Here is a 288,358-nt window from a genome sequence, read left to right on the forward strand (position 1 = left end):
ATAAAAAGTCAGCCACAAATTAACAAAACAGTTCCATTAAAAAAGAATCTGCATTTTCCTCTTCTTGTTATATAAGTCCACTGACACCACACTTAGACACCAAGCATGGATTAAAAATAAGAAAAGGGTGGTTAAATGATGATTGACTGTTTTAATAAGGCAAAGTTTCTAATTTCAGAGAAAGAAATAACTTCCTAAGAGTGAGATTAAAATCATATGGTCACTTCATTATAGTTATCTTATTAGTTCACCTATTTATTTTTTACTTTTCTTCTAGATTTTCCATGACCTAAATATTAAAGCATGACTATAAACATCAGTACTTGTATTAAAATATTTTTCTGTTTGTCACTGTTTCAAATTGCCTAATATGATGAAAGCTATTTGACTATATCTTGTGCAAATTTCATTTGTATACTTTCAATCTACTGACCTCTTTTCTTTATTCTAAGATATGAATAACATCTCTAAGCACTTGTACAATTACATGAGATTATAATAACATCAGTGTAAGGATCACAAGAAATAAGCATTGGTTTCAAAATGCTATTGTGATCAAATTTTGTTGGGACAAACGTTTCAGAAAATGAATGGTGATAGGATTAAACATCCATTTAATTAGTGGTTATCTAGAAACTGAATGAGAAGGAAGTGGATATTGTGAAGGTGGTGAGGGCTGGGGAATGGATTCAAAGTAATGAACTCTGAACAGCCAACTTACATGAAATAATTAGAGCAAAATTCAGTTAACTCCATAGAAGAAATCAATGCACAGGACAGAGATATCAAAAAAGGTTTTCTGGAGATAATTATACATGATGTGGTCCTTGAAGATGGATAAAGAAAGATAAAAGATACTCAGGAAGGTGGAAAAACATAAGCAAAGGGAACACTGGTTCAAGCAATTAAGTTCAGAGAAACTTTGATTGTTTAGGGGTCTACATTAGAAGGGATGAAATCAGATAATAAAAAGGCCTGGAATGTAAGCAGAAAAATCTGGACTCAAACATAACAAGACAACAAGCATATATAAAATGGAGATTATAGTCATTATCTATTGCTGTGTAATAACCCCCCCCCTCCAAACTTAGCAGCTTAGAATATTAAATATTTATTATTTTACAGTTTTATAAGACCAGACATTTGGGAGTATTTTAGCTTGAGGGTTCAGGCTCAAGTTATCTCACAAAATGTCAAGATAGGTCTGCAGGTCTGCTGGGGCTTAAAAGTCTACTTCTAAGTTTTGTCATGTAGCTATTGGCAGGCTTTAGTTTCTCATTGCTGCTGCTCCTAAGTCGCTTCAGTCGTGTCCGACTCTGTGTGACCCCATAGACGGCAGCCCACCAGGCTTCTCCATCCCTGGGATTTTCCAGGCAAGAACACTGGAGTGGATTGCCATTTCCCTCCCCAGTGCAGGAAAGTGAAAAGGGAGAGTGAAGTCGCTCAGCTGTGCCCGACTCATAGCGACCCCATGGACTGCAGCCCACCAGGCTCCTCCGTCTATGGAATTTTCAAGGCAAGAGTACTGGAGTAGGGTGCCATTGCCTTCTCCTAGTTTCTCATTAGCTGTTGGTTAAAGACCTCCATTACTTAACACAGACTTCTATACATGCTTCCTGAGTGTTCTTACAGCCTAGCAGATGGTTTCCATCAAAATGAGTGATTCTAGAATAAGAGAGAAAATAAGAGAGAGAAAGTAGAGTGTGCTCAAGAAGGAAGCTGCAGTCTTTTTATAATGTAATATGGAAAGTTACATACTTTCTTTTCTTCCTTATTGTATTGGTCTTAAGACCAACTTTGATAATATGTTGAAGGAATTACACGAAGGTGTGAATATCAGCTGAAGATCACTGGGGGGCCAACTTGAAGGCTAAAATCAGGACAGCAGCCATGGTATTGGATCATTGAGTAAGAACATGATGGCATGGCGATGAGGACTGAGAGAAAAAGATAAAACTATGAGATATTTACAATAAAAAAAATTTAATAGTGAATTTGACAACATTAAGATATCAAGGGCTAAAAGAGGACTTCAGGATTTTAAACTTGGATGTTTATAAGAGTGACCTGGCTACTAACTGATTATTGGGTAGAAGTGGTAGTTGTTAAATATGAAATTGGAGACTTGTTGAGTTTGAGGTGGCATTTGTCTGCTTAAATGAAGATAGCCTATATATACAGACAGGATTTGGAATAGTACAGTGAAACATGAGTGACATAGACACAGAGAAAGTTTAAAATATTTATAATACAGCTAGATATTGAATTGAATTTGGCCAATAAGAAGCCAGGACAATCAGAAAACAGTGATATGCATAGTGTTTTGTATATTATTCACATAGTATATGTTTGATATAAGTTTAATTCTTGGTCTTCCCTTGTGGCTCAGCTGGTAAAGTGCCTGCAATATGGGAGACCTGGGTTCGATTCCTGGGTTGGGAAGATCACCTGGAGAGGGGAAAGGCTGCCCACTGCAGTATTCTGGCCTGGAGAATTCCATGGACTCTGTAAGAGTGGAACACGACTGAGTGAATTTCACAATAAATCACTATTTTGAATCTATCTCCTTCTTTATTTACCATAGCAGCCCAGGTTTTTATTAATATGTTTTCTGACTGGGACTACTTTTTACTACTCTTAGCTGCTTTCATTGGTCACCTCCAGTCCAATTTATCTTCATAGCCAGAGTTGCATTTTCACAGTACAAATCTCATTGCTCACTCTGTTAAAAGCCTTTACAGGTCTCTTCATCACTATTAGGGTCAGAATAAGTTTAATTGACCTGTAAGTTTAATTGACCTATCCTCCAAGAAAAAAATACAGTTCTCACTCCCCCTCTTTCCTAATTTTCCTCACTCCCTTTCTTCCTTTCCTTCTTTCTTCCTCCCTTTCTCCTTCCCTTCTTCCTATCTTCTTTCTTTCTCTCTTTCTCTCTGCTTCCTTCACTTATTCTCCCCCCTTCCTCATCCTTCTCATTAAATATGTTTACTTTCTAGTTTTCTATACAGAGAAAATAACCCTGATAATTCAGAACAAAAGTAGGGAAATTCCATTGTAGAGTATCTTTGAACACTGTTCATTTTTATAAATTGTAATTTTAATTCCCAATGCTAAAGCATAGAATGTCTGACAAAGAAAATCCTATAAGAAAAAAGAATTATAAGATGGCTTTAAGATATAAATATAGAAATTCAAATTACTGTATCACAATACCCAGTATTTTAGTTTTGATGTGATAACAAATAATCTGGAAAAAATGAGTTACCTATAAATTTATGTAGACTGAGATTTTCTTCACATTATTTACAAGGTCCACATAGTATGGGCATCCTCAACAGAGTTAAAAGGAGATAAGGTCTGTTAACTCCAGAAAGAATGAAGAGATGGAGCCAAAGCAAAAACAACACTCAGTTGTGGATGTGACTGGTGATGGAAGCAAGATCTGATTCTGTAAAGAGCAATATTGCATAGGAACCTGGAATGTTAGGTCCATGAATCAAGGCAAATTGGAAGTGGTCAAACAGGAGATAGCAAGAGTGAGCATTTACATTTTAGGAATCAGTGAACTAAAATGGACTGAAATGGGTGAATTTAACTCAGATGACCATTATATCTACTACTGTGGGCAAGAAACCCTTAGAAGAAATGGAGTAGCCATCATAGTCAACTAAAGAGTCCGAGATGCAGTCCTTGGATGCAGTCTCAAAAATGACAGAATGATCTCTGTTCGTTTACAAGGCAAACCATTCAATATGATCATCCATCTATGCCTGACAAGTAATGCTGGAGAAGCTGAAGTTGAAAGGTTCTTTGAAGACCTACGAGACCTTCTAGAACTATCACCAAAAAAAGAAGTCCTTTTCATTATAGGGGACTGAAATGCAAAAGTAGGAAGTCAAGAAACACCTGGAGTAGCAGTCAAATTTGGTCTTGGAGTACAGAATGAAGCAGGGCAAAGGCTAACAGTTTTACCATGAGAATGCACTGGTCTTAGCAAACACCCTATTCCAACAACACAAGAGAAGACTCTACACATGGACATCATCAGATGGTCAACACCAAAATCAGATTGACTATATTTGTTGTAGCCAAAATGGAGAAGCTCTATACAGTCAGCAAAAACAAGACCAGGAGCTGACTGTGTCTCAGATCATGAACTCCTTACGGCCAAATTCAGACTTAAGTTGAAGAAATTAGGGAAAACCACTAGACCATTCAGGTATGACCTAAATCAAATCCCTAATGAATATACAATGGAAGTAAGATCATCCCCAAGGAAAAGAAATGCAAAAAACAAAAATGGCTGTCTGAGGAGGCCTTAAAAATAGCTGTGAAAAGAAGAGAAATGAAAGGCAAAGGAGAAAAGGAAAGATATACCCATTTGAATGCAGAGTTCCAAAGAATAGCAAGGAGAGATAAGAAAGCCTTCCTCAGCAATCAGTGCAAAGATATAGAGGAAAACAACAGAGTGGGAAAGACTAGAGATTTCTTCAAAAAAAATTAGAGATACCAAGGTAACATTTCATGCAAAGATGGGCTCAATAAAGGACAGAAATGGTATGGACCTAACAGAAGCAGATGATACTAAGAAGAGGTGGCAAGAATACACAGAAAAACTGTACAAAAAAGATCTTCATGACCAAGATAATCACGATGGTGTGATCACTCACCTAGAGCCAGACATCCTGGAATGTGAAGTCAAGTGGGCCATAGGAAGCATCACTATGAACAAAGCTAGTGGAGGTGATGGAATTCCAGTTGAGCTATTTCAAACCCTAAAAGATGATCCTGCAAAATGCTGCACTCAATATGCCAGCAAATTTGGAAAACTCAGCAGTGGCCACAGGATTGGAAAAGGTCAGATTTCGTTCCAATTCCAAAGAAAGGTAATGCCAAAGAATGTTCAAAAACTGCACAATTGTACTCATCTCACACACTAATAAAGTAATGCTCAAAATTCTCCAAGCCAGGCTTCAACAATACATGAACTGTGAACTTCCAGATGTTCAAGCTGGATTTAGAAAAGGCAGAAGAACCAGAGATCAAATTGCCAACATCCGTTGGATCATCAAAAAAGCAAGAGAGTTCCAGAAAAACATCTATTTCTGCCTTATTGACTATACCAAAGCCTTTGACTGTGTGGATCACAACAAACTGTAGAAAATTCTGAAAGAGATAGGAATACCAGACCACTGGACCTGCCTCCTGAGAAATCTGTGTGCTTGTTAGGAAGCAACAGTTAGAACTGGACATGGAACAACAGACTGGTTCCAAATCGGGAAGGGAGTACATCAAGGCTGTATATTGTCACCGTGCTTATGTAACTTATATGCAGAGTACATCATGAGACATGCTGGGCAGGAGGAAGCACAAGCTGGAATCAAGATTGCTGGGAGAAATATCAATAACCTCAGATATGCAGATGACACCACCCTTATGGCAGAAAGTGAAGAAGAACTAAAGAGCCTGTTGATAAAAGTGAAAGAGGAGAGTGAAAAAGTTGGTTTAAAGCTCAGCATTCAGAAAACAAACATCATGATATCCGGTCCCATCATTTCATGGCAAATAGACGGAGAAATAGTGGAAACAATGGCTGACTTTATTTTGGGGGGCTCCAAAATCACTGCAGATTGTGATTGCAGCCATGAAATTAAAAGACACTTACTCCTAGGAAGGAAAGTTATGACCAACCTAGACAGCATATTCAAAAGCAGAGACATTACTTTGTCAACAAAGGTCCGTGTAGTCAAGGCTATGGTTTTTCCAGTGGTCATGTCTGGATGTGAGAGTTGGACTGTGAAGAAAGCTGAGCGCCGAAGAATTGATGCTTTTGAACTGTGGTGTTGGAGAGAGTCCCTTGGGCTGCAATGAGATCCAACCAGTCCATCCTAAAGGAGATAAGTCCTGGGTGTTCTTTGGAAGGACTGTTGTTGAAGCTGAAACTCCAATACTTTGGCTATCTGATGCGAAGAGCTGACTCATTTGAAAAGACCCTGATGCTGGGAAAGATTGAAGGCAGGAGGAGAAGGGGACGACAGAGAATGAGATGGTTGGATGGCATCACCAACTCAATGGACATGAGTTTGAGTAAACTAAGGAGTTGGTGATGGACACGGAGGCCTGGTGTGCTGCAGTCCATGGGGTCGCAAAGAGTCAGACACGACTGAGTGACTGAACTGAACTGAACTGAAGGTCTGTTAATTCATTACCCCCATCTTTTTTTTTTTTTTTTCAGAAATACAAAAACAAATAGGAGTAATGATAGAATTTATTTTTTTCCTTTATATTTTGATGAGAAAACTCTGTCTTCCTATTGGCAAATGAGATCAAATATATTCAGTTTACACATTTGTGATTCTTGAAAATCAAAACCTTACTAATTCAAGATATAATGGATAGCTCCACTGAGAATCTCCAACTTTTTGGATTTTTAAAGTTTAAACGTTGAGAGTAAATTGAGATTTATCACTAATATATTGTCGGTAGGAACTGATAGACCCAGTTTCTTTGCTCTGGGAAAAATAAATTCAATATGATAACACACAATTAAAGAAAAACAAATATTCACCAGGAATGTTTTTTGTGAAGTCATTTCCCCTAGACAAATGTGACCTTAAAATTCTTAGGCTGGATAATCCTGCATTAGTCATCAACCTGTACTAAAAGTGATTTTCCCCATTTTTTTTCTCATTTCATCTATTTTTCATCAAGTGTCTAGTATGATAAAAACAAACCAGTAACACAGCAGTGAGTGATCAGTGAATTTTGCACTTTTTATTATTCTTTCTTGGAATTTACAAATGTTACTATTTTTTTAAAATAGCAAATCTCTGGCTTTATTGAATTTGCTATTGCACACTTTTCTGTTTAGTATTTACTAGTTTTATTATTATTATTTGCTTTGTGTTTATGGTGTTAGTTGCTCAGTTGTGCCTGACTCTTTGCAGCCCCATGGACTGCAACCTGCCAGGCTTCTCTGTCCTTGGGATTTTCCAGGCCAAGATATTGGACTTGGTTGCCATTTCCTTCTCCAGGGGATCTTCCTGACCCAGGGATCAAACCCAGTCTTCTGCACTGAAGGCAGATTCTTTACCAACTGAGCTACCAGGAAAGCCCACTTACTTTTTGTTTACTTAACTGCTTTTCCCTGGCTTATTGAGAGTCATTTTCAGATCATTTATTTTGTACCTTTCTTCTTTTACAATATCTATTTAAGATGATAGATTTTATGTAAGTAAAATTATATCTATATCCCACACATTTTGAGAATTCAGCTTTCTAATATATGTCATTAGATATATATCTATAAAGAAAGCTGAGTACCGAAGAATTGATGCTTTCAAACTGGTGTTGGAGAAGATTCTTGAGAGTCCCTTGGACTGCAAGGAGATCAAACTAGTCAGTCCTAAAGGAAATCAGTCCTGAATATTCATTGGAAGGACTGATGCTGGAAGCTGAAACCAATACCTTACCACCTGATGCGAAGAACTGACTCATTGGAAAAGACCCTGATGCTGGGAAAGCTTGAAGGCAAGAGGAGAAGGGACAACAGAGGAGATGATTGGATGGCATCACCGACTCAGTGGATGAGTTAAGCAAGCTCTGGGAACTGGTGATGGACAGGGAAGCCTGGTGTGCTGCATTCCATGGGGTCACAAAGAATTGGACCCAACTGAGTGACTGAACTGAACTGAATATCTAACTCAATTAGTAGAAATAAATAAATATAAATATATATATTTAATTTCCATAGCGATTTCTTTGACTCATGAGTTATTTACTATTTTGCTTCCTAATTACTTAATTTGGGGGGGTTTCTTAGTAGTGTGTTATAATTTATATCAAGCTTTATTTCATTATCCTCAGAGTAAAATTGTTTACAATTGTTACAATTGTTTTATGTTCCATAACAATGTCAATTTGTTAAATGTTTTAAGTAAGCATGGAAAAAAATTGTATTTCTGTCATTTTGGAAAGCTTCTATGTGTTAATTTTTTGTTTGCTTGTTCTATACAGAGAATAAATCTTTAACTTAAACTTCAGAGATTTTTCTTCCTTTAAGCTGTGTACAGTTTTGCTTTATGTATATCGAGCCTTTTATGTTAATGCTTGCAAAATTAAGATTGTTATATCTTTACATTGAACTGACCCTGTTATGAAATTTTTCTTAGTCTCTAGTTATACTGGTTGACTATAAATCTACTTTGCTAATATATGTGTACCAGCATTTATTCTTTTTTTACTTTCAGCCTATTTCCTTATGTGAAAAAGATGTCAGCAACATACAGTTGTCTTCAATATCATGTTTAGTCTCATATCTTGGATTTTAATGTATGTATATATTGTCCATTTTAATTCAAAGTAATTATGGATGTTGAGAAGCTTAAATCTACCACTGAAGTATTATTTGCTATTTATCCTATTTTTTCTTTTTTCTTTACATTTCCCTGCTCTGTTACCTTTTTATTTATGCATTAATATATTGATATTTTAGTAGTTATTTAAGAGGTTATAATGTACACACTTAACTTACTAGCTGCTGCTGCTAAGTCACTTCAGTTGTGTCTGACTCTGTGTGACCCCATAGATGGACTCTACTTTAAATCATTACTTTTTCCACTTGTTAGAAAATACAAGGGCTTTAAGGACTTCCCTTGTGGCTCAGCTGGTAAAGAATCCACCTGCAGTGCGGGAGACCTGGGTTTGATCTCTGGGTTGGGAAGATCCCCTGGAGAAGGGAAAGGCTACCCACTCCAGTGTTCTGGCCTGGAGAATTCCTTGGGATAGCAAAGAATCAGACAAAACTGAGCTACTTTCACGTTAAGACATTTAACTCCATTTATCTGTCTTATTTCTGAATATATTTTAAAGCTCCAACATCTTTTATCATTATTTAAGGTAGGAGTTGGAAACTATGCCTCATGGGCAAAATTCTGCCCAATGTCTGATTTTTTTTTTTTTTTCTTAATGACTTGTGGGCTTCCCAGGTGGCTCAGTGGGTAAAGAATCCACCTGCAATTCAGGAGACACAGGCAGATGTGAGTTCAGTCCCCAGGTCAGGAAAATCCTTTGGAGGAGGACATGTCAATGCCCTCCAGTATTTTTGCCTGGAAAATCCCATGGATTGAGAAGCCTGGTGGGCTATAGTCCACAGAGTCGCATAGAGTTGGACTCAACTGGAGCAACTTAGCATGCAGGTACAGGCTCAGATTGGTTTTTACACTTGTAAATGGTTTTTAAAAAATCAAAAGAAGTAGCATTTAGATATGTGAAAACTATGTAAAATTTAAAATTTATGCTCATAAAGTTTTATTGAAAAGTAGTCACACTCATTCATTGTGTGTTTTCTCTGGCTGCTTTCGCAGCAAACAGCAGTTAGGCAGTCACTGTGACAGAGATTGTATATGCTGCTCTCATCTCTCTGCATTGCTGCTAAGTGCACGGCACATTGTAGTTTTAACTCATCTGAGTTCTGGGAGCCATACACTTTGCTGAACTGCAACACTTTGTCTTCTTACACTAATGGAGAGCCACTATGGCAAAAGAAAATGTGACCTCTGAATGTCATGCATAAAGGCACAGTGGAGTGTGAATTATTTTGTTATCAAAGTATATGACACAGCATTGTGTTTTTTAGCAATAACACTATAGCTGTGCTAAAATAATACAATATACATTAGTATCATCAGATTAAGCACTCATTACAATATTCACAACTCATAGGAAAGCAAAAAGTAAGAAAAATTAGAAAATTTGATATGAAATATTTCATCAAAAGAGAATGTTTTCATACCTATAAAAATGAAAATGATTCTGCAACCAGAGTGAGACTTTTAGAGATTCATTTGATGTTGATTTTTAAAAAATTTTAATGTTTTAAATAAGTCATTTCTTTTTTGATGCGTTTCCTTGTTTATGTTGAAAGTGGAATATTTTTCTTACTATTCCTTTGCGAGTACTGTCATTTTTATAAACCTACTTTTACGAACTTCTCTTTGTCCTTAATTGTTTTAAGTTTTAATGTGATGTTTATATGCACACACACATGTATATACATACATATATATGGCAGTTATTCCTCTTAAAATTAGTAGACCTTCTTGTTTCTGTTTAGAAAACTCTTACCCCATGTCTCTTGAAATATTGCTTCGATGCCTTCATTGCTTTTTTCTTTCTAAGACTCCAGCTACACCTATGTTAAAGTTTTCTCCATGACCCAATACCACTTATATTATTTACATATATTTCACCCATTTTTTTCCTTTACTTTTTCATTCTGGATTTTCTACCCATCTCTATTGCTATTAAATGCATACATTGATTTCTCAATTTTAGTTCTATTTTTTTTTTTAGAATATCTGTTTGAATCCTTAATATAGATGTACTTTCTATGGTGAAATTCTCCATCATTTTATCATATTATATTTTGAATATATCAGTAATAGTATCATTGGCCTCTGTTCTCCTTGTTGTGAGTTGGCAAATTTTTCAAGAAGAAAATACAGTGTTAAATGTTAGAGTCACCTCAGTGATTGTCCATTTTGTTACGAAATATGCTTCTCAAGTTATAGTTGCCTTGACTGTCTTCCGTAGCCAAATAGTGCTTTCTTTCTCTGTCACTCTCTGTCACACGCGTGCATGCGTGTGTGTATTTTGCCTAGCTTTTATAGTTTTACTCAGGAAGATAAATAATCTGCATCAAAAATGTAGCCCAATTCTAGGCCCACGGGTAGCTAAATATTTAGCAAATATTTTTGAGTGAGGTAATTAACTAAATTCTGAGTTTGTGCTGAGCATCTCATAATGGATATTTTAGTTATAATAGAGCTCCAGAGGATGTAGAGGAGCATCAGACACTTTTCCTATTTGACATTAGTTCAAGGACTTTTACTCATGAAAAAGCTTAAGGTGAGCAGAAACAGAGAGGTGCAAAAGAGATAGAAAACTTTATTTTTATTTTTGACCTTGCAAATTTGACCAAAACAGAGTCTGTTAGTAAATTAAATCTTTTCTCAAAACCCATTTCCAAAATTCTGGCCAAAATTTTTATGAGAAATTATTATGATTCCCTTGAAGGTGTTGATTAAAAGGAAAGAAACTAATGTATTCTAACTCCTTGTTTCATTGTGGTAGGGATATATTGTGCTCTAAAACTTACTGTCATCGGTACTATCAATAGCATGTGGCTTCTAATCCTTCATGCTCTTCAAAGCTCAAACTGATCTGTTGGGAAACTTCATACCAACTTTGTGAGCGGGGCTGAGACTTGAGTGAAGTTAATGAGGCAACAAGGGCATAAAATTTAAGGAGGTACTCTTAAGGGGGCTTCCCAGGTGGCACAGTGGTAAAGAATCTACCTGACAATGCAGGAGAGGTCGGTTTGATTCCTGGGTCAGGAAGATCCCTTGGAGAAGGAAATGGCAACCCACTTCAGCATTCTTGCCTGTACAGTCTCATGGGCAGAGGAGCCTGGCAGGCCTGAGTCCATAGGGTCACAAGGAATCGGACATGACTGAGTGTGTACTTGTTCATGAGAGTTTCAACCCTGCAATTGAATGTCCCTACATTTGCATGATCCTGGGAGTGAGTGCCTCCTTAAATTTTGTGCCTTTGGTTCCTCACTTGTCTCACCCTGCCATCAATTCTACCTGGGGTGGGTAGACCAAAATTTATTCCCTTGACTTTGTAGTCATGGAAACAGGCATAGAAAGATAATGTGATTTCCCTAAGGCCATATTGGAACCTGGAAGACTGATCAAGGGAAATAGAAAATAAGTTTGGTAAATATGAGAAGGATACACAATTTTTTGTACAGTATCTGAAAACCAAGTGCAGTGCTTGTCAAACTTAGATCAAAGCCATGTGAATACTTTAGAGCAGTGGTAGTAAATGTAAATTTCATTGTATTAGTTCCCATATATCCCACATGCTTCACAACCTGAATAATTTGAATCCTTGGTTGTACACATTGACTTTATTACTTCTTGTTTTTGTTGATCTCTACCACATCAATCAGGCTTAAAACTGAATTAACAGATGACAGTTAAATTTTGGCAAGCCTTAGCTATGAAATCGAACTATGATTGTGTACTCATTTTTGTTTTTTACCTTAGCCAGTGCAGCATTAATCTTTACAAGCATGGTAATGAAGACACTTGTAGTCAGCATCTATAGAAAAGATCCAGCAAGAGATACATTTTACCTGCCAAGAGTGGGCTGTCTCTGTTAGAGAATGAGGAATGATTTACAGGTGTTAATGGGCCTGCGTTATTGTTGAAAGCTGCTCAAGTAAGGCGTCTGTGGAACTAGAGAAAGTGCTGTGTTGAAAATGAGTGCACCTGTTTGCAACCTGCTAAAAGATGCATTGAGGATAAGATATAGTTATCCAAAACAAACAACAACAACAACAAAGAGCAGGGATTATAAAGCCTTGTCTCTTTTTAGTCTTCTTTTTTCCTCTACTCAAGCTTCTTTCTCAGCTGTGAACTGAAAGTTTCATTTTGGATCCGAATCATTTCACTTAGGAGCTAAGGTTGAGTTTAAAGTACTGTCTTTTAAGTGAAGGTCAGTGATTTATCCACTATAGCACCCAACTCCAAATACTTCTGGTAATTAATTATACCTATATCTGTTTTTATAGAGTGAAAGAATAAAGAAATGACAGTCAGCAGTTTTAGGAAATACAAGTTAAAGGTGTCCTATCCTTAAAAATGATATATTGTTTTGGAAAGAAAATTTTAAAGTTGGTAAATGCAATCTAAAATTAAATACAGATTTTGAATTTCAGTCTGTGAAGCTGAAAAGATCAAAGGAAAGTCTTTACAGTACTTTGGAATTTGGTCTAATACTTCCTGGGAGGTCATTTACTCCCATAATTTAGTCGGACTTATTTTGGCTTCAGGTCTATTAAAAATGTGCAGCAAAAAAGGAGGCCTCTTTTTACTTTAATTTTTAACCACAACTTGTCAGTAGAAAAGAAAGGTGTCTGAAAGAGGATCATCTATCATAGTCCTAATATCATAGCTATTAGCTTTCAAATCTTCTGACTTTTTAAGTCTGAGAGATAAACTCACCTTGAAATGTCTGCATTTTAACTCTTTCCAGATCTGTGGAAAGGCAGATGTGCTGCAATGCAGTCACCACCCACTATGACATCCATGGTTATCACACCTTAGCTAAGAAAATTTAGGTATCAAGAGGATTGGATTTGTTATTAGATACAGTTTCTTTTGGGCTTCCTGCCCTGAAGAAGGAAGTAACAACCCATTCCAGATTTCCCAAATCTCATGGACAAAGGAGCCTGGTGGGCTATAGTCCATGGGGTTGCAAGACAGTCAGACACCACTGAGTGACTAAACAACAACAACACAGTTTCTGTCTGCTGTTTTCAGATAATTGAACCCTACTGATGTGATTTCAACTCATCAGTGGGTAGTTAAGTACCTCGAACAAAGTCCTATCCTTTTTCGTTTTCCCCGTTTCTTCCTGTATCTCTTTCTCCCCTTTCCTCTCTCTCTCTCTCTTTCCTCTCATCCTTCTCAGTCTCTGGCTTTTCACTCACAATACACTGGGAAGGAGAAATTATCTATCTATCTATATATTAAGTCAGAGGCTATGTTATGTAAAAACTCAAGTGCTTGGCTGGAAGGAATCTTGTGTTCTACCTTTCTTGCCTGTGGGTTTCATTGTACAAGTCATTTCATTTCTGTAGTCTTCAGTTTTCTTATTTGGAAAATAGAGGGGATTGAGTTTGATGAGATTTGAAGTCTTTCCTATTCCTGAACCTGTTCTGAGCATGCTTCCCCTGGAATACTAGTAATTACTATTTGACAATGACACATCCTACAGAGAAGTGCTTGTCTCCTCTGAATCTGGGCCCAGAAAACTGACAAAGGATTACCTTAATTGTGTCAATATAGTTCAACTAAGCTTTCTAAATAATTTCTTATCACAGCAGATTTCCAGCCACTGTGAGGATGGTAAACGACATTCAGCTCATGCTGAGTGGCTGCCTGGAGTCTTGTGCTGAGGATTGTGAAGCAGGTTCCAGGGAGTGCAATGAACTCTGAACACTGGCTTTCACTGGTGAGCACGGGCTAAGTGGGGCTCACCTACCACTTGTTTGTCATCCTTAACCTCCCACGGTGTCAATTTGTGGAAAATGCACTAGTGCAAAGACCTTACCATAAATTCCAACTTGAATGAAATAAAATACAAGGCATAAACAAGGCTTTTGTAACCAGCTTTACATGGAGCTGCCAACTGCAGTTGCAACCTCTACAAACTTATAGATTTCTAATACTTGTCAATCTTGAAATTGTTATTTATGACTTCAAGAAATGCATTTGTTTAATTTTGACCCCCCTAAAACACACTCACAGAATGGAAGTTTATTTTATTTAAAAATCTAGGAATTTCAGGGTATTTATACTCTGCTTTTTAAACATATTTTAGAGAGTTGTCTTACTAACTTGTCTACTGAAATCCTTAAACAATTCTTTGTTGACTTGGTTTAGATATGTCAAAGGGCCATTTCTTTGCCCACTTTTTGACGCAAATAAAATAAATTCCACAATACCTGCAACATAAAGAGATTATTTGCATCTTATGTGCTTCTTAACTTTTGCAGTTAAAAGGTTCTTACTCCCATAATGCAGCCTATGCTAAGTCGCTTCAGTCGTGTCCAACTCTGTGCGACCCCAGAGACGGCAGCCCACCAGGCTCCCCCGTCCCTGGGATTCTCCAGGCAAGAACACTGGAGTGGGTGCCATTTCCTTCTCCAATGCATGCAAGTGAAAAGTGAAAGTGAAGTCGCTCAGTCGTGTCCGACTCTTTGCAACCCCCATGGACTGCAGCCCACCAGGCTCCTCTGTCCATGGGGTTTTCCAGGCAAGAGTACTGGAGTGGGGTGCCATTGCCTTCTCCAAATGCAGCCTATACTGTGTTATAATAAATATTTAGCCTTAATTTTAAATTTGGTAGCTAAGTGCACATGTAGGAGTCTTTAAGAAGGAATAGTTTTCCACACTATTTTGCTAACCATTGTAATTTACATTTAAGATTTTCAGTTAATTTAGTGACAATAGTAATTTCAAATTCAACCATAGATGTTTTGCTTTCCCATGTCTTCATACCTCTTCCATGTGCTTTGGAAATACTTATCATTTATCTGTGTTGAGATATGTTGCTAAACAACTTTATTTTGGATCTACACATTACATTTTCACTCTGACCATTGTTGACATCAATGAGATAACTATTATCTTCTGATAAGTATGCACCTGGTTTCATAGTTTCCTGTGATAGTGGGAAACAACAAAAGCAAAAGGTTCCTATGGTAGTGTGAAACAACAAAAAGCAAAAATTGAAAGTCTGCAATCTTCTGTAAAATTTACTGGGAACTTATTTCAGTTTTATATGAATGTCTACCGGTTATCATGAGGCTGAGCATCATCTGTCAGAAACAAACACATCGAAAATACCGAGCTTGTTCATTGCTCACAGATTTTCTTTTATTATAGTATTAAGCACAGGATCTGAGGTACTAAATGTGTAGTACATCAGAAAAATATTATCTTCTATAAATACAATGATGTGGATTTGTTCCTATTCAGAAGACATGCTGAAAATGCTGTTAGGATATTGTATACTGATTTCTTTCAGGCTGTAATAGCTAATCCCCCTTTTGGATTGGTGCAAGCAGTCAAATCACTCCCAAATCTTCAGGAAATGAAAGGCAAGATCACTAATCACTGCATGCATACTTCACTTTAATATTTCATTCAGCATTGATAGAAGATCATAATGGAAGATATTTTGAAAGGGCACAGCACAATTGTACTCAGTGGGCCATGTGTAATATTTGAAAGTGTAACATCTCTGTGGGTACTTTGTAAGCTGCAGCGGTTAGGTGAAGAATAAATGTTAAACCAGATTTTCCCAGTCATCCAATCAAAAACATTTGTTATGTGCCCTCTGTGTGTAAAGAATTGTATTAAGTGTATAGTTTTGTCTCTGCTCTTTTTTAAAACTATGCTCCTGGTGTGTTTTAAGCGGAGGTAGGTGGGTCTTGTCACTAAAATAAAATAAAGGCATTTTTTTCCCAGTTTCTAGAAAGTATTAGTTAGCTTAGTGCTTAGAGTTTTATCAATTTTAGTTTTTCCCCTGCTAGTTTTCTCAAATGTTTGATACTTGGTATTGCTTGTTTATGTTTTAGCTTATTTTAGACAGTTTTAGAATTATGACTTTTTAAGTTTAGTATGTTTTTTATGTTCTGGAAACAACGTCATGATCACCAGGTATTCTTTCTGTCCTGTAAGCAAATTTGAATACCAATATGACTTAAATTGTCTTGAAACAACTAATTAATTTGATTCAAGTTGCTAAAAATTAGTATATTCAGACAGTTGACAAAATACAAATTTCTAAAGTATAATCATGTACTTTGAAAGAATTAGTGCGTTGCTTTATGAAGTTGAAGAGTTGAAGTAGGTTTGATCCCAGGAGGGTTTGGTTCATGTTGTTTTAACTTACACGATTTTCTAGGGAGTGAAATTAAATCATGTCTATTATTTTTTTATGCCATTCATCTCCTACAATTACATCAGACCATCTGTAAATTTAGACTTCATGGAATATATAATAAACTTGTTTTTGTCAAATTGCATTAGCTTATTATTTAATAATAACAGCAAATTCTTACTGAGCACATACTTTGTGTCGGTAGCACATACTATATTCTACAAGCATTGATTCTTTTAAACCTCATAATCACCTTATATTACCTCCTTTATTCAGATGAGGAAACTGATCCAAAAAGGTAAAGTAAACTAAACTTAGACAACCAGCGTGTCACAGACCAGAGGTTTGAAGCCTGGCAGTTGGGCTACAAGAGTCTGTGTCCCTGACAGTTGACCTGAACTAACCCCACTTTTTTTCCTTAATTCAAGAATAGTATATTATTTAGGATGCCTTTAGTTGCAAGTATCACCCTAACCTAAACTGCTGGCAAGAGTAAAAATAATTTACTGGTTCACATAACTAAAAAAACTAGAAATAGCAGTTTTGCTTCAGGCAAGGCTTGATTTATTGATTCTATGATGTCACTAAGAACTCAGTTTCCTTCAGTCTCAAGACTCTGTTTTCCCAAGATGGATGCTAGTCACATAAAAGGAAAATGCTTCCTTACTCACATTCAGCAAGGAAAAGAGTGTGTTGGTCTCAGTATTTCTTTTTTTTTTTTTAAATATAAATTTATTTATTTTTTTAAATTTTATTTTATTTTTAAACTTTACAAATTGTATTAGTTTTGCCAAATATCAAAATGAATCCACCACAGGTATACCTGTGTTCCCCATCCTGAACTCTCCTCCCTCCTCCCTCCCCTACCCTCCCTCTGGGTCATCCCAGTGCACCAGCCCCAAGCATCCAGTGTCGTGCATTGAACCTGGACTGGCAACTCGTTTCATACATGATATTATACATGTTTCAATGCCATTCTCCCAAATCTTCCCACCCTCTCCCTCTGCAACAGAGTCCATAAGACTGTTCTATACATCAGTGTCTCTTTTGCTGTCTCGTACACAGGGTTATTGTTAGCATCTTTCTAAATTCCATATATATGCGTTAGTATACTGTATTGCTGCTTTTCTGTCTGGCTTACTTCAAATTGGAGGTTAATTACTTTACAATATTGTATTGGTTTTGCCATACATCAACATGAATCTGCCACGGTGTACACGTGTTCCCCATCCTGAACCACCCTCCCACCTCCCTCCCCATACCATCCCTCTGGATCATCCCAGTGCACCAGCCCCAAGCATCCAGTATCATGCATCAAACTTGGACTGGTGATTTGTTTCATATATGATATTATACATATTTCAATGCCATTCTCCCAAATCATCCCACCCTCTCCCTCTCCCACAGGGTCCAAAAGACTGTTCTATACATCTGTGTCTCTTTTGCTGTCTCACATACAGGGTTATCGTTACCATCTTTCTAAATTCCATATATATGCATTAGTATACTGTATTGGTGTTTTTCTTTCTGTCTTACTTCACTCTGTATAATAGGCTTCAGTTTCATTCACCTCATTAGAACTGATTCAAGTGTATTCTTTTTAAAGGCTGAGTAATACTCCTTGGAAGGAAAGTTATGACCAACCTAGATAGCATATTCAAAAGCAGAGACATTACTTTGCCAACAAAGATCTGTCTAGTCAAGGCTATGGTTTTTCCTGTGGTCATGTATGGATGTGAGAATTGGACTGTGAAGAAGGCTGAGCACCAAAGAATTGATGCTTTTAAACTGTGGTGTTGGAGAAGACTCTTGAGAGTCCCTTGGACTGCAAGGAGATCAGCCCTGGGATTTCTTTGGAGGGAATGATGCTGAAGCTGAAACTCCAGTACTTTGGCCACCTCATGCGAAGAGTTGACTCATTGGAAAAGACTCTGATGCTGGGAGGGATTGGGGGCAGGAGGAGAAGGGGACGACAGAGGATGAGATGGCTGGATGGCATCACTGACTCGATGGACATGAGTCTGAGTGAACTCTGGGAGTTGGTGATGGACAGAGAGGCCTGGCGTGCTGCGATTCATGGGGTCGCGAAGAGTCAGACACGACTGAGCGACTGAACTGAACTGAACTGAATACTCCATTGTGTATATGTACCACAGCTTTCTTATCTATTCATCTGCTGATGGACATCTAGGTTGCTTCCATGTCCTGGCTATTATAAACAGTGCTGCGATGAACATTGGGGTACATGTGTCTCTTTCAATTCTGGTTTCCTCTGTGTGTATGCCCAGCAGTGGGATTGCTGGGTCATAGGCAGTATTTCTTAGAGAAGTCCTGACTGTCTTCATGAATGAGCCAGTTTAAGTTGCTGACTGCCCCAAGTCAGTGAATGTGGTCACAGAGATATAATGCTGTGCTTGGCTTAAGTTAGATTGCCTATGTGTCCTTGAAACCACAGAGACCCTAAACGGGCTTTTGATGAAGCAGAATATAGATATTCCAAAAGAAGTAAAAGTGTTCGTCTCTCTGTCGTGCCTGACTCTGCGCAAACACCATGGACTGTAGCCCACCAGGCTCCTCTGTCCATGGAATTCTCCAGGCAAGTGTACTGGAGCAGATTGCCATTCCCTGCTCCAGGGTATCTTCCCAACCCAGGGATTGAACCTGGGTGTCCCGCTTTGCAAGCAGATTCTTTACCACCTGAGTTACCAGGGAGGCCCAGATATTCTGAAAGTAAGCTACAAATGTATGCAGAATATACTATTTCTGTATTCAAGTGTTTGTGTTATATGTGTAATATATACGTGTTGAAGCTGAAACTCCAATACTTTGGCCACATGATGTGAATAACTGATTTATTTGAAAAGACCCTGATGCTGGGAAAGATTGAATGCAGGAGAAGAAGGGGACAACAGAGGATGAGATGGTTGGATGGCATCACCGACTCAATGGGCGTGAGTTTGACTAAACTAAGGAGTTGATGATGGACCGGGAGGCCTGGTGTGCTGCGGTCCATGGGGTCACAAAGAGTAAGACACAACTGAGTGACTGAACTGAATCTTTTATCATCTATCTATCCATCCATCCATTATCTATCTTTGCCTGATACCTTTCCTTAGAGATCAGTCCTTGAACTGAGAAAGATGCCATGCAAAAATAATCATTTTGTCAGGCTACCATAAAAGTAGTAATGGCTACTGAAAACAAGATTTATTCTGATTTAATTTTTTGGACATTTGGTACACTCAGTAAAACAGAGAAAAATAACATTGCATTGAAAATGATTTTTTTTTTAAATCTCACTAACTGACATAGTTAGCTATAGTTGTTATAGGAATAATTTTTTCTTTCTTTAGTACTGTTTTTTCTTTTTATTCACATTCTTTTAGACACTAGGTACTTCTCTGTGGTATGGAACACACAGAGACTATAGTCTGACAAGTTTCAATGCCAAGGTTGTATTGGCAGCTTGTGATCTGGAGTTATGAAATTCTTGTCCAAAGCGGACACACATGCTTCACACCTGATGCTTAGAGACACCATTAAAAAAAAACAACCCTCTGGGTTCTCATGTTAAGGCTGCTGCTGCTGCTGCTGCTATGTTGCTTCAGTCGTGTCTGACTCTGTGCGACCCCATAGATGGCAGCCCACCAGGCTCCCCCGGACTGGGATTCTCCAGGCAAGGACACTGGAGTGGGTTGCCGTTTCCTTCTCCAATGCATGAAAAGTGAAAGTGAAGTTGCTCAGTCGTGTCTGACTCCTAGCGACCCCATGGACCACAGCCTACCAGGCTCCTCCGTCCATGGGAGTTTCCAGGCAAGAGTCTTGGACATGTCAAGGCTAAACCATTTAAAAAGTACAATAATAAACATGCAAGTGGGAGAAAAGACAAAAAAAGATAAGTGACTTTGGTGTTTCTTCAGTTTCTGGCATCCTAAACAGAAATCCTCACTTACGCATCTCAATGTTACGATGTATGACATACACAGTGTAGTTGAACCTAGAAATTGTGAATGAGAAAGTGACCTTTCTGTAATTGTATGGAAATATTATCTTTTTTTAAGTCTTATGTTCTTGTTTCAAATCAGCTGTGGTGATCTACTTGAATTGACTATCCTGTTTTATAGATTTATACAGCAAGGAATAAAAATATTTTATTAAATATGCATGTGAATTGTAGAATTTTGGGAATTTTCTCCACCTTTCAAAAAATTGTAAAGATATACGGTCATAAAATCTGATATATCCAAGTAGAATATACCTCTCAAAATAACAATGGAGAAAAGTGAAAAGTAAAACATCTTAATTAAAATGTTATTACACTTATATTTTAAAAAGTAAAACTTTATATTAAGATGGTTTTAGATTAAAGAAAAGTTACAAGATGATGCAGAAAGTTCCTGTGTGACCTACATGTTGTTTCCTATGTTATCAACATCTTATATTAGTAAACCAATATAATAAACCAATACTGATATATTATTATTAACCAAAGTCCATACTTTCTACAGAGATTCTTAGTTTGGAGGGTTCAGGATAGGGAATACATGTATACCTGTGGCAGATTCATTTCAATATTTGGCAAAACTAACACAATATTGTAAAGTTTAAAATTAAAATAAAATTTAAAAAATAAAATAAAATTTTACTTTGGAACAGTTTAATATATACACAATTATTGTGAAGGAGTACAGAGAGTTCTTATCGACCCCACACTGCATTTTCCCTATTATTGACATCTTACGTAAATATGGTACATTTGTCACGATGAATGAGCCAATACTGATGCTCAGTGTTTTCAGCATTTGAAAAGTTCACACTGCATTCAGATTTCCTCAGTTTCCCCTTAGTGTCCTTTTTCTCTTTCACGATCCCATGTAGGACACCACACTACATTTAGTCCTCACATCTCTATAGGCTCCCCTGGGTTGTGACGGTCTCTCAGACATTCCTTGTTTTTATTGACCCTGCCAGTGTTGAGGATTATTGATCAGGTAGTTTTGTAGAATGCCCCTCAGTTGAGATTTTTCTGATATTTTCATCATGATTAGACTGGATCTGTGAGATTTGGGGGAGAAGACCACTGAGATAAAGTAAAATTATCTTCACATATATCAAAAGTATATGTGAGCTCCCAGCATTGATGTTACCCTTGGTCACCTGGCTGAGGTAGTATATGTCAGGTTTCTTCACGGTAAACCTACTTTTTTCCCCTTCATTCTCACACTGTTCTCTTTGGAAAATTACTTTGTACAGCCTGCACTTATTGAGAGAAGCAATTATGTTCTATCTTCTAAGGACAGAGTGTCTAACCCAATTATTTGCAGTTCTATACAGAATTTATTCTTTATTTTTTCACAAAATTATTTACTTACATTGGTATTTTAGAAATACAATTGAACCAATAGCATAGCTCTTACTTAAATATTTATTAGAAAGAGTTGACCACATGGTCTACTAGACCAGCGTTCTATGCTTGTTGTTCAGTTGCTAAGTCATGTCCAGCTCTCTGCGACCCCATGGACTGCCAGGCTTCCCTGTCCTTCATTATCTCCCGGAGTTTGTTCAAATTCATGTCCTTGAGTTGGTGATGCCATCTAACCACCTCATTCTCTGCTATTCCCTTCTTGTTGGTATTAATTGGAAATGCCCAGTATTCCGGGGAGGGCATGACATCCTCCCTGGGTGTACACTTAACTTCATCTCTGGATTATGATGTCTGTCACATCTCTTCTAAAATCTTTCTGTTTCCTTTGTTTAATACCACATCTTAGTGATAATGGATTACAGTAGTCTATAATCTTCTGGGTAAAGTCGGAAATATTTGGATTTCTTCTAATTGCATCTCCCTGAACACTTATTAGCAACAAACACAGCAGCAGCAACAACAGTAATTAGTTGAATGATTTGTTGAATGAACCCCATTATGCTAAGTGTTATATACTGAAATTTCAGCCTAACATTTGTATAAATTATAATTTATTTTCCTAATTTTAAAGAATAGGTAACCTTCAGTGTATTAAATAATTTGACCAAGGTCACACAACTGGCAAATGACAAAATTGAAATTTAAAGTAAGAAATATAAGAATTTTCAAAATTGTAAGTTATCGACTACCTTTTAAGCTCTCAACTTACTGTATCACTCATGGTATTAAAGACTTCAAGGATTTCCCCTCTCTGGTTGACTGACTTTTTGAGTCAGCTGTTACATTTGCACCATTCCTGCACTTTGATAGCTTAAGTTTTTTTCTGTAATAATAATATCATGTGTGAATCTAATAATATCATGTGTGAAATGCAAATATAGGAATTTTTTAGTGATTTGTTGCATATGCATTTGTGTTTTATTGTTGGGATTAACATCATGTCTGCTGGTTGTTATTCTGTTCTTCCAATAGATTCCTTGATGCCTATAATTTTATTAACATTTTGACAAGAGTATCCATTAATCCATACCCTCAACTAATTGCCACTGACCACCTAAATATATTATGGGGGGATACAAGCTGAAAAAGATTAACGTTGTCTTAAGTAAAACTATAGGTGGATGGAAATAATGTATATATCAATACATTGCAAGGACAGAAAGTGGTAAAAATTATGAAAATTAGTATAAAGAGTTCAGGAAAAAGATTAATTATGAAGAGGAATATCAGAAGGAGGTAACATTTTCCTTAGGTCTTAAACAACTGGCAAGATTTGCAAACATGTATGGATGTGAATGGGACTTACCCAACAGCTCAGAGGTAAAGAATCCGCCTGCAGTGCTGGAGCCGCAGGAGATACAGGTTCGATCCTTGGGTTGGGAAGATCCCCTGGAACTCCAGTATTCCTGGAGAGTACTGGAAACCCAGAGAATTCCATGGACAGAGGAGCCTAGTGGGCTACAGCCCGTAGAGTCACAGAGTCGGACATGACTAAAGCAACTTAGCATGCAGACACTCATGAACATGGATGGGCACAGTATAAAGTAGAATTGATCACCAAGACTCTCTTTTCTTCTCCTCCTTTTAGTCTCTCAGACTCCTTTAGGTGTTCATTATCTTCTCCCTGCCATTTAAATATAAAATACTTGACTTCTGTCTGCAATTCTCTTCTCTGTTTTTTGTATATACACTCTGTAGCTTCAACTATCAGTCACATGCTGAGAACTCCAGACTTTTCTAGTCACCTGCCTACAAAATATCTCAACAGGCATCTCAAACCAGTGTGTCAAAAATAACCCCTGCTCATTTTCTTTGATATATAATAATACCTAGAATAACTTACTTTTGAGTCAAGCTTTTCTGGGTTCGAGTATAGCTTCTATCACATACTATCTGAGAGATTCTGGGCAAGTTAGTAAACCAGTCTAAGCCTCATGGTTTTGTTTTGTTTTTTTACACTAAGACAAATAGCAATTGTGCCTGCTTTATTTAGATATTATAAAAATCAAAGAGATGTGAATGTCTAAGCTCTCAGGGTTAGTTGTTATTACCATTATTCACACAATTGTAGTAAAGAATGCCACCACCCACTTGATCACCCAAACTCCAAACAGTGGCCACCACCAGTGAAATTCTTTGGTGTCAGCTTCCACTGGTGCAGTCAGTTCTATGTCAGCAGAATGTCTTTTCTCTATATGTCTCTTTTCTACCTTCTTCTCTGTCCCTACTTTCTACTTACTTAGTCCAGGCCTTAGTCCTATAATTATGATGAATGGCAGCTGAATTATTGCTATTGATTATATTTTGCTTTAATTCTTTGCGTTGTTGCTAAACTAATGTTTCTAATATGCAAATCTGATTTTTCTTCTCTGCTTTCATCAGTGACTCCATATTCTCTTTAGCGTGATCTGGTCTCTGCAAGACCTCCTGAATTATCTCTAGTAAACTCATAATCGTAAATATCATAGTTTCCAAATCTCCACCCCCGCCCTCATGCTACTTCTCTTTTCCCCCAACTTTTTATACTGTTTTACATGTCTACTGCTTGGAACCTTCCAGCAATGTCTTCTCTACCCAAGCTGCAATACATGTCCTGAACTCTGAACAATCTCTTCTACAATGCCTTTAAGAGAGAAACAGCTACTTTGAATCTCTATAGTAAATTTTAATGCTGTTTCTGTAATACTTTAATCTTCTGTTGCATTTATTCATTTACAAGCCTTTCTGTCCCACCAGACTATGCATTGCTTGAGGGCAGGAATTTCACATCTAATTTTGCATTCATTCTCAGATCCAAGTAAAGTGCTTGGTGAATAATAGGTATTTGATAAAATCTTGTATAAATTGTTTAATAAGTTGGATCCAAATAATCAAAGTTTATTCATATCCTCACATTTCTGTCCATTCATATTAATTTAAAGAACATATGTATTTTTGAAACTTCATACTTTGCTAGAAAGAGAAGTTTGCATTGGAAACTCAAGGATTCTGGATTACTTACCCACTATAATTTTGTACTGATTAAATATCTACCATAATTTAACATTTCCACTAGTATCAGACTGAGCTCTAAATATATCTTTCTTCATTTATCTTATCCCATTGTTTGTTGTTTCTAAACTAGATCCTACCTATGTCAAGATAACTCCTGCTGATGGCATAGGGGCCCCGTTTTTCAGACATATTTTTGGAAAGAATACTTACTTAGGGTTTTCCTTCATCTGATATAGAATTCAAAAATAAATTTATGTTTGATGGACAGAGCTAGCAAAGATGCCTGGTATCTACTTAATTTATCCTGTCTCCAGGTACATGCAATTACCCATTTATTAAGAAATAAAATGTAAGACTAAAAGCATTTAATTTTAATTGCCTCTGATGTGCACCATATTGTCACTTTTACTGGCTCACTATGGCTGCCCAGCTAGAATTTCTCTTTCATGCAAACAACAGGACTAAATTGAATTACATAAAAGAAGCTACACACTGACTCCCAGCAGTATGTTTTGACAAAACATTTTGTCTCCTTAAATGATTTCAGATGCTGCAGTCAAAAGCCTTGACTGCAAGTAATGGGTTCATAAAACCTATTTTAAAAAAAAATTTTACCTGACAGTAATGCTGTGCAAATATCTGCACTTCTAGTTCACCTGCTCCACTTGTTTACATCAAGATTTTAATAGAATGACTGTCACAGAGCAACCACTAAAGGCCACTGTTTGATAAGTTGCTGTAAAAACACACTGTTTAAAATGGGAATTTCCTTCCTAAATTCAGTCATCATGAAGGGTGATGGTTAAAAAAATATTGAAGAAACATGTTTTCATGGAAGACCTCAATAAAATTCTGAGTTAAGTGACATTCTAAATAGCAGTGACTTTCAGAGCCTAAAGTTTGAGTTGTTAAAGCAGCATCTGGCAAGAAATACTGCACATAGTAGTTTCTCAATAAATGTATTCCTTCAGTAATTATGACACCTGTTCTTTAAAACATTGCTTCAGAGTCTGAATTGTACTCTATGATATTTAACTCTATCAAATAAAATATAAATAATTTCCATAATAAAATGGCATTTGTATTTTAAAGATTTAAATATACACTGCTTTACATGTTTTGCTTATTTACTCTTAAATCCATGCTGTGATGAAACAAATAAGATCTTAATAATGAATTTAAGGTTTATTTAGTGCCTAACTATATGCCTTGCAAGGTGTTAAACACTTTGTATAAATTTTCTTTTTAACCTTATCAATCTGATGAGATAGGTACTGTTTATGAAGAATCTATAAGAAGCTGTTTTATTTCTTAGAATTAATTTTTTCCATTAACTAAAAATGTTATCTAATTATAATACCACAATAGCAGAGTAATATATGGGAAACATTCAGTATCTTCACAGAATTACTTTTTTCTTTTTTTACTTCTCAACATGTTTGGACTATGACCTTATTTCTCATTGGGACATATTTCAACGCCTGATTTTTTTTATTTTTAATAAACTTTGCAATTTCTTTTAATATCTCAAATTCAGCTTCAGTCTTAACAAGGTGAATTCCACACCTGTTTTAGTTTGGCTTTTCAGTTCTGTGAAATAAACAGCAAAAGTGTTAGTTAGCATTATCTACTTTTTAAGAACTTAAAATTATCATTTTAAATATCAAGCACCATAGTTACTATCACCGTATGAATTTGAAAATGCAAAAAATTAATTGTAGACTCTCATATATTTTGTCAAGATTGGATACTTCTGTTTTATTTTCTACCTTCAAAACTGTGCTAAATCCTATTCATTTAAATCTGTGTTCTTCAGTCCAACCTTTTTTCCCAAAGGCATTTGTTTCTTTGCAGGAATTCCCAGAATGGTGTAAAATACGAATTGGTTCTAAATGCCATTCTCTTTCTTAGCAGACTACTTCCACACTGTTAAAGAACATTTGTAGTGTAAAATTATTGATACTATTTTAGTTCTCTTCTACTCTAAGTAAAATATCTCATGTACTCTCTTGCTCATTTTATTTCATCAGTGTCTATAATTTGAAAACAGGAAGGAAATTAGATTTAGGCCTACAATGAGATGGTATTTGGGGGAATTATAACATCCCTTGTGATATTAAAGATTTACCGGTTTACTCTATTGAAGAAGGGATGGCAGTCCATTTTTTATCTGTCTTATTCTATAATATTGCCATTAGTATGTATTCCAAATCTATGCTACTTCGACAAAGTCTCTAGCAAGGGCCTCTGTGAATCAGCATGTGTAAATCCTTGAACCTTGAGATTGAGACAGCATTGAAGATGTGCATCCCTGAAACGATTTTGCTACTCACAGCACATCATTTCTTCACCACAGGGAGAAACTTCAGAAAATATTGAATCCAACACTCTCATAGCAGTATTTGTTTACTCTCTTGCTCAGGAAAAATGTTTTAGCATCTCTCACACTTATGACATTTCTAAGAACTGAAGAACCATAGTGTTAGAACTGAAGTGTATTTTAAATATGGTTTAGTTATTCAGAAGGACAAAATTGTGACTCTAATGTTCATCCACTTGGCAAACTCAGGAGGCAAATAAATAGAAGGACCCAGAAGGAGGCTCCTGTCCCTACCTGGTCATCTTTACCTCTGGACTCTAGATGCGATTAGTGCAAAAGCATCCCTCTCCCCTTCCCCCAGTCTCTTACCAGGACTAGGAACTCTTATCTTTTGCAATACTTCACTTCCCTATTTACTCCAGGTCAAGTGCTCTCATAGAAAGGAAGTCTGTGAGGATCAAGGGATTGAACATTACGCAAAGACAATTGTATTGTGTTGACATGCTTGGGACTTTGTAACCTTGAGTAAATTATGTAGTTGCTTTAAACCACAGTTTGGCCATCTCTAAAATTAAGATAATTATATTTATTCATAGCATAGTTTGAGGAATTTCTGTGCTAATTCATGGGATGCATTTATCCCAGCATATAGAAACCTTCAACAAATATTAAACACTGCTTCTGTTAGGGGAAGCACACTGACTGAAACCACCCACCCTGGCCAGACACCATAGTAACCATTTGCATGAGCTGTTTTATGACAGGAGATCATGGTAAGGAACACAGAACTAATAAGCTACCACCAACAGGAAGAGTTCAGGAAAGGTCAAAAGGAGACACCACATGCCCAACCACCTCCCAGAATCCTCCTCTCTGGCATCCATCTTGGCTGAACAAGGCGTGCACCACCAGGAAGGACTCTGAGTCAGAATGACTGGCTAAAGACAACCCGGAAACTAACCCCATCACCATAAAACCTGAGACTGCGAGCCACATGGCAGAGCCATTCTCCTGGGTTCCCTTACCCTACTGCTCTCCACCCGGGTGCCCTTTCCCGATAAAATCTCTTGCTTTGTCAGCACATGTGTCTCCTCAGACAATTCATTTCCAAGTGTTAGACAAGAGCCCAGTTTTGGGCCCTGGAAAGGGGTCTTCCTTCCTGCAACACTTCTAGATTTGTTTATCTGTGTATGGTCAGTTGGTATGGGCAGAAGTAAAGATGAGTGGTTTCTTGATATGTAATTTATTGTGTCTCAAAAATCAGTAATTGATAGATCTCTATTTAAAATTCTTATTTTTAAAGTAAACATTTAATTATAGTATTACTGCAAAAGGGTAAATTGTATGTTTTGCATACAATTTTTCATAAAAATATCTTGTAACTACCATATATCAAGAAATAGGACATAAGTGAGTTCCCGAAGGCTTTTTTCTTCACTATTCTCCTAATTACCATTGACTAATTTGCCTGTTTTAAAATTTTCTGTGAATGCAATTTCTGTGAATGGAATTTGTGTCTGGTTTGTGTTTATAAGATTAACTTATGTTGCTAAGTGCATCAGTATATGTTTATTCTCATGACATGGAAATATCACAAATTATACATTCACTCTAAAGGTGATGTACGGTTGTTATTATGACTAATAATGTCTGCTATTGTTATCTTCTAGTGTATTTTTCATTTCAGTTGTTATATTCATCAATTGTGTTTGTTTGTTTTCCATAGTTTCTAATTCTTTGTTAAAAAATTATAATTTCTTGCCCCGTGCCTCCATTCTTATCCCAAGTTCTTTGATCATCTTTTTGATCATTACTCTAAACTCTTTCTCAGGTAGATTTCTTGTCTCCTATTGCCAGTTCTTCTGGGGTTTTATCTTGTTCTTTCTTGTGTAATATATTCCTCTGTCATCTTGTTTTGTCTAAATTGCTATTTTTAGGTATGTGGTAGATTAGTTACGTTTTCTCACCCTGGAGAAGTAGCCCTCTGTAAGAGATGTCCTATATATTCCAACAGTGCACTCTTTTATTTTCATCCAAGTGCCAAGGCCAGCTGGTCCCAGAGTAGTATCTAACCTGCATTTGTGAATTCTGTATATAGGTTGTGGGAACACTGTTTTCTTGCCTCTGGTGTCTGTGCTGTCTTGGACAAAGTTGGTCTAGAGGTTTCTGCAGGCTTTCTGGCAGAAGGGGCTGGTGCCTGCCCACTAGTGGATGAAGATAGGTCTCGGCCCTCTGGCAGACAGGGCCATTTCTAGGGATGTATCTAGTGGCACCTGTGGGATAAGGAAATTGTTGGGCAGTCTATCTGCTGATAGGTCTGCATGTGTTCCCACTCAGTTCTTTAGCCTGAGGCATTCCAGCACTGGAGCCTAGAGGCTGTTAGATGGGGCCAAGTCTTGGGGCTAATGACCCAAGCATGATATCAGCCCCCACGAGAGATGCAGATGAATACTCCCAGATGTGTTCACCACCAGCATCTTTGTCCCCAGAGAGAGCCACAGCTGCTTCCTGCCTCCCCAAGAGACCTTCCAAGATGAGCAGGAAGGTCTGGCCTAGTCTGTTATGAAATTACTGCTTTTCCTCTTTGTCCTGGGGCTTCCCAGGTGGCTTAGCTTCCCTTGTAGTTCAGTTGGTAAAGAATCTGCCCATAATGCAGGAGACCTGGGTTCAATCCCTGGGTTGGGAAGATTCCCTGGAGAAGGAAATCACAACCCACTCCAATATTCTTGCCTGGAAAATCCCATGGACAGAGAAACCTGCAGGCTACCGTCCATGAGGTCGTAAGAGTCGGACACGACTTAGCAACTAAAACACCACCCTTGGTTCTGGTGTGAATAAGATTTTGCATGTGCCCTTGAGGGCAATCTCTATTTCCCCCAGTCCTGTGGGGCTCCTGCAGTTAAGCCTCACTGGCCTTCAAAGTGAAATGGTCTGGGGGCTCCTATTCCCAGTGCTGGACCTGCAGACTGGGGTCCTGACATGGGGCTCAACGTTCTCACTGTGGTGGGAGAACCTCTGTAATATAATTATTCTCCAATTTGTGGATTGTGCATCTGAGGATTATGGGATCTGACTATATGGTGAGTCCACTCCTCCTACCAGTCTTGTTTTCATTTCTTCCTTATGTCTTTAGTTGTAGATCTTCTCTGATAGGTTTCAGACTTTTTCAATGATGGTTGTTTTGCAGATTGTTGTGATTTCTTTGTGCTCATGAGCTGAGGGTCTTTCTTCTCCACCATCTTGACTGTTTTACCTTACGCTATTCATTTACTTAGTGTAGTACATTTTATTTTTTATATCCCTGAATAAATCTAATTGGTTGTGATACATTATGTTCTTATGTATCACTGGATTTGATTTAGGATTTTTTATTTAGGATTTTTGCCTCTATGTTATAAGAAAGTTGGATTGTGATTTTCATTTCTTATTGTATATATTCATTTCTATCACTATTCACTTGACAAGAATATATACTCTGTTGGATTCAGTGATCTATACATGTAAATTAGATTAAAGTTATTAATCATGTTTTTCAGATCCAGATTTTTATAGATTTTATAGATCTATATTTTTATAGGTAAATTTTGGGGTGCTTATTTTGCCATTGTAAATATGGTTATCTTTTGCTATAACTGTGGATTTTTCTATTAAGTTTTGTCAATTTCTTTATAAATTGTGAGATGAGATGTTATTGGAGGCATATAAATTCAGAATAGTTATATATTCCTGGGTGATTAGCTCCTTTACCTTTATTAAAAATTTCTCCCTAGTTCTGCTAATACTTATTTTCTTAAAATTTCTTCTGTATGATATTAATGTATCATCAATAACTTGCTTTCAGTCAGTTTGCACATGATAAATCTTTTTTCCATCATTTTACATTAATTTTCCTATATCCTTATTAAAGTTGAGTTTTCTTTCTGTGTTCTTACTAAAGTTGAGTAAGGACTCTGAGTTTAACTTTTTAACTTGTCAAACAATATTAGTATTTTAATTGAAGTAGTTTGTTTACACTTAAGGGTTTATATCTATTGTCTTCTATTTCCCACTGTTCTTTATTCTTTTTTTCTCACTTTTATTTTTCTGACTAATCATGCATTGTTATTTTATCCCAACCCATCAATTTATCATGTTTACCCTTTTATTAACATTAGAGTAATTACTTAAAAATTGAGACACATATATTTGCCTTTTTAGCCTCTAACATAAATTAGTATCTTTACCACTTTATAGTTACTGTGATGACCTTAAAATTCTTGAACTTCTTTTACTCTTGCATAGGGTAAGTCAGTTATTAACAAAAAAATCTCAATTAACACAGAATCTCAGTAGCATACAAAATAACAACTGCTTTTTTTTCTCATCCATCTTCAGGATCTCAGGGGGGCTTGCTCAGATTTCTGGTGGTTGACTAGGGCCTGGCTGAGCTAGACTGTGCTGGGCTAAAAGACTTCAAGTGTACTTACCTGGCTTCAGTATGCATAGGCTCCATGTGTCTTCTTTCTGAAGTCCACGCTGAGAGGGCAGCATCTGGACAGGGGAAGCACAAGCCCCTTTTAGATGACTTCTTGCCTTGCTTCTGCTAGTATTCCAAAGGTGAAGTAAGTTATATAGCTGAGCCAAACGTCAAGAGTATAGGAAATCCACTATGTCTGTGTATGCAAGACAGAAACTAAAAGTTATATGGTTAGAATGCGAAATCTGCGAGTGGTAGAAACATGGGCAAGTAATTCAACCTGCCACAATCCCTCTCCCTAAAGATTCCTTTCGAAAAACACATTTGTTTTTTTCCAGACTCCTAAGAAAACAAATGTATATATGGACCTCAGTATAAGAAACAATAACATAACTGACTTTCTCTTTTCTCACAGATGGATTATGGTAGATATGGGAGGTTTGTGGTGGCAAGATGGCAGAATTTAGTTCAAGAATATTTTTAACTAGATTTCTTTTGTTTTAGATTCCTGTGGAAAGTGAGAATATAGTATTGTACATTTTCCCTATTTAAACCTAAGTGGTGAAATCCTTAAATCTGAATAATGTTCCAAATCTGTCTTTATGGATTGCTTTCTGAGTCTTCAGAGAATGATTATTTTAATGTGCTATATTAAAAGAGAGAGGAATTTGGAAGTAATAGAAAAGGCCTTGGTGTATTTAGGGGATTTAGGGTTTGGAGAAGAGGAGAGAACAGGGTTTAGGGGAACATAAGAGTGAAGGCTAGAACTGGGTGAATTATTCTCAGAGATGCAAAAGAAACACAATAAGCAATTTTGCCTGATAAAAGTGTAGCTTCCTTAGAGTCATCTTGACCATATTTTTGAGTGATATTAAATTGTCCACTAGCAAATCTTTATACTTGAAATGTTGCAAGATTCTTTATGTATCTGTTTTAAAAATGTATGAGAAATCAGATTTTGAAAATCAATTTTCCGTTGACTATAATTAAAGTATTAGAATTTCCTTTTCTATTTCTGTTGATATTTCATTGGCATTAATTCCCATCACTTTAGTTTTAAAGTTTCTCTTAAACTCCCCTTCTCTGTTAAATAAGTTAACAATATACAAACCAACACTTTTGAAACAACTTACAAAGAGGGGTTGTTTTTTAAGGAGGGATAAGAACCTTTTTATTTTTTCCCTTATCAAAAGCTACTGGCCGTTGGGACTACTACATATGAAAAGCAACTATTTACATTTTAAAAATGCATTAAATAAAAAAATGAAATTCAATTTCTTAATGTTACAATCAAGATATGTTATTAATTTTAGTTTACCTTATACAACCCCTGTGTATCAATGTAAATTAGAGACAGATAAAGCAGTAAAAACCCAGAGAAAGATGAGGAAGGAAAGATAGAAGCCCTATCAAGAAAAGACAAGGAAGCAGATATAGAAACAATGAAATTAAGGTATACTAAAATTGAGGTATACTAGCATGAAGGAGTGGAGAAGGAAATGGCAACCCACTCCAGTATTCTTGCCTAGAGAATCCCAGGGATGGCGGAGCCTGGTGGGCTGCCGTCTATGGGGTCGCACGGAGTTGGAAACGACTGAAGCGACTTAGCAGCAGCAGCAGCATGAAGGAGAAATCAAAAATTTGACCAGTGTGAGAGATAAGAGAACTCATAAAGAATTTAAAAAGCAAAAAGGATTGAAAAGGAAAATGATAGATATAAGGACACAGAGTGTTGGTAATTCATAAGTAGGGGTTCCGGTGAGAAAATGCCTTTTTTAGTTGTGAGCTAAAGAGTAAGACCACCTCTCATTTAGAGATTATTAAAATTTGATTAGTGATTTAACCATTGGTCACAGATTTTCTCCTACTTAAACCTGTTCAACATTGTTCAAGATAAACTGCAACCAGAATGTGACTGGGGTAGGAATTATTCTTTGGATGGCAGCTGAGGTCAGTAAAATACTTGAAGACTGTTCAGAATTCTACTCACCTAGAGTTTGTAGTGACGGTAATAAAGATCTCCTGTAAGTAATTTTTGTCATGTTTTTTAGACTTGATACTGTTTTCCATTAGTGGTGTCTGAAAGAGATGGGAATACCAGACCACCTGACCTGCCTCTAGAGAAACCTATATGCAGGTCAGGAAGCAACAGTTAGAACTGGACATGGAATAACAGGCTGGTTCCAAATAGGAAAAGGAGTACATCAAGGCTGTATATTGTCACCCTGCTTATTTAACTTATATGCAGAGTACATCATGAGAAACGCTGGGCTGGAGGAAGCACAAGCTGGCATCAAGATTGCCGGGAGAAATCTCAGTAACCTCAGATATGCAGATGACACCACCCTTATGGCAGAAAGTGAAGAGGAACTGAAAAGCCTCTTGATGAAAGTGAAAGAGGAGACTGAAAAAGTTGGCTTAAAGCTCAACATTCAGAAAACGAAGATCATGGCATGTGGTCCCATCAGTTCATGGGAAATAGATGGGGAAACAGTGGAAACAGTGTCAGACTTTATTTTTGTGGGGCTCCAAAATCACTGCTGATGGTGACTGCAGCCATGAAATTAAAAGACACTTACTCCTTGGAAGGAAAGTTATGACCAACCTAGATAGCATATTGAAAAGCAGAGACATTACTTTGACAACAAAGTTCTGTCTAGTCAAGGCTATGGTTTTTCCAGTGGTCTTGTATGGATCTGAGAGTTGGACTGTGAAGAAAGCTGAGCATCAAAGAATTGATGCTTTTGAAGTGTGGTGTTGGAGAAGACTCTTGAGAGTCCCTTGGACTGCAAGGAGATCCAACCAGTCCATTCTGAAGGAGATCAGTCCTGGGTGTTCATTGAAAGGACTGATGCTAAAGCTGAAACTCCAGTACTTTGGCCACCTCATGCAAAGAGTTGACTCATTGGAAAAGACCCTGATGCTGGGAGGGATTGTGGGCAGGAGGAGAAGGGGATGACAGGGGATGAGATGGCTGGATGGCATCACTGACTCGATGGACATGAGTCTGAGTGAACTCCGGGAGTTGGTGATGGACAGAGAGGCCTGGCGTGCTGCGATTCATGGGGTTACAAAGAGTCAGACACGACTGAGCGACTGAAATGAACCATGTCCTTATAAAATGTTATCTCAAATCTTATGCAGTTATAACAAATAAAAGTGACCCAATGTATAGGAGCTAAATATTGCCCTTCCTATTAGGCTATTATTTTCCAATGTGAAAAATCAATTTTATGAGTTTTTACCAGAAAAAAATTAAAAATATGTAGATTATAAAGCATCAGAGTACATCCCACAGAGTAATGGCAAACACTGTTTTGTGAAAGCTTTACATTCTATATAGGTGTGGCTGTTGTGGCTTTCAGTGCCTTTCTGATTATGGGTTGTAAAATTTTGTGAGAGCTGCCATAACAAAGTACCACTAACTAGATGACTTAAGCAACAGCAATGTATTGTCTTACAGTTCTGAGGCTAGAAATCTTAGATGGAGATTTCAGCAGGCTTGGTTTCTTCTGAGGGTTGTGAGGGAGAATCTATTCCATGCCTCTCTCCTATTTACTATTGGTTTCCTGGCAGCCTTTAGTGTTCCTCAGCTTATAGACACAGCACCCAGATCTCTGCCTTCATATTTGTACAGCATTCTCTATATGTGGATTTCTCTTTCTGTGTGCAGATTTCTCCTTTTCATAATGACATAGTCATGTTGTTCAGGCCCACTCTAACGACTTCTTAACTCATCTGCGGAGACCTTATTTCCAAATAAATCCACATTCAGGAACACTTGGGAACTAGGAGTTTAATGTCTGTTTGGGCCCCAGTTCAACCCAGAAGATAGATCATGATCAAAAGTTTGAAAGTCTCTGCATAGGCATTCCTTGTCCACATTTAGCCCATAAAACCAAGCTATTCAAAAAGAGCGAAATTGTGTATTGATTTAAGGATGCAGTATGGTATAAAGTGTACTGATTTGGGGTGGTCCTCTCTGACCCTAATAACCACAGGCAAATAATTTGTATGATTCTAATTATACTTCTTTCTATTTGAGCAGCTGACACACATCTTTCAAGGTGTTTAGAAAGTTAATAAGAAAGCTGAATAATGATTTTAAGGTCATATTTATGTCTACCTAAACTAAAATTTTTATTGGACCTTTAAAGCATAGCCAATATTTATGTAACACTTTAGTCATTATTAAAATATATTATCAAAATATGTTTCTATTAATCAAATAAAATTCTTAAGATTGAGTTCTTTAGGGGATGTATGTAGATGCTAGTTATTCACAACTAGCTGCATATATTTATTCCCTAATTCTTAATCACACTACTGTATGCAGTCATCAATTTTCTGACAGCCATCTGCTTAGATGTCACTCATTCCTTCCACCCCATCTAGTTGAAATTAAAATATTGACAGAAATAATTTTTGCACGGAAAGTGGAAAAGCTAATAGGGTTGGTAAAACTAGATTGGTTTTTGCATGCTTTGCCCCTGACAATATTCTGACAATTTTTAGCTTCTTCAAGTCATGCAGTACTATAGGAAAATAAAATATAAAGCAAAAATTTGAGAACAGCGTAAGGCTGATTTCTTCTGATGGTCTTAAAATATTCCTGAAACGTTAAAAAGAAAGGAAGAAAAAGGACTGCAAAGCTGTAACTATCATATCTTATGGTGACTATATGTAGTTAGACGAGTAGCAATAGTAGACATAAAGTGTTATTCTGCCCTTCTACAAATACATAATGACAATAACAGCAATAAAACATAAGTAATGAATGGAGAAAACAGTTCAAAAAGCTTTACAGTATACCAATTACAAATTTACTTTGAAATTCTTTATGCCCCTAGTATATACCTTATTAAAAATACTTAATATTTAAATTATCCAATCTGAAATTCTTTTTGACCTTAGCAAAGACTACTCAGCCACTGAAAAAGTCTAAGCTTAGATTTTAGAATTTCCCTAGCTCGTACATTATTAAACTAAAAACTTGATTTCCTACTCTTGAAGACCTCACAAGGTAATAAATTAATGTGTCAATGAATGGTTTGGGTTTATCCTCCTCAAAACATAAAGTAGTATCTCCCAGGGGAGTGGAAGACATAAATAGTCACAATTTATTTGATTTAAAACTTTCATTCATGTAGGCAATAGATGATGACTACATGACTAATAGTGAAGTCAAGTGAATAGGATTAGGTTAAAAGGATGCATTGATAAGGACAGGGATTAAGAGCAGAGGGAATGGCTGTTTGAAGGAATCAGGTTTAGTCACAAGATCCATAAAAAAAACAGAAGCAAGAAAAGTGGTAAAGTTGTTTCCTTTGTGCTCTTTTCTAATGCGTTGAGGGATTTTTTCATTCTTGAATCACAAATTCCTAGCATAGAGCAAATCTTTTGTCAATGATTCCTGGGTGTCTCAGAGACCTTCCCAACATCATTCCACAACCCCCTTTTTCTAAATCGCATCTCTGGCCATCTCTCTTACTATACCTTAGGATGTGTACTTGTATATCTCCCTGTGTTGATTTTATTTTCTTCTTGTCAGATCTCACTCTACTTTCCTTCTCTTCCTCCAAATATGTTTGTAGTTATTTATACAGATGAGTAAGTGGTTTATGGGTAAATTCCCCAAGCCAGATTAAGGAGTCCTCAGAGACAAGGACAGCAAATGTGTCTTAAAACTATTTTTGTTCCTAGAGCTAAGAACATATAAGTCCATAATAAAACTGACTTTGTGAGTATTTTGCACCAGAGAAACTGCAACAACATACCCTAGTAAAAATTTTGCAGAGGTCATGAGAGCTGTATGCTGACTTATTTTGCACTCCAGTTTAGGCCATAATGTTCAGCTTTCAAAAGGCTTTGGGAAAGTAGTAACAACAACAACCCCATCACCACCACCACCACTAAATAAACTTTTCCTCTTATTCTCTTATTCCTAGCTCTGTGTCTACTGACAGCACAGCTTTCTTTCAGAGCTATTACAGCTGTCTTCTGCTGCTAAGGACTTTAGGTCATCTTACACTTTGTAGTTGTTTTATTGCTGTTGTTGCTCTTGGTCAGGCGAGTTGTGTGTTGGCTTTAGGGTGGATTCATACTAAGGAAGGAGCTTCCCTGGTGGCTCAGATGGCAAAGAATCTGCCTACAGTGCTGGAGACTTGGGTTTGATCCGTGGGTTGGGAAGATTCCCTGGAGAGGGAAAGGCTACCCACTCCAGTATTCTTGTCTGGAGATTCCTATGGACAGAGGAGCCTGGCAGGCTACAGTCCATGGGGTCCCAAAGAGTTGGATATGACTAAGTGACTAACGCTTTCACTTTCTTTATTCAAAGAAAGAGTCACTGGTCTTAAAAGAAAGTCAAAGTAAGTTTATCTTGCAGCTCTAACAGTAGAAATGTGTTTTATTTTTTCATAATTTCTTCATTAAAATGTTTGATGACTCAAAGCACAGATTTTTATTCTGTGTTTTTTCTTGAGGTCTAAGGGGACACAGTAATTGCCCTCTGCTCTTCCCCAGTAGCATATTGGACACCTTCTGATCAAGGCGGCTCACCTTTTAGCATCATATCTTTTAGCATTTTCATAATGTCCATGGGGTTTTCCAAGCAAGAATACTGGAGTTAGTTATCATTTCCTGTTCCAGTAGACCACATTTTATCAGAACTCTTCACCTTGACCTCTCTGTCTTGGTGGTCCTGAATGGCATGGCTCATGGCTTCATTGAGTTATACAAGCTCCTTTGCCACAGAAGCAGAAGAGATTAAGAAGAGGTGGCAAGAATACACAGAACTATACAAAAATAGTCTTAATGATCAGGATAACTACGACGGTGTGCTCACTCACCTAGAGCCAGACATCCTTGAGGGTGAAGTCAAGTGGGTCTTAGGAAGTAACTCTATGATCAAAGCTAGTGGACGTGATGGAATTCCAACTAAACTACTTAAAATACTAAATCACGATGCTGTTAAAGTGCTGCACTCAATATGTCAGCAAATTTGGAAAACCTAGCAGTGGCCCAGGACTGGAGGATGTCAGTTTAGAAGGAGAATGCCAAAGAATGTTCAAACTATTGAACAGTTGTGCTCATTTCACATACTAACAAGGTTATGCTCAAAATCCTTTAAGCTAGGCTTCTGCAGTATGTTAACTGTGAAATTTCAGATGTACAAGCTTCATTTTGAAGAGGCAGAAGAACCAGAGATCAAATTGCTAACATCTGTTGGATCATGGAGAAAGCAAGGGAATTCCAGAAAAACATCTACCTCTGCTTCATCGACTATGCTAAAGCCTTTGACTCTGTGGATCCACAAACTGTGGAAAATTCTTAAAGAGATGGAATACCAGACCACCTTACCTGCCTCCTGAGAAACGTGTATGCAGGTCAAGAAGCAACAGTTAGAACCGAACATGGAACAACAGAATGGTTTCAAATTGGGAAAGGAGTACGTCAAGGCTACATATTGTCACCCTGCTTATTTAATTCAAGTGCAGAGTTGTTGTTTAGTCATTAAGTCATGTCCAACTCTTTTGAGACCCCATGGGCTGTACCCCACCTGGGTCTTCTGTCCGTGGGATTTCCCAGGCAAGAATACTGGAGTAAGTTGCCATTTCCTTCTCCGGGGGATCTTCCTGACCCAGGATCGAGCGTGAGTCTCCTTCATTGGCAGGGGAATTCTTTACCACTGAGCCACCAGGGAAGCATATGCAGAGTACATCATGTGAAATGTCAGACTGGACGAATCTCAAGCAGGTATCAAGAATCCTGGAAGGAATATCAACAACCTCAGATATGCAGATGATACCACTCTAATGGCTGAAAGTGAAGAGGAACTAAATAAATAGCTTCTTGATGAGTGTGAAAGAGGTGAGTGAAAAAGCTGGCTTAAAACTCAATGTTCAAAAAACTAAGATCATGGCATCTGGGCCCATCACTTCATGGCATATAGAAGGGGAAAAAGTGGGAGCTGTGATAGAATTTATTTTCTTAGGCTCCAAAATCACGGTGGGCAGTGACTGCAGCCATGAAATTGAAAGACACTTGCTCCTTGGGAGGAAAGCTATGACAAACCTCGACAGCATATTAAAAAGCAGAGACATCACTTTGCCAACAAAGATCTTTAGAGCCAAAGCTATGTTTTTTCCAGTAGTCATGTATAGATGTGATAGTTGGAACATAAAGAAGGCTGAGTGCCAAAGAATTGATGTTTTTGAATTCTGTTGTTGGAGAAGACTCATGAGAGTCCCTTGGACTTCAGGGAGATAAAAACCAATCAATCCTAAAGGAAATCAACCCTGAATATTCTTTGTAAGGACTGATGCTGGAGCTGTAACTCCATTACTTTGGCTACCTGATGGGAAGAACTGACTCTTTTGAAAAGACCCTGATGCTGGGAAAGATTGAAGGCAGAAGAAGGGGACGACAGAGGATGAGATGGTTGGATGGCATCACCGACTCGAGGGACAAGAATATGAGCAAGCTCTGGGAGTTGGTGATGGACAAGGAGGCCTGGCATGCTGCAGCCCATGGGGTCCATAGAGTCGGACACGACTGAGCGACTGAAATGGACTGCGATAGGTAAAGGGAGAAACTCAACGTAATATAGTCATAGTAAAGGCAGGAGGAGCAGAGAAAAAAGTGGGAGTGCAAGAAAAAGTTTCACATAAGAATTAATATTTCAGTGAGGTTTTGAAGATAAAGGAGAAATTGGAAAACTCAAACATAAAGATTTTGGGCAGAGGGAATAGTGTTTTCAAAACTACAGAGTTGTGAAAAGGCTTAGCTTATTAGGGAAATAATACAGTGTGATCAGATGAGATATAGAAGCTGTTTCTCTAGAGAATAGCCATCAAATAATGATACGTTAGTGTTTGTCCATCCTTTCTAGGTCAGGAAGGAATCCTGATTCACATTTAAATTTCAGCTCACAGACACCACCCCATCAGCCACAGAGTTTTGAGAGGTCAGGTAGAAAATCCTGTTTAAGCTGAGAAGACATCAGTGCACATTTCGCAGGGCAGGTTCCCTCCTCTCTCATTGACTATAACTCATGAGGATGCAGAGTGGTTTATAGGCCACGTTAAAGTATGGACTTTAGGATTTGGCACACATGATCAGGTCAGTACTTCACCAGTGGATTTTACTGTCAAGAGGACTGTGCCTACGTTAAAGATGGAGCGGGAACTGAAAGGCCATGAATTATAGCTTTGTCCTATTGAAGACTGAAAAAGTGCTGAAGTTAGGAAAATTAAGTGACTTGTCCAAGGTCAAATAATTTATCAGTGAAAAGCTGGTCCTGGAACAAGGGTTTCTGGCTCCCAGATCAGTATCACATCCATTGTATCATGTGCTGGTCTCATCAGATGGAGGTATTTGCTGATATATGAGAGGACTAAGAAGTTTAATACATGAAAGAAATGTTAAGTTCCCTGAGGAGCTTTGAAGTTAATAGACTTCTAATCAATTTTTTTTTTTTCTAAGCAATCTTGCCTTAAATTTCTCCGTAATTCTGGGTTTCCAATAACACAAATGTTACTGAATTTTCAGAAAAAAATAAAGTCATTCTTTTCTGGTTATTTAGATACCATCTAGATAGCACTAGTTTGAACCTGGTTGAGCCCACCTGATATTATCTGTATAATCCAGGTTTAGGGCAGTATCAGCCTGTGTCCCAGTAAGCAAAGGAGAGAACACTTATAAAGGGCAATAGAAGAGACTTCAGCAAAGGCACTATTTTCAAAGAAGTAGGTAATATTAAGGGAGACTAGGGGAGAGTGAATCACCCTGGGACTAGCAATGGTAGGAGAAATGTTAACAAACGAAAGCCTAAAGAGGGAAGGAGAAAAAAACTGTTTCTAGAAATATTTGTAGATGTAAGAGATGGCCTTCAGAAATAAACTGTGGCTGTCAGTGTAGGAATATACTCTTTGCGAATCTGAGGCACAGCAGGGAGAAAACCAGTAATTATAAATACTCTAGCTCCAGTTTCTTCTTGCCCTCTGATCTCCTTAGTGCCTCAGTTTGATCAAACCCGACAGAAAATCAGAGAACAAGGCCATACAAGTTAGCCTCCAAGGGCACAAAGAAGAATGCATAAAGGTAGGAGTGGATATGGAAGAGAAAATGGAGAATATTCCAGGACAGAGCAAATAAAAAATATCCATGCCCTGGCACAGGATCTCTTCAGTCCTCCCGTCCACAACCCTTCCTGGATATACAACTCTCCAAACTGCTCTGATTTCAAAAAGTTTACCTGATACTACAGGGAGCATTATGTAAATATGAATAGTTTGGCTGAGCAGTGACTAAGGAGAGAGGGAAACATGACCTCCATCTGCAAGCAGTGGTGGGAATGGAAATGATTTCCTGTGGGAACTCGGCTGGTATTATTGTTAAATCATTTGTATACTGTTAAATGAGTTACGGGCTGGTGGGGCAAAGAGGTCCTGGAACTGTGTTTGCTGGCATTCTCCCTACCTCCATCATTGTCTACAAGCTTTTGAAAGGTTGGAAAAACAGCAAGAAAAGGGTCTGATTCAAGGTGATAGAACCAAAAATAGTAAAGTAAAATTAGGAGAAGGATATTGTAAGTTAAAAAACACAAAAGTGCTCATAGCAGAAGTTAATCTTTTATTGAAAAATCGTAAGGGAATAAAATATGGGAAAGCTCTTATTCGCATATTTAATCTCAGAATGAACAGAGCTCTAAAAACTCACAATTGAAGATAATCTTTGTGGAACAAAAAATGATACAGTTTATTTTTTGTTTGCATATCTAACAACTACACTTAGCAACATTAACAAGCTTTAGGAAGTTTCACATTTTCAATATGGCTAATTGATATTTACTTTTATTATCTGAAATATGATTTATAATATTAAACATTTTTAAATCTCTAAAGATAAAAATTATTTTTCCCTCCGGGTAAAATGCTGAGTGTATAGTTTAAAAACAAGGAAAACTTAATAAAATTTTTATGAAAAGGGGTTTTGGTATGAAGCTTGTTTTCAAAGAACATATTTAAAACATAGTGTATGCCTTTCTTTAACATTTTCAGTTAAATTAAGCATATATCATGAACCTACTAAAACTAATATTTTTTCCAGCTTAAGATTTTTTTACTCGACCTGACAAATTCTAATGGACAAAACTCTTTTTGTTGTTATTGATTCTCCTACATAACCAGTATAGTCCCTTGAGCATAAATTATAGTATAAAATTTGATTACACGATGATGTGCAATCACAACAAAAATTAACATGACTGATCATACTGTGTCAGATGCTGTTCTAAGAGCATATATATTAATCCATTTAAACCTCTTAAAAACTTTATGAGACATTTCCATTTTTGCATATGAGGCTTGAATAAGCTGTATAACTTGCTCAAGATCATGCACACAGTGCTGGCAGAGCCAGGATTAAAATCTGAGAAATCAGTTCCCAGTCTTGGAGTTTTTAACCATGATACCATACTATCTTAAAGACTGAGATAAAGTGGGGCCAGAACATAAGGAGCCTTAGATGCTAGGAAAGAGGTTGTCAAATGAGAACTCTTGTAGGTTTTTATATAACAAAATATCATGGTTAATTTTATTTTTTAAGCAGCTGAATGTGATATCTTTTCCTCCCCTGATGAATTATACCAAACATTTATTTTTATTTTATTATTTTTAAATATTTTGTTTTCCAGTTTTATTGAGATATAATTGACATACAGCATTGTATAAGTTTAAGGTGTAGAGCATAATGGTTTGATTTACAGGTCTTTTTAAAGATTCAGTTAGGTCAGGCACGGAACTGAACAGGCACCCGGAAGCCTGGCATGCTGCAGTCCGTGGGGTCGCAGTCAGACATGACTGAGCGTCTGAACTGAACTGAGCTAAGTTAGACAGAAAAACTCTGCCTTAAACTTTTTACCTCAATTCACTGTTTACTTAACATTTATCCAGTATCTAAAATAAGCTATGAAAATAAAGAAAATATGAGTTCATTCCACAATCCAATGGTTTTTAAGCCATTAAAAAGTCTTTGATATGGACACTTAATAAGAAAAATATATTAAAGGGTTTAAATAATTTCTTCTTGTGATTCTGGGAGGAAAGTTTTCAGAGAGAAATGCTGCAGGGGAAACTGGAAGCAACTAACCCATTTCTCAGTGGTTGTTTCCTGTTGTCTTCCATCTTCTTCAGAGATGTCTGACTGACAGGGACTTTACTCACCAGGGCAGGCTAATTTCTGTAACAAGCAATTGCAAAATGTAAGTGTACTTAACAAGTCAAAGACTTTTTTCTCCTTTCTCACGCTATGGTTCAGTGCAGGTTAGAGATGGTAGCTTGCTCCATGTAGCTATTTAGAGAGCCTAGCTGATAGTTGTTCCACCATCTCCAATGCATGAAATTCAACATCCACCCCCCAATCAGGAAGACAGAAAGAATGGCTAAGGCACAGCCGTTGTTAACTTAATCATCCTGGAAGAGACAAGTCACTGCAGCTCCTAGTTCATTAGTGAGATCCAATTCATGGCTTCACCTTGGTACAAAGGGCTGGGGACTATAATTAAGCTGTGTGCCCAGGAAGAGGCAATATGTCGAGTGTGTATCTCTATCACAGGGACTGCATTCAAATTAACACCTCTTTTGAGAAAAGCACTCAACATGAGTCACACATGGTCCTTGCTTTCAATGAGCTTTCTGTCTAGAAGCTGAATTTAGTTAAATAACTAAAGATAAACTAATAATAATATCTAAACTTACCAGAGGTTTACAAGGAAAAGTTCTAAATGCTTTAAAAGTATCAATTCCTTTAATCAATGAGATACTATTAACCTATTTCATAAATGAGGAAATTAAAGCAAAGAGTAAATTGTTTAATGAAGCATGGCTATTAAGATGCAGAGTCCTGATAGGACTTCATCTCAGACTCTGTAACTTCAGCCTCCACACTTCTTAGAACAGTAAGCATTCCAAGTGGAATATAGTCACGGTACGTACGCAGCCTGTGAGGAGGAGTTGTGACAGTTATAGGTGGCCATCAATCTCTGTTCCTCACTTGGGAGCACAGGTCGACTGTTCAATAAATGTCAGTTATTTTTATTATGATAGTAGGTTTCCAATGAAAGCTAACATTTTGGAAATGATTTTAAAGAAGATGGACCATTTGACAAATGAGAAATTAATGTGAATGGGACTTCTTCCAAAGTCATAAGAAGGCATTTTTTTTAAAAAAAAGGAACAAAGACTAGAAAAACAAATGCAAGGAGACTGAGAGAGGTCCACGTGAGGAAAGTCGGGAAGATGGATTTCTGTGCAGACGCACTTGCTCCTTCTTACTTTCCTGCAGGCTTCTTCCTTGTCCTTCTCTAACTTCAGCTTCCATCAACATGTCCTTCCATTTGCCTTCCTCCAGTAGAATCCAGATCCAGTAGCTTCGCAGTGTTCTGAGGAAACTTCAAATAGGAATCAGGAAACCAGGTTCCTCTGGCTCAGACTCTAATCTTTTTTTGATCTGGGGCAAAATACTTAGACCCTTGGAGCTCAGATTCCTTATCTTTAAGAGGAAAACATATGAATTACATCCTTTCCATAGCTCTTTCTAATGTTACAGTTTTTAAAAATGTCTGCAATTCTAGAATCTTAGTATCAATACTTAGTAATTTTTTAAAAAATGCTCCTTTTGCTGTCTCATTTTGGGCAAAGTCATGCTATGTGCAGGATTAATTTTAAGATATAATTGTTAATGTTTTTATTTTGTATAGAATGAAATGAAGTCATTCAGTTGTGTCTGACTCTTTGCGCCTCATGGACTGCCACATGGACTGTCGCTTACCAGGCTGTTCTGTCCATGGGATTTTCCAGGCAAGAGTACTGGAGTGGGTTGCCATTTCCTTCTCCAAGGGATCTTCCCAACCCAGGGATTGAACCTGGGTCTCCGCATTGTAGGCGGATGCTTTACTATCTGAGCCACCAGGGAATTCCCAGTCTGAGTTTAAATATTTTGTTACAAACTGATCTTGTTATACCACTAACCTTTTCCTTTACACATTTAACTGACTTTATGTTTTGTTTATAGGGCAGGGTTTTCACAGTACAATTTGGCTATGGAATCATGGAAAATTTTAGGATATTAAGACACCCAGAGGAACTATGAGTGGGAGTGTGTTTTCCTGAAGTTAATAGAAACAGTTTAAAAATCAGTTATAATAATGTTAAGAAATGGCACACTTTATTGATGAAAGATTCTGTGAATGTTTTAGTGGAAGATGAAAATTAGGAATATAATTATTTAGACCTGGGCTGTGAAAAGCAAACATTATTTCATCTGTTTTCTGTATTTAAGAAATAGAACTGTTTTATCTATTAAATTAAGCTAGAGCTTGCCATCATCATGCTACCACACAAAAGAAGTCTATAAAAACTTCAGTCATTTTCATCTCAGCATGATGATACCCCCTATGTGGTTTTATAATTCTCAATTAAAATGAGTAATTCCAGTGAAAGAACAAGTCCCATGAGGGGAGAGGCCAAGAAGGAATTCTAATGTTAAAGAAATATTTTGCCATGGTAAGGCTGGTATGGTTGGTGATGTTTCAAACACATCTATGCCCATAGTCTTTAATTTTCATCTTAACACAGAAGTACTGTGAATAAATTCAAAGACAAATTAAAAAAGTCACTACCCTTGTGTTATTGATGGCATTTTTCTATTAAAATTACCCAATCTGATGAATTCATCTTTGGCTTATTTGTATGCTGGTAGTATATGTAGTACCAGATCCATAAAGCTATGAATTTTTCAGCTTCCAATTTTACACATTGTATTTGTGTGCATGCTGTTTTTCTGCCATTTTGCCTTAAATGTCTAATTTATTCTTCAAAATAATCCTATATTGTTCAAGTAAGTGAGGTGACATGGCTAAAGTAACACAGGTTATAAGTGTTCAGGATCTGAGCTGAAATTTTTTTTAAGTCTCTTTCTATATAGTCTGATATTGACGTCTTCATTTTCTTATATCTTGAGCCAATGATTTTGTACAACCTCCACATTTTTCGAGTGCATAGACCCTGGATCAAATTTAAAGACTGTATAAAGTATATCGTTGAAGTTACAAAGAAGAGCTGGAGGGACCAGCTCTGCCCTTAAGTAGGTAGACTTCCTGTCATAGTCTCCTGTGACTCTAGAAACAAGTCCGAGCCATCAGTTAAAATGTGAAAATGCTTTCTAGAAAGACAAACACATTATGATCTTAACCATTAATATTTAGTCTGAATTATTTTTCAGATTTTATTTCCAAATAGAGCCCGAAAGGCATGGGACATAGGTCAGGGAAGTTGCAACAGTGAGTTCAAAGATTCAAAATCTTGGGGGATGTTTGGAATTGAACAACTAAGAGGCTGTCAAACTGAGCTTCCCTCATGGTCACTGCTAGCACATATAGCACCTTTTTGTGAATTTATAAAAGCTTCCCTCTTTGAGGATAAATTTACAAAAAGGCGCTCATCCTAGGTGGTTGAAATACTAAAAGACCTTTCTTCCCAAATGATGTAGTCTCAAGCCAGGGCACAAAGGTTTTTGGGTTGGTCTGAGCTGGACTCCAGTTCTATGTATTCCTCCTTGCCTCAGTACTTGCGTGCACAACTTGCACAACCTTACTTGGCAGCCCCAGCTTTCCCCAGTGGAGATCATAGGCCCCTGGTAAAATGAAGAAAGATATGCTTACTAGCAGGCTTCCCTGGTGGCTCAGATGGTAAAGAATCTGCCTGCAATGCAAGCGACCTGGGTTTGATCCCTGGGTCGAGAAGATCCCTGGAGAAGGGAAAATGGCAACCCACTCCAGTATTCTTGCCTGGAGAATTCCACTGGACAGAGGCATGCTACAGTTAGTTGCAAATAGTGGGACACAACTGGGCGACTAATACTAAACTATGCTTATTGTAAACTTGAGAACCAATTATTTAAGCCTGAAACTTCCACTTGTCTTTGGTGCAACCTGGCAGCAAGAAGTGCTAGCTGCTTCACACAGCTATGGATTCACTGACATTCCACCCTGTAGAGTAGAAGCTGGAATTAATGTGGAAAATATGAGATTTCGCTCAGGAAGAATCATAGTTATTTGAAGATGATGTCAGAGTGACCTCCCTCTAATACTGAGCCTAGAAAACGATCTAGATGTATTTAGCTTTTTGCTGAAGGATTATCAATTATCATGGCATTTTAACTGGTCTATAGGATGAACTATTATAGCAGACTATGAAGATGTCAAAACTCTTTTTTAAAGAAGGCATTATTTTAATTTCCAAGTAAGGGGCTCCAGGTTTCTCTTTCGGCACTGGGCTTGGATATTTCTTGAACCTGTTTCTTAGTTATATACAACAATGTTGTAGTTATATACAGCAGTGTCGTATATTGATATATCCTTTTACTGTGTTTATACTGCTAGCAGTAGTAGTCATTGTGGGAGTAATTTATCTTGTCGTATAAAATTTTTTAAATATAAAAATATTGAGAATGAAATAGAAATTAATTTACAATCCCATTGAGATACAAGTCTTATCCCAAACTTGTCTGTTTCTTTTTCTTTCCTATATAGTTAAAATAAGAAGATGCTGTTCATTTGTCTTCAAGACTAGACTGTCTACTGCAGACCAGATATCTAGGCCAATCCAATCTGCGTGTCTTTGATCCATTCCCTATTTCTTCTTTTATCAGCCTTAGATTACTTGACCATTGTCATCCATGCATTTGTTCAATCTTTTAAAGTTTTTTTTTTTCTGATAACCAGTTTTGTTGATAATAGCGTGGTTCTCACTATACCTTTTGGGAAAATAACTAGAGCCAAACAAATTCTATGAATTAATTTTGTTCTTTCTAAAGAATCTTCAATGATAGCCTCCCTCCATGGTTGGGAACAAAGCAGTTAGGCTGTTAGCATGGACGAAGCTTCATTTATTTTGAGTAATTCATTTCAGTCTGCAAATCAAGCAGATATTGACGGAGGGTGCCTGCCTGAGGAGCTTTGCCACCATCAATGTGAACAATTTTGGAGTTTTGTGAGAAGGTGTGAGGGCCACGTCTGAGTAGTTATGTATAGAATATGTGTGTGGGATGGCCGTGGAGGTTGGGAGCAAGAGGTGTGTAGGAGGGTGGTATATTTAGACTAACTAGGCTTGGAGGAAGAGTGAGAACATTTAAAATTCTCTATTTATTGTTCCCTGCCATGAGAACTATATGCAGATAAAAGGCCAAAATAAGCATGAGTTTTGTTTTAATTAACTCTCTAAGATTTGTCTACCATTTAGTTGCCCCCTCCCACCCTCATCTGTTATTTTATTCATTTTAGGGCCATAAATATTATTAATCCACAGAGATTTCTTTCTGCTTCCTTTAGTTAATTAAAGATACTCCAGAATTTATCTTATGCTCCCACCAGGAGGGCACAAAAAGTGAAATATTATATTGCTAGATAGTTCATTCATTAGCATAAAATAATCAGTGCAGTTGTATATTGGAGTTTCAAATACCTCTGCCAGATTTTCTTTTAGGGGACAAATGTAGTCAGCAGGGGAAAACAGAGAGGGAATGAGAGGAGAAAAGAGTTAAAAATTAAGGAGATAGGCAACAGCAAGCATACAGATTAGTGTTTTTAAAGAGATAGTCTCACTAGACTCTAGTCTGGGAATAAACTGCAATAATTCCCTGCCCAGATATCATTAGTAATAGGCACAATGGTCAAATCTTCCTTTATCTGTTTTCAAGCTGTGCTGCTCAGCTGGGAGAAAAAGGGACACATCAGGGCAGCTGTCAAAAAAAAAAAAAAAAAAAAAACCCTGCTAAAATGATATTCTTATATTTTACTTGCTTTATTTTATATTAATGGTTTTATTACAAAAAGAAACTATGATGTAAACTTCATGTATCATTCACTTACAACATTTTAGACCAAACCAAGCAGAACCCAACACTCGACAGCTCCACTATTTATATTCCTCTAAGGGTAGCTCATCCTGCCCTCTTTTTCCACCCTCAGTGTTTTTCTTCCTTCAGGGAGAGATTCTGCATCAGTGTTTCATTTCTCCTCTGGGTGGGCTTAAAGGCCAGACACATTGATTATTAATCATTATATTGGGGTTTCTCTCCTTTCTTGACCAATGACACAATCTGCAGAGCATGATAGGTATACTGTCACTGACATCTGTACTGGAAAAAAATCAGGTTATGGCATATATATCTGCACTAATAAAAAAAGCCATTTTTCAAATCCTCCTTTTGAAAGTCTTACTAAAAGACCACTGTGTTACAAATGCACAGGCACTGAGCCATAAATCCAGTAACGGAGACATATCTGAAAGCCCATTTTGGGATATCCTTTACTTGGACTCCTGGGACACTCCAGTCTTAACAAGAGTCACTTATTCTTTCTCTAGGTTGTGCTGCTGAGGAATACCAGGGAGAAAACTTGAAACATATGGAATTTTCTGGCACTATTAGCTGGCTGTGCTATCTTACTTCATCTATATGGATGTATATTTTTCTTTGTGTGAATTTCTCAGCCTGAAATTATTTTGCCACTCATGCTTTATACAACTATTTGGCTTTCTGATGTCAGGGCACATATGAGATGTATTTTGTTGATGTTCAGTCAATAAGTTGTGTCCGACTCTTTGCAACCCCACGGACTGCAGCATGCCAGGCTTCCCTGTCCTTCACTGTCTCCTGGAGTTTGCTCAAATTCATGTTAGATGCTATCTAAGCATCTCATCCTCTGCCACCCCCTTCTCATTTGCCTTCTGTCTTTCCCAGCATCAGAGTCTTTTCCAATATAAGATGTATGTGTGTCTGTCATTTTACAGTTTTCTATAACATGGCATGAATTTTCATGAATTGAAGAGCAACAGGAATCTACTGTAATGAATAAGAGCATTATTTTTTTTTCAGGGTGGCAAAAGTCTAAATCATGACACTCAACCTAAATGGGTGACTTTGGGCAAGTTACTTGACCTCTCAGAAGTTCAGTTTTCTTAAAATGTGAATTGGAGATAACAGTAATACATGCCCCAAGCTCAGGGCCTGCCTTATAGTAAGTCCTCAATAAGTGGGATGATTATTACTATTATTAATAGGATGGCCAAATCAGGATAATTTGGAGATAAACAGGATCACTGTATATATGTTTTTAATAATTACAGTGAAACAACAGGCATAAGCCAGTGCTATCCTGAGTTTAGTGGGTCATATAGTCAATCTGATTATTGTAGGCTATAGACAACCTAAGTATGAGCATGGGGAAATTAGAAGTTGAATTTCTCATTTTGTCCCAACGTTGAGAGGTACATAGGGCCACCAGGGTAACAAACCAGGGGATAGGTTTTATAGTTTTGCTTGTTTACTTTTTTTTTTTTTGCAAACCTTGCTTTCAGTATACAAAGGGACAGTTTGTAGTCACGCCTTTTAGTTTTGCGCATGCGTACATTCATCCGAGGGTAGTCGTTCCTCTAGTTAGAGCACTTTGACTGTAAAGGACAATAAGGATTTATGCTTAGTGACCTCTTGCAAGTTTTCTTTCTTTGTTGCAAAATTATGGGGAACAACAACTTGATTTATTCCATGAGTTTTGTACTACACTGCCAATAAGTAAATTGGTTCATGGTAATCACAGCATTCACTTCGATTAAATGATCATCAATTGAGTTATTTGCCTTTTTGCATGTAATTTATTATGGTCTACTTTTCTCTTTCAATTAGGAAGTTGGAATATATGATTTACTTGATTCTAGGGATTACAAGGGAACTAGAATTCTAAAATGATTATCTTCAATATTTAACAATTAGAAATGTTTATGTTTCCTTATATTTTACTGACAGTACATAAGTAGGAAATTATTTTGTTGTATGCAATCAAAAACAATTATTTCCTTATGCAAAATCTACATCAGAAAAGGGAAAGATAAAGCATATGAGGAAACACATCTTGCCTAATGATTTTCTCTCAGGAAAAATATTGCTATCGTGATCCTTTTTAATTAAATAAGAATTTAGCACTTTTCATGTGTGTTCTTAATGTCAGACTCTTTGGTTATCACACTTACACCTCTGTTATTAATGTTAGCCGTGGTTTGCAGATGAGGAAAAGCTAGTTATCAATGAATAATTCAGATTCCGTAACTGTCAGACCTCATTATTTTAAATAGGGGATGGTAGTTTCAGTTGTAACCAGCTAATTGCCTCCTTTAAACTTAAACTGTTAGACTATTGCACATAATTCTAATTTAAAAAAAAACACACTTTAAATACATTTAAAATTGCTGTAGCACATAAAGCAATTTGCTTTAAATCAGTCTAGAAGAATAAAAGGCAATATGCTGTGATCTATCTTCAAAAAAGAATTAAAATTTATTTTAATTCAATCTACTAGCTCTTGTGAAATGCTTACTTAACATAAAATGAACCAAATGTTTTTAATTTATGAAACATAAGACTGAGATTGAATAATTCAGTTTAAAATTTGGTACCTTTTTGTTTAAACATGTTGCCAAATAAATGTTGAAAACAAAAGTGAATGTGATGGAAGGGTTAACCAGTGGTTATTGCTTTCACTTCCTCAATCCCTGGCATTTTAAAATTAAAATACTTATAACTTTACTGATGACTGTGATCTATTAAGTCCCTGTGGAGAGAGTGCAGGTGAACTGGCTCAGATCTTCCCTCAGGAGAAGCTGCTGCTAGGGACATAGTTGGTAGACATTTTCCAGTGGTCACACCTTCTGATCTACCTAAATGTTCAGATTAAAGCTGCATTCTTCCTGGGCTTCTCCCAGCCAGTGAGGGGAGTACTAGCAGCAGGCTGTCCAGGAAATGAGGCACTCCTATGAAGGCAGTCCTTTTTCTGGGACTCTAAGCCTGGCCCAAACTTTCTCAGAACTGTGCTTTTCCTATTCAGTTCTGCTTTCTTCCCTCTGTCCTTTTCCAGCTCTCAGACCTGCATCACGCCCTGAGAGTTTACCATACCTACTCCTGCTTGGGCTTCTCCTTATCTTTCATATGTTTTTCCCAATAAATCTCTTGAACATCTAATTTTGTCATGTTGTTTGTTCCTTGGAGGATGTGGACTAATATGGCAGGAATTCTGCAATCTCTTCGTGGTCTCATTAAACAATTCTATTAACAAATCTAATCTCTTTTATTTGTCTTTGATCTTCTTTAGAGCTTTAAAAAGGTATGTTCTCTAAATAATGAAGATCTCCATGTAGTTGCTGAGGCCCATGTAGAATCATATTTTATTCCTTTTTCAGGTCAAATAACCCTACCTCTTGTAATTCTCTTGTAGCTCCAATATGTGGTTTCTTTTTTCCCTTCTATAATCTTCTCCAGGTTCTCAGTATATCTCAACATGAATAGATAAAGCCTGAATATGTATCTGGTATTTTTACATAAACACATTAAGTCTACTTCAGTCCTATTTTCAATGAGGTCACTGCCTTTTGGAAAAATAAATTCCATATATCCCAGGTCTACAAAACATGTTCCTTTGGTGTGAATTCTACCTTCATTTTGTAAATTTTGATTAGGAACAATGTTGTTCCTTATCACTGAAAATAATTATGCTATGTGTGTGTGTGAGTTGCTCAGTCATGTCTGACTCTTTGTGACCCCATGAACTGTAGCCTGTCAGGCTCCTCTGTCCATGGGATTCTCCAGGCAAGAATACTGGAGTGGAACTAGGGGGACATCTCACAATTTTTAAAAATCAGCAAAGCTTTATTGTGATTATTTCAGCTGTTCAGTAAGTATGATTTCAGATTTTGGGAAAATATTTGTTAAAGATTTATGCCTATGTTGTGTAAATGTAGAAACAACAAAACTTTCATAATGAGGAGGAAGGAACACAATTCTGCCTTACTGTCTGCTGATGGATATAGTGTCTGTGTTCTCCAACATCTAAAGTTTATTGTGCTGTTCCAAAGATAAGAAAAGGGCAACTGTGGGAAGTTATATGAACATTTTGAAAGAATGTACTGATTTTACAGTGAAGTTTAAAATATGTTTTCAGAGTTTAATATCAAGATATCAGCAACAGTGTGTTGTACTCATTAAAAGAGGAAACTCGGGGGATACACACATTGTCATATTTCAATTTTAATACCACCTTTGCACTAGCTTTAAGACCTTGGCTTAGTCCAGGGTGCTCTCTGGGCCTCCATTGTCCCACCTATGAAGCCAGTAGTTAATTGAAGCAGGGGATGAGACTAGACAAATTCTAAGGCCACTTCTAATCCCTTAAGTCTCTGAGTTTGGTAAGTGCAGTATATCCACACTTCTTTAAAGGAAATGTTCTCTGCATATTTGAAGAGAGCAAGGCTTTGTTTACTTTTTCTAATATTAATCTATACTGGCTGAAACACTACACAGGGTTGCCCAAATTTAATATCCATTTCTGGGAAGAGGTTAAAGTAAACTTATTTTCCTCTGATTCAGATGTAGGGCATTTTTTATTTATTTATTTATTTCTAACAGATAAGTCTTCTACCCTAGTCCTCCTTACTATAGTTAACAGTATACTAAGGTTTGAGAAAGTGAAACTCAGATTACTTTTTTTTTTTTAATTGGAGGATAATTCAGATTACTTTTCTTTTGTCAATTTACATGCAGCAAACAACCTCTGAAATATTAGCACTTCTGAAAGGTTTGTTCCCCTTTGTTACTCTGTGATCTCTGGACAATGACTCGTTTTTGTCTGCTTTGTAACATTCTGAAAGTATAATAGGCTACTGAAGAATAATACAGTAAATATTTCCTCTTCATGAATTCTTATATTCTGACAGGTTTTTTCCCCCCAGTGAAGATGAAATACAGACACATACAATTAATGTCAGTCACAGTTCATAGAAGCATTACTTTTCTTCCATTGCAGTAACTGAACATTGAGAAACTGAAGGGTGTACCCTCTGTAAGCTATGTGTCAGCTTAGCTGACTCAGATCAAGCTTTGTGTTTTAAATAATGTGCTCAGAGAGAAGCCCACCTAGGTCTCTGAATGTCATGCCTGTGATCACACCAGATACTGTGGTCAGAATGGAGGGCTTGCTTACTGGTCTTAAAACTCTTCATTGGCTTTTCTCCTTTCCCATGATGTATATCTTTAATGAATTTAACCATTTTGCTTGGTAACTGGCTGGATTCTACCAAAAAAAATTATTCAGCATTAATGTTCTAGATTTTATATTTTCAGGTAATTACATAAATAAAACAATAAAGGTTGCAAAGTGTACTCAGAATTTATGCCCCTGACACTATGGCTTGGAATTCTGCTGTAACACTTTCTTGTCATGTGCATTAATCCAGTTAATTTTGTTGCAGAATAATGAAAATAGATTGCTTTTGGTTTTCTTTATTTTTTTTGAATTTTAGCTTTTAGACTTTAAACCTGCAAAACTTGTTCTAGTAGAAATAGAAGATAGATTTTCAAGAAATACAGGAAAGAAATAAATGGGGTTATTAAGTCACTCCATTGAAGTAGAGAAATATTTTGGATTGTATACATTTTGACCACTCTTTGGCATTGAGAAGACTTTGATAACCTAAGACAAGTTTCTGAGAATTGAGTGGTCTTTATGCACATAAATTTTACTTAAGTCACAGATTTACTTGAAGTCGTTTGAGCCTGGGAAAAGTGAGAATCCTAAGGAACACTTCACTTTCTGATATGTAAGAAAATCGAAATATTCTCAAAGACAAAGAGTGAAATGTTACAGAATGACTTCTTATGGTGACTATTATCCCCTGTTCTATAGAGGACAAATTCCTTTCTTTGATTGTGATATTCTGATAAACAGAAAGTTCCAAGAAAAAAGTAACTATGGTTCCCTAAGGGTTTAGTCAGACTTTTAAGGTATATTAAGTGATTCTAACATATGGTACAGATGGATTGCAAGATACACCTGAGAAATTGACTAGTCCTAGCATTTGGTGTTTATGTTTTGACTTTAAAATAGCCGTTCATTAGCTGTGTGTGTATGTGTGTGTGTGTTTAAAGGAAGTTAAGAAAACCGTTACTTTTATTGTTTCCCAGAACATGGAAGGGACTACTTTACTGTAGAAGATTTAAGAGCACTCTTCACTGCTGTTAGTTAAGCAGCAACTCTTAACATGAGGAATGGATAGCTCATCTTTTTTCCTTTTCAGTGTTCTAAAATGTAGAAACTCTACATTAGCTTTTTTTAAGAATAATTATTTTAATTCCCCAAACCTTCTAGTAGCAATAACAATGCACTCACAAGTACCTGCTGAGTTCTAACAGAGAGGAAAAATTTTTGACAGTTAGCCAAACCCGGCATTTGTGATCTTGACCACCTTGACATTTAAAACTCTAAATTTCAGTTCTGAAATGTTTTTCCATTGGGAACAGATTGAGCTTTTTAAGTATAAAAATTAATACAGAAAAAAAAATACAGCAATTATTAATATGTAAAGTAGTACATATTAAAAAATCATATGATTACATTCAGATCTGTTTTTCTGAGTTTTCTTTAGATTCCACATGTTAGTGAGAACATATGTAATTTGTCTTTCTTTGACTTATTTCTCTTAGCATAATATCCTCAAGGTCCATCCATGTTATTACAATTGGCAGATTTTCCTTTGTGTCTTTTTTAATGGCTGAAGAATATTCCATTGTGTGTGTATGTGTGTGTATCCACACATATGTGTGTGTGTGTGTATATATATATATGTATTTTGCATTTTCTTTATCCATTTATCCATATGTGGATACTTAGATTTTTTCCCAGGTTTTAAATATTGTAAATAACGCCACAGTGAACATGTGGGTGCAGATATGTTTTCGGGACAGTGATTTCATTTCCTTCAGATATATACCAAGAAGTGGAATTGTTGGATCACATGGTAGCTCTATTTTTAATATTTTGAGGCACCTCCATATTAGTTTCCATAATGACTGGACCAATTTACCTCCCCACCAACAGTGCACAAGGGTTCCCTTTTGCCCACATCCTCACCAGCATTTGTTATCTCTTATCTTTTTGGTGATAGCCATTCTAAAAGGTGTGAAGTTTTATTCCAAGAACTATGTACTCTCTCTTACCAACCTGGGGAGTTCATCTTTCAGTGTCCTATCTTTATGCCTTTTCATACTGTTCAAGGGGTTCTCAAGGCAAGAATACTGAAGTGGTTTGCCATTCCCTTCTCCAGTGGACCACATTCTGTCAGACCTCTCCACCATAACCCGTCAGTCTTGGGTGGCCCCACAGGGCATGGCTTAGTTTCATTGAGTTAGACAGGGCTGTGGTCCGTGTGATCAGATTGGCTAGTTGTCTGTGATTGTGGTTTCAGTCTGTCTGCCCTCTGATGCCCTCTCTCAGTGCCTACCGTCTTACTTGGGTTTCTCTTACCTTGGACGTGGGGTATCTCTTCACGGCTGCTCCAGCAAAGCACAGCCACTGCTCCTTATCCTGGACGTGGGGTAGCTCCTCTTGGCTGCTGCCCCTGACCTTGGGTGTGGGGTAGCTCTTCTTGGCTGCTCCTGTGCTGTGGCAACCGCCACTCCTGCCAGGTTGATAGGTGCCCAATATGCTACTGGAGATCAGTGGAGAAAGAATGAAAGGATGGAGCCAAAGCAAAAACAACACACAGTTGTGGATGGGACTGGTGATAGAAGCAAGGTTTGATGCTGTAACGAGCAATATTGCATAGGAACCTGGAATGTTAGGTCCATGAATCAAGGCAAATTGGAAGTGGCCAAACAGGAGATGGCAAGAGTGAACATCGACATTCTAGGAATCAGCGAACTAAGATGGACTGGAATGCGTGAATTTAACTCAGATGACCATTATATCTACTACTGAGGGCAGGAATCCCTTAGAAGAAATGGAGTAGCCATCATGGTCAACAAAAGAGTCTGAAATGCAGTACTTGGATGCAATCTCAAAAACAACAGAATGATCTCTGTTTTTTTCCAAGGCAAACCATTCAATATCATGGTAATCCAAGTCTATGCCCCGACCAGAAGCACTGAAGAAGCTGAAGTTGAATGGTTCTATGAAGACCTACAAGACCTTCTAGAACTAACACACACAAAAAGATGTCCTTTTTATTATAGGTGACTAGAATGCAAAAGTAGGAAGTCAAGAAACACCTGGACTAACAGGCATATTTGGCTTTGGAGTACAGAATGAAGCAGTGCAAAGGCTAATAGAGTTCTGCCAAGAGAAACAACTGGTCATAGCAAACACCTTCTTCCAACAACACAAGAGAAGACTCTACACATGGACATCACCAGATGGTCAACACTGAAATGAGATTGATTATATTCTTTGCAGCCAAAGATGGAGAAGCTCTATACAGTCAGCAGAAACAAGACCAGGAGCTGACTGTGGCTCAGATCATGAACTCCTTATTGCTAAATTCAGACTTAAATTGAAGAAAGTGGGCAAAACCACTAGACCATTCATGTATGACCTAAATAAAATCCCTTATGACTATACATTGTAAGTGAGAAATAGATTTAAGGGACTAGATCTGATAGACAGAGGGCCTTGATGAACTATAGTCAGAGATTCGTGACATTGTACAGGAGACATCCAAGAAGAAGAAATACAAAAAAGCAAAATGGCTGTCTGGGGAGGCCTTACAAATAGCTGTGAAAAGAAGAGAAGTGAAAAGCAAAGGAGAAAAGGAAAGATATACCCATTTGAATGCAGAGTTCCAAAGAATAGCAAGGAGAGATAAGAAAGGTTTCCTAGTGATCAGTGCAAAGAAATAGAGGAAAACAACAGAATGGGAAAGACTAAAGATTTCTTCAAGAAAATTAGAGATACCAAGGTAACATTTCATGCAAAGATGGGCTCACTAAAGGACAGAAATGGTATGGACCTAACAGAAGCAGACGATATTAAGAAGAGATGGCAAGAATACACAGAAGAACTGTACATAAAAGATCTTCACTACCCAGATAATCACCATGGAATGATTACTCACTCTCACCTAGAGCTAGACATCCTGGATGCGAACCAAGGTGGGTCTTAGGAAGCATCACTACGAACAAAGCTAGTGAAGGTGATGGAATTCCAGTTGAGCTATTTCAAATCCTGAAAGATGATGCTGTAAAAGTGCTGTACTCAATATGTCAGCAAATTTGGAAAACTCAGCAGTGGCCACAGACTAAGAAAGGTCAGTTTTCATTCCAGTCCCAAAGAAAGGCAATGCCGAAGGATGCTCAAACTACCACATAATTGCACTCATCTCACACACTAGTAAAGTAATGCTCAAAATTCTCCAAGCCAGACTTCAGCAATACATGAACTGTGAGCTTCCAGATGTTCAAACTGATTTTAGAAAAGGCAGAGGAACCAGAGATCAAATTGCCAACATCTGCTGGATCATCGAAAAAGCAAGGGAGTTCCAGAAAAACATCTATTTCTGCTTTATTGACTATGCCAAAGCCTTTGACTGTGTGGATCACAATAAACTGTGGAAAATTCTGAAAGAGATGGGAATACCTGACCACCTGATCGGCCTCTTGAGAAACCTGCATACAGGTCAGGAAGCAACAGTTAGAACTGGACATGGAACAACAGACTGGTTCCAAATTGGGAAAGGAGTACGTCAAGGCTGTATATTGTCACTGTGCTTATTTAACTTATATGCAGAGTACATCATGAGAAACGCTGGGCTGTAAGAAGCACAAGTGGGAATCAAGATTTCTGGGAGAAATATAAATAACCTCAGATATGCAGATGACACCACCCTTATGGCAGTAAGTGAAGACGAACTAAAGAGCCTCTTGATGAAAGTGAAAGAGGAGAGTGAAAAAGTTGACTTAAAGCTCAACATTCAGAAAACTAAGATCATGGCATCCTGTCCCATCACTTCATTGCAAATAGATGGGGAAACAGTGGAAAAAGTGACTAACTTTATGTTTTGGTCTCCAAAATCACTGCAGATGGTGATTGCAGCCATGAAATTAAAAGATGTTTACTCCTTGGAAGGAAAGTTATGACTGATCTGGACAGCATATTAAACAGCAGAAATACTACTTTGCCAGCAAAGGTCCATCTAGTCAAGGCTATGGTTTTTCCAGTGGTCATATATGGATGTGAGATTTGGACTAAAAAGAAAGCTGAGTGCCGAAGAATTGATGCTTTTGAACTGTGGTGTTGGAGAAGACTCTTGAGAGTCCCTTGGACTGCAAGGAGATCCAACCAGTCCATCCTAAAGGAGATCAGTCCTGGGTGTTCATTGGAAGGACTGATGTTGAAGCTGAAACTCCAATACTTTGGCCACGTGATGCAAAGAGCTGACCTATTTGAAAAGGCCCTGATGCCTGGAAAGATTGAGGGCAGGAGGAGAAGGGACAACAGGGGGTGAGATGGTTGGATGGTATAACCGACTCAATGGACATGGGTTTGGGTAGGCTCTGGCAGTTGGTGGTGGACAGTGAAGCCTGACGTGCTGCAGTTCATGGGGTCGCAAACAGTCAGACATGATTGTGCGACTGAACTGACCTGAACTGAACTGATGTAGTCTCTCATCTTTGGAAAATGTATTTGTTACTTTGTGTCGTCATAAGAGATTTGTAGTATCTTGTGTTACTCTATATTTAGGAACACATCCAGTAATTGAGAATTCAATCCTATGTATATTCTTCTAATTATATTATTGAGAGCATTATATGTATGTATATACACATAATATAACTGTTCATTGATTCTAGTTATACTTGCTGCATGGGGTAAAATTCTCACTTTCTGCTGTTGTCATTGGAATATATTGAAGAAAGCTCCGAGCATCATATTGTTTCATCCATAAATATTGCAGTCTGTATCCTTAAAATGTAAGAACGCTTTTATATAAGATAGAGCATTATCATATCTAAAATAGTTAAAATAATTCTTAGCATACATAAATATACAGTGTATAAATTTCCCTTATTGTCATATATATATACATATATATATATATATATATAACATTTTGTTTGTTCAGCTCAGAACCCAAACACGTTTCCAGTATTTCATTTGTTTCTTGAAATGGCAACCCACTCCAGTATTCTTGCCCAGAAAATTCCATGAACAAAGGAGCCTGGTAGGCTACAGTTCATGGGGTTGCCAAGAGTCAGACACAACTGAATGATGAACACAAGATATTTCAAATGAAATATCCTCTCACTCTATTGCTATTTATTTATGAAAGAATTTCCTATGTGCTGGATTTTGCTGATTGCATTTCTGTGGTGGTGTTTAACATGATCTGTTATCCCATTTTGACCAGACTCAGGATTGAATTTTTGCAAGGAAGCTATAAAAGTGGTATTTATTTTCCATGGTAACGCACCAGGAATCATATGACATCTATTATGTCTCTTTTTGGAATATTTAGATTGTTCATTGGATTTACATACATATTATTAGTGTTATCTGTCCATTGTAAAGTTCTTGCTTAGCTTTTCAGTCAAAGATTTTCATAGCCATTATTGATCATAATAGTAGTTTATTTAAGAGATCATGTCTATTTTTGCTGTTTAAAAAGCACTGTTTCAGTTCAAACAGTATATTTGTTGTAGAGATGTGAGGACAATGACAGTTTCTAATATTTTGCTTCTCCTAGGGGTGAGAGAAAATGGAAGAATTTCATTAACACGTTTTTTTTTTTTTTTTGCTGTGTTATTTCAATTAGTCAATGCTATAAATGTAGCTATTTTCTAATAGCTAAAGTCAACTTTCTCAAAAATACTATGACATGATTCTAGCTACTGTGAAGAAAATGGTTTGCTTTAATTGCAAAGAATGATTCCTAGTCTAGGGCTAAATAGAGATAATGATTCGTTGGGGTAAAAATGATTCGTTGGGGCATTCAGCATGATTTCTTATCCAGTATATCATCCAATTCTCACAGTGACTGTATGTGATTAACAAGGAAAGAATGATTTTCTCTGTTTTACAAGTATGGAAACTGAGGCTCAGAGAGCTGAATCAGTTTCCATTGTCATCCACCGATTCAGTAGGGAAATTGGGATCAGATCTCAGATTCTTGTCTCCAAATCCAGGGTCCTTTTGGTTGTGCAATAGTTATCTTCAGATTCAGGCTTCCTGGCTATTTGTTAAATTCAATAATAAGTACTGATAAGCCAATAAATCAGTATAAAACTGTCAGTATGCTCTATATGAAGAAATATAATTAAAGTTGTGCTTAAAATTAAAAGTTGCTTATAATTATTTTCATGGAACCGTTAAAGGGTATCAGCTACCTACCAATTTTCATTTTTTTATTGCTATTTTTGTTATATTAGCACATTCTCAGAGTGTCTTGTAAATCTCAAATATTTGACAGATTCAGGGAATAATATTTTCTCTCCACAGGAGGACTTGATAACATGGTGCAAGGAAAGAAGATAAACCAGTAAAATTATAGCATAGATTAATAAGATGATGGGTTTTAGGCTTCAACAATTGTCAATTTTGACTTGACCCTAAATTCTGTCTCTCTTATTACTGTCAGTATATCAAGTGACCAAGTGTAACTTGTTCAAAACACATAAGATACATTTTATAAATATATCTAGTCTCTTCTGTATAAATAATTCTATTTCTTTTTAAGGGTCAGGCATGGATAATCACACCTCTGAAATTTTCTTCATATTTTCCACCTGAAGAAATGATCTTCTGTAGTTGGTTTCCAAAGGTTGACTCTAAAGTGGCTGCTGTGTCTAAGGATGGCCTTAACATTGGCCCTAGTGACAGAAACCCAGTGTAGCCTACCTAAGGAGATCCAGATGTCAAAGTTGGCACAAATCTGGCTTTCCACAGGCCCAAGTTGTCTGTTTATTCCTGGCCCTAAAAGAATCTGGGCCATATTTCAAATCTAGTAGATTTTAGTATTTGTTACTAGAGCCCAATTTCTACAGCATCTCTGATGATATTTGATTCCCAAAGTCAAGGATAAAAGCACAATTCTTAAGGAGTTTCTCAGATGCTGAAGATTTATTTGAATGACTTGAGTGACATGTTTTCTTAAAAAAAGCTATTTTCTTAAAAAAATCCTCTTGGAGGAAACTCCTTTTTTTTTTTTTTGCTTAGAAACCAATAACAGATAAGAATAAACAATACCATGAAAAAAAATGTGACTAACCTAATGCCCACATTGATAAGATGAAGGTTTTGGCTTTAGCAATGCTCTTAAGCAGATTGGAAGACCATCTATAAGGTATGTTATTTTTCTTGGTGTCTTTATGTTGTGTTTTACATCAGCAGAAATTTTAATCAGATGGAAAACTCAAGACTTTCCAGTCTGTATATCATGGCAAGTCTTAGAGAAGTGTCTGTATCTCCAAAGTGTCTTGTCTTTGCTAGCATAATATGTGATGTCCTTCAGGATACAGTTATTAGCCATTTTATTCCCACTTTCCTGATGAGGAAACCAAAGCTCAGAAGCTAAATACTTTGGAAATCTGAGTAGGAATTAAGAATTTGGTCTTCCTGACTCAAAAGCCAAAACTTTTAATTTGTTTCTCAAGTTCAAGGGGCTAATGTTACACTCGGATACTTTTTAACTTTATGCATGAAAGAAAAATACCAAGATTATGCCAATTTTATGAATTTAAGATTTGAGATTAAAGGTAAAATTTGAAAAGGCATAATGAGTTTATTGGGAGATATTTTTAGCAATAAAGTACATTGTTGTGGCTAGCTTTTCCTAGATTTATAAGTGCTTCTGTAGAAGGGACATTAGGAACCATCCAGTGGTACAAACTCCCTACTAATGCAAGATTTCTTTTCATACCATCCTCGAGAGTACAGTTCTTCCTGAAGCATACCAGTGAGGGGAGAATGTGCTTGGAGAAGCAATTTGGTCTTCATTATCTTGAACTATTGTAAGGTCCTTTCCTCTCTCCAACTGAAATCTGCCTTCTGTTAAATCCACTGCTTTGCCTTGGTCTGACTTGTACTGTAATATACAAAACATACATTCTTTCATTTACACAGTGGCCCTTCTCACCTCTTGGTTATACACTTCCAGTATTATTCATTGTCCCTGAAACTCAAGGTTAAGTATGCTAACAAGGCCAACAATGTTAAAAAGAAACTGAGGTCAAGAAGGGGAATGACGCATTGAGGAATCACAGAACTAATGGCCAGTTCTTCAAAATGATGCAGGCAGCATTCCTGATCATCGAATAAGAATCTCCAGTATTTTTAAAACTACCCATATTGTTGACTTCATAGACCATTATCAACAAATAATATTTATTAAGAGCGCTTGGGAAAATGACACAGTGTTAACTGAAGGCATGGCCTATTTTCAATGGCTTGTTTCCATGTGGGAATCTCTTCTTGCCAAATGATTAGAGAGCTCTTAAATATTTGCATTAACATCATTATTTGTCTAAAAATTTAATAAGAAAGCTGAGCTCCTTTTAAAAAGAGATGATCTCATGTTGGAAAAAATATTTTTTTCCCATCAGATTGATACAGTTTACTTAACTGTGTATTTTTTCTTAAGCACTAGTCTGCAAAATGAAATTATCATAGGCTTAAAATACCCTCAAGATTGTCTATAATATAATCTTTAGTCATAAATCATTATGCAGGAGTAGCTGAACACATTTTTAGAAAATATTATTAGAAAATTTTCAGTAATTTCCAGGTAGATACTGGAAAGGTCCAATCTACTTCTCAGAGCTACACAGTTTAACCACAGGCTGATTGTATTTTTAAGTTATAAAACATTATTGAGAAATCCTGTATCATCTAAAATGGTGAAGTTCTGAAAGCTTCACCATCTACCAAATCCTACTGATTTTAAAATAATATTTGAAAGGTTAATCATGAATAATAAATCTCCCAGTATAGCTAATCCTCATTACAGTGTCATTATAAAACTATATAAAATCATCAGATACAATAAGGAAAACATAGATATGAGTTTTACAATCTCTTCTCTCTCCAAATCTTTTACAATAGTTTCTAATAAATAGAAAAGTATATAAATGTTTACAAATTATACATTTATAATGCTGAAAATACAATTGCTTTTTAATTTTTCAGGCCTTGGCCTGCATGCATGCTCAGTTGTGTCCTATTCTTTGTGATCCCATAGACTGTAGCCCACTGGGCTCCTCTGTCCGTGGAATTTTCCAGGCAAGAATACTGGAGTGGGTAGTCATTCCCTTCTCCAGGGGCTCTTTCAGACCCAGGAATTGAACCTGAATCTCCTGAGACTCTTGCATTGGCAGGCAGATTCTTTACTATCGTACCACCTGAGAAGCCTCAGTCAACCCCAAAATGAGTCATCCAGAACAGGCATACTTCTGAGGACAAGGAGAAGTGAAGAGAATTGATTGTGGCAAAAGTGGTAGTAAATGAGTTCCTGCCTTTAAAAAGGGTTTAAAATATGATGGCAACTCAGACTGCATGCACACAAAAATCACTGAAGTCTGAGGCAGAACACATAAAGCAACGTGAGTGAAGTCGCTCAGTCGTGTCCGACTCTTTGTGACTCCATGGACTGTAGCCTAACCAGGTTCCTCCGTCCATGGGATTTTCCAGGCAAGAATACTGCAGTGGGTTGCCATTTCCTTCTCCAGGAGATCTTCCAGACTCAGGGATTGAACCCAGATCTCCTGCATTGTAAGCAGATGCTTTACCGTCTGAGCCACCAGGGAAGATTATATAAAGCAGTGTACATTGTATAAAGCAATGTACATACATTCAAAAAATGCATTGTGATGAATAATAATAAATGCTTAGAATCAGGAAGTGTATTCTTTAAAGAATTTGGGGGTGGGGCTACATTTTCAAAAATTAAATGGGTAGAAAGATTATATCTATGTGTTTGTATATGTATAGAGTTTCAGTGTTAAGGAGAAATATTCAAAGTAATAGGACTATGGCACAAATGGAGACTAAGAATTAAGATGAATCAGAGGTAACTGAACAGCTAAAAAGAAACTTTATAAAGGCAGATAGTACCCTCTAACCCTCTAGTTATGTTGAACCATATGCAACTGTTGATATTAAACTATTTTGACCTACAGATACAGCTGTTTCCTATAGTTGATTGTAAGTTCTCTTATTTGAGCTATAAGGGCTGCCCTTATCTGGAAGGAAGACTGGTGGATATCCAGGCAAAACTACTAAAGAAGAGGAAAGTTTGATGACGGTAGGAATTCACATCTGAATTAAGGTCTTTAGGTTATTTTCACATATGCCACAGTTTTGTAACTATCACTTGGCCACAGTCTTCACTGAAGGAATAGTTCTTGTAGTTCTTTTTGGGCTTTATCCCATTGGCCTGGTAACATGGATAACTGGGCGAGTAGATTCCTAACCCTAAGTATCTGTGTTTTGTCCTTGAATGTAAATTCTGCCCAGAAATGTAAAATGGCCATCAACCAGCCCAGTTTTCTCTTTTTCTAAAATCTTAGCCAAATATAGGAAATAATCAACTGGTAGTGGGTGTATTTGTAAACATAATGGAGGCATATACAAGGCATATTTTCAGAGTGTTAAAGTAAGAATCAAGAGTACCTGTTTCTCAGGAATACTTGTACATTTTTGGAATAATTATACATGTTGGAATTATATTCTTGGAATTTACCATCCCACTAAAGCTATGTTTGGACCCCGAAGATAGTCCTGTCTTCTTAAAGCCTGGCAACATGGTGGAACTTCTTGATATTACTTTGTGTATCATTAAAACAAGTTCCTAATGTATTTAAGTGACTAGAATGAGCTCTGTTCATCTCAACTGAAAGGGCACTCAGACATCAATATGAAGTCCAAACCAGGATTTTAAAGACTAGTGAAATGCTTTCATTTTAGAATTTAGAAAGGAGAGAAGCCAAGACACTGGGTATTTGACTGTATAATCAGCCCTGAGTAACTGAGTTTGATATACCTTCTAAAATAGGGCTAAATAATGTTAACTTTCATCCTTTGCCTCCTCTCTGCCAATCTAAAACCTCTAGAAAGATGTCCTGTCATCCTGCTTGTTAATTTAAAATTAGTCCACACAGCCCCAACTTCCCTTGAACTTGGGAGCAAAATCTCCAGTAATGAGGCCACAATTTTGAGTGACATTCTTTGCCCATTGCTTTAAATGGTCAGAATTACTGTGATTAGGATTCCAGTTTTCTTTGGTAGCAAGCGCAGGGTTTAAGCAATAGGTAATATGCACAATAGTGACAGTGTCCTATATTAGAGGACACATTGATAACATGTTAATGATTTTTGCCTGTAAAAAAAGGTACTGCGGGAATATGCAGTGCATAATATCACAAACATGCATATGCAATATTTCTGGAGAATGAAAATGTTTTGCTTATTTTATTTCATGGCTTTTAAAGACCAAAATCCCCTTGCATTTTTCCCATATGACACCTTAGTTTAATTTTCATGAGTTAGTCCAGAATTCTACTATGTACAATAACATCTGCTTTCCTTGATGTTCTAAGCCTCTGATACCTTCCGTAAAAATCTTAAGATTCTGAGCTTTAAAAATTATACTATTCTGTTGTTTGTGAGTTTTAAAAGCTTCAGAGGGATAAAAACCTATGATCACTCAGAAAATCTTGCAGAAACCAGGCTCTTCTCTCTATTTCTGCTGCCACCCCGTAATCTAAAGCATAACAACTCTTTACACCTAGAACTGCTTAAATGATTCCTCTGCTTTCATTTTTGTTCACCATAAAACATTTTCTACAAAGCAACCAGTGAGTTTTTAGAACTCTAAAGCTGGTTTTTGTCACACACACACACCCTCATATCCCCATCCCCACACCCTTCACATACTCAGATTTATTCAGTGGCAATCTGCAGCTTTTAGAATAAAATCCAAATATCTCTCTATGATCCCATCTCTAATTTCATCTCATGCAACTCACCCCATACTCACTGGACTTTCGCTTTTTTCTCAGCTCCAGAACTTTGTACTTGTTTGCTTTGTTTTTGTCCTGGAACAGACAGAACTTGACTCGGGTGATAGAGGACTTAGCTCAGTGTCGCTTCCTCAGAGAGGCCTTCTCTGATTAACCTGTCTAAAGTGGCTTTCCTTAGCTACTCTCTTTTTCATCAGACTGTTTCTTCCTAAGACTTAGCAAACTTTGTTGTCCTTCTTCAGGCCCAGCTGCTGAGTGCATCCTTCTGATTTATGCTCTAATCTCTCTTCTCAGTGGGTGGTCCCGGGTAGCATGTCTGCTTTTCCTCAGTGCATGTAAGAGTCACAGCAACTTCCTGCAGAAAGCATCACTTCCTCACTTTCTCCAGAGGGGTGATGGGCTTGGCAGGGTCCCTATACAAGTATTTGCTATGGCATGGTTTTGAGGAAGAAGTTAAAAATTCTTATGGGACATATTTTAACATATAGACCTACCTGAATAAGTCAGTGTCATATTTGTATTGCAAAAGGCAATTTGTATTCTTTAAATAGATATTCCCAAGTAGGTATTTATCTGGAGGAAATACTTAGACAAATGTATAAATATACATGAATATAAGATTCAGTGGGGGAGCGTGCTTAAAGGTTTTTATGTAATCATCAGCTATGTAAATTATGAAATATATAAAAAGATATACATTGATATGGTAAAACCTTTACAAAATCTTGTTGAGAGAAGTGGGTTGCCAAGGAGCATATATAGAAGGAATTTGTTTACTTGAATTATGTACTTCCTATATGTTGATAAGTATATTTTTGTACTGAATCATATACTGTTATAGTTATTCAGCAAAATTCTATTTGTGGTTACCTGTGTTCATATTGTGGAATTTGAAGGGATTTTTCCTTTCTTTTTTATACCTTTCTCTATTTATTGATTACAAAACTGGTATACACTTTGGGGCAAATGGAAAAAGTGAAATGAAAAAATTGTAGCAGAACAAATACTTTTATAAACTGTATAGCCAAACAGTGAAGTAGGTAAGTAAATAAGTAAAGGAAAAATGAAAGATTTCACCATCATACAATGATTATGATTATGCCAACATACACAAGTGTTAAAAACCTGAAAAACTGATAACAAAAGTGACAGTTGTGTGGAGTCAATAGGATTAAGAGCATATACTATTTTAAAATATTCAGTCAGTCATGTCTGCTCAATTGTGCCCAACTCTTTGCAGCGCCATCGACTGTAGTTGCTTGGCTCCTCTGTCCATGGGAGTTCTCCAGGCAAGGATACTGGTTGCCGTTCCCTTCTCCGGGGGATCATCCTGACCCAGGGATCAAACCCACATCTCCTGCATTGGCAGGTGATTCTTTACCACCTGTACACTGGCTGTATTATTTTCTGTAATTGAAAATATTTAAAAAGATGGATATGCATGTAGATATTGCTTATTTAGCAGAATTTGGCAGTTTGCACAGGAGTTATAGGTTGTTACTTTGGATAAAAAAAGATTGGAATAGCAAATAGGCTATTATGTACATATTCCATGTTTAAATGCATTATTACACACACATACGTGTGAATATACATGCATTATCATGAACTGAAATACAATAAAGTCTGTAGAGAAGTAAAGTTAGTCTTAAATTCTACTCTAGTATGTCTTCAGAGTCTTATCTTAAGGACTTCTTTATAATTGGTAGAGTGAAGAATTTCAGAATTTTATAATATAGACTTCTAAGTTTCAGTTCATGTTACATTGGCAGAAGCACTTCCTCTCTTGGTTCACGACTTTGAACTGTTAGTAACTCATCTAGTCGTCTTGCAGGATCTAATGGGGGCGTATATGCCACAGATAATTCTTGGTACTTTAGAAGAACTTTCATCTTGTACTCTCTTTTTCAGTGACTAAAAGAACCTTAAGAATGAACCTAGTAGAAAAGTTGCTGTGCTGAACAATTCTTTCAAAAAATACTATAGGTGACAATCATGTGTATTTTTTCTTCTGGTTTCAATGTACTAGTGATTCCAATTGTTTTGCTTGATGTATGTTCTATATCTGCTAGTTTACCAGTGTTATTTACATTTTACCAGTATTATTTACATATGTAATTACTTGTATGTAATCATAGCTATATAATATACCAATAATCTGAGGTTGACATCAATAGTTGATACTGTTTTAAAAATAGAATGTAAGCATATAAACCCATTTAGTTAAACATTTTTGGAATTGAACTCAGATCTCACTCAATTGCTTTATAAATTGGTGAGCATTTGTTTATATTTCTTATAAAATGAATAAATGAAACTAGAAAGTATAATACAGGACAACTAGCAAAGCACCCATAGTTTTATGTATCTTTTAATAAGCCATTATGTTTTGAACATGAACTAGTTTTTTCTTCCTTCATTATTCCTGTTATCACTTAGTGTATATAGTATCATAGTTTTGGAACACACTGAATAAATAATACAGTTCATACAAGGCAATCATTTTTCTTACAAGCAGAACTAGCAAGAGAAAAAGTTGAAACAAATGTTTACTTAGCTCCTACTTTGTACTAAGCATAACACATGGCAATGAAGATTTCAAGATAATGAGACAGAATACTGTCCTCATGGCCTACTAGGGAACAACAAAAGCTCTCCTTTTCTGCAGACACGCGACATGGTGGGAAGCTTCCGAAACATGGGAAGCTGTTGATATGTGTGGGTGGCAGGATATAATTTAATGTAGAAAATGCTGTAAACTAAGGTTTGTGTAATGTATTGTCTGAATACAAAAGAGGAAGCAATTAATTTCATCTGGATAACTGTGAGAAAACTGGTCCTCAAAGAAAGCTGAAAGAAGAGAAGACATTGGAGCAGGACCTTGAACAACGAGTTTGATCTTTCCTAGAAGGCACACATCAGGATGGGAAGAGAAGAACTGACTCTGCCATGTCATGGAATATTCCATGTGATGGAATAAAACTGCCAGCATTCTTGCTGATACTAATGCAGTGTGTTCTTAAATTATTAAATGACTTCAATGCTTTCATTAGCATATCATTTTACATCTCTCCTCTTTTTCTAAATTCTACACTAGCAGAATCCAGTGGGGTTCTTTACTTATCATGAATTTGGTGCATTGATAGCAGAGGTGGCTGGCCACAGATGAAACACTTTGAAGAATGATATATTCTGGTGATGACTGCTGAGGTGAATGGCACCTCTGCATACTGGTTCTTGCCTTTTTCCTGCTGGCACAGTCAGTGACTAGAGTCTGAAATGAAGAGAAAGGATTGTAATCACTCAACACAGAGGTATAAAAAACTCCCTAAGAAAATGATTTTCTCAGTTGATTTTTCAGCTTTCTTCTGATCTCAGTGGCATCGTCAGTTCAGTTCAGTTCAGTCACTCAGTCGTGTTCGACTCTTTGTGACCCCATGAACCGCAGCACGCCAGGCCTCCCTGTCCATCACCAACTCCCGGAATTTACCCAAACTCACGTCCATTGAGTTGATGATACCATATAAACATCGCATCCTCTGTCGTCCCCTTCTCCTTCTGCCTTCGATCTTTCCCAACATCAGGGTCTTTTCAAATGAGTCAGCTCTTCACATCAGGTGGCCGAAATATTGGAGTTTCAGTTTCAACATCAGTCCTTCCAATGAACACCCAGGACTGATCTCCTTTAGGATGGACTGGTTGGATCTCCTTGCAGTCCAAGGGAGTCTCAAGAGTCTTCTCCAACACCACAATTCAAAAGCATCCATTCTTCTGTGCTCAGTTCTTTATAGTCCAGCTCTTATATCCATACATAACTACTGGAAAAACCATAGCCTTGACTAGATGGACCTTTGTTGGCAAAGTAATGTCTCTGCTTTTTAATATGCTGTCTAGGTTGGTCATAACTTTCCTTCCAAGGAGTAAGCGTCTTTTAATTTCATGGCTGCAGTCACCATCTGCAGTGATTTTGGAGCCCAGAAAAATAAAGTCCGTCACTGTTTCCACTGTTTCCCCATCTATTTGCCATGAAGTGATGGGGCCGGATGCCATGATCTTAGTTTTCTGAATGTTGAACTTTAAGCCAACTTTTTCACTGTCCTCTTTCACTTTCATCAAGAGGCTCTTTAGTTCTTCTTCACTTTCTACCATAAGGGTGGTGTCATCTGCATATCTGAGGTTATTGATATTTCTCCTGGCAATCCTGAATCCAGCTTGTGCTTCATCCAGCCCAGCATTTCTCATGATGTACTCTGCATATAAGTTGAATAAGCAGGGGACAATATACAGCTTTGACATATTCCTTTTCCTATTTGGAACCGTACTATGCTATAATAAATCATAGTATTATTTGGTTTCTTCTAAAATCTGGGAAGTGTGCAAGTGCTAATAGATTATATATATTTTGAGTCATGGTCCTAAATCATAAGGTAATGCAAAATGTTAAATGGACCTTGAGAACACTGCATTGGGGTAAAAAGACAAGTAGAATAAATTTGATATTGATGTCAGAATTAAGCTTATGTTACAAACTCATGAGGTACAAAAAGGAGCAATTTTATTTAGTAAGGAAATTGTGTGTGTGTGTGTGTGTGTGTGTGTGTGTATAGAGTAAATATAGTTTTACCTTTAGGTTATTCAGCTATAATTGGCTCAGGGGTATTTCATAGTCTTAATTTACAACTGGCAAGACAAAAGAAATATCTGCTTTGGATACTTGTATTTGATCATTGCCAGGAGGGAGATACAGAAATGTCAGTTTAGTCTGTCTGAAACAACAATAGCAGCTGCAGCAGCAACGGGTCCAGGAAAATAGCTAGAAATGTGACACTGTAGTTGATAGAAACTCATGTTCATTTTATATATCAACAGTTCTTTTTGTTATTCAGTCACTCAGTAGTGTCCGACTCTTTGTGACCCCATGGACTGCAGCATGCCAGACTTCCTGTCCCTCACCATCTTCCAGAATTTGCTCAAATTCATGTCCATTGAGTCGATAATTCCATCCAACCATCTCATCCTCTGTTGCTCCCCTTCTCCTGCCCTCAATATTTCCCAGCATCAGGCTCTTTTGCAATGAGTTGGCTCTTCACATAAGTGGACAAAGTATTGGAGCTTCAGCTTCAGCATCATTCCTTCTGATTCAGTCCCAATGAATATTCAGGGTTGATTTATTTTAGGATTGACTGCTTTGATCTCCTTGCAGTCCAAGGGACTCTCAAGCATCTTCTCCGATACCCCAGTTCTAAAGTGTTAAATCTTTGGCTCTCAGCCTTCTTTATGGTCCAACTCTCACATCTGTATGTGACTACTGGAGAAAGCATAGGTGTGACTATATGGACCTTTGTCAGCAAAGTGATGTCTGCTTTTCAGTAGGCTATTTAGTTTTGTCATAGCTTTTCTTCTAAGGAGCAAGCATCTTATAATTTCATGGCTGCAGTCACAATCTGCAGTGATTTTGAAGCCCAAGAAAATAAAGTCTGTCACTGTTTCATTATTTTCTCATCTATTTGCTATGAAGTGATGGGACCAGATGCCATGATCTTAGTTTTCTGAATGTTGAGTTTTAAGCCAGTTTTTTCACTCTCATTCACCTTCATCAAGAGACGCTTTAGTTCCTCTTCACTTTCTGCCATAAGGGTGGTGTCATCTGCATATCTGAAGTTTCTGATATTCCTCCCATCAATCTTGATTCAAGCTTGAGGTTCATTCAGTCCAGCATTTTGCATGATGTACTCTGCATATAAGTTAAATAAGTAGGGTGACAATATACAGCCTTGATGTACTCCTTTTCCAATTTTGAGCTAGTCCATCGTTCTATGTCTGGTTCTAACTGTTGATTCTTGACCTGCATACAGATTTCTCAGGAGGCAGATAAAGTGGTCTGTTATTCCCATCTCTTCAAGAATGGTCCACAGTTTGTTGTGATCCATATGGTCAGAGGCTTCCACACGTCAAAAGTACTATGACCTTATTTCTACAGAAAACTATACAACATTGATGTTGTCCTTGGAGTTTTTGGGAGAGCATAAAGGCTTGTTAAAACTTCATTCACTAAATAAAATTTGAGCATTAGCTCTGAAATTGTTAAGGGAGGCTAGAGTTGATTTTAGGTAGTGAAGGATTCCTGTAGCTATTCAGGATTCTGTAAAAGGCTGCCATTCTTTGGAGGAGCTGTGAAATCACAGGGAGCTGTTGGTGTGTGTGGCTAGCAGGAGCAAGTGCTAAAGGCTGAGAGTGCCACTGAAACACGTAGGATCCGGGAGACCTTGTCGTTCAGCAATACTCACCTAACCATTCACCCTGGGGGTTTTCTTATATAATTTTCACAGATGGAGGGGAAACAGTAACATCCCGCCGGGAAAACAGACTAAGCTTTGGGCTTAGGAACCATGGATGAAGATTGAAAGCAAGACTGGAGTGTAGAGAGAGAAAATTGGCCTTCTGATTCTCGGCTGGAAATATACAGCTTGTGAAAACAGTTAGAGCTGAAATTATTTAACTTCTAAGCATTCTTTTGTTTTATTTTTTTCAAGTGTGTATAGGTACATGGCAACTGTCTATTTACCACAATTAGAACCAAGAAACAAATCTATTGCCATAGATTTTAAGAGACTAAGCTAATGTCATTCTAAGCTAATGTTATTATTAAAATTTCTCTTTAAGTTTATTTTTTGTTTATTTTAGGCCCATGTCTATGAAGAGACATAAAACAAATTTCTTTGAAATTATCTGATCTTCATCAAGTTGGCCTCAAATTTGCCAGTTTTCTTTCTGTGTACTGTGTAGAAGGGCAAACCACATTGTCTTCAAAACAGAGTGAAGATAGTTTGGTTTAGAATAATTTCTGTTTAAGGAAGGGTTAAGAAAGAGCATGTGTTCACAAGTGACAACAAGACCTTAGCTGCTACTAAATTCTTACAAAAATCTTATGAAATTGATTATTCTTTACGTGATCATGCTCCCAAATGATGATCAACAGAACTACTCTCTAAATACAACTGTTCTCAGAATGTTAATCTTGAAGGAGGAGAAAAGTAAGAGTGCAAATAGCTGCTTGTCTATAAAGTGGACTCAGGACGATTTGGAAAAGATAATTTTGTTTGTTTATTTTACAAAAACTTTCCTGTGGCCTAGTTCTATGTGGAAATGGGACTATCTGATTAGATTAAGGTCGTGTTTAGACTTATGAATTGTTATGAGAGGATGGAAACTTTATTTTCAGCTTATTTCATTATTAAAGCTTATGTATCTGCTCTTGATCAGTAACACAAAATTTCAAGATTTCATCTCAGATTTGCTACAGTGAGTTCTGTGCAAAGAATATGTGGTCTGAACTCATCAAAATCAGTGTTTCCCAACCTTTTTACACCTATGCTCCTGCTTCATAAACATAAAAGTCTCATACTTTCCTAGAATCTTAAAGGCTTATCTATTGAATATAATTATTTTCTGTATATTTCTGCCAGTCAATAAGTTGTGCTTTACTTTGGTGATATTGCATTCTAATAATAATATTATTTAATACTGTGAATGTTAAATAATAATTTTGAATATGCCTCATAATTCATGCTTCCCTCCTGAGATACTTGTACCTTGTAGAGGGCAAGCAGATGATGAAGCAGACAAGTGATGTAGTCTGTCACCAGTTGAGAACCATCCACTGAGATATCCTAAATACTCTCAATGTTAACTTTGTATCTAGCAGACCATCAGAGAGCTGCCCAACTGGCTTGCATTCCTTTCCTACTTCTTCCATAACCTGAAATCCAATTAAAGAATTCTATTTTGGATTTTTGCATCGACTTGTATTGAGAGACTCGATGAACAAAAACTACACAAAACTTGGTATTATATTTATTATAGGATATCATTAAGGATAGAATCCACTACATTTTACACATCCTTTTCCTAAGAATAAGTTTTATTTGTTTCATCTGAACATCTTGTAATGTGGTTTATTGTTTTCTTTGGCCACTGGGACTCTGATTCCAAACATAAACTCCTTTTAATTGTATGAGACTTTATGATGTACACTTTATGCAAGTTAACGTCTAGGTGGTTAACAGTATCAACTTTGGAGTCAGCCAACCAGGGACTGGAATCCCAGCTTTTGATAATCATTAGCACTGTGAACTTAAGACAAGTAACTCAAATTCTCTAAGGCTTCATTTCATTATCTAAAAATAAGAAACTTAAAATACCTTCCTCACAGAATTCATATGAAGATTCAATAATATAATTTATAGTATTTAACAGTTTGTGGCATATGTAACACTTGTCATTAGATTAATTATGATTTGAATGGTTTCCCTTTAGCCCCGAATCCTTTATCTTTGTGCGTTTGTGTGTTTACTTGTTTGTTTTGTGCCTTGTTTCATTTTCTGTCTTGGTGTTATAGTGTTTCTTTGTGCTAAGTCACTTCAGTTGTGTCTGACTTTTTGCGACCCTATGGACCATAGCCCGACAGGCTCCTCTGTCCATGGGATTCTCCAGGCAAGAATACTGGAGTGAAGAGCCATTTCCTTCTCCAGGGGAACTTCCCTACCCAGGGATAGAACCGGGGTCTCCTGCATTGGCCGACAGATTCTTTATTGTCTCAGCCACGAGGGAAGCCCCTTTGAGGGGATCAGTCACATGCAATTTTGAAAAGTATGTAATATTTAAAAAAGTAATTAGTATCGTTAATTTGTTCTCTTTAATATCTCCTTTCAGTTTTTTATTTTTTGCTACTTTGTCCTGCCAACCCTCAACAGTTTCTCTCCCCTGCCTTTAAGAATCCATGTCCTCCTTTTGATCTCTTTGCCAAAGTGTCTGAAGCTATTTAAAGTATTGGGTAGGATGTCAGATGGCGTAAGTTTGAGTTGAGAGTACCATCCATCCCTAAGGGAGCTAACTTTTGAAAACTGGCAAAGAACTGCCTCATATCCATCCCATATGCCATCTGTGATGGCCTGATGACCCATGAGTATTTAGGACCACTTCTGAAGAACAGAGTTTACATTCTCCAGCTACACAACGTTCTCCTAGTATCAAAGCCGATCCATAGGTAAGGCTCGGAACTGAAATAGAGTTTCAGCATATCTTAACTAGAATAGTTAAGTGCTTCAAGCTTTGTGCTTGGGCAAAGTCAAATGTATATACATTTTTAATTTTATAATAATAATATCAAGATCTTGTGAGTAAAGTTGCAGTGAATCACTAACCATGAGGGCATAAATTTAGATAGATTTTCTTTTTATATGCTTCTATCAAGAGGTAAATGAAGCTGTACATAGAGCCATTATTCAGTTTAAACATACGTTTTCTGGATATAGCTGAAATAGGAATAAACAAAATAGAATAAAAGAGCCGCCACATACGGTCAGTCACAGACAATAGAAAAACAGTAAAAAAAAAATTATGGATGTGACTGTCTTTGACAGAAATGATGCAGTTCTTAACATATTATATTAAACCTGGTCCAAACAAGATTTCATTCCTGTCACTTCACAAAACTGCCCTTATCTCAGTTACCTATGATCTCCATGTTACTAAATGTCATGATCAATTCTTGATTTTCATCTTGATTATCAACATTGTGTAATACAATGCTTCTATTTTCGTGTACTTATCTTATTCAAATTCAAAAACATTTTTTTCCTACCTCATAGACTGTTTTTCCTACCTCGCAGACTATTTTTCCTGCTCACTGATCACTCTTTTCTTATTCCTCCTCTTCTACTCAAATCTTAACATTGGAGGATCCTAAAGCTCTGTCCTTCTGTCTCTTTCCTCTTCATTTATATTTACTTTCCAGTGATTTCATCCAGAGTTATTATTTTGTATATTATCTATATGCTAATAAATCTCCCATTTTTTTGAGGACTCCCTAATTTGTATCTCCTTGCAGTCCAAGGGACTCTCTAGAGTCTTCTCTAACACCACAGTTCAAAAGCATCAATTCTTTGGCACTCAGCTTTCTTCCACAGTCCAGTTCTCACATCCATACATGACTACTGGAAAAACCATAGCCTTGACTAGACGGACCTTTGTTGGCAAAGTAATGTCTCTGCTTTTGAATATACTATCTAGGTTGGTCATAACTTTCCTTCCAAGGAGTAAGCGTCTTTTAATTTCATGGCTGCAGTCACCATCTGCAGTGATTTTGGAGCTCCCCAAAAATAAAGTCTGACAGTGTTTCCACTGTTTCCCCATCTATTTCCCATGAAGTAATGGGGCCACATGCTATGATCTTAGTTTTCTGAATGTTGAGCTTTAAGCCAACTTTTTCACTCTCCTCTTTCACTTTCATCAAGAGGCTTTTTAGTTCCTCTTCACTTTCTGCCATAAGGGTGGTGTCATCTGCATATCTGAGGTTATTGATATTTCTCCCAGTAATCTGGATTCCAGCTTGTGCTTCTTCCAGTGTTTCTCATGATATACTCTGCATATAAGTTAAATAATCAGGGTGACAATATACAGCCTTGACGTCCTCCTTTTCCTATTTGGAACCAGTCTGTTGTTCCATGTCCAGTTCTAACTGTTACTTCCTGAGCTGCATATAGGTTTCTCAAGAGGCAGGTCAGGCGGTCTGGTATTCCCTTGGACTGCAAGGAGATCCAACCAGTCCATTCTGAAGGAGATCAGCCCTGGGATTTCTTTGGAAGGAATGATGCTACAGCTGAAACTCCAGTACTTTGACCACCTCATGCGAAGAGTTGACTCATTGGAAAAGACCCTGATGCTGGGAGGGATTGGGGGCAGGAGGAGAAGGGGACAACAGAGGATGAGATGGCTGGATGGTATCACCGACTTCATGGATGTGACTTTGAGTAAACTCCTGGAGATGGTGATGGACAGAGAGGCCTGGCGTGCTGCAATTCATGGGGTCACAAAGAGTTGGACACGACTGAGTGACTGAACTGAACTGAACTAATTTGTATCTCTGATCTTGACCTCTGCTCTGGACTCTGGACTCATACATCTAACCACCTATTCAACATCTCTCTGTCCATGTCTAATTCTTAAGTCTATTCTTAAAATGGAATTCCTGATCTCTCTTTCTCAACCCTACTTCTTCTGCCTTTGCAAGCTCAGTTGACCTCAAATCTGCCCTCTAGTTACTCAGGCCAAAAAACTTGGAATCATCTATTACTCTTCCCTTTCCTTACTTCCACATACAGTTTGTTAGGAAATCCTATTGATTTCTTCTTCAAAATATTCTTATAATATGATCACTTCTCATTTTGATAACATCTTGGTCAAGTCACCAGTTTCTCCTATCTGTACGACCATAATGATTTCTTTAATAAGCCTCTCTGCTGCTATTCTGGCAGTCAGTATTTTTTTTTTTTTTTAATCAAGCCTACAGCTAAACTGATACCATAAAAACATGTCAGGCCAAGTCATTTCTCTGCCCAAAACCTGTGTCTGGGGCTCACATGCCACCCCAAGTAAATCTAAGTCATTGCAGTGGCTCACAAGGACCCATGCTCTGGCTGTCTTCTGCCTCCCCACCCTCATGTACCACTTCTCTCTCCCTTGCTCATCCTACTTGGACCATTCTGGTATGTGTGTTGTTCCCTAAACAGGACAGGGCATGTTTTTAACCTTAGGGCCTTTAGCCTGTAATTCTCTTTGCATGAGTATTTATGAGACTTTCATACATCCTTCTCACTTTGCTCAAATATCTGATTATAAGTGAGGAATAACTCTGACTACTCTATTTAATACTGCTGCTGCTAAGTCACTTCAGTCGTGTCCAACTCTGTGTGACCCCATAGACGGCAGCCCACCAGGCTCCCCTGTCCCTGGGATTCTCCAGGCAAGAACACTGGAGTGGGTTGCCATTTCCTTCTCCAATGCATGCAAGTGAAAAGTGAAAGGGAAGTCACTCAGTCGCGTGCGACTCTTCGAGACCCCATCAACTGCAGCCCACCAGGCTCCTCCGTCCATGGGATTTTCCGGGCAAGAGTACTGGAGTGGGGAGCCATTGCCTTCTCCGCTATTTAATACTACTTAAGTAGTATTCTTAAGTACTCCGATTCCCTGTTATACTGCTTGACTTTCTCTTTGTTTACCACTTATCACCATCTAACATACTACATAAGTGATTTACAGTTCACATTATTATTTATTGTTTTTCTCACCCAAATAGATGTAAGCTCTCTGGGAACTAGAGTTGGGCATTTAGTGTTTCTTTTACTTATTAATTGATTGATTGCAATTTTATGGTTTACTAACATAAACACCTTTGTCCATAAATCTTCATCTAGTTAAAAGGATTATTTTCCTAAAATAGATTCCCAGTGATAGGGTTACTGAGAATAGGACTCCTTGATAAATATCATCCAGGTGTATTGTACCAATTTACATTCTCACCAACAATGTAAAAATGCTTATTAAATATTCATCATTATTGAGCATTCCATTTTTGACAGTTTGTTTGTCAAAAATATTATATGTTGGTTATTTTACTGCAATTCTTATGACATTAAAAATGTCTCATTTGTTACTTTCATAAGTTGCCTTTGTTATAATACTTTTATAAGTTGCCTGTGCTCTTTTCACCTTTATAAATCACCTATAATAATTCTTTGTCCAATTACCTATTAGCGTTTTGTGTTATCTCTGTCTTGTCAGTTTATCTATTTTTAGCTTAATATATCTTAAAATTGGTATTTACTTTATATGGTAATTGTACCATAGCTATAATACATAAGTATAATCTTGTGTATATATTGTCATCTAAAAAATTGGTTTTAAGCAATATAAACTTTGAGCAGCTTTATTTAGAGGTGTTACAGACAGAAAAAGATCTCCATGGAAACTTTCAAACGTTTGTAAAAGTTTTTGCCATCTCACAGTACATGAAGCTCAATGCATATCACCAAATGAAATCTTACAGAAATGGTCTGAAGTATTTGTAGGAAAGGTTACTCTTGAGCAATGTCTAATGTCCCTACAAAAATGTGGCAAGAGTACAAAGTAGAGGGAGCAGGGAAATAAACAGAGGTTTGGTGCATAGATGAGCACGACTTAGAAATGCACTGCCATTGATAAACTGTCAGCATCAATTGTACTTTTAAATTTTCCTCTTAGAATTTATTCTCTGGTACAAATTTCTAGCCAAGGAGAATGACACTGATTGTAGATAATTGAGAATGAACTTTTGGGGTGATTTTAAAGGTGACTTTAAATCTCTTCATATTTTGCTTGTTGGTATTTTAAAGATCTAATGATAATGATCTTACATTTGCAGCTAGGGCACGCTAAAAAAAAATGTCTCCCATTACTGCAGAGACCCTGTCAGAGACATTTCATTCTATTGGATATTTTTGTGTTGTATCTTTAGTTAAGGATGTCATATGACTAATTTTGCTTTATTACATTATATGTTCTAAAACCTTTACCCCAAAAGTGAATTTATACTGATACTGTGCAGAAGGATCATATTTTCACCACAGAGACTCTGCCATTCCCAGGGTTAAATGTGGACTTGATTTAGCTATATGCCAGCATCATCACACAACAGTGTGAGGTGAGAATGAAGGATCACTTTGGACCCAGAGAGAATTTAAGTAGGCAGGATGTAATTACCCAAGCTGGACTTAAGCCAGAATGACGGGGTTAACATCTTCACTAACATCCATCCTAATTGAAGAAAATTGAAACTAACAACAGCTACTTTCCCAAAATGTGAGTCACACACCTTTTCCTAGTGTCTTTCATTTTCTCTTTATTGATAGAGTCTCTCAGGCAAGGACTGGATTTTATCTAAGTCAGTTGTCTGTTACCAGCAAAATTGTTGTTGTTCTTTAAGGATATGACAGTACAATCTAGTCACTACTCAAAAAATTTATGAAATGTGAGAACTATAATTTCTCTTTTGGTTTCTAGGCTAAAAACAAAATAAAACACTATACATGGCATGAAGCCCAGGTTTGTAGAGTTTGAGATTATTTTATTTTGTTCCAATGTTAAATAAAATAATACTTGGCTAAATCTATGGAAACATTAAAATAAATATAAGACTCTGAATAATCTTAGCTTTAAAAAGTGTTTCACACATTCTATAAAAGATAGTAGTATATCTTTAAATGTAATATGTTTGAGTCATTTGCTTCCATTTCTGTCCTCCTACAGTAAAATATGAACTCTTGAGTTTACGGACTATTTTTCCTTCATCTGAACAGTACCATCACATAGCACATACTCCTGGCACAAAATAGATGCTCAATATGAATACTGACTACTACTGATTTACCTTATTTACTTGCATCATAACTAATTAGCCAGCTTACATGAAAGTCATAATGTACAATCTCTCTTCTTTTAGAAATTTAGGTGTTCTTAGATTCATTTATCCCTATTTCCTCCATTTGTTAAAGTGGTCCCAACTCCTGTTTCTCTTAATATTCAAGTATTTTCTTATTTTTTAGTGGGAGAAATCACTCTCTTATTATTAAATGCATTTAATTAACAATGGGAGTTTTAAATTCTTATTCCCTTGGAAATTGCTTTTAATTTTAATCCCAGCTGAATGTGCCGAATGCAAGAAAGACTTTGTTAACACAGGGGTATGTTAATTTGTAGCCCAAACTCACTTTCCACTATTTGTCATTCTTCAAATGGCTCCTTAGCCGAATATCCTAGAGCTATGCTATAACAGGGGCTGGGAGTAGAAAGAGGGCACCTGAAGAACTTTTGAAGGTGAACATCAAGGCAACAGATATCAGCTCCTGTGCTTTTTTTTTTTTTTTTTTGTATGAATATTACCTTTCCCAGGATGCTTGGCAGTTTTGAAACTCTGTTATAATATGGTCTGTAGCACATAGTAGAAAGAGACAGAGATGTAAGTGTGATATTGTATACAAGCTCAGAGATAAAAGGAACATCTGCAAATTGAAGTGACAAGGTTACATGGATAACTTATTTATTTAAGGTTTTTAAAATAGGTTGTTATGCTGTGATAAAGGTTGAACAATTTGGCTTGAATAAGGGAATTTTTGAACTTTAAGGTCTTGTGTTTTTTTCTAATTTTTCAAAGTTCAAAAAGTTTGGTAATTTTTTTGATGTTGCTTATTTCATGAAGCTATGCATGCATGGCCTGGATTAAGATAGGCATCAGTCAGAAATTTGGCAGTACTGTAAAAAATGCTGTTTCTGCAAAATTTCCAATCCAATTTAAACATATATGTTCTTGATATCTTATAAGAAATATTTAGTATCATGGGATTTACAGCCCAATTTTCTGACTGAACAGGTTCAGATAATTTTTAAAAAGCTTAGGATAAGCAACTTTCAAGTTGTGCCAAAATCTCTCACTAAATTTAGGTGTCCTTCCAAACCACAGCAAACTACTTTAGTAAATACTCCTTAATCCTTGATTAACCAGTATTTGACTATGTCTATGTAGACAGTTAATGACACCCCGTAGGCCTCTGAACTATCTTCCCCTACTGGTCAATAGAATGGGCTCAAGGAATTACTAGTTTTCTTTTGTTTCTTACTAAGTGTAAGTATCATCAGGGGCTAAGTTTGCTATACAAACCACACAGTGCCTTCCAAAGTCAAATGTAAATGGCATTCATAATATTGGCAAATAATTCACCTCTTACACCCTAGAGAGGAAGGCAAGTGACCTGTGTGTGTCTTGTCAGGCACTCCTACCCAAGTTTAAATATTAGGTACCTGAAACAAAGGTAATAAGTCCTACTGAAGTTGTTTTCATAGCAAAACCAGTGGTGTTGAGGATTTATGGTTTGATCCCTTGAGCGTTCTTCGGTATCCTTAGGTGACGTCTTAAACAGATGGAGAGGATTTTGGCTATTCTTTAGTCTCTTGGAGTCTTGCCAGGCCTGTGTTCCAGCCTTTCTGATTCTCATTTATGCTAATTCACACCCTTCTAATAAATTCCTTTTCAGTTTAAGTTAACATGAGAAAATTTCTGCTGTTTGCAACTAAAAAGCCTGGCCAAAATGTAAAGAAAGATGATGCCATGGTGATATGACTTTGGCATTATAAAACTATAAATATCAATCTAAATCATCTACAATTACCCAATAAATATGAAGACATCTAGGTGAAATTAATATAGATGAAAACTCAGTAGCACATATTTTGCCTATTTCTATCTTTATGAAAATAACAGCAGATTTAAGAAATTTATTTTAGAAGCCAGTTTTGACATCTGGTTTGGTCCTAGCTTGAGGGAGTGTGGAAGTTGTCCCTCTGCCCTACCAACAATGAAAAAGCTGAACAAATTGAAAAATCAACAACTCTTTCTAGATTTGACAGAAAAATGAGGTCACAAGGAAAACCACTACCCCTAAAAACAAATAAACACAGAGAGTCACAGCATATCCCTTGGCAGAAACCTCTCTGGGAAGCAGCATCAGGGTAGGAGAACTTGAAGAACCCATTGAAGAACTGCCAGCAGTTTCAAACGGATAAGTCTCAAAGTTAAAAATTCTGGTCCTGGGAGGAGTCCCAAAACTTTTGGGAGTTTTACTTGCGCAATCTTGATCAGGCTCTTCTGGTGAATACTAGAGAAAAATTCCCTCTAGAGGGAATTTTGATATTGAAATACATCTGAGCATTCTGTTCTTAGCAAGACCTGACCTCAAGAGAAAATATTTTACCAGAGCCTAAACTATTAGGCTTCTGTCAGAACCTAACTGACTCGAGGGCAAGAAATACTGAATCCCAGTTGGCTTTAGCCATCTGTGTAGGAGAAGGAAATATGCAGTTCCAACCCCCACTATGCTTTTAGATAGGAAAAGGGAAATACCCAACCCCAGTCCACTCTAGCCATCTTGTCCCACCTAGGGAGTTGGGGGGAGGGGAGGACTGAGAAACCCTTGTTCACAGTCCAGAGTCACAGGATCACTAAAAGACTGAGACCTAATTATAACATCACAGAATGCTTGCCCTGCCCCTCATATCTTACCACCACATTACTAAAGGCCTGTGTACCTCAGTGCCTTTCTTAGTCAAGTCATCAAAAAAAGTTACAAGGCATAAGAAAAGGCAAAATGCACACTGTTTAAAGAAATAGAGCAAGAGTCAGAACAGACTCAGGTTACCAGAGATGTTATTATCAAGGGGGAAATTTAGAACAATGGTGATTAATATGCAAAGGACTCTACTGGATAAAGTAATGCAAGAACAGATGGGCAGTGTAAGCAGAGGTATGAAAATTCTAAGAAAGAATCAAGAAGGAATACTAGAGATCAAAAACAGTATTACAGAAATAAAGAAATGCCTTTGCTGGACTCATTAGTAGACTGGACACACTGAGAAATGAGTCTCTGAGCTTGAGGATGTATTAGTAGAAGCTTCTAAAATGAAAGAACAAAAGGAAAAAAAACTGAAAAAAATGAAAATATCCAAGAGCTGTGGGACAACTACAAAAGATGAAATATACATGCAGTGGGAATATCAGAAGGAGAAGAAAGAAAGGAACAGAAGTAATAAATGAAGCAATAAGGACTGAAAATTTCCCCAAAGTTAATGTCAGACACAAAACCAGACATGCAGGAAGCTCAAAGAGCTCCAAGCAAGATAAATGCCCAAAGAACCTGCAAAGGAGGCATGTAATGTTCAGACTTCAGAAAATCACAGCTAAAAGAAAAATCTTGAAAGAAATCAGAAGGAAAAACACCTGACTTTTAGAGGAGCAAAGAAAAGAATTACATTCAACTTCTCAGAAAGCATGCAAGCAAGAAAAAGTGGACTGAAATATTTAGGCTATTAAGGGGAAAAAATGTCAGCTGGCATTCTGTATCCTATGAAATTATCCTTTAAAAACAAAGCAAAATAAAGACTTCCTCAGGCAAACAAAAGTTGAAGGAATGTGTTGCTAGTAGACCTTACTATCAATAAATATTAAAAGCCTTTCAGAGAGAAGGAAGATGATACAGGTTAGAAACTTAGATCTACATAAAGAAAGGAAAAGTACTAGAGAAGGAAAAAGTGAAGGTGAAATAAAAGTTTACATTTTTTATACTTAGTTTAACAGGTGATATGTTTTTTTCAAAGTAATAATAGCAGTAGTGCATTCAATTATGTATTCTTACATGTATGTATACTTTTATTATGTATGTTTATTTATATACGTATGTACATATATATTTATGATGGGTGTATACTTTAAATATGTATTGTTGTTGTTCAGTCACTGAGTCGTGTCTGACTCTTTGCGACCCCATGGGGTGCAGCGTGCCAGGCCTCCAGGTCTCCCAGAGCTTGCTGAAACTCATGTCCATTGAGTTGGTGATGCCATGCAACCATCTTGTCCTCTGTTGTCCCCTTCTCCTTCTGCTTTCAATCTTTCCCAGCATCAGAGCCTTTTCCAATGAGTTAGCTCTTCGCATCAGTTGACCAAAGATTGGAGTTTCAGCTTCAGCATCAGTTCTTCCAGTAAGTATTCAGGGTTGATTTCCTTTAGGAAAATCAACCTCCTTTAGGAGGTTAAAAATGCTTTAACCTCCTTGCTGCCCAAGGGACTCTCAAGAGTGTTCTCCAACACTACAGTTTGAAAACATCAATTTGGCATTCAGTGTTCTTTTTGGTCCAACTCTTACATCCACATGTGACTACTGGAAAAACCATAGCTTTGACTAGACAGACCTTTGTTGGCAAAGTAATGTCTCTGCTTTTTAATAAGCTCTCCAGGTGTATCATAGCTTTTCTTTCAAGGAGCAAGTATATTTTAATTTCCTGGCTGCAGCCACCATCCTCAGTGATTTTGGAGCCCAAAATATGAAGTCTGTTACTGTTTCCATTGTTTCCCCATCTATTTGTCATGAAGTGATGGGACCACATGCCATGATCTTAGTTTTTCGAATGTTGAGTTTTAAGCCAACTTTTTCACTCTCCTCTTTCACCTTCATCAAGAGGCCCTTTAGTTCCTCGTCACTTTCTGCCATTAAGGTGGTATCATCTGCATATCTGAGGTTATTGATATTTCTCCCAGCATTCTGGATTCCAGCTTGTGCTTCATCCAGCCTGGCATTTTGCATGATGTACTTTGCATATAAGTTAAATAAGCAGGGTGACAATTATGTATAGACAATTAAGTCTCAATTATGTCTATATATGTATACATCCACTGGATTATCGAAAAAGCAAGAGAGTTCCAGAAAAACATCTATTTCTGCTTTATTGACTATGCCAAAGTCTTTGATTGTGTGGATCACAATAAACCGTGAAGAATTCTGAAAGAGATGGGAATACCAGACCACCTGATCTGCCTCTTGAGAAACCTGTATGCAGGTCAGGAGGCAACAGTTAGAAATGAACATGGAATAACAGACTGGTTCCAAATAGGAAAAGGAGTATGTCAAAGCTGTATATTGTCACCCTGCTTATTTAACTTATATGCAGAGTACATCATGAGAAACGCCGGGCTGGAAGAAGCACAAGCTGGAATCAAGATTGCCGGGAGAAATATCAGTAACCTCAGATATGCAGATGACACCACCCTTATGGCAGAAAGTGAAGAAGAACTAAAAAGCCTCTTGATAAAAGTGAAAGAGGAGAGTGAAAAAGTTGGCTTAAAGCTCAGTATTCAGAAAATGAAGATCATGGCATCTGGTCCCATCAGTTCATGGGAAATAGATGGGGAAACAGTGGAAACAGTGTCAGACTTTATTTTGGGGGGGGCTCCAAAATCACTGCAGATGGTGACTGCAGCCATGAAATTAAAAGACGCTTACTCCTTGGAAGGAAAGTTATGACCAACCTAGATAGCATATTGAAAAGTAGAGACATTACTTTGCCAACAAAGGTCCATCTAGTCAAGGCTATGGTTTTTCCAATGGTCATGTATAGATGTGAGAGTTGGATTTGAAGAAAGCTGAGTGCTGAAGAATTGATGCTTTTGAAGTGTGGTGTTGGAGAAGACTCTTGAGAGTCCCTTGGACTGCAAGGAGATCCAACCAGTCCATTCTAAAGGAGATCAGTCATGGGTGTTCTTTGGAAGGGATGATGCTAAAGCTGAAACTCCAGTACTTTGGCCACCTCATGTGAAGAGTTGACTCATTGGAGAAGATACTGATGCTGGGAGGGATTGGGGGCAGGAGGAAAAGGGGACGACAGAGGATGAGATGGCTGTATGGCATCACCGACTCCATGGACGTGAGTTTGAGTGAACTCTGGGAGATGGTGATAGACAGGGAGGCCTGGCGTGCTGAGATTCATGGGGTCACAAAGAGTCGGACACGACTGAGTGGCTGAATTGAACTGATGCATGCATATATATGTATATATGTGTGTGTAAGTGAAATGAATGACAGTATGGATACAAGGACAGGGTAGAAATTAGATTGTTTTTTATTGTAAGGTACTTGTAGAATGTATGAAGTTGTATAGTGTTTGAAAGTATACTTGGATTAGTGAAAAAGATACATTGCAAACTCTAGGGCAGTCACTAGTAGTAGTGTTAGTCATTCAGTCATGTCCAACTCTTTGCGATCCCATGGACTGTGGCCCGCCAGTCTCCTCTCCATGGGATTCTCTAGGCAAGAATGCTGGAGTGGATTGCCATTCCCTCCTCCAGTGATATTTCTGACCCAGGGATCAAACCAGGGTCTTCTTCATTGCAGGCAGATTCTTTACCGTCTGAGCTACAGGGGAGTCACTAGAAAGCTTCAAAAAAAGTTGCATATCTCATATGCTAAGAAAGGAGAGAATTCTGACTCCAGAATTCCACCCCACTACTTGTGATTTATATGTAACTTTTAGTTCAGTTCAGTTCAGTCGCTCAACTATGTCCGACTCTTTGTGACCCCATGAATCACAGCACACCAGTACTCCCCGTCCATCACCAACTCCCGGAGTGCACTCAAACTCATGTCCATCGAGTCGGTGATGCCATCCAGCCATCTCATCCTCTGTCATCCCCTTTTCCTCCTGCCCCCAATCCCTCCCAGCATCAGGGTCTTTTCCAATGAGTCAACTCTTCACATGAGGTGGCCAAAGTATTGGAGTTTCAGCTTTAGCATCAGTCCTTCCAGTGAACACCCATGACTGATCTCATTTAGAATGGACTGGTTGGATCTCCTTGCAAGGGACTCTTAAGAGTCTTCAAGTTATTTAATGTCTCTAAGCTTCAGATCTCTCACCAATAATAATTTTTTGTACCTCATGGACTATTTTAGAATATAAATGCAATTATTACTTCTTTTCCTCGGGGATCTTCCCAACCCAGGGATCAAACCCATGTCTCTTGAGTCTGCTGCATTGGCAGGCAGATTCTTTACCACTAGCATTCCTGGCAAATCCCAATACATGTAAAATGCTCAGCACTCTGATTATTGTTGTTATTGCCTTGCTTTCACACAGTAATTTCATCATTATTGTCTAATTAAGGTGTCACAGATTTTTGGAAAGCAAGTTTTATTCTTGGGTTATCATCTTCTCTATCTTCAGTTTCTTCTTATTAAGTTGCACCATGTTCCTTTTGGACATGTCAAACAAACTTTCTCCTGTCATGACTGAACTTTGTGAAAGTTTCCTACTGCCTGCCACGTTTTTCCATTGACACTCAACCGATCCCAATTTGGTCCCTCTTTCTCATTGTATTAAAGTCAATCTCATCAAGGTTGCCACTAAGCTCTCCATTTTCAATGTATATTTTAAACTATGGCTGATTCTTGTTGATGTATGACAGAAAAATCACAAAATTCTGAAAAGCAATTATCCTTCAATTAAATAATTTTTAAAAACCTTAAATACTAAATTAATGTTCCTATAATGATTGAGTATAGAAATCAAGCATTCCAATGCTTTCTCCATTGACTTCAGCAACATAATGTTTTGCTGTTTCTCATATTTATGACTCATTATTATTGGAGCTCTCAAGGATTTTGATTCACATTCCGCATCTTCTTCCTGGTGATATTATTAGTTTTTTCAGCCTCACTTGTGTTCTGTTCATTTAAAGTAGATTCCCAGTTCCCGGAACCAGTTGGGTATTGTTGTTCAGTCACCAAGTTGTATCTAACTCTTTGTGACCCAGTGGACTGCAGCATCCAGGCTCCCCTGTCCTCTGCTGTCTCCTGGAGTTCGCTCAAAAGTTGGGTCTTGCCACCTCCAATATTTCCCCCACAGGTTCTCTCTACTTCTACCCTCATTAAATAAGAAAGTCTTTCATCATTCTAAGATACTCTCTAAGTGTCTATCATGACTTACATGCCCCCTCTGTAACTCCTCTGTGACAGTCTTGATTTATTACATGCTATTTCTTGCTTATTATTATAGCAGTCTTCAATATCAGAGCACTGACAGTATCCAGTTAACTTTGGCCAAACTTACAATTTTGTTATAACAAATTAACCCACATTCAGTTGCTTAAAACAGGAATAATTTATTCTTAACGGATCAATGGGTCAGATCTTTATGTTAGACGGAGCTCAGGGGTTTTGATCTCGGCTGGCTTATTTTTCCATCTGGTTGTTGGTTGATGTAGACTGAGATAAGCTTTGGGGCAGTTTGACTCTCTTCCACCTGTCTTTCTTCCTCTTCCTAGGACAAGAATATAGCCTAGGCATGGGAATTGTAATGTCACATGAGTGAAAGCAAAGACTCTGATCGCTTCTTGTGTTCTAGGTTGGGAATTAGCCCACCACTTATAGTTTATTTAATTGCGAAAGCAAGTCGTGTTGACTTGTACTCAAAGTCATGGAGTGGGGAAACATACTCTGCTTCTTTTGTCCTATGACAAAGGTAGTGGATACAGAGGAGAATGAAGAATTGGAACCAATGATACAAGCTACCACACTGAGTAGCTTCTTCCCAACCCAATCTGTTTTCCTTATTACCACTAATTCTTATAAATGTGAACTGTATCATGTTAATTCCTAGCCTAAAATCTGTTGGTTGCATTTTAGATAAAATACAAACTTCTTCCCTGGGCTCGTCAGACCCTTTATCTGACCTAAACTTCTTTGCCAACTGGAGTATCTATCTGTTCTTTTATGTGCCCCACACTTCCATTTCCCCTTAGGGAACCAGTCACCTCTCCATCATTCCACAGTGTCTGTGTGAGGCACAGAGATGGACATGGGCTGAAGGTTGAACGAACCCTATTGCCCATTCTCTTGCGACAGGAATTCTTCCATTCACGGGAAATATTGGAGTATGGGAGAAACAAGTTTCTCTTTTTACTGAAGTTATTGCAGTCATTTTACTCCCTCATGAAGAGAGCCTGTCAGCAGAATAAAGGCAACATATAATGGAAAGCGGAGATAAGAAATGGAGAATAATAGAGCAAACTCTAAAAAATATTTTCTGATCCTGGATGCAGCCATGTTTGCACTCCTTTTTATTTTTATTTAAAATATAAATTTATTTATTTTAATTGGAGGTTAATTACTTTACAGTATTGTATTGGTTTTGCCATACATCAACATGAATCCGCCACAAGTATACACATGTTCCCCATCCTGAACCCCCCTCCCTGTACTCCTTTTTAAATAAAGTCATTTGAATTTAGTTCTGTATTATATAACCAAAAGTTCCTGGCCCAGTTCCACCCACGTGCACATGCTTCTTTGCCCTTCTCCTCTCCAGCCATGGATGGATACTCTCACATGTTTTGTAAGTGTAGTATATTCCAACCCCCCACTGACACTGACTTTGTCAAAGTTTTCCTTGATTTACTAATTGCAAAACCCTGTAATATTTTTTCCTTCTCTCAGCCAGAAATTTTAGTCATTCTTTAAGAACAAACTCAGTGTTAAATGCCATTTTTCCTGTGCAGTCTTTCCTAATCTCTCAGACAAAATTAATCTGTGGTATATGCATGTTTAGAGGTTGTGAGAAGAGAGAAAAAAGAGACCCAGACTACTGTTGCATATTTTGTAATATGATAAATGTGATATTAGAGTTACTCCTCCTATCCATCAGTAAATGAAGTCAGCTCTACCTTCAAAACATACCCAAAATCAGATAACTTCTTTTTAAAAAGCCTATTTATTTTTAAATTCATCTCGGTTGCACCTGGTTGTGGCACACAGCATCTTCAGTCTTCACTGTGGCGAGCAGGATTTTTAGTTGCAGAATCTTTAGCTGCAGTAGTGGCATGTGGGATCTAGTTCCCTGACCAGAGATCAAACCAGGACCCCCGCATTGGAAGCATGGAGTCTTAGCCACAGGACCACTGGGGAAGTCATAACTTCTTATAACTTCCAATATCACATCACTCATTGCCTGTTACAAGAGTGCCTACTGCATCTCCCTGATTCAGCACATTCTGTCCCTGTAATATCAAGTGACATCTGTTCACAAGCTTGTCTCTAGGGCCCTGAACAATCTTGCCTCTCTTCCATCTCCTTGATTTCATCCCCTTGCTCACTCTGCTCTGGGTATAAGAACTTTCTACTGCTTCCCACATTCATCACACATGTTTTTGACCCAAGGACTTAGTAGTTGCTGTTCTTTCCATGAATTCTCTTCCTCTAAATATCTGCCTGAGTTTTCTCTCACCTTCTTCAGATCTTTGCTGGAATGTCATCTTAGTGAGGTCTCATGAGATAAATGTATTTAAGGCTCGGGCCTCCATCATCCTTCCTTGCACTATATTCTGTGTAGAACTTATATAACATGGCTTCCCTGGTGGCTCAGACTTTAAATAGTTTGTCTGCAATGCAGGAGACCTGGGTTCGATCCCTGGGTTGGAAAGATCCCCTGGAGGAGAGCATGGCAACCCACTCCAGCATTCTTGCCTGGAGGACATATATATATATATATATATATATATAACGTATCATATATCATACTTATATATTTTGGTTTTTGTCTATTTCTACTCACTGGGATATAAGCTCAATGAGGTGAGATCTTAATTTTTGTTTGTCTATTTATTTAGCTATTCAGTGTTCTTGCCCCACTGCCTAGAATAGTGTCTGATACACAGGAGGCTCTTAAATTTGCATAAAATAAATAAGTGAAGGAACACACTTACCTTTGTATGTGTCTCACCACTGTACTAGGCTGTGACAGTCAGGGACTACATGAAATTTATCCTTTTCTCTGCCTTCTACCCCCAGTGGACATCAGAGCCCTTAATAGGTATTCAGTGAATGGATTTGTGTGTGTTTAGTTTTTTTATTGTTGTTGTTTTTGTTTTAGGTACCTACAACTAGTGAGTGTTAGACCTGAAAATAAAACCTACATATTTTAAAACCAAGTCTCTTGATGGCTGTTTTCTTCATATGACAATGAATCTAGGCCTCAGAAAAATCTGGCTGAGGATATCTGAGTGTGATCCTTTGATTTTTCAGAAACAATATCAAATGGTGATTTCCTGACTTTATCAAAAACAGGTTTTAGGTTTGAATCATATGTGAGAATTTAAGAAAATTATAAAAATCAAAGGGTGAAGAAATACTTGGTTGTCCCTTAAGAGAATGAAGAAAGCAATCATAATATAGAGTTTTCAAGATAACTCAGCATTCTTTTCCAGAATCCTAGTCTTACTGTAAGGAGACTAATATCCTACTATGATTATTACTCTTTCCTCTGCTACCGTTAGTTACCATTATTGAGCTGTCTTACTTGCATATCTTATTTAATTCTCAAAACTTTCCTGTGTGGTGATTACTATTTATTAAGCACATTTTATGGAATAAGAAATTGAGACTCAGAGTAGCTATACAGTGTTCTCGAGGTTGCAGAACTAGTAAAAGTTGACATTAGGATTTGAGCACAGACTCATCTTTTTGTTTTAATGTATGATATGAAACCTATGACATTGCTCTAAAGTCTTAACCTAAATAATTGAGTTCTTCCAGGGTATAATGTAGCATTCTACTGAAGAAATTTCAATACAGCTCAATTAATTGATTCAGTATGTTATGTCAGCATTTTTTTCTTATATTATAATATTTTAGAAAATTAAAAAAGAGAAAACTATAACAAGATTATCAGAGACAATAGGATTCTATGTGTGTGTGTTTTTTTTAATTTATTTATTTGGCTGCACCTGATAACATGTGGGATTTTAGTTTCCAGACCAGGGATCAAACCCACATCCCCTGAAGCAGAAGCACAGAGTCTTACCACTGGACTTCCAGAAAGTACCTTATATGTTTTTAAATTGTAATGATAAGTGAAGATAATTCAGTGAATTTTCTAAGGATAAAGTAACACAAAGATTCATTTTGAAATCTGGTCTACTATAAGATACTATATGAACTACTAGGCTTAAAAATTAATAAACATAACTCTGTTTCCAGGAAAAATTAATGTTGTACTAGTTTAAAGCAGAAATCCTCCTTGAATTGCTTTTGAAGGTGATTAAATGGGGAAAAATAAAATTTTGTAATGGCAGGCATACATCTTATTATATACCTGATTTTCTCACAAAAGCCCTTTAAACTGGGCATTTGATTCTATTTTGAAAGATAAAGAAGCTGATGCTCAGAGGGATAAAATAATTTGCTGAAGGTTTCCAAACCAGGTAATTATAGAACCTGGATATAGTCCCCAAATTACCGTGGCATTGGTCAACTCGATTTTCTTGTTCTGTGCTTCTAAATGTTGAATCTGTGGTGAACTGGAAAAAGAATGGTGGGGGATGAAATCACATGAAATCAGTAGCTGGGTCAAGTAGGTCCTTGTAGCCCATTAAGAGTTGGACTTGAGTTTGAATGAAATGGAAAATCACTAGAGGCTTCTGAGTAGAGACACAACTCAATCTGACTTAGGGGTAACACTGTTACTCTTAGTGTTCTCTTAAAAATAGACTCTAGGATAATAAAGATGAGATAGGGAGACTAAATAGGGACTGTTGCAGTAATTTATGTGAAGAATCTAATTTAAATCATATTTTTATGATAGAACCAACGGGATTTATTAATAGACTGGGTATTCATAGTATCATGCTGTATGTAATATCTATCTTCCCTGCTTTCTCTACTCTACATAAACACGTTATACTTTTGTCATAGTCAGATTTGTATTTTGGAAAGGAAAATGGGGAGAAAGTATTAGATGAAAATATATATAACTAGAAGTAAGGAGACCAATAAGGAGGAACAGATTAAGTCTGTTGCAATAATCATAATGATAGATCATGGTGACTTGAACCAAGAGAATGGTGATGGATCTGGAGGGAAATCCATTCATTTAGGATAGGAATTAATGACTGATTTGTAATAAAGCATACAAGAGAAGAATGATTCATAGCTTTCTGACTTAAGTACTGGTTTGGGTGATAATGCTTTTCTAAACTGAGCATACAGGAGACAGACATAGGTTAAATATGGAAGATGGGGGAGGACAATATGAATTCAGCTTTGGAAACAGTGAATTCAGGATTCTTATCGGGGATCTAGGTGGTTTTCAATGAAAGAGTGAGTTCATGAGGTTGGTCTCAGAGGAGAAATCAGGGCTGGGGTAGCCTCATCATAATACAGATAATTAAAGTCAAGAGAACAGATGATACCATCCAAGTAGAACGTTTAGAATAGTCAGAACAAAGGTTTGGAGACAGAGTTAATGGGAATACTTCCATTTTAGGAGTGGGCGAAGACAAAGGATTCTAAGAAGCAGGGTGAAAGAGAGTGGCTAGAGGGGTCTGGGGTAAAATTATGAAGATTGAGTATGGGAAAGACAAGGGAATGAGAGTGTGTCTGGTTAACAGTGTCAAATACAAATGTCCGATGTAAAAGAGTAACAGTAAATCAAGGATTGAAAGTAAATCTAGAGGATTTAGCAAATGGAATTAGCCATGACCTTGCTAATTTCAGTGGTGAGGAGGGAGCATACTATAGTTGGCCTGTCTACTTGAGAAGGAGCTCCTGTAGCATGGTGCTGAGTTCTTGAATTTTTGTTCAAATCCTGTCTCCTTTTCTCATCTCATGGTATATCAAACGATAGAGATTTGAGATTTGACTGTCCATCTGAAGTGGTGACTTAAACTGCAACAGTAAATCATGGACTCCTCGTTGTATGTGCTCTACCCCTTATGCCTCTTAAAAAATATTATCCTCAATTAATTTTCACTGAGAGACTAAGACAACTGGAATATATAGTATCTTGAATTGCATTTGTCATTTCCTGCTTAATCATAGATGTCTCATCTTATTTTTAGTGCCACTAAGAATTACTATCTTTGGAAGCTAATCACTGCAGAGTCACCGAGTGTCAGTTATTTGTGACTTGTACAATCTATTTTGATGACCGTACAACTTACATCCAAGGAATGCCACATTCCAGTGTGCTCTGTTGGATGACAAGATCATTTTACACTGAATTCCAAGTCTCTACAGTCTACCACTAATATATCTGGATGTGAATACCCTAATTTGTGAGCTACATAACTCCTTTGTTCCCTTGCAATAGATGTTGTATTAAACTGTCCTTCATCCCCCAAAGACAGTGTTCCTTCCCTATAAAACACCCCATTATACCCGAGTGCAGTGTAGGGCTTTTGTAGTCTCACTCAGACCTCCATTCATGTCCTCTCTAATAAAGACCTCTTTGTAACACAGACATTAGTAGAATTCCTTAAAATCTCAGGTTCTCTGGAAGAATTCTAAAGAGAAGAGGGGGAAACATTAGGATTTATATTTGGTACAAATAAAAGACTGATCAGTTCAAGATATTGTACCCTGTACAGTAAGGCCAATGAGATGAAAAATCTGTGTGCCTGTTTTTTTCATTACATTGTTCTGATGATAGTGTCTCTCCTCTTTGCCTGCATTAACGGTGTTTACCTACTTATTTTTTTTATACCTTCCACCTTTGGCCTTATTTTTTTTTCAAGAAACTTATGCACACCCAGAGACCAAACATTTCCATAAGCTAGCTACTTTTTATCAAATAAAACATTTGTAGAAATAAAAGAATTTCTGGATTTTAGAGTTAAGATTCCTACCCCTACCTACATAACATTTCAAAGGAGATTAATTTTGACTTTGAAAGCAAACATATCTTTTCCTTGATTTTGTCTAATACCTAATTTGACTTTTTCTCATTTTTTTTTTCTGTTTGTTAAAAAAAACTGAAGAAAGGAAGAAAAAGAGAAAGAAAGAAGGGAAGGATGGTAGGCAAAAGAAAGGAAGGAAAGAAATCAGAGTGAAGAAAAGTCAGGCCAGAGATTACATTAGGCTGAGGCAAATGGTATTCACCTTTTATAGTCCCTATGTTTTATAATGAAGATACTTCATTGAAACAATGATGCATACTTCAAGGGTTCCCTGGAGAGCCGTGAATCCTGTTTGGAGAGATTCATGAATATGTGCATTAGCACAATCCAACTGGAACTTGCCCTTAAAAAACGAACCACAAGAGAAGCTGATCAGTTTCCGCTTATGTATATAATCAGAAGGTTATCATATTATCTCCCTCTCCACGGGAAAAGCAGATGCGTACTTTTCGACCACCTTAAGAGAAGAAATGCCAAAGGGAACAGCAATTTTTTCCTCCTCTGTGATGTTCATTATGTGAAACCCACACAGAAACCTTTTAAAACTAGTCTTTGGCAAAAAGAGTGGAAAATGAACATAGGCTTGATTTTGCAAAATGAATTTTTTTTTTTTTTTTTTGCTTAAGATGAATCATAGCACAAACCTTCAAAACATATTTCTGCCCTAATTTGCTGAAGGTCATTAATAAAACTGCATTGAGTTCACAGAGTGCTAGAGACTGCATATGAGCCAGATATTTCAGAGTCAAAGCTCACAGAAAGTACATGAGATTCTGTGCCTTAAAGATGAATGAGGGACACATGGAAGATCTTGAAGTAGTAGTTTATTTAAAGTACAGCGAATTCCATGAAAAGATTTCTAACCAGCAGTTGGTGCCCAAGTTTCAATATAAATGGCAGACCACCACTAAGCTAGTGACAATGATAAAGAGTATCCAGGTTTATCTGCAGATTTATCTTTATCCATGAATTCCAAACAAAATGGAGAGTTTAAAAAGAAGGAAACCCCCCCAAACTTCAATCATCACATAAAAACAGCAGAGAAAAATTTGTTACCTATAGACTGATGTTTTTAAATGATCATCTATGCTGTACTAAGCAGAGATAGTATTAGCAAATGTGAAAAATTATTATGGAAAATTTGAGCTTTATATACCGATTTGAGAAAAATGGTGCTGAGTTACTTAGTAAAGACCTTAAGTAGTTTTGTATGCATTGTTGTTATTGTATGTTCTGGGTTGTGGGTTCAAGCCTGTGAGTGTTTACAGCATGTTGTGGAAACACAAAGGAGCAAAATAATTGTTTCAAAAAGAAGAGTATAATTATTTTAATGTTAAAAACTAAATTGCTGTCAGGCAGTTTCTTTAACTTGTCACTTAGTCACTACTTAGGCACCTGGTAATGAGTCACCGGAAGCTGTTTCGATTTATCATTTCTAGTCCCCACATTTGAGGAGAAAACAGTGTTTAAACTTGTCCCTTATATTCTCAAACCTCTAGATGCGAAGGCTTCCTGGACATTTCAGGCCCTCCTAATGTAATGTGAGTCTGTATACTCAGGATGTAGGGAAGGGCTAAGGGAACATTGTTAATTTGAGAGGGTACGATGGTGTAGTCCTGCATTTAAATTATTTCTAACTTTCCACCAGAAGTTGTATTCATGTTTTGGAAAATTAGTACTTAGCCAAGCTCTGAGGAAGAAAGCATTTTATTTAGTAATAGTTCAAATAATGCAGTAAAAATGTCTCTCTGTGCATTTGAACTGGCCCTGGTGGCCTGATTCAGTATTTTGCCCATTTTCTTGGCTTTTCAAGCTTCACACACACAAAAAGAAATTGTACAAAACACTTAGCACTATTTTTTCCATAGCTGGTAATGGGGCTTTCACAGCACAAAGGCAAGGAAAAATTATCTGGAAAGGTGAACAGGTTTTAAGAAAAACTAGAAAATTCTCCTCATACATTTTAGACTCAGCTTTCTGCCCCTTTCCTGTGATTTAAATCTAGTCACTAGAACGCCTGCAAGAAATTCTGAATATAATCATACAAACTGACCCACAAAAACAAGTTCCATAGAGAATGGTGTTAAAAGAAAGACAGCTATTACTGACAGGGTTTTATGTGTGTGTGTACTTCTGTATATAATCTCTCTCTCTCTCTCTCTATCACCCAAACTATCTCAGCATTCACATACGCACCAGAGAAAATGCAGCTTTGAACTCCTTTTGCAAGTAAGTCCCATCCTAGGATCTTAGAAGTTTTATCTTGTGCAAAACGGGAGTTTTCAACAGTGACACAGTCATCTGTTTGGTGAAAACAGGGCTAGATAGTGAATTGCAGCTTCTGTGTGTGACTGTGTGTGTGCACGCATGTAGGCGAGGTGGTGGTGAGAGAGGGAAGGTCAAAGGGTAAATTCCAATTGCTGCCACATATTTTTATGAGCTGAGTTATACCCAGCTTCTAGCCTGGAAAGGGGAAGAGGATCTTAGAAAGGGAAGTAACCTGAGTGGGCAGGTCAGGAAAATCCTGAAAAAGAGCTCTTTTAAATTCCCAGTTAATTGCTCCCCAACCTGCCATATTCATCCATTTTAATTTTTATTTTATTGTTCTAGGACTTGAAAAGATCCGTTTGCTCTTACAGGAATCCCAGTAAAATCTGGATTGCCAACGATGAAGTTCTCTTGGAGGATTCACTTCCCTTTTCTCCCTTTGGTATTTTTTCCCCTTGTTGGAGAGGTGAGGGATGGAGCATCATGGAAAGTCAGAGAGGAGGTGGAGACTACGCGGGGAGTTAGTTCCCAGACCAAGGCTGACAAAGCATTGATACTGCGGGAAAGAAAATGCTAAACAGAGCCGGGGAGAAAAAGACAGGAGGGGCCCCAGGAACCCAGCTTTGTCAGAAGCTTTCCGTACCCAACCCGCTCTCTGGCAAACGTAGAGGCTATTTTCTGCCTTTTACAAGAGGTACTGCCAGGAGGTGGGGGGCGGGAGAAGAAAAGAAAAGCTGATGCCGAAATCAAGGAAGAAACAGCAGAAGGGTCAGGGGCAACAGTCAAGGCAGAAGCAGCTGCCGCGGCCGGCCCAACACCGGCATAAACCCGTCCTGGTGGCGCAGGCAGCGGCCGCCGAGGTGACAGCCCGAGTGGCAACAGCTGTGAGGAGGCCCGGCTTCTCCTCGGGGCCGCAGCGCCGGGGGTCAGAGTGGGGAGTCCCTATCGCTTCCATCTTCTGAGCAAGCACATTCTTCTCATTCCTTCACTCTCGCCTTCTCAACGTCAGCTGACCGGCTGCTGCCTCTCCCTCGCCTTGGGGATTGGCAAAGCCGCCTTTCTTTTTTCCGCGGAGCACGCCGGTGACACCCGGATTTGTTCTAGTCGGTGTCCCTGCGGCCTCAGGCGTGAGCTGCCTGAGCTAGTTAGACCTGGGCCTCTCTCGCGTCTGTCTGCGGGGTGGCCCATCAAACCCCAAAGCATTTGGTGGGTGAAATCGCCGGGGACTAAACAAGACCTTAATTTTCAAAGTTGATGGGGATAAACCTAGGCATCACTTGAGAGGGTGACCAGCTCCAAGCCACCGAAAGATGAACAAATGAGGCAATTTCAGTATTATCAGACACAACATTATGACCTTTTTTGTTGTAAAAGGAACTCAAATGTAGCTACAGATTGAATGAAGTGATAGGCCGTTAAAGGGCAAGAGGGAAGAGGGAAGGGATAATAGGCACCGTCCATTTGAGCCTGTTACACTTACTGTTTCAAATCTATTCAGACCGTGTTAGTGGCAAATACACAGTTTACCGGCAATAATAAATGAGGGAAGGAGTAAAGATAAATCTTAGGGAGTGCGGTGATACATTCAGAGTAGTGACAATTGTTGTTTATTTGCCTTTTTTCATGAAAATTAGGGCAAGCCTATATGAGACATATCTTTATATATATATATATATATTTTTTTTTTTTCTCATGTTTTTGGAAGTCAGGGTGAGTGGAGGCATTCAACTTTATTTTCCTTAATTAGGTAAACAAAAAAATCAATAAGCCTTTTTAGTATGGATTTCTCTTCCTTAGTAAATATTCAAGCAAAACGAACTGTACATTTTCGGTATTTATAATCAACCTGTTTGCCTTCATTAAGCCTATCCCATATGACTTTTAAATTCTACTCTACAAGTTTACAGTATTTCATATATATGAACTTTAACCCTTCTGTACAGTTACAATGTCTTTATACACTTGGTCACGTAACAATTGAAGAAGTTAGGCAAGTTGTTCACTTGCTGGAGATTTAAATTAATTGTTTTTAAAGTATAAGTGCCTGTACAGCAAAACTGGGGATTTCCCCATAGTTTGGAAGCTACCAGCCTCACAATTAGCCATAAGTAGGTGCATTTTTGAGTGGGAAGGACAAATAAGCCAAACTTCAAAATTTCAACCTGTGCACATAAGATAATTGGTTTCAATTAAATGAAGAAATTAAAATATTTTAAGTGGGAAAGAAGTTGGTGCTTTAAATTAGAAGAGGTAATTATTTTATGTGACTAAAGTATACAGAAGAAGTAATTGTCTATTTTGAAGTTTTAAAATGCATTACATTTTATTATTTGGTTATTTGAAATGGAGTAAAATAATTACAAGTAACATTGCATTTGTCACAGAAGTGAATGTGATCAAGATACTCATTTGTATTAGAAAAACAATTATACTACATTTAGGTAAATTATTTTATGTAGTTCAACAACATGATGTTGTTTTAGAAAATTCTAAAAAGAATTCTCTTAAGGGCAATTAATTAATAGACTATTAGATCATTTAAATACTTTTTTCAATGTGAAATTGAAGGAATTTTTATAAAATGATATGTTAGATTATATGAAAACTTATATTTTGTTAAGAATATTATTTAAGTAGCTATAAAAAGAGGAAGAAGGAGAAAGTCTTTATATTTCTGTGGTGAGCTGAGTAAATAGAATTGTTGTGTATCCAATTTCATTTAGACACTATATTTTTGCAGTGTAATTTTAGGATTTAGATGTAGTTTATGATGTGTCACTTAATTTGGACGTGGAGTTTTGTTCTTCATTGGCTCTTTTGGCTAGAAGAAAATCAAAGATTTATTCATTCATGGATTGATCCTAATTTGTGTGTTATTTTATTGTTACAGATCTTTTCTAGACACAGTGATATTTTTGTGAAATTCATATTACAGTATTTTTATAAAATAATATATATTGAGAGACTGATTTCACATGACAGAAACAAACTTTAGCATCACATAGTTTAAAAATGTGTCATTTTAAATGTACACTAAAATTGCATTTTATTTCTTTCTAGTCAAACAAAAGCTCTCTGAATGAAGATTCAGAGATTTCGTGGGCTTTGTCTAAATTCAAAGTGCCCTCTACTGTCAAAAATGTGTACTACTGAGAAAGAGAAAATTTGACAAGTCTGAAATAAAAATCTAGACAGTGAGAGACAGATGGAAGAAAACCAGGAAAGGTAATGGCACTCAGCCCTGGGGCAATTCAGTTTGGAATGTTCCGTCAGTAAATAGTTATGCTCCCATTTCAAGTTAAAAGTTACTTAAAATTATTCGTATTTTGTGACTGCTGCCTCATATTTCTTTGCTTTTAGTTTTGATTTCAAAAGTGCAATTTCACTTTGGTGTCACTGTATGTTTTAGTCTGATGATCCAAACAGTGTATGTTATAAATGCCAGGATAAATGTAAAAACTACCTATACCCTGTTACATTTATACTCTTGAGGAATATTGTTCAGAGGTTCTTTCTGTACTTTTAAATATTAGAACACTTTTAACTATTGATTGTATGTACTTAAAATGAAAAACATTCATCATTACTGTGATAAAATAAAGCTAAGTGGTAAGTTGATCCATTGTGGGGAAAAAAGTCAGCCAGACTTTAAAAAATATCGTGCAAACAAATAAAATGGTCGTCTATTTTGTTTACTCTTAAGATATTTAAACATTATGAAAATAATTGTAAGCATATTCTATGTGTTTAAGTGTAAGCTTGTTACAATCTTTTAATTAAATTCAGTGACGCAAAGAAAATTTTGCCATAAGAAATTCAGATTATTCCATATTGTTGTTTTATAATATAATATTTTAATATTTTACAGTGTACCACAGAGCTGTGAAACTTCAAGTTTGAGATAGATATACAATTTTAAAAATGGTTACTGACTTGTTTTTTATTTATTATATTGAAAAGAACATTTTGATGGAATTTTTAGCTTTTTATAATAAAATCAATAATTTGAAGTGAAATTAAAGAGGCACCGACATAACTGAGGGAAGGAAAAACTCACAGTTTATCATGTCCAACATGCATAACAGTTTTTGGCTAACTAGCTCTATGAAATATTTGGTCTATATTTCAAGCAAAAACAAGCTAGAAATATAGATAATTGGGAGTGGGGATTTGATACAAAAATCAAGGCTTTAAAAAAAAATCAGGGCTTTAGCTGTTATGTAAAATGCATATAGATTTGGTTTTTCAGTTTCATCAGCCACTAGGGATTTTAGGTGTGATTGTTGGGTGGAGAAACCCAGAGAGTGAGTTTCAGTAGAGTAGACCTCAGGTAGCCTCCCTGTTTGCAGAGCTTGCCTTCTCTTTGCCTCTTAAGTGCCTCTGGTAGGTTTCTAACACACATCCCAGATGTCCAAGCTGCCTTTTATGAAGAACAAAGGCACTCAGATAGTACTTATTATTAATGTTTTCTTGATATAAAGGGTTGTATCTAGTAGGGGGCTTGTATGCCAAAAACAAATGAATGGACAAGGAAACAAACGGACACATGAATGAAAGAGAGAGGCAAAATGGTGGTTCTCTGGTCACAGAATTTACAGGTGATTTGAAAGAGAATCTTGTCGAGTAAAACAGCATTTTATGCCATCAAATTTAAAAAGTTTCCTCTGTTTGAAGAAAACAGCACACCATTCTTCTCAATTGTTTGAAAAATGCAGGAGATACAATATATCTAAATGTTTCCTCTGGCTATTTTCAGTGCTTGAAAGCAAATCTATTAACCCAAGTATCTACTTGAGCCTAATTTCTATGGAATCACCATTTCTCTTATAAGTGGTCAGTTATTTTCTACTCTTTGGAAATTAATTTCATTTGTAATATTAATCCTAGGCTCCATAAAAGATGTATTCACATTATAAAAAGTCTAATACAATGATAATACTAAAAGACTAACTAAATGTTTGATGCTTCTCCTTCTGTTGCTTTTTAGAATCAACTCTTCACTTCTGAATTCACTTTGCTTGTCTAAGTTGCTTCTGTCATGTTTAATTCTTTGCAACCCTATGGACTGTAACCTACCAGGCTCCTCTGTCCATGGGACTCTCCAGGCAAGAGTACTGGAGTGGGTTGCTGAGCCCTCTTCCAGGGGATCTTCCCAACCCAGAACTTGCATCTCTTATATCTCTTGCATTGGCAGGCAGGTTCTTTACCACTAGTGCCACCTGGGAAGCACTGAATATACCTTGAGATAGTCTAATTTCTAGTCAATCTAATCTTATCTAATGTAATTAATAACAGATCCTTGCTCTTCAAAATAAATACTCTTCATCATTATGAGTCCGCTTAGGAAAACTTTAAATAAGGGGGTTCAATGCCCTCTAGCCTATATCCTCAGGTGGGCCCATGGAACTCTTTCTTCTTCTAACAGGAGAAAATGTTGCAAAGATAGGAAAAACAAAAACAAAACAAAAAAACCCAAAAACTGGCTCCTTGAAGAAGTTGCTCTTTATTTCTTATGGAACCTGGGAGCTACTCTCTCTCTTGTTCTTTTTAGGGCCTATTGTCCAACTGTATAGTTTCTGTGGAGTGCACAGTATCTTTCTGATAAATTCCATTCCTCTATAAGCTAGCCAATCAATTGCCTTTGTTGGTAACCAAATAAATCTAACTGTCACAATCTATGCCTTTCTCAGTGAGCAACTCATAGATTCATAGGTGATGTTTACAGAAAGTTCATAGACTTTCATTTCATGATAGAGAAGCTTGATTGAGTAGGGAACTTGGCCAAAGCCACATAACATCAAGCATGCTACGATGAACTCAGACCTTGCCTCCTAATGGCCAGAGAATTGTACCAAAGCATGAATTAATGACCTGCATTCCCATGAGCTGCTGGGTTTTGTGTCTAGTTTCATTGACATAAATTCCTGCTTTTCTCTTCCTCACAAACTAATATTGAGAACATTTTTGGATACATAGAAATGAAAATTATGTAATAGAGATCAAACCATTTTAGGAAATGAAATATTATGATAAACTGATTTATTTGTAGTATATGTAGGACTCTAATGTTACAAAGTTTAGTGCAAGAAATTTCTTTCCTCAAGGAAGCAAAATCCAGTGTATTTAAATAGGGGAGAGGCCGTGCTTGGATTGTGTATGTTTAGGTATCTGGAGAAATAACAACTATCTGTTAACAACTTGATAGATATACAATGAAATCTTTCTCTTTCTTAACAAAAGTTGTTGTAGATAGAAGTAAGAATTGTGGAAAATTACCTTTTTTTTTTAATACATCAATAGTAACAAAGCATGTCACAAGCATTTAATAAAGGGATTATCATAGACTTTATACATACCTAGGAACCAACAGAAAAATCTCAAGGGACAAATCATTAAACCCTATTCTTCAGTATTAACCTGCACAACAGCTCAGGAAACATCTCTGAGGGTGCAAGGCATTTATTAGAAGCATGTTTAGGAATCTCTGACTGTTTTACAAAAACCTCTTCTTCAGAAAACAACAGGATAGTTACCAAGCATTTTTGGAAACTGTGTATAACTGAGGAGATTCAATTCATTAGAAACATGATAAATTATAAATGGTAAAGGCTGAAAAAGGGTAAATTGTGGGGGAAATGTAAATTAAATATCAAAAGTATAATGTAACCATTAGTGATCATTCAGTATGTATTACTTTACTTTGCTATATTCTTTATTATACTTTTTGAGATAAGGCAGTTTACCACAGTATTATTTTATGCCTCACTTACTTTATACAGGAAAAAGCAAAGAAAAAAATTCAAGCTAGAATGTGCAAACAGTGTTTTTTCCTTACCGTTATTTTTCTTTTATTTAAATATGATGATATTCACAATATAGAGTATATTTATGGATCCTTAATTGACTGTAATTAATTCCCATTACTTTTCTATTTCTGAAAAGATTATGAAAACCATGATTTTTATCCCAAATCTTTATCTTTCCTTGACCCAGAACTTTACATTTTCCAGTGGATTCCAAATACTAAATAGAATATCTTTCATCCCTGTAGTGATTCACACTTAGTATTAACTTTCATCCTCAGAGTTTTATTTGCTTTTCCTAAGGGTTCTGTTCAATAGTTGACAGAGATTTTGATTGATAATTTATTTATTTGATTTTGTAAAAATCAAAACAGTTTTGTCTTGTTTGCCTCAGGGTGAAACAGGCAAGTTTATTAGGGCCCGTTGCTCCTCAGGCCTCAGGGGACAACTGTTTTATGACTAATTACTTTTAACTAATTTTCATGAAAGATAATATTACTCCTTTTTGTTTTTCAAGAATCCTCTCCTGGACTCTCCACTTTGGAATTAATGTTCAGACGGTAAAGCATCTGCCCACAATGAGGGAGACCAGGTTCGATCCCCGGGTTGGGAAGATACCCTGGAGAAGGAAATGGCAACCCACTCCAGTATTCTTGCCTAGATAATCCCATGGATGGAGGAGCCTGGTGGGCTACAGTCCATGGGGTCACAAAGAGTCAGACATGACTGAGCAAGTTCATGGAGATCATGGATGGTTACATAACATCTAGGCCCACATTTGTTCCAATTACTCTTGGACATCCACACCCAGTGCTCAGGAGCCTGGACATGTGGACACTTACACTGTTGCCCTCCACCACCCCTGAAGTGACCACCACACCAACCAACCACAGGCTCTCTGGGAGGGGTGTTCTTTACGAGACCACATATAAATCTGTACTTCTGAACTCCAGGGAGTGTCAGCTTCTTTTCTTTTTTCCCTTTTCCCTTTCTCTTATTCACTCTGCCCCACCCCCGCCCTCGGCCCGACCCCCCAATCCCTTTCTGCTCCGTACTTTCCTGCTTCCATAGGTAGACTTTTTCACCCAATTGCCTTTTCATTTCCTTTTCTATAATCCCCCCTTCTACTCACCTCTGCCATTAGTTATATCACTTATATATGATGTTGAGCAAGTTGTTTAACCTCACTGAGTCAGATTTTGTTATCTGGATAGGTAGAAATAACTTACAGAGCTATGTTGATCATTAAATAATGCTTTTAGAAGTGCTGAACTCCACGCTTTTTATATGGTCATTATGATCAGTGAGTACCTTATGAACATTAGTCATCTTGGGATTTTGTGGGTAAAATATATAGACACTTTTTCCTTAAATTATTTATTTATTTATTTATTTTTGGCTATGCTGGGTCTTCATTGCTTTGTGAGGCTTTTTTTAGTTGTGATGAGCAGGGACTACTCTTTGTTTTGGTGTGTGGGCTTCTCATTGTGGTGGCTTCTCTTGTTGCAGAGCACAGGCTCTAGGCACACGGGCTTCAGTAGTTGTGTCTCACAGGCCCTGGAGCGTGGGCTTGGTTTTTGTGGTACACAGACCCAGTTGCTCTGAGACATGAGGAATCTTCCCAGACCAGGAGTAGAACCTGTGTCATTTGCATTGGCAGGCAAATTTCTATCCACTGCACTACCAGGGAAAAATCTGTAGACATACTGTGGGGTAACTTTTGAAGTTGTTATAATCAAGAGTTCACTCTATTCAGGCAATTTACTATGTTCTATTTTATTAGTATTTTATACTTAGATATCTATATAATATTTGTTACTGTGATTTTTTAATTGACCGCTTTCTAACATCTTGAAAACATTTGGTAACAAATAGAAAGTTTTTATTCCTCTAACCCAAATCACTTAATTAGAGGGCCTAAGCCTCAGTGTTCTCTTTTTGTAGTCATTGAATAGGAGACCTTACCATTTATTCTAAATTTTTTTTATATGGTGATAATTGTCAGATTTTTATCCCTGGCTTGATCTGGTCCTTAAACTCCAAACTCATGTATTCATCTGCCTAAGTGACATCTCCACTTGCATATCTACTGCGTATCTCAAACCTGTATGTCTAAATCTGAATTATTGATATTGATAAACTTCCCATAAATCTTTTCCCTCTAAGGTAGTTTTGGCCTAATTACTTAGACTAAACACTTTGGGCTTCCCCCCGACCCCATATCTCAGTCTAATCCTTAAATTCTGTCAAACTCAGTCTTCAAAATGTATCCCAAACTAATCATTCCAATGTTATAAGCATAGTCCAATTTGCCATGAACCTTACCTCAACATCTAAAACGCTCCTAGCTGGTATCTTTGCTTTCACTCTTGCCCCTTTGCAGTCTGTTCTTCATGTAGCAGCCAGAGGTATATATTAAATTATGTCCCTCCCCTACATAAAAGTTTTCAAAAGCTTATTTTTATATTTAAAATAAAATCCAAAGTTCTCATAATAGCTTAAATGGTTCTACCTATCAAACAGATAATCTGCATTAATGAGAAAAACTCCTGGCTACGTCTTATAATTTGTTTCTTACCACCTTTCCCACTTTTTCCCCTGGCTTCCTTTTAGTTTCTCAAAAACACTCCTAACTAGGTCCATTGCTCATATTATTCCCTCTGCCTAGAATGTGCTCCACTCAGCTGTCTCTAGGCTTCACACCTTTATTTCATTAAAGTTTCAGTTCAACTATCACTGGTTAAAGAAATATAGTTTGACTACCCTACATATTTCATTTAGCTAGATAATTCACCCTTTCTCTCTTTCTTCAATCTTCATATTGCAGGTTTCCCTCTCCTGTTATTTCCTTTCCACTTGGAGAACTTAGCATTCCTTTTAAAGCTTATCTGCTATTAACAAAGTGTCATAAGTTTTCCTCACCTAAAAATTCTTTTATTTTGTTTTTATTTCTGAAGGCTATTTTCATTGGGTATAGAACTCTGGATTGACAATTTCTTCCTCTCATCACTTTCTAAATATTGTTCCGTTGTCTCACAGCCTCCATGGTTCCTAATGAGATATCCATAGTCATTCCAATCATTATTCCTTTTCTCAGTAATGTATTCTTTTCTCTGACTGCTTTTAAGTTCTTTGTTTATTTATGTCTATCCGTTTCTGGCTTAGCGTTTGCAGAGTTTCTTGGGTCTGCTAAATTTGGAATCTGTCATTAAATTTGGGAAATTTTCAGCCACTCTTCTTCAAACGTTTTCTGTGCCAATCTATTTCTTCTTTCCTTCTGGGACTCTTATGATGTGAATGTTAGACATTTTGATATTTTCTTACAGGTAACTGAGGCTCTGTTCACTTTTAAAAGTTGTTATTTTCCTATACATTTCAATATGAATAATTTTATTGTTCTATCTTCAGGTTTACTAATTCTTTCAATTCTTTTATTGAGTTCCTCAGAGGATTGTTACTTTTTGTTGTAGTTAGACAGCAAGACAAAAGAGTTTGAGGGCCTCCAGAGTTGCCTTTGCTGCCACTGCTGCAACCGTAAGAGCTTAGTTGGGTAGTTGGCTCTTATTGAGGGATCTGAAAGAGAGCCAAGAGAGTCAAAAGAACTTCACCTTTCAGGTGCTGCTGCCACAGAGTGGAGTAGGGAGGTGTTGCCACCGCACCGCTGGCACTACCTGGAGTAGGACAGATAAAAGAAGTACGCTTCTGCTTCCCTAGTAGGAAGGGAAAGGGCACTTCTTTGTGTCATCACTCACCTACTATAGGGGTGGGGAAAGTCAAAGCAGATTGCCACTACTGTCACCACAACCACATGCCAGTGAGAATGTGGCAGGATGCATAAATGTCCCGTCTAATGCCTCTCTGCAGTTGTCTACTCTCAGCCTAGTCTCTAGTTCACAGCAGTTATTACTACCTGAAAAAAAGAATATGTTATAGGAACAACTAAATACTCGATGATAACAAGAGTACTCAAGGCCTGGTAAATAAGCGTGGGGATGGCACACTGGTTGGCTACTGCTCAAATAGCCATAGCTTGAGGAGAGTAAATTAAAAAAAAAAAAAAAAAAAAAGGTGGGTACCAAAGGCCCATTTGTGTGTCCTGACAGGAGGTTTAGGAGAAACCACTTTCTAATTTTTTGTGTATGTGTTTGAAATTTTACTTGGGAGATACTTTATTTCTTTTGAAGTGCTGGGTAGTTCTTTGTCTTCCCATTGAGAATTTAGAGAAACTATTGAGAAGGAATTATGGATTTAGAGTCAAGAGATTCAGCACATAAGGTTTTGGATATACTAGTAAATCTATAAATAAACTATTTGGAAGATATAATTCTGAAAGAGTGGATTTTATAAATTAAAACAGTGCTTATAGTACTGAATAGTGCATGGTGTGTGTGCATGCTCAGTTGTATCCTACTCTTTTCAACCCCATGAACTGTAGCTGTCCAGGCTCCTCTGTTCATGGAATTTTCCAGGCAAGAATACTGGAACAGGTTGCCATTTCCTACTCCAGGGGATCTTCCCAGCCCAGGGATTGAATCTGGTGTCTCTTGCAGTGGCAGGCAGATGGTTTACCACTGTTACTGAATGGTGGCAAGTAAAAGAACATTGCTGAGAAGAGCCATAAGCAAAACTGCCACAACATATTTGTAGAAAACTAAGGGCTACTATAATTCACATTTGAGCAGTCAGTCAAGACTTTTCCACATCTTTCTTTTTTCCTGTGAAAATTAAACTGATAAAGTTAAATAAATATTCTCCCTTACAGGAGAATTTTTGAGGTGGTCTGCATATAATGGGCTTACATATCTAACTTTTAGCAATTAGATAATGACAAAACTGCACATTTTTTTAAGACATTACCCCTTTGTTTTCTTCCACTCTCTGTTGTCCATTTCTGAAGCTGTAGTGGTTTCCTAGAAGACTAGTAAGGAATGAACTTGATTAGATATATTGGCAGAAAGATTGATGGGCTACATTTTGAGAAATATATCAGTTCAGTTCAGTTCAGATGCTTAGTTGTGTCCGACTCTTTGCCACCCCATGAATCACAGCACACCAGGCCTCCCTGTCCATCACCAACTCCTGGAGTTCACTCAGACTCACGTCCATTGAGTCAGCGATGCCATCCAGCCATCTCTTCTTCTGTTGTCCCCTTCTCCTCCTGCCCCCAATCCCTCCCAGCATCAGAGTCTTTTCCAATGAGTCAACTGTTGCATGAGGTGGCCAAAGTACTGGAGTTTCAGCTTCAGCATCATTCCTTCCAAAGAAATCCCGGGGCTGATCTCCTTCAGAATGGACTGGTTGGATCTCCTTGCAGTCCAAGGGACTCTCAAGAGTCTTCTCCAACACCACAGTTCAAAAGCATCAATTCTTCGGCACTCAGCTTTCTTCAGTCCAAATCTCACATCCATACATGACCACAGGAAAAACCATAGCCTTGACTAGATGAACCTTTGTTGGCAAAGTAATGTCTCTGCTTTTGGATATGCTTTCCTTCCAAGGAGCAAGTGTCTTTTAATTTCATGGCTGCAGTCACCATCTGCAGTGATTTTGGAGCCCCAAAAATAAAGTCTGACACTATTTCCACTGTGTCCCCATCTATTTGCCATGAAGTAATGGGACCAGATGCCATGAACTTAGTTTTCTGAATGTTGACCTTTAAGCCAACTTTTTCACTCTCCACTTTCACTTTCATCAAGAGGCTTTTTAGTTCCTCTTCACTTTCTGCCATAAGGGTGGTGTCATCTGCATATCTGAGGTTATTGATATTTCTCCTGGCAATCTTGATGCCAGTTTGTGTTTCTTCCAGTCCAGCGTTTCTCATTATGTACTCTGCACATAAGTTAAATTAGCAGGGTGACAATATACAGCCTTGATGTACTTCTTTTCCTATTTGCAACCAGTCTGTTGTTCCATGTCCAGTTCTAACTGTTGCTTCCTGATCTGCATACAGGTATGCACAAAGAAGAAATGCTTGACACATGGAAGAATTTTTTTAGTTTTGGTATGAAAATCTTCCTTGATAAACTAAAATTAAAGATAGGACCAATGACTTAGTAGATCATCTTTTCAATCATCTTGCTATTTATGCCTTTAGATATTCTCCTCCTTGCCCAGTACTTTAATGTCTTTATTCTTTTAGCATAGTTTCCCAGCTAGGCTATTTTATTTACCAATGCTGTATATTTGCTACATATGCTACTTCTTTCTTTAACTAGTTAACTTGCAAGATTATCAGAGGGTGAGGAAGATGTACAAAAAAGGACTCCCTCAGTATCTCTCTGAGCTAGAAGGACACATGAAAGAATAAAAACAAACAAATAGACCTAACTCTAAATCCATGTTATACAGTGTTCTGCAAAACTATTAGCACTGGATTCAGTTTATTTACAGGGAAGTTGCATAAAGCAGAGGATAACTTCAAGAGATTCATATGTAAGATTCACATTTATTTAAAGTTCACAGATGGGACCAAATCTTCAGTTCTAGATGGGCCTTAATTTGAAAAAATATATGGAGAATTAGCTTTAATTTTGTAATTTTGTTTTAAGATTTTTGTACAGTATTTTTTACTGCTATCCCTGTCAACTCCATTCCAAAAACATACTGTACTGATAGTTAAAGCTTTGGGATATTTTGCTCTGATTTTCAACGTGATGAAAAAAAAGAATTATTTGGCTAAAATAAAGTTAAATTTTTATTTAAAATTTTATTAAAACTTAGTTAACTTTAAAAAGTTAAATTTTTTGTCATTCTTCTCCAGGGACTGTGTTATAAAAGAAGTTATGAAGAAAACAGTGAATGAGTTTGGCATATGAAGAGGTAATTAAAATATTAGAGAGTAAACATTGAAGGCAGGAGAAACGGGGACAATAGAGGACGAGATGGCTGGATGGCATCACCAACTCAACAGACGTGATTCTGAGCAAGCTTTGAGAGTTGATGATGGACAGGGAAGCCTGGCATGCTGCAGTCCATGGAGTTGCAAAGAGTTAGACACGACTGAACAAATGAACTGAACTGAACTTTACCACTTACTAGCCCTGGGATCTTTGCATGTTTTCAGGTCTCACTGACAAAGTAAATTTAGTAAAATGTGGCTAAAGAAAAAAAAAATCAAATTGGCACTGCTAGCATGCTCGTGGGTTATGCTCAAGATACATCTTGTCTTGTATCTTCTCCAAATGGTTTGGAGAAGATGATTCCTCCTGAAATGTATATGAATGATTTTTCAAGAGAAAAAAAGAGAGGGAACAGAAGTTTTAGTATTCAATTTAGTGTCCTCTGGGATGAACAAATGACTTAATTTTAAAGTAAAATTAGCCAAAAAATGGAATAAAATTTTATATTACACAATAAGATACTCTGCCATGAATAAAGAATTCAATGTATAATAATACTAAGAGAAAGCATTCAACCAGAAGAATGTTCAAGCAGAAAAACTTGGTAATGAGGTGAGCCAGAAAGAAGACCAATGAACAAGTTATGAAAGAGATACTGCTGGCAGGGTAAGAAGGCAAGCAAGATGTGGTCTGCTAAAAAATAAACTTTGAAAAACAAAGAAAAAATTGCAACAACTAGAAACAGAAATATCAGTCAATTTTTCAGAAATTCATCCACTGAGACTTGGTGGTAAAATAGTCTCAGTGAAGACTGGAAGAATCAAAAATTGGCTATTATCCCTGTTCCCCCAGACACAACAGCACTGCAAGCTATTTTACAGTTATCTTTAAAAAAAAGGCAGCAATGCAAGGTTAATCAGATTATTTACCTGTACCATCAGAGTAGGTAAGGATCAATGAGTTAATTATTGTGAAATATTAAAACACTTGGGATATCTGAATGAAAAATGAAAATAATTATTTATGGCTTTCATAGAATGTCTCAGTAATCATAGTTACTTTTTAGTACTCATATACATGTTATATAAAAGCAGTAAAAATTAAATTTTTGGCATAATTTGGCACCAGAACAGATATTTGATAGAACTAAACTACCTAGGTAAATTAATGCTAAAAATAACTTGCCTTTGATTTTTTTCCTGGTTAATGATTATTTTCTACTATTAACCTAGTAATTTCCTTGTCTATGACTATGTTTAGATGATGAGAAAGAGAGTATATAGACCAGAGGTTGCTTCTTAAAATGGAATACATTTATGGGCATTTGGTTATTTTCTCTTCTAGTTATGCTTGAAAACATTTTGAAACAATTTGATGGAAAAAAATAAATAATTGAATGAAAATGCGTAACAGTAAATTTACAAAAACGAAGTATGCTTGGCATTTGTTGAGTTGAATGCAATAGGAAAAGACAAGTTAAGCCTTCACAGATAAAAGGAGAAACAGCCATAGAATTTGAGAGTTGGAAAGGACTTGGAGAGGTCATGTAGGTTACCACCTTTCTGGCAGGACCACACTAAAAACTACTAAGCCTGTAAGAATTCTGTCTAATGTTGAAAACCAAGCAAAACAATGTTAGAAACTAAAATCCCATAGAATGGGAGATGGATTTGGATCTCTTGAATTCCTCTTTATTTTTGCCAGAAAAAAATTTTTTTTCATGTTATTTTGGGTTTCAGTGTTAATCCTTAAGAAGTATTGACCATCTTGCTACAAATGTACCAACTGTATCCTTCTATAACATTCATTACATTGGTTAAATAAAATAAAAACTTTGGGTTCAAAAGAACAGCCTTTATGTCTCTCTTGTTCACATTGGTTCTTTGATACTAAACTTTGGCAAATTCCAACAATTTTAAAAAATCACTTTATAATATTTTCTGGATGGGGAGGGATAGGTAGCCTTTGACACAGATGTGACTTAAAAGCAACTAAGGTTACGTTGCTAACAAACTGCTACTTATCCATGCTTCTTTTCTTCGTAGGGCACATTTCTTCTCATTTTTCTTGCAGTATCATCATTCTCTCAGCTCTACCTATGTCCCTCCTCCTCCTCCTCCTCTTATTTTCTTTCTTCCTCCTTCCCTCCCTCCCTTGCTTCCTTTCACAAACCTCACCTTGTCATTAGCAGGAATCTTGTTTGCACTTTAGATGAAAAATATCAGCATGCTGTAGTCTTGTGATTCAAACTGTACTTTGAGAACCAGTGATGTTGACATCATGTAGGAGCTTGTTAGAAATGCACAAACTTAGGCCCTACCACAGAGCTTCTAAATCAGGATCTGACTTTTAACAATATCCTCAAATGATTCACGGAATCATTTTCAAGTTTAAGAGGTGCTGATTTAGAGTACCTACATTCCAAGAGATGCTCTAAACTTCACACTGTTCTCCCTTAGGTAGACCTGTCCCTCTCCCTGCATGCTCTATCCAAATCAGAAGACAATATATTCATAGGGTAAGTCAAGTCAGAAAGCTAGGAAACCTTTCTCAATCCCTTTCTCTTACTTGCCACCTTTATACAATGTAACCAATCTTGTCATTTCTGTTTTCTGAATATTTCTTGAGTATTTCCTCAGTGTGTCCCCCAATTGCCACTTTGATAGAGCCCACATTTTTCATATGGACCTGAGTATAAACTTTTAACTAGTCTTACTGCTTCTAGCCTCATCTTTCTCTAGTACCATCTCCTTGATAATTCAAATTATTCTTTTAACAATTTAAATCTGATTATAGCCTTGACCTGCCTCTTGAGAAACCTGTATGCAGGTCAGGAAGCAACAGTTAGAACTAGACATGAAACAACAGACAGGTTCCAAATAGGAAAAGGAGTACGTCAAGGCTGTATATTGTCACCCTGCTTATTTAATTTATATGCAGAGTACATCATGAGAAATGCTGGGCTGGAGGAAGCACAAGCTGGAATCAAGATTGCCGGGAAAAATATCAATAACCTCAGACATGCAGATGACACCACCCTTATGGCAGAAAGTGAAGAACTAAAGAGCCTCTTGATGACAGTGAAAGAGGAGAGTGAAAAAAATTGGCTTAAAGCTCAACATTCAGAAAACGTAGATCATGGCATCTGGTCCCATAACTTCATGGCAATTAGATGGGGAAACAGTGGAAACAGTGTCAGACTTTATTTTTGGGGGCTCCAAAATCACTGCAGATGGTGATTTCAGCCATGAAATTAAAAGATGCTTACTCCTTGGAAGGAAAGTTATGACCAACCTAGACAGCATATTAAAAAGCAGAGACATTACTTTGTCCTTGAAGGTCCGTCTACTCAAGACTATGGTTTTTCCAGTAGTCATATATGGTTGTGAGAGTTGGACTATAAAGAAAGCTGAGTGCAAAAAAATTGATGCTTTTGAACTGTGGTGTTGGAGAAGACTCTTGAGAGTCCCTTGGGCTGCAAGGAGATCCAACCAGTCCATCCTAAAGGAGATCAATCCTAGGTGTTCATTGGAAGGACTGATGTTGAAGCTGAAACTCCAATACTTTGGCCAGCTGATGCGAACAATTGACTCATTTGAAAAGACCCTGATGCTGGGAAAGATTGAGGGAGGGGGAGAAGGGAATGACAGAGGATGAAATGGTTGAATGGCATCACCAACTCAATGGACTTGGGTTTGGGTAGACCCCGGCAGTTGGTGATGGACGGGGAAGCCTGGTGTGCTGTGGTTCATGGTGTCACAAAGAGTTGAACATGACTGAGCTACTGAACTGAACTAGGTTTGTCATAGCTTTCCTTCCAAGAAGCAAGTGTCTTTTAATTTTATGGCTGCAGCCATTCTCTGCAATTATGGCACCCAAGAATAGAAAATCTGTCACTCAGATCAGATCAGATCAGATCAGATCAGTCGCTCAGTCGTATCTGACTCTTTGCGACCCCATGAATCGCAGAGCGCCCCTGTACATCACCAACTCCCGGAGTTCACTGAGACTCACGTCCATCGAGTCAGTGATGCCATCCAGCCATCTCATCCTCTGTCGTCCCCTTCTCCTCCTGTCCCCAATCCCTCCCAGCATCAGAGTCTTTTCCAATGAGTCAATTCTTCGCATGAGGTAGCCAAAGTACTGGAGTTTCAGCTTTAGCATCATTCCTTCCAAAGAAATCCCAGGGCTGATCTCCTTCAGAATGGACTGGTTGGATCTCCTTGCAGTCCAAGGGACTCTCAAGAGTCTTCTCCAACACCACAGTTCAAAAGCATCAATTCTTCAGCACTCAGCCTTCTTCACAGTCCAACTCTCACATCCATATATGACCACAGGAAAAACCATAGCCTTGACTAGACAAACCTTTGTTGGCAAAGTAATGTCTCTGCTTTTGAATATGCTATCTAGGTTGTCACTACTTCCACTTTTATCCCCTTCTATTTGCCATGACATGATGGAACTGGATGCCATGATCTTAGTTTTTTGAATGTTGAGTTTTAAGTCAATTTTTTCACTCTCCTCTTTCACATAAAACATTTAAATATCTTAATTTCTCTTTAATCATCTAATTAATCTTTTTAAGCTCTTTTGTAAAATGATCATTTTAATAAATTTATTTTAGTGGATATATTAGAATCAACTTTTAAAATACATTTGAGAATTCTCTGATGGTCCAGTGGTTAAGACTCCCTGCTCCCAGTGCAGGGGGCACAGGTTTGATCCCTTTTGGGGAACTAAGATCCCACATGCTACATGGTATGACCAAAAATAAATAAATGAAATTTAAAAAATATATTAAATTTCTGGTTATAATAAAGTTATGATGTACATTTGAAGTTTTGGGAAATTTGAAATCATTTCCCCACTCACTGGGACCAAAGTCTCTCAGATATATTCCTTCCTTTTGATCGCCATAGCTGTTGCCCCAGTCCTAACCATCATCATATTACAAAATAGCATCTTAGCTGTTCATTTTCCTTCTGATCTCTCTTTTTCAATCCATCCTTCCCAAAGATGCTCAAAAACCCAGTTTTAATGACTTCATATTATTTTAAAATAATTGTGATTACAGGATCCTGATAATATAAAAAAATATGCAAACTAAGGCTAAGAAGAAAGCATATTCATCATTTGTCAGTTATAGAATTTATACCATGAAAACTTAAAATGAATAGCTAAAAAAGAAAAAAAAAGGAAGATGCCATGCGAAATAGTCTATCAACATCAACGTGCCGGAGCAGAGAATGGAAGACTGAAACATTTCCTTAATTCTGTGCCTCAGTTCAAATCTTGTACTTTGAAGAAATTCTGTGTGTTTGCAGGCTCAGTGCCTCCAGTCATATCCAACAACTCTGCAACCCTATGGACTGTAGTCCACCAGGCTCCCCTGTCCATAGGATTCTGCAACCAAGAATACTGGATTGGATTGCCATGCGCTCTTCTAGAAGTTCTACTTCTGTTTAAAGTCTCACAAATGTTCTTTTGATGACAGATCCATCGGCTTCTGGCCCTTACTCTCTTAAATCTTATTCAATAATATGACATCTCAACACTGTAATGCCTCCTAGGTAAGAAATTTCTTTTAAAGTTTCCTTGGTCTCACATATAGAGAATATGTATATTCTTGCATCTGAAGGACTTCTAGTTTCCATTTTGGTAGGAGGTCTTTGGTTTTTATTTGTTTATCTAAAAGGACCATTTTAGTGTGGTTTTCTCAGAAGAAATCTGTTCAGAATTCTCCATCTCTTGTCAGATAAGAAACTTTTGCAACTTTAAAGTGGTATTTCTAGTTGGTTCCCCCCCCCCCCCCCACCGCCCCCAACCGCCTAAGTTTCTACCTACCAAGGTTCTCGAAATCATAGGCTTCTAGCTTCAGTCCGGGCATCACAGATATTGTGTGGGACTCAGTGTAATTCTTGAATTAAATGTTTCACTTGCCTTATGACAGAAAGCAGTGCTGGGGACAGGCATGAGTTCCTTCTAATCAGTATTGCCTGTAAAATTGATTCTAAAGGATAGGGTCTGAATGGGGATGTCAACCTAAGAAACTAGAAAGGAGATTGTTTCTTCATAGTCTAGTTGAGGCAGTAGGACATAATGGAAAAAAACAGGAGTTTAAAGCAGCCATATCCAACCTCCAGGATCTAATGATGATGATCTGAGGTGGAATAATAATAGACATAAAGTTCAAAATAAATGTAATTGTTTTGAAAGGTGAAAGAAAGTGAAATCGCTCAGTTGTGTCTGACCCTTTGCAACCCACGGACTATAGCCTACCACACTCCTTCGTCCATGGGATTTTCCAGGCATGAGTACTGGAATGGGTTGCTACTTCCTTCTCCAGAGGATCTTCCCCACCCAGGGATCAAACCCGGCTTCTGTGTTGTAGGCAGACACTTGACTGTCTGAGCCCAAACCATTCTCCCTCCCTCCACCCACCCCAAACCCCCCACCCCAGTCTCTGGAAAAATTGCCTTCAATGAAATTGGTCCCTGGTGCCACAAAAGTTGGAAACTGCTGGTTTTAAACCATTTGACTTTAAGTCAAATGGACCTAACTTTGCATTCCAGCTCAACTACTTGTGATCTGTGTGGCCCTATTTAACCTTCCTGAATCTCAATTTTTTTCATTCATAAAATAGGAATAATAGCCCTATCTACCTCATATTTACTCTGAGGATTAAGTGAGGCATATGTTGGAAAAAACCCTGATGCTGGGAAAGATTGAAGGCCAGAGGAGAAAGGGGCGGCAGATGATGAGATGGTTGGATAGTGTCATCCAACTCAGTGGACATGAATTTGACCAAACTCTGGGAGACAGTGAAGGACAGGGAAACCCAGCATGCTTACTTACAGCATGGAGTCACAAAGAGCTGGACATGACTTAGCGACTGAACAATATAAAGCATGTTGCCGGTAGTGTCTATGCTATGCTATGCTAAGTCACTTCAGTCGTATCCAACTCTGTGCGACCCCATAGACGGCAGCCCACCAGGCTCCCCCGTCCCTGGGATTCTCCAGGCAAGAACACTGGAGTGGGTTGCCATTTCCTTCTCCAATGCATGAAAGTGAAAAGTGAAAGTGAAGTCGCTCAGTCGTGTCCGACTCTTAGAGACCCCATGGACTGCAGCCTACCAGATTCCTCAGACCATGGGATTTTCCAAGCAAGAGTACTGGAGTGGGGTGCCATTGCCTTCTCCGCCGGTAGTGTCTGGCATGTACTAAATTCGAGGTAGCCCTACTTTTAGTTACATCTTGAAATCAGAGCTGGTATGTCAAGAGAACATTTTTAGCAATTTTGGCAATTAAAAATTTTAACATCAAAAGGAAGAGTTTCAGATATTAAGTAGAAGGCTTGAAGGAGTGACCAGAAATGATGCTTCCTCTTCCAAACAAACAAAGAAAGGAAGGCAATGTGTTAGTGGCTGATTCACAAAGAATTCCATTAACTCCAGTAACTTTAATTTAGTTTGGTAAACTGGACTGCCTCTGGGACTCATTTATAAGGCATTAGCATTATACTGGGAGAAGGCAATGGCACCCCACTCCAGTACTCTTGCCTGGAAAATCTCATGGATGGAGGAGCCTGGTAGGCTGCGGTCCATGGGGTCACTAAGAGTCGGGCACGACTGAGCGACTTCACTTTCACGTTTCACTTTCATGCATTGGAAAAGGAAATGGCAACCCACTCCAGTGTTTTTGCCTGGAGAATCCCAGGGACGGGGGAGCCTGGTGGGCTGCCGTCTCTGGGGTTGCACAGAGTTGGACATGACTGAAGCGACTTAGCAGCGGCAGCATTATACTAAACACAGGTAACAGATACATGAGGTGATAGATGTTATAGACAAATAAACGTGAGTTTTCTATATTTCAAGTATGTTAGTTTGAATTTTGATGTCAGTTCCTTGAGATTCAGAACCTGGTCTTTTACAGTCAACTTTGAACTTTCCAAAGTGCTGATGCATTGGGTGCTCTATTTGAACACCTATGTTATCTGTGACTATCTATAACAATGATATCTTTCTCCAGCTAGGTTACAGAAGAGGAGAACAATGCTCTAAAGAGGGTTTAGGTAACCGTTTGGAGAATGCACCCACCCAATGATTATCCAGTTACCTATTTTCTTAAAATAAGAGCTGTTTACTTTAGGAACAAGCCCTTTAATTCTCTTTCATTATAATCTCACAATTTATTGCCAAATGCTTTAGAGATCTAACATTACTGTATTCATTCCATTATCCTAGACTTTAATTTTTAGTTCATCTTATGCCAAGACATTGCTATTAGTTTGATGTTTCAATGGAAAAACTCTAAAGAGGTCCTATTTTGTGAATTATAGATTCTGTATTTTGATTCATTTTGTATATAATGTTCTGACAATCAATACATACAATTAGGCCCATAAAAATTTAGAGCAGCTACTGTTGTAAACAGCAAATGTATTATTAAAACATGACTATAATAAAAAACTATCAAACTGTTGAAAAAAGTACTCATAGTAAACTTTATGTTTTTAGTATATCATATTTTATAGATGATAAATCAGTACTTTCCCATGTATTTAATATTGAGGACATGAATATTTATTAATAGTCAAAGTAACAGTTATGCATATCACGGATTTTGGATTTCCAATTTTTAATAGCTCTACTATAAAGATACTTAACACTGAATTCATAGCAATTCTAGTTCATTTGTTTTTTTCCCTCAGAAACCCAAAAATCTATAATAATTATAGTTGTCCTGATAAGTCTCAATTACCAATATATACTACTCAGCAAACCATTTTGGTCACTTGAACTTTATGAGTTTTGAATGAATTTGAATTTGAAATTTGGGTTAAGGAAGATTTACATGTAAAAAACTAAAAATTATGTTGATACCTTTTATACATTCTTTCATCAATAAAGCTGAAGACTGGAAAAAAACAAATTTTGAGTCAGATAGATTGGAAATCAAATCTCAGCTTTTCAATTTATCAGTCACATGGCATTGAAAAAGTCACTGGACCAACTGAACTACAAATTTCTCATGTCTAAAATGAGAATAATTTGATTCTGTGATATGTGAAAGCTTAGAAATAATGCATGTAGAACCCCTGGCACAAGACTTGATTTACAGTAGATATTCAAAAGTGGGTGCTACTGATATTAAAAACTAATATCATAGTAAAGAAATAATGCAACATAACAATACTAAAATTGTTAATTTAACTAATCATAATATGTCAAGATATAATTTCAGTGTTGAAATTGTTGGATAGCATCACCGACCCAATGGACATGAGTGTGAGCAAACTCCAGGAGATAGTGACGGACATGAGATAGCTTGGCATAATGTAGTTCATAGCGTTGCAAAGAGTTAGATGTGACTTAGTGCCTGAACAACAGCAACAAGGCAAAAACTAGCTCTAGAACAATACGCAGCTTTAATAGGAAAAATGAACTGTTTTTTTGTAAACCATAAAAATGTTTTTATTGAATCAAAATTCCCATATTTTAACAACAAAGTTCTCATTTATCCATTCATTCACTTATTCATCTTGAAATCCATAGCCCTTCATAATTGATGTTTCTCTACTTCTCTGAATTTGATTTTCCTCTTCAAAGGGACTACAAGGGTTGCTTGTGAGCTTCTTTCTTAGTATATGCTTACTATTTCTGTTATATATTTGGAAAATATCCAGTTAAAATAAACAGGCTTAAGATATGATAGATTTCCAGTAAGACAGAGGAAAAAATAATTGTAATTTTAGAGTAGCCTATTGAAGAGAATATTTATATAGATATATCCAGAGAGATTGATTACATTTTAATTGATTATCCTCATTAAAAAAATGGAGATTAAAATACCAATCTTGGAAGGTTATTCAGAGAATTAAATGTCTGAACAATGTAGGCAATGTTTAGTTCCTGGCAGGTAGAAAGCATTCATTAATTATTAGTGATCATGATAATTATAGAGTGATGATGATGATGTAAAGAAGTACCAGGAGAGTTTTGAAATAAGAGGTTGATTTGACATGATACATTTAGGGCTTTGTTAAAGTTTTCCTGAATAAACGGTGTCATGTTCTGGTATTCCTGCATAGAATGGATGTCCACGACAAACATCCTGCCCCTGGATAATACATATTTTAACATCTAATTATTTAGATGTGCCACATAATTAGAAAGCAGGAAAAATAGATCTGTAAGCGTGTAAAAAATATAAGGGAAATTATCCATCTGAGATGCAGCACATATAACACACATACAATTGAAGCAGCACAAAGTATGATGTAAATCATTTTACTAAGTCAGATTAAAGGTGCTATTACTCATGGTTATGTAATACTATCTGTAATTTCTGTGTTAAACTTGACATTATAAATCCTTTAATCTGCGTATTTAAAAGCTGTTCTATGGCTCATTTTTCAAACAGATTCCCGTTAACACATTTACTGCTAATGAACCACTAACGTGTTCTCTCTTTCTTAGATAAACGCTGTTGACCAACATTATTATTTGCTCCTCATATAATTATTTTTTTGGCTTTTTAATTTAATTGCTTCAATAAAAAATACACCAATAATGCATTTTTAATTACACTTCCCAGGTGACCTATGTAAAAAGAGGTTTTATAATGAAGCCACAATAATTAGCCTGTCACAGTCCAGTTTGGGGCTATTGTCTAGTTGTCCTTTCCATGGCTTGTTGTGGCATGACTAGAATTCTAAAGACCTTGTATATTATCTCCCATAATACTTAGGAAGGTATTAAAAATGTGTGCAATACTGGCAGAAGCAGGCTTTCTAATTATTGTCAGCTATTTCTAGTGTGACGTGGTAAATTCCCTTGAGAACATCAACAACAGCCCACTCCAGGGTTTGTAATAGGCCCTAGAGCCTAAGTAGTTGTAGACAGAGCAGTTTCCCTCCGGAGAGATAATTGGTTTACAGAGCAGCTCAACATCTGAACCAAATCCATTTTTTTTTCCTATTGTGATTTCACTGTTTACTCTAATATACATAGACTATTTTGTTATATTAAATAACATATGACTCATTCTTTAAGAGCTGAGTAAATTCGCATGTTCTGCCTCACCTGGAATACTAATGACAATTATGTCTGCCCATTTCTCATGCATGAAATATTAAATATTTGGTTAGTTAAACACACATGCTTACTGTAAATAATGTGTTCTGGAAACTTATTAAATACGATTATCCTTTAGGTCTTTTTTTTTTTTTTTTTTATGGATGAAATCTGGCTTTAACTTAAGGAGAAATGCAGACAATTTCCCAGAAATGTAAAGGATTGTTGTCCTTATTAGCACAGAGCAATCAATTACTGAGAAATATTTGTTAATGTTTGCAGTCTACTATTAATAGTAATATAGTGATACTTTATTTTGCAAACAGTATATCAGGTATGCAGATACTTTGCTTTAAAGCAATAAATAAATGTATTTTGGCACACTGAAGTTTCAGCTAGACTTGGTGTTAATATCTCTGGTCTTTAACAGATACACTGATGTTGCTGTGTATTATAAGCAAATCCTACTGTAAATGCTTTTCCTTTTAAATTATATCAGATCTTCAAGTCACCACTCTTGTCCTCAATCCCAAAGCAAGTAAATATAAAGGCATTATACATATTAGAAGGCCAGGCTTCTTCAGTAGAATCTGGAAACACCTTCTACTGTCTTACACTCCTTTTCACCAGTCCACTTTCTTTTTCCTCCAGTTGAACAGTATAATAATCATTTCTGTTTCTAGTCTAAATAAGTCTTTCCATGTGTGGAATCTTGTATAAGGCATTTGTTACTACTCAATAGGATAGATCCATAACCATCAGTATTTCCTTCTCTATTACTAAAGAGGCTTTGTTAGATAATTTTGGAGAATTGGAACGATAGGATTATTTACCCATATTGTATTTAGTGTCACATGAATGGGCACAAAGATTAAATCCTATGACTTTCTGGTTTTTATTTTCATAGAAATAAGCAAGTTATCTTGCATGAAAAAGAATCTGAAGTGGGAACTAAAACACTATGTTGTTTCACAACAAACTGATTGTTTTTCTTTGTTTTGCCATCATGTCTAATAGAAACAGAATCCTTCTCCAGCTCACAGTAAATGGTACAAGTAAGGGGCACCATGATTTAAGGCAAAATCTTTAATCTGTCTAAATCTCAACTCTCTTACATGTAAAAGAACATCAATTTCATAAGGGGGTGACAAGAGCTTCTTTAAAGTGCACAAAACATTGTACTTGAAACAGGATAAGCACTCAATAAATGTTAGTTCCTTTTCCTTCAGTTAATATTTTTTACATTCAATTCTTTTTTAATGAGGTTAAGACAAAAATGTTCTATAAATAGACATATGATTATAATTCTAATTAGAGATGCAGACTTTGCCCTTTGAAAAATAATCTTCCAATTACTTGTATGCATTTGATGTTATAATGAAATGTACATACCTGTATGCCATTTTGATTTTTTAAATACCTGTGTTTGTATTTTAATGAAGATTCAATGAGGATTGATCCAAAAATATTTAAGCAGATGATAAATAACTAGAAAATGGCAAAACAGAGTAAGATTAGAAGACTTCGCTTCATTAAAAAATAATTTCTTAGAGCAGAAAAACAAAATAAAAAAAATTAGTCATGTGAGTGGTCAAATATCACCTTTTGGCATTCTAATAAACTATTGCTTAGATAGAAATATAAAGCTATTACTAATGGCTATTAATGTGTACATGCTTCATGTAATTTTATAGTATCTTATTTTAATATCTGTAATTTTAATGAATTGCAATTTAGGAAAGAAACAATTTTCATTTACTTTATATAACATAATTATGGATCAAATTAACCCCGCACTAGTCTTAATTACATTTAGTTTCATTTGGCTGATCAAGCAATTAACATGCCAGTGTATTCTGGAAGTAAAAACCAAGTTGTTATAGTTGTTCTTCCAAAAAACATGTACTTGTTCATCTAAAGTGTAGCCACTGTGTAAAATTATTTCTTGAAGTATTTTTTTTTCTGGTTTACTGTACATTCAGTGTATTGCTGTTCAAGAATAGGTATAATGAGAAAGTACTGCACCTGGGGGCCTGTTATATGCTACTGCTTAATAATCTCTCATGCCAACCTTTATCTGCTATGTTCGGATTGGTTTTCATGCATTTCTCTTCTAATTGGAACTAATTTTAGGTTTGCCATCACTTGTGATTAAACAGCCTCTTTACCACACATATATTTTCTTCCGTTTATGTATTGTTACCTTCACAGTTTTCGTGATAAGAGAATGATTTGTCAGGAAGAGACCATCTTTTTACTCCATTAGCTAAGTTACATCTGTAAGAAGCATAATTTTAAGAGCAATAAAAAATATTGGGTTTAATAATAATAGCATTCAGGACCATATGAATATCACTGCAACTAATCCTTTTCAACTAATTGAAAATGAAAATGGCCCTTTGCAATATGTATGTGTATTGTGAATAATCCTAATTAGGATAATGCAAGGTTATTTTAGCACAGTTCAGAGGCAGGGTACAGTCTCAGAAAAACAGCTCAGCTGAAGTGAAGTTCATTTAGAATTACCTTGGAACCTATGAGAAAGCACAAACTTTGAATTATGAACACCACAGATGAGAGGTCCTTTAGAAATCATGGCTTCCTAGTTGTATTTAAACAGGCTTAAAAACAGAAAAGGGCTTCAGGTTGTGATATTTCTGATACTTTCTGGTGGAAAAAATAATTTCTAAAATCTGTGATATCAGCCTAATATCCATTATAGTATATGTCTCAAAAGGGCTAAATATAAGACATTTGAACAAACTCTATGCTGATATATTATTTTCTCATATTCTAAAACCTTTGTTTTTATATTTCATAAGTATTTTTTTTCCTTTTCAGTTTGGATAAAGACAGTAGTTTTCCCTTATTTCCTGTGACATTTCATATTGTGACTGGATTTGTCAGATTGCATCAGTCACATCTGATTACATTATATCATGTCAAAAACAATGAAAAATAAGGTATTGTTCTACTTTTTACTGAAAAAAACAGGATTTATAGTCTACCATATTTCTTATGTAAATATTCCTTTTCATATATAATGATAGAAACAAAAATATGTTAAGTAAAAAATGAAGGAAACCATTGACTGGTAATTTAAATAACCCATGCTTATTGTAACTAATTATATCTCACTTGTATGACAAAAAATTATAACTCTATATAGGTTTAAATCTATTACTTATTTATTGCTTTCTCAAAATATGGTTGAAGTTTGAGTGTTTGCAACTGGTAGTGACTAAAGATCAATGTATTTATTATTAATTTGAACAAGCATTTTAAGAAGTTATGTCATAATCTTAATAAGATACTCACAATAAGAAGTGAATACTGTTATGTTGTATTCACAATAATAAGTTATATCTTATTCACAATAACATTTTTCACTCTTTCCACTATTCTCACTTTGCTTTCACAGTGAATTAATCATCCAAGTAGATACTTTGTCAATAAATAAGGTATTTGACTAATAAGTGCATATTGGCTAATTTGAATTTGCACATTTGACTAATAAGTGCATATTGACTATTTTAAATCAAGTTCAAAAAAACAATGCACAGTCTTCATTAACTTTAATTTCTCATTTAAAATGAAACAAAATGGATAAAATAGAGAAATAAAATCTGGGAATTCTCTTTTTTCTCAATGATTCCCAGGCAACACACTTGTACTTTATGTTGTGAATATTACCTGTTGTAACAAAAGAGAAATTGGGTATGTGTTGGGGGTGTTGATAACCCTCGTATGGCAGGCTGCCTTTCTTCTAGCTCTTCCCTTTGGGGTTGTGGTGATAGACTCAGCATTAGAGCTTAAGGGTTTCCATGCTACACATAAAACCAAATACACATGTCATGAATTTTCTTAGATATAAATGAAAAGAAATGAACTTTATGGAGACAGATTAACATTGACAATTTTGAAGCAAATGTATAACCCATGCAGTAGAAATATAGTCAATAGAAAATTTAGATATAGATGAAACAACACTACTGATTTTACGAAAGAATGAAACCCATAGTCAACTGAATATTGTCATTTAAATAATATTATTTTAAAGCAATAGTCTAGAAAGTGGGCTTTACTGGAAACTTGTTAGGTTTGAAGCTTATGTCTTGAGAGTTTGTTAAATTTTGAAGAGTGTGTCTTGGAGAGAATTGCACTATTGGTGATACATGAGTTAAAGGCACAGTTCGCATATATGTTCCAAAGATTGGTCCTAGAGATCTTTTGACTCTTAGTTCCAGGTTGTTTATTTATATCATGCTGAGAAGAAAATTGGTAGGAATCCTCCATTATTAGTACTTACTTGTATGACAGAAGAGCTTAAATAGTTGGACATATGAATATTGCTGTTGTTCAGTCGCTGAGTTCCATCTGACTCTTTGCGACCCCATGGACTGCAATATGCCAGGCTCCCCTGACATATGTATGTACGTAAGCTATCTTTTAAAGCCTTATTATGTAACTAAATGAAATAATACATCAGGATGATAAAAATTATATAGGATTTAAGGAATAAATGAATGTCAACCCATGATTCTGGAGTGAGGGACATTGTGGGAGACTGAGAGACCTAGGAGCCTGAATCTTCCTCAAATAGATAGGGTATTTGTAAGGAATAAACACAATTCTTCAAAGAGTAAAGGCTTCATTAATTTGGAGGAGATAAAGTAATAATTCCTCCCACTCATGCTATAGGCTTAGCAATGGAGAGAAACATTGTCCTGCAGTGACAGCAGTCACATAACACTGAACTTGTTTTCCTTGTCAGCTCTTGGGCTGAGTGTGTGGGCTGTTGAATCCTTTAACGTTAGGACCTGGCCATGATAGTGCTAGATGAAGTTGTTTTACCAGCTATTTAAAAAACATAACATTTTCACAAGTTCACATGGATAATTTATAAATATTTAAAAAATAAATTGCAAATATTTATTTGCTGCATTCCTAGCTCCCACATTATGAGAGTCACAAAATCATTTGGGGAGAAGAAACAAAATAATCAATTTTGACCCTCTTTAAAGGGTCTCTAAGAGGAAAATGTACTGCCAATTGTAGGTTAGTAATATTGTTCAGAAACAGATTACTGTAAGTGAGTTTCCCTGATGGCTCTGATTGTAAAGAATCTGCCTGCAATGCAGGAGACCTGGGTTTTATCCCTGGGTCAGGAAGATCCCCTGGAGAAGGGAATGGCTATCCACTCCAGTATTCTTTCCTGGAGAATTCCATGGGCAGAGGAGCCTGGCAGGCTACAGTCCATGGGGTCGCAAAGAGTCTGACACTACTGACTAACACTTTTCAAATTTCTATAAACTACAATCTTGGAACCATAGACTGTCAAGTTTGGAAGGGTTCTTTAGAGTATCTTACCCAACCAAACAAAATCCCATTGTTCCTCAACTTGCTTTAAGAGAGTCATTCAATTTGTATTTCATATCTACAGTGACAGAAGTTTCATCACCTTTTGAGATAGTCTACACTGTAACCACAATTGTTGTGACCAGTTTGACCTCATGAGGTTAGAATAAAGTTAAACCCATCTATGCCATATCACATCATGTTGGTGTTAGTATTTCCATGTAAAATGCTCATTTTTCTATTAATTGTTTCTCTTGGACTGGTTTCAAGTTCCTTTCCCTTTCTAGCCAATTATTTCAGAATTAGAAGAGCTACTCCAGTACTCTTGCCTGGAAAATCCCATGGTCAGAGGAGCTTGATAGGCTGCAGTCCATGGGGTCGCTGAGTCAGACACAACTGAGCGACTTCACTTTCACTTTTCGCTTTCATGCATTGGAGAAGGAAATGGCAACCCACTCCAGTGTTCTTGCCTGGAGAATCCCAGGGACGGGGGAGCCTGGTGGGCTGCCATCTATGGGGTCGCATAGAGTTGGACACAATTGAAGGGACTTAGCAGCAATAGCAGCAGCAGCAGCAAACTCTTCATTTACCCACCCGTTTGCCTGCCTCTTTCACGTGAAGATGCACGCAGCAGTAATTTTGTAGTTGTATATTTCAGTGTTTCCCAAAATGGATTCTGTCAAGCATTATTCTCATAAACATACTGTATGAAAAAATTTTCACAGGACAGATATATTAAAGAAATGTTGCATATCTGTATGTTTCCTGTGATTCACAGTGAATATTTATCATACTAAAAGTTCTAAGATTTTGAGGAAAAAAAAACATGTTTAACTTTCTGCAGTCTAGTATTCCCCAGACTTTTTTGATCTTTAAACACTTTTTCAACCTGCTAACATTTCTTTCAACCATTTGTTAAAAATGTATGTTGATTCTCTATATCTGCATCTCTATTCCTGCCCTGCAAATAGGTTCATCTGTATCATTTTTCTCGGAGAAGGAAATGGAAACCCACTCCAGTACTCTTGCCTAGAAAATCCCATGGATGGAGGAGCCTGGTAGGCTACAGTCCATGGGGTCGTAAAGAGTCAGACACGATTAAGTGACTTCACTTTCTCTTTTCACTTTCATGCATTGGAGAAGGAAGTGGCAACCCACTCCAGTGCTCTTGCCTGGAGAATCCCAGAGATGGAGGAGCCTGGTGGGATTCCGTCTATGAGGTCGTGCAGAGTCAGACATGACTGAAGGGACTTAGCAGCAGCAGTGCCATTTTCTAGATTCTGCGTATATGAATTAATGTATGACATTTGTTTTTCTCTTTCTGACTTACTTCCCTCAGTATGACAGACTCTAGATCCATCCATGTCTCTGTGAATAGCTAAATTTTGTTCCTTTTTATGGCTGAATAATATTCCATTGTATATATGTACCACATCCTTTTTATCCATTCATTTGTTGATGGACACTTAGGTTGCTTCCATGTCCTAGGGACATGTAGACATGGTGGTTGGGGGAAGGGGAGGGTAGGACAAATCGAGAGAGTAGCATTGACATATATACACTACCATGTATAAAATAGATACCTAGTGGGAAGCTGTTGAATGGCCCAGGGAGCTCAGCTTGATGCTCTGTGATCACTTAAATGAGTGGGATGGGAGAGAGGTCCAAGAAGGAGGGGATGTATGGATAAATATAGTTGATTCACTTCATTGTACAGTAGAAACTAACGCAACAGTGTAAAGCAATTATACTCCAATAAAAATGTTGTATGTTGAGAAATGCTAGCCATAAATCTATTGAGATGTCAAATTAAAGGAGGAAAATGGAACAAATATTTGGTTGAGTAAGTTTTTAGTAATGAGAGATGTCATGTAATAATAAAAAGTATCACCACAGAGCATTGCTTTTTAGCTTTGCTTGCTTGGTTTTGCCCAACCTCTCCCCTGTGACTCACTGTTTCACTAGTTTGACCCTGGTTGTCTTGATCTACATGAGTGTTATAGCCTTACGTAGAACTACAAGTCAGAGAACATTTCTAAGAGCTCTATGGAACCTTAAAACATCATAAAAAAGATCAAAACTGTACTATCATTTTTAAAAGGAAATGGATTGGGAAGAATTAGAGCAAGTATTAAAAACTATCATCCTCCTTCATTATATTTTAGCGACAAATGGTTGTGTGTTAGTTATTCAGTCGTGTCTGACTCTTTGCGACCCCATGGACTGTAGCCTCTGCCAGGCTCCTCTGTCCATGGAATTCTCCAGGTAAGACTACTGGAGTGGGTTGCCATTTTCTTCTCCAAGGGATTTTCCTAACCCAGGGATCAAACCCCGGTCTCCCACATTGCAGGCAGATTCCTTACCATCTGAGCCACAAAATGTTATATGGCACCAACTCCTTGCCAGACGAAATTAATATAACCCAAACCCTCTGTTAATATTTAATAATTGAAGATAGTTTATTGTCAAGTGGAATTTAATAAAGAAGTTTCTAGGAACAGTTCCTTTCATTTGGATGGCAAGCAATGGGAACAAGGCAAAATCTTAAGCCACTACAAGAAGAAAAAGAATCCTGTTATTTAAACTTTATTTTGTAAGTAAATGCTAGAAATTGTGGCTTTTAGTTGATATTTCCTTGCTATAATTTGGCGGTATTTGCAACAAGGGTTTAATACTTTTGACCTGTGTTTTATTGCTTAGTAGTAGTTTTATAACTAACAACTAAACCAAATCAGAATGAGCACACATGGTAGAATTTAGAGCAAATACAGTTCGTTTACTTCTGACAAGGCAATATAAAATTGCTCTGTTGCTATAAATGGTTACACTCAAATCAAGGTTTTTCTGCATTGTTTGATTAGACAATATTTTAAGAATTAAGAGAAAACGTTCCTATAATAATGTGATGGTTTGATAGACTAGGAAATGAGGTTTCCTTTTCTAAATCTTTTTTTAGAACATTAGGCAATACTCTCCATAATGATAATTACTATATTTCTAAATTGAGGAAACTGGTAGAAAATAAAATCTCCTTTGTTGGCAGTCAGTAAATGTTGGGGGAAAAAAACAAACCTGAAAACAGAATCAGCAGGATTCCTCAGAGTGTGGAACTGAGAAAAGGGGATTGACTAAGATGTTGCCCAACAATAATAATTTATGAAGTGCAGTGTAATGTGTACATATTATTCTTTCTCTCTCTCTCTCACACACACAGGCATGCACACCATCTCTGAAAATATATGTTGAAATTTGATAGGAGAAAAAAGTGAATGCAGCCTTCCCTTATTTTATGGTCTCTAAAATTGGAATTTATAAGAAATAATTTCACATAAAATACTAAGAAAGAGTTGAGAATGTCTCTGCTTTATTTCAGTGTTATGACTGAAACTAGAAGAAATAGACTGGGAGATGTTATTATACTGAGAGATGTTCAATACATCATGTGAAATGTGTTGGTATTTTTAGATTGAGGACTATTATATGAAATTTTCCTAAACATAAACCTCTACTTAGAGCTACTAGCTTCCTGTCTTAGGGAGACATAGTGTGGGAGTTTGAATCCCAGTTCTCCCACTTATTAGTTATGTGATTATAGGCAAGTTAGTTATATACACTTCTGAACCTCAACCACTGGTTATTTGTATATAAAAGAGGTGTTACTATGCCATCTGCACTGTGCTGATATCAGGGTTTATACAAGATTCCAGAGTGTCTTCCCTATTGTAAATATGATTAAATTCTATGCTCCTTCCTCTCCACCTTGTCCTCTTCCCCCTCCTTCTTGTCTTCCTCTTGCCTTTGATTTTTCCTTCTTCATCATCTTATTATTTTCAAATTCCCTGCCACTGCCTCCCCGTTTAGAATTGCCATGTGATTTCAGCTGTCTCTTGACTCAGCCTTCACTCGATAAAAGGCAACTGTGACACAACTGCAGTGGTCAGAAATAGAATTCTCTTGCTACGTGAATGGAAAAGAAGCACAGGAGACAGAACTGGTGCCTCAGTTTCTCAGCCTTTCTCCTTTCATTAACTCCACCATTAACATAAGTCTAATGATGCAGTGAAATGATTCTGGAGGAGCCTCTCAGAGAAGCTGGCTGGAGGACAGTGATGGGAATTGGGTCTCAGGCTGACTGGCCTTGCTACCAGCAGAACCCTATATGTGGTACTCTCCAGTGGGGGTGGTAACGGGGTGTAGGGAAAGAGTTAAGAATTCAGTAGCAAAAGTTGAAGAAATTATGAGGATTCTGACATTTAAGAATTTCTTTTTGCAGTGCCTTATAATTTTTAAATGTCAGAGAGAACTGGAGTGGCTATTAAGTCTGAGATCTTAGTACAGAGTTAAGTCAGTTTTATTTTTTAGAAATGGCTTATTTATTTCTAGGAAGTAAGCATCACACTCCAAAGTGACCATTGTTTCCCCTCATCTATAACTACTCTATCATTGGTTTTAATACCAAGGGCAGTAATTTCAAAGACAAAGCAAGAAGAACAAAAGCAGATTCACTTTATTGGCTATAGGGGTTTTTGTCTATTAGGGCAATAAAACAAGAAAGAAACTCACGTGTTTGATGTCTTTCACATCCAAATAGCTTTATTATTGAGAGTGTTATCAATAAGTAGCATTAGTGCACCTATTCAGAGACCCCCAGGTCACCTTTGGAGTAATATTGATATTTAGGTTTTCTATAGTAGTCAGCTAGGTTGTAATATGGTGTTTTTTTTTTTAAATGTAAATCCAAGGGAGAAAAATCCAGTAAATTTTCACTTAATTTGCTATCAATACAAGGCAAGAACTTTCTAAAATTTGAAATAAACAGCAACTTACTTAGTATGTGACTTGCTGGTAGAAGGAAGAAATTCTGATACTGCTCTTGAATTCTTTTCTGTGATCTTTGTAGACAAAGAATTTTGGAATGGTTGTTCCCCATATTTAAGGCTTCGTTCAAAGGTCATATTGTTAATGAAGTTTTCCAGGACTCCCTCAGGTGGGAGCACTATCATCTCCCAACTCTGAATTTCTAATGTTTCATCTATAATTCTCATGTATTTCTTATTAAGTTCTACCTTATGCTATCATTTTTTCCATACAATTTTTATCTTTCCTATTGAAATGTTAGTTCAGGTAAAGAGGATATTTGTGTTTTTCACTTTTACATTCACCATACTGCTTTACCAAAAATAAATACTAAGATTATTAAAATGTGTGAATGAGTCAGTGCCTCCCTACTTGAGGTTTGTCGCTTGGGGATTAACTGCTAAAGTGTCCTTCAGGAAGTTCAGTCACTCAGGAGTGTCCAACGCTTTGTGACCCCATGGACTGCAGCATGCCAGGCCTCCATGTCCATCACCAACACCCAGAGCCTACTCAAACTCATGTCCATTGAGTCAGTGACACCATCCAACCATCTCATCCTTTGTAGTCCCCTCCTCCTCCTGCATGCAATCTTTCCCAGCACCAGGATCTTTTCCAAGGAGATAGTTTTTCACATCGGGTGGCCAAAGTATTGCAGCTTCAGCTTCACCATCAGTCCTTCCAGTGAATATTCAGGACTGATTTCCTTTAGGGTTGACTGGTTTGACCTCCTTGCTGTCCAAGGGACTCTCAAGAATCTTCTCCAACACCACAGTTCAAAAGCATCAATTCTTTGGAGCTCAGCTTTCTTTATAGTCCAACTGTCACATCCATACATGACCAATGGAAAAACCATAGCTTTGACTAGATGGATCTTTGTTGGCAAAGTAATGTCTCTGCTTTTTAATATGCTGTCTAGGTTGGTTCGGAGAAGGCAATGGCACCCCACTCCAGTACTTTTGCCTGGAAAATTCCATGGACGGAGGAGCCTGGTAGGCTGCAGTCCATGGGGTCGCTAGAGTCAGACAGGACTGAGCGGCTTCACTTTCACTTTTCACTTTCATGCATTGGAGAAGGAAATGGCAACCCACTCCAGTGTTCTTGCCTGGAGAATCCCAGGGACGGGAAGCCTGGTGGGCTGCCATCTATGGGGTCGCACAGAGTCGGACGTGACTGAAGTGACTTAGCAGTAGCAGCAGCTAGGTTGGTTATAACTTTTCTTCAAAGGAGCAAGTGTCTTTTAATTTCATGGCTTCAGTCACCATCTGCAATGGTTTGGATTCCAAGAAAATAAAGTCTCTCACTGTTTCCATTGTTTCCCCATCTATTTGCCATGAAGTGATGGTACCACAATCCATGAGCTTAGTTTTCTGAACGTTGAGCTTTAAGCCAACTTTTTCACTCTCCTCTTTCACATTCGTCAAGAGGCTCTTTGGTTCTTCTTCGCTTTCTGACATAAGGGTGGTGTCATCTGCATATCTGAGGTTATTGATATTTCTCCCAGCAATCTTGATTCCAGCTTGTGCTTCTGTCAGCCCAGTGTTTCTCATGATGTACTTGCATATAAGTTAAATAAGCAGGGTGACAATATACAGCCTTGATGTACTCCTTTCCCGATTTGGAACCAGTCTGTTGTTCCATGTCTAGTTCTAACTGTTGCTTCTTGACCTGCCTGCAGATTTCTCAAGAGGCAGGTCAGGTGGTCTGCTATTCCCATCTCTTAAAGAATTTTCCACAGTTTGTTGTGATGCACATGGTCAAATGCTTTGGCATAATCAATAAAGCAGAAGTAGATGTTTTTCTAAAACTCTTTTGCTTTTTTGATGCCAAAGTGAGACACATACATACACCTACATCCACACATTTGACACAGTTTTTCCATAAAGTTTTTAAATGTCAGAGTCAAGAGTGATCCCAGAGGTTATCCTTTTCCACTATTTGTCCATATATTGCTAATTAAGATGCTGAAGCTCAGAGAAACTGAATATTAAAAGCAGGATAAACAAGGTCAAAAAACATATAGTGAAAGTGCTTCTGAACTGGAAGAAAGCTTAACTATTACATTGTTTGATACCTTCACTATTTTCTGAACTACTTATGTATGTGTGGATGGATGGATGTCTGTATATATGCATGTGTCTATTATTTTTAATCAAATGACAAGCCCAGAGAAGAAAATGACTAGTAAAGGTCATATCAGGAATTATTGGCAGAGCCTGGACGAGAATACCACTCTCCCACTCACATATTATACATCCTGGAAAAAATATTGTTTCTCTCATGCATGGACCTAGTAGTTACTTCTCCATCTGGCACAAACAAATGAGCTCACAGGTGTTATATGGGAACTGGAACTGTATGAGAATGCCCAATATAAATAGGTCTCTAAGACTTAGGTGAGATAACACATCTCCAAGATGGCAAAACAATTTAAAACTTATGCCCTGTTTTCTACCTTAATGTTAAAATCTCACTTTCCTCTTTTTTCAAAGAAACTTTCTAGATGTCATTGCATCTGATCCTCACAACTGTGAAGAAGACATGCATTCTCACATTCACTTCTCATTTTTGAGGAGACACAGAGAGGTATTTCAGGTTATAAACTGAATCGGAGATCAAACCAGAATTTGAACCTAAATGTTTAAAGTTATAGCCTGTTGTCCTTTTCATTTTCAGTTGTTGTCTCCGCATTTATGTGAATGTACATAAATAATGAGGAATGATTTTGTTTCTAGAGACATGCTAACAATTATCCTAATGAAATACTTTTTAATTGAGAAAATCAAAATAATTTGTGAACTTGCAACATGATGATCCAGTGGCCATAAAGTTAGAGAAGGCCCATATTGTGTTTTTTATTCAAGAAGAGGTTCAAGCCTAAACCTTCAGCCTATATCTGTTTAGTGATCATGTTTTATGTTGTTTATTGGCTATCTTAGTAGCTTTTTATGTAACTAACAGTAACAACAAAATCAGACACAGAGAGGTATCAACAGTATGTGGAGACCTGGATACACAAGGCTGAGAGTCTGTGCTATCTTCCCAAATTCTTTGACACATATATAAATACATATCTAAACATATCCTCTAGGGATATTTAAAAATTTAACCATATGTGTATCATTCTATAATTGGCTTTTTAACTTCGTGGTATGGTTTCTATAGTACATTTAACCACACTTCTATTAATGGATATTTAGTTTTGGTTTTTTTTTTTCCTTTTATAGACTAATATGTAATGGACATTTTGCCCCTTATACCTTTATAAACCTGTGTCTGTTTCCATATGATGAAATCTTACCTGTAGAATTGCTGGGTGCTGCATGTTGGGTCTCCCAATAGCACTCTTTGGATAAGATTGCATTTAGGAGGTATATCAAGAAGTGCTTCTGGGGCAACGCCTGTGGATTGGGAGGGAAGGAAGCAGAACTGATGAGGAGTTAGCTGCCATGCAGTCTCAAGGAAACCTCGGTGGACCTCCCAGGAAAATTTTAAACTGGGATGGCCCTGGGATGGCTTGAGTTTTCTTGTGCTGGAGTGAGGTAGATGATGGATGCAGGCTGCCCAGGGAAGGAGGCTGGCCCTTGAGCAAGGTGGTTCTCTTCAGACACCCAAAGACTGTTGACAGCTGAAGGCTTTCTGCCAGCAGCACTCCTAGCAGCTGGGGCAATGAGTTCCTGAAAGGGGGTCTGTGTGCCCATCACTGCACTGAGCATAGGCAGTACATATCATATAACTTGATACATATATAAATTGATAAATTGTACCAGATCCAGATTATCATCCCCAAATTCGCTAAAATATACTAATTCCATCAGCGGTGTGTAGAATGCTTGTTGCCCCAGATCTTTAACAACATGAAGAACTATCAATCTTTGTAATGTTTGCCAACCTGATAGACAACATCCTCACTGTTGTTTTAATTTGCATTCATTTATTAATGAGATTAATACCTTTTCATGTATTTAAAGGCCATGCGTATTTCTTTTTTAGTGACTTGCCAGTTTATGCCCCTTTTGTCATTTTGTATTATGCTAATCTTTATACAATAAGGGTATTAACCATTTCTTTGTCACATATGTTGCATGTGTTTTTCAGAGTTTGTAATTTCTTTTTAATATTCTTTATGTCTCCTTCAGTGTAGTCTTTTATATAGTCAAATCTATAGGTCTTTTCTACCCTTTAAGGTGTGCACGTGTGTGCATACTCAGTTGCTCAGTCATGTCTGTTTTTTTGTGATTACATGGACTATAGCCCTCTAGGCTCCTCTGTCTGTGGAATTTTTCAGCAAGAATCCTGGAGTAGGTAACCATTCCCTTTTCCAGGGGATTTTCCTGACCGGGGATCAAACCCACGCCTCTTACGTGTCCTGTATTGATAGGCAGATTCTTTACCATGAGGGTCCTTTCTTATTCAAGATTATAAATATATCTTCATATATACTTCTTATTCTTCATGGTATATTAAATCCATTTTGAATTTATTTTTATAAATATGTGTAAGAACATCCTACAATTGGAAGTTATGTTAAGGTGTGAAGATACAATAGATACCTTATGCTAAAGTATCTAGAGGGACCAGAACATGATACAGCCACTAAAATTTTATATTCTAATGATTTCAGGACTCTTCAACTTCTCGACTGCATCAAGGATAGAATAAAGGTCAAACGTTGCTGATTAAAGGAATGGATATTCTTGAGACAAAGCTCCTAGTGTACCATGCATCTTACTATCATGCATCTTACTATCAAGGGGAGGGATGATGTAGGTGGGTCTCCCTTTACTGTAAGCAGACTATTTAGCAAGTTCAGTTTGTCTTACAAAATTTAAGGACATGATGGATAATAATTGTCTGATGCATGGTGGAGAACTTAAGGGACAGGTGACTAGTTTAATAGATTCTTTGATGTTAGACTGAAGGCAAATTGCTGCCAATTGGCTGATTTGCATTCCAGAGCAGAGACAGTTTCTCAGAGCAGAGATTCCTGAGTGTTTCCTATGATCAAAAGTTTCTTCACCATGTAGGTGGGGTCAGCTTTGGTCTTGTCCCTAAGAGTCATCAATTTGGGCAGACAGGTATCAACAGACCTCAGATCGCGTTTAAAGGAAAAAGGAGAAAAGACAAAGTTAGTTTATAATTGTAACCCATGAGTCCTGTTTTTTGGCATATTAGTAGTAGAGTGATGTGAAACAAGGATCTAACTCTTTTTCTCAAATTTTGCCAATTTTTCAATATTATTTATAAATTATGTGCCCTTTCATTCACAGATTTGAAATGCTACCATTTTTAATATAATAAATTTAAGTTCCCATAGTCTACATTGTTCCAAGGATATAATCATTATTTGGCATTGTCATATTCTTTTAATAAAATGAGTTTATAAAATATTTCAATATCCAGTTAGAGAAATCTATTATCATTTTGCTCCAAACATTTTTTGTCTATACTGTAGCATTTCTTTTGTTTCACAAATGAACTAAATAAACTTCAACTTGATCAACTTCCCAAATTGTAGATATTTTATTGGAATTACAGTAATTTACAGAATAGTTTTTGGGGAGATTTGACAACTTTTCTAAAATTTAGACTTCCTACCTACTTTATATGTCTTCCATTATATTCCTCAATGACTTTTTATAGCTTCATAGAAAGAAAGAAATTCTTACTATACTCAAACCTAAGCATCTTGTATTTTAATTGTTATGATGAATTAAATTATTCATTCTCAAACTTGAAAACTCCATTTTATAATTATTATAATTATGGATACTGGCAAATATTTAACAGGTAAATCTCTGGAAGAATTTTAAAAATTCCTGATTTTAGAATTTGCTGATTTTCATGGTGTAAATATTTCTGCCATGGCGAATTTCAGTCTTTAAGCATCCATACCACCAGATGTGGAATTAGGAAAGCATGCTGAATTTATTCTTGTGAACTGTTATAAACTGATTCCAGTACATCACTGTTGCTTAGATCTTTTCTAGTCAAATAATTTTTAAAATGATTACAATCAAGTATTTGTAAGTTTAAAGTGAACTTTATGAATAATAATTTAGAACCTAAGAATTAGAGTCTAAGAACTTAAGAATTAGATTTTAGAAAAAATCAAAATATACTTAAATATTTCTTTGAATTTATTACTCACCACTATTTCTGGTATACATTAGTTAGGGAAATATTTAAAATAATGTGTCTTGGTCTCCCTCTTGGGGGCTCCTGATTTTGTGGTTTTCCTTTTCCTTTTGGGGCTTAGTCTCCAGTTGGACTTGCAGATGAGTGAAGTTACTGCATTCAGCGTGGGAGTCCACCAGACTCAACATGCTGAACATCTCCACTGAAATGTTCAGGTTCTCTACGCCAAATAGACTTTTTTGGTCTATTTTGGTCTATACAATTAAGGTATAGAGTTCTTGTAAAATTCTCAAAGCTTCTTGATGTGTTCTCTGTTGGGGCTGCTCCCCTGCATTCCCACCAGCTCCTTCTGGTTGGATTTTGTAGGTGTCTGCATCAGGTGACAGTGGAAACTCACACCAGGGATGCTATGGAAGTTAGGTGGAGTTCTGAACATTTTGGTTTTCTGTAGTCAATGGCACCCCACTCCAGTACTCTCGCTTGGAAAATCCCATGGACGGAGGAGCCTGTTAGGCTGCAGTCCATGGGGTCGCTAGGAGTCGGACACGACTGAGCGACTTCACTTTCACTTTTCACTTTCATGCATTGGAGAAGGAAATGGCAACCCACTCCAGTGTTCTTGCCTGGAGAATCCCAAGGACAGGGGAGCCTAGTAGGCTGCCGTCTATGGGGTCGCACAGAGTTGGACACGACTGAAGTGACTTAGCATAGCATAGCATAGTCATTTTTTATGATAACCCAAATTTACCTATTATGCTGCTAGCCTCATTCTCTCATCTCTTTGTGTCTCAATCAGAAGTCATTGGTGTTCACTTACATTAAGTGACATATTAAGGACAAATGCTGCATCCACTTGTCTAGGGCTCAACTATTAACATTTGATTCCTCTATCATTTTTCTCTGCTACCTTTTTTTTTACCACCCCAAACTTAGTTTATAGCATCTTTTCAAATATGACTTCATGCTTGAGAGTTTTCCAGACTTTTCTTTGAAAAATGCTTCCAATTACTTTTGAGGTAAGCCCTTACTTTGCCAGGCTTATGAGTTTGCTTTGACTGTTGTAAGAAACTACCAGAGACTGGTTTGCTTAAACAATATAAATTTATTTCCTCATAGTTTTGGAGACTAAGAGTCCAAATCAAGGTATCTGCAGGGTTGGTTTCTTTTGAGATCTCCCTCTTTGGCTTGTAGATGGCCATCTTCTCCCTGGGTCTTTAAGTAGTCTTTCCTCCTTCTATATCTGTGTCTTCATTTCCTGTTCTTTGGATTAGGATTCACCCTAAATATCCTGTTTTCACTTAATTACCTCTTTAAAGACCCTGTTTCTAAATAATTGTCACTTTCTGAAGTACTAAGGGTTAGACTTAAATACGTTTTGAGAACCAACTATTCAACCCTTAACACCAAGGTTGAAATTAAAACTATTATCTATTAGTTGGTACTTTAATTAATCTGCCTGCTTGATAAGATGTAAACTGGTTACCATCCTTAATTCTGTATTTCTTATTTCTATATTTCGTTAGACTTTTCAATAGTATTTGAGGAAAGGAGGAAGTTAAACATATAAACTTGGATTGAGACCTTTATACTGAAGCCTTCTGATGTTTTTCAGTGCCTGTGAGGACACAGAGAGGAGAAGACATCTCCCTAGCTCTTACTGTAGTGTGCTCACCTACCCCAACCCTGAGGGCACGGGTTGTCATGTTCATGTGCGTGAATCCTCAGTGAAGAATAAAACTGAAATTCTACCACATTTGGTACTCATTTGAATTGCTCCCAAATGTTTATAACCTACCTTTTAAATTAATTAAATTTAAACATAATGAAATAGCAATACTTTTTTCAAGTTAACTATGAAATATAAAAGGAATATTTATGAATTTTCTGAGATTACTGACAGTATATCACTATATTACTTTTTCTTACAATTTACATATAAATTTAAGATATTTCTGCCTACTTGTATCTAATTGTTATCTTGTTTTCTAGTCATATCAAGACATAAATCTTTATAAAGTGCACAAGCACTATTAACAAAAATGGTTAAAAATGGGTCTTAAGGTTTCATATTGTAAGAACATCTTTGATGAATGTATTCTATTCTTCCCTCTTGATGCCTCAGCCCACACAAATAATACAACTGCTTCCTTTAATTAAAATAAGAAAATATATTACTTATAAAGCTTAGTCTTAAGCAGAGCCACATACAAAATCTATAGTTCCCATAATGGGAGACACACTGTAAAATGAAATAAAATGATAAATTGATAAATACAAGGTATTGTTATTTGTTCTCTTGTTGCTAACTATCTTTATCACAGTGGCAGGAAAATATAAAAGAATTATAAAGTCTCAGTTTAATAAAAGGAAAACTGTGAATCATGTAACTTATGAGATCTTATGGTTTAAAAAGTTCTTGAAATTAAAAATCTCTGTAGATGTTTTCACCCCTGACATAATTTTTTTCTTCTCTTTATAATAATTAACAAAATCCTTTTGGATAGTTTCTCCAGTTATTTGTTTCAGAAGAGCCAAATTATTGAAGGTAAAAATAATTTTTTAATGACATATACTTTATTTTACATTTGTCCATGGATGTTTTGGTCATACCTTGGAAAAAATGAGAACAAATACATTATGAGATAAACTTTAGATACCAAATAAGTATTCCCTGGAGGGGAAGAAAAAGAAATATGAGCTGCTTACTCTGGGAGGTTTTCAAATCCTCTAATCTGTTTGAAATTACATTGATGCTGTTATTTAAAGATTAGAGTTTTGTTATTGCTGCAATCAAGCCACAGTCTGTTTTCCCTACCTGTACTATGTTAACAGTTGTTAAAACTCTGGAATCAAGGTTTCCTTTCATTCTGCCTGAAGTACAGTTGAGTATTTCTACATACCACTGCATTTTGCCTCAATTGAAAATTTCACATTTCTACTTATAAATTATATGTTTCCTTGGGGGTGTGGAGGGAGAAAGGCATGTGGAGGTATCAACTTAATTGGGCTACTGTGCTCACATGTATTTGACCATATGAATGGGTGAAAATCCTCTTTGCCTCTGTAGCTTTGTGTAGAGGTTTCATATTAAATTAAAAAGACAGTAGTGTAGAGAGCTCTATTTAGAAAGCTATTCACACTCAAAGCATTTTCAAGATGTTTCTGCCACAATATAAAAACAGAAAAAGTGCTCTATTGTTTATCGTGTTTATTGATCCAACAGGCTAATGTGTAGGAATATAAAACCTAATGGCTGCTCCTTAGGGAAGCAGGGGATCTAATATGTATTTCATTTTAACTGTTTAAAATAATACACCAGGTGCTGTTCAAACTTTAGGAGACTCTTGGCATAAGCCCCACTTATTAAGGCAATTTTAAAAATTCAGCGTCACCAAGCTTGGTCCTGAGGGCCATATAAGACTAGGTTGAACCCATTCTAATTCTTTGTGTGATGGAAAGCCAAATAAACAAAATAGCACTTGCCTACTAAATGTCAGATACATTTCTCCATTTCTTACAACCATCAGCTTCTCTGTTAAAGTAGGATATTTCAGCCTCTTTTATAAAGGGAAAAAATGGACTCAGAGAATAATGGAGGTGCCAGGATTTGACCACAGGACTGACTGTTTTACTCAAAAGCTTTACTGCTGATTCCAACTCATGTAGTTATCTCTGAAATATCAAAAAAGCCTGTACTGTTTCCATAGCTGTAGTGACTGTGGTGCATGTGAAGTCACAGAATGGGGGTGAAGTACTGCTGAGGTGAATTACAATTCTCAGCTTCCCTTTGGCTCCTCCAAAGAGATTCAACCAAGTAGTTGTAACCAACGTAAGTGCAAACATCTATATATAAATTCTACAACCCATCACCCAGTGACTTCCCATCCACGGGAAATGGAAAAGTCCACGCATTTCCACGGTGCCCTGGAAATACCTCAGATGAATAGCAAACACACTGAAATTCATAGATACTAAATATCTGAGTAAATTCTTAAAGTAGTGTGAATACACCCTGGCCCAAGATGCTTATTTATCCTCCTCCCAGCCACCTCACTATGCTTTTAAGCATAGGACAGTGGTGGTTTAGTTGCTAAGTTGAGTTTGACTATTGCGACCCCACGGACCAGGCTCCTCTGTCCTTAGGATTTCCAGGCAGAATACTAGAGTGGGTTGCAGTTTCCTGCTCCAGGAGGATTTTTCCCACCCCTGGATTGAATCTGTGTCTCCTGCATTGCAGGCAAATTCTTTACTGACTTAACTACCAGGGAAGCTCTGTAGGCACAAGAATCCTCTACGTTTCAGGAACATCCTTTGCCTGACTCATCCGGTTCTGTCTTCTGCTTCTCTTCATTTGGCATAGCAATATTCTGGCACTAACATTTCCAGGATACATCACGTGCTTCCAAACAGCTGTGTCTCTCATCAAGATGACTTCTCTGTTTGAGACACTAACACTACTAACACATTCTTGCTAAACTTAGCTTGTCTGCTTGGTCCAGATCAAAGACAATCATCTCTGTGGCTCCTTCTGAAAGTCTTAAGATAGACCAAATCAATCCTCCTAGGTTCCCGCACACTATGTATTCATCTTCATTATGAAAATAATTTTCCAAAACAATGGCTTATTTTGATTTTTCATGACTATTTTCTCATTTTATCCTAAAATTCATTCTGTCAGAAAAGTACTCTCCCTGCTTAAGTTGGTGACTAGATCAAAGTAGACCCTCACTAAGATTTATTTAATTAATTGTTGTGGTCAAGTTGCTCAGTTGTGTCCAACTCTTTGTGACCCCATGGACTTCGGCTCACCAGACTTGTATGTCCTTCACCGTCTCCTGGAGTTTGCTCAAACTACTGTCCATTAGTCAGTGATGCCATACAACCATCTTATCCTCTGTCATACCTTTAACCTCCTGTTTCCAATCTTTCCCAGCAATGAGTCTGCTTTTTCAACGAGTCTGCTCTTCACACCAGTTGGCCAAAGTACTGGAGCTTCAGCCTCAGTCCCTCCAATGAATATCCAGGATTTATTTCCTTTAGAATTGACTGATTTGATATCCTTGCAGTCCCAGGGACTCTCAAGAGTCTTCTCCAACACCACAGTTCAAAAGCATCCATTCTTTGGTGCTCAGCATTCTTTATGGTCCAACTCTCACATGCTTACACGACTACTGGAAAAACCATAGCTTTGATTATCCAGACATTTGTTGGCAAAGTAACGTCTCTGCTTTTTAATATGCTATCTAGGTTTCTCACAACTTTTTCTCCCAAGGAGCAAGTATCTTTTATTTTCATGGCTGCAGTCACCATCTGCAGTGATTTTGGAGACCCAAAAGTAAATTTGTCACTGTTTCCATTGTTTTCCCATCTGTTTGTCATGGAGTGATGGGACTGGATAATATGATCTTAATTTTTTGAATGTTGAGTTTTAAACCAGCTTTTTCACTCTCCTCTTTCACCTTCGTCAAGAGGCTCTTTCAGTTCAGTTCAGTTCAGTCACTCAGTGGTGTCCGACTCTTCGTGACCCCATGAATTGCAGCACACCAGGCCTCCCTGTCCATTACCAACTCCCAGAGTTCGCTAGGACTCACATCCATCAAGTCAGTGATGCCATCCAGCCATCTCATCCTCTGTCGTGCCCTTCTCCTCCTGCCCCCAATCCCTCCCAGCATCAGAGTCTTTTCCAATGAGTCAACTCTTCGCATGAGGTGGAGTTCTTCACTTTCTGCCATAAGAGTGGTGTCATCTGCATATATGAGGTTATTGATATTTCTCCCAGAAATTTTGATCCTAGCTTGTGCTTCATCCAGCCTGGCATTTCATATGATATACTCTGCCTATAAGTCAAATAACCAGAATGACAACATACAGCCTTGACATACTTCTTCCCCAATTTGGAACCAGTCCATTGTTCCATGTCCAGTTCTAACAGTTGCTTCTTGACCTGCACACAGGTTTTGCAGGAGGCAGGTGAGGTGGTTTGGTATTCCCATCTTTTGAAGAATTTTCCATAGTGTGTTGTGATTCACACAGTCAAAGGCTTTAGCATAGTCAATGAAACAGAAGTAGACATTTTTCTGGAATTCTCTTGCTTTTTCTATGATCCAACAGATGTTGGCAATTTGATCTCTGGTTCCTCTGCCTTTTCTAAATCCAGCTTGAATATGTGGAAGTTCTTGGTTCACGTATTGTTGAAGCCTCACTCAGAGAATTTTGAGTGTTATTCTGCTAGCATGTGAGATGAGTGCAATTGTGTGGTAATTTGAACATTCTTTTTCATTGCCCTTCTTTGGTACTGGAATGAAAAATGACATTTTCCTGTCTTGTGGCCACTGCTGAGTTTTCCATATTTGCTGACACATTGAATGCAGCACTTTCATAGCATCATCTTTTAGGATTTGAAATAGCTCAGCCTGAATTCCATCACCTCCACTAGCTTTGTTTATAGTGATCCTTCCTAAGGCCCACTTGACGTCACACTCCAAGATGTCTGACTCTAGGTGAGTGATCACACCATCGTGGTTATCTGGGCCATTAGTTCTTTTTTGTATAGTTCTTCTGTGTATTCTTGCCACCTCTTCTTAATATCTTCTGTTTTGTTAGGCCCACCCTGTTTCTGTTCTTTTTTGTGCCTTTCTTTACATGAAATATTCCCTTGGTATCTCTGATTTTCTTGAAGAGATCTCTAGTCTCTCCCATTCTATTGTTTTCCTCTATTTTTTTTCACTTAGGAAGGCTTTCTTATCTCTCCTTGATATTCTTTGTAACTCTGCTTTCATATAGGTATATCTTTCCTTTTCTCCTATTTAATTAATAACAGAATAACTAAAATAGAAAATAAAGGTACAGTCTCCTCTTCCATTTGGTTTTTCTTTCACCAAAGAACCAGTATCTGTACCATCCATATATTTATTAATAATGAAAGTCCATTCCCAGTATTGTGCACTACTTTGTACATAAAAAGGGTATACCATAAGATTCCCTGGTGGCTCAGTTGGTCAAGAATCCACCTGTAATTCAGGAGACTGCCTGCAATGCAGGATATATGTTTTTGATCCCTGGGTAAGGCAGATTTCCTGGAGGAGGAAATGGCAACCCTCTCCAGTATTCTTGCCTGGAGAATCCCATTATCAGAGGCGCCTGGTGGACTATAGTTCATTAAATTGCAAAAAGTCAGACAAGATTTAATGAATAAAGCACCACCACCATAGTGGCAAGTTCCCATTTTACAAGAAAATTTAAAGAGACAAATACTACTTAAGAACTGTTCTGTTTTTCAAAAGTTTAAAAACAAGAAGAAATCATTCTGTATTTAAGCAAATTGTATTTGTTCTGTGATATTTCGTTTCAGTACTCTTTAAATTTAAGCATTTAGAATTAAGTGACAACATAACTATAAAAGTCAATGGACAGAATGTTTACTACTTTTCATTAAAAAGTAGAAACTACCAATTTTTTTTGTTGTTTAGCCACTCAGTCGTGTCTGTTTGTGGCCGCATGGACTATAGCCTGCCAGGTTCCTCTGTCCGTGGAATTTTCAAGGCCAGAATACTGGAGTGGGTTGCCATTTCCTCCTTCAGGGGATCTTCCTGACCCTGGATCTCCTACTTTGCAGGTAGATTCTTTACTACTTAGCCACTAGAGAAGTGTGATTATATTCTAAAATGTGCCTTAGCATTGACCGTAAGTCCATACTACTCTTTTCCAATCAAATGAGGTTTTCCAATCACACAAGGTTTTATGCTTAAAGATCTTTGAAGTTTCTTACAGCTAAAACATTTTCTGATTTTATGATCCTGCATTATAACATTATTGCTATCAGCATAAACCTTCACAAGTTACTAAATGCACTGAATGCTTATTCTGACTATACGTTCTTATGGAAGTTATATTTTTGGTCCCTTCAATGATGAGACCATAAAAACTTAAAGGCAGCCTGTGCTTCTCTTAAGGATTAGAAACAGTTCTGAAACATCTTGTCTTTTGACAGAATGGTGAGTGTCTTGCCATTGCTCCTCTAGACAGAAGCAGAAAAAAGTACCAACAGAATGCTGCTTAGTAAGCTCTTCAACCAGAAAAAGATTTTCTTCTGTGCTATCGTGTCAGTTCTGGTAGTCCTTTTAGATTTTTTTCTCATGATTTTTCTCCCTTTGATATTCACCTTACCTCTATTTGCTGTCATAATTATTTTACGTGAATCATAGACACCGGGAGTATGGGGAAAATGACAGGTCATTGTATTCAGACCTCTGTACCTAATGCATGCTATTGCCAGGCAGTTTTATTATTCCCTTTAGAAATATATTTAATCTCTTTCTGAATGTCTTATTGATGTTTCCTCAATGACCTCTTTGGGTGGCTATTCCATTGTTAAACTGCTCTTGCCTTTAGGACACTTTCTCTTATAAGTAATTTAAACATGTTCTTCTTATTTCCTGTAAAACATTCAAAGTCAGCCACAAATGAATTGTCCATCTACTGTACATTATTTTTTTCTTCTCTAGTAAAATATCACATGTCATGGGAGGCAAGCTCTCCATTCAACACGTAGGCCATTCATAGGAAACCTAACAGATTTATGTCATTCCTTTATCTGTAAAAGAAATAGCTAAATGTTCCTAAAATTCCTCCAAGCTCTAATATTCTGTGAACCTATGATTTCTACATTTGGTTGTGGTATTTCTAAATTAGTCTCTGTCCCATAGTTTGCTATGCCTTGGAACTTCTAAGTCTTGTGTTCTTAAATATATTGTTTTTAACCTTCAGCCATCTGAAACTGAATTTTATCTTATAGAATTAATAATACCTACTTTAGTGGGTACTTATTATGTACTGCTGCTGCTGCTGCTAAGTCGCTTCAGTCATGTCCGACTCTGTGTGACCCCATAGACGGCAGCCCACCAGGCTCCCCCGTCCCTGGGATTCTTCAGGCAAGAACACTGGAGTGGGTTGCCATTTCCTTCTCCAATGCATGAAAGTGAAAAGTGAAAGTGAAGTCACTCAGTCGTGTCTGACTCCTAGTGACCCCATGGACTGCAGCCCACCAGGCTCCTCCATCCATGGGATTTTCTAGGCAAGAGTACTGAAGTAGGGTGCCATTGCCTTCTCCTATCATGTACTATGGAGAAGGCGATGGCACCCCACTCCAGTACTCTTGCCTGGAAAATCCCATGGTCGGAGGAGCCTGGTAGGCTGCAGTCCATGGGGTCGCTAAGAGTCAGACACGACTGAGCGACTTCACTTTCACTTTTCACTTTCATGCATTGGAGGAGGAAATGACAACACACTCCAGTGTTCTTGCCTAGAGACTCCCAGGGACGGCGGGGCCTGGTGGGATGCTGTCTATGGGGTTGCACAGAGTCGGACACGACTGAAGCGACTTAGCAGCATTATGTACTACCTTATATTAATATTTATATATTTATAATTACTCTCCTAATGATATTTTCTAGAATTTTGTTGGAGTTAAATATATATACATACATATACACAAAATGTGGTCCACTGGAGAAGGGAATAACAATTCCTTCAGTATTCTTGCCTTGAGAACCCCATGAAAAATACACACATACACACAAACACAGAATATACATTTAATTTATTCCATTGGAACCACTACAACACATCCCTTTCAACACATCCCTTTTTCTTCTTTTGCCATCACATCATTTTTTTTTCTTTTTCTTTATCAAGAATTTATGAGGACATCTGTCCCACGAAAACACTTTACAGAACGCTTGTGCTATTCTCTGCAGCAGTATTTTCCAATACTTTTTACTTTTTTATGGCTACCAAGAATGCTGGTTTCCTTTCATATATTTCTGAGATGTCTAGAGCTAGCTGATGTTTTCAAAATAAGAAATATGTTTTACTCGTTTGGAAGTTTAACTTGGAAAGTGGACTATTTAATTGATAATCTCATATTGAATAGTTTCTTTGTTGTAGTTTTTGTTTTATTATAGATTAGGTGAAGCCATCTGTTAATAATAGTGAAGGGACTGGGTTCTCATACTGCCTACGTAAGGTAAGGTCTAGACTTAACATGAGATTTATTTATTTATTTTTTTGTTAATGAACTGAAAAACGTTTCTTGGTGTGCTCTTTAGGCAACATTTCCAGGTGTTTTACTGAACAAAGTAGGAAACTAGCAGGTTCTTAGGGCATCTGACATAAAAAAGCAGTTCAATACAGTCTCCAGCTTTATACTGGGTAAATCTGCAAACCCGGTTAGTTTGAAGTCTATGTGTGCCTTAGTGATTGGAGTTGCTACCTAAAAACCATACTTGTATCTTCCTTCTCATAGCCATCTCATCTCACTTTGTTTTGAGCGTTCAATTTTTGGAAAGAGTATTGAACAGTTAGTGTTTTCATGGCCTCGCCTCCTAGTCCTGTATCTTCTCATTAAACTCATCTTCCCACCTCACTACCCTACTCCAGATCTCCACTGTCTCAAACCATCCTCAGTAATGTGGTTTCTCTGTGTTTAAATCCAACGGATGCATCTCCACCCTTATCCTACATAACCTACCTGAGCACTATTGCCTCTATTGACCATTATCTTCTTCTTGAAACTTTTCCTTACACTGGTTCCTGTGACATGATTTCTCCCTGGTTTTCATCCTACTTAGGTGAAATAGTTGTTAATTGTTCTGACTCTAGAAACAGACTGCCTGTGTTCAAATTCTGGCTCCTTCTATTGTTGTGACTTCAAGAGTACCAATCAGTAACCCTGGTAGTTCAGTCAGTAAAGAATCTGCCTGCAGTGCAGAAGACCCAAGTTCAATCCCTGGGTTGGGAAGATTCCCTGGAGAAGGAAATGGCAACCCACTCCAGTATTCTTGCCTGGAAAATCCCATGGACAGAGAAGCCTGGCAGGCTATGGGTCAGAAGAGTCACACACAATTTAGCGACTAAACCACCAACAAAGATACCAATTAGATTTCCTGTGTAAAATAGTGAGGGTAACAATGGTATCTACTGTTGTGAAAATTGAAAGAGCTCATCTAGAGGCATTAAGAACATTGCTAGCTTCCCTGATAGCTCAGTTGGTAAAGAATCTGCCTGTGATGGAGGAGATCCCAGGTCGATCCCTGGGTTGGGAAGATCTGTTGGAGAAGGGATAAACTACCCACTCCAGTATTCTTGGGTTTCCCTTGTGGCTAAGCTGGTAAAGAATCTGCCTGCAATGTGGAAGACCTGGGTTTGAGCCCTGGGTTGGGAAGATCCCGTAGAAAAGGGAAAGGCTATCCACTCCAGTATCCTGGCCTGGAGAATTCCATTGACTGTACAGTCTATGGGGTTGCCGAGAGTCAGACACGACCAAGTGACTTTCATGTAGATTTGCATATTGATGCAAAATCTTCTACTCTCAATGAGTGTTGAGTAATGCCTCTGTATTTTACAGTACATGGGTATAGAGTGGCTAGAAGAAGATAGTAAAACACTACCTAACCATGCAGAAAGGGTGCAGAAAGCAGGAAGTGGAGGACAGGACTGAAATCTATTATCACATATCAAATAATAGTAACATATTTGAGAAGGTAAAACATAACAGTAACCAAGAAATATCTCTTAGTCATCCACTAGGAGGCCTGGATTCCTGTCACCGTCACCATCACTGCTGCTACTGCTGTTAAGTTGCTAAGTTGCATCTGACTCTTTTGTGACCCCATGGACTGTAGCCCAGCAGGCTCCTCCGTCCATGGGATTCCCCAGGCAAGAATACTGGAATGGGTTACCAATTCTTTCTTCAGGTTATCTTCCTGACCCAGGGATTGAACCCATGTCTCCTGCTTGGCAGGCATATTCTTTGCCACTGAGCCACCAGGGAAGCAAAAAATAATCACTGCCTAATCACTTATAAAGGACCAACTCTCTCTCCCTTTCCAGTCTCTGTGATCTGAGGGGCTTTCAGCTCCTGAAGTATAGGCTTGACACTGATCTTGATTTGAATACTCTTCTAATTACAATGACTATATTGAGAAGGATGAAGAAACCATAGCAGCTTCAAGTGTATGAGTTAAATGGAAAATAATCCTGGTGATCCAGGACAAAAAACTTGGCCAAGGTCTCTCCTTGCCAGATTTACGACTGTGTGTTTTCTTGGTTTTAATGTTAAGTCCATTGTGTAAGTGGAGAGAGCCTCTAGGCAATCTCAAAAACTTTTGCTTTGACTTGAATTCTCTATTACCTACTACTACTGTTTGAGAAGTCTGAATCCCTCCAAGTAACATATGTTCTGCCCCATGGCCAGAAAGATTATATGTTTGCCTGTGTAACTGCCAGGGTTCTCTCTCCTTAATTAATTATATGAGAAGAATGATTTCATGGGTGAATCAAAAAGCCATTGCATAGTCCCTTCCTGTCTTCTGGGTGTCATTGCTATTGCAGTCTGTCCTACTTTTATGGGTTTGTGACAACTGTCAACCTTTCCTAATATAATATTGGAGTTCTTAAGACAAATATTTAGGCGTTAAGAGTTATTTACATAAAGAATCAGTTTTGATGTACATAATCATCTTTTGTTGTTAATAAGATAAATATTAGGGTATAGCCAACAAATTACAAAAATTGGTTGTTAAACTAAGAAACATTTCTTAGTCATTGATAAAATGTTTGCAATGTTTAATAATTTTCAGAGTTTGTAGCTATTGGTGGTTGCTGCTGCTACTGCTAAGTCGCTTCAGTCATGTCCGACTCTGTGCGACCCCAGAGACAGCAGCCCACCAGGCTCCCCCGTCCCTGGGATTCTCCAGGCAAGAACACTGGAGTGGGTTGCCATTTCCTTCTCCAATGCATGAAAGTGAAAAGTGAAAGTGAAGTCACTTAGTCGTGTCCAACCCTTAGTGACTCCATGGTCTGCAGCGCACCAGGCTCCTCTGTCCATGGGATTTTCCAGGCAAGAGTACTGGAATGGGGTGCCATTGCCTTCTCTGTATTGGTGGTTAAGGGGAGGTAAAACCCAGTTGGATAATTCACCACAAGATGATTTTTATAACACCTGCAAAATACATCTGTGGGTTGTTTCTTTAGGTAACATATGTTTCTGTGTTTTTGAACTGATGACTTGCTTTGCACTTCTCAAATAGTAGCAAAACAAAATTCCCTCTGAATCGAATAAATTTTAAACATGTCAAATACTATGTGAAATTGAGAATTCTCTAAGGCAGAGGAATCCACTTTTTAAGAGGGTAGAGAAATAAGCAAAATGACCCAGACAGAAAACTTACCCTAAGAGAGAAAATAGCTGGGAGTGGAAAACCAATTCTTCAGAGGACAAAGATAGGGAGGATAATTGGTTCAGAAGAAAAACTTCTACCTGAAGTAGAGAGAAAGCAGGTTGATAACCCTTGTGGAACTGTGAAGGAAGAGAACCAGAGCTGTCTTCATAATCATGGAGAGTGGAATGGCCCCCAGTATTGAGACTCTATTGTGGAAGTTAAAGGATGGAAGAAAAGGAAATCATTGTTCACTGGGAAAGGAATGAAATGTTTTCAGGCCAAATAAAATTCAATACTTGGGTTGAAACTATTAGAAATAAAAAAGATACATGAAACACTAGATGGAAAACCAACAATTAATAACTTCTAGAGAGGTGACTGAAAGAAAGATAATGCATATCCCCCAAATTATTGAATTTATTCACATTTCTATCAGACCTAAGTGTATCATTTCAAGATAAATGAAGTCATTGATCATTTTTCTTTTTCCTACATATCAGTTTATAGGTATGCATTGAACGTTTATACATATCAAACATGATGCCTGCAGAGACTACACAATGTTATGTGAGATGGTTAAACAGTTAATCTTTGAGCTGCTACAATTGGAGAAGGGGATGTGCATATGTTTAAAAGGGTTATGCTGACAATGGAATGATATCTACATTTCTTTATAAACCTAGGAATTTTTTCTGTTTGGGCTACATCTGGAATTTTTTTTTTCTTTTCAAAAGCAAGAAGAATAAAACCTTAATACTGCAGATTATGAAATTATAGAAATAGAGACATAAATAAGAACATTTCAAATAGATAAGCAATTCTTAGAGAAAATAAATGCCTTTAAATATCATTTTAAAGCTTATGTATTAAAATTGGAGAGTGAAGGGTCTTAAACTAATTTTAGTGGCACTATGCAAAAGGAAAACCATCTCAATATTGGAGGACTTTGGACAAAGAAAGTGGACATTTAGAAGAGAATCATTAGAAACTGAATGATTCAAGGGGAAAATGCATATCTAACTCACTCTCTCATAATGTCATCTCCCAGCCATATCTGTGTAAAGACTTTCTTTAAAGGAAAATCAGTGCTTTGTGGGTGTGAATTTAAAACTAAATAAAATACAGTAATGCAGTTCAGGAGACATTGGGAGTTCCTCTGACCTTCAGAAATCTAGTGAACTTCTCTTTAAATTCCCATCCATTCCAGAGTGAATGGAAATCAAAACTCCACTGGAGTAAATAATGTTGGTGCCCTGCCTGCGCATATCGCCTCATTCAACTTCCAACTTCCAGCACCTGCATATTTACCTCTATCTCTTGGGGCAAAAGTGCCAATAAGTAGCCTCTGGGAGTAGTCCTTAACCAATGATTGACAGCAATGATACATAAGTACCCCAGTCCTTTGGGGAGAATAACTCTGGGGTGTGTGTTTCACACTGGCTCCCTTTTCCCCAACAGGATTAAGTCCAGTCACCCACAGTGGTAGATGGCTTAATAAGGAACATTTCTGGGCTGCCTTTCCTTCCTTGTCTCATTTTCTTGCTTCCTACATGGGGTTTCTTCTCCTCCCAAATAAACTATTTGCACTAGAACCCTTGTCTTAGCATCTGTCTCTGGGGGCACACAAACCATGCACCATCTCTGAGATTTATACATACTCCCACGGCCATTACATTTTTAGAGGCCCTGTGTCCTCATAAGCTAAATGGGTGGAACTCAACCTCTTCAGTTCCCAAAATAAATACTCACTCACAACTTTTACAAACTTGAAAGACTTTATTGAGAATTTAGAAGACTCCCTAGGAGGAGTCACTTTGTTCCAAGTGCAGCTTTTCTCTCTCTGCTTTCCTTTCCTCCACCTCCCTTGTACGGATTGCTTGGGGAACTTCAAATTCTTCTCCCTTTTGATTACATAGAGCAATTTTTTCTAATTTCTTCTTCCTTTCAAGGCTTAGTGCTGGCAACCAAGGGCTGGGAATCCTATCCACTATTTCAAGAAACTCTGCTGCTGCTGCTGCTGCTAAGTCGCTTCAGTCGTGTCCGATTCTATGCGACCCCATAGATGGCAGCCCATCAGGCTCCCCTGTCCCTGGGCTTCTCCAGGCAAGAACACTGGAGTGGGTTGCCATTTCCTTCTCCAATGCATGAAAGTGAAATGTGAAAATGAAGTCACTCAGTCGTGTCCGACTCTTAGCAACCCCATGGACTGCAGCCCACCAGGCTCCTCCATCCATGGGATTTTCCAGGCAAGAGTAATGATAGCTTTTCCCCCTAAAGAGACTGTAGAGTCAGCAGTTAAAACGATAGCATTGCTGCACTTTGTTATGGTCACAGCCCTACTGTATAATCCTTGTACTTTTCTAGTTATTGTTATTCTTATATACAGTAAGAATAAAGGAGTTTTTCTTAAAGTTCTGAATAGTTATCTAAATCAGTCCACCCTACTTGACCAGGGGTGGAATTAGGTTCTATTGGGCTTGAAGTTGATACAGTTTGGGGTGTACTTTAAGAAGAAAAAAAAACAAAACAAAATACGTTGATAAGCCTTGGGAAGTCAGAAACAACTCAGGAGCAATGTTAAATACCTTCACAGTAGATCAGCCTTGGTACCTGGCTTTGTTACAAAGAATTGGCAAGCCAGGAATATAGCACCTCATAAAATCACCTCTTATAAAACAACCAGAACATTGAGTGCTTACGGTCTTCCAGGGATTGTTCTAAGCGGTTTACTAGGATTAATTTCTTTAATCTATTTTTATCCCAGATTTAAAGATGAGGAAACTTCTGAACAGATAGGTTACTTAACTTGACGGAGGCCATGCAACTAGTAAATGGCAAAGCTATAGTTTGGACTGTGATAGTATATCACAAACAGCAGTCCATATAGCCTCGATGCTATAGTACCCCTGAAAACCTCGTTCTTGGCCCCTAAATAACTCACCATCTGTGAAAAAAAGTATGCATCAAAGATAAATGCAACATAAACAATATACTCTACTTGCTTCCTTCATATTACCCTCAGAGATAATTGGGTCAGCCACGTACTCAGGCAGATGGTACTCAAGGGTCTACTTATCTCACAGTCTTCCTCACAGGGCAGTCACACCAAAAGGAAGCACACTACTCGGTTCCCTTCACAATACAATTAAAGTGTCCTGAAGCCAACAACAAGAAAATTAGAGATACCAAGGGAACATTTCATGCAAAGATGGGCTCAATAAAGGACAGAAATGGTATGGACCTAACATAAGCAGAAGATATTAAGAAGAGATGGCAAGAATACACAGAACTGTACAAAAAAGATCTTCATGACCCAGATAATCGTGATAGTGTGATCACTCACTTAGAGCCAGACATCCTGGAATGTGAAGTCAAGTGGGCCTTAGAAAGCATCACTACGAACAAAGCTAGTGGAGGTGATGGAATTCCAGTTGAACTATTTCAAATCCTAAAAGATGATGCTGTGAAAGTGCTGCACTCAATATGCCAGCAAATTTGGAAAACTCAGCAGTGGCCACAGGACTGGAAAAGCTCAGTTTTCATTCCAATCCCAAAGAAAGGCAAAGAATGCTCAAACTACAGCACAATTGCACTCATCTCACACGCTAGTAAAGTAATGCTCAAAATTCTCCAAGCCAGGCTTCAGCAATACGTGAACTGTAAAATTCCAGATGTTCAAGCTGGTTTTAGAAAAGGCAGAGGAACCAGAGATCAAATTGCCAACATCTGCTGGATCATCGAAAAAGCAAGAGAGTTCCAGAAAAACATCTATTTCTGCTTTATTGACTATGCCAAAGCCTTTGACTGTGTGGATCACAATAAACTGTGGAAACTTCTGAAAGAGATGGGAATATCAGACCACCTGACCTGCTTCTTGAGAAACCTGTATACAGGTCAGGAAGCAACAGTTAGAACTGGACATGGAACAACAGACTGGTTCCAAATAGGAAAAGAGTACGTCAAGGCTGTATATTGTCACCCTGCTTATTTAACTTCTATGCAGAGTACATCATGAGAAACCCTGGGCTGGAGGAAGCACAAGCTGGAATCAAGATTTCCGGGAGAAATATCAATAACCTCAGATATGCAGATGACACCACCCTTATGGCAGAAAGTGAAGAAGAACTAAAGAGCCTCTTCATGAAAGTGAAAGGGGAGCATGAAAAAGTTGGCTTAAAGCTCAACATTCAGAAAACTAATATCATGGCATCTGATCCCATCCCGTCATGACAAATAGATGGGGAAACAGTGGAAAATCACTGCAGATGCTGAAAAAGGAGAGGACAGAGGATGAGACGGTTGGATGGCATCATCAACTCAGTGGACGTGGGTTTGGGTAGACTCCAGCAGTTGATGGTGGACAGGGAGGCCTGGCATGCTGTGGTTCATAGAGTTGCAAGAGTCGGACATGACTGTGTGACTGAACTGACCTGAAGCCAACAACATGTACATTAGCATAGGTTAATGTCTGTTAATCTGTACAATGTTGTAATAATACAATCACTATAGGTCCAAATATGGACTCCTTGAGACAACCCAAATTCCCAGGTTTAGTAAGTTGGCCCAGAGTTAGTAATAAACCCCCACTGAGATTGTAATAAATACCCCCTGCAGTATTATTCCAACTTATACATAGCCACTATTGCAATTGCCTTTGTCAGCTATACTTGATTACATAATCAATCTTCCTATTCCTGTTGAGCCAAAAGAGAACTCTTCAACCTGAGAAGAAAAAATATTTTTCTTCCCAGGGATCTCATAATTGATTTTAGTATATCCCTGCTGAGTTAGGAGCAACTGTGAACTTACAAGTATGGGGTGCCACTCTTCATGCACCACCCACTGCATGGTGGTGACTGAGAGGCAGAGAAAACCCATTCACAGAGAGAGAAACTACCAATGAAATGTCTTTTTCATAATGTTCCGCTGCATATTTTCTCCTTTGGGGTTATAATGTACTCCTGATTTATTTATAATGTTGGGATTTATATCTTAAACTAACTTGAGTTCATTTCTATTAATTGCATTTTACAGTCCTAATTAATAGAGATACAACCCGAAATAAACTTAGGTTTACTTATGTTTTTAAAAAACCTTTTCAATAAGTTTGTCAATGTTAGGAATGGAATTGTAACTAAAAGGTGCTACAACACTTTTTAGAATATTGTTAACAAAAGCCAGAATGTCCAGATTAATCTATGACCAGGGATATGTCTCACAGTGATGTGGCCAGGATGGTAATTTCTGATGGTAATTTCTGAAGGCCATGTAATTTCTCAAGTTAAATTGTATTAAATGTGTCTTCACTAGATTCTATAATTCCATGTTCCCCTTTTAAAGACTGAGGTCATCTTATTTTTAGTCCCTTCAAGTCATTAATATTTTTCTGTTTCCTTTTCACAGAAACTTTTGATAATGAATCCTTGCTTTATTAGAGCTTGGAGCTTTTTAAAAGTTCAATTTCACTGTGAAGTCAAAGTCTTAAAATTTTCTTATGACTAAGTGATTTTTTGCTTTATTTTAATCTCATTTATTAGATAAGTTTAGCCTTACAATGGCACCCCACTCCAGTACTCTTGCCTGGAAAATCCCATGGACAGAGGAGCCTGGTGGGCTGCAGTCCATGGGGTTGCTAAGAGTCGGACATGACTGAGCGACTTCACTTTCACTTTTCACTTTCACGCATTGGAGAAGGAAATGGCAACCCACTCCAGTGTTCTTGCCTGGAGAATCCCACGGACAGGGGAGTCTGGTAGGCTGCCGTCTATGGGGTCGCACAGAGTTGGACACGACGGAAGCGACTTAGCAGCAGCAGCAGCAAACTTTGACTTGATATTTCACATGTATATGCCTATGAATGTGTGCATTTCTGCATCGATTTATGCATGTAATAGTAACTGTCTAAAATAAATGATCATATTGAAAATAGAAGCAGGTGAAGATCATTAACTTATTAAGTAAAAATAATTTTTAATCAGGTGTAATCCATATATGAATATTGTTTTGAAGTCCAAAGCAAGTTTTTTTCTGGGGTACAGAATTTTTCCTTACTAATGATGTCTATTTTGGTTGTCTACCTGACTTTTGTTAGATTTTCTGCTGGTAAGAAATTATGCAGTTTTAGAAGAAATGGAAAAAAATATTTAAGACAAATAATGTCACTTGTTAATTTATCCAAGCAGATGGTGATATATTTTAGTCATAAAAATTGAAAAATGGGTTTGTATTCTCTTCAAATTTTATGTTTCCTGAATAGTTTGAAAGGTTTATTATCCTTATACCTTTTAAAGGACAGTAAAACAAAACTACAAAGAAAAAAAACAAAACAAAACATAGATTTGACTCTTCCAGGAAGAGCTAAGAGTATCTGTATATCACTATGGTCTTCATTGTTATTTCTCTCTTTAAGCACATATTTAAATTTGGAGCTGTATTTACTATTTAAAGTAACAGTGTAACAGAAACTGTAGGAACCCTCAAGCCATGTCATTTTACAAATCCAAACATAAAAATTGTGTTCTTGCTTGACACTAATAAGACTCGCTGGGGAAAATGCAATTTTGAATTAACTGATTGTAATTTTCTTGTACCAAGCTGAGCAAACCATATATAAAAAGTAGAACTACAGTTAAAGCTTAAAGAGCATGCAAGTCAGAACAACCATTATGCGATAAATATTTTACTTGTGGAGCATGTTTTTTCATTGATTTTGACTGCTCTGTGTAAAACATATCATGCGTGAAATATGTATAATGTATGGGAACAATTCAATTCTCTTATTATGGTTTTATCACGTAAGTAGTTACCCTGGTTTTAATTTTTTAATTTACTTTTTATGAGTTTTGAATTTTATGCACATTAAATCATACTGTCTGTATCTTTTAATGAATTGCTGTTTTCCATTCAACTTTATGAATTTTAAAAAAATGTGTTAATTTGTAGATCATTTATTTTTGCTGCCAGCGATAGTATAATTTTTAAGATACATTGTTTCAAATATACTGTTAAATCCATTATACTCTTGGTAAATACTGTTTAGATTGTTTTGAAGTTTTAAATTTTATTTTTAGCATTAATGTGTTTCTGTGAACATCTTGTATATATCTCTGAGTTCTACATCTGGAATTGAAATTTCTGAATCAAAGAATATGCGTACTTTTAAATTTATTACATAGTGTAAATCATTTTGCAAAATTATGCTACTCACAGTTTCATTCATATATGAGAGTTTCACTATTCTAAATCATCGTCAAGATTTAGGATTACCAATATTTTAATTATAATCTGATTGATATCAATCAAATTGATAACTGCACTGTGAAATACAGTACATATTTATAAGTTTAATTTTCTCTGATTACTACGGAAGTTGAATAACTTTTAATATGTTTGTATGTCATTTGTTTTTTATTTTCTTTGAAATACTTATATCATTTGTTCTTTTATCTTATTGAGCTTTTGACCTTTTTATTGATTTGTGGGAGTTCTTTATATATTATAAATGCTAATTATTTGTCTTGTGTGTTTCATAATTATCTTCTTTCAGTTCTAGTTTATATTTGTATAGTTTGTATTGTTCTTTATCTCATCTTCTCATTTAATGAATATAAAGTTTCCATTTTAGTAAGGTCCAATTTATTTTTCCTTTATGTTTTGTGCTGCCTAAAAGATGATAGTTTTTTCTAAAATATAAAAAAAAATTGCTTTGGTGTTATGTTTCTAATCTTCCTGTGTGTTTTAATGTAGCATTTATTTTTTGCTTTCATTTATTTCTGAAGGATAACAATAACCAAACCATTTACTGAATAGTTAATTCTTTCTCTACTGATCTGAATATCTAGCTTTCTCATCCCTTAAATCTACATGTTTTCCTGAATTCTACATGTTTGCTCTCAAACTGTTGCATTGGTCTGTTCATCTATTCCTACACGAAAATGGCACTGCTTTAAATGTTAGCTTTGTAATTAATATTGGTATCTAATAGGAAGCCCTCTAACTTGTTCTTTTAGGAGAATATTGGATATTTGCTATCTTTAATCTTCCAAATGTATCATAGAATTAGGTCATCATCCTTAATTAAAAAAAAAAAAACTGTTGTGATTTTGACTGAAATTGCATTGTATCTATGGATCAAGTTAGATAGAATTCATATTTTTACAGAATTGATTCTTTCTACACGTGCACATGCCATGCTTCTTTATTTAGTTAGGTTCTTAAATGTGTTTCAGTAACATTTTATGGAATTTCCTGATAGCTCAGTTGGTAAAGAATGCACCTTCTATGCAGGAGACCGTGGTTTGATTCCTGGGTTGGGCAGATCCCCTGGAGAAGGGAAAGGCTACTCACTTCAGTACTCTTGGGCTTCCCTTGTGGCTCAGCTGGTAAAGAACCTGCCTGCAATGTGGGAGACCTGGGTTTGATCCCTGGCTTGGGAAGATCCCCTGGAGAAGGGAAAGGCTACCCACTGCAGTATTCTGGTCTGGAAAATTCCATGGACTATATAGTTTTCTACACAGAAACATTTCTACATAAAACATTTTATTGTTTTCTACATAAAGTTCTTACACATAATTTTTATTAGATTTATTTATGGTACTTTACTTTCTAATGGTTTTGTAAATTTATACTATGTCATTTTGTTGCATTGATTTGTACTTTTACACCTTTGTATATTGAATTTAAAATATTTTTTAACCTAAATTTTTTTTCTTAAATTCCAACAATTGGCCAGTAATATGTAAAAATTTTCTTTGAAAGAAAGAAATAGTAAGTCTAATATTTTGCAAATAGTAAGTCTAATATTTTCTCTACTCATTGGGGAGTTATATGTTATAATCTCATTAATTTGGAAATTTTTACTTATATATATAATTTAATAAAACCTATATTTAGTAAAAATTTTTTCCCTTCTCTCAAATAATGCTAGAATTTAGAATGTTTAGACTGATTACCTACTTCCTACAATGTTATTGTTGTACAAAATTTTTATTCTGTCTTGATTTTATGCCAACCCCACAAAGTAGTTATTATTACAGTCTTATAGAACAAGTATATCTGTTTTAACATTTTCCTTCATGCAATTGCATTTTTCATCTCAGATCTTTCTTCTTCTTGAAAAAAGTACATACATCAAGATTTCCTTAGCTTTTTTTTTTTTGCAATTAAGAAATATTTATTTTTTAATTGAAGGATAATTGCTTTGCAGAATTTTGTTGTTTTCTGCCAAACATCAACATTCAGTCAGCCATGAGTATACGTATGTCCCCTCCCTCTTGAACCTCTAGGAGGGCGTTCCTTAGCTTTTGACTCTCAGTTTTCTTTCTTCTTCTCCCTTCTCCTCCACCCCCTCCCCTTCCTCTCTTTTTCTAAAACCGGAATTAAATGAGGGACCAAGTCAAGCAATTAACTGGAGGAAACATATTCTGGGAAAAGAGAATAATAGTTCAAAAGTCCTGAAATGGGAGCTTCTTGACAAACACTGGAAACAATATAACACTTACAGGGGAAAAGAAGGAAAAGGGAAAACTTTTCTAGCAACTGGATCTATAGGACAGATGTGTTACTAACACTCTTTCTCAGTTGACACCAGAATGTGTTTTTTTTCTTCCAGTTTTATTTATACACAATTGACCTATAGCACTGTAAAAGTTTAAGGTACACAGCATAATGTTTGACTTATGTCCATCATGAAATGATTACCATAGTAAGTTTAATGAACATACATCATCTCATGGATATAAAGTTGAAAAAATATACCTTCTTTCCTTGTGATAAGAATGTTTAGGATTAATTTTTTCAGTCTTCTTACTGTAAAAAAAAAAACTACTTTTTTCTTCTTTGAAGAAATTACATGTCTTTGCTGGATATTTAATTCCTTATGTACAGTTATATTGTTATTTAAATAAATCTTTTAACCTCGTTTATATATGTTTTTCTTAATAAGAAATCAGTTCAGTTATCTGTGCAATTATTGCTTTTTGGTAGTCTATTTTATACCTGGCTGCTTTAAAAATCTTTCAATTTAATTATTTCCCTTTCAACCTTGTCTTTTTTTGTTGTTGTTGTTATTTCATGAACTTCTACATGTATTTACTGTGTATTATCTTTTCTAGAGGGTTTCCCAGGTGGCGCAGTGGTAAAGAATCCGCCTGCGAAGCAAGAGATGCGGATTCAATCCCTGGTTCAGGAAGATCCCCTGGAGAAGGAAATGGCAACCCATTCCAGTATTCTTGCCTGGGAAATCTCATGGACAGAGGAGCTTGGTGGGCTCTAGTCCATAGGGTTGCAAAAGAGTCAAACACGACTTAGTGACTAAAAACAACAATCTTTTCTAGAAATTCTTTTCACACTTCTGCAAATCTTTACTCTCTAATTCTTCATCACATGAATAATTCTATTTTTAAAAAATATGCTAAACATTCTTATTTATATTCTATTTTATGGTTTATATTTATTCAAACATCTGCAGTCTTTGTGAGTTTGATTTTGAGGTTTATTATTTCTGCTTACTGATGCTACTGCTAAGTTGTTTTAGTCATGTCCGACTCTGTGAGACCCCATTGATGGCAGCCCACCAGGCTCCCCTGTCCCTGGAATTATCCAGGCAAGAACGCTGGAGTGGGTTGCCATTTCCTTCTCCAGTGCATGAAAGTGAAAAGTGAAAGTGAAGTTGCTCGGTCGTGTCCAACTGTTAGCGACCCCATGGACTGCAGCCTGCCAGGCTCCTCCGTCCATGGGATTTTCCAGGCAGGAGTATTGTTTCTGCTTATACTCATTTATAATGTGTTTTTTTTTTTTTTAACCTCAGTGTGTTTTATTGCAGTGATCAGCAATACTAAAAAATGTACTAGGCAATCTGGAGGAATCCTGATACAGGCTTCCAAAGTGTTTCCTTTTAGGAGAGATCATGCTGAACCCACTCCTCCAGTAGTGAGATGCAGCAATACGTGTGCAGTTTTGGCCCAGAGAGCTTGCTTGAGACTCAGGAGTCCAGAGTTTCTATTTGGGGCCAGTCTTATAGAGTTTTTTTTTTTAATTGATTTTTTATTGGGGGGAAATTGCGTTACAATGTTGTGTTGGTTTCTGCCATACAACAGTGCATATCAGCCATAATTATTCCCTCTATAATATGTTCTTTGTACCTGTTTTAGTGATTTTTTAAAATTTATGAGACTGTCTATACATGCTATCTATGGGAATACTTTGAGGACTGGGTTAAAGATGAACCTTTCATAGAAGATTTGTATATGCTTCTACTTAGAGCCTGGAGGATTATTAACTGAGTAACATTTTAAACTTAACATTTATCTTGAGATTTTGGGGAATCCAAATTGGAATGAATTCCAGTTCCCAAACCATATGAGTATAGAGTGATAAGTAGAAATTTTCCAAGGGAAACTTTTCCCCCCAATTTCTCTGACTTCAGTCAGAAGCAAAATAAAAACTGGTAAGTGTTCTTTAAGTAATAGATTGTTTTTTAAGTCACTTGCAAGAGGCTCTATACTTCTGGGGCATCTAGCTTCTTGAGGGTAATATCTGACTGCTGCTTAACTTTGGTCCTGCTTTCCCAGGTGGTGTCAGGAAGATCAGCAAACAGCCTGAAAACAAAGACATCAAGACTTCCTTACTACTTCTTTCCTTAGGAAACCTCTTATTTTCCTACTCTCTTAGATACCCTTGTTTGTTTTTTAATATTTTATCAAAGATTTTTTTTTGTTTTTCTCTGCTGCAGAATCTTTCTTTTTTTAAAAAATTTATTTATTTTAATTGGAGGCTAATTACTTTACAATATTGTATTGGTTTTGCCATACATCAACATGAATCCGCCACGGGTGTACACGTGTTCCCTATCCTGAACCCCCCTCCCACCTCCCTCCCCATACCATCCCTCTGGGTCATCCCAGTATACCAGCCCCAGGCATCCTGTATCCTGCATCGAACCTGGACTGGTGATTCCTTTGCCTGCTTAAGCTCTATATTATGAGAAGTTAAAATGCATAGTTGTTCCTTCTCTTTCTACAAAATTGAGGCCATTTATTTGCATAGAAGTTTACAAGTTTAAGCAGAAGCATGGTTCTGGTGCCATCCTGGTTTGGTTCAAACTTGTGCTTTGGGTATTCATTAGTAGTATGATCTTAGGAAAGTTATTGAAACTACTTTTACCTTAGTTTCCTTGTAGGGATAATAATCATACCAATCTATAAGATTATTAAATTAAATGAATTTAATAATTAGAGTGGTAACTTACACATAGTATGTACTCAGTAAATAAAATAGTATCATTGTTATTTCTGATAAAGTGGAAAAAAATAATGTTATTTTCTTGCTAGATTTGTTTGCATAGTTTGGGCTGGTTAAGATAGGGAAAATTAATAAAATTTGACTTGTAGAATGAGTTAAAGATGAGGGTCTTATATTTAGAAAATAGTAATAAAGGGTATACCTTGGGAAAGGATTCCTGTCTCAAACTAGTTCTCAGCTTCCTTCCCTGATGGATCAGATGGTCAAGGATCCAACTGCAATGTAGAACACGTGGGTTCTATTCCTGGATCAGGAAGATCCCCTGGAGAAGGAATGGCCACCCACTCCAGTATTCTGGCCTGGAGAATTCCATGGACAGAGGAGCCTGGTGGGCTACAATAATGGGGCCACAAAAAGTCAGAAAAAGCCAAGTGACTAACACTTTTACTTTTTACTCCCCTTAAGGGCCAAACCATTGATGTTCATGGCAGTAGGCTCACAGTGCAAAGTTACGAAAACTTCTTGATAAAAATAATTTGCATCTTTGTTTAAAATGTTTATTTTCAGAACTCTTCTTTAGATATTAAACGTAGAAGCAATCTCAAAGAGGGAATTCTTAACAGTCCTCGTTTTTCAGAAATTTCTACTTCTAGTCAGATAACAGAGGTTCTGAGAAGGCTATTCCTGTATCTGTTAAATCTCAAATGTCTTCAGCCTCTAATCATCTTTATACCAACTCTGGAGTTACAAGTGACTCCTCACAGGCCGTAGGAAAAACCGATGGCATTAGATACTAAAATAAAATGCAGCTTGTAATCTAGTTTTGATTTCAGTAAGATAAAATTCTCAAAAGCATTTTGAGATTAAATAACAAATCCAATTGCAGCTAAATAATATTCTAAGGTATAATTTTGACTCTCCTTTTGGTATTTACATTTTAGTTGCATGCATACATGCTAAGTCACCTCAGTTGTGTCCACCTCTTTTGCAACCCCTTGGCCTGTAGCCTGCCTCTGTCCATGGGATTCTCCATGCAGGAATACTGGAGTGGGTTGCCATGCCCCTCCTCCAGGAGATCTTCCGGACCCAGGGATCGAAGCCATGTCTCTTATATCTCTTGCATTGGCAGACAGGTTCTTTACCACTAGCGCCACTTATGTCCTCTAAATGCATCTAGCAAGATCAATAATGCTTTCTTAAACCCTCTTGTACCATAGCACAATTTTCTCTTCTGTAATTTCCCTCATATTGACCTCATTTTACCTCCTTATGGATATGTTAAAAGTAAACATCTTTAGTGACTTTACTTGGAAGTCGTGTGCCATACAGCTCACAAATACAGAATAGCCAGGCTAGCTCCTACCATGTCACAGGGTGGTTGAATCCAGTGTGAATAACAAAGCTTGTCTTCTTTCACATTGTGGACAGCTTTGTGAAGAGATAAATTGTACTAGATTTCCACAACTCATAATTGCAGCAATGTCTCATGTATATAAGAAAAACAGCTCTACTCTCTGACATAAAGATAAACCTTCTGGTTTCTTGTTCAGTTGCTAAGTTGTATCTGACTCTGCAACCCAATGGACTGCAGCACGCCAGGCTTCCCAGTCCTTCACCATCTCCTGGAGTTTGCTCAAACTCATGTTCATTGGCTGGGTGATGCCATCCAGCCACCTCATCCTTTGTCACGCCCTTCTCCTCCTGCCCTCAATCTTTCCAGGCATCAGGGTCTTTTCCAGTGAGTCAGCTCTTCACATCAGGTGGCCAAAGTATTGCAGCTTCAGTTTCAGCATCAGTCCTTCCAATGTATATTCAGGGTTGGATTCTATCTAATACATGTTCCTGATTGTACTTCACCAACTGCTTATGAGTTGAAGTTTTCACCATGGCTCTGTCACTTTATTTAAAAATTTAGGTCTATAAGGCACCAGGTACAGATATATTAAAACACTCAGTTGAAAATATGTTCCCAAACCAATAAGAAAGAATACACTTTAGATATTTTCAGCCTATTTACTGATTCCCTAGTGGCTCAGTTGGTTAAGAATCCTCTTGCAATGCAAGAAACCGCCTGCCAATGTAGGATATCCGGGTTCGATCCCTGGGTGAGGAAGAACCCTTGGAGAAGGAAATGGCAAACCACTCCAGTATTCTTGTCTGGATAATTCTGTGGACAGAGGAGCCTAGTGGGCTACAGTGGGCTACCCTAGTGGGCTACACGGGATTGCAAAGAGTCAGACATGACTTAAAGACTAAACTACAACCAACACCATGTATATTAATTGAAAAATGGATAAGATGATGTGGTTCCTGCCCTTCTCATTAATGTAATCCTGCTTCCTGGGTCCATACCCCCAATCAACACTAACAGAAAATAAAAAAATAGAAATGACTTTTAATAGAAAGTACCTTATTTTCTTCATACATTGAGTCAATTCTGACTATTGAGTGTATCCCTATGGCTCTTTCATATCTAGCATTGTGAGTTCTGAGTAATGAGCAATTAGACTTCAACAATGGGATTCCAGAACATAATGGACAATATGCCAGGTATTTAGTTTCAGTATCTTCATTTCTATTCACATCTCTATGTACTGTGTGATTTTTGCCTTAATTTAATTTTAGTACCATTATTGTGTCTTCTGTTTAATTTTTTTATAGCTTGCTATAATTAAGCTTTTATTTGGAAGTCATTTTAAAACCACTGCATCGTTGTCATGGAATTGTTGGTAATATGTGATTACATTATGTTGTCTTTTGCCAGGACACTCTTGTAAATGAAGCATTATCCTCAGAGATTTTCTTGGCTGAAAATGTAAGTAATTAAAAATGTAAACAAATATTATCTGTTACATATGCTGCAATAATAAATACTTCAGTATAATACAAGTTAATGTCTCTTTTGGGATACAATTTAATCCTCCTACAACATGTTTTATAAATGGACAAATAAACAGTTAAGTACTTAATACCTTATCTACTATGGTATGCAGATACCCAGGGCTTTTATATGCTTCTCTCTTTGCGTATTTATGCATTTCTTAAGAGGCATTATCAAGAATCTTTTAGCATTATTGTTATTTTATAGCAATGCCAGCTGTGAAGATGTGAAAATTCAATCGAAACCTCCCAATTAACATCTAGTATAAATGATAGCCTAAGAAAATGGGCACTTTTTGTCTATATATTTTAGGACAAAAGTTACTACATCCTGTAAAAAAGGTGTACAACTTTTACTCATTAACTTATTTCTTAGAAATTATCCTAAAATAGTTGAAGTGCATGCAAAAGAGAGTGTACATAATTTTCATCATTTTATTATTGTCAAAATATTATAAATAACCTATATATATCTGCAGAGAATTGGTTTAGAAGAATATAATAAATTCATTGAATGGAATGCTATGCAACCATTAGAAATCAAATTGAAGGACTTCCCTGGTGGTCCAGTGGCGAGGGCTCCATGCTCCCAGGGCAGGGGGCCCAGATTTGATCCCTGGTCAAGGAACTGTATCCCACACTGCAACTAAGACCTGGCACAGTCAAATAAATAAATAGAAATAAATATTATTTTTAAAAAATCAAATTGATTGAAAAAAATAAAATCAAAAAGCAAGTGACATGATAACATAAGTTTATGTTTATGGATAAATAATAGCAATTAAAGATAGACTTAACCAAAAACAGCATTCCAATGATTATTTATATTTGTTAAAAAAGAACTCATGTTGGAGTTCTTATAAGCAGTATCTATTGTATATTACTGATTATGTACTTTCTAAAGGAAACCATCTAAAGAAAATTATTAGATTAGCTAGTTGAATAGACTGATTTTTTAAAAAACAAATTGATTGAAATATTTGGTATAGATAAATAGCTTGAACTTTTTCAGAACCTGTTCCCAGCCTTTAAATAATATACATGAAACAATATATTGTACTAAAAATCTAGGCAACTGAATTAAAATCAGATTTTTTTAAAGGAGGTACAATATCAAAGAAATTCCTGTGGCATGTCTAGAAACTGTATGTACCTGCCTTTTATATATAAGGATAACTTTACCTAAGTTTGGTTAAAATAGAACATGGTTTTTAACTTTGCCCAGGTGAGGATATTATCAAATATTATCAACTTTTTTCTTCAAATAACCATAAAACTAGATAAAAAACAACTATTTCAGCACACAGAAAATTGACAATTGCCATAAAACAATGAGAAGAATTTATGCTTAAAAATGTGCTGAGTTTTGGGCAGTATTATTTTGAATCTATAGCATTCTGGCTGAGGTACTTTCCTGTCTTTCCCCACCCCCACCAGTTACCCTCGCTGGGATAAGATGTTTTTGGCAGATTCTTTGTAGTACACTAAATTTAGCGTGGCGGGTGGTACCTACCCCCAGCAGCACTGTTCGTAGACATGACTTCACTGAAGACAGGTGAAGAGGGGAGGGTCAGTGATTCAGTGCACTTAGCCTATGTTTGCCAGTCAAGCACAGTTTAATTCTGTTGACTTTTATACATGCTCTATGGAGACTGGAGAAGCTCCAAGATATTCATACACTTCTGGCCAACCCAGAGGCTGTGCACACGCACATAGGAGACCTCAACGAGCCCACGTAGAAGGTAAAACCTGGAAAGTGAAGTGGAGTCGCTTAGTCACGTCAGACTCTTTGCGACCCCATAGACTAGCCTACCAGGCTCCTCCGTCCATGGGATTTTCCAGGTGATAGTACTGGAGTGAATTGCCATTTCCTTCTAGGGGATCGTCCCAACCCAGGGCTCGAACCCGGGTGTCCTGCATTGTAGACAGACGCTTTACTGTCTGAGCCACCAGGGAAGTTGAAGTAGATTGTAAATATTCTCACAAAAAAAAAGAAAGAAAGAAAGAAAAGAAATGATAATTATGTGATGTGATGGAGATGTTAGCTAATGCTATAGCAGTAATCATTTTGCGGTGTAAATACATGTATCAAATTAAGGTGCTATATGCCTTAAACTTACACTGTGTTATATGTCAATTATATCTCAATAAAGCCGGAAAAAAAAAGTCCTGAAATCTGGAAATGACACAGACATATCAGTAAAAAATGATAGCCATACTAGCTAATCACTTATGGATCAGATTGGGATTCTCAATAAGTAGATATATATGTACACACACAGGTATATATTAAATAGATGTATATATGTACATAACTAATATGTGTGTATTATGTATACCTATATAATACACATACACATATTTTAGAAATTCTGGAGTTGAGTATCGTAATTGAAATGAAAAACTCAGTAAACAGTTCAACAGCAGACTCATGATGGCAGAAAAAAAAATAAGTGAATCAAGGTAAATCAAGGAAATTATACAATCTGAAAAGGAAAATAAAAAAGAATGAACAGTTTTAAAGACCTCTGGGTCAACATAAGGTGTACAATGTATATATATTCAAAGCCATCAAAATCCTAGAAGGACAGAAGAGAGAGAAAGGGCAAAAAAAATAATTGAAGAAATAATCAAATTTGATGAAAAACATGATCTATACACCCAAGAAGATCAACAAAGCCCAAGAAGGATGAGTAAAACAGGTAGTTTTAGAAGATGTGACATATATACCCATCATAAATTTTTGAAAGATAAAAGAGAAAGCAACTGAAGAAAGAGACAACAACATATCACATATATGGGAGAATAATGACCATTAACAGCTAACTTCTCATCAGAAACAGTGGAGGCCCAAAGTATGGAATAACGCATACAAAATGCTGAAAGAAAAAGCAAGGAAACAAAAACAAATGTAAATCTGTCAACCAAAAATTCAATATCCAGCAAAAACAGTATTCAAAATAAAAGCATGGGGAGGGTATAGTAGACATACTCCCTCTCCATACTGCTGAAAATCTAGAAATCATGTATAAAATAAACATTAAAAGAATTTGAAAACTGTAAACAACAAGGCACCTGCTTGGAGATTTTATGCCCTAAGGAGTAGTGTCCCATGTGATTGCTTTATATCTCTCAGGATGAGTGACAAAGAAGGTGACAAGGAATGACATTAGTCTCAATAGAAAACTTCTCTTTCCAGACAAAAAACCAAGAAGGGGGAAATCTGGTAAGACACAAATACTTTTACACTGCAACCACACCACTCCAAACACTATTCCCATCACAGCCAGTAGAAGTCAAGTGAAGAATCCAGACTTTCCCCGTTGCCAGCATGTAATGAGGTACCCAACATTTCCCCTTGCTTTGAGGTGGTATCAGAGAAACACTGTTAGGGAGCTGGGACTTTCATCCCCATGGGATGATAAGGAGGCCCTTCACCTCAGTGAAGGTGAAAGACAGCATAGGGAGCAATAACAAGGTGCCCTTTCCCCTTCCCAATATGGTGTATCAGTGCAGGTCCAGTTAGAAGCCTGAATTCATACTTGTGCCCAGTGGTAATAAAGAGCCCTCCCTTTCAAGAATCACTGGAGTCAGAGTGGAGAAGAAGTACTTGGGCCTGTAGGAAGAAGGTGGTGCCTTTTCCCCTGTCAAATCATTGTAGGAGGTCTGCTAAAACACAGATTTAAATAAGACCAAAAGTATTATATAATAATTCACAAAATGTTTAGGTTTAGACTGTAAGTTACTTATACAAATAAAAAGGTAGATGTCAACCTGAATAAGAAAAGATGATCTTAATTGATGATAACACCAAGATGACACAGATGTGAGCAGTGTCTGAATAATTTTTAAAAAGTTAACCAAAAATACTTCAATTAGCAATTATGAACTTGCTTGAGACAAATTTAAAAATGGGAAACCTCATCAAAGATATAGACTCAGAAAACAAATATAAGAACCAAACAGAAATTTTAAATCATTTAGGACATTTTACAACATTGTACAAAAAAAAAAAAATCACTATAACTAAAATGAAAATTCAATAAATGAGCTCAACAGTAGGAAGGAGAAAACAGAAGAATCGGCTTGAGGACAGCAAAACAGAAACTATTGAATCTGAACAATAAAGAAAATAGACTGAAAAAAATGAACAGAATCTTAAAAAAATTTACTATAACAAAAGATCTAACATTTGCATCATTGTAGCCTGAGAGTGAGGAGATAAATTAATGTATCTGAAAAAGCATTTAAAAAATAATAGCTTAAAATTTCCCACATTTTGTAAGGGACAAACTACAGATTCAAGAGCTGAGCAAACTGCAAACAAGATAAACTCAAGTAAATCAATGGAAAGACACACCTTTGTCAAATTTCTGAAATCTGAAAGAAAAAATTCTTGAATGCAGCCAGAGAGAAATCATACAATTCCTAGAGGGAAGAAACAAACCAAATGATAGTGACTTTCGCAAAAGAAACCATGGAAGTCAGAGGAAGAGTACAATATTTTTCAAAGAGCTGAAGGAATAGACCTGTCGACTCAAAATTTTGTATTCAGTTACAATTTTTCCTTTACAAATAAAGGGTAAATTTAAAAATTCTGAGATTCTGAGAAAACCCTATCCTAAATGAATAGTTAAAAGAAGTTCTCTAAGCGGAAAGAAAGTGATAAAAGAAAGAACCTTGGAACATTAAGAAAGAAGAAAAGACAACAGATGAAACAAAATTAGTAACAAATTTTCCTAATTGAATTTTCTAAATTATGTTAGATGATTTAGGGAAAATTTATAATTCTATCTAATATAATTGCATTAAATAAAAATCACCAAATGCAACAATTAAAAGATAGATTGGTAGAGTGGATAAAAGAAACATAATCAAATTATATGCTATCTACAATAATCTCATTTTCAATATATTCATATAGTTGAGATAAAATAAAAGAATGGAAACAGATAAATCATGCAAACAGTAGTCAAAGGAAAGCAAGAATAGGTAATATCAAGTAAAGTGGATTTCAGAACAAAGCAAATGGCCTGGAAGAGATAAAAATATTAATGATAAAAGGGTAATCCCAACAAGAAAAATATTATTCCTAAGTATGAATAGATCAAACACAAAAAATTATGTGTGAAATAAAAAGTAATAAAACTGAAAGGAGAAATATCCAAATTTAGAATTATACTTGGAGATTTTAACTCTCTCAACAAACAATAAAAAGACTAAAGATAAACATAAGCTATAAAAGAGTTCAAAAACATGATCAACCAATAGGATCTAGTTGATATTTATAGAATGCTGCACCCAACAACTAATATACCTTCAGGTGTCCTCAAAACATATACCAAGATAGACTATATCCTTCAGAACATATACCAAGATGGACCATATCCTGGGCAATAAATAAATCTATTTCAACAATTTAAAATAATTGAAATCACACAGAGATTTTGACCACAGTGTTAGATGTAAGTAATGGAAGGATAACAGGAATATTGCCAAACACTTGAAAAATAAAACTCACACTTCAAAAAAATGTATAGTTCAAACAGGAATTTTCAATATAAATATAAAATAGTCCATTAAATTGAATGAAAATGAAAACACAGAATATCAAATTTTGAGGCAGCAACTAAAGCAGTGCTGAGAGGGAAATTTTTGCTTACATTAGAAAAGAAGAAATTTACGACCTAAGTTCTCCCATAGAGAAACTAGGAAAAAATATATAATCTAAGCTCTTCTATTAAAAAACTAGAAAACTAGCAGCAAAATAGTCTCAAAGCAAGCAGAAAGAAAGGAAATAATAAAGAGCATGTATCAATGAAATGGAAAAAATAAAATCAATAAAACAAATAATGCTTCTTTGAAAAAACCAATATATTTGACCAACCTTTTGCTGGACTGACAAAAAAAAAAAAAAAAAAGAACTAAAATTGTTAATATTAGGAATGAAATCAGGCATGTTATTACAGGCCTTTCAAATAGCAAAAGCATAATAAGAGAGTACTATAAGATATTAAGAAGAGGTGGCAAGAATACACAGAAGAACTATACAAAAAAGAGCTTCATGACCCAAATATTTATAATGGTGTGATCACTCACTTAGAGCCAGACATCCTGGAATGTGAAGTCAAGTGGGCCTTAGAAAGCATCACTAGGAACAAAGCTAGTGGAGGTGATGGAATTCCAGTTGACCTATTTCAAATACTGAAAGATGATGCTATGAAAGTGCTGCACTCAGTATACAAGCAAATTTGGAAAACTCGGCAGTGGCCACAGGACTGGAAAAGCTCAGTTTTCATTCCAATCCCAAAGGAAGGCAATGCCAAAGAATGCTCAAAATACTGCACAATTGCACTCATCTCACACGCTAGTAAAGTAATGCTCAAAATTCTCCAAGCCAGGCTTCAGCAGTACGTGAACTGTGAACTCCCTGATGTTCAAGCTGGTTTTAGAAAAGGCAGAGGAACCAGAGATCAAATTGCCAACATCTGCTGGATCATGGAAAAAGCAAGAGAGTTCCAGAAAAACATCTATTTCTGCTTTATTGACTATGCCAAAGCCTTTGACTGTGTGGATCACAATAAAGTGTGGAAAATTCTTCAAGAGATGGGAATACCAGACTACCTGACCTGCCTCTTGAGAAACCTGTATGGAGGTCAGGAAGCAACAGTTAGAACTAGCCATGGAACAAGAGACTGGTTCCAAATAGGAAAGGGAGTTCGTCAAGGCTGTATATTGTCACCCTGCTTATTTAACTTCTATGCAGAGTACATCATGAGAAATGCTGGGCTGGAGGAAGCACAGGCTGGCATCAAGATTGCTGGGAGAAATCTCAGTAACCTCAGATATGCAGATGACACCTCCCTTATGGTGGAAAGTGAAGAGGAACTAAAAAGCCTGTTGATAAAAGTGAAAGAGGAGAGTGAAAAAGTTAGTTTAAAGCTCAACATTCAGAAAACTGAAATCATGGCAACTGGTCCCATCACTCCATGGCGAATAGATGGGGAAACAGTGGAAACAGTGTCAGACTTTATTTTTGGGGGCTCCAAAATCACTGCAGATGGTGATTGCAGCCATGGAATTAAAAGACGCTTACTCCTTGGAAGGAAAGTTATGACCAACCTAAATAGCATATTGAAAAGCTGAGATATTACTTTGCCAACAAAGGTCTGTCTAGTCAAGGCTATGGTTTTTCCAGTGGTCATGTATGGATATGAGAGTTGGACTGTAAAGAAAGCTGACCACCAAAGAATTTATGCTTTTGAACTGTGGTGTTGGAGAAGACTCTTGAGAGTCCCTTGGACTACAAGGAGATCCAACCAGTCCATTCTAAAGGAGATCACTCCTGGGTGTTCTTTGGAGGGACTGATGCTAAAGCTGAAACTCCAATATTTTGGCCACCTCATTTGGAAAGTTGACTCATTGGAAAAGACCCTGATGCTGGGAGGGATTGGGGGCAGGAGGAGAAGGGGACGACAGAGGATGAGATGGCTGGATGGCATCACCAACTCGATGGGTATGAGTTTGGATAAAATCCGGGAGTTGGTGATGGACAGGGAGGCCTGGTTTGCTGTGATTTTGGGGGTTGCAAAGAGTCGGACACAACTGAATGACTGAACTGACCTGAACTGCATTGATGTATATCTCTACAAATATAAAACTGATTCATTTAGGTGAAATAGACTAATTCCTCAGAAAATATAAACTGCCGTTACTAGTATAAAACAGATCATTTCAATAGTTCTATAACTATTAAGGAAGCTGAATTTACAATTAAACTTCCTGAAAAAGAACTCTCTATTTTTACTGGTTTCACTGGAGAATTCTACTAAATATTTAAAAGGACTTGTCAACAATTTCACACAATAAATGCTAGAAAATATAAGAAGAAGGAACTTATATCAATTCATTTTATGAAGCTCATAATACCCTGATAGCAAAATCAGATAAAGATAGTACAAAAAAGAAAACTAGAGACCAATATCTTTTATGAACTTTGACTTAAAATCTTCATAAAATATTAGCCAATTGACCTATCAATGTGTAAAAGAATAAATGTGTAAAACAGAACAAGATTAAGTGGTGTTATAAAAGTATGCACCACCGATTCAACACTCAAAAAAGTCAGTGTAATCCACCATGTCAATAAATTAAAAAGAAAAATATTACTACCTCAATTGATGCAGAAAAAGTATTAAACAAAAATTCATTAGTTAACATAAAACCTCTCAGCAAAAGAAGAGTAGAGGTAACGTCTTCAATCTAATAAAGAATATTTACAAAATAATATAGCAAACGTTTTCAATTATGATGAAAAGCTGCCTATTTAACCCTTAACATCAACAAAGCAAGGGTATCTATCTAGTTTTATCACTTTTATTCCACATAATGGTAAAATATCTAGGTACTACAATAAGACAACACAAAGAAATAAAAGGTGCACATCTGACCTTATTTGCAGATGACATAATAGTTTGCAGAGAAGATCCCAAGGAATCTACAAAACAAAAGCCTGTGAATAATAAGTGAGTTCAGCAAGGTTGGGGAATACAAGATCAACATTCAAACATCAAGTAAATTGTTTATAATACTAACAATGAATATGAGGAAACTGAAATTTAAAACATAATACCATTTACAATTCCTCATAAAGAAAATGAAATGTGTAAATGAAATGTTTGTATATAAATGTGTATATCTAACACATGTATCTGGAAGAGGACACACATCCCACTCCAGTTATATTCTTGCCTGGAGAATCCCCATGGACAGAGGTGCCTGGCAAGTTGCAGTCCATGGGGTTGCAAAGAGTCGGACACAATGGAGCGACTAAGCACAACACATGTATAAGATTTGTATAATGATGATTCAGAGCTCATGAAAAAAATCAAGAGCTAAATAAATGGAGAGACATAGATGTTTATGGATTGATGACTCAATGTAATTCGGATGTCAGTACTCCCCAGATTGCTCCATGTGGCCAGTGTGATTCCTATTAAAATCCCAGCAATAGCTTTTGTGTATACAGATAAGTTAATATCCAAATTTATATAAAAAGGCATGTTGTTGTTCAGTTGCTCAATTGTGTCTGATCTTTTGTGACCTAATGAAGTGCAGCATGCCAGGCTTCCCTGTCCTTTGTCATCTCCAAAAATTTGCTTAAACTCATGTCCATGGAGTTGGTTATGCCATCCTACCATCTCATACTTTGTCACCCCCTTCTCCTCCTGCCTTCAATCTTTCCCAGCACTAGGGTCTTTTCTAATGAGTTAGGTGACCAAAGTATTGGAGCTTCAGCTTCAGCACCAGTCCTTCCAATGAATATTCAGGGTTGATTTCGTTTAGGATTGACTGGTTGGATCTCCTTGCAGTCCAAGGGGCTCTCAAGAGTCTTCTCCAACACCACAGTTCAAAAGCATCAGTTCTCCAATGCTCAGCTTTCTTTATGGTCCAACTCTTACATCCGTACATGACTACTAGAAAAACCATAGCTTTGAGTATATGGACCTTATCTATCTATCTATATATAGAGAGAGTGCCAAAACAATATTAAAAAGTAAAGATGAAGTGGATGAGTCATGAACCTTAAGTGATATTAAGGTTACATAAATATCAATATATAACTATAGTTGTCATGACAGTATGGAATTAGTGGTTGGATAGATACATAGAACAATTGAACAGAATGGAGAACCAGGGAAAAAGTCCCACAAACATGTTCAACTGATTTAACAAAGGTACAAAAACAATGTAATTCAACAGAGAATGGTACATATTTCAATAATGATGATAGAACAGTTGCAAAAAAAAAAAAACCCTAAGCTTTTACTCCTTTTACAAAAGATAGCCCAAAATATATTATAGAATGCAAAATGAAAAACTATGAAACTTTAACAAAAAAAAAGAGAAAATCTCATTCAGATCAGATCAGATCAGATCAGTCGCTCAGTCGTGTCTGACTCTTTGTGACCCCATGAATCGCAGCACGCCAGGCCTCCATGTCCATCACCAACTCCCAGAGTTCACTCAAACTCACGTCCATTGAGTCAGCGATGCCATCCAGCCATCTCATCCTCTGTCGTCCCCTTCTCCTCCTGCCCCCAATCCTTCCCAGCATCAGAGTCTTTCCCAATGAGTCAACTCTTCTCATGAGGTGGCCAAAGTACTGGAGTTTCAGCTTTAGCATCATTCCTTCCAAAGAAATCCCAGGGCTGATCTCCTTCAGAATGGACTGGTTGGATCTCCTCGCAGTCCAAGGGACTCTCAAGAGTCTTCTCCAACACCACAGTTCAAAAGCATCTTATCTAGAGCTAAATAAAGAGCTGCTAGACTTGACATCAAAAGCACTATCCATAAAAAGAAAGATTGATATTTTAGATTTCATCAGAATTGCTTTCTGAAAGACTAAATCAAGAGAACAAGAAGATAGCTTCAGACTGGATGAAAATATTTGCAAAGCATTCCAGTTAACAGTTTCACAACTTCTTATAAAATTAAATGTACATTTACCTTGAGATTGGAAGAATTACACTTTGGGGCGTTAATCCAGAGGAATAAAAGCCTATGTTCATACAAATACCTGTATATGAAAGTTCATAGCAAGTTTATTAATAAAATCTCCCAGCTGAAAACAATCCAGGAGTCCTTCAATAGGTAAATAACTAAACAAGCTAAGGTATGTAAAGACCATGGAATTCTACTTAACAATAAAAAAAAATGAAATATAGATACTCACAACAACATGTTGCAATTTCTAAGAACTTATACTGACTAAAAAAACCAATCCAGAAAGTTACATATTGTATTATTCCATTTATATACATTTTGAAAAGACCAAATTTCAGTAATGGAAAACAGATTCATGGTTTCCAGGTGTTAGGGCATGATGGGAGGAAGGAGGAAATTGGATGTAGTTATAAAGTCGCTAAGAGTCGGACATGACTGAGTGACTTCACTTTCACTTTTCACTTTCATGCATTGGAGAAGGAAATGGCAACCCACTCCAGTGTTCTTGCCTGGTGGGCTGGTCTCCCCAGGGACGGGGGAGCCTGGTGGGCTGTCGTCTATGGGGTCGCACAGAGTCGGACACGACTGAAGTGACTTAGCATAGCATATAAAATGGTAACACATGTGATCCTTGTTGTGATGAAACTATTCTATAACTTAACTGTGATGCTTGACACACAACTGATGTATGAAATATACACACACACACATACAACACAAATGAGTGTAACTAAAATAGGGACATCAGAATAAGATAGGTGGATTGTATCAATGTCAACACTCTAGTTGTTATACTGTAATATAGTTTTGTAAGACATTATCAGTAGAAATTGCACAAAGGGTATGAGCATCTTTTTGTATTATTTTGTAGAAATGCTTGTGAATCTACAATGATGTCAGTATAACATCAACAAGTTATACCACAATCAAGTGGAGTTTACTCCAGTGATGCAAAGCTGGTTTAATATTCAAACTATCAGTGGAATCTACCATATTAGCAGGCTAAAACAGTAAAATCACATAATCACATCAATGAAGACAAGCCACAGACAGAAAGAAAATTAGGCAAGTTATATGTATCTAGGAAGTCAGGGGAAAATATGTTTTCATTTATACTACTCTGGAAGGATATTTAAAAAGGAACATGATGTCACTTCCATGTCAGTAAAGCAAAGATATTTCATAAAACATAGCTGTACTCCTTTTTACCATCAGGACCAGATTATTGCCCCTTACAGATTGAATTTTTTTTCTTTCTTTTTTCATTTTTTAATTTCTTAGCACAAGTTTCAGAGAGAAATGCTGAAATGATTTCTTCATTAAAGAGAATCATGGCCTTTTTAGAATATCTTTAAGAAGATTCCCAGGATAAAAATAAACTAATCCAATCTTAGTTTCCTGATTAAAAAAAAAAAAGTTATATGTATCTGACAAGGGCTTCCCTGGTCCTTACCTGGTAAAGATGTAGGAGACCCCAGTTCAATGCTTGGGTTGGGAAGATCCCCTGGAGAAGGGATAGGCTACCCACTCCAGTATTCTTGGGCTTTCCTGGTGGCTCAGACAGCAAAGAATCTGCCTGCAATGCAGGAGACCTGGGTTCGATCCCTGGGTTGGAAATAGCCCCTGAAGGAGGGCATGGCAACCTATTCCGGTGTTTTTCCCTGGAGAAGAGGAGCCTGGTGGGTTACAGTCTATAGGGCTGGACACGACTTCACAACTAAGCACACATACATATACCTGATAAAGGAATTGTATCTGGAATATAGAAGAATATTAACAACTCAAGAGAAGATATACAATTCAACTTTTAAAAAAGAAATCACTTTTTTTTTTTAAAAAAAGAAAAAAATATATGAATGGCTTATAATAGATAAGATACTCAACATTATTAGTCATTATAGAAATGTGAAGGAAAATCATGAGAGACCACTACAAATCCATTTAAATGGCTGTAATCAAAGAAATAGACTAAAACCAAGTGATGGTAAAGATGTGATGAAAATGTAATTTTCATGCTTTTCTGATGGGAATTTAAAATGTTACCAGCATTTTGGAAAATATTTTGGTAGTTTCTTAGAAAATTAAATAACAATTTACCATATAAACCAAAAATTTCTCTTCTAGGAATCTAAAACAAATGAAAATACATTGTAACACAAAGACATGTCCACAAATATAGCAACATTATAATCAAAATAAAGTGTAGAAAAAATTCAGTTCATTAGCTAATAAACTGATATATTGTGGTATATCCATACAATGCAATATTGAGCTATTAATACTTTGGACTGCAAGGAGATGCAACCAGTCCATTCTCAAGGAGATCAGTCCTTGGTGTTCATTGGAAGGACTGATGCTGAAGCTGAAACTCCAATACTTTGGTCACCTCATGCGAAGAGTTGACTCATTGGAAAAGACTCTGATGCTGGGAGGGATTAGGGCAGGAGGAGAAGGGGACGACAGAGGATGAGATGGCTGGTTGGCATCACCGACTCAATGGACATGAGTTTGGGTGAACTCTGGGAGTTGGTGATGGACGGGGAGGCCTGGCATGCTATGATTCATGGGGTCGCAAAGAGTCGGACATGACTGAGCAACTGAACTGAACTGAACTGAATGCTTGCTTGTCAAAAACATTATGCTCAGGAAAGGAGCCAGAGGTCAAAGATTGCATATTATGATTTCAGTCACTTGAAATGTCTAGAAAAGGCCCATTATAGAAGTAGAAAACACATCAGTGATTGCCTAAGACTTGAGAGTAAGAACATGAGTTAACTATGAAAAGGCACAGGAAACTTTTGGGATTGATGAAAATGCTCTAAAACTAGACCATGGTAATATTTTCACATCCTTATAAATAATCTACCAGTAACATTGAATTGTGTATTTATAATGGGAGGCTATTAACATATGGCAATTATTTATCTCAATAAACCTGCTCAAAAATAAACATTGGTATATTAGTTCATGTAGCAAGTATTTTGGGGCTTTCCTGGTGGCTCAGATGGTAAAGAATCTGCCTGCAGTGCGGGAGACCTGGGTTTGATTCCTGGGTCTGGGAGATCCCCTGGAGAAGGGCATGGCAACCCACTACAGTATTCTTGCCTGGAGAGCTCCATGGATAGAGGAGCCTGGCAGGCTCCAGTCCATGGGTCACAAAGAATCAGACATGACTGAGTGACTAACACATAAGCAACCATTTTATTTGAGCAAATGTAAAATAGACTATTAAAAAGCCTAAGTCCTTCAGTTAACACATGTATAATACAGAGTTATGATGACTACTCTTTCATTTTGTTTCTTATATTTTGTGATGCAAATTGTTACTATTTTCAAGACAACAGATTCACTTGAGAAGTGCATAATACATTCATAAAATTTAGTTTAAGAAAACTTACACTTTATATTCTCTTGTCAAGCTGTGTTCTTAAAGATCCCATTGATTCCATCATTTTTAGAAACAGTTCACACTCTAGTGTTTCCTGATGCTTTGGTAGTTCTTCGAGCAGGTGAACACACAGATGTATAGCTATCTATATCAGGAAACATTTGTTTAACGTCCACCTGTGCACATGCATATTAAATATTCAGTTTATTCATTTTATATTTTGTATCCTTATAGGGTAAAATGCTGTAACAGTACTTTCTCATGTGAGATTCTAAAATTGTAAATTAAAGGGAGTCTCACTCATCAGTGTAGTGTCAGATGCAGAGATTAAACAGTAAAAGCTAGAGAAAGGCTTGCAATCAAAGATACGTTGCATATCTTAAGTGTGACTAGAATCAAATAATTTCTTCTGGCCCTTAATATCTAGCTCTAATTTGTTTTTTTTCTCTCTGACAATGCACACACTTTTAGTATCAGATCATCACAAAAAAGAACTCTTTATGTATCTTACCTATACCTAATGGCATGTAGAACTGGTTAAACATATGTGGTCTTTGACCTTAAAGCAAATAGTTTAGAACAAGTAACATATAAGAAAGGCATATGAACAACTAAATACATATGATTCTAATATTATGCCATAGTCTTTAAAAACATGCTTGCTTGTTATTAATATTTTGTTAAAATGATAATGGGCATTCATACAAGTTTGAATCATTTATGTTACATTAATCTTCACTCACTTTTATAACTTCATCTGAGGATTTCTCAGGCTGTATTTTAAAGGGGTATAAAGAAAAGTAAGGGCTGTCACAAGTAATTTATATAAGAAGTTTAACAGTTAGGCTTCCTTTTTTGGATTGTTGTTAATTTTAAAGACTTTTTTTCCCCCCAAATCTTTGAGAATAAAGCTAACTAGATTTAATGGCCCCAATAAATATCCAGGTGTGTCCACTAGTTGAGAGGCTTATGTCTTTGAGTATGTGGGAGTTTGCTGACCAAGCAGTGACTCATGCAAAGGAACAGAAGAAAAAGAAAACCTAGTGGGTCATTGGAGTTAAGTGCTCATTTTGTGAGCACTTAAATATCTCCACTGCAGAAAAAAAATGGAAAATGCTGCCATTAATTAAATCCCTGTATTATGAAGGCAAAATGTCTTCAAATAAAGCTTAACAGAAGTAGAATTTCAGTGAAAGAAACATATGTTCAACATATAGATAGTTCTACCTCCACTTCTGCAGTTTTAAAAGAGTTACAGGAATCTCAGCTGTCATCTGAGAGAAAGAAAAGCATTATTAATCAGAGAAAGTTCTTAATCACTTTTTTAAACAAAGGAAAATAGTGAAATATATCAATAGAATTCACAATGGCATTTGTATTATGTTCTTTCAATATCACAAACAGTTAGATTAAGTTAGGAGAAAGGGGCTAAACCTCAATAATAGGTATCTTTCATTTGTATGCCACTTCCCAATACAGGGTAGGTCCCTGATAAAAATGGCACCTATTTTGCTTCTTCTTTTCATGATTAAAAAAAAAAGTGTTATTTTTGGAATATAATTGTTTTGTAATATTGTGTTAGTTTCTGCTGTACAACAAAGGTATATATCTATATATTCATACACTCCCTCTTGAACTTCCCTCCCACCCGATCCCCATCCCACCTTTCTAGGTCATCACAGTGCACAGAGCTGATGTCCCTGGAATGAACTGGGAGAGCAGCATTGAAATAGGTATCTGTTTCCTAAATCAGCAGGAAGGATTTCTGGAGGAGATATGCTTTCAGTCCTCATTAATTGGAAATTGCTATTTTTTCAAGAACAGACCATGCATCAGACTTTAGTCCTCCTATACTCTCTATTTCCTTCCCCTTCATCTTCTTTGCTCTGTGGATGATAAGGGATACCAAATCAATAGCTGAGTAGAAGAAGCAGATATAACATTCCCAGAGACACTGGAGACAGGAAATAGAAGCAACAATTCATTTTTCTGTCTCAGTTTAGATTGTATTTATACCACCTGCTATGCCTGTGGGAATAGAGTCTATAGTGGTGTCTTTAGACACAAACTTTCTTTTAGTGACTTTCCTTTTTCTATTCAGTGTGATAAGATTTTTTTCTGGTAGAAGTAGCCTATGGCACTTGGCTGAAGAGATGAGCCTTCAATGAGATATAGGAGACAAAGAATGACGAATTAAAATGACAAGGTTGTCTTATAAGATTGTGATCCAGTGAAATGAAGTATTTCTGGCCCAGTCAATGTAGACAGCATTATGCTATGTGGTAATAGATTGCAAGACCCGGGCAGCCTGTGTATGTCTTTGAGATAACTGAATTTGTCACTATCAACACTCTCCCAAATTGTGTCTTTCCTGACTTTGGAGAATAGGAGGATGGGCAAAGCTATACATATAAGTCAAGTAGTTAGGGATATTTTATTTTTCCTAAAAAAATACCTTAAAATTGTAATAATATATTAGTCATTGGCATGAAATTAATCCAAGACAAGCCTTAAATAGATGATTAATAACTCCAAAAGTGATGTGACCTTTGGCATTCTGTCTATTGAATGTCTTGTTACATCTGTTCCCTCATAATTCTGCCTGGTAGTCAACCACATATTCTCTCCTGAGCTTCCATCCTGCCTGCTGAACATCTTTACCGGGTGTTAAAAACTTCCATCCAAATTGAATACACATTCAGTTAAATTTAGACTTGCTTATATAAAAACTGGAAACACAACTGCAGATTATCAGGTGAAAGTTTGTTTAATCTATATTTAGCTGTTTGGTGCTAAATGAGGAAGGGGCAAAGAATAGCGATATAAGCATATTTGTGTGGGATAAACTTTGGGGTCATCTCTAATATGCCATTCTCTGTCTTCTTTTACAAAATGTCACATAGTTGTTTCTTCTTTGTTTGTTACAAACATCTTTCCCTGTTCTAATCATTCTCTTCCTAACCAGATCCTCATTTCTTTTCAAAGTGAGAAATACAATTTATTTATGGTTTCTAACCATATTATAAAATACTTTCTGTGGAATACTGATAATATATAAGTGACTAATATTTTAGCTTGTATCAAAGTTCTTCTTGATTGTGGCCAAGTATGTTAACAAATTGGGGCTAACCACTGTAGGTTGTATTTGTTGTATATTTTGGAAATAGGCTAAGATTTCTTGAGGATTGAAGGCAAGAAAATGTTACCCCCTCATTAAACAGTTGATGTCTTCATTTGCGGATGGCCACATGTTTCATCTTTTGGCTGGTTGAAGATTCGGGGTTCTAGTTTATTGATGCAATGATTACAAAAAACTAGAAAAGGGTCTGCTTTTTTCAGACCTATGTGACACTTGTAGGATGGCAAGATTGTCATAATTGTGTCTATTTAAATGTCATGCCCATTGCCCACAGTTAGATTATATTTCCTTTTTTATTTATATACTATGAGAAATATTTTAGATGATTTATATTTTCCAAAACCAATTTCCAGAACCTTAAATAATTAGTAAAAAAAAAAAAAAAAGTTGAATGAATGATGTCAAACCTGATTGTTGCATAAATCTTAAACTCCCTAAAGTTCAGGGATCTGGGTGCAATTCTTTCATACCCAACTGTAGGGAGTGGATATTACAGTAGCCCTCTGGATGCAAAAAGGTTTGAGTGGAGTAGCATCTTGTAATTCAGAAACACAAAGGAAAGTTAAGATACAGCTATCGTTCCGTATAGTCAATAGAATGGGAAAGAGTAGAGATCTCTTCAATAAAATTAGAAATATCAAGAGAAATTTCATGCAAAGATGGACACAATAAATGATAGAAACAAATGGACCTAACAGAAGCAGAAGATATTAAGAAGAGGCGGCAAGAATTTACAGAAGAACTGTACAAAAAAGATCTTCATGACCCCGATAATCATGATGGTGTGATCACTCACCTAGAGCCAGATATCCTGGAGTATAAAGTCAAGTGGGCCTTAGGAAGCATCACTATGAACAAAGCTAGTGGAGATGATGGAATTCCAGCTGAACTATTTCAAATTCTAAAAATGATGCTGTTAAAGTGCTGCACTTAATATGCCAGCAAATTTGGAAAACTCAACAGTGGCCACCGGATGGGAAAAGGTGTTTTGATCCAATCCCAAAGAAAGGGAGTGCCAAAGAAAATTCAAATTACTGCACAATTTCACTCATTTCACATGCTCACAAACTAGTGCTTAAAATTCTCCAAACTAGCCTTTAGCAGTACATGAACCAAGAACTTCCAGATGTTCAAGATGGATTTAGAAGAGGCAGAGGAACCAGAGATCAAATTCTCAACATCCATTGGATCATAGAAAAAGCAAGAGAATTCCAGAAAAACATCTACTTCAACTTCATTAGCTATGCTAAAGCCTTTGTGTGGATCACAACAAACTGGAAAATTCTTAAAGAGATGGGAATACCAGACCACCCTACTTGCTTCCTGAGAACCTGTATGCCGGTCAAGAAGCAACAATTAGAACTGCACATCGAACAACACACTGGTTCCAAATTGGGAAAGGAATGCATCAAGGCTGTATATTGTCACCCTGCTTATTTAACTTCTATGCAGAGTACATCATGTGAAATGCTGGCCTGGAAGAAGCACAAGCTGGAATCAAGATTGCCAGGAGAAATGTCAATAATGTCAGATATGCAGATGATACACCCTTATGGCAGAAAGCGAAGAGGAACTAAAGAGCCTCTGATGAAAGTGAAAGAGGAGAGTGAAAAAGCTGGCTTAAAACTCAACATTCAAAAACCAAGATCATGGCATCTGGTCCCATCACTACATGGCAAATAGATGAGGAAAAAATGGAAACAGTGACAGACTATTTTCTTGGGCTCCAAAATCACTGAAGATGGTGACTGCAGCCATGAAATTAAAAGACACTTGCTCCTTGGAAAAAATGCTATGACAAACTTATACAGCATATTAAAAACCAGAGACATTATTTGCCAATAAAAATCCTCTAGTTAAAGCTATGGTTTTTCCAGTAGTCATGTATGGATGTGAGAGTTGGACCATAAAGAAGGCTGAGCTTCGAAGAACTGATGGTTTTGAACTGTGGTGTTGGAGAAGACTCTTGACAGTCCCTTGGACTGCAAGGGAGATCAAACCAGTCAATCCTAAAGGAAATAAGTCCTGAATAGTCATTGAAGGACTGATGCAGAAGCTGAAGCTCCAATACTTTGGCCTCCTGAGGCAAAGAGTTGACTCATTAGAAAAGACCCTGATGCTGGGATTTTATGTAGGAGGAGAAGAGGACAACAAAGGACAAGATGGTTGGATGGCATTACTGATTCCATGGACATTAGTTTGAGTAAGCTTCGGGAGATGGTGAAGGACAGGGAAGCCTGGTGTGCTGCAGTCTGTGGGGTCACAAAGAGTCAGACACAATTGAGTCAACAATCACTCTTGGGATAAAAAAGTCCCTTATGCTGAATCAGGAAATCATATATACATATTCCCAGCTGTGGATGTGACTGGTCATAGAAGCAAGGTCCAATGCTGTAAAGAGCAATATTGCATAGGAACCTGGATGTCAGGTCCATGAATCAAGGCAAATTGGAATTGGTCAAACAAGAGATGGCAAGAGTGAATGTTGATATTCTAGGAATCAGCAAACTAAAATGGACTGGAATGGGTGAATTTAACTCAGATGACAATTATATCTACTACTGCAGGCAGGAATCCTTCAGAGAAATGAGTAGCCATCATGGTCAACAAAAGAGTCCAAAATGCAGTACTTGGATGCAATCTCAAAAACGACAGAATGATCTCTGTTCGTTTCCAAGGCAAACCATTCAATATTACAGTAATCCAAGTCTATGCCCCAACCAGTAATGCTGAAGAAGCTGAAGTTGAATGGTTCTATGAAGACCTACAAGACCTTTTAGATCTAACACCCAAAAAAGATGTCCTTTTCATTATAGGGAACTGGAATGCAAAAGTAGGAAGTCAAGAAACACCTGGAGTAACAGGCAAATTTGGCCTTGGAATACGGAATGAAGCAGGACAAAGACTAATAGAATTTTGCCAAGAAAATGCACTGGTCATAGCAAACACCCTCTTCCAATAACACAAGAGAAGACTCTACACATGGACATCACCAGATGGTCAACACTGAAATCAAATTGATTAATTTCTTTGCAGCCAAAGATGGAGAAGCTCTATACAGCCAACAAAAACAAGACCAGGAGCTGACTGTGGCTCAGATCATGAACTCCTTATTGCCAAATTCAGACTGAAATTGAAGAAAGTAGGGAAAACCACTAGACCATTCAGGTATGACCTAAATCAAATCCCTTCTGATTATACAGTGGAAGTGAGAAATAGATTTAAGGGACTAAATGTCATAGAGTGCCTGATGAACTATGGACAGAGATTCGTGACATTGTACAGGAGACAGGGATCAAGACCATCCATCTCCATGGAAAAGAAATGCAAAAAAGCAAAATGGCCGTCTGGGGAGGCCTTACAAATAGCTGTGAAAAGAAGAGAAGCGAAAAGCAAAGGAGAAAAGGAAAGATATAAGCATCTGAATGCAGAGTTCCAAAGAATAGCAAGAAGAGATAAGAAAGCCTTCCTCAGCGATCAATGCAAAGAAACAGAGGAAAACAACAAAATGGGAAAGACTAGAGATCTCTTCAAGAAAATTAGAGATACCAAGGGAACATTTCATGCAAAGATGGGCTCAATAAAGGACAGAAATGGTATGGACCTAACAGAAGAAGATATTAAGAAGAGGTGGCAAGAATACACAGAAGAACTGTACAAAAAAGATCTTCACGACCCAGATAATCACGATGGTGTGATCACTCACCTAGAACCAGACATCCTGGAATGTGAAGTCAAGTGGGCCTTAGAAAGCATCACTACGAACAAAGCTAGTGGAGGTGAAGGAATTCCAGTTGACCTATTTCAAATACTGAAAGATGATGCTGTGAAAGTGCTACACTCAATATGCCAGCAAATTTGGAAAACTCAGCAGTGGCCACAGGTCTGGATAAGGTCAGTTTTCATTCCAATCCCAAAGAAAGGCAATGCCAAAGAATGCTCAAACTACCACACAATTGCACTCATCTCACATGCTAGTAAAGTAATGCTCAAAATTCTCCAAGCCAGGCTTCAGCAGTATGTGAACCGTGAACTCCCTGATGTTCAAGCTGGTTTTAGAAAAGGCAGTGGAACCAGAGATCAAATTGCCAACATCCACTGGATCATGGAAAAAGCAAGAGAGTTCCAGAAATACATCTATTTCTGCTTTATTGACTATGCCAAAGCCTTTGACTGTGTGGATCACAATAAACTGTGGAAAATTCTGAAAGAGATGAGAATACCAGGCCACCTGACCTGCTTCTTGAGAAATCTGTATGCAGGTCAGGAAGCAACAGTTAGAACTGGACATGGAACAACAGACTGGCTCCAAATAGGAAAAGGAGTTCGTCAAGGCTATATATTGTCACCCTGCTTATTTAACTTATATGCAGAGTACATCATGAGAAATGCTGGGCCGGAAGAAGCACAAGCTGGAATCAAGATTGCCGGGAGAAATATCAATAACCTCAGATATGCAGATGACACCACCCTTATGGCAGAAAGTGAAGAGGAACTAAAAAGCCTGTTGATGAAAGTGAAAGTGGAGGGTGAAAAAGTTGGCTTAAAGCTCAACATTCAGAAAACGAAGATCATGGCATCCGGTCCCATCACATCATGGGAAATAGATGGGGAAACAGTGGAAACAGTGTCAGACTTTATTTTTTGGGGCTTCAAAATCACTGCAGATGGTGACTGCAGCCATGAAATTAAAAGACGCTTACTCCTTGGAAGGAAAGTTATGACCAACCTAGACAGCATATTAAAAAGCAGAGACATTACTTTGCCAACAAAGGTTCGTCTAGTCAAGGCTATGGTTTTTCCTGTGGTTGTGTATGGATGTGAGAGTTGGACTGTGAAGAAGGCTGAGTGCCGAAGAATTGATGCTTTTGAACTGTGGTGTTGGAGAAGACTCTTGAGAGTCCCTTGGACTGCAAGGAGATCCAACCAGTCCATTCTGAAGGAGATCAGCCCTGGGATTTCTTTGGAAGGAATGATGCTAAAGCTGAAACTCCAGTACTTTGGCCACCTCATGAGAAGAGTTGACTCATTGGGAAAGACTCTGATGCTGGGAAGGATTGGGGGCAGGAGGAGAAGGGGACAACTGAGGATGAGATGGCTGGATGGCATCACTGACTCGATGGACGTGAGTCTGAGTGAACTCCGGGAGTTTGTGATGGACAGGGAGGCCTGGCGTGCTGCGATTCATGGGGTCGCGAAGAGTCGGACACGACTGAGCGACTGAACTGAACTGATAACATGAGAAAATAGAAAGTACCTCTTAAAGTCCCTATGTTTACCCCATTGTCTTATTTTTGAAAAAAAAAAAAAAAAACTAAAATTTATTCAGTTCCCATTTTTGGATTTTTCCAATGTGTTAAGTAGAGGAAAATAAAATGAAAATAATAAAATTTCAAAATGAAATTTAAAATACTCAAATGAAGCTCAAGACCTGAATGTGGCTTACTCTTTAGATCCATGCAGATAAGAATCAACAAACATAATCTGTCCTATAAAGTTAGGCTTTTAAATTATGTAGTGCTCAATATACTATTTTACCTCTAGGGCTAATGGTAAGAAAATAGGTGACTTCAACATCCAAGATAATAGTATATGAATGAGCTCAGTGATGGCCATAGCAGACACAATATGATTTAAGATGAATAAGCAATTTCAATACATTGAAATAATTAGATTGGACTTAAGCTTGCAAGCAGTCTGTTTTCTCAAATCATTATAATAAGTTGTTCAAAAACTGCTGGTGTATAATTGCCTGAAGTCAGAGAATAGAAAAGAGAAAAAGCTGAAAATCCATTATGTCCGTGTTAACAGTCTAACTAAACTAATTAACTGCTATCTGAGTTTTCACACCTCTATTTCATGATCTTTCTTGCCTCAAGCCTCCAAGCTTCAAAAGCATCAAACAAACAAAAAAATCATTTGAAAGAAACAATACTAAATATAATACAAAATATTACATTTTGAAAATCAGTTGCTCTTATTTCCTCCACCTTCATATGTTTACACTGCTTGACAAACAAACTTGTCATATATTGTCTCTATATAAACTTATGTCTAATCACTTATGTGCACACAAATAAAAGAATAAAATATTTTCTATACAGCTAGCATCATAACCATGTTATATGTATAGCCACTTTAAAATTTAATACCAAGAATGAGAATTCCTAATAGTCTAGAAAAGCTTGGAAGTTCTGCAAATTCAAACTTTTAAAATAATAAAATAAAAATTCAAATGAAATACCAGTGCCCAGCTCTTCATATTTGTTATGCAAAAATATTGAAAATGTTTCCTTTAGTTGCTACCTGGATTTAAATATATTAAACACTGAGTTATAGTTAGAATCAATTTATCCACATACCCTTCCTTCACTGGGATCTGCTCTGCTGTGTATGTATGTGTCTGTATATATATACATTTTCCCCAAAGCTCTACCTCCAAATACCTTCACATTAGGCATTTAGGATTTTTTAAAGGTCCTTCTTAAAAAACTGAGGTATAGTTGATGTACAATATTATATGTTTCAGGTGTACAACATAATAGTTCACAATTTTTAAAGGTTATATTCCATTTATAGGTATTATAAAATGTTGGCTAAATTCACTGTGTTGTAAAATTTATCATTATAGCTTATTTATTTTATACATAATAGTTTGTACTTCTTAATCCCCTATTCCCTACCCCTATCTTGCCTCTCCATTTTCCTCCTATTTTATATTTAATTTTTAAAGAGAGAGACATGAAAAAGAAACACTTTTTTTTAATTAAGAAGTTATGCTTATATAATAGGAAAGTGACCAACAGCCAACTAAGATCAAAGACAAATTATACTGAACTGTAATTTGATTATTTTTGTCTTACATAAATAGTTATTTAATACAGTTCCATCAGATTTTATTTGGATTTAAATCAGAATTCCTCATTTTTTATACATTCCAATTGATAAAGCTGTATAAGATCTTCCAAAAGCCTGACAGTTTTCAGTCCTATTTAATATCAGTTTTACCCCTGAAAATTTGAAAAACATATTCTTAATATATCCTGATCTCTAATTAGCAGTTTTCTAAGTCACTATAATAAGATGTATTTTATTGAAGGTATAATTATTTACATAATATATTATCTTATTCTCTTATAGAAGATATTCTGATTTTGCTCAACAGTTGGTTTTACAGATATGTATTTTATTGTGATTTACTTTGTATAATGTAATTTAATTCTATTCCATTTATAAGAGGAGATGATAGTGATAGTCTTTCTATTCCAAAAAATTTATTTGTCTTATAGTATTTGATATTATCTAATATAGCATGTGTAAAATGTTATAATCATAATATTCTTACATTGGTTATTTCTTTATATTTTGATACTCTATATTTAATTTACTCAGTTAAAAACAAAACTACACATGAACAATTTCCTATTCTTGTTAATAAAAAATTCTTTCTTGATGAATTTTCATTCATGATTCATGAATAACACTGAATCTGGAATTACATGATCAATTTAAATAAATTAATGATTCACAAACCACAAATCATGTTATATTTTATAAGCTGTATCTGCTACTAGTCAGTGTCAAATTCATAAACTGAAACCTTAGAGAATAATCAGATCTTAATTTCTTGTATTGCTATCCCTCTTTCACGCTCTCTTGTGTATAGATTGTCTGGTTAATTTCTACAGTTGAGTTCTGATGGCAAAGTAGCATTGAAATTCAGCAGGACACATTTCTTGTATGTATCCATGCTTGGTTGTGCAGTTGGTGAGAACACCTGGCTAATGAATCCAAGGTCATGAATCTACTAGTCTGTGCACCCATTTGCTTAGTTGTATACAAAGATTATGGATTGTACCCTTTATCACAGGTAACTTATGCATATATGTTGTCACTAGAGATGTCTATCTGATTGTGTTTGGAAGGATCAAAGGAAATCCATGTGCATGGTTGGGAAAAGCATTCGAAGTGCATGTTTGCTTAAGACTGAGTCAGCGTCTTCTTCACCCAGGATTCCTACTGTTCTGTTTGTAGGTTCACATGCCTTGACATTCTTCTCCATATCTCACACAGGGTAATGTTGGGACTCCTCAGGTTTATGGGAGAGAACCCCTTACTAATCATGTTCTGCTACCCTGCTACATCCATGATGACGAAAAGTGAATCTAACACTCAGAGTTACTGTAACAAATCATATTCTTCTAGCCTTTTATGTATGGATTTTAAGTTTTAATTAAGATCATTAAAAACATAAAATTTTTTTATCAAGAATCATAATGAGGTGGATGAAACTGGAGCCTATTATACAGAGTGAAGTAAGCCAGAAGGAAAAACACCAATACAGTATAATAACGCATATATATGGAATTTAGAAAGATGATAACAATAACCCTGTGTACGAGACAGCAAAAGAGACACTAATGTATAGAACAGTCTTATGGTCTCAATGGGAGAGGGAGTGGGTGGGAAGATTTGGGAGAATGGCATTGAAACATGTAAAATATCATGTATGAAACGAGATGCCAGTCCAGGTTCGATGCACGATACTGGATGCCTGGGGCTAGTGCACTGGGATGACCCAGAGGGATGGTATGGGGAGGGAGGAGGGAGGAGGTTTCAGGATGGGGAACACATGTATACCTGTGGCAGATTCATTTTGATATTTGGCAAAACTAATACAATTATGTAAAGTTTAAAAATAAAATAAAATTAAAAAAAAGAATCATAAATTCGACTTACCTATGAAATTCATATATATTATGAAAAAGTTATAAATCAAAAATAAATTTTTTATTTCTAGTTATTTATAAAATCATTTTATAAGACTATACTTATCACCATCTAGTCCCTCCTAGCCTTTAAGGTATAATAGCTGTTTTTTATATCTGTATACAAATATATGGCTTAGAAAATATATATATTTATTTTAATGTAAACAGGAAAGTAACCAACAACATAAAGGAAGATACAGAGTTTAGAGCTAATATCTACTCCATTAGATTTCATTTTCTAATGAATTAATCCTTTGCCTGTAAGTATTTATGTTGTTCAGGTGTCAATAAAAATTTAAAAAGCAGTCACCAGTTAGTGCTAGAATGGAGGCCTTCGAGTTTTAAGACTTAAAATAACTGCTGGCCCAAATAATAAAATATAAATAAGGCAGAGAATATTTAAAAATACATTTCCAAGGTCTAAAAGTAAAAGTATTAAAACATTATCAACCAAGCATGTAAATCTTGAAACTTCTGTGTAAATGTCAAAAGCTATATAATGATCATGTCGGATAAAATCCTTGTACTATTGAAGTACAGATGGATTTCTTGTACACACTCCCAAAATACAAAACTGCATTGTAGTTTGTACCAGTTAAAGAACTGTAAAAGAAAAAGACAAGAAACTATGAAACAAGAAACTAGAAAAATGGTTCAGTAGAGCATTTCTACTGGTAAAAAGAGAAATGCAAGTTAAAATAAGAGAGTCTACTTGCAGTAACATTTGACAGTCCTCAGTGGAATTTTATGTGCAGGTATCTCTGCCGTATGACTCTACTGTTTCATCCCTAAGTGCGTATGTCATTCAGAGAAATGCTTGCTTAGATGCATAAGGGCTTACTTCAAAGTTGTATGTGTGTGTGTATGAGAGAAAATTGGAAAGAATCTAAGGGTCTATCAATAAGGAGACGGGTAGGCAAATGTGTGGCTGTGCATAGTGAAATAGTTTGCAGCAGTAGGGGGCAACAAGCTAGAAATACACAGAGGAAGAGGAAATCTTAAAACTTACTGCTGAGTAAAAAGAAACAAAAGCAGAAAAGTGAAAAAAAAGAGTAAAAGGAACTATATCATAATAAATATTATGTAAAAGTAAAAATCCCAATATACACAAAACAATCTTTTAAGGATTCTTACATATTGTACAAATTTACTTTCATATTAGAGTGAAATATGAACTTCCCAATAAGTTCTATTGGGAAGAGGCAAAAGGGAAGAAAGATGAGGACAATGGAGAAAGAAAGAAAAGCAAAACCACCACTGATGATTGTTTCAAGATGGACAACAACAAGGTGTCATGATTTAAAATTTTAACTTATTCCTTTACATCTAAGGTTATACAGGAGAAAGAAAATGGAAGATGAAAGAAGCGACAGAATAAAGAAAGAGAGAGTCTAATTCTAAATTGTTAAGGATGTTATTTTAGGTAAGTTTTTAATTTGAAGTAAAAGTAAAGTCAGTTGTTCTCAAAACATCTTGACACCAGTACATTCAGCAGATAGAAGCGACTAGTTTATCTTAGACTTTCAGCAAAGGCACTGCTGGTTCTCATTCATCACTTGCTTCTTACATTCTGGCCATGATACTCTCAGATTTTATTAATAAGGGAATTGTTTTTCTAATAAGGCTATTCATGTGATGACATGCCCATGTGACTTCAGACATATTTGGTGAACTATTACAATCTTAAAGGAATACATTGGGTATATTGAGCTTGATTAGAAAAAGTGCCACTGATTGCCCTACAGCTAAACTCTTTATTAATTTGTGCCATGCAATTTCTAGTTTGAAATTCATAGGCATTTAGAAAATTAATCCTTCACAGAGAGAGGATAATTCAGGTGGTGAACTTAGTAGAAGGAAGGCCTTTTGGGTATTTACTTTGGACACATTATCCCCAGCAGACCTAAATGAAGAGCACTCTCTGATCCATTTGCTGCAAAAATCCTTTCAACAACACAAGTTCAGATGTTGGCCTTCATCGTCTTATGGTGCATGAATAACTGTTGCATTTACAATAGCCCTTTGCAATTCAGACGTAAAATGCTTTACATAGTACTACTATGTAAATCAGTACTATTGATTTAAGTAGGTGTAAATAGAAAATGTAGGGGGCTAGACATAATACGGGAGAAGTCAATGGCATCCCACTCCAGTACTCTTGCCTGGAAAATCCCATGGATGGAGGAGCCTGGTAGGCTGTAGTCAATGGGGTCACTAAAAGTCGGACACGATTGAGTGACTTCCCTTTCACTTTTCACTTTCATGCACTGGAGAAGGAAATGGCAACCCACTCTAGTACTCTTTCCTGGAAAATCCCAGGGATGGGAGAGCCTGGTGGGCTTCCGTCTGTAGGGTTGCACAGAGTCGGATACGACTGAAGCTACTTAGCAGCAGCAGCAGCAGCAGCAGACATAAAACAATTCATACTATTAACTTCACACACACACACACACACACACACAAACAAAAAGCCACCCTTCTTCCTCAATCATAGAAATCAGTGTTCACAGGAAGATCTTTCACTGAGAAGCCAACTATGATATCACTGATGCTACTGCTGCTGCTAAGTCACTGCAGTCGTGTCTGACTCTGTGCGATCCCAAAGACGGCAGCCCACCAGGCTCCCCCGTCCCTGGGATTCTCCAGGCAAGAACACTGGAGTGGGCTGCCATTTCCTTCTCCAATGCATGAGAGTGAAAAGTGAAAGTGAAGTCGCTCAGTCGTATCCAACTCTTAGCGACTCCATGGACTGCAGCCTACCAGACTCCTCCATCCATGGGATTTTCCAGGCAAGAGTACTGGAGTGGGGTGCCATCGCGTTCTCCGTGTGATATCACAAGTATAAGATTATAAGTACATTTTCTGCCAGCCAGCTATGTGGAAACTTTAAGCTAAATTCTATTCCTGGTAATTTCAGTTCAGTCTTCAAAATTTTGTGGCATACGTATCAAAGTGCAGAATCAACACCGGAGCATAAATACATGAAATAAAAGCTGGTTTCCATAGAAAAGGCAGTGAGATGATTCAATTAAAATAACATTATTTAATAATTTCATATTTCTGTCACATAACTCACAGGACCAAAATAAATTCATATAGCATTATAAATAAGTATATATATAGATGGAAACATTGTTCAAAGGGTGATTATCTCGAAAAAAATCTTTTCAAAGTGATATGAACAAGTTAACACTTTGGAACTCAGCGTTAAAAAGTATAATAATAATACAATAACAGAGATGCATGTAGTCCATACATATTCATATGTACATGTGTGTATACACATACACACAGCAGGTATAACTTCCTGTAGGATGAAAGCATACATGTAAATGAAACTTGAATTTAACAAACACGTACATATCTTCCACTTTGGAAAGTATCTGTCCTTGGTTGTCTAGAAAAAAGTAAAATGTATGTGTCAGGTACATTTTTTAAAATAAAGTTTTATATATTACCATTGCTCATGCTGACAAAAGTTCTTAGGAAAATTAATGGATGATACTTTAAAACATTTCAAGTCTGTTGTTTCTCCTTTCTCTATCAGTATGTTCTAATATTGTGACTAAAGCTAATCGTGAAGACTGTTTTGGTTGCTGATTATGGTACCCACAAAGTGGTTGGCAAATCAGAACTGTCTCCTGAGCTGGGAAAGTGACCAACTATGTCTCTTTCCTTTTTATTGTTGCTGTTTAAAGAAAAATAATTGGATCTCAACAATGACAATCCCTAATGAGAACTTACACTGGAGACTGTGTCCGTGCAGGTATAAACTAATATTTTGAGCAAAGTTCGGCAGTTGATTGATGTTAGCTGGGATGTATAACATTCAAAGGGTGTCTTTGCACATTTTGGCTATTTATCAGTAGTTTCTGGACTACATATAATCTCCTAGCCTTCAGCTGAGTTTATATCTGTTAATATCTGCATATAGGACAGAGGGCCCTGATTCCTTTCTGATAATAATGTTAAGAACTGCAAGTTCACCCTCTGCCACTCTTCATGCCTAACACTTGATTTTTGATATTTTCTTAATCTTAATTTAAATAACCTAATATGGCCTACTAATAATATGGTCTGTGATTTTCATACACAAGTATCTTTGGGAAGGGGTCAGTTTTAGAAATATAATGAGGAGGTACCCACTCCAGTATTCTTGCCTAGAGAATCCCATGGATAGAGGAGCCTGATGGGCTGCTGTCCATAGGGTTGCACAGAGTCGGACATGACTGAAGCTACTTAGCATGCATGTATGCATTGGAGAAAGAAATGGCAACCCACTCCAGTATTCTTGCCTGGAGAATCCCAGGGACGGAGGAACCTGGTGGGCTGCCATCTATGGGGTTGCACAGAGTCGGACACAACTGAAGCGAATTAGCAGCAGCAGCAGAAGAGATACACATGGGTTTTGAGGCCATCGCACATCTGTGGCCAATTCTGAACAGATTTTCACCACCTTTCAGCCACAGCCACGATTCTCTGCTGGCCGGTTTGTAAACATCTTTAAAAAAACGAAGTGGGTGAGAGAGGTTAGGAATAGTGATATAGTAGCAACCAGATTGACAAACATACCACATTGTTATCTTTTATTCCTGATTAAAAAAAAAATACAGGTTATTAATTTTCATAGCATATATACAGGAACAAAAGAAATGACTTAAATGTCTATTACCACCTATAATCTGGGACTACATTAAAAAGGTACTGGTCAACTTGGCTTCATTTGTCTTCCAGACTCTGCAGAGATGTGAGGCCAGGCCAATTGGGGTTAAAGCAGACAGGGAACTGATACAGCTGGGGATCATTAAGACTGATCGAGGGCCAGCCCAAAGGAAAAGTCAGCAGAAAACAGGGCTGAGAGCTCTTTACAAGCAGAACGGCAGGGTCATGTATATTCAGGAAACAGCCTAACAACATCCAGAGAATCTTGTTGATTTAATTAGATTTCGTTTAAAATTCCAGAGTAGGAGCAGCTTGGTCAACTTTGATTCTAAATATGTCAGGGGAAAAGAATTGTTCATTTTCAAAAGTAATATTATTGAAGCATTTATGAAATAGTAAAAATCTTGGTCATGGTAAAACTATATATATATATATGAATATATATATATATATATATATGAATATAGGGCATAGATGTTTCCTTGCTAACAACATGTTATCATCTTTATCTTGACCATTTAATACATAGATTGTGGGTTTTAGTGGGAACCTGTTCATTCATGTACTAGTTCAGTTCAGTCGCTCAGTCATGTCCAACTCTTTGTGACCCCATGAACCACAGCACACCAGGGCTCCCGGTCCATCACCAACTCCTGGAGTTCATTCAAACCCATGTCCATTGAGTCGGTGATGCCATCCAACCATCTCATCCTCTGTTGTTCCCTTCTCCTCCTGCCCTCAATCTTTCCCAGCATCATGATCTTTTCAAATGAGTCAGCACTTCGCATCAGGTGGCCAAAGTACTGGAGTTTCAGCTTCAGCATCAGTCCTTCCAATGAATATTCAGAACTGATCTCCTTTAGAATGGACCAGTTGGATCTCCTTGCAGTCCAAGGGGCTCTCAAAAGTCTTCTCCAACACCACAGTTCAAAAGCATCAGTTCTTTGGCGCTCAGCTTTCTTTATAGTCCAACTCTCACATCCATACATGACTACTGGAAAAACCATAGCCTTGACTAGAGGGACCTTTGTTGACAAAGTAATGTCTCTGCTTTTGAATATGCTATCTAGGTTGGTCATAACTTTCCTTCCAAGGAGTAAGCGTCTTTTAATTTTATGGCTGAAATGATCATCTGCAGTGATTTTGGAGCCCCCAAAAATAAAGTCAGCCACTATTTCCCCATCTATTTGCCATGAAGTGATGGGACCGGATGCCATGATCTTAGATTTCTGAATGTTTAGCTTTAAGCCAACTTTTTCATTCCTCTCTTTCACCTTCATCAAGAAGCTCTTTAGTTCTTCTTCACTTTCTGCCATAAGGGTGGTGTCATCTGCACATCTGAGGTTATTGATATTTCTCCCGGCAGTCTTGATTCCAGCTTGTGCTTCTTCCAGCCCAGAGTTTTTCATGATGTACTCTGCATATAAGTTAAATAAGCAGGGTGACAGTATACAGCCTTGACATACTCCTTTTCCTATTTGGAACCAGTCTGTTGTTCCATGTCCAGTCCTAACTGTTGCTTCCTGACCTGCATACAGGTTTCTCAAGAAGCAGGTCAGGTGGTCTGATATTCCATCTCTTTTAGAATTTTCCACAGTTGATTGTGATCCACACAGTCAAAGGCTTTGTACTTTTAGGTTATTAGTTTTTCTGTTTCTGGCTCAGATTTTCATTCTCTCACAGTATTTTCTGGATGACTTTCCAAATAAATTATTTGAACTCAAATCCTTGTCTCAGAGTCTATTTGGGGGAACTAAACTAACACATACAAATCCTAGTAATTACTTAAATTTGATCCTTGCCTCACAGACATGTTTTGAAGATCATGTTTGATAATACATGCAAAATTAGTTTTTAATAGTAAAGTGATACAAGTGGAAGTTATTAAATTTCTTCCACCAAAACTATGAATTTTAAAGACCAAAATTTTTTATCTTTCTACCCTTTGTAATTTGCAGAATTAACAAAATAGAGGAGGAATTTAATAAATATCCATGAAAAAAATGCTAGAACTCTGAGCTTACTTGGTCACCAAAAATATTTTGAAAACTAATAAAGGATTTGGTATTCTCATGGGCACATATTTATGAGAGATGCTGCTGCTGTGTTCTACCTTCTGCTGTGCTTCTGTGAGAGTGAAGGCATCACACAGATCTAGGGAAGGAGACAATGAAATGGGAATATAGTACAGATATCAGTCTTCCCTCAGTATCCTTGGGAGATTAATTTCAGGATCCCTACAGAAAGGAAATTGGGATTCTCAAGTCCCCTATATAAAAATGCATGGTACATACATACCACCTATGTACTTATCCCTATATGCTTTAAATCATTTCTAGATTACTTATAATATCTAATACAATGTAAATGTAAATAGTTATACATATAATTTAAATGTTGTGTAAATAGTTGCCAGTGTGTGACAAATTCAACTTTTTCTTTTTGGAACTTTCCGAAATTTTTAAAAATTATTTTTGATTCAGTTAGTTGAATCCTTGGTTGGAGAACTCGGGGACATGAAGCCCTGACTGTATTAGCTAAAACTAGATCCATACCTATACTGTTCTATACACGGGAGCAGGAGGGCCTAGAGGCGCTACCCCATGTTGAAGATCAGGAAGGGCGGCAGTGAGGAGATACCCCTCATCCAAGGTAAGGAGCAGCGGCTGCACTTTGATGGAGCAGCCATGAAGAGATACCCCACATCCAAGGTAAGAGAAACCCAAGTAAGATGGTAGGTGTTGCAAGAGGGCATCAGAGGGCAGACACACTGAAACCGTACTCATAGAAAACTAGTCAATCTAATCACACTAGGACCACAGCCTTGTCTAACTCAATGAAACTAAGCCATGCCCGTGGGGCAACCCAAGACGGGTGGGTCATGGTGGAGAGATCTGACAGAATGTGGTCCACTGGAGAAGGGAATGGCAAACCACTTCAGTATTCTTGCCTTGAGAACGCCATGAACAGTATGAAAAGGCAAAATGATAGGATACTGAAGAGGAACTCCCCAAGTCAGTAGGTGCCCAATATGCTATTGGAGATCAGTGGAGAAATAATTCCAGAAAGAATGAAGGGATGGGGCCAAAGCAAAAACAATACCCAGCTTTGGATGTGACTGGTGATAGAAGCTAGGTCTGATGCTGTAAAGACCAATACTGCATAGGAACCTGGATGTCAGGTCCATGAATCAAGGCAAATTGGAAGTGGTCAAACAAGAGATGGCAAGAGTGAATGTCGACATTCCAGGAATCAGTGAACTAAAATGGACCAGAATGGGTGAATTTAACTCAGATGACAATTATATCTACTACTGTGGGCAGGAATCCCTCAGAGGAAATGGAGTAGCCATCATGGTCAACAAAAGAGTCCTAAATGCAGTACTTGGATGCAATCTCAAAAATGACAGAATGATCTCTGTTCGTTTCCAAGGCAAACCATTCAATATCACAGTAATCCAAGTCTATGCCCCAACCAGTAATGCTGAAAAAGCTGAAGTTGACCGGTTCTATGAAGACCTACAAGACCTTTAAAACTAACACCCAAAAAAGATGTCCTTTTCATTATAGAGGACTGGAATGCAAAAGTAGGAAGTCAAGAAACACCTGGAGTAACAGGCAAATTTGGCCTTGGAATACGGAATGAAAAAGGACAAAGACTAATAGAGTTTTGCCAAGAAAATGCACTGGTCATAGCAAACACTCTCTTCCAACAATGCAAGAGAAGACTCTACACATGGACATCACCTGATGGTCAACACCAAAATCAGATTGATTATATTCTTTGCAGCCAAAGATGGAGAAGCTCTATACAGTCAACAAAAACAGGACCAGGAGCCGACTGTGTCTCAGATCATGAACTCCTTATTGCTAAATTCAGACTGAAATTGAAGAAAGTAGGGAAAACCACTAGACCATTCAGGTATGACCTAAATCAAATCCCTTCTGAGTATACAGTGGAAGTGAGAAACAGATTTAAGGGACTAGATCTGATAGAGTGCCTGATGAACTATGGAATGAGTTTCGTGACATTGTATAGGAGACAGGGATCAAGACCATCCATCTCCATGGAAAAGAAATGCAAAAAAGCAAAATGGCTGTCTGGGGAGGCCTTACAAATAGCTGTGAAAAGAAGAGAAGCAAAAAGCAAAGGAGAAAAGGAAAGATATAAGCATCTGAATGCAGAGTTCCAAAGAATAGCAAGAAGAGATAAGAAAGCCTTCTTCAGTGATCAATGCAAAGAAACAGAGGAAAACAACAGAATGGGAAAGACTAGAGATCTCTTCAAGAAAATTAGAGATACCAAGGGAAAATTTCATGCAAAGATGGGCTCGATAAAGGACAGAAATGGTATGGACCTAACAGAAGCAGAAGATATTAAGAACAGATGGCAAGAATACACAGAAGAACTGTACAAAAAAGATCTTCACGACCCAGATAATCACGATGGTGTGATCACTCACCTAGAACCAGACATCCTGGAATGTGAAGTCAAGTGGGCCTTAGGAAGCATCACTACAAACAAAGCTAATGGAGGTGATGGAATTCCAGTTGAGCTATTCAAATCCTGAAAGATGATGCTGTGAAAGTGCTGCACTCGATATGCCAGCAAATTTGGAAAACTCAGCAGTGGCCACAGGACTGGAAAAGGTCAGTTTCATTCCAATCCCAAAGAAAGGCAATGCCAAAGAATGCTCAAACTACTGCACAATTGCACTCATCTCACATGCTAGTAAAGTAATGCTCAAAATTCTCCAAGCCAGGCTTAAGTAATGAAGCCTGTGAACCATGAACAGCAATGAAGTGAACCATGAACTTCCTGATGTTCAAGCTGGTTTTAGAAAAGGCAGAGGAACCAGAGATCAAATTGCCAACATCCACTGGATCATGGAAAAAGCAAGAGAGTTCCAGAAATACATCTATTTCTGCTTTATTGACTATGCCAAAGCCTTTGACTGTGTGGATCACAATAAACTGTGGACAATTCTGAAAGAGATGGGAATACCAGACCACCTGATCTGCCTTTTGAGAAATCTGTATGCAGGTCAGGAAGCAACAGTTAGAACTGGACATGGAACAATAGACTGGTTCCAAATAGGAAAAGGAGTACGTCAAGGTTGTATATTGTCACCCTGCTTATTTAACTTATATGCAGAATACATCATGAGAAATGCTGGACTGGAAGAACCACAAGCTGGAATCAAGATTTCTGGGAGAAATATCAATAACCTCAGATATGCAGATGACACCACCCTTATGGCAGAAAGTGAAGAGGAACTAAAAACCCTCTTGATGAAAGTGAAAGTGGAGGGTGAAAAAGTTGGCTTAAAGCTCAACATTCAGAAAACGAAGATCATGGCATCCAGTCCTATCACTTCATGGTAAATAGATGGGGAAACAGTGGAAACAGTGTCAGACTTTATTTTTGTGGGGCTCCAAAATCACTGCAGATGGTGACTGCAGCCATGAAATTAAAAGACGCTTACTCCTTGGAAGGCAAGTTATGACCAACCTAGATAGCATATTGAAAAGCAGAGACATTACTTTGCCAACAAAGTCTGTCTAGTCAAGGCTATGATTTTTCCTGTTGTCATGTATGGATGTGAGAGTTGGACTGTGAAGAAAGCTGAACGCCGAAGATGATGCTTTTGAACTGTGGTGTTGGAGAAGGCTCTTGAGAGTCCCTTGGACTGTAAGGAGATCCAACCAGTCCATTCTTTAGGAAATCAGCCCTGGGATTTCTTTGGCGGGAATGATGTTGAAGCTGAAACTCCAGTACTTTGGCCACCTCAGAGAAGAGTTGACTCATTGGAAAAGACTCTGTTGCTGGGAGGGATGGGTGGCAGGAGGAGAAGGGGACGACAGAGGATGAGATGGCTGGATGGCATCACTGACTCGATGGATGCGAGTCTGAGTGAACTCCGGGAGTTTGTGATGGACAGGGAGGCCTGGCGTGTTGTGATTCATGGGGTCGCAAAGAGTCGGACACGACTGAGCGACTGAACTGAATTGACTGAGATCCATACCTATACTATTCCTTGCCTACAAAAGCATAGGAAGACAAAAAATTCTGAGTCCTGCATTCCAGTTATTTTCTAAGGGTTGGTTAAAACTAAGAAAGATGATAAAGGAGGAGATGGACTCAGTTCATTCCCAGTATTTTTGTCAATTTTCCATGGAGCCCTGGAAGTTCTATCGCTTCTAGAATTTGCCAATTTAGGCATGGCTTACACAAGTGGTTCTCAAAGTGTGGTCCTCAACCACACACATTAACATTATCTGAGAGCTTCTTAGAAGTGAAAATTCTTGTTCTTATTTTGATATGTGTATATATTACAGAATAATGACCACCGTAACTCCAGTTAACATCCATTACCGTACATATAGTGACAAATTTTTTTCTTGTGATGAGAATTTTCAAGATCCATTCCTAATTTATTTTGACATATGCAGTACAGTATTAACTATCGTTGTCAACCTGTACATTATATTCCCATTATTTATATATTTTACAACTGAAAATTTGCACCTTTTGACTCCCTTCAACCCATTTCATCCACCTGCCACCTCTTGCTTCATACAATCACTGATCTGTTCTTTATATCCATGAGCTGTTTTTTCTTTTGTTTCTTTTGTTTTTAGATTCCACATATAAGTGAAATCATATGATATTTATCTCTCTCTGATTTATTTCACTTAGCACAATACCTTCAAGGTTCATCCATATTATTTTAATAGGCAAGATTTCATTTTTGTTTTTGGGGATATATAGATAAATATCTCAGATATTCTTTATCCATACACCACCAATGCACATTCAGTTTGTTTGAATGTCTTAGTCATAAGACAAACAATTTAGTCTCTTAAAATTTTATTAGACCAAAATTTGCCTGTTTCTCTTTTAGAGCATCTGAAACTGATGATCTGAGTTACATTATTTGAGCTTTCACATGCCAGAGCAATAGGAAGGAGCATTCAGGATTTCTAGGAATAAGACATTGGAAAGCAGGTCCTATAAAACTCGATGAGGGTAAGGGAGAGCAGAACCCTGTGTGCATTTCCCAAGGAAGACAAAGCTAAGTTAGTCTTAAGAATGGATGTTTCTCTCCCAAATGGCTGACCTCTGCAAAGATCAGGAAATGATGCTTTTCTAGGCTGTCTAGACAGAGAGAGAAAAAGGTCTTGTACAGCTTATTTCACCAAATCCATCTCAATGATACTCAAATGTATCATTTTCTTGGGAAGCAATACCACTTATTCTTGATCTTGTTTATGTTGCTTGATAAAAGGACTGGTGTGATCTCTTTGTTTCATGACCTCCAACATTCTTAATAAATACTGGCTCTTAAGTAGTACTTTCTATTTTATTTGTAAAATTCATGGAAATAGGATGTAATGGCAGTTTATTTATATTTAGTTTTATATTTTAATGACTACTAATATGTTCAAACTCAGTATTTCCATGACCAATTTGATACTTGTACCTTGGTATTCATCTTGGGACTGTCTCAGTGTTTGGGATCCTCACATTAAGCTAAATGTCAAAAATCAAAGACAATATGAAGGAAAAAAGAGGAAATAACCAGAAGATTTGAAAGTGAGGAAGGTTAAGGGAATTCAGATTAAATGATTTAGAAAAGGGAAGGCTGAGAGACATCCTATCACTCTATCTCAAGTTTATGGACAGTAGTCATTGGTCATTCATCCTTTCAATGACAAGAATAAAAAGATGAGCTTAAATTGCAGTAGGTTGGATATAGATTAACTGGAATGACCTTGGAATTAGGGTTAACTGGAATCTCTCATTATCGATGAAACTGGATTTTTTTCAGTGGCAAATTGAGCTGTGACTTGAAGAGAAGGAAGCCTAAGCATTTTCATTTCTAGTCAAAGTTTGGGAATGTATTGTGGATTCCCGCTATAAAAATTCAATAAATTGCAAGGTATTTTGGGAGGTGACCAGTTCTACTTCATTAATGACTTCACCGCGGTTATTCATGGATGTTAAAAGGATATTTATAATCTATATCTTAGGAAATCTTTGAGTTAGTGACCTACCATTTAGCTGAAGCTTTATATTTTTTTCTAAATTTAACCATTATACTTTCCATCGTTTCCAAATGTTGGCTATGCTCCTTTTGGAAAATATTCCAGTATAAAACAAACTACTGAGTTTTGTAAGAAATTGTTAAAACTGAAAAAAAAAAATACTGATGAGGTTCCAAATGCTCCTTTATCAAAAGAAATGTTCTTTTCATGATAAAAAGATTGGGATTCATTTCTGAGAGAAGTGACATTCAAATACATATAACTTTTAAGCTCAATAAAAAAGTTGAAATGTATTTAAATTTCAATTTTTTTTATAATAAAGGAGTTGAGTTTACTCACTAATGAATTTGTTTCAGTAAGAGAAAAGTTTGGTATTTATTGTATTTTTAAGTGAAAAAAATTAATATTTGATTTTTTTTAGCAGTTTCAGGGGAATTAAAATTTTATGTGTGCCTGTATAGGTGGGAGAGTAGCTAGATATATGCTTATGTGTGTGTATATATGAATACACAGATGCGCACTCATATTTTGATTTCTAAATTATTACAACAGAATCTCTCAAGAAGAATCACTCCAGAACATGATTGATATAGATGAAATCTTTAGACTTGGTAAATGATGAAACATCAAAGAAATTTTGGCTCAAGTTTACATTATTAAATCTTTGATTTTTAAATTGAGAACAGTCAGTGTTATATAACTAACCTCAAAAGTATAGACTCTAAACCTACAATGTGCTTCATCCTTAAAAGTAATTGTATTTCAAGCTTATAGACATATAAACATGTATTCTGTAGTTGTAAGAGTTAACATAGAAGTATTGCATGTCAGTTTAGATAGTAATGATTTGAATATGCTTATAATTATCATTGCATTATTTTATTAATCTTTGCACATCTGTTAAATAACATTTACAACACAACTATATAAATCCATTAAATAGATAAATGTTTTGATTATCTTTTATTGTTTATTTTTCATCTTCAGGGATTCATTAAATTGACTATACCTTTCAAAACATAATCTACAGCTTAATTAAGCCTTACAGTTATAAATTTTGAGCCAGCATATTAAGAGAGAAGTTATTGCTTTGGGGGTACAATATTACTAATGAATGTTTTGCTCTGAAACACCACTCCTGGTATAAAATTCTAAGTCTATCCAAAAGAAGCTGTCCTTGATTTCACTATTCAGAAATTCATAAGTCAACTTTTTATGTTTTATAAGCTTCTTAGGAACAAAATCCAAACCCACTGATGGCTGAGCAAATTTCACAGCTTGTAGAAAAGACACATATCATTGTAATGTGTGAAATTTTAATCAAAAATGTTATGAAGGAGAAAGGTAAACTGACTGCTATAATTAATGTGTTCTGACACAGAGATTTAGCTGGCACATTTGTGGACTGTGCTGTGCCATGTTAACTGTTCCATTGCTAAAGGACTGTCAGCTTGAGGTGTTCCTGTGCTATGGTTTTAGCACTTGACACATTTTCCTAGAGCATCAGCTTTGTCATGAATTGAAATGTTAAGTCATTTCTTCCTTGGCTTTTCTATTAATATTTAGTTAGGTGTCATGTGTGTCTGGTGATAGGGTATGTTATCTTCCTTTAAAAAGCGGCTTCATTTAAAATTAAACTATATAAGCATTGCTGTTAAAATTAATCACCTTGCGTTTTGTTTCTCTTCTATTTAAACATTATCCAATGCCTTAAAGGTGAGAGGATTGAGTAAAACTAATTGAGGTAATGAAGAAATTAGGAACTGTACCCACATGGAACATATCAAAATAAAATATTTTTATTTTATATATTATACAACATATATTTCATAATTAATTCTTGCTTGACCTCACAAAGTGAACAAAATATTCTCTATATAAGAAATAAACTCTGATTCTAAAAGGACACTTGCTATGTATTTATATTTTGGAAGTAGGATCAAATTCATGAACTATTTGTAAAATATTGCTAAAATATTCTTTCATGCCAGACCCTGGGTAAATAGTAAGTTTCATGCCAGACATTGGGTTAGATGGTGGCTCTATATTTCAGAGAGATTCTTCTGAAAATTATAGATTGGGTTCTTGGCTCTGCTGTGTCAATCTCCTTGCAGAGATCTACGGCAGGCTCTCTCAGAGCACTGCCAGTGTGGTTGTGCAGTAGACAAAAGACATACCTGAAAGGGGAAGACAGAATGCCACTTAAATTAAATAGGAAATGAATTGGCCAGCAAGTTGGCATGTCTGCTGAGACAAATCATGGACAACATGTCTCTCAACAACAAAACTTATTTGTTTTCTCTTGCCAACAGATTCATCACTGCCCAGGCAAAACAGGCAAAATACATTAGTGTCATGGTAAACTGATAAAGAGAAGTGCCTCAATCTAGCATCCTCAATGGCGAAAGTCTTAGGGCAGTATTGATCTGTGTTATATAAATCTTGTTTTCTGTCTGCAGAAGTGAATCAGGAATGACCCGTAAGGTTAACAAACATTGTAATGTCTTTCAACTGGGGCGGATGCCTGTGAGTTCCACACATTGTGTTTGGTCAAGTTCCATCTTGTCATTTTTACCTCCAAGAAGCTTAACTAATTGCTGGCAATCATAAGAATGTTTGACGGAAGGAGAGAATTCCTACAATTTTTAACCCCTCTCCCATCCCCTCTTTTTTTTTTTTTCCTGAAGTCTTAACAAGCAGTCAAAGCCAAGTAGCGGAAAACAATCAACACTGAATTAGTCAGCAGGAGTCTTCACTTAGTTGAAAGTTTATGTAATTGGCATGTCATGTTCCTGCATTGCCAAGAACAGACCTGATTAAGCTGATGCACTTCAGTAAAGTATGACAAAGGGAGCTTCTCATCCTTTTGAGTTACATGTCAGGGTATGTGCTTAACATGATTTTCTTCTGTTGAGAAGGGACCCAAGGCTAACTGTATACGCTGTGAACTGATGAAATAAAAATTCTCACCAAACTAAGACTTGACAAGTAAATGTTTTGGGGACAAAACAAGAGCAGATATCAGTAGTGAAAGATAATTATCAAAGAAAATTTATTAGCAAAAGTTCAATTACCCATAATAACCTGCTTTATTTTACAGACAGTGGACTCTTAAAAGAATGACAAATTCAATTATGCTATAGTGGGGGCTCACCTGACCACAGATGCTTTCTCCACATGAAGTGTTTTATGCTTTTACTTATTAAAAAATTGTCTCTGTAGCCTTAACAAATTTTTACCATAGAATTTCTCTTTAGAGATTAATCAGACATTTGAATTTTGTCTGCTAACTTTTACAATGCTTTATTAGGCTGTGAATGATGGATTTTGCCCTTATTTGGAAAGTCAGCCTTTATGGTGAAAAAAACAAATGCCTAGCATTAGAAGAGACTCTATAAAGCTTATGATATTTCATTTTTATTTGCTCACACTAGTGTTCCTCTTGTCATAACCTTAAATCAAATGATAGATTTGAACTTAGCTTAGATTATTAAAGCTAAAAGAGAGCAGTTGCTGAGGGAGCAGTCCACGCATCTCTTACGTCATAGTTGACAGTATAAGGACAACATTCAGGGAACTAATGGAGTTTCTTTTTCTTCTCCCTTTTTGTCATAGAAAGGTCAAACTAGTTTTCAACATTTTTATGTATGTCATTCTCAATATAGCAACAGAATCTCTTATGGAAAACAATGTAAGTAAATGTCTCCACGATGCTACTAGTCACCTGATCAAAAGCCAATGTTGAAAAACACTTCTAATGACTGTCTCTTATGCATCAGTGCACCTACTAATGAGCTGCCAGAAAAGGCTTTGTAAAGCTTTACTAAGATAGAGCAGGAATGTGAGAAGCCTGAGATATAACTTCCCTGCTGTGATCCCTGCCTTTCTACTAACAGGGAGCCTAGACTTGGAGCTGCTAATGAGCGTGCTGGAAAGAGTGTCCAAACCAATGCAGGCTGGAGACAATTCACCTGTCTGCTTTCAGATCTGGGGTATGATGCATGACAGTAAGACACTTGGTAGTAGCTTTTCTTTAAATAATTTAGATATTTATTGATTTTTCCCTCTCTATCCCCATATTTTAGTCTCTTCATTTTACTTTCGGTGATTTCTAGCACCAGAGGAAAAGGATTATTCTCTCCATTGCCTTACTTCCCCACCCACACAGATAAGAAATTAATGTCATTATGTCATATAATAGTAAAATGGAATACTAAATTAGTTCTTTGCAGGGAAAAGAAGTATATGCTTTTCAGAGATCATATTTATAAAATGAGTCAGTTGACATTAATACTTTTTAAAAGCCAAAAATGGCTTATTTGAATTAAAGGAGTTCAAAATATATTTTGACACTTAAAACAGTGCAGAGCTTAAGTTAAAGACCTTTCTCCCTCTAGCAAAACCTGGTTCAGCATCTTTATCCATGGCTAAATCCCGGCAAGATCTTTATAAAGAATGCTTACTTAACTTGGTTGGTAGAAATTCCTGGTCTATGAAATGAAATAGTTAACTTCAGGCTACCTTTCAAGTTCAATGCTAAGCTGTTCACATTACACATTTTGTTGCTATGCTTCCTTTGAGTTTTCCTAGAGGCTGTTTTATTAGTTAATTTTTTTAGTCAAACAAAATTACAGAATACAAACTGTGTAATTTCACCGATTTGCAATGCCACAGTTATCCCAGAAAGAGAATCAACATCCCCATCCATTAATTACAATCCTGACTATCTTTTAGAGTCCCAGGAGGCAGCCTGTGCGGTTCACATGGGCCCGTGCTATCTGTCCCTTCCAGTTGCCAATGTTCCTATTTTCCACAGCTCACCCTTGCTTTTTCTCAGGTTGATGCAACATGCCATGGGAAATCGCAGGCTCCGTGGCAACTGGGGAGATAAGAATGCTGTGTGCCTCGGCAGCCCCTTTTATCCAAGGATCTCCAAAGAGCTTTATAAAAATCTATTTTTTAATCCTCCAGATACCCCCATGAAATAGGTATTAGCCCGACTACACAGCTAGCAGAGTGGAAATCAGGGAGCATCTACCTGCATCTCAGCCTTGAACCCTTCTCAATATTGGATATAGTATAAGGAGAGAGCTTGAATTCTGAACCCAATTCTGACAATGTGTGGAGAGGACTGGAATATATATCTTTCCTGCTAGGAAATTTATGAGACCCCAAAGAAATTGAGCTGCACATAAGTACATTTTTAAAGTGTATGAAACTGAAATACAAATTATATCATAAATATTTGAGGTAACAACTGTATGACAGTTGGCCTGATTTGGAACTTTGTTACCAAGGAATCCTTCCTTTCTCAAACTTAATACTCTAACGTACCCTATTTTAATTCTTTATTTTGTAAACAACTTGCCAAAAGGGTAGGGGGAAGAGAGGTTACCCAGTAAAGATTTTGGAGCAAATTTCAGTTCTGCACAGCTTATAAAAATTAGCTTCTTGCTCTCAGGAGACATAATCTAAGGGGAAAGGGAAGAAATTGTTAAGCTTATAGACATAAATGATATGCATATCACGAATATTACCTGCTACTGATAGAAAGTTACATTTTGAGAATTTCACTATTTGTTTTTATAAAATACTGAGAAAAATATCTCTTTTTCTGATGTTTCCTGTGGAATTCTTTCATTGCATATCCACCCCTATTAGAAAAATAAATTCTTCATTAATGTAGTATTTTCTAATTAAGTGATCTTGAAATATCATGGAATGTTCTGTTAAAGCCTGCCAAGCTGCCCTAAGGAGCAAGAGGGTAGCTTGACTTTCATCATCCTTCAAAATTTTACATACACAAAATTTTATTTTAGCCTAAAGTTTTATCTTTTAATCTCAGCTATCTTTCAAAATATATATAAAATTACAATATATAATTTTCTTTTTTTTTCTTTTTATTTTTTTTAAATTTTATTTTATTTTTAAACTTTACAATATTGTATTAATTTTGCCAAATATCAAAATGAATCTGCCACAGGTATACCTGTGTTCCCCATCCTGAACCCCCCTCCCTCCTCCCTCCTCATATCCTCCCTCTGGGTCATCCCAATGCACCAGCCCCAAGCATCCAGTATCGTGCATCAAACCTGGACTGGCAACTCGTTTCATACATGATATTATACATGTTTCAATGCTATTCTCCCAAATCTCCCCACCCTCTCCCTCTCCCACAGAGTCCATAAGACTGATCTATACATCAGTGTCTCTTTTGCTGTCTCGTACACAGGGTTATTGTTACCATCTTTCTAAATTCCATATATATGCATTAGTATACTGTATTGGTGTTTTTCATTCTGGCTTACTTCACTCTGTATAATAAGTTCCAGTTTCATCCATCTCATTAGAACTGATTCAAATGTATTCTTTTTAATGGCTGAGTAATACTCCATTGTGTATATGTACCACAGCTTTCTTATCCATTCATCTGCTGATGGGCATCTAGGTTGCTTCCATGTCCTGGCTATTATAAACAGTGCTGCAATGAACAAAAACTGGAAATAGAACTGCCTTATGATCCAGCAATCCCACTGCTGGGCATACACACTGAGGAAACCAGAAAGGAAAGAGACACGTGTACAATATATAATTTTCTTTGTTTTCTGATCTAAATATTCTTTACCACTCAGTGACCAAATATTCAGAAACTAGATAAATATCTAAAAAATAATTTATCAAACCAAAACTATAATAAAACCTGCTTTCCTTACTCTTTATTTTCTTTAGCATCTGTGTTGGTAGAGAAATACATATAAAGCACAATATTATCTTAGCCTACCAACAGATCAGCAATATACTTCTCTAAGCAAGTGAGTTTACTGATAGTAAGTTAGACCCTTGGAAAGAGATGTTCATGTTTTGAGCCACTGGAATCCTGTTATAGGACTCTGAGTGGTGGCTTATGCTCAGTTTCAATTTTTGTATAAATTATATTTCTGCTACTATATTCAATATATATTCTAAAATACACATAAAGAAAATATTAAGAAGGATGACAAAAAAGAAAATATACATTTCATTTATTAGTTGGGTAAAATATGCTTTGTTTCTAGTAATGATATTAATTATATAATATTTTAGTAAATGATATATAATTGGATAAAATTCCTTATTTTTATTTTTGGAATTCATAGTTAAATTCTTGGTGGTATAGCAGTTTCTAAAGACTGGCTCTAGGTTCAGTTTATTTTGATGCTCAGTTTTAGTTGTTAACAGAGCTGGAAACAATACCTTACAGAGTTATTATGAACAAAATGAATTTATGAAATCATTACAGTGATTTTTAAATTCCACTCCCTCCCCAAAATAAGCAAAAACTTTCATTAGAATCTTGATAGTAAATTTCCATCTGTCTGATGACAATTACTTTTGCATTTAATTGGATTGAGTGTCACTTTAATGTTTTAATGAATAGCTTCAACATTGATAGAATTCTTCATTTGGGAGATTACAAAGCATGTTAGAAAATTCTTTCCAAGATTTTTTTTCTTTTTAAGTAGACAAGTCACCTTGGCCAAAAAAATCTAGAATGACAAATCATTTCTAAATATCTATTTTTATAATTTTTTCATTATATTCATGTTTGTTTCAAAATAAAGTTTCTCAACCATTGATATAAAACAATTTTATTTAAAGAGATATAATATGTTTATATATATTATTTCTTATATATTATTATATCTTATATATTTTTATATATTATAAAACATAATATATAATATGTTTTTTTTTAAACAAAGCAGCTAGTTGTCATACTGCTCGAGTCGTTTGTCGTCATTAAAGACTTGCCTTTTTAAAAGTAAAAATACATCTCTTCTAAGAACTTTCTTGTAAGATAACTAGTGAAGATTTTCATGGTATTCTTTATTCATTCAAGATTGATTTAAAGATTCTACTTTTTAAATGGGTTGCTTTTTATGAAATAAACCCTACTCTTTTTGTTTTTCAGTAAAAAAATGCAATTTGTTGCAATATGTTGAAGGCAGATAACTGTGTAAGGCCATCTCTTTCAACCACATCAAAGAATCTCATTCATTCCTCAGGTTGGAATACATAGCAATGAGCCTCTTTCCTTTGGACCACTGCTGATATCTAGCAAAACACAAATTTTTTCTGTTCTCTAGATTATAAAACTCTCTTACTGGGGCTTGCTTCCCTGGTGGCTCAGTGATAAAGAATCTGCCTGACAATGGCAGGAGATACAGGTTCGATTCCAAGTCTGAGAAGATCCCACTTGCCATGGAGCAACTAAACTCATGCACCGCAACTACTGAGTCTGTGCTCTAGAGACCAGGAGCTGCAACTACGGAGCCCCCCTGCCACAGCTACTGAAGCCTGTGCACCCTACACCCCATGCTCTGCAACAAGAAGCCCTCACATGGCAATTAGAGAACAGAAAAAAATTTCTACTACAATTGATTTTTTCTTTATATCCTGATTGCATGATGTGTGTACTTTGGAGACCATCATACCAGACAGTCACAGGATGGGGTGAAGATGATTAGAAAGCCTAGGAATCTGAATCGAATATTATTTGGGGCTAAAGCACTATCCAAAAGGTCAGTTTTCATTCCAGTCCTAAAGAAAGGCATGCCAAAGATGTTCAAACTACTGCACAGTTGCATTCATCTCACCTGCTAGCAAAGCAATACTCAAAATTCACCAAGCGAGGCTCCAACAGTACATGAATGGAGAACTTCCAGATTTTCAAGCTATATTTAGAAAAAGCAGAGGAACCAGAGATCAAATTGCCAACAATCATTGGAACATAGAAAAAGCAAGAGAATTCCAGAAAAACATGTATTTCTGCTTTATTGACTATGCCAAAGCCTTTTACTGAGTGGATCACAACAACCTGTGGAAATTCTTCAAGAGATGGGAATACCAGACTACCTTACCTGCCTCCTGAGAAATCTGTATGCAGGTCAAGAAGCAAGAGTTCAAATGGGACACTGAACAACACACTGGTTCTAAATTGGGAAAAGAGTATGTCAAGACTGTATATTGTCACCCTGTTCATTTAACTTACATGCAGAGTACATCATGCAAAATGCTGGACTGGATGAAGCACAAGCTGGAATCAAGATTGCCAGGAGAAATATCAATAACCTCAGATGTACAGATGACCCCACCCTTATGGCTGAAAGTGAAGAGGAACTAAAGAGTCTCTTGATGAGAGTGAAAGAGGAATGAAAAAAGCTGGCTTATAACTCATCATGCAAAAAATGAAGATCTGGTCCCATCACTTCATGGCAAATAGATGGGGAAACAATGGAAACAGTGACAGACTTTAATTTCTTGGGCTCCAAAATCACTGCAGATGGTGACTGCAGCCAAGAAATTAAAAGACACTTTCTTCTTGGATGAAAAGCTATGACCAGCCTAGACAGCATATTAAAAAGCAGAGACGTTACTTTGCCAACAAAGGTCTGTCTAGTCAAAGCTATGGTTTTCCAGTAGTCATGTATGGATGTATGGATAAAGAAAGTTGAGCGCCGAAGAATTGATGCTTTTGAACTGTGGTGTTGGAGAAGACTTTTGAGAATCCCTTGGACAGAAAGGAGATCAAACCAGTCAATCCTAAAGGAAATCAGTCCTGAATATTCATTGGAAGGACCTTTGCAGAAGCTGAAGCTCCAATACTTTGGCCACCTGATGCAAAGAACTGACTCATTGGAAAAGACCCTGATGCTGGGAAAGATTGAAGCTGGGAAGAAAAGGGGACAACAGAGGATGAGATGGTTGGATGGCATCACCGACTCTGTGGACTTGAATTTGAGCAAGCTCGAGGAGTTAGTCATGCATGGACAGGGAAGCCTGGCGTGCTGCAGTCGATAGGGTCACAAAGAGTCTGACATGACTGAGCAACTGAACCAGACTGAGTGCACTATCCAAACATAAAAAGAATATAGATTATTGGAACATTTTAGAGACATTAGGAGAATACAGAAGTCAACAAATTACTCACGTACTGAGAATATATCGGGTTAGAAAATTGAGTGACTTAAGCTGCCACTTTCAGTATTAACTCAGAAATATAACACCAAAAAAGTAAACCAAAGAGAAACACTCAAGATCTATAGAAATAGATGTGTAGCATGTTCTGAAGGACATAGAGAAAAGACTTTAAAGTGTAAAGAGCTCTTGGTTCTTAGAATGAAATGCAGATACGTGGTGGTATGGAAATAGTGGTTACATCTAGCAGCAGGAACACAGTCACAGGTGGGACAGTTACTTTATAATATATATCTTTCTGGTTGTTTAAACTTTTTATCCATGGGCAATTACTATTTTCAAATAAGTATTACAATAACTTGTACTTGTGATATGCTTATTATATATGGCAGGCAGTGTTGTGAGTACTTTACAAGTATCAATTCATTTAAACCTCACTACAACCTCTTGAGTTGAATATCATCATTCTTATTTTACAAAGATTAGGAAACTGAGGCACAAGTAGGTTTTAGTCATAGGTCACACAGTGGGTGGCACAGCCTATTCAAGTTGTCTGGTAAATTAAGTCCTAACATTTACTTCCTCTCCAGAATAAAAAATTATTTGTTCCCAAATTTGAGGTGATTTTAATAATTCAAAATAATCAAAGAAATGTATACTTATGAACATATAGTTTAGTTGTGCTAAATACTGAAGAAACTCTATTTATACTGCAGTATATCCCATGTAATCACAAACCCTTCCACAGACCAACAAGCAAAAAACCAAAGATCATGAGAATCCATGTAGTCTCAGTCAACATGCAGAAGATGTCTTCTATTTAATAAGAAAAAATGAGAACATTGTTACAAACTTTGTCTTTAAAATGGTTTACTATTTTCTAACATAGAACCCTTCAATCACATATACTTGCTCCTATCTTGAGGGCTTTTCTCTGAGTCAAAGCTCACCCCTCCCCCCAACACCCTCATAACTAATTTTGCTCATCTTTGAAGTATCTTCCAAAAATCTTACCAGATTAACACATTTTATAGTTATTTTTCTCTAATGTAAATTTCTTATTGGCCACTTGCATGGCCATTCTTGCTCAGATGTTTCTCTTACAAATATTTTCATTTATATTATTTCTCTTTTTTAAATTTTGATCAAATTCTTGATAAATGGCTTAATTTTCTATTAAGTTTTCTGTATTGCCTTTAAGTATGGAACTCAGTAAATAATAAATATTTATAATTTCTGCTAGACGGTGAGATTAAGGAAACGAATCAGATATTATACTTGCTGTCTGAGTATTTAAAATTTTGTAGAGAAGATGTTTGAAAGTTAAACATTATATTGCAAGTTAAACATAACAGTAAGTGACTGAGAAAAAACTAAATATCAGTATATACAGTCAGTTCAAAACTATCTTCCTTAGATTGTTTTCTGGACTCCTGATAATATATATTTACATATATATTTCTAGCATTTTCCATAAGATTTAAAAATTCCTCCAAAACAGCATGATATGTAATGTTTAAGTTTAAAAATATGTCAGTCTTATATAATGTGCATTTGTTTCACAATGTTCATTCTTAAATATTTTCTTGAGGTTAAATATTCAACTTACATTTTTTTCAACTCCTTTTTGTCTGTTAGGATCCCAAATACTTATGTTTTGTTTTTTCTTTTAAGTCATGTAGCATAAGCTCCACATGGCTAAATAACAAAGCAACATGTATCAAAATAAAACTCGGCTTACTTAGTTTTTTCTTTTCTTCCTGGGTGTAATTTCATGGTGCAATAGTTAGATAAGGTTATCATTTTAAGGAAACACAATATATGTGTGTTAAACTTCTAAGATAACATGAAGTAGGATGCTTGTGGTTTAGAAATATTGTATGCAATGATAAGTAATGGAGAAATCACATATTTGATCCATATTTACTATGTACATTATACTGTATATGCTTCCCTGGTGGCTCAGAGGGTAAAGCATCTGCCTGCAATGCCGGAGACCCTGGTTCAATCCCTGGGTCGGGAAGATCCCCTGGAGAAGGAACTGGCAACCCAATCCAGTATTCTTGCCTGGAGAATCCCATTGATGGAGGAGCCTGTTAGGCTACAGTCCATGGGGTCGCAAAGAGACAGACACGACTGAGCGACTTCACTCACTTCACTTCACTTCACTTATACTGTATACAGGGCTTCTGTTGTGGCTCAGCTGGTAAAGAATCTGCCTGCAATGCGGGAGACCTGGGTTCGATCCCTGGGTTGGGAAGATCCCCTGGAGAAGGGAAAAGCTACCCATTCCAGTATTCTGGCATGGAGAATTCCATGGACTGTATAGTCCATTGGGTCGCAAAGAGTCGGACAGGACGGAGCAACTTTCACTTTCACTGTATACTGTATACAAGTGATCTTTGAAGATACGGAACATTTTGAGGGGCCTTCACCAAGCTACATCATGCAAACAACAAAATGTATATGCTGAAATTGACAATAATTTGCAAATAAACGGTGAAGTGTCAATATATGATCCTACTGCTAAGGAGCACAGGGCTCCACAAGACTGGCTGCCATTTTCTCCACGTAGCTTTCTTCCTTGGCTTGGAAATTTGTCTCCTACATTTGTAACCATACTTTGAAAAGAAATACTAGAGTACAGAAAGACATATAATTAAAAGTGAGTTTTCCTATCAACTCTTTTCTCTCCTTTCCTCCCATAACACTAAATACTAAGCTCTCAATTCTACTAATTCTACTACCATTTATGTCAACCATAAATGGTTTCTATTGGTTTCTCATTAAGAAAGACAAAGAATTGATCTCACTAATATTGTCTCCTTCTTAAACTACTTCAAATTCCTTAATTATATTTTTACCTTTAGTTACATGGGTTACCTCTAAATCTAATTACTAATGTTTTATTTCTTGACCATAATTTTTCAGTTATATATAACAATTCATCTACATGTGAGAAGACATTGATGCTCTTTTTTTCCATCCCGCTTTCTTGTACCACTCCCAAATTTTATTAGCTGTGTCATTAATTTGTATTTTTCTTTCTCTTTCTTTCTCTCCCTTTCTTCCTTCCTTCCTTTCTCTTTTTCTTTTTCCTTCCTTCCTACCTTCTTTCCTTTCCTTTCTTTCCTTTTCTTTTCTTTTTCTTCCTCTTACTCCCTCCTTTCTTATTTCTTTTCTTTTATATAATTTTATACTATGTAATAATAGTATATATTATATAATGATAGCACAAAATAAAAAATATATATATTTGTACATAATAATTTCATTTTCTATACTTTGTACCTATATTAATTCTAAAAGTTTCCATGATTAGTATTTGAAATATTATTATTATTATAAAGATAATGAGTTCTATAGAGCATAGAATGCAGTATGTAATCATTCAGTCACTAAGTGATGTCCAACTTTTTGCCATCCTGTGAACTGCAGTGCACCAGGCTTCCCTGTCCTTTACTGTCTCCCAGAGTTTGCTGAAACTCATGTTCGTTTGTGTCGGTGATACCATCCAACCATCTCATCCTCTGTTGCCTTGCCCCTTTCTCCTCCTGCCCTCAATCTTTCCCAGCATCAGGGTCTTTTCCAATGAGTCAGCTCTTTGCTTCAGGTGTCCACAGTATTGGAGCTTCAGCTTCCGCATCAGTACTTCCAATGAATATTCTGGGTTCGTTTCCTTTAGTATTGACTGGTTTGGCCCCCTTGCTGTCCAAGGGATTCTTAGTCTTCTCCAGCACCACAATTTGAAAGCATCAATTCTTTGGTGCTCAGCCTTCTTTATGGTTCAGCTCTCACATCCACATTGGTTCTGTTAGAAAAGCAAAATTTTTTGAATTAAACATATAATCTAAATATCAAGGTCAATATCTTTTATTTTCTTACAATCAATTAATGCTCCCAAATTTGGAGCTATGACTTTCTTGAACAGGTGAACAGGTAGAGTTTCTAATTGTATAGGTTTCTCATTATAAAAGAGAACTATATACTCTTTATACTACTGGAAGCATCATGAAATTTGGACTGTTTTTCACTTCAAGGAAATAGATATCCAATAAGATATTAAGTATTTGTGAAGAATAGAATTTGCATTATCCAATTTGCAACTAATAATATTATATGTATATTCTGGGATACAGCTGTAAGTGAAAATTTTCTAGACAGCATCTTATGATCTCAAATTTAATATCTTTTTAGAAAAATGGGGATGTAGGAGAAGAGTTTGGCATGTGTGAGTTTCACACTTAAAGGAAACCACCTATTTCATATCAAAGTCTTATGTAATTGGTTCATTTAGACCGATGGCATTGGGCTCTCAAATGGAAAAATGTGTCAGTTAGTAATAGAAAATCAAATATGCTTTCTTTGGAAATGTTTTACACTGTGATGGATATTTAAATGAGTTATAGCAAGAGAAAACTTAACTAAAACTTCCAAGTTGTATTTGGTTGCCTATTGTGCTTTGACACAAGTAGGGGTTATTGGCTGTTAAGATTCTTTATTGGCCCTGCTTCTAGAGTTCCTGGAACTTTTAATAAATATCCTTAGCTTGAATTTAACTACGACAAATGACCGTTGGTATATCTGTTCGTTTCCAGTAATTGAGCGGGCAGTCTATAACTCCACATACTATAGATTTGTTGTGTTATAAAAATCTAATTATATTAATGTTATTCATTTACAATGCTATGTTCTGATAGTGATGTCTCCTTGACTTCTGGAAAAGATGAAAATCGATCACTTAATCCAAGCAGCACATACACATGGTCTTCTGGATTGCTACCATAATCAACATATCCAGAAAATAAAGACTTTAAATATCTATCTCTAAAAGATCTGAACCTCTAAAGTTTTGGTTCAAGGAAAGTATTTCAAGGATTATATTACTAGATTGATCAATCTGGGCTATTTACCATTTTGTAGGTTCACTGATTTTTCACCTATAAAACAAGTTAATTTACTAATTATTATTTCATATATCTTCTAGATTTAAATTTTCTATGATTGTGAGATTCAAAGCTAACCACAATACAATAATAATATATATTAACATATAATGTATAAACTTAAGAAGGATATTTAAATTTAGATGTATTGCATCTTATATGTTTAAAATTATGAGGACAACCCTGCATTAATGCTAAAGGTTTACATTTGAAAACTCTTGAAATTATACTAATGTAAAGTTTTCTTGAAACTCTCATCAATTTTGGCAAAAAATTTATTTTTCAGTATAATACTAAAGAACATATTATATGGCTGAAAATGACTAATAAAAGTTGAAATCAGTAACTTCATTAAATAAAATGGGAAATCAGTGTCACAAAAGGTGAAAAGTAAATGCCTCTTCCAGGTCCTCATTTAACTCATAAATAATGCAATTAGAATTTTGCCTTAAATGTTTATTGAGACTATGTTCTCTTGGAGAACTTTTAGACTTTTCTCTCCTTGTGCTTAAATGTTCAATTTCATTAATATACACTTGACGTGAGTAATAAAGTATAATATTTTACAGAATCAAAGTTCTAAGAAGGGACTACAAAACAGTTGGTATGTTTCTTAAAGAAGTTCCCTCCAAATTAATTTAAATTGGCTCTGGAATAAACACTGAAAATTTGCTTAAGGACCATAAGATAAAGGTAATTATAAATGGCAGAGCATCTGACTTAGGGGAGCTATCTGGTGGGGTGTTTGGTGTTCATCCAAGTTTTTGCTAACAACTTTATTAATTATCTGGAAGAGGAAATAAACAGCATGTTAATTAAATTTGCAGCTGATAATAATTGCAAAATGTTGCCAACTCCAATGTAAGAAAAGAAAAAGAAACAAAAAGGAAAACATAATGGGTTGATACATGATCCGAACTGATATATGATAAGGAAACAAGAAATGACAAATATGATAGAGGAAAATAAAACAATATAATGATGAATATCAACCATAAATTGATGAAAAGAATACATTATTAAATACTTTTAAGGATTCCTATAGCTATAACTAATTATATTATGCTACTCCTTTCTCTGGAGATCTTCCTGACCCAGGGATCAAACCCAGGTCTCCTGTATTTCAGGCAAATTCTTCACCATCTGAGCTACCAGGGAAGCCCAATATAACTAATAAATATTATAAACTTAAATGTGATAGAATATGTACATGACCATCTGTAATACTTTCATATCTTGAATATAGGCATCATCAATGATCAATTCAAGAGGAAGCCTTAATAGAAAGATGCATGAAATCTTGGTGGTTGAGATTTGGCAAGATCAATGTGATAGCCAAGGTAAGAGTATTGTTTATCAAATTGAGTCATATTTAGACTTTATTCTATTTAATCTTCATTTGAACACTGTATCCATCAGTGTTTACACAGTATTTATTCTTGAAGGCTAGCTATCGGGATTTTTAAAAAAATCCTGGGTTTCTTGCTTTTTGAATGACAGCTGTATTATGTGCCATATGCCATGCATACTGTCAGGGGTTTTGCTCACAAAGAATAGATTCTGTCAAAGAGTCAAGCCTAGCTAGCCATAAAATAGAAAAAAGACAAGGAAAAATAGGAAGTAAATAAAAACCTTTAAAGACAAGTTTAAATAAAGATGAAGTTTTTTATTTCTTTGCTCTCCATAATGTATTCTCTCATGATATCCACATTACAGGAAGACTTCATAGATTAAATTCTCACAGTATCTTAAAATAGATCCTTTACATTACGAATCACATTATATATTTACCTGTCTTCCTTCACTATATGGGATTCTTGAGGACAGAATCCTTATCTTAAACATCTTTGTAATTTTCAGCATCTAGAGCCATGTCTGGTTTCTAATAAATGCTCAGATGAAGTTTACTGATTGAATGTATGCTGCATTGTATTTTGGAAATCTTCCTTGACTACATTAGCTCTGTAATATTGAAAATATTTTTACCTCTGAGTCTCATTCTTCTTATTACTGAAAGTGGAGAAAATATCTTGTTTTACATGAATTTGGATAAATCCTGTGTGTAAGATATAGTGCTAGTGTCTCGTCCATAAAACAACTTCAGCTTCCCTCCCTTTTTTCCTTTGTTTTTTTTTATTTTCTTTCAAGGATCTTACCAAGACCAACCTGGGTAGAGATTATTCCTCTAAAATAATTTAGTTAATTAAAAAATGATTTAGAATATTTATGAATATCAGTATTTTAATGAATAGATGCTTCCAAGAGAATTAGGCTTAACCATTATAAAACTGCTATAATTGTCATAGATGTTTAACACTTTTTTATTGAAATTTGTAGTTTTCTTTTTAGATTTCATCCAAATTATATGTTCAACACTATATGCTTTGTTAAGTAGGTGTTAAGTGACTTACCTTGACTTCTCATAATGATAATATGTGAAAAGATCTAATGATTTATGTATTTGGGAATTTTAAGACAATTAGTTAGAACACTATATGACCACTCCATAAAAAATACACATCACCATAAAATAACTGCATATGGAGTATTTAATCCTGAACTTCTAAAGATGAAAAGTGAAAGTAGTTACAATAATCATTATTTTCAATTTTATGTAGTTAAGTGGTTTTACACAAGAAATTAGCCTTCCAAATGACATAGTTATAATGTGTTAATGGCAGCATAATGTGTTATTACATTATGCAACATAATTTCATGGATATTATGTATGGCATTTTAGAAACTCATGTACTTATAGTTATTAGAAGATACTCAATTTTTTAGACCACTTTCTTAACCCTATTACTTAATGTAATCCTTGAGTGGTTTCTCTGCCTTTTGATGAGGCCTTTGTATAGATTGTATAACCTATTTTCTAAGTTTAACTTACTGCTCCCCTGTTGCTTTATTATCAACATTTTGTCTTTTTCTCTTTACAATTGAATATTTAGAATATTGTCTTAAAAGGATCTCAAAGTCAAGATGTAGTAATGATCTAATGTATACAGTTTAAAATGTTTTGGTTTTGAAAGTTGGCTAGTTTATATAGTAAATCTTAATTTATTTAGATGGAATTGAATATTTATTTTATCCTCATTAACACTAAAGTAATGCTTTATTCCTCAGAATTTATTCAATTCTTTTAATAGCAAATTATCATTTATTAAAAGCTCAACATTCAGTTAAATTCACTACTTGCTGAGTACCTGCTTTTTGTGAGACCATGCACATAGTTAAAAACAGACCTTCCTTTAATACACAGTGGGATTGAAATCCCAGATTTGACACAATTCCTGTGTGAATTTAGGCAAATTAATCTCTTCCTAGACTCATTTTTTAATATGTAAAAGAAATTTAGTCACCATCACTCCAAACATTTTTTAAAGGTATATTGAAATAAGATAGCTAAAATGTTTAGCATATGGTACTTGTTCACTTGTTCACATGATAACAGATATTGTTATTCTAATTAATAACTAAATGTATCAAGTGGTCGTATTACAAAAGTAAATGAAGAGTTCATAGTTTTCTGGATTTAGAAGCTGAAAAGATTATATAATCAAGTAAGATTAAAGTCTCTGCACTCAAGAAATCCCATGGAGGTTTTGTGGACTAAAGTTAAAAACTGAGTACAAACATTTGTACAGCATTAACTTCAGAGGAAGTCAGTATAATAATTTCTGTACTCAATTATAAGAAAGTACTATGGATATTCAGGAGAAGGGAATTGAATGTTATGGCTGAGGTAGATGAGAAAAAGTTTAGAGGGTTGCGTTTGAAAGATATGTGGAAATCAAACTTTTGAAGAAGGCTGGAAGGGTTTTTGAAGCCAATAAAGAACTGTGGACAAAGTCATGAAAACATTAAGTTATCGAGTTTTTGTATTCTATGAATGAGAGGTTCAGAGTTCAGGAAATTGAACAAACTGGTGGAGAATTATGCTGAGTGACATCAATGAATGTGGCAATATATATGATTTTTTTCCTGCAGAAAATGGGGAAATATTCGATGTCAGAATCATCTCCCTGACTTAAAAGGTGTATTTCTGTATTTGCTTGTGTATGTGGAATATTTGTCTGTGAGAATTATGGCAGTGTTTTAGGTTCTATTCACAACAGCCCAGAACCTACCCTCTAGCTTCTTACAATCTATTCAGATTGTCCATTGCAATATACAAATGAAGGACATACAGAAGGTGATCTGACAATGATCAACATGTTTGAGATGGTAAGTCAGACAGAAGAAGATAATTCTGATGAGTGTTTGGATGCAGTAAGGCAACATTTACAGTCTGAGAAGACCCAACAAAGAAGAGTGGGCAAGTGCTAAGCAAAAGATTTATTTCTCGAAACAGAGGTGATGACAGCACTGTTCTTGGCTTATTTCCTCTATTAGCTGCTAGTCCTGAATACAATCATGATGTTTTTACCCCAAGTTTGTTCTTTTAATTCTCTCCTTCAGGCCACTCTTTAATAAGTTTTCCTTTACTTCTTTCCTCTCCTGCTTTTCCTTGGGTATGGTCAAAAAATGTCTCTGGCAAGAAACCTGAAATGAAGGGAATGTCAACTAATAATATAATCTATATAGTGTATTGAGTCACTATGGTCTTTGAACCATGGTTCTCAGCTGTTCTGAACTGCATCATCTCTACAATGGGGTTATTAATAATACCTCCTTTACAGGGTCCCTCTGGGGATTAACTTCAATAATGCATGCAAAGAACCTAGCACAGTTCCTAGCATGGATATGTGCTCAATACAATTTAATGTTTATTGTTGTCTTAATGGCGAAGGTGCTAGACTAATGCTTTTGGAAATTCTGGTTTCTTCTGTCTTTTCTACTTATGGACTGACTAAATTAGAGCACATCATTTAACATTTCTGACACTGAGATCTAAGTTGGTTAACATCTCACCCAGATGTAAAGAGCAAATAGAACAATGTGTAAGATATTGCTATTTGGATCATGGAAAGTTTTGCAAAGGTAAGACACTATCTTTATCAGTGTGGTTATTAATAATAGTAAAACATGGAGGTGGTCCTAAGATGGCAGAGGAATAGGATGGGGAGACCATTTTCTCTCCCACAAATTTATCAAAAGATCATTTGAATGCAGAGCAACTTTCACAAAATAACTGAATGCTGGTAGAGAGCACCAGGCACCCAGAAAGGCAGCCCATTCTCTTTTAAAGGAGGTAGGACAAAATATAAAAGACAAAAAGAGAGATAAAAGAGTTAGGGACAGAGACCTTTCCTGGGGAGGGAGTCGTAAAGGAGGAAAAGTTTCCAAACACCTGGAAATTCTCTCACCAGCAGGTCTGTGGTGGGGTTTTGGAATCTCAGAGGGCAACATAACTTGGAGGTGGGGGAAAAAAACACAGAATATACACCTAACCACAACTCACAGTGGAGAAGTAGCCTAGATGCTCGCGTCCGCCAACATGGAGTTGGGGCTGAAAGGGAGGCGTGGGTTGCCTGCTTAGGGTAAGGACTGGGCCTGAATGCCCTGAGGCCAATCTGAGGGAGCTAACATGAGATAGCAACCCAAACTGTGGGATAGCCAGAGAGAGAAAAAAAAAAATAAGAGAGAGAGAGAGAACTTTCCACAAAAAGCTCTAACCTAAGGCACAGCCTGGCCAACTCACAGAACAAAGGATTGAGTGAATACCAGAGGAGAGCTAGCCAGCTGCAGACCAGCCCATTCCCCCGCTGGAGGCAGAGAGACAGGTAGGTGATAGCCAAAGCTGGAAGGCAAGGGTCAATCTCAGCCCTAGAGACGGCATCATCCACCAAATTGTGAGCAGGCTCCCCTTTGCTAACTAAGTCTTCCTGGGATCCTGGACATTAACATCTGCCAGAAGGATTGCAGCCTAAGATCAGCTCCCCAGAGGAGACACATGGCACACCTGAGACGGCACTTTTGTGGTGCACCCAGGAAACCAAGCAGCTGGGACCAGGATGGTGATTAAGATGAACAGACCACCTAGGACAGTGAGCTCACCAAGTACCTGGTTGCCTGAGCTTCTCAGACCTGGGAAGAGCACAAAACACAGGCTCAACCAAATCTGTGCCTTTGTGGAGTACCCGAGAACCTGAACCTGAGCAGCTCAGACCTGGGAAGTGTGCAAAATCCAGGGCCTGCTTTGGACAGTTCCCATGCAGAGTAACTTTGAGCCTGAGCAGTGTAGACCAGGAAAGCACACACATCGTGAGCTTGGGCAAACCCAGTGTGGTCCATATACTGTGAGCAGTCCCCACACACACCAGTGATATTTGTTTGCATTGTTCCTCCCTTCCCACAGCACAACTGAACAAGTAAGCCTAAATAAGTGACCATCTTCGCCCCCTTGTGTCAGGGTGGAAATTAGACACTGATGAAACTTGCAAACAGAAGAAGCCAAAGTAAACGAAGAAGAGGGAACCACTTTGAAAGTGACAGGTGCAAGATTTTAAGATTAAAACCATGTAGTTAGCATTGACTACTGGAAAAGGTCAGTTTTCATTCCAATCCCAAAGAAAGGCAATGCCAAAGAATGCTCAAACTATTGCACAATTGCACTCATCTCACACGCTAGTAAAGTAATGCTCAAAATTCTCCAAGCCAGGCTTCAGCAATATGTGAACGGTGAACTTCCAGATGTTCAAGCTGGTTTTAGAAAAGGCAGAGGAACCAGAGATCAAATTGCCAACATCTGCTGGATCATGGAAAAAGCAAGAGAGTTACAGAAAAACATTTATTTATGCTTTATTGACTGTGTCAAAGCCTTTGACTGTGTGGATCACAAGAAACTGTGGAAAATTCTGAAAGAGATGGAAATACCAGACCACCTGACTTGCCTTTTGAGAAACCTACATGCAGGTCAGGAAGCAACAGTTAGAACTGGACATGGAACAACAGACTGGTTCCAAATAGGAAAAGGAGTACATCAAGGCTGTATATTGTCACCCTGCTTATTGAACTTATATGCAGAGTACATCATGAGAAACTCAGGGCTGGATGAAGCACAAGCTGGAATCAAGATTGACGGGAGAAATATCAATAATCTCAGATATGCAGATGACACCACCCTTATGGCAGAAAATGAAGAGGAACTAAAAAGCCTTTTGATAAAAGTGAAAGAGGACAGTGAAAAAGTTGGCTTAAAGCTCATCATTCAGAAAACTAAGATCATGGCATCTGGTCCCATCACTTCATAGGAAATAGATGGGGAAACAGTGTCAGACTTTTTTGGGGGGGCTCCAAAATCACTGCAGATGGTGATTGCAGCCATGAAATTAAAAGACGCTTACTCCTTGGAAGGAAAGTTATGACCAACCTAGATAGCATATTCAAAAGCAGAGACATTACCTTGCCAGCAAAGGTCCATCTAGTCAAGGCTATGGTTTTTCCAGTAGTCATGTATGGATGTGAGAGTTGGACTGTGAAGAAAGCTGAGTGCTGAGGAATTGATGCTTTTGAACTGTGGTGTTGGAAAAGACTCTTGAGAGTCCCTTGGACTGCAAGGAGATCCAACCAGTCCATTCTAAAGGAGATCAGTCCTGGGTGTTCATTGGAAGGACTGATGCTAAAGCTGAAACTCTAATACTTTGTCCACCTCATGTGAAGAGGTGACTCATTGGAAAAGACTCTGATGCTGGGAGGGATTGGGGGCAGGAGTAGAAGGGGACGACAGAGGATGAGATGGCTGGATGGCATCACTGACTTGATGGACATGCGTTTAAGTGAACTCCAGGAGTTGGTGATGGACAGGGAGGCCTAGCATGCTGCAACTCATGGGGTCGCAAAGTGTCAGACATGACTGAGCGACTGAACTGAACTGAAAGCATCGGAAGGGGTCTATAGACCTAGAGAAAAAGTATAAGATGGAACAAGGAACTAACTGAAACTGGACTGACCCCACACTGCCCTCAAGAGCTCCATAGAAATTCCTAGATATATTTTATTATTATCATTTTTTAATTTTTTTAATTTTTAAGTTCTTTATTACTCCTTTAATTTTCATTATTATAACCTACTATTGCCTTGCAAAAAAGACTCTATTTTTAAAGCAAATTTCATGTATATATATATATTTTTTATAATTTTTGTGATTTTGTTTTGTATTTTTAATATTATATTTTGGGGAGTCTAACCTCTACTCTAGATTTTTAATCTTTGCTTTTTGGTATTTGTTATCAATTTTTTACCTTAAAGAATCTAATTTTCAGTACCCATTTTTATTGAGGGGTGTGATTATTGGCTTGATTGCTCTCCCCCCTTTTGACTCTACTTTTTCTTCCCCAGGTCACCCCTATCTCCTCCCTCCCCCTTCTCTTCTCTACTTAACTCTATGAATCTCTCTGGGTGTTCTGGGCTGTAGAAAACACCTAGGAAACTGATTACTGGCTAGATTGGTCTCTCTCCTTTGACTCCCCCTCTTCTCCTCCTGGTCACCTCTATCTCCTTCCTCCCTCTTCTCTTCTCTATGTAACTCTGTGAACCTCTCTGGGTGTTCCAGGCTGTGGTAAGCACATAGGGAATTGATTGCTGGATAGATTGATCTCGCCCCTTTCGATTCCCCCTCTTCTCCTCCTGGTCACCTCTGTCTCCCTCCTCCCTCTTCTCTCCTCCATGTAACTCTGTGAACCTTTCCAGGTGTTCCTCACTGTAGAGAATCTTTTCACCATTAACCTAGATGTTTTATCATTTGTGCTGTATGGATAGAGATGTCTTGAGGCCACTGTAAGAATAAGACTGAAAGACAGAGGCAGGAAGCTTAAATCCAAAACTTGAGAACACCAGAAAACTCCTGACTCCAGGGAACATTAATTGACAAGAACTCATCCAAAAGCCTCCATACCTACACTGAAACCAGGATCCACCCAAGAACCAACAAGTTTCAAAGTAAGACATACCATGTTAATTCTACAGCAATGCAGGAACATAACCCTGAGCATTAATATACAGGTGGCCAAAAGTCACACCAAACCCAGAGACACCTCAAAACTCACTACTGGACACTTCATTGCACTTCAGAGGGAGGAGATCCAGCTCCACCCATCAGAACACCAATGCAAGCTTCCCTAACTAGGAAACCTTGACAAGCCACTCATCCAACCTTACCCACAGGGAGGAACCTCCACAATAAAGAGGAACCACAAAATTCCAGCATACAGAAAGGCCACTCCAAACACAACAATCTAAACAAAATGAAAGGGCAGAGATATATTCAGCAAGTAAAGGAACTTGATAAATGCGCACCAAACCAAACCAAAGAGGAGATAGGGAGTCTACCTGAAAAAGAACTCAGTATAATGATAGTAAAGATGATCCAAAATCTTGAAAACAAAATGGAGTTACAGATAAATAGACTGGATAGAAGGATTGAGAAGATGCAAGAAATGTTTTTTTTTTTTTCTTCCAATTTTATTTTATTTTTAAACTTTACATAATTGTATTAGTTTTGCCAAATATCAAAATGAATCCTCCACAGGTATACATGCGCTCCCCATCCCGAACCCTCCTCCCTCCTCCCTCCCCATACCATCCCTCTGGGCCGTCCCAGTGCACCAGCCCCAAGCATCCAGCATCATGCATCGAACCTGGACTGGCAACTCGTTTCCTACATGATATTTTATATGTTTCATTGCCATTCTCCCAAATCTTCCCACCCTCTCCCTCTCCCACAGAGTCCATAAGACTGTTCTATACATCAGTGTCTCTTTAGCTGTCTCGTACACCAGGTTATTGTTACCATTTTTCTAAATTCCATATATATGCGTTAGTATACTGTATTTATGTTTTTCCTTCTGGCTTACTTCACTCTGTACAATAGGCTCCAGTTTCATCCACCTCATTAGAACTGATTCAAATGTATTCTTTTTAATGGCTGAGTAATACTCCATTGTGTATATGTACCACAGCTTTCCTATCCATTCATCCGCTGATGGACATCTAGGTTGCTTCCATGTCTTGGCTATTATAAACAGTGCTGCGATGAACATTGGGGTACACGTGTCTCTTTCCCTTCTGGTTTCCTCAGTGTGTATGCCCAGCAGTGGGATTGCTGGATCATAAGGCAGTTCTATTTCCAGTTTTTTAAGGAATCTCCACACTGTTCTCCATAGTGGCTGTACTAGTTTGCATTCCCACCAACAGTGTAAGAGGGTTCCCTTTTCTCCACATCCTCTCCAGCATTTATTATTTGTAGACTTTTGGATCGCAGCCATTCTGACTGGTGTGAAATGGTACCTCATAGTGGTTTTGATTTGCATTTCTCTGATAATGAGTGATGTTGAGCATCTTTTCATGTGTTTGTTAGCCATCTGTATGTCTTTTTTGGAGAAATGTCTATTTAGTTCTTTGGCCCATTTTTTGATTGGGTCGTTTATTTTTCTGGAGTTGAGCTGTAGGAGTTGCTTGTATATTTTTGAGATTAGTTGTTTGTCGGTTGCTTCATTTGCTATTATTTTCTCCCATTCTGAAGGCTGTCTTTTCACCTTGCTAATAGTTTCCTTTGATGTGCAGAAGCTTTTAAGGTTAATTAGGTCCCATTTGTTTATTTTTGCTTTTATTTCCAATATTCTGGGAGGTGGGTCATAGAGGATCCTGCTGTGATGTATGTCGGAGAGTGTTTTGCCTATGTTCTCCTCTAGGAGTTTTATAGTTTCTGGTCTTACGTTTAGATCTTTAATCCATTTTGAGTTTATTTTTGTGTATGGTGTTAGAAAGTGGTCCAGTTTCATTCTTTTACAAGTGGTTGACCAGATTTCCCAGCACCACTTGTTAAAGAGATTGTCTTTAATCCATTGTATATTCTTGCCTCCTTTGTCGAAGATAAGGTGTCCATATGTGCATGGATTTATCTCTGGGCTTTCTATTTTATTCCATTGATCAATATTTCTGTCTTTGTGCCAGTACCATACTGTCTTGATAACTGTGGCTTTGTAGTAGAGCCTGAAGTCAGGTAGGTTGATTCCTCCAGTTCCATTCTTCTTTCTCAAGATCGCTTTGGCTATTCGAGGTTTTTTGTATTTCCATACAAATTGTGAAATTATTTGTTCTAGCTCTGTGAAGAATACTGTTGGTAGCTTGATAGGGATTGCGTTGAATCTATAAATTGCTTTGGGTAGTATACTCATTTTCACTATATTGATTCTTCCAATCCATGAACATGGTATATTTCTCCATCTATTAGTGTCCTCTTTGATTTCTTTCACCAGTGTTTTATAGTTTTCTATATATAGGTCTTTAGTTTCTTTAGGTAGATATATTCCTAAGTATTTTATTCTTTCCGTTGCAATGGTGAATGGAATTGTTTCCTTAATTTCTCTTTCTGTTTTCTCATTATTAGTGTATAGGAATGCAAGGGATTTCTGTGTGTTGATTTTATATCCTGCAACTTTACTGTAGTCATTGATTATTTCTAGTAATTTTCTGGTGGACTCTTTAGGGTTTTCTATGTAGAGGATCATGTCATCTGCAAATAGTGAGAGTTTTACTTCTTCTTTTCCAATTTGGATTCCTTTTATTTCTTTTTCTGCTCTGATTGCTGTGGCCAAAACTTCCAAAACTATGTTGAATAGTAATGGTGAAAGTGGGCACCCTTGTCTTGTTCCTGACTTTAGAGGAAATGCTTTCAACTTTTCACCATTGAGGATAATGTTTGCTGTGGGTTTGTCATATATAGCTTTTATTATGTTGAGGTATGTTCCTTCTATTCCTGCTTTCTGGAGAGTTTTTATCATAAATGGATGTTGAATTTTGTCAAAGGCTTTCTCTGCATCTATTGAGATAATCATATGGTTTTTATTTTTCAATTTGTTAATGTGGTGTATTACATTGATTGATTTGCGGATATTGAAGAATCCTTGCATCCCTGGGATAAAGCCCACTTGATCATGGTGTATGATCTTTTTAATGTGTTGTTGGATTCTGATTGCTAGAATTTTGTTAAGGATTTTTGCATCTATGTTCATCAGTGATATTGGCCTGTAGTTTTCTTTTTTTGTGGGATCTTTTTCAGGTTTTGGTATTAGGGTGATGGTGGCCTCATAGAATGAGTTTGGAAGTTTACCTTCCTCTGCAATTTTCTGGAAGAGTTTGAGCAGGATAGGTGTTAGCTCTTCTCTAAATTTTTGGTAGAATTCAGCTGTGAAGCCGTCTGGACCGGGGCTTTTGTTTGCTGGAAGATTTTTGATTACAGTTTCAATTTCCATGCTTGTGATGGGTCTGTTAAGATTTTCTATTTCTTCCTGGTCCAGTTTTGGAAAGTTGTACTTTTCTAAGAATTTGTCCATTTCTTCCACGTTGTCCATTTTATTGGCATATAATTGTTGATAGTAGTCTCTTATGATCCTTTGTATTTCTGTGTTGTCTGTTGTGATCTCTCCATTTTCGTTTCTAATTTTGTTGATTTGATTTTTCTCCCTTTGTTTCTTGATGAGTCTGGCTAATGGTTTGTCAATTTTATTTATCCTTTCAAAGAACCAGCTTTTGGTTTTGTTGATTTTTGCTATGGTCTCTTTTGTTTCTTTTGCATTTATTTCTGCTCTAATTTTTAAGATTTCTTTCCTTCTACTAACCCTGGGGTTCTTCATTTCTTCCTTTTCTAGTTGCTTTAGGTGTAGAGTTAGGTTATTTATTTGACTTTTTTCTTGTTTCTTGAGGTGTGCCTGTATTGCTATGAACTTTCCCCTTAGGACTGCTTTTACCGTGTCCCACAGGTTTTGGGTTGTTGTGTTTTCATTTTCATTCGTTTCTATGCAAATTTTGATTTCTTTTTTGATTTCTTCTGTGATTTGTTGGTTATTCAGCAGCGTGTTGTTCAGCCTCCATATGTTGGCATTTTTAATAGTTTTTCTCCTGTAATTGAGATCTAATCTTACTGCATTGTGGTCAGAAAAAATGCTTGGAATGATTTCTATTTTTTTGAATTTACCAAGGCTAGCTTTATGGCCCAGGATGTGATCTATCCTGGAGAAGGTTCCATGTGCGCTTGAGAAAAAGGTGAAATTCATTGTTTTGGGATGAAATGACCTATAGATATCAATTAGGTCTAACTGGTCTATTGTATCGTTTAAAGTTTGTGTTTCCTTGTTAATTTTCTGTTTAGTTGATCTATCCATAGGTGTAAGTGGGGTATTAAAGTCTCCCACTATTATTGTGTTATTGTTAATTTCTCCTTTCATACTTGTTAGCATTTGTCTTACGTACTGTGGTGCTCCCGTGTTGGGAGCATATATATTTATAATTGTTACATCTTCTTCTTGGATTGATCCTTTGATCATTATGTAGTGACCTTCTTTGTCTCTTTTCACCGCCTTTGTTTTAAAGTCTATTTTATCTGATATGAGTATTGCTACTCCTGCTTTCTTTTGGTCCCTATTTGCATGGAAAATCTTTTTCCAGCCCTTCACTTTTAGTCTGTATGTGTCCCCTGTTTTGAGGTGGGTCTCTTGTAGACAACATATGTAGGGGTCTTGTTTTTGTATCCATTCAGCCAGTCTTTGTCTTTTGGTTGGGGCATTCAACCCATTTACATTTAAGGTAATTACTGATAAGTATGTTCCCGTTGCCATTTACTTTATTGTTTTGGGTTCGAGTTTATACACCGTTTTTGTGTTTCCTGTCTAGAGAATATCCTTTAGTATTTGTTGGAGAGCTGGTTTGGTGGTGCAGAATTCTCTCAGCCTTTGCTTGTCTGAAAAGCTTTTGATTTCTCCTTCATACTTGAATGAGATCCTTGCTGGGTACAATAATCTGGGCTGTAGGTTATTTTCTTTCATCATTTTAAGTATGTCTTGCCATTCCCTCCTGGCTTGAAGAGTTTCTATTGAAAGATCAGCTGTTATCCTTATGGGAATTCCCTTGTGTGTTATTTGTTGTTTTTCCCTTGCTGCTTTTAATATTTGTTCTTTGTGTTTGATCTTTGTTAATTTGATTAATATGTGTCTTGGGGTGTTTCTCCTTGGGTTTATCCTGTTTGGTACTCTCTGGGTTTCTTGGACTTGGGTGATTATTTCCTTCCCTATTTTAGGGAGGTTTTCCACTATTATCTCCTCAAGTATTTTCTCATGGTCTTTCTTTTTGTCTTCTTCTTCTGGAACCCCTATGATTCGAATGTTGTAGCGTTTAGTATTGTCCTGGAGGTCTCTGAGATTGTCCTCATTTCTTTTAATTCGTTTTTCTTTTATCCTCTCTGATTCATTTATTTCTACCATTCTATCTTCTAATTCACTAATCCTGTCTTCTGCCTCTGTTATTCTACTATTTGTTGCCTCCAGAGTGTTTTTAATTTCACTTATTGCATTATTCATTATATATTGACTCTTTTTTATTTCTTCTAGGTCCTTGTTAAACCTTTCTTGCATCTTCTCAATCCTTGTCTCCAGGCTATTTATCTGTGATTCCATTTTAGTTTCAAGATTTTGGATCAATTTCACTATCATTATTCGGAATTCTTTATCAGGTAGATTCCCTATCTCTTCCTCTTTTGTTTGGTTTGGTGGGCATTTATCCTGTTCCTTTATCTGCTGAGTATTCCTCTGTCTCTTCATCTTGTTTAAATTGCTGAGTTTGGGGTGTCCTTTCTGTATTCTGGCAGTTTGTGGAGTTCTCTTTATTATGGCGTTTCCTCACTGTGTGTGGGTTTGTACAGGTGGCTTGTCAAGGTTTCCTGGTTAGGGAAGCTTGTGTCGGTGTTCTGGTGGGTGGAGCTGTATTTCTTCTCTCTGGAGTGCAATGAAATGTCCAGTAATGAGTTATGAGATGTCTATAGTTTTGGGGTGACTTTCGGCAGCCTGTATCTTGAAGCTCAGGGCTGTGTTCCTTTGTTGCTGGAGAATTTGCTTGGTATGTCTTGCCCTGGAACTTATTGGCCCTTGTGTGGTGCTTGGTTTCAGTGTCGGTATGGAGGCAATTGATGAGCTCCTGTCAATGAATGTTCCTTGGAGTCAGGAGTTCCCTGGAGTCAGGGTTTGGACTTAAGTCTCCTGCTTCCGATTATCGGTCTTATTTTTACAGTAGTTTCAAAACTTCTCCTTCTATACAGCACCACTGATAAAACATCTACATTAAAGATGATAAGTTTCTCTACAGTGAGGGTCACTCAGAGAAGTTCACAGGGTTACATGGAGAAGAGAAGAGGGAGGAGGGAGTTAGAGGTGACCCAAATGAGATGAGGTGAATCAATAGTGGAGAGAGTGGGCTAGCCACTAGTCACTTCCTTATGTGCACTCCACAACTGGACCACTCAGAGATGTTCACGGGGTTATACAGAGAAGAGAAGAAGGAGGAAGGTAACAGAGGTGGCCAGAAGGACAAAAGGGGGGAATGAAAAGGAGGGAGACAGATCCAGCCAGCAATCAGTTCCCCAAGTGTTCTCCACCGTCTGGAACACACAGAAACTCACAGAGTTGGGTAGAGTAGAGAGGGGCCAGGGAGGAGACACAGGCGACCCCGCGGAGAAAAAGGAGGGTCCAAAGGGAGAGAGAGCAGCCAAGCCAGCAATCCCACTCCCCAGTGAAAAATGGGTCCCGAAGATTGGGTCCCCAAAGGCACAAAATTGGCAACAAATACACAAAAGCAAAAATCAAAAATCTAGAGTAGAGTTTGGAATTCCAAAAACACGATGCCAAAGAAAAGAAGAAGGAAAAGAAAGAGAGAAAGAACGAACAAACAAAAACAAACAAGGTCGTGAAAATTATAAAGAAAGTACAGGTACAAAACCGACAACCAACACCAGAAAGCGAAAATTAAAAATCTAGAGTAGAGTTTGGAATCCCAAAAACACGATGTCAAAGAAAAGAAGAAGGAAAAGAAAGAAAAAATGAACAAACAAAAACAAACAAGGTCGCAAAAATTACAAAGAAAGTACAGGTACAAAATTGATAACTAATACCAGAAAGCAAAAATTAACAATCTAGAGTAGAGTTTGGAATTTCAAAAACACAATGTCAAAAAAAAAAAAAAAAAAGAAGAAGAAAAATAAAGAGAGAAAACAAACAAACAAATACGAACAATGTCACAAAAATTACAAAGAAAATACAGGTACAAAACTGATATCAAACACCAAAAAGCATAAACCAAAAATCTAGAGCAAAGCCTGGAATTCCAGACACACAATGCTATACAAAAGAAGAAGAGAAAGAAACAGAGAAGAAGAAAAAAAAAAAAAAAAAAAGTCACAGAAATTACATAAAAAAAAACCATAGGTACAAAATTGACAACATATACCAAAAAGCGAAAATCAAAAATCTAGAGTAGAGTTTGGAACTTCAAAAACACAGTGCTAAAGAAAAGAAGAAAAAAACAAACAAAAAAAAAAACAAGGTCAAAAAATCACAAAACATATACACATGAAGTTTGCTGAAGAAGAAAAAAAATAGGGTCCCTTTTTTTTTTTGCAAAGTAATAGGTTATAAAAGTGAAAATTAAAGGAACAATAGAGGACTTAAAATTTTTTTTTTTTTTATTAAAAAAAAAAAGAAAGAATGATCGCAAAAATAACAAAAATACATCTAGGGCCTTCCTGGGTTTTTTTTTTTGTGGGTGTTGTGGGTTCAGTTCATTTTTGGCTAGTTCCTTGGTCAGATTTATATTTCTCAAGATCTATAGGCCCCTTCCTATGTAGTCCGTAGTAACCACAGGGTTTTGATCTATTGCCTGTAGCTTCCAAGGCGTTTCCCTCTGTTATATCTTCTTCTGTTTGCTAGTCTCTTCAGTATCTGGTTTCCGCCCTGACTCAAAGGGCACGGTGGAGGACACTTTTTTTTTTTTTTTAGGCTTACTTGTTCAGTCGTGCTGTGGGGAGGGAGGGAGGGATGCTGCAAACAAATAACACTGGCGTGGGCTCGCAGTGCCTCAGCCACCCTGGGTCTGCCCCCGCTCACGGCGCGTGTAGCCTCCCTGTCCACACTGCTCGGACTCTAGGTTGTTCCGCCGGGAACAATCCGAGGCTGGCCCTGGGCTGCATGCACCTCCCAGGTCCAAGCCGCTCAGGTTCAGGCACTCGGGTAGTCCTCAGAGGCGCAGACTCAGTTGGGCCTGCGTTTTGTGCTCTTCCCAGGTCCGAGCGCCAATTTGCTCTTCCCAGGCGAGCGCCAATGCTGCGACTTATCGCCTCCCCGCCACTCGGATATCTGGATGTAAAACCGGCGCACCTTCTCAGGCAGATGTTGACCGTCCAGACCCCCAAGAAGTTTTAGTTAGCAAAGAAGCCTGCTTACAGTTTAATAGATAATGTCTCTCTGGGGCTGCGATTGCCCCCTTCCGGCTCTGGCTGCCTGTCACCGGAGGGGCAAGGTCTGCAGCCGGCTATCTCTGTTCAGTCCTTTGTTCCGTGCGCGGGCCTGGCGGTCTTAGGTTAGGGCTGGCTTTTCGCGTGGTAGGTATCCCACAGTCTGGTTTGCTAGCCCAAATTATTTCGCTCAGATAGCGCTCAGGGTATTCAGGCCAGATTCTTACTCTCAGCGATGCAGCCCGCGCCGCGCCTCCCTGCCCAGCCCCGGCTTGCTAATGGCGGATGCAGGCGTCTACTCTGCTTCTCTGCTGGGGGAGTTACCGTAGGGCTCGCAATCTGCGAGTTTTAAATTGTTTATTTATTTTTTCTCCCTGTTATATTGCCCTCTGTGCTTCCAAAGCTCGGCGCAGATTCGGCAGTGAGAAGGTTTCCTGATGTTTGGAAACTTCTCTCTTTTTAAGATTCCCTTCCCGGGACGGAACTCCGTCCCTCCCTCTTTTGTCTCTTTTTTTTTGTTTTTAATATTTTTTCCTACCTCCTTTCGAAGAGTTGGGTTGCTTTTCTGGGTGCCTGATGTCCTCTGCCGGCATTCAGAAGTTGTTTTGTGGAATTTACTCGACGTTTAAATGCTCTTTTGATGAATTTGTGGGGGAGAAAGTGTTCTCCCCGTCCTACTCCTCCGCCATCTTGGCTCCTCCCCCCGCAAGAAATGTTTAACAAGGACCTAGAAGAAATAAAAAAGAGTCAATCAATGAATAATACAATAACAGATCAGAAGCACTCTGGAGGGAACCAACAGTAGAATAACTGAGGCAGAAGATAGGATAAGTGAGGTGGAAGATAGAATGGTGGAAATAAATGAAGCAGAGAGGAAAAAAGAATGAAAGAAATGAGGACAACCTCAGAGACCTCTGGGACAATGTTAAATGCCCCAACATTTGAATCATAGGCGTCCCAGAAGAAGACGACAGAAAGAAAGGCCATGAGAAAATATTTGAGGAGATAATAGTTGAAAAATTCCCTACATTGGGGAAGGAAATAGCCATCCAAGTCCAAGAAACACAGAGAGTCCTAAACAGGATAAACCCAAGGTGAAACACCCCAAGACACATATTAATCAAATTAATGAATATCAAACACAAAGATCAAATATTAAAAGCAGCAACAGAAAAGCAACAAATCACATACAAGGGGATTCCCATAAGGATAACAGCTGAGCTTTCAATAGAAACTCTTCAGGCCAGAAGGGAATGGCAGGACATACTTAAAGTGATGAAAGAGAAAAACCTACAACTCAGATACTATACTCAGCAAGGATCTCATTCAAATATGAAGGAAAAATCAAAAGCTTTACAGACAAGCAAAAGCTGAAAGAATTCAGCACCACCAAACCAGCTCTGCAACAAATGCTAAAGGATCTTCTTTAGACAGGAAACACAGAAAAGGTTTATAAACTCGAACCCAAAACAACAAAGTAAATGGCATCGGGATCATACTTATCAATAATTACCTTAAATGTAAATAGGTTGAATCCCCCAACCAAAAGATGAAGACTGGCTGAATGGATATAAAAACAAGACCCATATGTGGTCTACAAAAGACCCACCTCAAAACATGGGACACATACAGACTGAAAGTGAAGGGCTAGAAAAAGATACTTCACGCAAATGGAGACCAAAAGAAAGCAGCAGTAGCAATACTCATATCAGATAAAATAGACTTTGAAATAAAGGCCATGAAAAGAGACAAAGAAGGACACTACATAATGATCAAAGGATTAATCCAAGAAGAAGCTATAACAGTTATAAATATATATGCACCCAACTACCACACAATTGCACTTATCTCTCACACTAGTAAAGTAATGCTCAAAATTCTCCAAGCCAGGCTTCAGCAATACATGAACCATGAACTTCCAGATGTTCAAGGTGGTTTTAGAAAAGGCAGAGGAACCAGATATCAAATTGCCAGCATCTGCTGGATCATGGAAAAAGCAAGAAAGTTCCAGAAAAACATCTATTTCTGCTTTATTGACTATGCCAAAGTTTTTGACGGTGTGGATCACAATACACTGTGGGAAACTTTGTGGAAAATTCTTCAAGAGATAGGAATATCAGACCACCTGACCTGCCTCTTGAGAAACCTGTATGCAGGTCAGGAAGCAACAGTTAGAACTGGACATGGAACAACAGACTGGTTCCAAATAGGGAAAGGAGTACTCCAAGGCTGTATATTGTCACCCTGCTTATTTAACTTATATGCAGAGTACATCATGAGAAGCGCTGGGCTGGATGAAGCACAAGCTGGAATCAAGATTGTCCGGAGAAATATCAATAACCTCAGATATGCAGATGACACCACCCTTATGGCAGAAAGTGAAGAGGAACTAAAAAGCCTCTTGATGAAAGTGAAAGAGGAGAGTGAAAAAGTTGGCTTAAAGCTCAACATTCAGAAAACGAAGATAATGGCATCCGGTCCCATCACTTCATGGGAAATAGATGGGGAAACAGTGGAAACAGTGGCAGACTTTATTTTTGGGGGCTCCAAAACCACTGCAGATGGTGACTGCAGCCACGAACTTAAAAGATGCTTACTCCTTGGAAGGAAAGTTGTGACCAACCTAGATAGCATATTAAAAAGCAGAGACATTATTTTGTCAACAAAGTTCCATCTAGTCAAGGCTGTGGTTTTTCCAGTAGTCATGTATGGATGTTAGAGTTGGACTATAAAGAAAGCTGAGCGCTGAAGAATTGATGCTTTTGAACTGTGGTGCTGGAGAAGATTCTTTAGAGTCTCTTGGACTGCAAGGAGATCCAACCAGTCCATCCTAAAGGAAATCAATCCTGGGTGTTCATTGGAAGGTGTGATGTTGAAGCTGAAAGTCCAATACTTTGACCACCTGATGCAAAGATCTGACTCATTTGAAAAGACCCTGATGCTGGGAAAGATTGAGGGCAGGAGGAGAAGGGGACTACAGAGGAAGAGATGGTTGGGTAGCATCACCTATTCAATGGACATGAGATTGGGTAGGCTCTGGGAGTTGGTGTTGAACAGGGAGGTGTGGTGTGCTGCAGCAAAGAGTTGAACACAACTGAGCAACTGAACTGAATGAACTGATGTACGCAACATAGGAGCACCACAATATGTAAGGCAAATGCTTGGACTGCAAGGAGATCCAACCAGTCCATTCTGAAGGAGATCAGCCCTGGGATTTCTTTGGAAGGAATGATGCTAAAGCTGAAACTCCAGTACTTTGGTCACCTCATGTGAAGAGTTGACTCATTGGAAAAGACTCTGATGCTGGGAAGGATTGGGGGCAAGAGGAGAAGGGGACGACAGAGGATGAGATGGCTGGATGGCATCACTGACTCGATGGACGTGAGTCTCAGTGAACTCTGGGAGTTGGTGATGGACAGGGAGGCCTGGCGTGCTGCGATTCATGGGGTCGCAAAGAGTCAGACACGACTGAGCGACTGATCTGATCTGATTGGATCTGAACATATATGAAAGGGAAAATTAACAGTAACACAATAATTGTGGGAGCCTTTAATACCCAACTCACACTTATGGATACATCAACTAAACAGAAAATTAGCAAGGAAACACAAATTTTAAAAGATGCAATGGACCAATTAGACCTAATTGATATCTATAGGACGTTTAACCCCAAAACAATGAATTTCACCTTTTTCTCAAGTGTACATGGAACATTCTCCAGGATAGATCACATCCTGGGCCGTAAATCTAGGCTTGGTAAATTAAAAAATTTGAAATCTTTTCAAGCATCTTTTCTGATCACAATGCAGTAAGATTAGATGTCAACTACAAGGAAAAAAATACACACATATGGAGACTAAACAACACGCTTTTGAATAACCAACAAATCACAGAAGAAATAAAAAAAGAAATCAAAATATGCATAAAAACAAATGACAATGAAAACACGACAACCCAAAACCTATGGGATTCAGTAAAAGTAGTGCTAAGGGGAAGGTTCATAGCAATACAAGCTTACCTCAGGAAATAAGAGAAAAATCAAATAAATAACCTAACTTTACACTAAAGCAAGTAGAAAAAGAAGAAGTACCAAAGGGTTAGTAGAAGGAAAGAAATCATAAAAATTAGGGCAGAAATAAATGAAAGAGAAACAAAGGAGACTATAGCAAAAATCAAAAAAACCAAAAGCTGGTTCTTTGAGAAGATAAATAAACAAACCATTAGCCAGACTCATCAAGAATAAAAGGGAGAAGAATTGAATCAACAGATTAGAAATGAAAATGGAGAAATCACAGCAGACAACACAGAAATGCAAAGGATCATGAGACTACTATCAGCAACTATATGCCAATAAAATGGACAAATTGGAAGAAATGGATGAATTCTTAGAAAAGTATAAATTTCCAAAACTGAACCAGGAAGAAATAGTAAATCTTAACAGACCCATCACAAGCACAGAAATCAAAACTGTTATCAAAAATTTCCAACGAACAAAAGCCCAGGACCAGATGGCTTCACAGGTGAATTCTACCAAAGATTTAGAGAAGAGCTAACACCTATCCTATTCAAACTCTTCCAGAAAATCGAAGAGGAAGATAAACTTCCAAACTCATTCTATGAGGCCAACATCACCCTAACGCCAAAACCAGACAATGATGCCACATAAAAAGAAAACTACAGGCCAATATCACTGATGAACACAGAACAAAATTTCTCAACAAAATTCTAGCAAACAGAATCCAACAACATATTAAAAAGATCATACATCATGACCACGTGGGCTTTATCCCAGGGATGCAAGGATTCTTTAGTATTCGCAAATCAGTCAATGTGATACACCATATTAACAAATTGAAAGTTAAAAACCATTTGATTATCTTAATAGATGCAGAGAAAGCCTTTGACAAAATTCAACATCTATTTATGATAAAAATCCTCCAGAAAGCAGGCATAGAAGGAAAATACCTCAGCATAATAAAAGCCATATATGATAAACCCACAGGAAATATTATCCTCAATGATGAAAAATTCAAAGCATTTCCCCTAAAGTCAGGAAAAAGACAAGGGTGCCCACTCTCACCACTACTATTCAACATAGATTTGGAAGCTTTAGCCACAGCAGTCAGAGAAGAAAAAGGAATAAAAGGAACCCAGATTGGAAAAGAAGTAAAACTCTCACTGTTTTCAGATGACATGATCCCCTATATGGAAAACCCTAAAGATACCACCAGAAGATTACTAGAGCTAATCAACGAATATAGTAAGGTTGCAGGATATCAAATTAACACACAGAAATCCCTTGCATTCCTATACACTAACAAACAATGAGAAAGCAGAAAGAGAAATTAAGGAAACAATTCCATTATCCAGAAAAGTGATTTATCCTAAAACATAAGGATAATTAATGAGGTTTTTCCGTAGGCATAATACTAGTCTCCATGAAAATAAAATATCATTGCTTTTATTCTAGTCTAACCATCATATCTGCCTTATCAGTAAACCTATATTGGTATAATAAGTATTTTAGATAGTAGAAAGTTAAAATTTTCAATCAAAACATTCTTTTTATGTCACTCTCTTATAAGTAAATTTCTTAGAATCTCATCAGTTAGTAAAGAGGCTTCATTGACCTGAAAGATTGAGAAAAGATCAGAATGTATTGCCCTTGATACTACCACTTTGAGAGGCTCTGCTTCTACTGAAAATTCCTATTTGAGTAGCTGTTTAGCCACTGTTTTTTAAATTTTTTGGCTGTCTTTTTCTTAAAAATTTCATTTATATATTTTTGAGTTTTCAGAACAATGTTTTCATTTTCCCCCTTAATTCTTAAATAAAAAGGATAGGAATATACTGACTAAATACAAGTGCTTTGTTTGGTCTGAAATCTTGAAAACATTCCTCTAACTACTAACCTGAGGTAGCTTTAGGTTGGAACTGTTTCAAGAGAACCTCTGTCCATTCCAGGAGTTACCTTCTAGTTTTGGTTACAGGCTCCCAATTGATCTTTCCAACCTTGACTTATTCTATAAACAATACCAAAACCTTTTTCTCCCCAGGGTTAAAAGCCCTCAGACCAATTTAATATCTCCAAAGTTCTCTATTGGAGGGATCATTTATTTTTAATTAGAGGGTAACTGCTTTACAGTGTTATGTTGGTTTCTGCCATTTATCAATATGAATCAGCCCTAAGTATACATATGTCCCCTCCCTCTTGAACCTCACTCCCACCTCCCATTCCATCCCACTCCTCTAAGTTGTCACAGAGCTCTGGGTTGAGGTCCCTGTGTCATAGAGCAAATTCCCACTGGCTGTCTGTTTTACATATGGTAATATATATATTTGGGCTTCCCAGGTGGCTCTAGTGGTAAAGAACCTGCCTGCCAATGCAGAAGACGTGAAACTCAGGTTTAATCCCGGGTTGGGAAGATCCCCTGGAGGAGAGTATGGCAACGCATTCCAGTATACATGCCTGGAGAATCCCATGAACAGAGGAACCTAGCAGGCTACAGTCCATAGGGCCACAAAGAGTCAAACATTACTGAAACAACTTAGCATGCTTGCAGTGTGTATGTTCCAATGCTACTCTCTCAATTCGTCCCACCCTCTCCTCCTGCTATGTCCACAAGTCTGGTCTCTATGTTTGCATCTCTACTGCTGCCTTACAAATTAGTTCATCGGTGCCATTTTTCAAGACTCCATATATCTGAATTAATATATACTTTTTTTCTCTCTCTGACTTACTTCATTCTGTACAACAGTCTCTAGGTTCATCCACTTCACTAGAACTGACTCAAAATTCATTCCTTTTTGTGGCTGAGTAATATTTCATCATATGTATGTACCACAACTTCTTTATCCGTTCATCTGCTGATGGGCATCTATGTTGCTTCCATGTCCTGGCTATGTAAACAGTGCTGCAGTGAACATTGGAGTACATGTATCTTTTCAGATTGTGGTTTTCTTGGGGTATATTTCCAGTAGTGGGATTGCTGGGTCGTATGGTTGTTTTATTCCTAGTTTTTAAAAGAAATCTCCATACTGTTCTCCATAGTGCCTGTATTAATTTACATTCCCACCAACAGTGCAAGAGAGTTCCTTTTCCCCCACATTCTCTCCAGCATTTATATATTATTTGTAGATTTTTGATGATGGCCATTCTGACCAGTGGGAGGTGATATCTCATTGTAGTTTTATTTTGTGTTTCTCTAATAATAAGTGATGTTGAACAGTTTTTCACGTGTTTTTATTAGCCATCTCTATGTCAGAAAAATATCTACTTCTGCTTTATTGACTATGCCAAAGCTTTTGATTGTTGGACCACAAAAAACTCTGGAAATTTTTTAAAAAGGTGGGAATACCAGACCACCTGACCTGCCTCTTGAGAAACCTACATGCAGGTCAGGAAGCAACAGTTAGAACTGGACATGGAACAACATACTGGTTCCAAATAGGGAAAGGAGTATGTCAAGGCTGTATATTGTCACCCTGTTTGTTCAACTTATATGCAGAGTACATCATGAGGAACGCTGGGTGGGATGAAGCAAAAGCTGGAATCAAGATTGCCAGGAGAAATATCAATAACCTCAGATATCCAGATGACACCATCCTTATGGCAGACAGAGAAGAGCCTCTTGATGAAAGTGAAAGAGGAGATTGAAAAAGTTGGCTTAAAACTCAACATTCAGAAAACTAAGATAATAGCATCTGGTCCTATCACTTCATGACAAATAAATGGGGAAACAGTGGAAACAGTGACAGTCTTTGTTTTTTTGGGCTCCAAAATCACTGCAGATGGTGACTACAGCCATGAAATTAAAAGGTGCTTGCTCCTTGGAAGAATAGTTATGACCAACCTAGACAGCATATTGAAAAGCAGAGACATTACTTTGCCAACAAAGGTTCATGTAGTCAAAGCTATAGTCTTTCCAATAGTCATGTATGGATGTGAGAGTTGGACTGTGAAGAAAGCTGAGCACTGAAGAATTGATGCTTTTGAACTGTGGTGTTGGAGAAGACTCTTGAGTGTCCCTTGGACTGCAAGGAGATCCAACCAGTCCATTCTAAAGGAGATCAGTCCTGGGTGTTCATTGGAAGGACTGATATTGAAGCTGAAACTCCAATACTTTGGCCACTTATGCGAAGAGCTGACTCTTTTGAAAAGACCCCGATGCTGGGAAAGACTGAAGGCGGGAGGAGAAGGGGACGACAGAGGATGAGACAGCTGGATGGCATCACCAACTCAATGGACATGAATTTGAGTAAACTCTGGGATTTGGCGATAGACAGGGAAGCCTGGTGTCCTGCAGTCCATGGGGTCGCATAGAGTCGGACACAAATGAATGACTGAAGTGAGCTGAATGATGTCTTCTTTGGAGAAATATCTGTTTAGGTCTTCTGCCCATTTTTTATTGGGTTGTTTGTTTTTCTGATATTGAGCTGCCTGAGTTGCTTGGATATTTTGGAGATTAATCCTTTATGATTTGTTTTATTTGCAATTATTTTTTCCCATTCTGAGGGTTGTCTTGTTTATGGTTTCTTTAGCTGTGCAAAAGCTTTTCCTTAGGTCCCACTTGTTTATTTTTGTTGTTATTTCCATTACTTTAGGAGGTGGGTCATAAAGGATCTTCCTGTGATTTGTGTCAAAAGTGTTTTGTTTATGCTTTCCTCTAAGAGTTTATATTTTCTGGTCTTAAATTTAGGTCTTTAATCCATTTTGAGTTTGTCTTTGTGTGTGTGTGTGTGGTGTTAGGAAGTGTTCTCATTTCATTCTTATTTATGATGCTCTTCAGTTTTCCCAGCACCACTTATTGAAGAGACTATCTTTTCTCCATTGTATATTCTTGCCTCCTTTGTCAAAGATAAGGTGCCCATAGATGCATGGGTTTATCTCTGGGCTTTCTATCTTGTTCCATTGGTCTATATTTCCGTTTTTTTGTTTTGTTTTTTTTTTAAACCTGTACCATACTGACTTGATGACTGTAGCTTTGTAGTATAGCCTGAAGTCAGGCAGATTGATCCTTCCAGCTCCATTCTTCTTTCTCAAGATTGCTGTGGCTATCTGGGTCTTTTTTTTTGTCTCACAAATTGTGAAATTTTTCTACTTGTTCTATGAAAAGTGCTATTTTTAAGTTGATAGAGATGGCATTGAATCTGTAGATTGCTTTGGGTAGTATAGTCATTTTCATAATATTGATTCTTCCAATCCAGGAAATTGTATGTGTCTCCATCTGTTTATGATGTTTTTGATTGCTTTCATCAGTGTCTTGTAGTTTTCTGTATACAGCTCTTTTGTCTCCTTAGGTAAGTTTATCCCTAGGTATTTTATTTTTTTTTATTGCAATGGTGAATGGGATTGATTCCTTAACTTCTCTCTCTCTGATTCTTAACTGTTAGTGTATAAGAATGCAAGGAATTTCTGTGTATTCATTTTGTACCCAGCAACTTTATCAAACTCACTGATTACGTCTAGTCATTTTCTCATAGCATCTTTCAGGTTTTCTATGTATAGTACCATATCATCTGCAAACACTGAGAATTCTACTTATTCTTTTCCAATCTGGATTCCTTTCATTTCTTTTTCTTCTCTGATTGCCAAGGCTAGGACTTCTAAAACTGTATTGAATAATAGTGGCAAGAGTGGGCATCCTTATCTTCTTCCTGATCTTAGAGGAAATACTTTTAGTTTTTTGCCATTGAGAATAGTGTTTGCTGTGACTTTATTTTATATGGTCTTAATTACATTGAGTTAGTTTTTTTCTATGCCCATTTTCTGCAGAATATTTTTTATCATAAATGGATACTGAATTTTGCTGAAAGCTTTTCCTGCATCTTTTGAGATTATCATATGATTTTTATTTTTTAATTTGTTAATATGATGTATCACATTGATTGATTTGCATATATTGAAGAATACTTGCATCCCTTGGATAAACCCAACTTGGGCTTTCCCGGTTGCTCAAACAGTAATGAATACATCTGCAATGACCTGGATTTGAACCCTGAGTTGAGAAGATAATCTGTAGGAAGGTATGGCAACCCACTCTAGTATTCTTGCCTCAAGAATCCCCATGGACAAAGGAGCCTGGCAGGCTACAGTTCATGGGTTGGAAAAAGTTGGAAGCAACTGAATGACTCAGTACATAGCACATGATCCTTTTAATGTGTTGTTGAATTTCATTTCTTAGAATTTTGTTGAAGATTTTGCATCTATGTTTATCTGTGATATTGACCTGTAATTTTCTTTTTTTGTCTTTGTCTGTTTTGCTATCAGGGCGATGGTGGCCTCATAGAATGGGTTTGGAAGTGTCCTTCCTCTGCAGTATTTTGGAACAGTTTGAGAAGGATAGGAGTTAGCTCATATTTAAATGTTTGATAGAACTTACCAGTGAAGCCAACTGGACCTGGGCTTTTGTTTTTTTAGGAGATTTGTTTATCACAGTTTTGATTTCAGTGCTTGTGACTGGCTTGTTCATAATTTCTATTTCTTCCTGGTTCAGTCTTGAAAGGTTGGACTTTTCCAAGAATATGTCCATTTCTTCCAGGTTGTCCCACTAAAATGTTTCAAAATTCTTCAAACAAAATTATTTCAGAAAATAATGTTAAATCCTTAACTATTATGTAAAACTATTCTGTGACACTATTTACATGAAAAAAATGATACTTTGTTATGCTTTGAAGTTTTTACCACTTTTATTTAGATAACTTATGTTTTTCTTTTTTTTTTTAATTTTATTTTATTTTTAAACTTTACAATATTGTATTAGTTTTGCCAAATATAGAAATGAATCCACCACAGGTATACCTGTGTTCCTCATCCTGAACCCTCCTCCCTCCTCCCTCCCCATACCCTCCCTCTCGGTCGTCCCAGTGCACCAGCCCCAAGCATCCAGTATTGTACATCGAACTTCTCCTTAAAAGATATCAGTCAGGTATAAAGTTATTCTCTTTGCAGTTTCCCATTTGTGATGAGAAAATTATCAACCACAGAATTAAATAAATTATTTGAAACATTTTAGGCATTGCATATTTTTGCTCAACAAATACCTAAAAAGATGAAATCAAGTGAAACAACAAGTAATTTGTTCTCACCATCTGTTCTATTTATTTCAACAACTGTGCACCCTCATCATGCCTTAATTTCAACTTTTGTTATGTGTCTTGTGAATAAATAAGCTATAGAACAGCTCATACTCCCTATGTACAACTGTGTCAAATGGGTAACCTAGTAAGGTGCATTGACAGATTAAGGAGAAAGAATAAAGATCTTTAGATAAAAGCAAGGAAAATCCAATTTATTTTAAATAAACCTCATTTAAACCTATAATTCATTAGACACTGCAACTTAAAACAGATGATTCTAAATCACCTGTCACCTTCTGCCAGAAATATGCTGCAGACAATTCTTGAAATGTGAAGAATGGCCTAATGAAAATGTATTAATAAAATCAATTAGTTGATGCTCTGCCTTTCTTTCCTCCACTCAGAGGATTAAATTGTCTACCTCTCACAAGGGGTAATCATATGAAAGCTTCTATAGATGACTTGTTTACTGTTTCCCTAACTCCTTTCTCAACTCCTTCTCCCTGTTCTATGCCTCACTACAGAGACTGAAAGGTCTAGCTAGTTTCTTTCCCAATCTCTTGTAGACTAGAAATAGTCATATGATCAGTTCTGGCCATTAAGCTATTCAAGGACTTGTGCTCTAAACCTTCTGAAATGAGTTTTCTTCCTTGATGAAAAAAGAGAGGCCCTCCTGTAAAGGTCTCATGTATGTCACTCTACTTCCCACTTTTGGATGTGGTTGTATGATAATAATTAGAGCTGTAGTTATTTAAAAAAAGGAATACATAAAAAATCGAGTGTATTAAAGATGGATATAAAGTTTCTGGGTTTTTGATGATAACATTGAGCTCATTTTCTTTTTTTTAATTTTATTTTTAAACTTTACATAATTGTATTAGTTTGAGCTCATTAAGTAACGCTGGTATAGCCTGACTCCAGACTGATCATCCAGTCAACAATAAACACCAAATTTCTGTATACAACAGTTCGGAAACTCTTGCTGCTAAAGTGTAGTCATCATCAACATCATCTAGGAATATGTAAAATGTAGACTATCCATAACCTCCCCAGACCTACTGAATCAGAAAAACAGTTTAATAAGATATCCAGGTGATTTATATGCACATTCAAGTTTAAAAAGCTCTGATGTAAGCCCCTGAAATGTGGCCATGATAGAGAATCTGGCTGTAATGTGAGAGACCTGGGTTTGATCCCTGGTTCAGGAAAATCCCCTGGAGAAGGAACTGGCAACTCACTCCAGTATTCTTGCCTGGAAAATCCTATGGAAAGAGGAGTCTGGTGGGCTGTAGTCCATGATGTCACAAAGAGTCGGACACGACTGATCTAACACACACACACACACACACACACACACACACGAAGTGTCCATGATGTTACTTGCAGTTGCAAGTTACTTTAAGTGACAGAACTGCTGAATTGCCAAGGTCCTGTGGTCCTCTCTACTTAGTATATGTATGTGTGCACTTAGTCGCTCAGTTGTCTGACTCTTTGTAACCTCATGTGCTGTAGCCCTCCAGGATCCCATCCATGGCGATTCTCTAGGCAAGAATACAAGAGTGGGTTGCCATACTCTCCTCCAGGGAATCGTCCCAACCCAGAGATTGAACCCAGATTTCCTGCATTGCAAGCAGATTCTTTACTGTCTGAGCCACCAGCAAAGCCCATTTAGTATAGGGTACACCACATTTTGGACATCCCTGGTGGCTCAAACTGTAAAAAACCTGCCTGCAATACATAGAACCTGGGTTCCACACCACACTTTAACACTTCTCTTTTCCCATGTTAGAATCAAAGAAATAGTATACTTTTGTGGTTCTCAGTTTTTCACAGTAAAGGATACATATAATTTTAGCTTTTCTTTCTTCTCTATTTTCTTTTGCTTCTTCCTGCTTACTAGAAGAAAAAAGCTTTCACTCCATCTTTCTTTCAGTTCTGTTCAGTTCAGTCACTCAGTCGTGTCTGACTCTTTGTGACCCAATGGACCAAGCACGCCAGGCTTCCCTGTCTATCCTAATTCCTGAAATTTCCTCAAACTCATGTTCATCAAGTCAGTGATGCCATCCAACCATCTCATCCTCTGTCATCCCCTTTTCCTCTCACCTTCAATCTTTCCCAGCATCAAGGTCTTTTCAAATGAGTCAGTTTTTCACATCAGGTGACCACAGTATTAGAGTTTCAGCTTCAGCATCAGTCCTTCCAATGAATATTCAGGACTGATTTCTTATAGGATTGACTGGTTGGATCTGCTTGCAGTCCAAGGGACTCTAAAGAGTCTTCTCCAACACCACAGTTCAAAAGCATAAATTCTTCAGTGCTCAGTCTTCTTTATGGTCCAACTTTCACATCCATATGTGACTACTGGAAAAATGATAGCTTTGACCAGACGGATCTTTGTTGACAAAATAATGTCTCTGCTTTTTAATATGCTGTCTAGGCTGGTCATATGGAGAAGGCAATGGCACCCCACTCCAGTACTCTTGCCTGGAAAATCCCATGGATTTTCCCCATGCAGCCCATGGGCTCGCTGAGGGTTGGACACAACTGAGCGACTTCACTTTCACTTTTCATTTTCATGCATTGGAGAAGGAAATGGCAACCCACTCCAATGTTCTTGCCTGGAGAATTCCAGGGATGGGGGAGCCTGGTGGGCTGCCGTCTATGGGGTCACACAGAGTCAGACATGACTAAAGTGACTTAGCAGCAGCAGCAGGGTGGTCATAACTTTTTTTCCAATGAACAAGTGTCTTTTAATTTCATGACTGCAATCACCATCTGCAGTGGTTTTGGAGCCCAAATAAAGTTTGTCACTGTTTCCATTGTTTCCACATCTATTTGCCATAAAGTGATGGGACCAGAGGTCATGATCTTAGTTTTTTGAATGTTGAGTTTTAAGCCAACTTTTTCAATCTCTTCTTTCACTTTCATCAAGAGGATCTTTAGTTCTTCTTTGCTTTCTGCCATAAGGGTGGTGTCATCTGCGTGTCTGAGGTTATTGATATTTCTCCTGGCAATCTTGATTCCAGCTTGTGCTTCATCCAGCCCAGCATTTTGCATGATGTATTCTGCATATAAGTTAAATAAGCAGGGTGGCAGTATACAGCCTTGACGTACTCCTTTTCCAATTTGGAACCAGTCCATTTTTCCATTTCTGGTTATAACTGTTGCTTCTTGACCTGCATACAGATTTCTCAGGAGACAAGGAAGGTAGTCTGGTATTCCCATCTCTTGAAGAACTTTCCTCAGTTTATTGTGATCCACACAATCAAAGGCTTTAGTGTATTCAATAAAGCAGAAGTAGATGTTTTTCTGGAACTCTCTTGCTTTTTGATCATCCAACAGATATTGGCAATTTGATCTCTGGTTCCTCTGCTTTTTCTAAATCCTGTTTGAACATCTGGAAGTTCACAGTTCAAGTACTGTTGAAGCGTGGCTTGAAGAATTTTAAGCATTACTTTGCCAGCATGTGAGATGACTGCAATTATGTGGTAGTTTGAACATTCTTTAGCATTGCCTTTCTTTGGGATTGGAATGAAAATTGACGTTTTCCAGTCCTGTGGCCACTGCTGAGTTTTCCAAATTTGCTAGCATATTGAGTGCAGCACTTTCACAGCATCATCTTTTAGGATTTGAAATAGCTCAACTGGAATTCCATCACTCCACTATCTTTGTTCATACTGATGCTTCCTAAGGCCCACTTGACTTCGCATTCCAGGATGTCTTTCTCTAGGTAAGTGATCATACCATCATGGTTATCTGGGTCATGAAGATCTTTTTTACATTGTTCTTCTGTGTATTCTTGCCACCTCTTCTTAATATTTTCTACTTCTCTGAGGTCCATACCATTTCTGTCCTTTATTAGGCCCATTTTTGCATAAAATGTTCCTTTGGTATCTTTAATTTTCTTGAAGAGATTTCTAGTTTTTCCCATTCTATTGTTTTCCTCTATTTCTCTGTATTGATCACTGAGGAAGGCTTTCTTATCTCTCCTTGCTATTCTTTGGAACTCTACATTCAAATGGGTATATCTTTTCTTTTCTCCTTTGCATTTAGTTTCTCTTCTTTTTTTCAGCTGTTTTTCAGCTAAGGCCTCCTCAGACAGCCATTTCGCCTTTTTGCATTTCTTTTTCTTGGGGATGGTCTTGATCCCTGCCTCCTGTACAGTGTCATGAATCTCCATCCATAGTTCTTCAGGCACTCTGTCTATCAGATCTAATCCCTTGAATTTATTTGTCACTTCCACTGTATAATCGTAAGGGATTTGATTGAGGTCATACATGAATGGTCTAGTGGTTTTTCTCTACTTTCTTCAATTTAAGTCTGAATTTTGCCCTAAGGAATTCATGATCTGATCCACAGTCAGCTCCTGGTCTTGTTTTTGCTGATTGTATATAGCTTCTCCATCTTTGGCTGCAAAGAGTATGATCAATCTGATTTCAGTATTGACCATCTGGTGGTTTCAATATTGACCATCTGATGATTTTCCTTTCTTTGCATCTTTTTTTGCCTTCCTCATTCTTTAAATAATTTTCATTATTTGTGGCTCATATACACGTGTGTTATATATATATACACATACACACACATATATATAATATAAATACATATATTATAAACTATGTTCATATAAGAATATATTAAATATGTAATGGATTATATATTTATTTGGGTTTCCCCAGTGGATCAGTGGTAAAGAATCTGTCGGCAATGTAGGTTGGAAAGATCCCCTGGAAAACCAAATGGCAACCCACTCTAGTATTTTTGCCTGGAAAATACTATGGACAGAGGAGCCTAGTGGGCTGCAGTCATGGGGTAGCAGAAGAATTGGATATGACTTGGTGACTAAACAACTATATATTTTTGTATAATATAAAACCTACAAATGTATGCTAGCACTGCCATTAAAAATTAAATAAGATGTGGATCTTACTTGTAATCAAGATGCTAGTCTTCCCTTATGTTATTAAACAACTCATCTCTTTTTTGAGGAAACCCAAATATAAATTTTGATAAAAGGAAAAGAAATACATGAAACTAGGAAAATAATGTGTCACAGTGAAATAGAAATAAAGCAGTCCACCACCAAATCCTTAAATGTATTCCATGTAAAATTTTCACAAGAGATTTCATTTCCTGGTCAGTTATTTTTAATTAATCTTGCTGTTTTACTCAAGAATCAAAATTAAAGAGACTTAGTACTAAAAGCAAAATTTATTTTTTTGATGATATCTAAAAGATACTATATTTTTAAGAGGAATTTACTTTTATCCCTGAAAGATTGCACTATTTTAAATTCATAAAAGCTAATGATTTTGTGGGTTGACCTGGAACCTTCATCACTACTAATATATCTTTGAAAGAATCCATTCCAACTGACTGACTCATAAATAAGTTTGGGGAGTTTATTTCTTTGGTAGCAAGATTGACTCTATCACCTAGAATTTTGGTATTTGCCAGTTTAATACCATTTAAGTCAGATTGATGGGAACTTATTATTTACTATTCAGAGTAAAGAAAATTACCACTTAGGGAGGGTTAATTTTGTTTGAACTTCAATTCAACACACTCTGCATGTATTCTGTATGTTATTCTTCACAATATCACTATATTAGGAACTAGTGTCAAAGATGATGCAAACCTGGATAACAAATGATTACATGACAAAAGAGACTTATTCATTTCCATTATGAATATGAATTTCAAGAACCAAAGATATTTATTTTTAAAGTGAACACTTTTGTTAGGTAAGCAATTGTATTTATTTATTTATTTTTGGTGTTCAGGAAAGCTTACTTTGATTGAAACTGATAATGCTATGTGACTTCTGGCAAAATAATTAGTTTGTGTCTTGTGGAGCTTTATGGACTTCCTTGGCTTGTCCCTTGAGACAGAGTTGGGAGGTAGGCAGAGCTATTCCAAAAAGCCTGCAGAATCAGACCCGCCATGGCTGGTGCCCTTTCTCCCTGCTGTTCTGGACACCAGATGCTTCTCTCTGCTGTTGTGACAGTTGGGAAAGCACTGTGTCTTGATTCTTTTCATCATCCTGCTGAGCCTGTTCCTGAACTTTTGACAGTAGCTGCTGCTTAATGACAGCAAGGCTGTTGGTGAAATGGCTGTTGCTTGTGTTAAATGATCTATGAATCTATGATCAAACACTGTGGTCTGGAGAAAGTGGGTGTAGAGCTAAATGTGGCCTGACCATTTAGTAAGATGAATTGGGACAATGTTGTAAGGGAAACCAAATACAAACAAGGCTTAACAGGATGTTCATCAGAATATAAAGACTTCCTTATTACAGCATGGGGATGACCTAGCTGATGTTTTCAAGTTCAGCAGTGAGTCACATTTTTGATTGAGTCTCAGGAGTCAGAGGGACTTCCCAATGAGCCCACTTTTTAGTGACCAAATGCTACCTACACACCTCTTCTCTGCATGCCATGGGTCCCTATGATTATATTGGGCAAAAGAAAGAAAGAAAGTGAAGTCTCTCAGTCATGTCCAACTCTTTGCGACCCTGTGGACTATAGCCCGCCAGGCTCCTCTGTCCATGAGATTTACCAGGCCAGAATACTGGAGTGGGTTGCCATTTCCTTCTCCAGGGGATCTTCCCAATCCAGAGATTGAACTCGGGTCTCCCGCATTGCAGATAGACTTTACTATCTGAGCCACAGGGAAGCCCAATGTTGGGCAAAGCAGAGATTATTCTATACTTCATAAAAATTCATTATTAAGAAGTTTTTATGTTTTACCATTTTAAAGATTTCAAAAAGGCCATTGCAAAGAGCTGTGTGAATATGGAAACTGTAAAAATTGAGGAGGAAATCACTGTTATTATTAAGCTATAAAATCAATGTTGGGATTGGTACACTGCAGAGATTTAAATGAACCTCAAAACTTTCCCCCTCTGCTTTCAATTAAAACTAGATGTTTTAAAGCCAGATAAAGTCTAAGATAAACAGAAATAAGGGCTTCCCAGGTAAAGCTAGTGGTAAAGAACTCACCTGCCAATGCAAGAGACATAAGAGACTCGGGTTCAATCCCTGGGTTGGGAAGATCACCTGAGAAGGAAATGACAACCTACGCCAGTATTCTTGCCTGGAGAAGCCCACTGACAGAGAAACCTTGTGGGCTATGGTTCATAGGTTTGCAGTTGGACACAACTGAAGCTACTTAGCACACAAACAGAAATAAATTCATGCTTTGTAAATCTTGACCAGACCTTTGGTGCACAACCAGTGACTGCTGGTTAGGACCTGCAGCACCCAATAGACTGAGTTCTTAATACTGCCTATGGACAGAGAATGGCAATGTGACCTTCAATGTCAAACTGCCTACAAGTTGACTTGAGTCATATTACACCACACCTACTCTAACAGATGTCAGTTGACCTGCAAGAGAAATGTATTGGCTTGAAGAAGTTACATTAGTCTGAAAATAATTTTTGTTTTGTGTTGTTTGGTTAGAGGAGTGTTAGAGGCTAGATTTTAGACAGTGTCAGAGAGCCAGAGAAAATGAGAGGCTAGGAAATAAGTTTCTCCTAATCGATTCCATAGCCAGTTGCTGGACAAGCAAGACCATTTCCATAAAATTTAAATGAGACATTTAAATTGGCTCGCTGTATAAATTACTCTACGTAGATATTCTCTTATCTGACATACATGTTGATTTAGATCAGTCTTGCTGCTACACGGAGTGTAGTTTATGTAAAATGGGTAAGGATTTAAAAAAAAAAAAAACTTAGGTTGGCCCAGTGAGCAGGTTAAACTAGAATAAGAGGAGAGAATATTTCTCCCAAAGCTTACATTGCTCATAAAATTAGATGCAAAAATCTTACATTAATGAAAAATTAAGTTTGAGCTCTTCATTACAGAGATATAAGGAATTTACAAGTTACAGTAGGATGATTCCATAATAGGAAAAACTCTGGGTTCCAAGAGTCTATAGTGCTTCATTTGAGGGAAAAGAAAAAAAATCATCAGCAACTAAGGACAAAATGCAACCTAAGTTTGGAAATTGAATTTCATGACTCTCCTGAGCCCCATAGGTTTCCTCTGCTGAGAAGTGGAACATTCTCCAAAGAGCAAGGTGTGAACAGTGAGGAGAGAAGAATCACCCAATCTGTCATATCCTTCCTTTGGCTTCCTGCCTTCCCCAAACACACTGAGGCTGATTTTCCTCTTCCCTTCCTGCCTCACCTTTGTTGCAGAAGTAGCACAATAGCTTGGCATCTGAAACTTCAACTTAATTAAAAATAAAAATGTCTGCCCTGAGGTTAATGTTAAAAAAAATGGCATGAGTTCTTCCAAATAAACACTTGGTCCCTACATAATTTCATCATTAACATGAAAATACTGTAAAAACAGAGGTGTTTTTAATTACTCTATGTTTGTTGCTTTTTTAAATATAAGTTCTTTTCTTATTGAAATACAGAAAACAAGTCTCATAATTATGTTGATTCTTTGAAGAATTATTCTCATATATTTGATTCTCCAAAATATTAGAATATTAGAATACACATTCCTCACAATTTACATTTTGCATCTTTAGGTACTTTAAATTTATATTTGGAAAAGTATTTAGAAATTCATGTAGTAATCTTTTTTAATTTTTTATTTTCTATTGGGGTATAATATGTAATAATATTAATGAACTATATTATATTCTCCAACTGAATGATATATATACTGATAGAATACCAAGGAATTAGTGAATTTTGAAGGATATAAACACTGTGATGATTACAAGTCAGATAGTTTAATGATATCTGAGGAAATCTGTAACTCAAGATGCTTGAAGGTCATATAGACTCCAGGAGTTTCATATGTCTCCTCTTAGGGACTGAACTGTGTCTTTCCTAAATCCCTATGCTGAAGTCCTACCTCCACCCCTGACTACCTCAGAATGTGACTGGATTTGGAGACAAGGTCTTAAAAAGGTAATTAGTTTAAAATGTGGTTATTAGAATGGACCTTAATCCAATCTAACTGGTGTCCTTATGAGAAGAGGAAATTTAAACACAGACACATACAGAGGGAAGACCATGTGAAAACCCAGGGAGAAGACAGTCATCTACAAGCAAAGGGTAGAAGCTTCAGAAGAAACCAGCCTTGACAATACCTTGATTCCATAATTTATAACCTCTATAACTGTGAGAAAATAAATTTCTATTTTTTAAACCACTCATTCTGTAGTGCTTTGTTATGGGAGCCTTAGCAAACTAACAAAGTACTCCAGGGATTAGAAAGAGGTAATGTCTTCCCCCAGTTGCCTTGCGTATTCCCCCCAAAATAAATAATAATAATAATAGACAATCTAGTTGTTTAACTCCCCCAGTAATTCACTAATTAATTCATACTTTCAACAAATAAACACTAATTGATTATATTCTATCCACCGGTCACTTGCTAAATTCTGGAATAAGGATAGCTTCTCAAGTAATTCAGAGCCAGCAAAAGACACAGACATGCAGAAGTAATTGCTGTCAATGTGGGAGATGTCAAAGAGAATGTATTTATCTGTTTGTACATTCACTCATTTTCCAATTCCAATGCACACTTGTTGAGATTTTACCATGTCCCAGCATTGAGCTGGAGGAAAATTGAACTCTTGTTGAGAGATATTTCAATAAAGTTCTCTCTAGTAATGTGTTCATTCTCTAATGAAGAAGGAAGGTTTTATTCAAAGGATTGTAGTGGCTGTCATCTGGTTATCCCACCAGTATCGCGTGCTGAAACCTCCGTAACAGTGCTATCATCTTCCCCCAACTGAGTCTGTTCTTCTTGCTGATTCTCTCATCATGTTCCGTGGCTCATGCATCCAGTCACTCAAGTCAAAACCTGAGCTTAACCTTGAGACATGTTTTTACTTTAGCCCCATATCTATTAGATCATCAAATCTGAGGACATTCCTCAAATATCTCTAAACACTTCCTTACCATACCTGGTTCTCCATTGCAAGGCTTCATCATCTCTTGCTTCAGTTAGGTTAGACTTAATTATTATAAATCTTAAATCTATGATTTAGATTATTATCTTCTTTAGTAGGAGGACTTCTACTTCCTTTTGCCTCTCATGCTAATCAACCTTTCATGTTGACTCCAGAATTATATTTCCAAAGCAAAAATATAGGTATGTAACTTCCTTTCATAATATTTTCATGAATGCTGATGAAATGTAATAAGAATTCCTTAATCCAAAATACTATATTACTATATACGATATCAGCCATACTTTCTATCACTTACCAGATTTTGAGATTTAAATATAAACTATAAGCCTAAATAGAAATGGGGGGAAAGGAGGATTGTTTTTCAGTAATAATCACACTAAGGAAAGGATGACTGTCTTAGATCATAATATTTGTGTGCCTTTTTAATATATATGATCCATTGTTTATTAAACTACATGTTCTTGTTTAGGCCTTACTTATAATTTTTATCATCATCATTCTCCCTGCAATATGCATATAAGACTTTGATGAATAGAGTAAATTAGTTCAACATGTTTTCCTCAATTTTATTTGACTTTCTGGGAGAAATCTGACTATGTAAAGTCATATAATGGACCCATTAAAAATGTTTAATCAAATTAAAAAATCTCCATATTCTTTTCTCACATGATAAGGAGTTTTCAGTAAAGAATATTTTAAAGGAAAATTAAATCATTCAAACTTTTAACTTGATGAAAGCAATAGCAAAAATTGTAGTAGTGTTTTCATGAAGAGAAATATATGTATTAGTTTTCATATGGGCTTCCCTAGTGGTTCAGAGGTAAAGAATCTGCCTGCCAATGCAGGAGACGCAGGGTCCATCCTTAGGTCTGGAAGATCCCCTAGAGGAGGAAATGGCAACCATTCCAGTATTCTTGCCTGGGAAATCCCATGGACAGAGGAACTTGATGGGCTACAGTCCATGGGGTCACATGAGTCAGACATGACCTAGGGACTAAACAACAACAATATATGTATTATGTTTTATGATCTCCAAATTTTATGTGCTGTATATAACTCCAGAAGGAGAATCAAGGAGTTACTGAATATAGCTAATAATGTTTTCCCCTTACATTAATTAGTTTGCAGTTTGCTAAAATATAATTCAGGAGCCATTTCTTCAGAATAATAAATATTCAGAAAAAAATGACATATTTTAAGTCTACCAAAGAATAATTTTCTCAATTATTGATAGCAAAAACTGACGATCTGAGTCTTTAGACATTGCATTCTTGTTTGTTTGTTTTTTTTTTTTCCCATCAAAAATCAAATTACTGATGTTTCTAGCTTCCCATTTTGGCATTGTTAGAAATCAGTAAATATTAAGAAATTCTTTTCAAAAGACCAATAGTTTCTGGCCATCCAGCCATGAACATTGTCTTCAGACTTTCAAGCCTTCAAGAGCCGCCATGGAATTCATGCGTGTTCTGGGAGGGAACCATCGAAAGACTGTAAGGATGTCTGAGGATAAAGGTCCTGAATATTATGCTAAGAAGCACTGATCATCAAAGAGAGAAAAAGAACCCAGCTTGATTTTAATGAAATCTTTTTAAAGTGTAGGAGAGGTGAGGAAATGTGGAAAACATCGGTGATTTGGGCAGCAGATTGGAGGAGACCTCTATTTTATTCAGAAGACTACTTGGTACCAGAAAATAATTAGATAGTCTCTTGGAAATGACTTAATGGATGACCCTTGTTCTGGACTTATATACTCCTGTCCAAACCCGAAGTTATTACCCAAACTGAATCTGTTAAAACCCTCTCTCCTACACTAGCTGGGATTGGAGATAGAAGTCTCTCATTGCCATTCCCAAGGGCTTCTTTTAAAAAGGCTTTTCCTGCTCTACAGGTTTTGAGGCTAAATGAAAGTTTCCAGCCTCCAGGGCTGCTAATTTAGCAGCTTTTGTAAGTATTAGAGTTCAAGGAAAATAATCCTTTTTAAAAAACTGTACATTAAGTGATTTCTCACTAAATTATGAGAAAGGCCTTGTCTACCAATTACTAAGTATTAAAAAGTTACCAATTATTAGGGGCTTTCCTGACAAGGTCATTTATAAAAGAATCATTCAATCTAGCCAGAGAAACCACTGCTGAGAACATAACTAAAAACAATTCTTCAGCTAAATTCTAAGGAAATTAATGTATCTGTTATCTATATTTATATTTGGAGAAGGAGCAGTGAGAATGTTTCATCCTTGAACTGAGAGACTACCTCTGAGCTCTTTGCAGAGAAAAAGAAAGTTTGCAACGGCAAGCTAGAACACTTTGGATGTGCAGGGTATTGATTTCTCTCCTGTATTTATTCTATTCTTGTGTTAGGAAACATTAAGTATCTGGAGAGAGATGGCAAAGTGGACATGTTAAAAACAGTTTGACATGATTGAGTCTTCATATTTGTCAAGGTGTTTACCAGCTCTATAAAATTGTTTTGTTTCACATTTTTGTTCTCAATAGATGTCATATCCTTGAAATGTGGCAGATTCATGTATCTGAAGTATCAGTTTTTCAGTTTAACACCAGATGCAGTCAGTTCTGTATTAGGAAGCAGTGGTATGCTGATATACCCACAAGTTTTTGCTCCCTTTTTTCTAATAAAACAGTTGGTAAGTGTAAGGAATTGTCTATATTGTACTGTTAAGCACAAGGATCAAACACCATTCTTAGCACTGTATTCTACCAGCCATGGCCATTCTTTAGTCATGTCTCAAAAGGTACCACAGTTCCCAAGTTGGTTTCTCTGGGAACTGTAGAGACAGTTGAATTACAATTCATAATTGACCAGTCACTAGCCCTAGGGATTTTTCTTCATCCGCCAAGTTTCCCTGAGTCCTGTGGAGTGTGGAAAGTGGTGGCCCCTCCCAGTTTCCTGAGTCCTTTGAGACAGAGCCAGTGAACCACAACCCTCAGTGTTCTGATCACTGGAAGGGTTTTTTTTTTTTTCTTTTCTTTTCTTTACAATTCATCAGAACTGCTTTGATTTCCTTAAAAGACTGTTATCCCGAAGAACAATGCTGCTTGTTTTGGATTGTTTTGTGTTCTTCATACCTGTTGAGCTCAAATTATGCTAAAGCTGCCAACTCATTTTATAAAGAGTCATCTGGAAAACAATTTGAAAATGTCAACTTTTTGCTTCCTTTACAAACTTCACTCCAATATGACTCCAATATAACCCAATATAATGGGAATGATAACTTGTTAGGCTCCCAAAATGTCTCCTAGTCATGCCTCATGTGAAAGCTATTTCAGATAAACTGTTTTGAGTTCAAGAAATTACCAGACCATGTCTTAAATAAATTTATGGAGAACTCCTTCTCAGCTCTTGAAAGAATATTTTGTATATTTCTTTCTAGGTTTATGTATAAGAAGTGTTGGCATCTGAAAATGTGCTAGTTAATTTAGGCACTGAAAGTCTGTTAAATTTGTCACAAATATAGACTAATTCCAAATAAGCCTGATAACCAGAAGCATTATGTATTTTGGGATATATCCAAGTACATTCGTCCATTGGTTAATATATAAATAAATTACCAAATTTAGATAACTAGGTTGTTGCATTTGGAATTATAATTACTCAGAGTTGCATGAACATTTTTTTTCCACGAATATCAATTTCATCTGATTTGATGACAATGGTAGACTGATATGACTATTTACCATTTTAAATTCACATCAGGGTCTGTACAGTGCCTGGACTATGTTCAGGTCAGAGAGAGTGTGGAATTGCCATTCTTCAGAGAAACAGAGCCAGTAAGCACCAATGTCACAGAGGCAACTCTAATGCCACTAGGAGAGAAACACTTCTTTTGCTTACCATCGTCAGCCACAGTATTGATCACTGGTACCCTGAGAGGAAATGTTACTATCAGTGGTACAAATTAAGCTAGAGAAGTAACTCAATTAACATGATTTCAATGCCACAACCACTTTTTCAAGACATGGTCTTGCTCACTCAGTGACTTTCCTGTTTCATTGATTCTGGGCACTTGGTTTCCTTAAGAATATATATGACCAAGGGCTCTTTCTTTTGCTCCTGTAGTTTACCATAGTACAAATAGCTGCAGATGTGAGTGTTCTTATTGGCTTACATGGAAGAATGACTGTACTCTTTAGTGCTCTTATAAAAGCACAGTTTAAACCAGCCTTTCAATTTTTGTGTGACAGAAGAAGGGGCTAATCTTATGGGTCTTGACCTCTCTTGAGCATTCAAATTATTGATGACAGAGCACAAGGCTCTTTACATTCCCTGCTTGTCATTTTCTTGGCCTTAGATGTCTCCCAACCCATTTCAGTGCACATGGCTTATTGATGCCCTGCGTTGGCGGGCCATGCCTCTTCTCAGCCTCAACATCTCTGGTCTACTCTTCCATAAGGATTATGGAAAGAAGCAATCTTCCTGAGACCCAGCTTTCTACATCTCCAGTTCACAACAGTCAAAATACTACTAGTGGTATAACATCTCCTCCCTTATTAATAAGAATACCTCATCAATGCATTATTTCAAGCAACTAGTTGACCATCCAATTTCATCACTCACATTTGTTCACTAAACTGGATCTTCCTTGGAGACAGTTTTAATTTCTTTCATCACAGATGTCTCAAATTAGTTTTACATTTATTTTTTCCTGAAGTTTCAATGAGGATTCCAGCTCCTATGCTTATTCTTCCCTTATTAATTATCAATACTCTATACAGATATAAGCAGGAACATTTTCTAATGCCTCATAAGGATGCCCAAATGAAAACTATAAACTTCTTGGGATATACTAAAGGCAATAAAAAGAGGTTGTAAACAATACTCAAAGGGGACACCCTAAGCCATCTGTCAGTTTCATGGTTTTCCTTGGGGATTCCAAGGTCCCTGCTACTCCTGCATTCCTTCAGAGGGGTTCCTTCTGCAGGTGACATCACCACTTTTACCATATACAATTAGCCACAGAGTGTGTACTGGACACAAAGACACCCACATAGAGTCTGGTCAGCAGAGTGTACGTTGTCCTGGCGAGAGCATTTTTACCAACTGGGTTGCCTTAAAATGGATGAGACTGACAGACCCAATCAGATTTTCATCTCTTTTGTGAAGTTTGAATGGGACATTCAAAGAAAGGCTGAAGACAATAGGGGGGTAAAGTTGCTGAGAGATACACAGAAAGGAAGCAGTAAGCAGAAACTATGGGGATGTAGGACTCAGGGTTAAGAAAATGCCTCAATAGAGAAAAGAATAATGAGGGTCAGCTTGCAAGTGACAGCAGGGGCTGTAGATGCAGAGAGAGAATGAGTGAGTTGGCATCATGTGCAACAGTGAAACCGGGAGGAGAGGTGACTTGTGCTGAGGAGAAAGCTTGCTTCTCTAGAGCTAGTTTTACTCTAAATGATCGTCCAGTTCTCCATGGGACCCGGCTGTGTGGTTGTGGTATATTCTGACAGTTGTTTCTGCCACCATCAACCAAGTTAGGCATCTATATTGCTCTTCCACGTTTCCCAATTTATCTTCTCAAAAAAAAAAGCAAAAACAAAAAATGGTCAGAGGGTATGAATATTCTTAGGAGACTGGAAAAACTAGCATATAGTCATAGTCACTTTTGCTGTGAGGGAAGGAGTGTAGATGATCCCTAGCTTAGATTACTTGCAGTCATATTATTGAGGAAAGTTACAGATCTGGCCAAAAAATTGTTTACATTAAAAGTGGTAGTAAAAGAATTGTCAGGTATGTATTTCCCAACTGTTTCCTGAGGGACATGTATTGAGGCAATTCTTAATAATGAGAGTTTAGAATGAGGGTAGTCTGTTAAGTTTGGAAAAGATTTAGCATGTGTATTAGCTTACTAAAAGCTCTGTAAAGTCTTGCAATGAAGAACGAATATCACTTCTGTTTAACCTAGGTTAAACTTCTGTTTAACCTACCTTTTCATAGAGCAACAGATAGTATCTCACCAAATTATTTTTTCTGTGGTATGCAGTTTTTAAAACTTCAGTTTATATAAATGATCTTAATATATTACATCTTATAAAAAGATAGCTGTCTTTGAGATTGAACTTAGCTGTGAATTATTCTAAACTTTGAAATTTTTATTGCTTCTGATGTCATGCAAGAGGTCTTAGAAATAATACTAAAGGTATATTGGTTATTGAAATTTCTATAAATACCAGTGTGAAAAATTTCTTTCTGTCTCTTCCAACCCACCCTCTGGTTTTATGTAGTAGAAGGAGATTTCCTTTGTGGATTGTTAGTGCAATTTAAAGGTTTTGTAGGTAAACTTTCTAACCTGAGAAAATTGGAAGAGCAGTAAGAACAAGATGTGAATATAGTCTTCTTAAGCTCTTTGAAACAACATGATAAAGACTAAAGGGAAAAATAGGGATTAGATAAACACATATTTCATAGCCCTTATGTGGCTATTATTGGATTTAAATACTACTTGTCACAAGATATTAAAATACTGGGTATTCTGAGGTATGCAATTTGACACAAAAGGTAAAATATCCAAATTTAACATTTCAGTAAAGAAGATGGTAATTAACACTATTTTAATCAGTCTAATTAAGGGGAAAAAAAGGAAGAGAAAAGAATTTTAATTATAAAAGCAGTTATTGGTTTAATATAAATAATATTTTTAGTAATGTGAAAGTAGAAAATCAGTTATAAAACTTTGTGATATCTCTTTAATAACTCTAAAAATAGAATGGTCAGTAAAATATAGTTACAGGCAATTTTTATATAATCCAGTAGCTTTTAAATCTAATAATATTTACATGTAGAGTTGTGTCAGGGAAGGCAAGAATATTAAATTTTTCTGACTGTTGAAATAACAAATGTACATTTTGAAAATTTGGAGCAGCATAAAAAAGAATTTGCCACTCATAATTATAGTGTTTAGCATTATTGATTCTTTTCTATTTGGCAAGTATTTTCTTCTAGTCTTTTTTCATGAATGTAACCTTTTACAAACTTGAGATGTTGACTACATAATTTTCCAGTTTTGCCTGTGCTATTATTTTATCAATATTTCCACATTTTTATACAACTTAACCAAATAAAGATTATCAAAAACTCTCCAATCCTCATCTTAAGAGTTACGTAATAGTACACTGTAATTTATTTAACGTTTATCTAGCATTGGTTGCTCCTGCTGCTAAGTCGCTTCAGTCATGTCCGACTCTGTGCGACCCCATAGACCGTAGCCCACCAGGCTCCCCCGTCCCTGGGATTCTCCAGGCAAGAACACTGGAGTGGGTTGCCATTTCCTTCTCCAATGCATGAAAGTGAAAAGTGAAAGTGAAGTCGCTCAGTCATGTCTGACTCTAGTGACCCCATGGACTACAGCCTACCAGACTCCTCCGTCCATAGGATTTTCTAGGCGAGAGTACTGGAGTGGGGTGCCATTGCACTAGCATTGGTTAATTCAGGTTGATTTCTGTCTGAATAATTTAAAATATGTTTTACCAATAATACTGTGAACTGTGTAAATCTTTTTTTCCTTAAAAAATACTTACTTTGGGGTAGATTCCATCAAAGAGATTAATGGGTCAAATGTTTCAATGTTTCAAAAACTTGAAATATATATTTCAAATGTTTTGTTATAACTCTTGTAAAATTTAACATTCTTTTCTATAACATATTAGGACCTTTACATTTACTCTTTGTGAATTTCTTATTCACATCCTTTCTCCACCCACCTATTGGCTTTGCATTTTTCTTGTTGATTTTATATGAAGTTTTTTCATACAACTCTTATTTTGCATATTAAATAAAAGTATTGCTAAATATTTTCTTAGATTATTTGCTTTTATGTTACTTTAATATATATAATATTGGTGATTATGTTTTAAAAGCTATTGATATTTCTATGTTTTATTTCCTTATAAGCTTAGTATATCTAATTGTCCTAGAACTTATGCAAATTAGGGATGAATCCTCTCTTTAGGCTCTTATACTTGCTGCAAGAGAGAATTTTCTGAATACATACAGAGAGACTAATAAATAGGTCTTATTGCTTATTTCTTAGAACTTTTTTTTTGGAGATGGGGAAGAGGTTTTCTGAACTTAATGCTCTATGGTAACATCTCATGAAGATTCTCAACTTTTCAGTGCAACCGAAGTTTTCTCTAGCCTTTCACAGAATCCAAGAGAGTAACCTGCAGTACATGTAAACAAAGAAGATTTGAACATTAGATTAGATAGAGGTTGTTCTCTCTCCCATAAATGCAGTCTACTACTTAGAAAAGCAGCATCTAAATCTTGGGCAAACTTGTTTATGAAAAGTGGATGATAGTCACAGATTGTTTATTTCATCTGATTCATAATACTGTCTCTTACATTAGCTCCTTTGCAGGGTCTGTTTCTAGACTATTTTATTCTATCTTATTAACCTGAGATTTATTCTAATATTATTATCACATTTTTTATTGTATAATTTTATAGTTAAGTTTAAAAATCTTCTATGGTAAATTCACTACCATTATTTTCTTTTTACCATTTTCCTAACTATTCATGTTTATTTAATCTTTCTAATAAAATATATCAGTCTCTAAAATCATCCCTTTGGGATTTTTGTTGGATTTTTATTAAATATATACATTGATTTTAGAAGGATATTATAATAATATCTTTTAATAGTTAACAGAATTTACAAAAGCCAGAATTTGTGATTCTGTAAAGTATAATATATAGAGGATTGAAGTTTATTGTAGTTGAAAGAATAGTGGGTTAGGCATAGGAGATCTTGTTCCTGGGATTTTCTGCCTTTGTGAACCTGGGAAAATTAATAGACTGCTCTATGGCTCAGTTTCTTTATTGGAATACTGAAGAGGTTGTACAACACATGGCATTAGAATGGTCAATGAGTTCCATTCCAAACTGTGAATATAATGAACATTGATATTATTAAAAATAGTTGTCTTCTGCCCACTGGCTTCTTCGGAATACCATCTTAGTTCAACAACCACTCCTTCTCCAATTTTAACACTTCTCTTCTAGGTAAAGATATATTCCATAGAAATGGATAGAAATTACTATGTATTAGAAAATTATGCTTGCTATACAAATAGATTACCTAATTTCAAGCAGAATGGCTATGCATATTATACATATCAAACAAGCATCCTGATTTTGACTGGCTTGGTTTATAATAACATAACCCCACTGTTCCTATGATATCTTATACAGAATTCCAGTATATAGAAATTAATCTGATGGAAGGAAGTCATAAGTAACCAAAAAAAGAGTTGCAAAATAAACATAGGTAGTAAGAGGCTACAAAATGTATTTTATGTAAAACAAAATGTGGTTAAAATGGTTAAACATGGTTAAAATCCAATATTTAAAGCACATTTATAATTTTAAAGACATCAACCTAACATATAAAAATAATGCTTTATAAATACTAAAGCAAGGTGTCCAAGCCATTGTAACAAAAGAAACCAGGTTTTCAGTGTCTTAATACAGTTAAAATTTACTGCTCTCTATGTCATCATTCAATGTGGAGTTGTTCCTTGCTGTCATTGAGAGACTCAGGGTCCTTACGTCCTATATATCCAACATCTTCTAGGTCTTCATTTTTCTCTGCATTTAATAGTATGGATGAGAAAAAGATGTAGGAGAAGGCGTACCCACTCTTTTCCACCTAAACCTGGGGATGACATATTACTTCTCATCTTTCTTTTCTTTTCCTTTCAACTTTTCCTCAGTTTTATGGTACTATGTAACTGCAAGGGAATCTGGAAAATAGATACTAATGAGGGGCCAAGTGAACAAACACATTTAATGGTAAGAACTAGCCACCCATGCCATAGTCAGCCATTATGACCATGAAATATTATCTCTTTTTCTCAACATGATGAGCACATTCCAATACTAAACACTGAATCCAGTCTTTGTCCCCATTGCAAAGCCTAAGCCATCTATAGGATGGGCAGCACTCTGTATCAGTCCAATTATGGCTCTAAACCTATGCACTAAACAGATAAGTTTCCTACTCTTTCCATACCCAATGGGCAGGCGTGCTTAATGTTACCTACCCTAGTAATCAAGATGTTAGTGCTTTAGTTAGGCTTATGCTACTCTCTGGAAGGGACTCACTCACCCAATACTATTGGTCTCCCTTCTCCTTTACTTCTGAAAGTTTTTTCTTCATCAGTTATTCTCCATACCACATCTGAGGTGGACATTTGGGAGTGTGTCCACCTTGGAGACTGTGCAGTATTTTTTCCAATTATTTTTAGTGGAGTGAGCTTGGGTGCCCAAAATTTGTTTGACAGTTTGAACAATCCAAGGCTCTGTTTAGCCTGGGCTCATGGTTTTATTGTTACTGTTAGAGAGTTTTGACAAAATTGGCTTCTAATATGATCCATGTTCCAGTAACTATATTCCTTCCTAGACAGTTCTTCAGCTTGATTTATTTCTTGCCTTTTTCCCCCCTCTCCTTCTTCTGTGCCTCAACAATGCTAACTTGAGATCATCTAAAATCAAACTCTCATCTTTGCCACATTGCTGAATGACTGCCTTCAACTGCTAATACTTCTAAATCTTCATTATTCAGTCTTTCCCCATATTATCTCTTGTTATTGGCTGCCTAGAATCCAGTTCCAAAACTTCTGATCTTCTCAGCTCCATTTCATTTCTGTCAATTAATTATTTCTATAGCTCATCAATTTCATTTACTACCTGGCCAAAGTCACCAATAACCATCTAATAAACACTAATACAGTGCTTCTTTCCAATTTTTCCCAGAGCTGTCTGTTCAATGGCGCAAGACCTACCTTCCAGAGTATTATTCAGGCAGTTTTACCAAATATTTTGCCAAAGAATAGCAAAGCTTTGCAGCCTATTGGCCTCCAATAGTGATTGGTTCTTCATTACACATGGCACACTCACTAAGCCTATTGCTAAATATTTTTGGAGATTTTATATTAACATCCTTCTTTTCCTATTATCTTCTCTCTTGGTCAGCATATGTTAATGGCAATAACAACTCCAAATTTTTACTATCTTAAATCAATAAAGCTTTATTTTTCAAATATCAAAATCCAATATGGTTGGCACTAGAGCTCTGCTTCACAAAAATAGAAGGCTTATGTGGCTCAACCATTTTCTAGGACGTTGTTCTTTTCTGTGCTGAATAGATGGATGGGGAAATAGAGTGAACAGAAAGTACACATATTTTTAATTGCCTTGATCCCCAAAATGATACCTATCACCTCTATTCACAGCCCATTGACTAGAAACCCACTGCACCACTGGGATAACTGCAGTAGACTCTGGGGAATGTATCCTAGATGTATTCCCAGGGAGAAGAAGAACCCAGAAACTCTGTCACAAGCCTACAAATTACTTAATGAAAAGGATAAAAATGTAGTGTTTGTTAAAATTGTCTGTTACTATCACCTCTTCCTTAGCTCAGCTCATTTCTAATATTAGAACAGAAAAGTGTACAGCAATAATATAGTTCCATCTCTCCACTTTCGTATGACTTCCTTTCACATTTCATTGTTCAAATATCACAGTCCTGGAACCTGGGAACCTCTAGCTATCTCTTGCTTGCCACAACCCCTGCTCCATTCTCAAAGAGAATTGTTGGTAAAGGCAGGTGGCACTTTACTTGGCAGATGCAGGGAAAAGAATAAATGATGGCTGTTTTAGGCCACTGAATTATAGGATGTTTTCTCAAGCAGGAATAGTTGATTGATACATCACTAAACAGGTAACAAAATGGACTCTCATAAAAGTTACTTGCCAAAATCAAGAGCCGGGGTATATAATAGGATGATTTTATTTCCAGGTAGGTAAGCTTTAGAACATTACCTTCAGTTCAAACTTAGTTTCTATGGGAAAATACCCTATGCCATGGCTTAAGTTCCAAATGGCAAAGTTTATATACTCTCAATGCAAGCAGAATTAAAATGGTATTAGAGAATGAAGCTTTGTTTATGCTTTTTGTTACGGTTTTCTAGAGTGTACTTTAAGCATTGGCTACAAGCCACATTGGGACATTAAGTAATCACAATACTAACACGTTTCAACATTCAGCTGGCAACAAGGCCTACAATTATAGTTAAGCCTTTATTCTCTGTGTCTGCAATTACCTAACCAGTGAAAGGAGATTTTCATGATTGCCATTAAGGGTTTAATTATGATGAGTCAGACACGAGAACGGTTCTTAGCTAGACAACCAGGCATCGCTGTGGGGAAATTGGTCCATCTGAGGACATGCCTGGAAGGATAGACCAAAACAGTGAAGGCAGCCAATTTGCACTACTGTGAACTCAGGACACGTTGCCGCGGCTCTAGTTCTCTTTCAGCAGCTTCATAGGGTACAGGCCATCAGTGGCCTTAGTGCCTTTAAAAGGCCAGTTGACCTCAGGTGAAAAATACTCTTGTCTGATGCAGTTCTCTTGCTCTAGGAGTCTGGCTACTTACCCCATAACAAAGGGTAAAATAAAAGAAAATTCTTAGCATCTAACTAGTAAGAAACAAAGTAAACACTTTGAGTTACTTGAAAAAGAACTGTAAGACTGGATATCACTAATTCACTGGTTTTGTTTATTGAATGTTCCTGTCACTTTAATAGCCCATTTACAAATGTAATCCAACATTGAATATTTAGTGGCTTTGTTATAAATCATATCAAACTATTTAAATCTAAGCATGTCAGAGAAGAATGTCATTGGTTTCCTTTAGTTGTTTGACAGCCGTGTTTGTTGTTAGATAATAAATCAAAAGTGCCATTGTTTTTTTAAAATCTATGGAATCCAGACAACACTATGAACAAAGGAACAACTAGGAAACAGCTGGGAGAGAGTTATTATGGAAGCTTTTCAGAAGCTAGTTAGAAAGTATGCTATATCGTAATGAAACTAAGCAAAGGTGGTCTTTTTTATCTGAGCATCTAAAGTACATATTGTTCTGATTAGATGTTTGTAAACAGGACAGTAGTAATTACAATATAGACACACAAAAAATCCCTTCAAGTTTTTGTTACATCAAGAGAAGAACCATTATTCATTGTCCATATGCTGAATTTATTTTAACAAGGACCTGTAGAACCACTTTTATAGCTCCAGGATATTTTTTCTTTAGCTCAAACCTGTTCTACCATTTCAACTATTTCAAAAACAAGTTTGATGAGTTTTAGAATATACTAGAGTATAAAGGATTCTCAGTGGGAATTTCATGCGGAGATATATTTTTAGAAAATTTTTAAAGTTACCTTAAGCCTGGGAAACATGAATTTAATATTTCATATTTAAAATTTTCCTTAATTAATGAATTTTCCTTAACATTAAAGCACAATTTTAAAATATTTTGTCAGTGATCAAGTTGAATCAGAATTATGCTTTAAATAAATTTTAAAACGTTTAAATTAATATTTACCAAGTTCTTAAAAGAGAGCATGCCTCTGTGGCCAGTATTTCAAGAAAATTGCATATTAAGTTTAAAGTGAAAATTTTGCAACTCTATATTAATCGTAGAAATAGGAAAAGATAAAATGCCCCAAACAGCAAAGTCAACATAAAGTCACATTAGAAAGATGGTCACGTGACTAAAAAAAGCGCAAAAGTCTTAGAAATTAAAACACAAAAAGAGAGCAACATCTACATTACACAATGATAAGATACAAAGTATATGAGAGTAAAGAGGCCACTCTCCAGAAGTCTCCAAAATAGACATCTTTTCTACTATACAGAATTTAAAAAGAAAGCATGATTGCATTGCTCATCTAATTATTCTTTTTTTGTTTTGTTTTCAGCACACACTTTTGAAGCCCTCACTATAAACAGGTTATAGCCACTAGCTAAGTATTTTATGGCATCAATTTTTGTAACTTTCTAAGTAACTCTTCTTCAGCGTTACTGGTTGGGGTGTAGACTTGGATTACCGTGATATTAAATGGTTTGTCATGGAAATGAACAGAGATCATTCTGTCGTTTTTGAGATTGCATCCAAGTACTGCATTTTGGATCCTTTTGTTGACCATGATGGCTACTCCATTTCTTCTAAGGGATTCCTGCCCACAGTAGTAGATATAATGGTCATCTGAGTTAAATTCAACCATTCCAGTCCATCTTAGTTCGCTGATTCCTAGAATGTTGATGTTCACTCTTGCCATCTCTTGTTTGACCACTTGCAATTTGCCTTGATTCATGGACCTAACATTCCAGGTTCCTATGCAATATTGCTCTTTACAGCATCGGACCTTGTTTCTATCACCAGTCACATCCACAACTGGGTATTGTTTTTGCTTTGGCTCTATCCCTTCATTCTTTCTGAAGTTATTTCTCCACTGATCTCTAGTCTCATATTGGGCACCTACTGACCTGGGGAGTTCATCTTTCAGTGTCCTATCTTTTTGCCTTTTCATGCCGTTCATGGCTTTCTCAAGGCAAGAATACTGAAGTGGTTTGCCATTCTTCTGTCAGACATCTCCAGCATGACCCGTCCATCTTGGGTGGCCCCACACAGCATGGCATAGTTTCATTGAGTTAGACAAGCTGTGGTCTGTGTAATCAGATTGGCTAGTTGTCTGTGATTGTGGTTTCAGTCTGTCTGCCTTCTGATGCTCTCTCTTAATGCCTACTGTCTTAATTGTGTTTCTCTTACCTTGGATGTGGGGTATCTCTCCATGGCTGATCCAGTAAAGCGCAGCTCCTCTAGGCCGCCAAGCCTGACCTTGGACGTGGGGTAGCTCCTGACCTTTTCATTATAGGGGTATGGAATGAAAAAGTAGGAAGTCAAGAAACACTTGGAGTAACAGGCAAATTTGGCCTTGGAGTACAGAATGAAGCAGGGCAAAGGCTAATAGAGTTTTGCCAAGAGAACACACTGGTCATAGCAAACACCCTCTTCCAACAAGAGAAGACTCTACACATGGACATCACCAGATGGTCAACACCGAAATCAGACTGATTATATTCTTTGCAGCCAAAGATGGAGAAGCTCTAAATAGTCAGCAAAAACAAGACCAGGAGCTGGCTTTGGCTCAGATCATGAACTCCTTGTTGCCAAATTCAGACTTAAATTGAAGAAAGTGGAGAAAACCACTAGACCATTCGGGTATGACCTAAATCAAATCCCTTATGATTATAGAGTGGAAGTGAGAAATACATTTAAGGGACTAGATCTGAAGACAGAGTGCCTGATGACCTATGGATGGAGGTTTGTGACATTGTACAGGAGACAGGGAGCAAGACCATCCCCAAGAAAAATAAATTCAAATAAGCAAAATGGCTCTCTGGGGAGGCCTTACAAATAGCTCTGAAAAGAAGAGAAGCAAAAAGCAAAGGAGAAAAGGAAATATATACTCATTTGAATGCAGAGTTCCAAAGAATAGCAAGGGGAGATAGGAAAGCCTTCCTCAGTGATCAATGCAAACAAATAGAGGAAAACAATAGAATGGGAAAGACTAGAGATCTCTTCAAGAAAATTAGAGATACCAAGGGAATATTTCACACAAAGAAGGGCTCAATAAAGGACAGAAATGGTATGGACCTAACAAAAGCAGAAGATATTAATAAGTGGTGGCAAGAATACAAAGAAGAACTGTACAAAAAGATCTTCACAACCCAGATAATCATGATGGTGTGATCACTCACCTAGAGCCAGACATCCTGGAATGTGAAGTCAAGTGGGACTTAGAAAGCATCACTACGGACAAAGCTAGTGGAGGTGATGGAATTCCAGTTGAGCTATTCAAATCCTGAAAGATGATGCTATGAAAGTGCTGCACTCAATATGCTAGCAAATTTGGAAAACTCAGCAGTGGCCACAGGACTGGAAAAGGTCAATTTGCATTCCAATCCCAAAGAAAGGCAATGCCAAAGAATGTTCAAACTACTGCACAATTGCAATCATCTCACACGCTAGTAAAGTAATGCTCAAAATTCACCAAGCCAGGCTTCAGCAATACGTGAACCGTGAACTCCCTGATGTTCAAGCTGGTTTTAGAAAAAGCAGAGGAACCAGAGATCAAATTGCCGACATCTGTTGGATCATGGAAAAAGCAAGAGAGTTCCAGAAAAACATCTATTTCTGCCTTATTAACTATGCCAAAGCCTTTGACTGTGTGGATCATGATAAACTGTGGAAAATTCTGAAAGAGATGGGCATATCAGACCACCTGACCTGCCTCTTGAGAAACCTGTATGCAGGTCAGGAAGCAACAGTTAGAACTGGACACGGAACAACAGACATGGTTCCAACAACAACAACAACAACAACAACATGGTTCCAAAAAGGAAAAGGAGTACGCCAAGGCTGTATATTGTCACTCTGCTTATTTATGCTTTTGAACTGTGGTGTTGGAGAAGACTCTTGAGAGTCCCTTGGACTGCAAGGAGATCCAACCAGTCCATTCTAAAGGAGATCAGCCCTGGGATTTCTTTGGCAGGAATGATGCTAAAGCTGAAACTCCAGTACTTTGGCCACCTCATGCGAAGAGTTGACTCATTGGAAAAGACCCTGATGCTGGGAGGGATTGGGGGCAGGAGGAGAAGGGGATGACAGAGGATGAGATGGCTGGATGACATCACTGATGGACGTGATCATCATCATGTCCATCATCGATGGACATGAGTCAGTGAACTCCGGGAGTTGGTGATGGACAGGGTGGCCTGGCATCCTGCGATTCATGTGGTTGCAAAGAGTCGGACACGACTGACTGACTGAACTGAACTGAACTGGTGTATAATATTAAACTGAACTTCTCGGTCAAAATAAGTTTCATGCTATTTGTTTTGGAATGTTGAAAAGTAAAAGTGAAAGTTGCTCAGTCATGTCCAACTCTGTGTGATCCAATGGACTATACAGTCCATGGAATTCCCCCGGCCAGAATACAGGAGTGGGTAGCCTTTCCCTTCTCCAGGGGGTCTTCCCAATCCAGGGATTGAACCCAGGTCCCCGACATTGCAGGTAGATTCTTTACCAGCTAAGCCACAAGGGAAGCCTGAGAATACTGGAGTGGGTAGTCTTCAGTGGATCTTCCCGACCGAGAAATTGAACCAGGGTTACCTGAATATAATTGAGAAATTGTCGTTCCACTTGTTGAATAAGATCATGTGTGTCCCAAAGCAAAAATATTTTTCCCCCATTTTTTACCTTTAGAAGAGAGAGCATACCTTATAATTGAGTTCCTTCATTATCAGTGTTAGTTTTGGATAATTACAGAGCTTACCTATAATCTCTAGACTTTTTCAAGGAGTTAAATACAAGTTTACTTATTATCCTTGGGACTAAAATCTCCCAATTTTTTTAGATTCCATTTTATATAAATATTTTACAGCTCACTTTCAAAATCAAGATAGTGCCTGACTGTGTTACAGAGATCAAGTACTATAAAAATCCATTACTGAAAAAAAAATGTAACATAATGACAGCAACACAGAAATCAGAAACTTTCCAAATGTTATACAAATAGGAAGTTATAACAGGATGAAAGCTCCAAAGACAGCATCACACATTGATTCAAAACTCTCTACATCATATAAACTACCTAAACAAAAAGATAGAACGTTCTAGGAGATCTTTACAGGTGACAAAGATCCAACTCGACTGGCAACAAAGTAATCGATCTTGAAGATGCACAAGATGCATAAGAAAATTGTTTTGTGGAATGTTAGAGTGGAAGATGTTTCTAAGTTAAAATATTGTTTTCAGCATGTGGAATTAAATCATATCCATAATTAAATATTTTTTAAAAAGACTGCAAATAGACATCTGACTTTCTATTTGTAATCTTAAAAGCTTATATCCAAAATTTTTTCTTCTTATATGTGTTTATTATATAGTTTATGATATGTAGAATTGTGTGTATGATCTTAAATATTTAACACTTAGAAGTTATTATCTTTAGCTGCTGCTCTCATTGTTTGAACAGTAGAAATGAAATTAGGAAATTTGCTCCACTATATTTTTATCTCATTCTCTGTTCCACTGAGTACTGCTCATATTTTAAGAACCTTAATAAATAATAAGTGATAATATTGACTCTTGTACTCTACCTTTAAATATACTTTTGAAACTTGCATTAAATGAGTATACATTTATTTATATTAATGTATACTTATTTCACAATTAAGATTTTTCATATGTGTGTGCATATATATATAATATATGTTTGTAGTTGTGTGTGTATATTCTTCAGTATTCCCAGTTTTAAGCTCTTAGAAGAATTGGGCTCACACATTTGTTCTCTGAACTTGTGTCAAATAATAAACGTGTTACACCATAGGCTTGAAATGTTTGGAAAGCACTAAATAATAAAGCTCTAATATTCTTATAAAAAGAAAAACAGGTCCCTCAGCAACTGTAGACCATGCTTTGTAAATAACAACCTTATCATTAGATATTTTACAAATATTTTGTGTAAAACTAGTGTTTATGAATGTGCCACAAAATACAGACTTATGTGATGGAAGAACATAGATTTAGACTCATTCAAGAGGATAATTCCTGGGAAAGAATTTAAAGATATTGATTAACACCCATGAACAATTGTTCTCGAGGGGCAGATATTACAAGTATTAAGAAAAGGGGCTTGCAAGTAACAGGAATTCCCGTAATGTCTTTAAATGATAAATAAAGGCACTTGTTTGGGTGGAGAGAAAAGAAGTCACTGTGCGTGTGTGTGTACATATGCCAGTGTCTTGAAATTAAGATGGGGATGGATTTGAATATCAAATTAAGATTTATATTTAAACTAATACATAATGGGATGTCCATGGAAAATGTTGATTGATAGAAAATACTTTACAGAAATGGTGATGACATGAAAATGGCCTTAAGTAAAATGATTCCTTTGACTGGGTGTATATGAACTAAAATAGGAAGAAATCAGATCCTTGGTGAAACAGTATAGGGAGATGGTCATATCAGTATAATGCAGTCCATTCACGAGATGATAAGAGGAATAGGTGTAGGGTGTCCATCTTGGACAAAAGTGTATATGTTGTCAGGACAATAGGGATAGCTTAGAGGTTTAATTTATAATAACTAATTATATACAAATATCCATTGAGAGAGGAGCTTGGCGGCCTACACTCCATGGGGTCACAAAAGAGTCGGACACGACTTAGCGACTAAACAACAACCATTAGTCAGTAGGCTCCAAATTTGCATTTTCTTCAAATTAAGGAAGCGTTATTCCATACTTAATTACCAGATTGTAAGAAAAAAATTAGATACAAAATTTTTATAAGAAGGTGAATTATATAAATCAATCTTGAAGAAGTAAGAGAGAAAAATACTTAAACACAAACACCCCGAAGAGGCTGGCCCACAGCGCCACCTTGTGTTGATAACCTGTTTGTTTTTTTTTGTATTTGTTTTTAAAGACTTCTTGGTGCTAAACCACATACAGAAGTTAATATGGGTGATTTTGCCCTAATTTCAGATTAGCAAATTACTGAAATATGTAGCAAATACATACTTAAAAATAATTCTTGTCTACTAGTCAACTTCTCTGCCTGCACTGTCACAAATTATTGCTTTGTTTTGTTTTTTTTTAACTAAAATGTGGTCAATCCACTGGGGTCTTAGAAAGGAGTATTGGGAACAGATGGATTCTGTACAGAATCTAAGGGCAGAACTAATCAAAGTGTGTTGTTTTAAAGAATTTGCAACCAAAGAAGGTACATGATGAGGGTATGCACATCTAACAAAACACTGTAATTAATTTTCATTGGGTAGTTTCTATTTTTTTAACTCTTTTATTTAATGGTTACAGGCTACTGATAACTGTAATTAAAAAAACTTTGAATTCACTGTTTTGGAAATAATTGAAATAGCGACTGATCAAATCTGTCTTTAGCAAGTCTCATTTCATCTCAGCCTTCATTATTTGAACCAACGGTTGAGTACTATTTTTTAATCGCTGTCCAAATGAGAGATCTTCCATGAATTTCTGGGGACCTAGTATATAAAACACTTGAGGAAGATTATGAACAATAAACTGCAAGCCCTGTTTCTAAAGCTACTCTCCAGAATTGTCTCATGGCCTACAAGTCTGGGGATGCCTTCCATTGAACACTTTTTCTTCCTAGAATAGCATAGCAATTGTTTCTTTCCTATCTTCCCTGTCACAATGACTGATTCATTTAAGGGAAAATAAGCTTGAATTGGCTTTTTGTACTTTCTTTTTCCTCTTGTGGGGTGACCTTTATGTCCTTAAACAAAGCCTGTTATTAAATTAGGAAATAAAGGTAGCATATGTAATTTATTTAGAATGTAATCTATCAAAATACAAGACCTGTCCCTGAAAAAAAAAAAAGTAGACTCCTCAGATTCTAACTTAATTCACTTAAACCACTTAATTACAAACTTAGACACAATCAACACGACTCTGGAGTCTTTATTTTTTATAGAGAAACAAAAGGGTTAATGTCATGTATACACACACACATACATACACATATGTGTGTGGTATTGTGTGTGTACCTAGCCGTTCAGTCTTTTCCAACTGTTTGTGACCCTATGAACTGGGCACCAGACTCCTTCATTCATGGGATTCTCCAGGCAAGAATACTGGAGTGGGTAGCCATTACCTTCTCCAGGGGATCTTCTCAACCCAGGGATCGAACCCTGGTCTCCTGTATTGCAAGTAGATTCTTTACTGTCAGAACCACCAGAGAAGCCAATAATACACACAAAAGTGGCTCAGTGATTAAAAAAAAATCTGCCTGACAATGCAGGAGACGTGGGTTCGATCCCTGGGTCAGGAAAATCCCCTGGAGGGGGAAATGGCAACCCATTCTAATATTCTTGCTGGGAAATCCCACAGACTGAAGAGCCTGGCAGGCTACAGTCCATAAGGTCACAAAGAGTCGGACACGACTGAGCACAAAGTACATGTACACGATATATATTACAATGTTTAATGACATGTAAACTTAAAATGTTAGGTTTTACTGTATGTATAAAGTATATATAGACATGTATATAACATATGTATATAATTCTACTGAAAATTTTGTACTTCTGTGGTTTCAGGATGTATAGATAATCGTATTATACATTCTATATCTTCAGCAGTATGGATAATGACATTTTTATAGTGTCCACTAGGAAATAACTAAAGCATATTATCTATCTAATAAGGATATTTTTGATTCTATGTAAGTTTTACTATAGGCAACATTCTTCCCTCTAGGACTCATCAAAAATGTTTTATTTTTAGTGAGTTGGAGTATATTAATTAAAAAATCATTACTCTTATGACCAATTCAACAATACACTTAATTATTGTCAACGAGTCTTAGCTCTTTATAAAAGTACATTTTTAAAATGACAAACAAGGCATTTGTCACTAACAATTATTCAGGGTGTCATGTCTTTCCTTTTCATCATAAACATTTCTGTCATTCCTTTGCAGAATACATATTATTGTCTGTTTGAAATACATTATTTTTAGGAGGAAAGCTGCTCAACAGATTAGGGAATTTGAACTAGCCAGTGGAGAACTTAACTACATAAGCCCACTACACCTAATTATAAAAGATGAAGGTTTTAAAATTTGCATAATTGCAACTATTGGTAGGGGTCGGTAACATATTTGCATTATCTACTTATGTTCCACACCAACACTTTTAAGCACCACTTTAAAAAGTCTGCTAAGTCAGATGCGTGTAGATGTCAGAACATTATAACCTAAAATGCAGGCGATGCCTTTCTCTACCTACACCCCTGGGTTCTAACAGCTTTCTAAATCTAGGTTTTGGTACTATTTCATCTTCCAAATTTTGAAACATTCTTTCTCTCTATTGTGGCATACAACAAGAGAAGTGCCTGTGCCTCTAAACCACATCCTAAGTACTCATTTATTCCTTTTGAAAATAATCATTTTGTTTGCTATAATTCGTACTAACTAATACTTACAGAAATGGCATTCACACAATAGAAGTGCAGAGATAGTCAAGAGAAGTGGTTGGTTATAGAAATTTCCCTTGTCTATCTAGTAACATGAGAACATTTAGCTCTTATTAGGAAATGTTTGTTTCATACCTCTTGAATGTAATATTTAGATTTGATATTTGTATTTATGCATATAAAATAAAAAATTTCTACATACCATTAGAATACTCCAAAGAAGGAAAAGTGATGGCATCTTAATTTACAAAAATAGAAAAAGCTACAAAAATATGATTTTTAGTTTTTATATTTTCCCATCAGTTTTCATGGAAAGCAATTAGCAATAACTATAAAAATATTTTTGATGAAAGAGGTTAGTTAACATTGCAGCTAGGTATATGCTAGCCATCTAATTATTGCTCCAATTGTGGTTTTAGTTTGTCTATTGTGTTTTTGGTAGTCTCTTCCTAACATTTTCTTCTCAAAGTACTGTATCTCAGAGCATAGTTTGTACTATTTAATTGAAAGTGAGTAATTTAGTTTATTTTAGTCAATCCATGTTAGTAATTTACCCATCCTCAGAACCCTGCTGTTTATCTTTTGTATTGAGGCATTTTCCCCTAAATTCCTATTTTGATTTTTTGTTTGCTCATTTTTATGAAATTCCATATAACCTCCTACCTATTATTTATAACTGCTGTAATAATGTTTAGTTTTTATTGCAATACTCCAGGCTCTGCTCACTTCCTATTTGATATTCCCACTATGGCTATAGTAGCATATTGCACAGAGCAGGTAGTCACTATTAGTTGAATAAGTGAAGAAATAAATGAAATGCACTTGCTATTATTTTGAAGGCAGCTAATCTGTACTAGTAAAAAAAAATTGAAGTGATGATCTATCATATTAACATTAGATTATTAAGGTTCTGCCACAAAGGTATTATTCATAAAATATAGTTGTAATTTTGTGTGGAGAAGGAAATGTGGAATAATAGAAAAACCATGGATAGACTCCAGAATCAGAAAAAAGCAGATTTAAATCCAGGTTTAATTTCTATCAACTCTGTAAACTTGGGCAAGTTATTGAATTTCTCTGAGTTTCAGGTTTGCCTTTTATAAAATGGGCAAAATTTATGTCTTATTGGGTTTCAATGAGGATAGAAATAATATTGCTAAATATTATTAAATATTTCTAAAATAATATTTCTGAAGAGTCTAGATCCTGCATATGCTCATGCTCAGTTACTTCTGTCATGTCCGACTCTCTGCGAGCCTGTGGACCATGGCCCGCCAGGTTCCTCTGTCCATGGGATTCTCCAGGCAAAAATACTGGAGTGGGTTGCCATTTCCTTCTCCAGTGATAAAGTATGCAGTGAGTGGAAGTGAGTGAAGTGAAGTTGCTCAGTCGTGTCCAACTCTTTGCAACCCCATGGACTGTAGCCTACCAGGCTCCTCCATCCATGGGATTTTCCAAGCAAAAGTATTGGAGTGGGTTGCCATTTCCTTCTCTGGAGATCCTGCATATAGAAGCTATTAAATGGCAGCTATGATCATCATATTTTTTACTATCATCATAGCAAATACTCAAAGCCAATTTATCAATCCCCCATATCCATTTTCTAATTCAGTTATTCCAAATATTATTTAGCTCTTTAAACAATAGCACAAATAGATGTTTACTTTCCTAAGGTACAAGGATTCTTTTAGCCTCCAAATATAAAGGCTCTTATGATGAATGCACAGACTTCCTGGGATACCATTAGTATTTCTGGTCTCCATACACTTAAGGATTTTCGTGCAGATGGAAGAGAACTGGCTGAAGACTGCACCAGGCATTTTTCTGAATGTCTCTGCCTATGATGGGAAATTTCCTCTCTCTTCTATTCTCTTTCCCATTGAAATTTATGACAGGCTTCTCTTACACTAGGAAAATGTTATGATGGGATGGGGAGAAGGAATGGTATACAACATAAAGGTGATTTCTACCAAATATAAAAGTCCAAGTATTTAATTCAAAGTGTGTGATATCCAGGGCACCAATGCAATCACAAACTTCCATTTTCTAACACACGGAATCACAGGAGACAGATTACTTTGGCATGATTTTTGAAATTTTTCTTAATATAAATTTAAACTTTTGAAATTATCATCGACATGCAAAGAAATAGAGGAGAACTAAAACCATTGACTATTAAATCTAAAAATGACCATTGTTAGAAATCATTTCATAGTTGAGATAACAATTTTCAAGGGATGGGGTGATTTCCTTCAGCTGATTTGCGAAATGAAAATGGTGAGGATTGGAATATAGGTCTTCCTTTATACTGCACTAGGTGTCTTCAGCTGGGCTATATTTAAGCACATAACTGTGAAGCAAATAAAACTCATTGTCCTCCAGGATTAGTGTGACTTGAGAGAGCAAGTAACTCAGGGAAAGTTCAACTCAGATATGGGCATCTCCAAAATCTCTCTTGGCGTCTGTGTGACCGGGCTTGCTGCTTCTGTTCTGTCTCCCAACAGATTCACATAAGCCATTATTGATGCAACACTGTGTGTGTTTTAAAGTTGTGTGCCTCTTTGATATTAGAATATTTCTAAGAGGAAACATTTTAATTCTAGTTTATATTTTTTAAAAATGTGTCATTCTTGGCCAGCACAACATTTAATCAGATGTAAAGACTTAGAGAAACAATTTAGGAAAAGGAGACTGTAGGGGGAAAAAAAGCAAAAGGCATTTTATTTCCACAGTGAGTCATACTTTGTAGAGTAAGAGTGTGGAGAGTCAAACGGTCATTTTTTTTTTTTTTTTACAATACAAATGTAGCTGGAAGATAAGTTATTCAATCATAATGCTATATTCATAAAAAAGCCAAACAATGTTTGCTTACAAATAAAATATGACAAGAAGATACATTTACCCAAAGTAAAATTGCTTGTGGTATGCTGGCAATTCCCAATAATCAAAATTTCACAGGAAGTAAGGTTGTTTGAGCTAGCTTTTGGTGAATGAATACATTTACTTCACACTTACAGTAAATATTGAGCTTTTTTACTTGTACTACCCAAGTTCCCTTCAGTTTCTGCTCTCCTGAGGTAACTCCCAAGCCTGACAGTTTCTGTAACTTGACTCCTCAACACTTTCCAGGAAAGAAGGCTATCAATGGGCCTCTGGTTTTATTGTTAACTCCTTCATAATAGGATAAAGTCTTTTCATCATTTTCAGCTTCTTCAGTCATAGAAATAAAAAGAAAATATCTGGCCACATTTTCTTTTTTACATAAGGTTAGACTATCTCCCCTCAGTATAATAAAATCTGTACTCAGATTTCTCAGAGTGAGCATCAAATATAAGTCTATGTGTGTGCATGTGTATGGGCCATGTACTTCCTATCACAACCTCACCTTGATGATAACGATCCTGTATGGCTCCACATGAGTGTTTTTCTCACTGCAGATCTTTATTTTCTGGTTTCTGAACTCTTGACAAATTTGGTGACACTGTGGCTGATCCACTTTATCCCTGCTTTGTTTGGGGATGGTCTTGCTCTCTGAGGCTTCACTTCCCCCATTTTCATTGACTTGAGGAAAAGGTTCATTAAGCCTGATCTCTCTCAGTCTTTTTTCTTCCTCCCCTTTCTTCTCTCTTCTCCACACTGGACTCTGGGGCTCTTTATTCCTCAGGTCCCCTATAGGTTAAGCCTAAGCTCTTATCCTCTCTTCTCTTTAACTCACAGTCAGCACAGGCATCTGTATTCCATAACCCTCCATATGAATAAATAAAAGCAGGTACCAGCCTCCCAAATCTCCAGGTTTGGCCAGACAAACAGCCTGAGTCACAGCTCCTGTCAAAGTTTCGTATCCCCTTAAAGCAAAAACTCCCCAATGCCACTGAGACTCTTCACTTCAATTCCCTGATGTTTAAATTTGCCAGACTCCTACAGAACCTCAAATAATTAACATCAAAAGAAAGACAAATTATGGACATAAATGAAGCACACTAAGGCAGAAGGAATGGATGCATTCATTTCTGGGATTAAATAATGACTTCTTTGGAGCTTCTTATGCTCTTCAGACCATCTGATCTGTAAGAAGGCAACTAGGGTCCCAGCCAGTTTGAAAAGTTGGAGAGGTAGTTTGAACTTGCCAAGATTTTCCACTCTTTGTTCTGTGTATCTATGCTTCTTGTTCTCATAGAAATGTTGTATTTGTAAAATAGTATGCTACTGTTAGGTAATTAGAACAGGAAAAAGGAGTCCAGAATGGCGGTGGCTAAAAGACAAGGAAGGGGAAAGCCTGTGAAAATAAGACAAAGGAAGGTTCGAGGAGCAGAGTGAGGACCTCAGGTAGAACAAACAGCACTCCTGGCTAGCCCAATTTACATAGGGCCGGCCCAGGGGGGAGGAGGAAAAACATAAAAAGAGGAGCCAAAGGGCCGGGTATCTCTCTCTCTTCTCTTCACGTCTGTATGCCCTCACACCTTGAGGATGTATTTTCCTTTATTTTCTAAATAAAACTGAGCTGTAACACGGAGCTGTAATGCTGATCTGTCTGAGAGCTGTGACATGGTCTGTCCGAGAGCTGAGACACAGTTTGTCCGAGAGCCGTGACACGCTGAGGGCTTTAACGTCAGTTGTTTAAAATTTTTGTTGTGACGAGACAGAATTGAGGAAATTACACACTCCCCTGACACTACTTTGAAATTATTCCAAAATAATTGTTGTGTGAAGAAGAAACTGGTGGGTGTGGGGAGGGTTAGTGTTCCAGATCTTAGAAAGTTTTCCTTTTGTTTCTGTTTTTAAACTTGAGATTTAAACAAAGCTGAGCCATTCATATTACCAGTTCACAAAACATTATCATCCTGTGTGTAAACAAATCCCCTATCTTGGTAAATTCGTTGGTTGTTGATTTGTTGATTTTTAAAAAATTTCTTTTTTTTAATCCCTTAATCACTCCCATCACTCCCTGAATGGGCAACCATATGGATGTATAACTTTTTATTATATTGTGTTCTTGCAAACTGTGTATTCTGTTATGTGCATGTATTTTAATATAACTGATACCACTACATAACTCTGTTTTCTACTTGAATCTTCTATGTTTCTAGCATCAATCCTTTTTTTTTTTTTTTAGGTATAGCACCTGCTCATTATTTTTAACTGTTCCAAAATGCTCTTGATGTATACCTACCACATTTGCCTATTTATTAGAGGTCTGAGTTTCACTTCTGAGTAAAGAAAAATAAATACCCTAAAGTTTCTTTCTTCTTTTTCTGTTTGCTCTTGGAGATGTTTTTCTGTGTCTGTGCTGGATAAAGGGAATATGATGACCTAATTTAAGGATAAAAACAAAAGGAGAAAGGGTGTGATCAGAATTCTAAGTCATTTGCAATAAACAAGATTAAAACTAAAGTCTTTTAGATTCAATACTGTATAGTAATGATATTGGTCCACAGGCTTTCATCTCTCTGGACCTGCTGAGTGCTATGCGAGTGTTTGCTCAGATGCTCAGTCATGTGTGACTCTGTGTGACCCCATGGTCTGTAGCCTGCCAGGCTTCTCTGCCTATGGGATTCTCCAGGCAAGAATACTGGAGTGGGGTGCCATTACCTGCTCCAAGAGATCTTCCTGACTCAGGAGGGATCGAATCCTTGTGTCTTGTGATTTCTGCATTGGCAGTCAGATTCTTTGCCTGGGAAGCCCCCTGCTGAGCGCTAATCTTGGCTAATCCACTCACTATCTCTAAATTTAGGAAAGTTATTTCACCTTGTGAGCATTGGTTACTTCATCTGTAATATGAATACACACAAAATACCTTTCTTTTACTAATCCAGAGAGGTTATACTGAGTTGCTATCACAAATCAACCGCAAATCTTGAGAGATTAAAACTATTGAAGAGATCTTTTGTTCAAGCTAATGTTTCTCAGTTCAGCTGCGAGCTTTGCTCCATGTTGCTTTCATCTGCACTGCATGGCCTAGGTTGATAAACTGACCACTGACCACCATATAGATTCCTGACTGCTGAGATGGAGAGCTCTGGAGTCTTACACATGGGATTCAACACTAAGCCCACAAGTAACAACTATAATTCTGCATAAAAGTTCTTGGCCGTAACTGGTCTTATGACCCTACTTGACCCCAGGAGATAATAAAAGAAAACCTTACCCTGTGTCCAGAAGTTGGGGAATCTGAAATATTCAGTGAAGCATCCTAATGATTACCATATGCCTCATGTGGTCATTGTAAGTATTAATGAAGTTATTTCTTATCAAGTGGTTGTACAATACATTGGGCACAGTAGACACTGAGTGAATATTATCTATTATTTTATAATCCTAGGAAGGTATCTAAGGCCCTCTCCAAACTTAAACACTGCATTTTATTACTTACAAATCTTTCTTTTTTCTCTGTATATCATTAGAAAAATATGCCAACACTTCCTTCATGTTTCAGGTGAGTGGTTATTTTCAGTACCTTGATCCTTATTCCATTTCTTTTGGCTTTCCTAGCCACTGGTTCTTTGCCAATTCTGTCATTATAATGGTGTCATACCTCTTGAATCTACCTGTCCTACCAGCCTTGATGACAACTGGTGACAATCACAGCTGCCTTTGCTATGGCTTTATTTGT

The sequence above is a fragment of the Bos indicus genome, chromosome 2, assembly GCF_029378745.1.
Source record: "Bos indicus isolate NIAB-ARS_2022 breed Sahiwal x Tharparkar chromosome 2, NIAB-ARS_B.indTharparkar_mat_pri_1.0, whole genome shotgun sequence".
NCBI classification, from domain to species: domain Eukaryota; kingdom Metazoa; phylum Chordata; class Mammalia; order Artiodactyla; family Bovidae; genus Bos; species Bos indicus.